Source organism: Haematobia irritans, chromosome 5, assembly GCF_050003625.1.
Source record: "Haematobia irritans isolate KBUSLIRL chromosome 5, ASM5000362v1, whole genome shotgun sequence".
In the NCBI taxonomy this organism is placed as follows: Eukaryota; Metazoa; Arthropoda; class Insecta; order Diptera; family Muscidae; genus Haematobia; species Haematobia irritans.
In genome coordinates this window covers 49,045,301-49,284,437 of record NC_134401.1, presented here as the reverse complement: position 1 = coordinate 49,284,437, position 239,137 = coordinate 49,045,301, and the positions used below count along the sequence as shown (strand labels likewise).

At 34.5% G+C, this 239,137-nt stretch overlaps 4 protein-coding genes across 5 annotated transcripts; 2 read left to right on the top strand and 2 right to left on the bottom strand.

Moving 5' to 3' along the window:
- Window positions 1-15,216: 15,216 nt before the first annotated feature.
- LOC142238200 (protein RER1) lies at window positions 15,217-27,865 on the bottom strand. 2 transcript variants are annotated; one of them, XM_075309777.1, is made up of 5 exons: window positions 27,727-27,865; window positions 27,093-27,312; window positions 26,769-26,979; window positions 18,215-18,429; window positions 15,217-15,543 (listed from the first exon to the last, which is right to left on the bottom strand). In XM_075309777.1, the coding sequence occupies exons 2-5, from the start codon at window positions 27,165-27,167 to the stop codon at window positions 15,457-15,459; spliced, it is 588 nt and encodes a 195-aa protein (XP_075165892.1). In that variant the 5' UTR covers window positions 27,168-27,312; window positions 27,727-27,865; the 3' UTR covers window positions 15,217-15,456. The 2 variants fall into 2 exon arrangements, with proteins under 2 accessions (XP_075165892.1, XP_075165893.1); XM_075309778.1 differs by having other exon boundaries at window positions 27,093-27,296; window positions 27,727-27,863.
- Window positions 27,866-42,375: 14,510 nt separating this feature from the next.
- LOC142240434 (MOXD1 homolog 1) lies at window positions 42,376-163,800 on the bottom strand. Its single transcript, XM_075312140.1, has 11 exons — window positions 161,951-163,800; window positions 62,318-62,473; window positions 55,006-55,197; window positions 54,817-54,929; window positions 49,314-49,507; window positions 49,080-49,181; window positions 48,831-48,994; window positions 48,482-48,697; window positions 43,772-44,075; window positions 43,185-43,351; window positions 42,376-42,992 (listed from the first exon to the last, which is right to left on the bottom strand). Exons 1-11 carry the CDS (start codon window positions 162,434-162,436, stop codon window positions 42,807-42,809), a joined length of 2,280 nt encoding a protein of 759 aa, XP_075168255.1. The 5' UTR covers window positions 162,437-163,800; the 3' UTR covers window positions 42,376-42,806.
- On the top strand, window positions 61,327-62,307 carry plu (plutonium). Its single transcript, XM_075312141.1, has 4 exons — window positions 61,327-61,472; window positions 61,570-61,767; window positions 61,841-62,044; window positions 62,113-62,307. The coding sequence occupies exons 1-4, from the start codon at window positions 61,457-61,459 to the stop codon at window positions 62,193-62,195; spliced, it is 501 nt and encodes a 166-aa protein (XP_075168256.1). The 5' UTR covers window positions 61,327-61,456; the 3' UTR covers window positions 62,196-62,307.
- A 52,016-nt stretch (window positions 163,801-215,816) lies between the features above and the next one.
- LOC142239679 (uncharacterized) lies at window positions 215,817-217,898 on the top strand. Its single transcript, XM_075311464.1, has 2 exons — window positions 215,817-216,553; window positions 216,607-217,898. The coding sequence occupies exons 1-2, from the start codon at window positions 215,851-215,853 to the stop codon at window positions 217,896-217,898; spliced, it is 1,995 nt and encodes a 664-aa protein (XP_075167579.1). The 5' UTR covers window positions 215,817-215,850.
- Window positions 217,899-239,137: the final 21,239 nt, after the last annotated feature.

The following is a 239,137-nucleotide window of genomic DNA, read 5'->3' as shown; positions in this document are numbered from 1 at the left end:
ACGCGTTTTCCCTTCACCAAATTTTGACCGTATCACCCTTTACCATCAACAAGAGCCACCGTGGTGCAATGGTTAGCATGCCCGCCTTGCATACACAAGGTCGTGGGTTCGATTCCTGCTTCGACCGAACACCAAAAAGTTTTTCAGCGGTGGATTATCCCACCTCAGTAATGACATTAATGACAATAATGACATTTCTGAGGGTTTCAAAGCTTCTCTAAGTGGTTTCACTGCAATGTGGAATGCCGTTCGGACTCGGCTATAAAAAGGAGGCCCCTTATCATTGAGCTTAACATGGAATCGGGCAGCACTCAGTGATAAGAGAGAAGTTCACCAATGTGGTATCACAATGAACTGAATAGTCTAATGGCGATTTCGATTGGGAAAAAATGTGCAACATTCTCGAAATTGATTGCCAAATATAAAGAACACTGTCATAGATTTTGGATCCTGTCTCCCTCACAATATTATGAATTAATAATAACTTGGGAATGGCACTATCACTTGAGCGAAAATACAATGAAGGAAAAAGTAGTGTAACACTAGGGCAACATATTTTTAGCGAAACGAAAACGACCTAAGTGAGCCTGATACATCGGGCTGCCACCTAACCTAACCTAACCGTCAACAAGAAATCTTAACCAATAATTATTAGTTTGAGTACACAGTACATTTTTCTCATTCAATCACGAATTTAATTGATCCAATTAATTTTTTAATTGATAGTATCAATCACAGAATTGATTAGAAATAACAAACTTACCTGATTAAAAAATTAGTTGTACTCTCAATTAATCATTTAATTGACTCAATGAAAAATTAAATGATTTTGGTCGCAAAATTCAATTTGTTTTTTTAATTGGGACAATCAGAAATTCATTGTATTATTATTTATTTAGTTGTTAATAGATTTTTTCAACTTTTTAATTGGAAATATCTGTGAACCAAACAAAAAAAAATCAAGAAATAACTTAAGGATATACAAAATCCCAAATATAAGTCTACTTATTGCAACATTTCGTTTCACACATCTCCTAGTACTTCCCTATTTTTGGCGCTCGCTGTACCATTGCTCTGAGAACATACAGAATAGCCAAAGTCTGTTCTTCCCTTGCAATCAAAATGAACGCAGGTGCAATGAAGTACATTGTGAGTAATCTCTACTATGTGCGGACATCCAAACTAACATACACACGGGTTTAAAATTATAGCAACATATTTTATCCCCTACTACTTAACATATACGTGCGGCGAGTTTGCTGTTATATTTTTGTCCTTTGTGGCAGACAATTCGTAAAAATGTTATTCAAAGTATTTTCAAGAACCAACATTAAATTTTTGTATATTCCTGCCCTGCAATATACTTAAAAATATTATATTTGCTTTTATGCCTTTTTTTGAGAAATATTCAGATTTTTAGCAACAACCAAATATAATCTTAATATATTGTATTTATTGTGTTACATAAGACAAATTAAAATATATTTAAGGGCAATTGAGCTTAAAAAAAATAGAAGATAATGTTTGCTATTTCAGCAAACAGTGACTACTTCCCCTTTTCCACGAGACATTCTGCTGTGTCTACTAACAAATTTCTATGGGTGTAGTAGTTACAAAATTGCTCTTTTTTCCCAGCACACGTTTGCTAGAATTCAAAGGTTTTTCTAATGCTTATTTAATTATTAGAAAATGTGTTATTACGTTTTCTTTATTCTATTTTTTTTCTATTTAGTAATCTGCCTTCCTTGAAGTGAGATGGAAGTGTCCCCGTAAACAAGTACAAAGATCATTGTTGTATTACAATAGAATCATCGTCATCTTTAGTACTAATGCTAAGCGTGTACAATGCGGGGACATGTTTCAGCCTATTTCTTATCATCATTAGTCAACCAGTCTGTTTTTAAGTACACTTGCACTCGCTTTGTTTAATAATGAATGAACTGATAATAGCTGTTAAACTTCCCAAACAGTAGTCGTCATGGGTACCCGTATCGTATCTTTGCGCCATCGATGTGAAATGTAGTTTTTGCGGGAAATGAGGAAAGAAGGGCGAACTGAGCGTTATTCTTGCATTGAAAGTCTCAATGAGTGGAATTCTCAATAGGTCAGTACACCAAAATCAGCGTTTACACCCAAACAAATATGTTTGTAATTAATGGTAGGTTAGAGGATATAATTTTAGTAAATTAAAGCAATTGGTGAAGTCTATTTGAAGGGAAATCAAGAACATACCCGATTGTTAACCCTTTGGCGACGAATGGGACATATATGTCCCATTTCGTATTTCCGTTGTAAAATCTACATTTATCAACCAATTTTCGACAAAATATATTCTATCGACGCAGAACACAAGCTATAAAATTATAAATTTAAATTGTGCGTACCTTGTGTGTGGGAAAATAGTAAATGTGAAAAATCTGGAAATTTTTTTCACTTAATATTTTTTTATATGAGGTGGCAGTATTTATACCCTAAACCACATAGTGGTCAGGGTATAATAAGTTTGATCGGCCAAAAAATGTGCCTACCAGAAATATTGATTTTAGACCCCATAAAATATATACCGATCGACTCAGAATCACCTCCTGAGTCGATCTAGCGCTTGGTGTCCGTCCGTCCGTCCGTCTGTCCATGTATTTGTTGTTCACAGGATTTTGATGAAATTTGGTACAGGGAGTTTTTTGGGAGCAAGGACGAACGCTATTGAATTTGGAAGAAATCGGATCAAAATTAGATATAGCTCCCATATATATGTATCGCCCGATTTCGACAAATGGGGTCAGGTTGCGTTTGTTTTCAAACGGATCGTCACCAAATTTGGCAAAAAGTACTCTTTTTCATCGTTCTTCAAGTCTGCAAAATTTCATCTAAATCGGTTCAGATTTAGATATAGCTCCCATATATATGTATCGCCCGATTTTGCCATATTTGGCCATAAAAACTTTATTTATTAAGCGATCTTACTCAAACTTGGCTTACTCTAATCTTTTATGGTACTGACAATATGTGCCAAAAATAATCGAAATCGGTTCAGATTTAGATATAGCTCCCATATATATGTATCGCCCGATTTTGCCAAATTTGGCCATAAAACCCTTATTTATCAACCGATAGTGCTCAAAGTTGGCTAAATATAATCTTCTATACCTCTTACTGTATGTGCGCAATTTCATCGAAATCGGTTCAAATTTAGATATAGCTCCCATATATATGTATCGCCCGATTATGCCAAATTTGGCCGTAAAACCCTTATTTATCAACCGATCGTAACCAATGTTGGCTAACTGTAATCTTCTATAGCACCAACTGTAGGTGCAAAATTTCATCGAAATCGGTTCAAATTTAAATAAAGCTCCCATATATATGTATCGCCCGATTTTGAAAAATTTGCCCCTAATAACCTCATTTATTAACTGATCGTACTCAAATTTTACACAAAGGGACCCTCTGTGGTATCAATCATACCTGCAAAATATTATACAAATTGGTTCAGATTTAGATATAGGTCCCATAATATGCATCGCTCGATTTGGTCATATTTGGCCATAATACTCTTATTTCTTAACCTGTGTTATTCAAATTTCAAATGTTGATGTACTAGCTGATCGTATTTAGACTTACATGTAGCTCTTACATAAATCTATTGCCCTATTTGCAGAAATTTGGATTTATTACCCACAACTAGTTGACCGATTTCCTCTTTTTTAATAATGGACTCAATATTAGTGGCATACTGACTCTTTTGGTGCAAAATAAACTATAGCTCCTAATATTAGACATTTTTGCTCAGATTGTGAGAAGACACCCATAAACATGTATCCCCCTTTATGTTCTCCAAAACCTATACCAATGATACCCCACAAATGCTTATATTTACTAATATTTACTAGTAGGGGTGGTTTAGGGTATGATATAGTCGGCCCCGCCCGACTTTCTACTTTACTCACTTGTTTTAGTATAATGTGTATCAACTAATTCGGTTACATAGCGACACCAATGGTCGACCAGCACAATGTGGGGAATGTATGGATATCATTACTATTATTACCCTAAAAACCCGTAAACTCTTCTTGGTTTATAGGAAAAATAACAACTTTTTATATCCTGCGCCACACTGTGGTACCGGGTATTATAAGTTAGTGAATATGTTTGCAATACCCAGAAGGAGACGAGATAGGGCCTGAGTCGTCTAGCCACACTGAAAAAACAGTGAACCCACCAGGAAAGAAAATTTTACTTAGTTTTAGAAAAAAATATATTAATTTTAGAAAATTTTAATTAAACTGTATTAGAAACGCAGATGTCACGCCGATTTCACAAAACTAAGTAAATAATTTTCGACAAATTCAAGAGAACTTATTATATGCTAAATAATTAATTTGTATACCCTAAACCACATAGTGGTCAGGGTATAATAAGTTTGATCGGCCAAAAAATGTGCCTACCAGAAATATTGATTTTAGACCCCATAAAATATATACCGATCGACTCAGAATCACCTCCTGAGTCGATCTAGCGCTTGGTGTCCGTCCGTCCGTCCGTCCGTCTGTCCATGTATTTGTTGTTCACAGGATTCCGGTCGCAATTATTAACCGATTTTTATGAAATTTGGTACAGGGAGTTTTTTGGGCACAAGGACGAACGCTATTGAATTTGGAAGAAATCGGATCAAATTTAGATATAGCTCCCATATATATGTATTGCCCGATGTCGACAAATGGGGTCACGTTGCGCTTTTTTTTCAAACGGATCGTCACCAAATTTGGCAAAAGGTAATCTTTTCCATCGCCCTTCAAGTCTGCAAAATTTCATCCAAATCGGTTCAGATTTAGATATAGCTCTCATATATATGTATCGCCCGATTTTCTCAAATTTGGCCACAAAACCTTTATTTATCAACCGATCGTACTCAAAGTTGGCTAAATATAATCTTCTATAGCACTAACTATATGTGCAAAAAATCATCGAAATCGGTTCAGATTTAGCTATAGCTCCCATATATATGTACCGCCCGATTTTTCTAAATTTGGCCATAAAACCCTTATTTATCAACCGATCTTACCCAAATTTGGCTAAATGTAGTCTTATATAGCACTAACTATATGTGCAAAAAATCATCGAAATCGGTTCAGATTTAGATATAGCTCCCATATATATGTATAGCCCGATTTTCCCAAATTTGGCCATATAACCCTTATGTATTAACCGATCTTACTAAAAGTTGGCTAGATCCAGTCCTCTATAGTACTAACTATATGTGCAAAATTTCACTAACTATATGTGAAAAATTCGCCCCTAATAACCTTATGTTTGACCATACAGGCCTCATTTCTTAACTGATCTTACTCAAATCTTGCACAAGGTAACCTTTTGTGGTATTAATCAAACCCGCAAAATATTATGCAAATTGGTTCAGATTTAGATATAGCTTCCATATATATGCATCGCTCGATTTTCCCAAATTTGGCCATAGTACTCTTATTTATTAACCAATGTTACTAAAATTTCAAATTTTGATGTACTAGCCGATCGTACTTATACGTACTTGTAGCTCTTACATAAGAATATTGCTCGATTTTTACAAATTTGTATTTATTACCCACACTAATTTAACGATTTTCTCTTTTTTAATAATGGGCTCAATATTAGTGGCATACTAACTCCGTAGGCGCAATATCAACACAGCCAGTGTTGCAAGAACTAGGGGAAATTCCCTATATGTAGGGTTTTTCTAATATTTAGCGTCTTGTAGGGACGTAGAGCCACAATTTAGGATATTTTCACTCAATACAATTTGTAATAATTTTTATATTTTGGTGGCTCTAGAGGAGGAAATTAGAAGTCGGCAAGGCTTGATCTTTAACAATGTGTGGTAAACTTTATTCCTGTAGAAAATTTTGTCACCGTGGTGCATTGGTTAGCATGCCCGCCTTGCATACACAAGGTCGTGGTTCGATTCCAGCTACGACCGAACACCAAAAAGTTTTTCAGCGGTGGATTATCTCACCTCAGTAATGCTGGTGACATTTCTGAGGGTTCAAAGCTTCTCTAAGTGGTTTCACTGGAATGTGGAACGCCGTTCGGACTCGGCTATAAAAAGGAGGTCCCTTGTCATTGAGCTTAACATGGAATCGGGCAGCACTCAGTGATAAGACAGAAGTTCACCACTGTGGTATCACAATGGACTGAACAGTCTAAGTGAGCCTGATACATCGGGCTGCCACATAACCTAACCTAACCTAACCTTCGTTCCTGCCGGTAGGGACGTATTCTCGATGTCCTCGAATAATGTGGCATGGTTGACCGTATCGAATGCTTTCGATAGGTCAAGCGTCACGAGGACCGTCCTATGGCACGGCTTGGGCTGATTGAGTCCTCTATTTATAAATGCTGAAATGGCATGCAAAGCCGTTGTCATACTGTGTACTTTGCGGAATCCATGTTGATGATTAACAGCTGGAAAATTCTCCACAAGGCTGGGGAGGAGTAGTGCTTCAATTGTCTTGGCTACTGGCAAGAGAAGGAAAATCGGTCTGTACGATTCACCCTTGCTCGAGTCTTTGCCTGGTTTCAGTAGTGGAATCACCCTACCCATTTTCCAGACATAGGGTATAATGAACGATTATACGGACAAATTGAGGAGTCTGGTCAAGTACTCAACTCCCAGTATTCCCAGATGCTTCAGCATTAGCATAGAGATTCCGTCAAGGCCCAGCGCTTTGGATGGTTTCGCGCTGTTGATGACTTCGGTAACTTCGGCTATGGTAAATTGTGGTGTGTAGTCGGCTTGGAGACTAGGGATCTCCATCACTTTCGCTCAATCGACGGTTGTAGAATGTGGCGCACCTCTTCGCATCAGTCACTGTCACGTCGCCAAAGGTGACTGAAATACCATCATCCCTAGTTGCGGGGTTCGAGATGGCTCTCACTGTTGACCACGACTTACCTGTTACTGTGCCTAGGTTACATTGCTTCAGGTGCTCTAATCAAGTGTTCCGCTTGTGCTCGTCGACTACCTTACAAATCTCCGGATTGAGTTTTCTGATTCTACGATCAGCAGGGTTATCACAACGGCGTTCATCACGCTCGTGTGCGAATCCCGCCGCTTCTGCTGGGAAGTTGGGCCTCACTTGGGCAATTCGGTCAGCTGGAATGGAGCGAGCGGCTGTTGTATTGATGATGACCCGGAACGCCCTCTGGGCAACATGAATTTGGGAGGGGACGGGAGCTCACTGAAGTGGCGATCTGTGTATTCTCTTAAGCCTTCCCAGTTGGCTTTCTCTTGGTTGATAAACGTCCGGCGTTCAGAGGTTATAAAATCGGAGGGTTGGTTAATGGTGAGAATTATGGGGAGGTGAGCTGAAGCCAGTGAAATGACGAGTTTGCCAGGATACGTGATTTATCAGTGACGCTAAAGATATATCTGGCGAACTGCTGCAATCACCCAAAAATCTCGTGGGGGCCTCTACGTTCGCCGTGCAAAATGTGGAGTCATCTATTTGCAAACCTATGCCTCTCTGGTCTGGTCGTCAAAGGATTAACCAAGTGTAACAGGTTGGCTGATAAGTCCCCGGTCTAACAAAGTAAAACACATTTTTTTGTCAAAATTCGTTTTTATTATTCAACATAGTTGCCTTCAAGAGCGATACAACGATTATAACGACCTTCCAATTTTTCGAATGTGCGTGAAGATAAATTGTAAATTTAACTAGTCGAGACACAAACCAGGTAGTTTTTGCCTGCGCACCTAATGGGTTAATTACAATTTGGGGAGATAAAATATTTAATGAAATTCAGCACTTTCCAACATATTTGCGCAAAATATTTTGGTATTAAACGAAAGATCTTGAAAAGTACTATAAATGCAAGTGGTTGTCATGTTCGAAAGCGTCCCATAAATGTTAGTTTTGCAGCTATATTTTAAAAGTCAGTTTGTCCAACTTGAAATAAAGTTAAACTACGCCCACTGTGCAATACCTGCTCTAGATTTTTTGGTATCAAATGAAAGCTCTTGACGAGTACTATAAACGCAAGTGGTTCTCATGTTCGAAAGCATCATAAAAATATCGATTTTTATCAAAAAGAAAATTACTTTTTTAGAATTTCAAAAAAAGTGCACATTGGCCCACTGTGCAACACCTGCTCTACAGTGTTTGGTATCAAATGAAAACTCTTGATGAGTACTATAAATGCAAGTGGTTTTTATTTTCGAAAGTTTCCCAAAAAAAATTGTTTTAAGCAAAAGTAAAATTAATTTGCGAAATTTTAGAAAATATCGCACCAGCGCCCACTGTGCAAAACCTGCTCTAGATTTTTTGGTATCAAATGAAAGCTCTTGACGAGTACTATAAACGCAAGTGGTTCTCATGTTCGAAAGCATCATAGAAATATCGATTTTTATCAAAAATATAATTAATATGTCAGAATTTAAAATATAGTGCACGCGGGCCCACTGTGCAATACCTGCTCTAGATTTTTTGGTATCAAATGAAAGCTCTTGATGAGTACTATAAATCCAAGTGGTTGTTATATTCGAAAGCATCACAGAAATATCGATTTTTATCAAAAAGAAACTTAGTTTGCACGAAGTTACAATATAGGACACCCGTGCCCACTGTGCAAAACCTGCTCTAGATTTTTTGGTATCAAATGAAAGCTCTTGACGAGTACTACAAATGCAAGTAGTTTTTATTTTCTAAAACATCCCAGAAATGTAGGTTTTTGTTAATTTTTTTTTAAATTTAATCGCCACAATTTGAAATAAAACTGAAATGCGCCCACTATATTTTAAATTCTGACATATTAATTATATTTTTGATAAAAATCGATATTTCTATGATGCTTTCGAACATGAGAACCACTTGCGTTTATAGTACTCGTCAAGAGCTTTCATTTGATACCAAAAAATCTAGAGCAGGTTTTGCACAGTGGGCGCTGGTGCGATATTTTCTAAAATTTCGCAAATTAATTTTACTTTTGCTTAAAACAATTTTTTTGGGGAAACTTTCGAAAATAAAAACCACTTGCATTTATAGTACTCATCAAGAGTTTTCATTTGATACCAAACACTGTAGAGCAGGTGTTGCACAGTGGGCCAATGTGCACTTTTTTTGAAATTCTAAAAAAGTAATTTTCTTTTTTAAAAAAATCGATATTTTTATGATGCTTTCGAATATAACAACCACTTGGATTTATAGTACTCATCAAGAGCTTTCATTTGATACCAAAAAATCTAGAGCAGGTATTGCACAGTGGGCGCATTTCAGTTTTATTTCAAATTGTGGCGATTAAATTTAAAAAAAAATTAACAAAAACCTACATTTCTGGGATGTTTTAGAAAATAAAAACTACTTGCATTTGTAGTACTCGTCAAGAGCTTTCATTTGATACCAAAAAATCTAGAGCAGGTTTTGCACAGTGGGCACGGGTGTCCTATATTGTAACTTCGTGCAAACTAAGTTTCTTTTTGATAAAAATCGATATTTCTGTGATGCTTTCGAATATAACAACCACTTGGATTTATAGTACTCATCAAGAGCTTTCATTTGATACCAAAAAATCTAGAGCAGGTATTGCACAGTGGGCCCGCGTGCACTATATTTTAAATTCTGACATATTAATTATATTTTTGATAAAAATCGATATTTCTATGATGCTTTCGAACATGAGAACCACTTGCGTTTATAGTACTCGTCAAGAGCTTTCATTTGATACCAAAAAATCTAGAGCAGGTTTTGCACAGTGGGCGCTGGTGCGATATTTTCTAAAATTTCGCAAATTAATTTTACTTTTGCTTAAAACAATTTTTTTTGGGAAACTTTCGAAAATAAAAACCACTTGCATTTATAGTACTCATCAAGAGTTTTCATTTGATACCAAACACTGTAGAGCAGGTGTTGCACAGTGGGCCAATGTGCACTTTTTTTGAAATTCTAAAAAAGTAATTTTCTTTTTGATAAAAATCGATATTTTTATGATGCTTTCGAACATGAGAACCACTTGCGTTTATAGTACTCGTCAAGAGCTTTCATTTGATACCAAAAAATCTAGAGCAGGTTTTGCACAGTGGGCGTAGTTTAACTTTATTTCAAGTTGGACAAACTGACTTTTAAAATATAGCTGCAAAACTAACATTTATGGGACGCTTTCGAACATGACAACCACTTGCATTTATAGTACTTTTCAAGATCTTTCGTTTAATACCAAAATATTTTGCGCAAATATGTTGGAAAGTGCTGAATTTCATTAAATATTTTATCTCCCCAAATTGTAATTAACCCATTAGGTGCGCAGGCAAAAACTACCTGGTTTGTGTCTCGACTAGTTAAATTTACAATTTATCTTCACGCACATATTTTTCGATACCATTTTGGTAGTACTCCTTCGGTTATGCCTCAAAATAGGCCTCAGTTTCGGCGATCACCATTTCATTGCAGCCAAATTTTTTCCCTAAGAGCATCCTTTTGAGGTCTGAGAACAAGAAAAAGTCGCTGGGGCCAGATCTGGAGAATACGGTGGGTGCGGAAGCAATTCGAAGCCCAATTCATGAATTTTTGCCATCGTTCTCAATGATTTGTGGCAACAACACTATTTTCTTCTTCATATGGGACCGTTTTGCCGCGATTTCGATCTTCAAACGATCCAATAACGCCATATAATAGTCACTGTTGATGGTTTTTCCCTTCTCAAGATAATCGATAAAAATTATTCCATGCGCATCCCAAAAAACAGAGGCCATTACTTTGCCAGCGGACTTTTGAGTCTTTCCACGCTTCGGAGACGGGTGACCGGTCGCTGTCCACTCAGCCGGCTGTCGATTGGACTCAGGAGTGTAGTGATGGAGCCATGTTTCATCCATTGCCACATATCGACGGAAAAACTCGGGTGTATTACGAGTTAACAGCTGCAAACACTGCTCAGAATCATCAACACGTTGTTGTTTTTGGTCAAATGTGAGCTCGCGCCGCACCCATTTTACACAGAGCTTCCGCATATCCACATATTGATGAATGATATGACCAACACGTTCCTTTGATATCTTTAAGGCCTCTGCTATCTCGATCAACTTCATTTTACGATCATTCAAAATCATTTTGTGGATTTTGTTGATGTTTTCGTCGGTAACCACCTCTTTCATTTCACCACGCTTGAATTTTGCATACCAATCAATTATTGTTGACTTCCCTGGGGCAGAGTCCGGAAACTCATTATCAAGCCAAGTTTTTGCTTCCACCGTATTTTTTCCCTTCAGAAAACAGTATTTTATCAAAACACGAAATTCCTTTTTATACCCTCCATCATAGGATGGGGGTATATTAACTTTGTCATTCCGTTTGTAACACATCGAAATATTGCTCTAAGACCCCATAAAGTATATATATTCTGGGTCGTGGTGAAATTCTGAGTCGATCTAAGCATGTCCGTCCGTCCGTCCGTCCGTCTGTTGAAATCACGCTAACTTCCGAATGAAACAGGCTATCGACTTGAAACTTGGCACAAGTAGTTGTTATCGATGTAGGTCGGATGGTATTGAAAATGGGCCATATCGGTCCACTTTTACGTATAGCCCCCATATAAAGGGACCCTCATATTTGGCTTGTGGAGCCTCTAAAAGAAGCATATTTCATCCGATCCGGCTGAAATTTGGTACATGGTGTTGGTATATGGTCTCTAACAACCATGCAAAAATTGGTCCACATCGGTCCATAATTATATATAGCCCCCATATAAACCGATCCCCAGATTTGGCTTGTGGAGCCTCTAACAGAAGCATATTTCATCCGATCCGGCTGAAATTTGGTATATGATGTTGGTATATGGTATCTAACAACCATGCAAAAATTGGTTCACATCGGTCCATAATTATATATAGCCCCCATATAAACCGATCCCCCGATTTGGCTTGCAGAGCCTAAAAGAGAAGCAAATTTCATCCGATCCGGCTGAAATTTGGTACTTGGTGTTGGTATATGGTCTCTAACAACGATGCAAAAATTGGTTCCCATCGGTCCATAATTATATATAGCCCCCATATAAACCGATCCCCAGATTTGGCTTGCGGAGCCTCAAAGAGAAGAAAATTTCATCCGATCCGGCTGAAATTTGGTACATGATGTTGGTATATGGTCTCTAACAACCATGCAAAAATTGGTCCATATCGGTCCTTAATTATATATAGCCCCCACTTAAACCGATCCCCAGATTTGGCTAGTGGAGCCTCTAAGAGAAGCATATTTCATCCGATCCGGCTGAAATTTGGTACATGGTGTTGGTATATGGTCTCTAACAACCATGCAAAAATTGGTCCACATCGGTCCATAATTATATATAGACCCCATATAAACCGATCTCCAGATTTGGCTTGCGAGGCCTCAAAGAGAAGCAAATTGCATCCGATCCGGCTGAAATTTGGTACATGGTATTGGTATATGGTCTCTAACAACCGTGCAAAAATTGGTCCAATCACACAAAAATTGGTCCATATCGGTTCATAACCATGGTTGCCACTAGAGCCAAAAATAATCTACCAAAATTTTATTTCTATAGAAAATGTCAAAATTTTATTTCTAGAGAAAATTTTGTTAAAATTTTATTCGGTTCATAATAAAATTGTCATCATTGTCAAAATTTTATTTCTATAGAAAATTTTGTCAAAATTTTATTTCTATAGAAAATTTTGTTCAAATTTTATTCGGTTCATAATCATAATTGCCACTCGAGCCAAAAATAATCGACCAAGATTTTATTTCTATAGAAAATTTTGTCAAAAGTTTATTTCTATAGAAAATTTTGTTAAAATTTTATTTCTGTAGAAATTTTTGTCAAAATTTTCTTTCTATAGACAATTTTGTCAAAATTTTTATTTCTTAGAAAATTTTGTGAAAATTTTATTTCCATAGAAAATTTTTTAATATTTTTTTTCTGTAGAAAATTTTGTCAAAATTTTATGTCTACTTTGTCAAACTGAATTATATACGTATTGGATCGATCTTTTTTGATTTAATATATACCACGTATGGACATACAATTTAGAAGATGGTGTTAGGAGGTTTTAAGATAACTTGCCATCGGCAAGCGTTACCGCAACTTAAGTAATTCGATTGTGGATGGCAATGTTTAGAAGAAGTTTCTACGCAATCCATGATGGAGGGTACATAAGCTTCGGTCTGGCCGAACTTACGGCCGTATATACTTGTTTTTCATTTTTTTTCACAATAACAAAAGTTGCTTCACAAAAGGCACTCTACTCACAAACTAATTGACTTACACACGTCAAATTTTGACACGAATCATTTGAAGGTTGGTACTAAATAAAAATAGTATGCATTTAATACTAGCGACGCCATCTATGTGTCAGACCGGGGACTTATCAGCCAACCTGTTATTGCGTTTATAATCAAAATTGATAGGTATGATAGTATTCATATAGATGATATCTTCTACACCAAGTTTCCAAAAAAAAGTTTTACATCTTATTCCCATTCAAGTTGAAGGGTTACGTTTTGATTTTTGTGTTAAAAGTCGATTTTTATCTATAGTAAAACTTCATTCGATTTTTAGTCCTTTAGAATAGATTTTGAAAATCATTCGCCACTTAACCATTTCAATTTGGTATGAAGTTTGGCAAAAAAACAAAAAAACTCGATGAAACCTTTCATGCATATGTGTGTTCCACCTTGAGAAAAAAAAAAAAAATAATAAAAATGGATATAGGTATGTATATAAAAAGTGAAGAGTAATAAAATGAACGAATAATTAAAAACATACAAAACACGCACTACAAAAAATATATAGAGACATTCAATAATATTGATGATTACAACATAAAAAACATGCTCCATATTCCATTTGTCATTTCGATATGCAAATTCAAAATCGCAAATATTTTCTTATGCAAAATTTTAGAAATTTCATTGTAAATGATGGCATTGCTGGCTGATATGTCTCGATTTAGATACTTTAGGGATGTTGAACATGAATCCCCAAAAAATGGTACAATAAACTATTTGTATATAAACGACCTACAACTCGATTTTGATGTCTAAAAACTCGGACTGTAAATCTGAATTCTATATGTTCAAATGCAAATATTTGGTTGTACAAATTATTTGGAATTTCATAAAAAAATCGGCAATACTGATTTGTTTGGAAGTAGATACTTTACTAATGCTGTTATAGGATATTTATTAAAAAAAAAAAAATGAAAAATGAACCAAATTTTTAATTATTATTCGGTTAGTCGATCTCAAATTCGATATTAGAATCGAAATGGCAAACGAAATATGGTTAATTATAACTACAACAAAACAAAACTAATTATATATTTCATTTTATGGTTTGATTTTTATTGATTATCTTTTAGCTGTATCATCCATTATTTCATTTAATTATAATACAAAGGAGGTGAGTTAGGTAGGAGGAAAGAGTTTAACTTAATAAAGAGGAAAGAAATTATAATTATAGATCTACAAAGAACTGTATTATAAAATATGACAAAATTATTTAAAATAAAATTCATTAAACTAAAATTCTTCCCCTTAAAATAATTAAAATTAAACAAAAAATTTAAATATTTATATATAGAGAAGTAATTGTTGAAATTTAATAAGTGTGGTTTTTGTTTTTAATTTGAAATTATTAACAAAAAATCGTTGGGTTTTTTTAAATTATAAATTTACAAAAGAAAACAGAATACATTGCAGACTGGAAAAATAAAAGCATTCGTTCTTTTGTAATAGCACTAAATTATAGGTTTAGAATATTTTGTTTACTAGAGACTACATACACATGTTTGTATTAAACATAAGAATTAATTCATGTTGTATTTGAAAAAAATGTAGATATTTTTCTCTTAGCTTATATTTGGACAAATATAAACATTTCAATTATTTGCACAAGACACTGCGACGACAGTAGGGGCCTACAGAAAGCCACTAAATAGTATTCATTTCTGGTTTATATGGCATCAACCGAAACATAAAAAAATCAACAATAAAAAAACTAAATAGTTTACAAAACGCATTCAAATTAATTTGGAGAAAATTGTTCTTTTCGTTTTAGATGGATAAAATCAAATCAAACATATAGGAAATTTTTTTTTTAAATCCTTTCCCTTAGTTTGCTCATCAATAGAGATATGATGTTCCCATTCATTATAAACTACTACTATCTTGATTAAATTGCGATGGAGTGGTTAATTAGGGCAGAAGATCTATGTTTTAAATTTGGTATAGAATTTATTATTTTCTTGTTTCATTCATCAATCATTATAATTTGCGGTGGTTTTGCTACATTTGTAGTTGTGTTTACTGCACCCGTTAACAATGACGATGGCGTTAGGTTAGATGTTGCTGTTCCAGTGATTATTGTTGACGTTTCGGTTGTAGTTACTTTTTTGATATCTTCACTTCGACTGTCGCTAGTTGTTGATGTGGGCAATGTCTGTGCGGCTAATTGTCACTTTGATGAATCCGTTGGCTCTCCAACACGTTGATAACGTGGCTTATTGCGGGTGAATGGTAGATATTTATATTTAATCATATGCTGTTGATGGTAGAAGGGGAAGAAAAAAAAAACAAAGATAAAATTAGTTAAGGGTTTGTTAATGTTTGATGCCATATTTTTTGGCATTTCAGATATTAGAAAATTAAATAAATACAACAATTACAGTCGACTCCGCTTTAGCGCAATGCGCTTTACTGAAAAACCTCGGATAACTGAAATCGATCGCATTCCCCAGTTGTTTTTTCTGTCCATTTCATTTAAATTACTCCGCTTTAGTGAAACTCCGCTTAACTGAAAAAATCGGATTACTGAAAAGTTTTTTGTGTTCAAATGAGTTTCGTCACATTAGTATGACTTCGCTTTACTGAAAATGCCACATTCTCGCTATTGAGAGAGAGTACATTTTCTTCTCCGTATTGAGAACGCTTTATTTCAAGTGAAGATGGCACTTTCAAAACAGTTTAAATCACTCTGTAAATAAAATCAACTGAAAGGTAAAATTGTAGATGGCACACACACGGAATCAAACACCTTGTTTTTATTATTTTATGTACATAGCATTGGTCATAAGTTCGGTTAACTGAAATTGAGTGGATTTTTTTCCAGTTATACGGAGTCCGCTTTACTGAAACTTTTTCAGTTATCCGAAGTTCGCATTACTGGAAGTTTTTTTCAGTTATCCGTAGTTCGCTTTAGCAAAAACTTCGGATAACTGAAATTAAATGGCTGCATTTTTAACGTTTCAGTAAAGCGGAGTCGACTGTATACTCAAAAGACAGTATTATGAGATTAGGAATCACCGTGAAGCAAAGGTTGGCATAACAACTTTTCAAACAGTCGTTTATATTCATTTCATTTATTTCACAACACAGTAAGCCTTCGAGGCCAATAAATCGTATTGTTCTTAAAATAGTAATACATTAATAGTAATTGTAAAGTTATCAATACTAATCATTAATACTTAAATTACCCTATAATGCCTACCACTCCACCATCCTCACTTTGGCCAAAGTCACATAGAAAACTAATATTAATAAAAGTGAGTTAGCACCTACCATTGGTAAATAACAGCCGACATTAAACATATTCATTCAAACTAGTCAGTAGCAAGTTCCTAAATTGATTCTCTGGAAGCCCAAAATCCCTTACTGCTACAGGAAGATTGTTCCAAACCCTAGCAGTAGTAACAATAAACCCCCTCTCAAAAAGAGAACAATTTATTCGTGGTATAATTATCTGTGGATTTCTCACCGAGCTGGAAAAAACAAATCCCTGAAGAAGTTCATGTAACAAACCATTTTTGTCATCCAATGGAAAACATTAATCTCCGTAGGGTTCAAATGAAGAACCAAGAAAATCAATTACTTTATTTGTCACATGTTCAAAAATACGCAACCCAAAAACATAACGCACTACCCTGTTCAGGATCAGTGCAATCTTAGACCTATTATACCGAAACGTACCAGATACCACCTCGATACAATAGTAAATCTGAGACATCAGCAAAGCATGGGCCACTATACGCTTGACATGCTCAGTCAAGTTATACCACAATTGTATAATTTCCTTGGTCTTAAAGTCACTATCGCTAGAGGGAAGATATATGTTGTCCAAAATCCAAATTCACATCAAGTGTAATACCCAAGCATTTGACCGTCTGAACAAATTGAATAAACTCACCACACATTCTGATATGAGGATAGGTCACATTGCGACACCCCGCCTGAAACATAATCGCCGTCGTCTTACTTGCATTAATTACCAAACTATTATCAACCATCCATGAATAAACAATATCAAGAGCAGAATTCATGCGTCCTTCCAAACTATCCGGACCTTCCATCTCACCTGTGAATACAACTTGAATGTCATCTGCATACATATATAACAAAATTAGATTCTAAGCATCCAACAAAATCATTCAGGAACATGATAAACAGGAGCGGTCCAAATACCGAACCTTGGGGTACTCCACAACTCAAGAATGCAGTACCCGAACTCCGCCCATTCAACTTCACGAACTGCGATCTTCCACGCAAGTATGACAGAATCAGTCTACACCTAACCTAACCTATAGTTCGCCCTAAGCGTTTTAATTAGTGATGCATGATTAATATTCTCTCATTAATGTTTGTCAGGTCAAAGCCCTAAAGCCTCAGATTAGGCAATAAAATGTAGGCCCTTTATCTTTTAGCTTAAAATAATATGATATGAGATGAGTACAGCACCATTATGAATGGCTATATGAGTCCATAGTAACAGGCCGGCAATAAAGCCAACCATAATTATGAATCCGTTAATATTTGATGGATTTTATGCCCTAAAATATACAGAACAACCGTTTGCCCTTTAATATTCCTTGTGCTATAATAAGGGAACCTGGGTTAGGAGGGGAGCAATGGTTAGCTTGTCCGCCTTACATATAGACCTCGACCGAAGCGTTTTTTTTTATTTTACCGAAGTCGATGTTCAGCAAAAAAACAATAATCGGTCGAAGCCGAACATTTTCTTACAACGTTTATCGGGGCTATTATTTCATTTGAAATTCATATGGAATTCGTTTCACAATAGAAAACGTAATTAATTCACGACAACAACATAAAATGTTTTATCTCAGTACCCACATTCTTCGATATTGAATTTATTGAATATCTATCAAATACCATACTTAATTGCTATTAATATCAAATGTACAAATGTTATTGCTTACCTTAATTTGTCTCTTCATTGTTATACAGAACAATGTTATGAAGTACATGACCAGAATTGGCCAAAATACGGGTATATTGAAACAATCGAAGAATGTACAGATTATCGCTATTGTTGTACTTTTCGTAATGCTGAGCCAAAATTTGAATTCTGGTAGACGTCGTATAAACGGCCGAAATTCTTCATTGCTACGTGTTGGCAAATTGGGACCATCATCTGTAATAAGAAAATATAATAAAATAATTAATTTTATATTAAATAAATATATTTATTTATATTAAATAAATATTGGTAAGGAGTAAACAAGGGCGAAAAAAAGGTAAAAACTAAATATTTAATATACTGTTGACCACGAACGTGGGAATGTGTCGACATACCAATGGCGTTGGTAACTTCATATTTAATGAAGGAAATATACACAAAGTGGATAAATTAAATATTCTGAAAAATAATTTGACCGAATCTGCAAAAAAAAAATGGATCTGGAAGATGGATTTGTGTTTGTCCAAGATAATGACCTTAAGCATTCGTCCAATATTGTTAAATGATACCTACACTATACAACACCAAAAAGGCATCTGAATTAACCTTTTTTTTATTTTATAGCTCGAATATCAAGCTTTAATTTAAGATATTTCAATTTACTTCATATTTTTCATATTGTTTCACAATTTATATCAAATTGATTGAAGTACAAGTTTTTTTTGGATTGCATAGAAACTTGTACTAAAGACTGTCATCCACAATCGAATTACTTGGGTTGCGGTAACACTTGCCGATGGCAAGGTATCTCAATACTTCTTAACACCGATATTCTTAGACCGATATGGACCAATTGTTGCATGGTTGTTAGCGGCCATATACTAGCGGATCGGGTGAATTTTGCTCTTCCAAGGGGCTCCGGAGGTCAAATCTGGGAATCGGTTTAAATGGGGGCTACATATAATTATGGACCGATATGGATCAATTCCTGTATGGTTGTTAGAAACCATATACTAACACCACGTACCGAATTTCAACCGAATCGGATGAATTTTGCACATCCATGAGGCTCCGGAGGTCAAATCTGGGGTTCGGTTTATATGGGGGCTATATATAATTATGGACCGATGTGGACAAATTTTTGCGTAATTGTTAGAGACCATATACTAACACCTTATAGCAAATTTCAGCCGGATCGGATGAAATTTGCTTCTCTTAGAGGCTCCGCAAACTAAATCAGGGGTTCGGTGTATATGGGGGCTATATATAATTATAAACCGATGTGGACCAATTTCTGCGTGGTTAGTAGAGACCATATACTAACACCATGTACCAAATTTTAGCCGGATCGGATGAATTTTGCTCCTCCAAGAGGATCCGCAAGCCAAATCTGAGCATCGGTTTATATGGGGGCTATACGTAAAAGTGGTTCGATATGGCCCATTTGCAATACCATCCGACCTACATCAATAACAACTACTTGTGCCAAGTTTCAAGTCGATGGCTTGTTTCGTTCGGAAGTTAGCGTGATTTCAACAGACGGACGGACGGACATGCTTACATCGACTCAGAATTTCACCACGACCCAGAATATATATACTTTATGGGGTCTTAGAGCAATATTTCGATGTGTTGCAAACGGAATGATAAAGTTAATATACCCCCATCCTATGGTGGAGGGTATAAAAATTTTTGTGAATCTTTTTTCTGTGTATTCGTTTAGCTGCATTTTTGTTTATTTCGCGGTATTTATGAGCATTCTGCAATTGGACACCTATTTTCTATTGTTGTTTCGAATGTAAGTCAAGTTTACATTTACAGTGATTTACCTTTATTGAATGTTTGTGTGCTAACGAACATATCTAGCCTTCAATAGTCATGTTACCATGTTCTGATTCTTGGCATTCTGCTGTATAGTAGGCCTGTGATATTTTCTTGTGTTTTATTGATTTTTTTTTTTTGAAGAGCAAAAAACCCCCTTTGAGGACGGGTTATTATAATTAATTTGTTGCTTCGACTACTTGCACAGTATACAATAGACTGGTCATATGATAAAGAAAAAATTGTCTTCATAGTGAACATAGTACGTACATATACGTAATATATCACGATTTAGCAGAAAATTTTATTTGATTTTTTTTCAATTGCTCTTCTAATCTATGGTATACACCGAGAAAATGTCATCAAAATATTTATCTCAATTAAAAAGTTGATTTTAAATCAATTTACAATAAAAAGTCAGTGAAGGAAATGATTGAAAATTTTTACTAAAGAAATTTACAGCAAAAATTTCATGAAAATTGTGATGTTTAGGTGCTCAAGATGTTAAATCGGAAGTGGAGACTATATAAAACTCTGGACGAATATAGTACGAACCTATCATTATAGCATTATTATTGAAGGCTCTAGGTTAGGTTAGGTTAGGTGGCAGCCCGATGTATCAGGCTCACTTAGACTATTCAGTCCATTGTGATACCACATTGGTGAACTTCTCTCTTATCACTTATCAATGATAAGGTTCGGTATTTGGACTGCTCCTGTTTATCATGTTCCTGAATGATTTTGTTGGATGCTTAGAATCTAATTTTGTTATATATGTATGCAGATGACATTCAAGTTGTATTCACAGGTGAGATGGAAGGTCCGGATAGTTTGGAAGGACGCATGAATTCTGCTCTTGATATTGTTTATTCATGGATGGTTGATAATAGTTTAGTAATTAATGCAAGTAAGACGACGGCGATTATGTTTCAGGCGGGGTGTCGCAATGTGACCTATCCTCATATCAGAATGTGTGGTGAGTTTATTCAATTTGTTCAGACGGTCAAATGCTTGGGTATTACACTTGATGTGAATTTGGATTTTGGACAACATATATCTTCCCTCTAGCGAGAGTGACTTTAAGACCAAGGAAATTATACAATTGTGGTATAACTTGACTGAGCATGTCAAGCGTATAGTGGCCCATGCTTTGCTGATGTCTCAGATTTAGGTTAGGTTATGTTAGGTGGCAGCCCGATGTATCAGGCTCACTTAGACTATTCAGTCCAGTGATACCACATTGGTGAACTTCTCTCTTATCACTGAGTGCTGCCCGATTCCATGTTAAGCTCAATGACAAGGGACCTCCTTTTTATAGCCGAGTCCGAACGGCGTTCCACATTGCAGTGAAACCACTTAGAGAAGCTTTGAAACCCTCAGAAATGTCACCAGCATTACTGAGGTGGAATAATCCACCGCTGAAAAACTTTTTGGTGTTAGGTCAAAGCAGGAATCGAACCCACGACCTTGTGTATGCAAGGCGGGCATGTAACCATTGCACCACGGTGGCTCCTAGCTCTAGTGTGATTATCTTAGAAATCGGTATTTCGATATGCTACAAATGGAATGCCAATTTTATTTTATCGCCATCTTATGGTAGTGGGTATAAAAGTGGATGGGCATTAATTTTAATTCAGTATATCATCTAATTGACACTAACTCAAGTATTGATGTGATAAGGTCCAGAATTTTAGCATATTTCGATAACAAATACATTTTTTGTTGATTATGCTAGTATTTAGTCTTTTAATGTAATATATCCGGCTTATGAGTCCTTCTCTGTAGCTGGTTGCATCCCTCGGCCTCCACCTCGCCATGGTCCGGATCATGGTGTGTACGCTGTCCCTATCTTATGAGGACGAAGCCCATACGGTCGGAAGTTGCGGGAAAGTGAGCGATGGGACCGTTCAAAAAAAGGCTGTTGTCTTTGTCAAATTTCATAGAAATTGGTAGAAATTTATGTATAGCCCAATTAGGCATAATATTGTCACAAAATGCACAATTTAAAGTCAACTTCAGAGTAGACATGGGTTCATGATATACATATTATTCTGAGCGCATATGTATTTATCATTAGATTTTCAGGAAAATAAACCCGTGTGTTGAATGAAGTAACGGTAAGCCGAGTTATAGCTGAGTTTATGAGAAAGCATCCTAGCTTAGTAACCATATCAAAAATTGTGGTTATAGCCGAGTTTATGAGCAATCATCCTAGCTTAGCAACCATAAATTGTGCACAAGAAATACACTTTTTACTTTGCAATTCTCAAAAATATGTGTTTCCTACATTTTATCTTCTGCCACTAACATAATTTTATTTTTGTTCTCTTTCGTTTTTTGCTGGCGGCACCGCTAAAGAAATTGCATTTAATTTAGATCGAATGTCATGATCCAAACTTCTAATCATATCGTCAATTTTTACGATACGATAATGAATTCGATATCGGATACAGTGATTAGCCTCCAGTAAGGGCTAGTTAAATTTTTGAGAGTTTCCAATATGGTGATTTATGCATAGTGTGGTCATCTTTCTCATTAATTGAATTACAAATAAGAATTCTCTTATAAATTAAGACTAATATTTTATGACTCAAAAATAAAAAAATATGTACGGACCAGCATGAATACTCGAATTTCACAATGATTTTATTACATATGGTTACAAAAACTATATTGTTATGTTCTGAAAATTTGAAAGGTGTTATTAAAGTTGAATATTGCAATAATCCTAAGCACCAGTCTAATGTAGTTGACAATATTAATTGCTTTAATATACTAACATTGAAAGTAAGCTAATGCAAAATCTTAACTACTTCGTAGACAAAAACTTTGATTGTGTTCATTAATATGTAGTTGTTAAGCAAAACAAAAATCAATAGAAAACACGTGCATCTTGAACTTTCTTTTTTCCTACTAATAAAATTTCATTTAAACGTTTTAAGTTTTAGCAAAATAAACGCTATTGATTGGTTGACTATTAAGGAACATAGAAATGACACATGGTATTATTTATGTACACACATCGTTAAGATAAGACTTCTATGTTAATCATTATAAAGAGTTTAATAAGCAAATAAAACTAAATTGGTGTTTAATAGAAATTTAATGCGAATCAAATCCAAACACATACCCCCCACTTCTAGTTTACGAATTCGCAAAAGGTAAAATGCCCACCTCTCCATATAATTGTTAACTACAAAGGATTTAAACTTCACAAATTTAATACGTTATTCTGACGGTCAAGAATTGTAATTAGAAAAAGTTTAAATAAAAGTATGTAATGCTCTAGGAGTATTTGCAAATATAAAATTTCGCGTTTTTCGAAATCGTAAACTAGAACATGGGCGATAAATTTGAACTGTACATGAGCACTATATCGGTATTTTAAATTCAAATTATGATCAATTTGGTGTTGTCCCCGCTAGATCTGTCTTTCGTTTAAAGTTTTTATCGGGAGAGAAAATAATGAATTAGCGCAAAATAGCACTATATACATTATCTTGGAGGTATATTAACGTGGGGCTAGATAGTTTGCACAATATTTCTAAAGAATATATTGTATTAAAATTTAAAAAGTACAACATATAGATACGTATACTATCGGAATATTTGTGAAGGATTTGGCCCCGAAACCATCGATACCTATAATATAGAGTCTAGGAACAATAATGTTCATTATTGTTTTACATAAGGATTAAAAACGTTCCGTAAAATATAACATCTTCATCTACACAAGTTTATTTAGTTTTGGGAATGGAATATACGATATATACGAATCTTATTTACGGAGATTTGTGATCCATATAAATAATAAAACATCAATTGTGTTGCATGTGAGATTTTCTTGAGCAGCCAGTATCTAAAATGGACTGAGGTCAAATTAATTAAAATATAGAAGACGTTCTGCAGTCTCAATTTTTATGACTTTGTGACTAAATCTAAATTATTACAACATTTAAGGTATTTAGTTGTATTGTGGGGGAGCCACCGTGGTGCAATGGTTAGCAGGCCCGCCTTGCACACACACAAGGTCGTGGTGCTTCGACCGAACACCAAAAAGTTTTTCAGTAATGGATTATGCCCATCCCAGGAATACTGGTGACATTTTCAATTTCAATTTTATTTCAAACATCAATACATAGGAAGCCTAATAAGGCCTATAATACATGTATTGTAGGATTAACTACTACGACTAAGTTGTAGTTAAAACATTTCTGAGTGTTTTAAATATTCTTTAAGTGGTTTCACTGCAATGTGGAACGCCGTTCGGAATCGCTATAAAAAGTAGGTCCCTTGTCATTGAACTTAACATAGAATCGGGCAGCACTCAGTGATAAGAGAAAAGTTCACCACTGTGGTATCACAATGGACTGAATAGTCTATGTTAGGTTAGGTTAAAGTGGCAGCTCGAATAAGATTCAGGCTCACTTAGACTATTCAGTCCATTGTGCTACATTAACTAAAAGTACCTATTACATATGGGCACTTCTAGTTTTAACCGCTGAACTGCTTAAGTTAACGTTTTCCAGATCCGCCAGTAATCTGAAGCTATATGCTCCTAAAAGTTGCTTGCGCTTTACACAAATTGCAGAACACTCACACAAGAGGTGTTTAATTGATTCCTTTTCCTCCGCATCATGACAGCTCATACAATAGTCATTATACTTCGCGCATATAGTTTTTGCAAAATCGCCTATCAGGCAGAGACCCGTTATAGCAGATATCAGGAGTGATATCTGACGTCTCGAGAACACTAGCATATCTAGTGTGCGGTTTAAGTTTAAATGGGGCCATATTTGCTTGGTGTCGTTACAACCCTTGCAATTCTCCCATCGAACATTTGCCATCATAACAGCCTTCTCACGCAGCATGAGCTTGCAGGTAGCTAGGGGCATACCAACAAATTCTAGTTCCCCTGGAATATGTAAGGTAGTCCCTAGCCTTGCCAACTCATCCGCTTCGCAGTTCCCCGGTATGTTCCTATGGCCAGGCACCCATATTAGGTGAATATTGTACTGCTGAGACTTCTCATTGAGAGATTTGCGGCAGTCGATGGCCGTTTTCGAGTTGAGGTACACAGAGTCCAAGGATTTTATTGCAGTTTAACTGTCTGAGTATATATTAATGCCCACATTTTTGGAACATTACTTCTCAACTAATTCGCCACCTCTATATTTCAGCCTGAAAAACACTAAAGTGATTAGGTAATCCTTTCGCTATTCGAAGTTCCAGATCATTAGAATATACTTCGAAACCCAATTGTCCATCCAATTTGGAGCCATCAGTGTAGAAATCTATATATTCTTTATTCCCCGGGGTCTGTGTGCACCACGCCTCACTGTTGGGGATTAGAGTCTCAAACTTTTTGTCGAAAAGTGGACTCGCCAAAGTGTAATCCACTACGTTAGGCACATCTGGCATTATTTTGAGGACCGAACTGTGACAGTAACTTTTTTCCGACCACAGCGATAGCTCGCGCAACCGCACAGCCGTTGTTGCAGCTGACTGTTTGGCCAAAATGTCTAAAGGCAATAGATGCATCATGACATTAAGGGAATTTGTTCCTATCTTGCTGAATGCGCCTGAGATACACAAACACAAATAGTCTAAGTGAGTCTGAAATATCGGGCTGCCACTATACCTAACCTATATAAACAACAATAATGAAGCAAAAGATCCATTTGACGCTTTTATTCGTACGAGTGTGTATATATGAAAAGTGTATATATATGAAAATATTTTTTTCATCAGCCTTGAGTAATGCAATTTTCTCGCAGTTAAATAAAAACTAAAAGACAAGGATAAAAAGCGATTTTCATAAGAAACAGGAGTGTGGTTAAACCGGTATGCAATCCTGGGTAATGTAGAGGTAATAGCCTTGAAAAATCATTACAAACTGCGGGAAATTTCACAAGTAAGTCTATCCATATATATTTATTTTTTTTTTGCAAGCCTTGGAAGGCTATATATGATAGAATATTTCAGATAAAAGAAAATTTCTGCACATACACTCGGACTAAACAAAAATTATTTGAATCACATTCTACTTTTCTGTCAAAGCAAACTATTCGAGATTTTTTTAGCCGATGAGCAAATTTTTGTCAAATTCAAAATTGGATTAGTCGATATTAGGTTAGGTTAGGTGGCAGCCCGACGTATCAGGCTCACTTAGACTATTCAGTCCATTGTGATACGACATTGGTGAACTTCTCTCTTATCACTGAGTGACCTCCTTTTTATAGCCGAGTCCGAACGGCGCTCCACATTGCAGTGAAACCACTTAGAGAAGCTTTGAAAACCTCAGAAATGTCACCAGCATTACTGAGGTGGGATAATCCACCGCTGAAAAACTTTTTGGTGTTCGGTCGCAGCAGGAATCGAACCCACGACCTTGTGTATGCAAGGCGGGCATGCTAACCATTGCACCACGGTGGCTCCCCAGTCGATATTAGTCCTAATTTAATAGCATCCAAAGTCGATTAGTCAAATTTGAAGATTGAGTTCGTCTTTTTTTTTTTTTGATCGATATAGACCCATTCTCAAGCTGCTACAACTATTCAACATATTCGTTAACTGTTTCAAAGATGGAAGTCGCGAAATGACAGAACTGTGATAAAATTCGGTTTACAATTTGGAAGTACAATTTAACTGCTTAAAAAAGTCATGCAATGTAGACTCAATTTCTAAATGTAATTCCATTTTCTACCCCCAAATACTGTATAACACATACGTATTTTTTAATCAACACTTACCTTCATTGGCATACGGATCGAATTCCGGATCAATTTTTGGTGTCAAAAATGCAATAAACAAATTCAAGTGGAATATGCCCAAGGCATAGCAAACAATATACCATCCTTGATTTACAAATATACGAAGCAGGAAGAAAAGAACAAGCACGGCAGCACCACTCCAACGCAGTCTTGTGTGTGGCGTCGAACGATCCAAGGCAGATTGATAAATCTGTAAAGCAATAGAAGTTAATATAAACAAATCCACTTCACACATGACACAGACTCGATAACCATAATTATGCTGGCTACCGTTTCTGTATTCTATATTGTCCGCAGTCTTACTTGTGATAGTCGTTGAAAGAACTTTTTCACACCGCCACTGGATGACGTCGTTGCACTTGTATCTTCATTCATCATGTTCCTTCCTTTTGGGATGTTTCTTTTATTTACTTATGTTGTTGCTGATTAATAGATACTTTTTGGGATTTTGAATTTATTTCTATAGCCTCCTCCACCTTAACGGCGACGACCTCGAAAAAAACTTAACTAAAGATTATGGACCCTATTAAAAAGAGTTAGGGTTATGGTCTAGATTAAATTTTGTTTATAGATATAATTAATTTCACAAAAAACCAATACAAAACGTATATGGCACTATGAGAAAGTATAGAAACCGATATCACCGAGATGTGGAAGAAAACACGTCACGTTTCTCTCTTCTTCCACACTCTCTTTTGGGGCTGTCGTTGTCGTCCGACTTTTGTAATGAACAAAATGTCTCGCGTGCTTTAATTATTCCATTTCGGTTTCTGGTGTTGTGAATGGCCTGTCTAGTCACCCCACACACCACTAGTACTAGCGGCCTTTGCCTACTTTTTTTTATCGTGTGATTTTTTTTCGCAATTTGGACTTGACCAAATTAAGATAATGGAAATAAAACTTTGTAATTGCTCCAGCGAAACGACACAATACGTACTATGTTAATTGTTATTTAGAGATTTCTTCGTGTGCTTCATGTTAATTAATTAATAAGATTAAAAATTAGGAATTTTCCAACAGAAAATTCTATTAATTTTCACTGACACAGTCTGTAGTTTGTTCTTAGCACACGTCATACGTCACAAATTCTATATGGGGAGCGCATTTAAGTTTGATGACAACTATTGTCAAATTCAATTTAACCAACCCTGTCAGGGTCGAATTTTTATGAGGTAGTATTGCTATGACAAAACTAAATACAACAATAGTCGTGTTCCTTTACTACATTCATTATATATAGGTGGGTATTAAGTTCGAGTTTAGCCGCTAAAATCGCTAAAGTGAAAACTAAATCAGTAAAAAAAGTCAAAAAGTACAAATTTTGTTGCAAATTTTATTATAACCTGATGGGGAATAGCCCAAAGCAAATTTTCACAAAGTTTGTATTCCTTAAAGTGGATTAGTTAAGAAAAGTAATCGTGAAAAAATAGCAATTTTAGCGGCTAAACTCGAACTTAATACCCACCTTATGAGAGAAATTCCAGAAATTCTCGTGGAGTAAGAAATTTGATTAAAAGAACGGGAACGGATTATATGTAAAGGAGGGTACAAACTAGGGGTTTATTTTTTTCGGAATCCCGAAAACAGCACAATTTCATGAAAAATCGATCAGGTCCTCCTTTGAACATAAGTTCAAGTGAAATGGAATTCGTGCTACATAAAATAAAAAACAATGATAAAAGGTCCAACGACAATATGACAAGAATGCGTTTATCTGATAAAAATTTGGATGCTTTGTACTTTTTACTTAAAGTGATGGCGTGCAATCAAAATCCTTCAAATCTTTTGCTGAGTAAGATAGCGATATGAAACTGTTTTTATACCCACCGCCATAGAATGGGGGTATAATAAGTTTGTCATTCCGTTTGTAACACATCAAAATATCGATTTCCGACTATATAAAGTATATATATATATATATATATATATATATATATATATATATATATATATATATATATATATATATATATATATATATATATATATATATATATATATATATATATATATATATATATATATATATATATATATATATATATATATATATATATATATATATATATATATATATATATATATATATATATATATATATATATATATATATATATATATATATATATATATATATATATATATATATATATATATATATATATATATATATACACCGAAAAAAAAGTTTACTATTTTTTATGAAAAATGAACTAACCCATAGTAAGAATGACCATGATTTGGCGCCAAAGATTTTTTTCATCTAGATAAGTTCATGATTTTCTTATAAATTAGTTCATGTATTACATCGTATTTTAGTTCATTATTACTATGCTGTGGGAAGAATATAGTTAAACTCATTCAAAATATTCCTGCTATCCGGAAAAATTAACAATTTTTTGGGAAACATGTATTAAGAAATTGGTTTGAAATAAACTGTTTGTCGGTATAATTTTCAAAAAAGTAGAGAAATTGAGGAATCAAAAGTGCAAAAAGCCTGTATACAACTAAGACATTTTTCGTACAAAACAAGTCAATTTTCTATAACCACCAGTATTTTATTTCAAAGAATTATTATTGTTACGTTTTTATATTTAGGCGTTTTTAATTACCCGACAATTAAAACACAGTTCTTTTAAATAACGACAATCTACAATTTATTTACTATGACTTCACACTTTACAATTCGTTCACACTGAAGTTATTCGTTTGACGCTTTAATTAAGACTGACTCGTTAGCAGCATGCGAGCGCTTTTATATATGACGGTGTGGCAATACGAGAACATTCTGGTAGCACTACAATATTCTGGCAACGCCAGAACATTCTTAGACAATGCTAGAAGGATCTACGACCATTAAGTAATTCGTCTGGTGGCTGCCAAACACATACACACTCACATAGATATATGCTCGCATTACTACAACAACAATGACAATAGACAATGAGATGAAATGAGAAAGCAAAATAACAAAGCAAAGGGGTTGTTATTCTATGAGAGAGTAAGAACTAACATTTCGGTAAGCAAACAAAAGAACATAAAAGAAATTCAGGAAAATACTAGAAAATGAATGGATGATTCCAACAAGTGATAGCGAAATTTTATCGTTACAATTTTAAATTTTAAATTAACGGAAACTAATTTAAATAAACTTATATCTATAATTATCAAATTCGTAACACTGCCTCCCGCTTAAGCCTGTTCGTCCCGAACAGGCACAGAACCTGTTCCGTAAGGAGCCAATCGTTCCAGATGTACAACTTTCATCTTTGATCTAGGGCTGTCGTCCTTCTGAATCCGGTATACAACATCATTGATCTTCTTGATGACTTTGTATGGGCCTTCCCACTGTGTTTGCAGTTTAGGACACAATCCTTTCTTTCGTTGCGGGTTAAATAGCAGAACCAATTCTTCTTCTTGGAAGCCTTCAGTATTTACAGCACGATCGTATCTCGCCTTCATTCTGTTGCTGACCATTTTTATTTTGTTGCGCACTGATTCGTGAACTTCACCGAAAGTGTTTGGGATGTCGTTTCTGTTTTCTTCCATGGCGAGCTCATTAGGTTTAGCACCGAATATCAGATCACCAGGCAACTTCAACTCAGTTCCGAATAGAACATTGGCCGGTGTGAATCATGAATGGCAGATCTATACGACAGCAAAAACTTTGGTATATGCTCGTCCCAGTCCCTCTGACCGTTGTCCACTACTTTTCGAAGATGTTCCTCCAGAGTGCGATTAAACCTTTCTACCATGCCATCGGATTGTGGATGTAATGGTGTAGTCCTCGTTTTCTTGATACCAAGGGATTCACACATCTCTTTGAATATGGCCGATTCAAAATTTCTTCCCTGGTCTGAGTGAATCTCGGACGGCACACCGTAGCGACATATCCAGTTTTTGTTGACAACATCCACAATCGTTTTTGCTTCTTGGTTTGGAATTGCACACATCTCCGGCCATTTGCTGAAGTAATCCATGACCACAAGGACATAACGGTTTCCAGAATCACTTACTGGGAAAGGGCCTGCCACGTCCATTGCTACTCTTTCAAACGGGGCTCCTGGTCTATATTCTTGCATAGGACCTCGATTTTTCCTTGTTGGACCTTTCGCCTTCATGCACTTCTCGCAATTGGCTACCCATTCAGCAATTGATTTCTGGCATCCAACCCAGTAGAATCGTTGCTTCACTTTCTCGGCGGTTTTGGTTATTCCCAGATGACCTCCACTGGGACCATTATGGAACTCCGCCAAAACATCTCTTATTTTGGAATCTGGAACGATGATCAAATTTCGGCTGCTCTTGCCATCTTCGCTTTCCCATTTACGTTGCAGGGATCCATTGACTAGAACTAAACTATCCCATTGAGCCCAGTATGATTTCAAAAGTGGACTTTCGGCTGCGATGTCTTTCTTACTGGGCTTCTTGTTCTCTTCCTTTGCCGAAATAATTTTGTCCAAAATGGGATCTTTACGCTGTTCTGTTGGCCAGTCCACTCCAGATTCGATGTGTAACAGCCGAATATCAACAATCTCCTCCTTGTGTTCAGCTTTCGAGTAGCGTCCGTTTTCTACATTGCAATGCCGTCGTGACAAGGCTTGATGAATAACTTGTTTGCCACCTTTTCTATTATCCGCAAAATTTGAATTTGAGTCGCTTGGCTTTGTGGTCGGCTTCTTCTGACTATTGTTTAATGGAGATGGCGAGATTGACCCCGACGTTTTACGCCACGCTTTACATTCCCGGGAAAGATGTCCAGCCTTATCACAGTTATAGCATTTTATTCTAGATTTATTTGCCTGCTGCTTCGTTTCTTGCATTATCTGCTTTAGAGCCTCTTTTACCAATTCAATGACCGATTTCGATTCTTCACACTCGGTCTCTACTCTGCGTACTTTGTGAATTTGAGGCCGTGCCAGCAATCTCGCAGTCTCTTGTACAAGTGCAAATGTCACTGTTTCTGTGAATGTAGCTTTTTGTGCGGCATATGTTGCACATTTTATGTCTGGGTCTCGAATGCCATTCACAAAGGTCTCAATTTTGATGCGGTCCACAAGTGGGTGACTCTCTCCTGGGTATGCCAAAAGCACCAACCGCTCAACCTCTGTTGCAAAGTCTTGTAGAGTCTCATTTGACTTCTGGACTCTTCCTCTTAATTCCATTCTGAAGATGTCTTGCTTATGTTCTCCGCCGTACTTACGTTGAAGTGCCGCTATTACTTCATTATAGTTATTTCTAGAAGCAGCGGGAATGCTTTGTATCACATCAGCAGCATTGCCCTTTAATGCCAATAGAAGTTCAATTGCTTTATCATCGTCATTCCACAAATTTCTACAAGCAACCATTTCGAATTGGAATTTGAAGACATCAAATGACGTTGAGCCATCGAAAACAGGAGTTTTGATTTTTGAGCCCTCGATGACGCGCACTGGACCACCTTTAATTTCCAGCTCTGACATTTTTTTCTCGATGTGCAGAAACTTCTCATCATGAACCATAATTTTCTCATCCACGGAAAGAACTTTCTTATCCAATTCCACAATTTGATTTTCTATATGGTCCACACGTTTCTCCATGCCTTCAGAAATTTGTTGTAATTTTTCGTTGACCATTCTAGAATTTTCGTCGAATTTTTCTTCCATTTTTCTAGAATTTGCTTCCATCATTTTGCTCAAAACATTGAGCATTGATGTGTAATCCACAACACTCGAAGCCACAGATGGAGTTTCTACACTGCTTGTATTGACGAGTATTGATTCATCAATGTCTTCCTTATAATCAAACTCATGCGTCGCAATGTCCATATTACGCCGTTCAAACTCTTCCAGTAGACGCTTTTGAAGCTGGGCCTTATTGCCTGTTGTCGGCAGCTCCAGTTTGCTCAATTCCTTTTTTAAGTCTTCCACACGAAGCTCATTAAACTTCATTGTAGATTTTTTTTCGTTATTTCACTTCCGACACCAATTGTTACGTTTTTATATTTAGGCGTTTTTAATTACCCGACAATTAAAACACAGTTCTTTTAAATAACGACAATCTACAATTTATTTACTATGACTTCACACTTTACAATTCGTTCACACTGAAGTTATTCGTTTGACGCTTTAATTAAGACTGACTCGTTAGCAGCATGCGAGCGCTTTTATATATGACGGTGTGGCAATACGAGAACATTCTGGTAGCACTACAATATTCTGGCAACGCCAGAACATTCTTAGACAATGCTAGAAGGATCTACGACCATTAAGTAATTCGTCTGGTGGCTGCCAAACACATACACACTCACATAGATATATGCTCGCATTACTACAACAACAATGACAATAGACAATGAGATGAAATGAGAAAGCAAAATAACAAAGCAAAGGGGTTGTTATTCTATGAGAGAGTAAGAACTAACATTTCGGTAAGCAAACAAAAGAACATAAAAGAAATTCAGGAAAATACTAGAAAATGAATGGATGATTCCAACAAGTGATAGCGAAATTTTATCGTTACAATTTTAAATTTTAAATTAACGGAAACTAATTTAAATAAACTTATATCTATAATTATCAAATTCGTAACATTATTATATTACACAAAACTATGGCTTATGATATACAATAAAGGAAATATTTTTATTAGTACGTTGAACGCATTTACTTGTCGGTAGTTAGTAATTGCTTCTTCAAAAGAGTAATATTCTATGTTATTAGGACTAAACTAATTAATTTAAATTTCCATGTTTTCTATCCATATGAAAGATATATGTGGCATAAGTTGCTATATTCAATTGAATTGTCCAATTTCATCGATTTTTGCTAACTTTTGTTGGGCGGATTTGGCTTAGAGGCATCTGAAGTTATACAAAATATAAGAAAAATATTATTAATTAATTAATTCTATCGTTCATATTGATCTTTAACTTACGGTTTTCAAGAGTATTTCCTAGAGCCAATAAGGATATCAGCTTAATTAGTATTAAACAGTAAGAATATTAAAAAAATTACCATTACGAGACCTGTCTACCTGCAAGTGAAAAAAATAATTTTTAATAAATTGAAATTTTGGTTTTATTAAAAACGGACAAAATACCGTTTACAGAAAAACTTACCACATTGAAAAATCCATCCAGTAGGTACATTATTGGAATCATATCCATGGACAAATGGGACGTTATTGAAATTATTCTCAGAATATAATTGAAATAAAAAATATTATAAAATTAGACACAATTTCCACTTGTCAGTATAGCATTTAGTATTTAAGGTGGATATTAAGTTCGAGTTTAGCGGCTAAAATTGCAATTTCCATGATAAGTTTTCTTTAATAATCCATTATAAAAAATAATCTTTATAAAAAACTTGATTTGGGCTATTCTCCATCAAGTTATATTTAAATTTGTATCGAAGACGTATAATTTTATACTTTGCTTAGTGATTTATTTTTAATTTTAGCGGCTAAACTCGAACTTAGTACTCACCTGTAGGAATTGCTGTAACATAAAAAATATAGATTCAAAAATATGGTTGCTTCTCAACCTGTGATCCAGATGTAGAATAAATATAAATCATCCTATTACCACTCACGTTGTATATTTTTTATGTAAATCAATTTAAAATCCGCACTAATTTTAAACTAACATATTAACAGAAATATACAGTTCCTTAATCTGTTATTTGTTTTTTATCAATAAATAGCGTTTTTGATTCCTCTAACATCACATCATTCACTTCTCAGTTTCTAAAATGTTTCGAAATAAATGTATTTTCATTACTAAACACCAATACCGCACGTACAATTTTGCAAAATTAAATCCACGTGTGCACTTCATAAATGCATCAACATAACTGAATGCAACAATAAAACTGAAAGACACAAATAGTCATAAGGGATACATACCTGCCGTAAAGAAAAACAACTCCACACACACACACACACACACACGTTCCCTTCAGTGCTGCCGCTAGTGAAAAATTGAGTGAAGTAGATTTTGGAAAAAAGTGGAGTAGATTGAATAAAATTGAAGTAGCATACATTTTTGAAAACAAAACAATAGAATTCATTTTATTAAACCCTCCACCATAGGATGGGGGTATATTAACTTTGTCATTCCGTTTGTAACACATCGAAATATTGCTCTAAGACCCCATAAAGTATATATATTCTGGGTAGTGGTGAAATTCTGAGTCGATTTGAGCATGTCCGTCCGTCCGTCTGTTGAAATCACGCTAACTTCCGAACGAAAGAAGCTATCGACTTGAAACTTGGCACAAGTAGTTGTTATTGAAGTAGGTCGGATGGGAGCCACCATGGTGCAATGGTTAGCATGCCCGCCTTGCATACACAAGGTCGTGGGTTCGATTCCTGCTACGACCGAACACCAACAAGTTTTTCAGCGGTGGATTATCCCACCTCAGTAATGCTGGTGACATTTCTGAGGGTTTCAAAGCTTCTCTAAGTGGTTTCACTGGAATGTGGAACGCCGTTCGGACTCGGCTATAAAAAGGAGGTCCCTTGTCATTGAGCTTAACATGGAATCGGGCAGCACTCAGTGATAAGAGAGAAGTTCACCACTGTGGTATCACAATGGACTGAATAGTCTAAGTGAGCTTGATAAATCGGGCTGCCACATAACCTAACCTAGGTCGGATGGTATTGAAAATGGGCCATATCGGTCCACTTTTACGTATAGCCCCCATATAAACGACCCCCAAATTTGGCCCCCAAATCCGATCCGGCTGAAATTTGGTACATGGTGTAAGTATATGGTATCTAAAAACTATGCAAAAATTGGTCCTCATCGGTTAATAATTCAATGATTAAAACCACTATGTTCATCGTAATTAAAGGAATAGGACAAACAATTATTTAAAAATTTGAAGCAGAACAAAAAGTGAAGCAGATTTTTGGAAGAAGGAGTGACGAAGTAAATTTTGTGTAAATGAAGCAAAATACTTCGATTGAAGTAGTAGCGGCAGCACTGGTTCCCTTTCTGATCTTGCTATTGCAAAAAAACAACTCTCACCACAAAAGATACCAACAACACACAAGGAACATTTCATTGTCTCTAGAATCAAAACAACCAACAACAGCATAAATGACGCAATAACAAACACAAACAATCATACGAGATATACACAAAACTCCCTCGCATGATGCACTCACATTTTCCAGTAGCACGTTTATTGATTAGTAGGAATTCTATCTATAAGTAAAGGTAAAATATATACCAAATTTATGAGGAATCTATAAAAATTATATACACCTGTCAAGGATTATATTAACTAATTTTTATTCTATTTTAACTAAAATTTTCAATGTGAGTAAAAACACTCCAACATATAATAAAAAGGGAAATAATCTGTAGGTAGTCATCGTACGAATCGGTAATGTCGTTAAGTTAATTTTTACTACAAAAAATTTTTTCCATACAAAATTTTGTCTTAGTAAATTGTCCACATTTCGTAGTAAGATTTTTATATTGCCCATGTATTTTTATAATAGAATCAACGATGCATTAACTACTGTGTTGGAAATTTATTTAAGGAAAAATCCTTCCCATTTCGTAGTTAGTGAACTAAAAAACATTTACTGAATTTTTATAAGTTTTGCTTTAGCTAAGTTAATTTTTGTAGTGGTTACGAAAAATGAACTATATTACAATAAATTTGTTGAACTATGTGGAAGTCAAAATGGTCCTTAAATTTACAAGACACTTTTTTTTCTGTATATATATATATATATATATATATATATATATATATATATATATATATATATATATATATATATATATATATATATATATATATATATATATATATATATATATATATATATATATATATATATATATATATATATATATATATATATATATATATATATATATATATATATATATATATATATATATATATATATATATATATATATATATATATATATATATATATATATATATATATATATATATATATATATATATATATATATATATATATATTCTTGATTAGGGAGAAATTCTAAGACGATATAAGCATGTCCGTCTGTCAGTCTATTGTAATCACGCTACAGCCTTCAATAATGGCGCCATCGTCCTGAAATTTGGCACAGATTCGTGTTTGGTTTGCAGGCAGGTCAAGTTCGAAGATGGGTTATATCGGTCCAAGTTTTCATATAGTCCCCATATAAACCAACCTCCCGATTTGGGGTCTTGGGCTTATATAAACCGTAGTTTTTAACCAATTTGCGTGAAATCTACAAATATTTTAGGACCACAAAAAGGTGTGCCGAAAATGGTGCCTATCGGTCCATGTTTTGGTATAGCCCCCATACAGACCAATCTTTCGATTTTACTTTTTGGGCTTCTAGAAACTGTATTTTCTATCCGATTTGCCTGAAATTTGAAATCTAAAGTTATTCTAGGACCACAAATAGGTGTGGCAAAAATGGAGCGTTTCGGTTCATCTTTTGGTACAGCCCCCATATAGACCGATCTCCCGATTTTACTTCTTGGGCTTCTAGAAACTGTATTTACTTTCCTATTTTCCTGAAATTTGAAATCTAGAGGTATTCTAGGACCATAAAAAGATGTGCCGAAAATGGTGCCTATCGGTCCATGTTTCGATATAGTCCCCATATAAACCGATCTCCCGATTTTACTTCTTGGGCTTCTAGAAACTGTATTTACTTTTGCCTGAAATTGAAAATCTAGAGGTATTTTGGGACCACAAATAGTATATACGGCCGTAAGTTCGGCCAGGCCGAATCTTATTGTTTCACCTCCACCATGGATTGCGTAGAAACTTCTACTAAAGACTCATCCACAATCGAATTACTTGGGTTGCGGTATCACTTGCCGATAACAAGGTATCTTAAGACTTCCTAACATCGGCTTCTAAATTGTAAGTTAGTCCATGCGGGGTATATTTTAACAAAAAAAAAAAAGGCCGATTAAATACGTATATAATTCAGTTTGACAAAATTTTCTATAGAAATAAAGTTTTGACAAAATTTCCTATAGAAATAAAATTTTTATAAAATGTTCTATAGAAATAAAATTTTAATAAAATTTTCTATAGAAATAAAATTATGACAAAATTTTCTATAGAAATAAAATTTTGAAAAAATTTCATATAGAAATAAAATTTTGGTAGATTTTTTTTTTTGGCGATTTGGACCAATTTTTTGTATGATTGGCCATCGGCTATATATAACTATAGACCGATATGGACCAATTTCTGCATGGCTGTTAGCGGCCCTATACTAGCGCAATGTACCAAATTTCAACCGAATCGGATGAAATTTGCTTCTCTCTAGAGGATCCGCAAACCAAATCTGGGGATCGGTTTATATGGGGGCTATATATAAGTATGAACCGATATGGACCAATTTTTGCATGGTTGTTAGAACCATATACTTACACCACGTACCAAATTTCAACCGGATCGGATGAAATTTGCTTCTCTTAGAGGATCCGCAAACCAAACCTGGGGATCGGTTTATATGGGGGCTGTATATAATTATGGACCGATATGGACCAATTTTTGCATGGTTATTAGAGACCATATACTAACACCACGTCCCAAATTTCAACCGGATCGAATGAATTTTTCTCCTTCAAGAGGCTCCGGAGGTCAAATCTGGGGATCGGTTTATATGGGGGCTATACGTAAAAGTGGTCCGATATGGCCCATTTGCAATACCATCCGACCTACATCAATAACAACTACTTGTACCAAGTTTCAAGTCGATAGCTTATTTCGTTCGGAAGTTAGCGTGATTTCAACAGACGGACGGACGGACGTACGGACATGCTTAGATCGACTCAGAATTTTACCACGACCCAATATATATATATATATATATATACTTTATGGGGTCTTAGAGCAATATTTCGATGTCTTACAAACGGAATGACAAAGTTAATATACCCCCATCCTTTGGTGGAGGGTATAACAAGTAAAATCGTGAGATCGGGCTATATGATGGCTATACCAAAACATGGACCGACCTACATCATATATTTCACAACATCTTTTGCGCTCCCTTAAAAGTAAATAGAAGATTTTTCGCTATTCCATATATCGACCAGATATGGAAAAATCATGAACACTGAATCAATTTAATAACCTTCTCCTACGTTCCAAGTAAATCGGAGAATTTTAGATATTTATTCTTTTAAAAAGGAGACATCCCCTTTCCCTTATTGAAAATAAAGTAGGGATTTTTGTCTGGAGACCATTTCAAACTTTCCTGAAAACTTCATGAAAATATGGGAACTCAATCATCAATTAGGCTTTTTTTTGTAGAGACCACACTTAACCTTCCCTGAAGATTTCAAGAACATCTAGAATATTTTCATTAAGTTTCAAAATGTCGGGCGGGGGTAAGATCCCTCTCAACTTCCAAATATAAAACAAGTATATACGGCCGTAAGTTCGGCCAGGCCGAAGCTTATGTACCCTCCATCATGGATTGCGTAGAAACTTCTTCTAAACACTGCCATCCATAATCGAATTACTTAAGTTGCGGTAACGCTTGCCGATGGCAAGGTATCTTAAAACCTCCTAACACCATCTTCTAAATTGTATGTCCATACGTGGTATATATTAAATCAAAAAAGATCGATCCAATACGTATATAATTCAGTTTGGCAAAGTAGACATAAAATTTTGACAAAATTTTCTACAGAAAGAAAATATTAAAAAATTTTCTATGGAAATAAAATTTTCACAAAATTTTCTATAGAAATAAAAATTTTGACAACATTTTCTATAGAAAGAAAATTTTGACAAAAATTTCTACAGAAATAAAATTTTAACCAAATTTTCTATAGAAATAAACTTTTGACAAAATTTTCTATAGAAATAAAATCTTGGTAGATTATTTTTGGCTTGAGTGGTAACTATGATTATGAACCGAATAAAATTTGAACAAAATTTTCTATAGCAATAAAATTTTGACAAAATTTTCTATAGAAATAAAATTTTGACAATGATGAAAATTTTATTATGAAACGAATAAAATTTTAACAAAATTTTCTCTAGAAATAAAATTTTGACAACATTTTCTATAGAAATAAGATTTGGTAGATTATTTTTGGCTCTAGTGGCAACCATGATTATGAACCGATATGGACCAAGTTTTGTGTGATTGGACCAATTTTGGTATGGTTGTTAGCGACCATATACTAACACCACGTTCCTACTTTGAACCGAATCGGATGAATTTTGCTCCTCCAAGAGGCTCCGGAGGTCAAATCTGGAGAACATTTTGTATGGGGGCTATATATATTTATGGACCGATCAGGACCATGTTCCAAATTACAACCGGATTGGATGTAATTTGCTTCTCTTGGAGACTTCGAAAGCCAAATCTGGGGATCGGTTTATATGGGGCTATATATAATTATGAACCGATGTGGACCATTTTTTGCACGGTTGTTAGAGACCATATACCAATATCATGTACCAAATTTCAGGCGGATCGGATAAAATTTGCTTCTCTTTGAGGCTCCGCAACCCAAATCTGGGGATCGGTTTATATGGGCGCTATATATAATTATGGACCGATGTGGACCAATTTTTGCACGGTTGTTAGAAACCATATACCAACATCATGTACCAAATTTCAGCCGGATCGGATGAAATTTGCTTCTCTTTGAGGATCCGCAAGCCAAAATCTGGGGATCGGTTTATATGGGGGCTATATATAATTATGGACCAATGTGGACCAATTTTTGCATGATTGTTAGAGACCATATACTAACACGATGTACCAAATTTCAGCCGGATCGGATGAAATATGCTTCTCTTAGAGGCTCCACTAGCCAAATCTGGGGATCGGTTTATATGGGGGCTATATATAATTATGGACCGATGGGAACCAATTTTTGCATGGTTATTAGAGACCATATACCAACATCATGTACCAAATTTCAGCCGGATCGGATGAAATTTGCTTCTCTTTGAGGCTCCGCAAGCCAAATCTGGGGATCGGTTTATATGGGGGCTATATATAATTATGGACCGATGTGAACCAATTTTTGCATGGTTTTTAGAGACCATATACCAACACCATATACCAAATTTCAGCCGGATCGGATGAAACAGGCTTCTGTTAGAGGCTCCACAAGCCAAATCTGGGGATCGGTTTATATGGGGGCTATATATAATTATGAACCGATGTGGACCAATTTTTGCATGGTTGTTAGAGACCATATACCAACACCATATACCAAATTTCAGCCGGATCGGATGAAATATGCTTCTTTTAGAGGCTCCACAAGCCAAATCTGAGGGTCCCTTTATATGGGGGCTATACGTAAAAGTGGACCGATATGGCCCATTTTCAATACCATCCGACCTACATCGATAACAACTACTTGTGCCAAGTTTCAAGTCGATAGCTTGTTTCGTTCGGAAGTTAGCGTGATTTCAACAGACGGACGGACGGACGGACGGACGGACGGACGGACGGACGGACGGACGGACGGACGGACGGACGGACATGCTTAGATCGACTCAGAATTTCACCACGACCCAGAATATATATACTTTATGGGGTCTTAGAGCAATATTTCGATGTGTTACAAACGGAATGACAAAGTTAATATACCCCCATCCTATGATGGAGGGTATAAAAACAGGTACCCCATATTAATTTCACAACCCTCCCCCACTTCCTTTGTAAATTTCAAGTAAATCGCGGAAGTTAAATTTTATCACTATACTTAAAAAAAAAAACAAACAAAAAATCAAAAAAAAGGGGCAAGGTTGAAATCCCTATCAACTAGAGGTGTGCGAGGGAGTGAAATTTCACTCACATTCACGACGCAAAATGTTTATATACGCACGCTCACGTACGATACGTGTGGTAGCCACTCACGCACATTCACGAAATGAAAGCCAGTACTAACGCACGAACTACTTTTAAAGACTCACGCACGAATCACGACAATTCACGTGACTCACGACATTTTTTCGTGAGCGTGATTTTGCAGAAATTTTATTCACGCACCTTAACGAACCGATATTATTTCTCACGCACGACATATTTGTTTCAGTCCCATTCACGCACAGAGTTGCTCCAGATTTTAATCACGACTCACGTGATTCACGTGCACACCTCTAATCTAAACATCCAAATATCAAAATGAGGCACCACTTAGTAATTTCATAACTTCTCTCCACGTTATCTTTAAATTTCCAGTAAATCGAAGAAGTTTAGTTTTTGTTTTCACTGAACTTTAAGAAAAAGTCGGACAATGGGGAGGTTCATCTCTCCTACCAAATATCGAAAAGTAAAGTAACGGACCTTTGTCTAGACACGACCCCCAACCTTCCCTGAAAAGTTCACGGAAATTGGAGAACTTTGAACAAGGGGAAGTCTTACTCCCCCTCCAGATTTCAAAATATGTGGTACCCTATTTTCACCACATGATCACTCTCTACGTGGTGGTGGGTATAAAATTGTTGATGCTAACCATGCTGTTACAATTATAGAAAAAAATATCTTGAAGCTTGTTTCCATATATTTTACATTTTTATTCAATAATTTTATTTTCTTATAAAACTAACATTTTAAAACTATCTTAAAATTTAAATCTTTGGATTGGACAAATTATTGTTTAAAAATCAACACTTCCAATAAGTACAGAATGTTTAATTATACATATAAATTAATAGACAAAAATTTTATGACTTTTTAAGAACTTAAAATTTATGACTCAATACTTTTAGTGTTTTTTCTATAATAGAAAATTTTAAATAATTTGCAAAAAATCAATGTTTAATTAAATGTGGATGCTTTTGGACAACAACCATCAATCATACATACTAGTTCTTCCTGATTTTTTATACTAACGAAACTTCGATAGTGGCTGGACGTATCCAGGATATCAACTTATTTCCTGATCTAAATGATACGGGGGTAATACTATGTGAGTGTTTGTTCTATTTACAAAGAATGGATGGATGGATACCGAGGTGAATGAAAGATTTGCAATAATGAATATGATTTTTGTTAAATTATTAAAGAAATTAAAATAAATAAATTGCTTAATAGTAAACTGTATAGATTTTGAAATAATTTTTTCGAATTACTGGCATACGAACTCAATGGAGAACTATCCATTAACATTTGATATGGACAGAGACTGGGAGGCTTAACAAATGCGGTGAAATTTGGATATCTTATAATTTCTGAAGGCTGAAAACAAAAAAACGAATAAGAAAACATTAATTATATGTGGGTGTTACATGGGAAAATATTAAAGTTTATTTCATATAATAAAAAAAATGTAAAAATTAACAAAAATATTTTAAATTTTAGGACTTTAAACCCATTTTTTAAAATTTTTTTTGTTTTCGAATTTTTTAAAAATTTTTGGATATAACTTACAATTGATATGCCTTCATTGGAAACCCGACAAAAAGTCATATGTTTGCCATTGATCATACTTTGCTCCACACGTTTCGTAAATAATGGCTCTGACCAAGGTAATTGATTGAGATGCGATAAGAATGTGCGATCGTGAAACTCCACCGGATCAGAAATAATCAATTTGTCTAGAAGAATTTAGAAGAAGAATAGATGAACATTATTAAAAAATTTAATTAATCAATAATTAATACTAGGTTCACACTAGGCATGAATTCTCGAATTCTCTTTACAAATCTCAAGACTTCATACAGCCAAAAAATAAAGATTTCGTTCATTTGAGGATTTAACAGCAGTTTTGCTTTTATTTATAAACAGAAAAACCAATCATTGGAATTTTTTTGTATCCCTAATGAAAATTTATGGAAATCAATTGAGATTTCAGCTGAAATCATTCCGGCTAACATCTCTATACAGTGTGAACAGGTGTAGTGTGAACGCACTTTATATTAGGTTAGGTGGCAGCCCGATCTATTAGGCTCACTTAGACTATTCAGTCCATTGTGGTACCACATTGGTGATGAACGTTGTATATGTTATTAACTTACTTAGCAGCGACTCTTCATAGAGTATATCCTCTTCAGTCATATTAGCTCGATTTGGTTTAGTTTTAGCATATATTGTATTTGGTATATAGTCCAAGACATTGCCATTATATAAAAATAAATTCTCCACATCAGTCATATTCAAAGAATAGAATTGATAGACTCCAAAAGTTTCAAAGAATTCTCGTACGGGTGTCATACTATAACAACCGGCCAGATCTATGCGTGGATAGTAAGTTATAAAGGATAGACACATTTCCTGCTTTGTTGAATAACCGCCAAATGTTGGACGTTTTCGGGATGAGGTCTGTAATAATGATCATATATTAAATATAGTGAGGAGTTATATATTATACATTCAAAAGAAAAAGTTAGCAATAACAAAAAAAAAAAAAAATAATAATTACATAAATTATTTTTTTAATAGTACCAATTTTCCAAACAAAATTTTAATTTAATTTAATTAAAATAAAAATTGTATTGATTCAATTAATTTTTAAATTAAAACAGAAGTTAATAACATAAATTAATTTTTTAACAAGTATATACAACATTAAGTTCGGCCGGGTCGAATCTTAAATACCCACCACGATGAATCAAATATAAAAGTTTCCTCTGAAACTCTTCGTTGTAGCGGGTTGATAATATATGGAATTTCAGAGAGGTTTGATGACAGATATTCTCCTAAGAAGTCCAGTTCAACCAGTACGCTTCTCGAAGATAAATTGGATTTATAACAACCATTTTTGTTTGAGTTTTAGAGGAATCATAAATATCTCGTGCAAAAAAAGAATGAACTAACGCCTTGATACCCATACCCTTCTATACCCTCATGACATAGGTCTATATGGAGGCCTTACCAAATGGACCAATCAGTCAATATGAGTTCTATGCCAAAAATCATGTACCGATACACACTAAATTCAGCACACCTAATTGAGGTTCTGAAAAACCTACAGAATCTAGACCTCAAATCGGAGAGCGGGTCTATAAGGGGCATATATCAAAATCTCTATCGATACACAATATATTCGTAACACCTATTTATGGCCCTAAAAAACTCTAGATTTCATATTTCAGCCAAATCGAAATTATAATACGGTTTCTAGAACCCAAGGAGTAAAATCGGGAGATCGGTCTATATGGGGGCTATACCAAAAGATGACCCATTATCGGGACACCTATTTGTGGTCTTCAAATACCTTTAGATCGGATTGAAAATGCTGTTTCTAGAGGCCCAAGACCCTAAATCGGGGGGTCGGTTTATATGGGGGGCCTATATCAAAACCTGGACCGATATAGCCCATCTTCGAACTTGACCTGCCTGCAAATAAAAAAGAATCTGTGCCAAATTGCAGGACGATATCTCCATTATTGAAAGCTGTAGCGTGATTACAACAGAAAGACGGACATGCTAGATCTTCTTAAAATTTCTCCCTGATCAAGAATATATATACTTTATATAGTCGGAAATCGATATTTCGATGTGTTACGAACGGAATGACAAACTTATACTCATACCCATTTTATGGTGGTGGGTATAATAATAGTACTAATTAATTTTTTAATTGACCTTTATTCTTGATAGTATTATTCTGTGACTGAAGAAATTTCTATTAAAAATTAATTGGATCAATAATTAATTGTTTGTGATTTAAGACAAAACATATTTTTTCTGTGTACTAATTAATGTAATTGAATCAAATAAAACAAGTATATACGGCCGTAAGTTCGGCCAGGCCGAATCTTATGTACCCTCCACCATGGATTGCGTAGAAACTTCTACAAAAGACTGTCATCCAAAATCGAATTACTTGGGTTGTGGTATCTTAAAACTTCCTAACATCGTTTTCTAAATTGTGAGTTAGTCCATACGTGGTATATATTAGACAAAAAAGTTATGTATAGGTAAGTCTACAAATAATTACGAATCGATATGGAAATTGAAATATGGGGGTCGCTTATATGGGGGCTATATACAATTATAACCTTGATATGGACCAATTTTTGTGTGATTGGGGATCGATTTATCTGAGGGCTATATATAACTATAGACCGACATAGACCTAGTTAGGCATGGTTGTTAAATGGCCATATACTAGCACAATGTACCAAATTTCAACTGACTCGGATGAAATTTGCTCCTCCAAGAGGCTCCAAAACCAAATCTCGGGATCGGTTTATATGGGGGCTATATATGATTATGGACTGATATGGACCACTTTTGGCATAGTTGTTAAATATATACTACCACCACGTACCAAATTTCAACCAGATCGGATGAATTTTGCTTCCCAAAAATTCAACGGAGGTCAAATCTGGGGATTGGTTTATATGGGGGCTATATATAATTATGGACTGATATGAACCAATTCCTGCATGGTTGTTGGATACCATATACTAACATCACGTACCAAATTTCAACCGAATCGGATGAATTTTGCTCTTCCAAGGGGCTCCGGAGGTCAAATCTGGGGATCGGTTTATATGGGGCCGATATATAATTATGGACCGATTTCGACCAATTTTTGCATGGGTGTTTGGTACACCACGTACCAAATTTCAACTGAATCAGATGAATTTTGGTCTTCCAAGAGGCTCCGGAGGTCAAATCTCGTGATCGGTTTATATGGGGGCTATATATAATTGTCAACCGATATGGACCAATCTTTCCATGGTTGTGAGAGACCATATACTAACACCATGTACCAAGTTTCAGCCGGATCGGATGAAATTTGCTTCTCTTAGGGGCTCCGCAAGCCAAATCTGGGGATCGGTTTATATGGGGGCTATATATAATTATGGACCGATGTGGACCAATTTGTGCATGGTTGTTAGAGACCATATACCAACACCATGTACCAAATTTTAGTCGGATCGGATGAAATTTGCTTCTCTTAGAGGCTCCGCAAGCCAAATCGGGGGATCGGTTTATATGAACCGATGTGGACCAATTTTTCCATGGTTGTGAGAGACCATATACTAACATCATGTACCAAATTTCAGACGGATCGGATGAAATTTGCTTCTCTTAGAGGCTCCACAAGCCAAATCGAGGTATCGGTTTATATGGGGGCTATATAAAATTATGGACCGACGTGGTCCAATTTTTGCATGTTTGTTAAAGACCATATACTAACGCCATGTACCAAATTTCAGCCGGATCGAATGAACTTTGCTTCTCTTAGAGAATTCGCAAGCCATATTTGGGGGTCCGTTTATATGGCGGCTATACGTACAAGTGGACCGATATGGCCCATTTGCAATACTATCCGACCTACATCAATAACAACTACTTGTGCTAAGTTTCAAGTCGATAGCTTGTTTCGTTCCGAAGTTAGCGTGATTTCAACAGACGGACAGACGGACATGCTCAGATCGACTCAGAATTTCACCACGACCCGGAATATATATACTTTATGGGATCTTAGAGCAATATTTCAATGTTATGGTGGAGGGTACAAAAACGTAAACATTTTCAATCATTTTTCAAACTGAGATATAGACTGATTTGAGAAAATTTTGACATTGCACTCAATAAAATCGTGAACGGACGGTAACAAAATGAAACCCAAACTTGCACGAAAAATCAAAACGGAATGTTTTCGGTTTCGTCAACGGGCATTCACGATTTCATAAACAGCTTTTGTTTTTCCTTTGCCATGAAAATTCTTAAAATATTCATCAGATGTTCTTATGGCAACGCGTATGGAGCAGGCAGTCCAGGTTCGAGTCACGGTAAGGGATTTTTTTATAAATTCGTAAAGATTACGTTTTCAGATCATGAACGATAGGTTAGGTATAGTGCCAGCCCGATATTGCAGACTCACTTAGACTATCTTTGCTTTAATCAATTGTGGTTTTAATTGAATATATATATTTTTTAATTCAACTAAAACTTTACTTGTAAAAATGTTGGTGATATTTCCTTTTATTTTAATTTATTAATTATTAATAAAATTAATACATTTAATTAGTTAATAATACTAAAATTAATAAAGTACACTTTAATTTTAAATTGAAATTGCGTCAGATATGATAGTATCAATAATTAACGTCAGTTACATAAAAAATTCATTTTTTAAATTAAAAATTAAAAAATATATATTAATCCAATTAAAAAAATATTAATCCAATTAAAAAAATAATTAATAGAATTCATGTATGGGATTGATCTTTACATTAATAACTAATGTGTTTAATAGAATATTTTTATAAACTTAATTTAAAATTTTAATAGTAAAACTGTTGGTGATATTTTTTTAAATTAATTAAATTTATGAAGAACACATTATTTTTTAATCGAAATCAATCACAGTATCAATCATTAACGTCAGTTACATAAATAGTTATTTGATCCAATTAAAAGATTAATTGATCCAATTAGAAAATGAATTACTAAAATTAATTTTTGTGATTTATCTCCGCTTCAAACAATTACGTTTTTAATTGAATAGTTTGTCTTCAAATTCAATTAAAATTTTAATTCTAAAAATGTTGGTGATATTTTCATCTGTGCACTTTTTGCAGAGTTTATTAGCTGCTTTATTATATATGTTTGTGAATTTGTGTTAGTTGTCAAAAGACAAATTCGATCTTTAAAATCGAGTTCCTCTTTTTAAATATCAAACATCCGACTTTAAGGATTGAATCACAAAGATTGAAATTATTTTAAATTTTACAAAGTTCACATCAAATGTGAAATAGTCTTACCTCATAAGCGCAATCTGTTATAATATAGTCTCCGGGCAGGACAACAGTTTCATTTTCCAGTTGTCTGACTTGTTGATAGTTGTAATCGTAATTATCATCTTCAATTATCCTTGGCAATTCTTTGCCATTGCGTACATGTCTTAATGTCATTTTGCGACCAGCACGATGAGAATGTAAAGTACCGGAAATAATTTTAATACCATCTTCAGGAAACATCTTTGGAGTAGAAGCAAAAGCCAAACAACAAAACCATAAATTACAAATAAGGAAATAATATGTCAATTGGTTATGCTTATTATCCTTTTAAAATTAAGAGAGTGTTTGTGTATGCGTGTGTTTAAGTACTTACCACATTTGAACACGAAGGACCACAAATACCAACATTGCGATAGAGCTTTTGACCTGGTGGAATTAATTGGGTATCAGAAACGGATACACCAGAAATCATAACACCACCATCATGTTTCCTTAAATGTTTGCTATAGTGGATACGGAATCCTGAATGGTCGGAGGCTAAGTAAGACAAGTAAGAAAGAAAGTAGAAAAGTAAATTAGTCCTGCTAGACCGCAAAGTAAAATTCAACCTTCTCTATTTTACCTTGTAATGCATGGGGATTATCGTAGTGAATTTCCAGCATGTAATATTTGGCTCCTGTTTTACCACCCACTGGAATACCAACATGTGGAGGTAAGAATTGACCTACAAGAAACGAAAGTAATTGAAGAAATAAAAATCATTTTTTAAAACAGCGTCATCGTTTCGATGGGGGGATGAAAAACAAGGCAAACAAGTGGATGGTGTTTTCTTCTCCTCTGAGTATTGTTTACCAACCTGTAGATCCAATTGACCATACGGCGACGGGTGTTATACAGGCATCCCAATCTCGTGGAGTTAATAAATTACTATTGCATACAGCACCGCTGCTCTTTACCCACACATCCCATGAAGCCGGATCAGAGCCAGGATATGATTTAGTAGAGCACTCGAACAAAGTCATGTGGTGTACCATTGGTTGCGAGGAGACACTGGAAATAGTGTAAACAAAATATAAATATAAATTGAAATTTTCAAAAGGCAATACGAGTAAGAATCGTTTATATATGGGATATGGCAGTGAGACGAAAATATCCGCAAGGATGTCCTGGTTGTAACATGTTGTCATTTCTGGTTTTCATTTTTGTTTGCCATACTACGATTTTTTACTGAATATAAATTTACACGAAAAAAATACGTTTATTTGGATACAAAGATTTGGTAAGGACTTTTTATAGTAAGTTATCTATCCTTTGATATAAAAATGATGATAGTCATATTATAACAGATATTTATCTGTTATAATATTTTATAAAAAAAAAATAAATAAAATATTTTCTTAATTTCAAAAGCACTTTATACCAGAGATAAAAAATTTTTAAAATAGTTCTTAACCTGTATTTGAAGTTTTTTATCATTAATGCCAAGATACAATATCTCAGTTAATTTAACGACTATTAAAAAAATAAATTTTCTTCGGAAAGATGATCATTATCAATTTATTTTAAAACTAAAATTTATTTTTATTAAAATTTCTTTTTATCAAAGAAAATCGTCCTTATTGTTCCGTGAATTTAGTGTCCTAAATTTGAGGCTGCCTAATATTTGGTACGAGGCAAATATTTCGTTCTGTGTTTGCATCATTTAAAACTAGGGCTTGATGAAATTGCTTCGGCGATTGTTATCCCGTGGTTGTCGTCAATAAACAACGGCTGCATCTAGAGTAACTTCCCGAAAAATATGCACTGAAAAAATGTCAAAGGTTTCTTGTCCTTAAAATACGAAGAAGAAACATTTCTCCACAAAAATATTTTTTCCTTGTCCAAAAGGCGATAAATTTTTCATTGAAGTTATTTTTCCCTATAGTTAAGTGATTCCACTTAAAAATGGATATCTTTACATGAAAGTCTTTTTTGTTCAAGGTCATCCTGGCTACAATAATTCCGAAAAATTCTTCAAAATTAATTAAATTGTCTTTAAATTTGTTGTCATTTTGCATCTTGACTACAAAGCCAAAAAGCATTCAAGAAGGGGATATGTTTTTCAATAATTTAGTTTAAAGGCGTTTTTACTTGAAACATGGCACAGTTTCTATTTGAAGTCCAGTCTGAATTTGGAAAGTTGTCAAAATTTTATTTCTATAGAAAATTTTGTCAAAATTTTAATTCCATAGAAATTTTTCTCAAAATTTGATTTCTATGGAAAATTTTCTCAACATTTTAATTCTATAGAAAATTTTCTCAAAATGTTGTTTCTATTAAAAATGTTGTCCACATTTTATTTCTATAGAAAATTTTGTCAAAATTTTATTTCCATAAAAATTTTGTCAAAATTTTATTTCATTCGTTTTGTTTGTTATTGTTGGTTTCTCTTCAATCATTATTGTTGTTTTTGATTTCAGCTTAAAACCATGCATTGACTAAACTACAAGTGTAGCTTAACCAACAGAGGAAAAGTATGCTTGTCAAATTTATATGGGCAAAGCCCTATAGACTGCAAGATGGTTGGATGTACAGCTGTTTCGGAATTACCACATTCCACATCAGCATCCTCTACTTGCAGCATAACTAACAACCAATTATCAGAATAAATTCGGGTAATTCACTCAACCCAAAGTGATCCTTCCGAAAAAAATTTGTCAAAATGTTATTTCTATTGAATATTTTGCAAAAAATTTTATTTCCATAGAAAATTTTCTCAAAATTTTATTTCCATAAAAAATTTTGTAAAAATTTTATTTCTATAGAAAATTTTGGTAAAATTTTATTTCTATAAAAAATTTTGTCAAAATTTTATTTCTATAAAAAATTTTGTCAAAATTTTATTTCTATAGAAAATTTTCTCAAAATTTTATTCCTATAGAAAATTTTGTCACAATTTTATTTCTATAGAAAATTTTGTCAAAATTTTATTTCTACCAAAAAAATTCTCAAAATGTTATTTCTATAGAAAATTTTGTCAAAATTTTATTTCTATAAAAATTTTTTTAAAAATTTTATTTTTATAAAAAATTTTGTCAAAATTTTATTTCTATAACAAAATTTCTCAAATTTTATTTCTATAGAAAATTTTCTCAAAATGTTATTTCTATAGATCATTTTGTCAAAATTTTATTTCCATAGAAAAATTTCCCAACATTTTATTTCTACAGAAAATTTTCTCAAAATTTTATTCCTATAGAAAATTTTGTCATAATTTTATTTCCATAAAAAATTTTGTCAAAATTTTATTTCTACAAAAAAATTTCTCAAAATTTTATTTTTATAGAAAATTTTGTCAAAATTTTATTTTCATAAAAAATTTTGTCAAAATTTTATTTCTTAAACAAAATTTCTCAAAATTGTATTCCTATAGAAAATTTTCTTAAAATGTTATTTCTATAGAATATTTTGCAAAATTTTATTTCCATAGAAAATTTTCTCAAAATTTTATTTCTATAGAAAATTTTCTCAAAATTTTATTTTTATAGAAAATTTTCTCAAAATTTTATTCCTATAGAAAATTTTGTCAAAATTTTATTTCTACAAAAAAAATTCTCAAAATTTTATTTCTATAGAAAATTTTGTCAAAATTTTATTTCCATAGAAAATTTTGTCAACATTTTATTTCTATTGAAAATTTTCTCAAAATTTTATTTCTATAGAAAATTTTATCAAAATTTTATTCCTATAGAAAATTTTGTCAAAATTTTATTTCTACAAAAAATTTTCAAAATTTTATTTCTATAGAAAATTTTGTCAAAATTTTATTTCTATAAAATATTTTGTCAAAATTTTATTTCTATAAAATATTTTGTCAAAATTTTATTTCTTTAAAAAAAATTGTCAAAATTTTATTTCTATAACAAAATTTCTCAAAATTTTATTTCTATAGAAAATTTTCTCAAAATGTTATTTCTATAGATCATTTTGTCAAAATTTTATATATATATAAACAATTTTCTCAAAATTTTATTTCTATAGAAAATTTTCTCAAAATTTTATTCCTATAGAAAATTTTGTCAAAATTTTATATATATATAAAAAATTTTGTCAAAATTTTATTTCTACAAAACATTTCTCAAAGTTTTATTTCTATAGAAAATTTTGTCAAAATTTTATTTCTATAGAAAATTTGTCAAAATTTTATTTCTATAGACCGTAGTTAATTTAACGCTAAACTTAACTTATTTTTATTGGAAAAAAATTATTTATTTGTAGTTAAAATTTATTATTTTTCTCGAAATTTTCCACAGCCCTATGAAATTTTCCTTTTTTTAAGTATGTCTCAAATATTTTATGAACTAAACGTGGGTATAAAGTTCAATGGCCATACACCTAATTTCTCAAAATGTGGAGTAGTTCAATTTTCACACGACGTAGTTCATTCTTGCAATAAACCAATTTAATTTTATTTCTATAGAAAATTTTGTCAAAATTTTATTTCTATAAAAAATTTTGTCAAAATTTTATTTCTACAAACAAAAAAAAAATTCTCAAAATCTTATTTCTATAGAATATTTTGTCAAAATTTTATTTCCATAGAAAATTTTCTCAAAATTTTATTTTTATAGAAAATTTTCTCAAAATTGTAATCTTATAGAAAATTTTGTCAAAATTTTATTTTCATAAAAAATTTCGTCAAAATTTTATTTCTACAAAAAAAATTCTCAAAATTTTATTTCTATAGAAAATTTTGTCAAAATTTTATTTCTATAAAAAATTTTGTCAAAATTTTATTTCTATAGAATATTTTGCCAAAATTTTATTTCTATAGAAAATTTTGTCAAAATTTTATTTCTATAAACAATTTTCTCAAAATGTTATTTCTATAGAATATTTTGTCAAAATTTTATTTCCATAGAAAATGTTCTCAAAATGTTATTTCTATAGAAAATTTTCTCAAAATTTTATTCATATAGAAAATTTTGCCAAAATTTTATTTCCATAAAAATGTTGTCGAGATTTTATTGCTACAAAAAATTTCTCAAAATTTTGTTTCTATAGAAAATTTTGTCAAAATTTTATTTCTATAGAAAATTTTGTCAAAATTTTATTTCTATAGAAAATTTTGTCAAAATTTTATTTCTATAGAAAATTTTGTCAAAATTTTATTTCTATTGACCGAAAAAAATTTCCGTAGTTAAACTGGCGCTAAATTTAATTTATTTTTATTGGAAAAAAATTATTTGTTTGTAGTTAAATTTTATTATTTTTCTCGAAAATTTCCACAGCCCAATGAAATTTCCTTTTTTTATGAACGTGGGTATAAAGTTCAACGACCATACACTTAATTTCTCAAAATTTTATTTTTATTGAAAATTTGTTGAAACTTTTATTTCTATAGACATTTTTCAATAAAAAATTCAGTAAAAAATCTACCATTTTTGGTAGAATGCTATCAACTGTGGCAACCTTGTTTCCATCCTTGAAGCGGGAAAATTATTCCAATCGGTTCAAAAAGTAAACAAAACGACTTCATTGAAAACTTTATCGATTTTAGGACAAGGAAGAAACATTATATCAGAGAAATGCGTCCTCTATGATAAGCAACGTTTGCATTCGTATTTTAATTATTAGTTATTATTTATCAGTTTTTAAACAGCTCAGCAAAAAATAGGAGCCACAAAAGCAAATGAAATTGTTCTTTTTGAATCCGGAAGTAGTGCAAATTTGGCTCCGAAGCAATGAATTTTACATGGGCTTGTCATTATTGTGACCATGCCCTAAGCTTCTCTAGGTTAGGTAAGTACAGTAGCAGGTACGTACAATTCAGTCGATTGTGATACTCACTTATATAGTAAGTACTCCAAAATTTCAGGTTTAGCGCAATGACCAAGTTCGAATAGCAGAACACAAACTTTTAGTTTAAATACTCAACTTTCTGTTTCTTTGTTAGCTCACAGTTAAAGCCTAATGGTGCTAAATGAAAATGGCCATTCAAATTGATCCACGAACGTGTTTGTTCATGACTTAATTGACATTTTATAATGTCAATTTCATCTAACAACAGGTTAATATATTCGCACCACATGTTTTGCAAGTTTGTAAAAGACATTTACGTTGTTATGTTACAATGAACCCTTACACTCTGCGAACATGTGATTTTGGAAATGTCATTAGAGTCGCTTGGGAGGCTTTAGGGAAAAAAGGGACAAAAATCATCCTGACAACAACAACACATATATGTTTTAAACAAACTGTCAACAAAAATGATATGACACATATGCAGGTGTCCTTTAAAGGACTGTCAGGAAAATATCTCAATGCCTGGAAGTGGGAGTTATGGGTGTTTTTTTTTTGTATATTATGCGCATACAAACCTCTCACGTGTCAGTAAAGCTTCGTAACCAATTATGTGATGTTTTTCCGACAAGGCGGGGGCCTTAATGATTTTGCACCAATACAAGGTATCCATGCTAGATTCAATGGTGACCTACAATGAGAGTTTTTATAATCAAATTAGTACTCGTATAAACAAAACAATAGAAGTAGAGAGAGAATGTACTTACATTTTGTACAGTGACATCCCATTTTTGTATATCCGGTTGACGTCTTGAGTTTGTCGATGTGGCATGACTTTTACGGAACATTGGTCCTAACAGATGTAACGGTTTGAAACCACGATTTTTTCCATGACCCTTTAGGTTTCCATGTATGGGATCAGTATCGCCAAAAGCCCAAAGTACCTTGATGGTATCAGTCTGGAAAATAAAATGTAAAATAATTACAGATTTAAAATATTTTGTTTACTAATAAAGATGCAATAAAAAAAAACTTAAATAAAAAATATATCTGACCAAAAAAAAAAACTACTAAACACTGTTGTTCCGGTAGTTTGTTCCGTTCGGTAGTTAGTGTGAATTCAACACACGGACTCTATATCGACTCTAATTTCATCTCGAATATCTATAGACCAGCAAAAAAAATTGGCAGTTCTTCTAAAGGCACAACTTTAAAATCACTTCTAAAAATTTTCTCCTAGAGATGTTCTTTACTTCAACTACACACAAAGGTCTTTTAATTCAATTTTTTAAAACTCACTTTTTTCATATTTTTAATGGGAAATTTAATTTTTTTATTTCAAATACGTTAAAAACAAAGTAAGAGTTAATAAAACTTTACACATTATTTAAATGAAAAAATGCTAAATCCATTCTAGAAAAACTGTGAAGTTTTGAAATTTTCTGAGGTCAAACGTTCCAGACAAGCATTAGATTTGCTGGGATTTTATGGGGTCTAAGTCCAATATCTCGATGTGTTAGGAACGGAATGACAAAGTAAGCAGATTAAATACATTTTTCTGGATTGGTTTATATGGTGGCTGTATATGATTATGATCCTGTATGGACCACTTTACGTATGATTGTTGGAAGGCATATACGTGAGGTTAATCACGTACCCAATTTCAACCCCCAAGAGACTCCGGAACTCAAGTCTGGACACCAGTTTATATCGGAGCTTTATTTATATAATTATAACCCGATATGGACTAATTTTTGCATAATTATTAGAAAGCTTATACTGACATTGAATACCAAATTTCAAACGAATAGTATGAAATTCAAATCTGGGGATCGGTTTATACGGGGGCTATATATAGTTGTTGACCTATATGGACCAATTTTTGGATGGTAGTTAGAGAGCATATACTTGAATCACATACCAAATTTCAACGGAATCAAGCAAACTTTGTTCCTCCAGAGGTCAAGTATGGCTTTACGAGGGCTATATACAATTATGGACCTTTTTGAAATTTGCTCCTACACTGAAAAAAATATTGTCGTGAGGTCAAAGATTTCATGTCTTTAAAATACGAATACAAATTTTGCTTAGCATAGAAGATGCATTTCTCTAAAATAAAGTTATTTTTCTTGTCCAAAAGTCGATAAACTTTTCAATGAAGTCGTATTGTCCTTATAATTAAGTGATTTGACTTAAAAATGGGTATCTTAACATGAAAGAAAAAAATTATAGGCTAAGGTCAACTTGACTTTAATAATTCAGAAAAATTCTTTAAATTTAATGAAATTGTCTTTAAATTTGTTGTCTTTTTGCATCTTGACCACAAAGCAAAAAATCGTTCAAATATAGGACATGTTTTTCAAAACTTTACTTTAAAGAAGTTTTTTACTTTAAACATAGCATAATTTCTACTGGAAGATGAGTCTTAATTTGGAAAATAAAGTTGCCGTTAACTCGTTTTTAAAGGTCTTTGATAGCATATGAAGAAAAAAAGCTGAGAAAGCGAAAAATTAAAATTTGCTTCCTAGAAGCAAGTACACAAAACCTAAATTTAAAAGAGAATTGTGTCTTAAAAGTATCCTTACTTGTATTCTCCGCTTCTTTGGCTCGGAATCAATACCAAATTTTTTAAAGTAAAGACAAAATCTTTGGAACCGAGTATGCTTTTTTTTCAGTGTACAAGAGACTCGAGAAGTCAAATACGGGAATCGGTATATATGGGGCTGTATCTAATTATGTACCGATATACGCTGATTTTAAGCATATACTGATATCACATACAAAAATTTCAACGGGATCGGATGATCGGTCTTATATGGGGGCTATATCCAAAAGTGGGAATACCTCCGACCTACATCAATACAACTACTTGTGCCAGTAGATTGTTTTTTTTCGGAAGTTAGGGCGATTTCAACTCCACAAAAGTAATACAAAACAAGTATATACGGCCGTAAGTTCGGCCAGGCCGAAGCTTATGTACCCTCCACCATGGATTGCGTAGAAACTTCTTCTAAACACTGCCATCCACAATCGAATTACTTGAGTTGCGGTAACGCTTGACGATGGCAAGGTATCTTAAAACCACCTAACACGGTCTTCTAAATTGTAAGTCCATACGTGGTATATATTAAATTAAAAAAGACCGATTAAATACGTATATAATTCATTTTGACAAAATTTTCTATAGAAATAAAATTTTGACAAAATTTTCTATAGAAATAAAATTTTAACAAAATTGTTTATAGAAATAAAATTTTGACAAAATTTTCTATAGAAAAAAATTTTGACAAAATTTTCTATAGAAATAAAGTTTTGATAAAATTTTCTATAGAAATGAAATTTTAACAAAATTTTCTATAGAAATAAAATTTTAACAAAATTTTCTATAGAAATAAAAATTTGACAAAATTTTCAATAGAAATAAGATTTTGACAAAATTTTCTATAGAAATAAAATTTTGGTAGATTATTTTTGGCTCGAGTGCCAACCATGATAATGAACCGATATGGACCAATTTTTGTGTGATTGGGGATCGGCGATATAACTATAGACCGATATGGACCAATTTTGGTATGGCTGTTAACGGCCATATACTAATACCACGTTCCAAATTTAAACCGGATCGGATGAATTTTGCTCCTCCAAGAGGCTCCGGAGGTTAAATCTGGAGAACGGTTAATATGGGGGCTATATATAATTATGGACCGATATGGACCAATTCTGGCACGGTTGTTAGAGACCATATACTAACACCATGTTCCAAATTTCAACCGGATCGGATGAAATTTGCTTCTCTTAGAGGCTCCGCAACCCAAATCTGGGGATCGGTTTATATGGGGGCTATATATAATTGTGAACCGATGTGGACCGATTTTTGCATGGATGTTAGAGACCATATACTAACACCACGTTCCACATTTGAACCGGATCGGATGAATTTTGCTCCTCCTAGAGGCTCCGGAGTTCAGATCTGGATAACTGTTTATATTGGGGCTATATATAGTTATGGACTGATATGGACCAATTCTCACGCGGTTGTTAGAGACCATATACTAACACCATGTTCCAAATTTCAACCGGATCGTATGAAATTTGCGTCTCTTAGAGGCTCCGCAAGCCAAATCTGGGGATCGGTTTATATGGGGGCTCTCTATAATTATTGACCGATGTGGACCAATTTTAGCATGGTTTTTAGAGACAATATACCAACACCATGTACCAAATCTCAACCGGATCGGATAAATTTTGTTCCTCCAAGATGCTCCGCAAGCCAAATCTGAGGGTCCGTTTATATGGGGGCTATACGTAGGTTAGGTTAGGTTAGGTTAAAGTGGCAGCCCGATTAAGATTCAGGCTCACTTAGACTATTCAGTCCATTGTGATACCACATTAACTAAAAGTACCTATTACATATGGGCACTTCTAGTTTTAACCGCTGAACCTTCTTGATTATTTTTCTTTGTTGAACCAACCAGATTGTTCCAAAAACATTAGCAGACTGCTTAAGTTAACGTTTTCCAGATCCGCCAGTAATCTGAAGCTATATGCTCCTAAAAGTTGCTTGCGCTTTACACAAAATGCAGGACACTCACACAAGAGGTGTTTAATTGATTCTTTTTCCTCCGCATCATGACAGCTCATACAATAGGCATTATACTTCGCGCCAATAGTATTTGCAAAATTGCCTCATTAGGCAGCGACCCGTTATAGCAGATATCAGGAGTGATATCTGACGTCTCGAGAATATTAGCATATCTAGTGTGCGGTTTAAGTTGAAATGGGGCCATATTTGCTTGGTGTCGTTACAACCCTTGCAATTCTCCCATCGAACATTTGCCATCATAACAGCTTTCTCACGCAGCATGAGCTTGCAGGTAGCTAGGGGCATACCAACTAAATTCTAGTTCCCCTGGAATATGTAAGGTAGTCCCTAGCCTTGCCAACTCATCCGCTTCGCAGTATGTTCTTATGGCCAGACACCCATATTAGGTGAATATTGTACTGCTCAGCCATCTCATTGAGAGATTTGCGGCAGACGATGACCGTTTTCGAGTTGAGGAACACAGAGTCCAAGGATTTTATTGCAGGTTGACTGTCTGAGTATATATTAATGCCCACATTTTTTGGAACATTACTTCTCAGCCAATTCGCCACCTCTCTTATTGCTAATATTTTAGCCTGAAAAACACTACAGTGATTAGGTAATCTTTTCGCTATTCGAAGTTCCAGATCATTAGAATATACTCTGAAACCCACTTGTCCATCCAATTTGGAGCCATCAGTGTAGAAATCTATATATTCTTTATTCCCCGGGGTCTGTGTGCACCACGCCTCACTGTTGGGGATTAGAGTCTCAAACTTTTTGTCGAAAAGTGGACTCGCCAAAGTGTAATCCACTACGTTAGGCACATCTGGCATTATACGTAAAAGTGGACCGGAGTCTCTTGGGGGCTGATGAGGAATGTGGTAACAACTGTACATCCAACCATCTTGCAGTCTATAGGGCTTTCTCAAATAAATTTGACAAACATACTTTTCCTCTGTTGGTTAAGCTACACTAGTAGTTCAGTCAATGCATGGTTTTAAGCTGAGATCAAAAACAACAATTTTATTTCTATAGAAAATTTTGTCAAAATTTTATTTCTATAGGAAATTTTGTCTAAATTTTATTTCTAAGAAAGTTTTGTCAAAATATTATTTCTGTAGAAAATTTTGTCAAAATATTATTTATATAGAAAAATTTGTCAAAATTTTATTTCTATAAAAAATTGTTTCTAAATTTTATTTCTATAGAAAATTTTGACAAAATTTTATTTCTGTAGAAAATTTTTTCAAAATTTTATTTCTATAGAAAATTTTTGTCAAATATTTGTTTCTATAGAAAATTTTGCAAATATTTATTTCTATACAAAATTTTGTCAACAATTTATTTCTGCAAACATTTTGTCAAAATTTTATTTGTATTGAAAATTTTGTCAATTTTTTTTTCTGTAGAAAATTTTATAAAAATTTTATTTCTATAGGAAATTTTGTCTAAATTTTATTTCTAAGAAAATTTTGCCAAAGTAGTATTTTTATAGAAAATTTTGTAAAAATTTTATTTCTATAGAAAATTTTGTCAAAATTTTATTTCAATAGAAAATTTTGTCAAAGTTTTATTTCCATATAAGATTTTGTCAAAATTTTATTTCCATATAAGATTTTGACAAAATTTTATTTCTGTAGAAAATTTTATCAAAAGTTTATTCCATAAGCAAATTTATGAAAATGTGCCTCTTTGCAAAATCTACCAAACGAATGTGGTATAGGCAATATTCTTCTCAAAAATGTTGAGATCCTGTAATAAAAACTAAAACATCCTCATTTGGGAATATGTTTATTTCTTCAATGTCCGCTTTTTATAATTTTTAAAGTTGAGTTGATATCTGAGAAACGTTCACATTTAGGGCAGAATAACTCTATATAGATTAATTCTTGCGACCGCAAGAAATGGCTTGCGGTCGTGACACGGTGCTTTTTGGCAGTCGAAATGTATCACAAAAAGCACAAAAGTGTCAACTTTATCAACCCTGATCTACACATTAATTTGTAGCATCCAGAGATAAAACAGAAAAAAATGCATTCATGTTCTCTTTATTTTAAACTGGTTGAGCTATAGAGTAAAAATCAACTGTTCTCTCTTTAGTTCAGTTTCATAAACAATAGACCTAGATAGATAATTTCTCTACGCGAAAAAAAGTGTGTCAGTTCCAAAGATTAATTTAATCTAACATTTCGTATTCACAGAAAATTTTTCGACGTTAATATCTCAACTTTTTTTTATAAAATAAAAAATCTATAAAGAAATTCAAATTAAAAATGCAAAAAAATTTTCAATAATTTTCTTGATAAATATTTTTATCAGAATTTTTCCGTGTGGGTAGAGCTGTCTTCAAAAAAAATACAGAAAATTAATTTCTTTTCATAGCTCTCCACACTTTGTCATTCGTTCGCTCATCTTCCAAGCACTAGGCTGTATTTAATTAAATATTTTGTATTTGCTGGCACTTAATGCTGGTAGGCGAACATACCTAATATTCAAAGTGTGACTCTTTAAACTCGATACATTCAATAAAATATCGATCCTGTATCGATAAAGGCATTAACATCATCATCAGTTGCGCCAAAAAAATTAAAGCAATTTTATAACAAAATATTTGAGAGAAATTCTTTTGCATTATGTCTAAAATAAGTGGTACTCGCCTGCAAAAAAAAATTAATAAACACACATTTCAAAGTGATTGATTTTGTAAAATATATATTTTTTTTATTTTCATTTCATGCTTGGACAGCTTTGGCATGTGTGGGTCAAAATGATATCTGTTCGTTGCGTATTGTCTGTACAATGGCTCGTGAGAAAAAGCATGAACTGGAAGAGGTCGATTTATATGGCAATACAGCATTGTTAAAGGCATGTTATATGGGTAATTTAGAGGCGGTCATAACCCTTTTGCAATTTGGTGCAAATGTCAAAGCGGTAAATCATTTTGGTGAGGAGGAGAATGCGTAGGAGTTGATATTAACATTATGGTAGAATGTATATTGCCTTTTTATTATTTCCAGGGCAAAATGCTTTGACTTTGGCCACATGTTCTGGTAGCATCGATATAATCCGTGAACTATTGCGTTATTGTACATACAAGGAATTCAATAATAGTACATTAACACCAGCACTATGCGTGGCTACAATGCTTGAAAAATGGGAATTAGTGAAATTTTTTAAAGACTTGGAAGTTGACAATGATGATGATATACAGACAGCTCATGGTGAGTGTGTATGAAGAGAAAAAAATTATTAACATTATAGTTTTATTTGTGTTTTATTGATTTTCTAGGTCTAAACTGTGAGGACATTATGTCCTTCTTTAAATTGCGTAAACCTGTGGCCCAAAAACAACGTAAATCCATACATGTATAGGGCGAGAAAAACACATATATTTATTTTTTGTTTTGAATTTCTTATGTCTTTTAATGTTACTTTATATTTTGTTTTAATAAATTAATTTCTTATATTCCCTATAAAAAACAAATTTGACTTACCCCCAATGGAATATCGTATGGATCACATGTCTCAATTGGTCTATAAAACTCTACTTGAGTATGAGTTCCATTTTGAAAACCATCCAAAACGATATAATTTTGTGTGTCATCTTGAATGGGTGCAGCATTGTGATCGGCAAAAGAACCATGGCAATCCTGTAGGAAAGAAAAAAGAAAATAGTTTTCTTTATTAGATATTATGATCTCCTTCAGTGTACTTAAACATTTACTTCATAGTGTACTAATCGGTCATCAAATGTGATCGATAAACGATTACTGTAGTTGATATCAAAGATAATTGAGAAGAAGATACAGTCTTGTCATAGCAAAACTGAAGCACCAAAGGACTCTGCCAACAAAATATCATAAAGTTTGCGTCGACGTGTCTCTCAAATGTACTGCCGTTTGCGTCGGAAAATATCATAACATTTGTGTTTTTCATAAATTTCTGAATAAAAATCCACAAAAGCAATACCAAAACGATTGTAGAAAACTAAAATAAAACGTATGTGTATTTTAAAGCGAATATTCATTATGGTTTTATGTGAATATTGCCGTTTTAAATTTATTCCTGGGCAGAGCTGCTTTGGAAGAAATTGACAAATAAAACAATTTTTTTCTCTACACCTTCACATTTGTTTTCTCTTTATAAGAGCACAATGCTTAATCTTGTTATTCCAAAGATAATTGAGAAGAAGATACAGTCTTGTTATAGTAAAACTGAAGCACCAGAGGACTCTGCCAACAAAATATCATAAAGTTTGCGTCGACGTGTCTCTCAAATGTACTGCCGTTTGCGTCGGAAAATATCATAACATTTGTGTTTTTCATAAATTTCTGAATAAAAACCCACAAAAGCAATACCAAAACGTATGTGTATTTTAAAGCGAATATTCATTATGGTTTTATGTGAATATTGCCGGTTTAAATTTATTCCTGGGTAGAGCTGCTTTGGAAAAAAATTGACAAATAAAACAATTTTTTTCTCATAGCCCTCTACACCTTCACATTTGTTTTCTCTTTATAAGAGCACAATGCTTAATCTTGTTATACTCAATTATCTTTAGGGCTGTTTTTTTTAGCACTGGATGCAATATTTGTATGGGCTATCCAGAACATCGTTGCACTGGTGTTCTATCCAGAACAACTCATCAGTACAAGTCGCGCCGATGTTGCCGGATTGTATTTTGATAAAGTGATTCACAATAGCAACTTATTGTGACTAATTTATCAAAAAAACATGTAATTCGAAGTGGTACAGTGTCATAAATAATCGCAGCAGTAAATATTTATTACAAATTGGAGCATTTCATATAAAGGGTGATTTGTTAAGAGCTTGATAACTTTTTTAAAAAAAAAACGCATAAAATTTGCAAAATCTCATCGGTTCTTTATTTGAAACGTTAGATTGGTCCATGACATTTACTTTTTGAAGATAATTTCATTTAAATGTTGACCGCGGCTGCGTCTTAGGTGGTCCATGCGGCAATTTTGCTTATTTACGTAGCCATTCAACCAGAAATGAGCCTCATCGCTGAACAAAATTTGTCGATAAAAAAGCGGATTTTCTGCCAACTTTTCTAGGGCCCATTCACTGAAAATTCGACGTTGTGGCTCGTTAGTAAGTCTATTCATGATGAAATGTCAAAGCATACTGAGCATCTTTCTCTTTGACACCATGTCTGAAATCCCACGTGATCTGTCAAATACTAATGCATGAAAATCCTAACCTCAAAAGAATCACCCTTTATTAAAAATGCAAGATTTAACTTCTTTTCTGTGATTGTTTTTAAACAGCTGATGACAGTGTTGCATATTTGTGGAGATGTTCTGGATAAGCGAGTACTCTGTTTTCTTTTAGTCCTTCACGGCTTAGGGTATCCAGTGCTAAAAGAAAACAGCCCTTTTGTTGATATTGCAAACAGTGTTGCCACAACTTCTTCACAAAAAAGTGATTTTAAATCGGCAAAAAAGCGTTGAGAAATATACGTATCTGAATAGTTAAAACATTTATTGCGGATTAGTTGAACCTTAAAAACACCCAATAATTTAAACAAGTGAAAAATTCTCCATGTTTTAAATATATGATAGCTCGCGAGGGTTTTTAACAATTCCAAAACCAATTTGTTTTTGTCAAACAAATTGGTTTGTTTATGTGGAAGCTATCTGAGTCGCAAACTAAACCTAATTAAAATTTATTATATTACAGGCGCCATCTACAGGGTACATACAAACAACTGCGCTGTGAATTAACTTGAGACGTCTCGGTATTTTGTCTCGTATTTTGGGCTTTGAACCTTCAAAGAACCCAATAATTTAAAGAAAAAAGTGGAAATTCTCAAGGTCTTTAAATATATGGTAGAATGCACGAAGAGTCAACCAATTCCAAAGACCCTATTGTTTCTGTCAGATATGTATATGAGGAAAGTAATCTAAATTGTACAATCCATTAATTTTTGCTCGATATGAACACTTGTCGGAAAACAAATTAAATACTAATTAAAAATTATTATTTTACAGAAGAAAATGCGCCATCTACGGTGTACAGAATAACAACTGCGTTTTGAGGCGTCTCGTTTTTCCGTAGCGTATTTTGTGCTTCCCATTAAAAATGTTGTCGCAAGTGGTCGCATACAGTGTTGCTAATCGCCTATTACTATATGTAGTCATATTTACACACTATCCTGGGTGGTTGATATCTAATGCAACAAAGTAATGCGCTATAGTTTTTTTCTTTTAATTTCTTTAATTTTATTGTTCAAAAGCAAAGAATTTCTGGAAAAAATCACATTTTAGAATCAGTTTAAATTTCTTCGAATTGGCTGCCTTTGACGGGAATTATGACCTTCACACGGCCGACAAAGTTAACAATTCCTTACTTTGGGAGTCACCGTGGTGGAATGGTTAGCATGCCCCACCTGCATACTTTGAGTCGTGGGTTCAAACTAGAGGTGTGCACGTAACACGAAATTGTCGTGACTCACGAAAATTTTCGTGATTGGTGCGTGAGTCGTGAGTCACGCACATGACAACAGCGTGAGTGTGCGTGAGCGTGATTAACAAACCAAATTGTCGTGCGTGAGCTAGAGATGTGCACGTGACTCGAAATTGTCGTGACTCTCGAAAATTTTCGTGATTCGTGCGTGAGTCACGCACATGACAACAGCGTGAGTGTGCGTGATTAACAAACCAAAATGTCGTGCGTGAGCGTGAGTCACGAAAATAATATCTTCGTGAGTGTGCGTGAGTAACGTATTACACTCACGAAAATATTCCTGATCGCCAACATAAAACGCTTAAGGGTTAAATTCAATTACAATTTCAGTGACACCTGGGATGTTAAGAGTTTAATAACACTCTCGATTTTAATAATGATCATGTTTTCAGACACTTCGGTAAGGTAAATTAATCATAAAATTATTCGTGAGTCACAATATTTTTCGTGAGTCACGGTATTTTTCGTGAGTCACGACGTTTTCGTGCGTGAGTACAAATTTTGAGTGTGCGTGAGTCCTACCAAAAAATATCGTGCGTGAGTATGATTTTTCAGTCGTGAGTGTGCGTGAGCGTGAGTAAACTATTACTCACGTGTACACCTCTAGTTCAAACCTAGTTTCGACCAAACACCAAAAAATTTTCAGTGGTGGATTATCCCCTCCCAGTAATGCGGGTGACATTTCTGAGAGAGATGTTTAACACTGTGGTTTCACAATAGACAGTGAGCCTGAAGTATCAGGCTGCCACTATACCTAATCTAACCTAACACCTTGCTCTCAAAACGCCCCAGGCGCATAAGCCCAACGGATTGAGATCTGGAGAGTTTGGTGGCCATAGTGAAGCGAGGTTGTTTGACAAGTGCTGAGTCCCGTTGGAATGTCCATGGATGTCAGTGATTCAATAATGTCTTTAAGACATGTCGATGAATACAAGCTGAAAACGATCATCGGCCTTTATTATCATCGGCGGCGTTTGAGTTCTGATGGCCAATCGAAGGTGTAACTTTTCTCTTTGGCAAATAAACCCTATAATTTGGTTGCTTACAAACTGCTCAATTTGGAATGGCTTCACATCAAAGGTTAGGTTAGGTTATGTAAAGTGGCAGCTCGATAATTCAGGCTCACTTAGACTATTCAGTCCATTGAGATACCACAGTGGTGAAAAGACACACTTGGTCGGAACTGTGATTGAATCTATGGAATTTTGTATGCAAGGCGGGTATGCTAACCATTGTACCCTTCAACGGTTTTAGTCCAAGCTTATTTTTCAATATGTTTGGACTACCGTGGGTTGTCAGTCTCGTCCACTGGACGGACGCAAAATATAAATGGACGAACGGACTGCACCGTGCAGACATATAATATTCCTTAGGAATTGTCCGTGTCGACGAGAGGAGGTGTGTATTCGCCCACCCAGTATATCCTATATGGGCCACCCACGTTACTGTATGGCTCATGAGCAATTTTTCTACCACATTTCGGTTATTTTTTGGTTCTATTACAGTTTTTTTCAGTCCACTTTTTGAAAGCGATGCTATATAGCTAGTATCACGGTAACGACCCGTTGTACGAGAAATAAACGATTTATTTGCATTTAAATGCTGAAGAGCACTAATAGATAGCCACTTGTTGTTTTCCATTCAAATATAAAGCAATTACATTATAACACTTGATTTCCATTTCTGAAAGCAATAGATCAAAATGCTATTGTAAGCTTGTAAACAATAAAATGAACTGTACAAAACGTACAAAATTTTGTTTAAACATTGCCATTAAATAATGATCAACATCTTTTCCTTTCCGTAACTTTTATCTAATTCTGGTTCAACTTGACGTTCTTAAAAGTCAGCTGTTTCACAGATGCCACATTATCAATACATCATGATGAGTTAATTTTTCATCATCGCTTAATGGTTTAGCGGTTTGCATTCTATTTAATTTGTTTCTTAAATAATTTCTCCTCTTTCATCAGTGGCAAATAAAAGTCTATGTATCATTGCCGATCTTCAAGAAGAATTCCCACATGCCTAAAACACACGCTCATACGTGCTTGTCAAAGTCATATCTTCTGTATGCTGGAGAATATTCTTCGGTATTGTTGATGATGGTGTGGGACAATAAAACCATAATTCAAAATGTCACCTGATGAGACATAAGAAATATAATAATAAAAAACTGCTTAAATATACAAAAGCCTGCGATAAAGTGAAGAAAAACTCAAAACTCACAAAAAAAAAGGAAATACACTGAACCCATCTCTGACACTGTTGAATTGTTGGATGACAGAGAAATATGTTTTATTTTAAAATAAAGGGAAAAGGCAATATAATGTTGCAAAGACCCAGTGAAAAATTAAAAAAAAAAACAAGGTTTGCATACATGTATGAGGGCGCGTCGTATAACATCTTAGATTCATGAGAAAAGAATTAATTTAATGGATTTGCATAAAATAAAATTCCGCCTCTATACATGGGGATATACATATGTATAAAAAATGTCATTAATAAAATTGTGTAAAGCTTGAAAGAAAGGACCATAAAGCAAATGAAGATAATGTGGAATCAGATGTTCCAATTCATTGTAACGTTAATGTTTACATGGAATCAGCTGATTGTTTACAAAATTTATTGTTATGTCAAAAGGTTAAAAGGAATACGGTAACACTATATATTACGAGGAAATACAATGTTACATTACAATTTGAAAGTTATTTATTTACCTTAGGTGCAATAGCATATACGAGAATTTAAAGCTGGCCATAAAATAATATTAGGAGCTAGGGCCTTCTCAGATTGTTCATGTTAAAATTTATAAACAATCTTACATTCATAGCAAAAAGGACTGATGTTAATAGTAAACACTACCTGTTGTTTTACAGCAGACAAAAATAGCTGTTGCAGCAGTTGTTTTGGTAGAACAGCAAACAATCTGCTATCACACATACAGCTGAAATGTCAGTAGGTTGTTGAGATTTTCAGTTGATCCGAATAAAATTATAAATTCACTCCCAACTATGTGATTTTGGGTTTACTGCAACAGTAATTCTGTTGCAGTAAACCCAAAATAGTCGAATGGTACATAATGGACATCTAAAAACTTCAAACATTAAAACACAATTAGTAGTTTTTGATTACACAGAAAAAATATCACCAAAATATTTCCAATTAAAAAGTTAATTGAAGTTGAAAATTTTTTCAATTAATAAATTAATTGATACAATTAACTTTTTAATCATGATAGAAACATTAAGTTAATTAAGTCAATGATTGAAAATTTTAAAATTTTTAATTAAAAAATTAATTGATACAATCAACTTTTTAATCAAATTCGAAAGACTAATTCAGTTAAAAAAAGTGCTGATTATTTTTTTTTAATTATACCCTGCTCCACACTGTTTTTTAATTAAAAATGTATTTCAAACAATCATTTGTTAATCCAAATAAAAACTCTAAGCCAATTCAGAAAGTAATTAAAAATAGCTACCTTTTTTAATTAATAAATTAATTAAGTTTTGCAATCAACATCAATTAAATTTTTAATTGAATCAATTAAAAAATTAATTGAAATTTGCTGAAAAAATCAATTAATTTTTTAATCAAGAATTTTTTCTATGCCCAATTAAAACTGTGATTGATACTATCATTTTCGTGATTGAAGACATTTCAATTAAAAAATTAATTGGATCGATTAATTTGGTGATTGAATCAGAAAAAAAATTTTTTGTGTGTATGCAATACAATTTGTAAACAAGTCGCCTTTTTTAATATAGGATCCACACGGAGATCGAAATTTACACTTTAGTTAAGAGATTTTTAATTAAACGAACCATGAAATGTTTATACACTAAACTTATGAAAATGGGGCCAGCAGAAAATATTTATCCTGGACGCCAAAATATCATGTCATGATATCAAAATATCATGTCATCGCCTGTCGAAAGCGTGATTTTAAAGTAACAAAAATTGTTGCCAGGGCAAAAAATGTCAGCTATTTCAACTACTACAGGGTGATTTTCAGTTGTGATGTTTTTCAAAAATTTTTGACAAACCCATTTGCTAATTCAGCAGAGAAATAGGTTTGCTATTTCAACTAACGGATGTTTGTTGATTGTCGTGTAATTAGTAATCTAGATGTATTTTCGGTCCATAAAGGGATATTGCAAATTTTGTTTATATCGGCAAGAACTCGAATAGCCCGGACCCTGCAAAATGAGCCCCAAAACCTCGACCATGTTCAAACTGCAGAAAACGAAAATAGGTCCCACTTGAAAACGAAGCATAATACCAAAAAGGAATTTGGAATATATTTTCATTTGAAATATTGGGGTTTATTTTCATAATGCAAATAGGCCTCAAAATTTTAATGACCCTAAAAAGCATAAAAAATTTGTGTTGTTGTTTTCACTTTTTTTTTTGGTCCTACTTCATTTAGCTTTTGAGCAGCATTGCCACAATGAAGTTTTATTTTGGATCAACATTTTTTCAAAATTGGACCAAAATTCATACCAGCGGACCATTTTTCCAAATTAAATTAATATCATTTAAAAGTCAAAATTTTGGAAAAATTTTACTTTGATAGAAAATTATGTCAAAATTTTATTTCTATTTATTTCTATAGAAAATTATGTCAGCATTTTAGTTCTTTAGAAAATTTTTGACAACATTTTATTTCTATAGAAAATTTTGTCAAAATTTTATTTCTGTAGAAAACTTTGTCGAAATTTTATTTCTATAGAAATTTTTGTCAAAATTTTATTTCTATAGAAAATTTTGTGAAAATTTCATTTTAGGTTTTGAGCAGCATTGCCACAATGAATTTTTATTTTGGACCAACATTTTTCCAAAATTGGACCAAAATTCATACCAGCGGACCATTTTTCCAAATTAAATTAATATAATTTAAAATTTTTCCAAAATTTTACTTCGATAGAAAATTTTGTTAAATTTATATTTCTATTTATTTCTATAGAAATTTATTTCTATAGAAAATATTGGTAAAATATTATAACCATAGAAAATATTGTCAAAATTCCATTTCTATTGAAAATTTAGCCAAAATTTTATTTCTTTAGCAAATTTTGTCAATATTTTATTTATATAGAAAGATATTGCAAAATTTTATTTCTATATAAAATTTATGCACAATTTTGAATTTATACAAAATTTGTTTAAAGTTTATTTCTGTACAAAACTTCAGCAAAATTTTATTTCTATAGAAAATATTGTTAAAATTTTATTTCTATAGAAATTTTTGTCAAAATTTTATTTCTGCAGAAAATTTTATTTCTATAGACAATTTTGAAAAAACAAAAATACCGATTTGACGAAAATTGACCAAAATCACCCAAATTCCTTTTGGTCCGGCCATCGGACCATATTTAAAAATTAATAATTTTTTGGACCAATTTTGGTCCAATCGGGCCAAAATAGCAACCCTGGTTTAAAGTTTCATTTTCATTGGGGTCATATTCATAGCGCTTTTTTGGCGGGTACACTGATCATTCAAATTGGCCGAACCTGAAGTAAAATTTGCCAATTTTGGTTCTCGTGCTCATTCCGTTAAAGGGGGTAAAAATCTACAGAATTTAAATTTCAAATCCTATAAAAGGTATTATCGTATTTTTCTGCGCCCTTCGACGAACCTCTAAATCTCCAATAAAAATTCCAGTATTTAATGTATGTATCCAAATTTAAATTTAAGTATTTAATGTAGTCTCCATATGTAGAAACTTTAAATTTAAAACATTAAATTAAAATTATTAAAATTAATCTTCTTCAGGGGGTATGTTTCATCAAATACACCTGAAATTCTGAAATTCAATTAACACGCAACGACGAGGGATTTTTTAAAGTAAGCAATTTTATTTTATTCAGGATGGTGTGTATTTAAGATTGCACTCGGCCGCATATACACTGAAAAAAATATTTACTTGATATTAAAGATTACGTAACCTAATTTTAGGATGCGAAATTTACAAAATGTTAAGGTCAAATTTCATTAAAATAATGAAATTTTAATTAAAATAAAGTTTATAATCTTTGCTTCAAAAAATTTTTTCATTAAAGTCGCTTGTCTGTGAACTGAGACTAATTTTCCTTAAAGTAAAGAAAGACATTTTTGATTTAAAGAAATTGTCCTTAAATTATCTGAAATATTGAAACTTTAGATTTAATATAAAAACGCTTCAAATATAGGCTAAGACTTATTTCGAGGATTTAGCGTCTTTGGTTTAAAGTTTTTTTTTGGAATTAAGAATTTTTTTTTACTTTGAAGTATCCGTTATAATTCGGATTTTTAAACTGGCATTTGTTTGTATGTGAGTACCCTTGTTAATAAACCGCGAAAAGAGAATGAAAATTTGATAAATGAGATCTGTATCCTAATTTTAATTTTATTGGTCCTATATTTAAAGCCAGATAGGTCGTTAAAACTTTCTTTATTTTAAAGAAGCCGCATCTTTGGCTCGGAATCAATACAAAAATCCTTAAGGGAAGGTCAAAAACTTTGGATCCAAGTAAACTTATTTTTGAGTGTACTTGGTTATTGTTCATGTCATTAACGGCCATTTTCATGTAGCTCCGTTAGGCTTTAACTGCCAGTTAGCAGAAATTAATTCTATAGAAAATTTTGTCGAAATTTTATTTCTATAGAAAATTTTGTCAAAATTTTATTTCTTTAGAAAAGTTTGTCAAGCTGAGTTATATACGTATTTATTCGGCCTTTTTTGTTTAATATATACCCCGTATGGACTAACTTACAATTGAGAAGACGGTGTTAAGAAGTTTTAAGATATATTGCCATCGGCAAGTGTTACCGCAACCCAAGTAATTCGATTGTGGATGACAGTCTTTAGTACCAGTTTCTATACAATCCATGGGGGAGGGTACTGGGCCTGGCCGAACTTACGGCCGTATACACTTGTTTTGTTTCAAATAGGGTAAAAACGGAGTAAGAATTAATAAAATGGTACAAATTATTCAAATTTTGTCAAAAAAAAAAAATAATAATAATAATAATAAATCCTTTCCATTCAAAATTGCGAATTTTTGAAACTATTTTAGGTCAAACGTTTCAGACAAGCTTTAAGATGCATTAAAAATTATAAAAATTAAAAAAAAATATTTGTGGCAAAAAATCACAAAATTTTTTAATTCACAACCAAAACACTGAATTCGGATAAGACCTTAAGAAGTGATGCAAATTCAATGCAACAGCTGTTGAAATGGAGGACATCCGTCATATGACAAGCCCGCGTTAAATTCATCTTCTTTTGCTCCACTTCCGGATCCAAAAAGAAAATTTTTACTACTTTTTTGGCGATGCTTTTGTTTTTTGATGGGATTATTAGACAAATAAAAGTGATAGCGAAACACCCGATTATATACAGACGTATGATTATTATGTAGAATTGACAAAGAAACGAAAACAAAAAATCTCAATCCATATCCATGTAATGGGGAGGTTTTGTCAAAGCCTTTATAAGAATAAATTTTATACAATTTGCGTAACGAATTCTTAAGAGCACCTCTAATGGAGAACAAGATGAGGAACAATATGTCTCCATAAATAGGCATTGAAACAATCTTTCCACATAATGTCTTGTGCCCACCAGCAGAGGCAAAGCTTTAACACCTTTTAAATGTAATCACATTAAATGACACGCTTTTGTTTCTATGCCTTGGAAACATTTTTGTATTCTGTATTTGCCTGAATGAAAGTCGGAAAGGCTTTCGACTTTTTTTTTTGTTTGTTTGAAACATGTATCCTAAAATAGCATTTGTCTTGACAAAGTGTGATTTATTAACAGAAATTTATGTTGAAACCGGTGGTAGTGATGATGAATGACAGTCTCCGCTTAGTATTTCATTAGGTGGTATCTTCATTAAGGAATTTAAAGGTGTTCGATAACTTCGCATATGTTTAAATTTTTGATTGCTAAAGGTTCCCAGATACAGAAAAATTGAGTTTCTCGTGCCATTGAATTTGTTATAATACAAAGAAAAAAAATCTTTGCTGCTTGATCCCATCTGTTTGAAAATCGAAGGAATATTTGAAAAACAAAAAAAAAATAAACAATGGAACAGTGCGTATTGTTAGTTTGGTCTATATATTAGGTCCGTTTTTGAGAACAAGACTAAGACCTAGTATATATGATACAATTTGGTCAATTAATCCTTAAGTCAAATAGAGCATATAGGTGGTTGATATGTAAGGCAACAGTTCGGATTTGTTTTAATTGGCTATGTTTAGCACTATTTATGGTCATCAAACGGCCATCACACGTTGCAAGAAATATTAATAATAATTGGTCCTGCACTATTTTGGCTCATTCACGGCAAAGTGCCGTCTTGAGATGATCGATACTTTGGTATTGTTTAGTGACAATCTTACTCGCCAATAGGCCACAGGCACAAAAGTCCATAGGATTTAGATTCGGAGATTTTAATGGCCATTGTGGGTAGAAATGAAAAAATGTGTTCTGTGGTTGTGATTCCTCTTGGTCTGGTCTGTGGCTGATTTTTTGTTTTTTTTTTGGCCAGGACTTCAATATTGTCTTCACGACATTTTCCCTATAATATTCGGTATTAAATGTGATCCCGCACTGAAAAAAATATTTACGTGATACTAAAGATTACGAAACTTAAATTTGAACAAACACCAATTTTACTTAACCCTTTCACTACCGATGTCCACTTAGAAGGACATTCGAAAAAGACACCAAATTCTATTTTCCCACTTAGTTTCGATTTATTTCTCGATGTTATTTTAAAGTAGAGGCTTTAATCTAATTAAGCTATAAATATTGTCCATATTGGTGAGGTCTAAAATAAATTTTTATAAACTTCTTTAACAATAAACGAAAAATACAAAAATTTAAGACAATTTTTCTACTGTATGTTTCTAGTTAATGGACATTTATACAAAAACTATAGCTGATACTTTTACGGGTTCTTTTTTGTATTTTTTCTCACACTTTGAAATATATTATAGGCCAAATAGCGCTTATTTTCGTAAGGCCATTTGGTCACAATTCATGAATCAAGTTTTCAAAACAAGCTCATATTGCTCTTGAAGTATTTGAGGTAAATTTTTAAAATGACAATTTTTGTTCTACATGCTGTTAGTACAACTAAAAACAGATGTAAAATAAAAGTTTTTAACATTAGATTAATTTCGGTAGTGAAAGGGTTAAAGTAAAGAAACACATTTTTGTTTGAAAGAAATCGTTCTTAAATTAACCAAAATATTGAATCTTCAGATTTAAGATAAAAAAATGTTCAAATATATGCTAAGACTTATTTTGAGGATTTAGCATCTTTAGTTTAAAGTTTTTTGGAATGCAGAAAACATTTTTTATTTTGAAGGATCCGCTATAATTAGGATTTTTATACCCTTAACCACATAGTGGTCAGGGTATAATAACTTTGATCTGCAAAAAAATGTGCCTACCAGAAATATTGATTTTAGGCCCCATAAAATATATACCGATCGACTTAGAATCACTTCCTGAGTCGATCTAGCGCTTGGTGTCCATCCGTCCGTCCGTCCATATATTTGTTGTTCGCAGGATTCCGGTCGCAATTATTAACCGATTTTGATGAAATTTGGTACGTGGCGTTTGTTTGGTACAGGGACGAACGTTATTGAGTCGAATCAAATTTAGATATAGCTCCCATATATAACAGGTTGGCTGATAAGTCCCCGGTCTAACAAAGAAAAACACATTTTTTTGTCAAAATTCATTTTTTATTATTCAACATAGTTCCCTTCAAGAGCGATACAACGATTATAACGACCTTCCAATTTTTTGATACCATTTTGGTAGTACTCCTTCGGTTTTGCCTCAAAATTGGCCTCAGTTTCGGCGATCACCACTTCATTGCAGCCAAATTTTTTCCCTGCTAGCATCCTTTTGAGGTCTGTGAACAAGAAAAAGTCGCTGGGGCCAGATCTGGAGAATACGGTGGGTGGGGAAGCAATTCGAAGCCCAATTCATGAATTTTTGCCATCGTTCTCAATGACTTGTGGCACGGTGCATTGTCTTGGTGGAACAACACTTTTTTCTTCTTCATATGGGGCTGTTTTCCGCGATTTCGACCTTCAAACGCTCCAATAACGCCATATAATAGTCACTGTTGATGGTTTTTCACTTCTCAAGATAATCGATAAAAATTATTCCATGCGCATCCTAAAAAACAGAGGGCATTACTTTGCCAGCGGACTTTTGAGTCTTTCCACGCTTCGGAGACGGTTCACCGGTCGCTGTCCACTCAGCCGATTGTCGATTGAACAGTCGGCTGAGTAGATGGAGCCACATTTCATCCATTGTCACATATAGACGGAAAAACTAGGTTGTATTACGAGTTAACAGCTGTAAACACCGCTCAGAATCACCAACACGTTGTTATTTTTGGTCAAATGTGAGCTCGCGCGGCATCCATTTTGCACAGAGCTTCCGCATATCCAAATATTGATGAATGATATCTTTAAGGCCTCTGCTATCTCGACCAACTTCATTTTACAGTCATTCAAAATCACTTTGTGGATTTTTTGATGTTTTCGTCGGTAACCACCTCTTTCGGGCGTCCACTGCGTTCAGTGTTCTCCGTGCTCATTTCACCACGCTTGAATTTTGCATACCAATCAATTATAGTTGATTTCCCTGGGGCAGAGTCCGGAAACTCATTATCAAGCCAAGTTTTTGCTTCCACCGAATTTTTCCCCTCCAGAAAACAGTATTTTATTAAAACACGAAATTACTTTTTGTCCATTTTCACCACAATAACAAAAGTTGCTTCACAAAAGACGCTCTATCTCACAAACTAATTGACTTACAGACGTTTTGACACGAATCATTTGAAGGTTGGTACTATATAAAAATAATATGCATTTAATACTAGCGACGCCATCTATGTGTCAGACCGGGGACTTATCAGCCAACCTGTTATATGTATCGCCCGATTTCGATAAATAGGGTCAGATTGCATTAATTTACTAACCGATCGGCGTCAAATTTGCCACAAAGTAATCCAACTGACCACCCTTTAAGTGTGCCAAATTTCATCGAAATCGGTTCAGATTTAGCTATAGCTCCCATATATATGTATCGCCCGATTTAGACAAATTTGGCCATAAAACCCTTTTTATCAACCAATCTTACTCAAATTTGGCTTACTCTAATCTACTATTGAAAAATAAGAATAATAAAATATCATCCAAATCGGTTTAGATATAGCTCCCATATATATGTAGCGCCCGGTTTTCGAAAATTTCTCCCTTATAATCTTATTTTTGACCATTTTGGCCTCATTTATTAATCGATCTTAATCAAATTTAGCACAAGGTAATCTCCCGCAAAATATAATCCAAATCGGTTCAGATTTAGATATATCTCCCATATATATGTATCGCCCGTTTTTGAAAAATGTACCTCTTATAACTTTATTTCTGACCATAATAGCCTTATTTAGTATCCGATCTTACTCTAACTTGGCACAAGGTAACCATCTGAGTTAACAACCAAATCTGGTAAATATCATCCAAATCGGTTCAGATTTAGATATAGCTCCCATATATATGTTTCGATTGATTTTCTCAAATTTGGCCATAATACTCTTATTATTTAGTAACCAATGTTGCTCAAATTTCAAATGTACCTGTATTAGCCGATCGTATTTAGACTTACATGCATCTCTTACATACATCTATTGCCCTATTTTCAGAAATTTAGATTTGTTACCCACACTAATTGAGCGATTTCCTCTATTTTTTAATAATGGACCATTGATACCAACCAAACAATATTTACTAATTCAGTAGGGGTGGTTTAGGGTACTCACTTGTTAACTCACTTGTTAAACTGGAATTTGTTTTTCCATGAATAGTTTTATACCGGGAAAAGAGAATGAAAATTCGACAAATGAGATCTGTATCCTAATTTTAATTTAATTGATACTACATTTAAAGCCAGATATGTCGCTAAAAATGTCTTTATTTTGAAAGAAGTCGCATCTTTGGCTCGGAATCAATACCAAAATCTCAAAATGGAAGTCAAAATCTTTGGGTCCAAGTAAACTTTTTTTGAGTGTACATATGGCAAGCTTTAGCCCGACAATGGCGGGGTAAATTTCACAGATAAATTGATCCTGTTGGAAAACTAGTATAGCACTGCAGCATAACCGGTTCAGACGGTTTTCATAAAACCACACCCAGAGAAGGAATGTGATCACCTCAAGCATGTTTCAAGAACAAAATGTTATTTTTGGAGGGTGACCATGTAACATTTTTTATCGCAACCATGTTATTTTCTAGGAAATTATGTATCGGTTTTCGAAAAGCATTTTATGTTTGGCGAGAAAACAACATTTTTGAGATAAACATGTAACATGGTCACACTGAAAAAAATATTAACCTAATATGGAAGATTATGCAACTTAAATTGTAGGAATCGAAATTTACCCAAAGTTAAGGACAAAATTTTTGAAAATAATGACATTTTAATTAAATGAAAGTTTATAATCCATGCTTCAAAAATTGTTTTCATTAAATTTAGGACACAAATCTAAAGAAAACATTTTTAATTTAAAGAAATTTTTAAATTTAAGATAAAATCGCTTCAAATGTAGGCTAAGACTTATTTTAAGGATTTGCATCTTTGGTTTAATGTTTTTTTTTTTTTTTTTTTTTAATTAAGAAAACTGTTTTTACTTTGAAGTACCTGCATTAATTTGGATTTTAAATTGGAATTTGTTTGTACATAAATACCTTTATTAATATATCGCAAAAAGAGGATAAAAATTCGATGAATGAGATCTGTATCTGATTTTAATTTTATTTATCCTACACTGAAAAAATATTGTCGTGAGGTCAAAGATTTCATGTCTTTAAAATACGAATACAAATTTTGCTTAGCATAGAAGACGCATTTCTCTAAAATAAAGTTATTTTCCTTGTCCAAAAGTCGATAAACTTTTCAATGAAGTCGTATTGTCCTTATAATTAAGTGATTTGACTTAAAAATGGGTATCTTAACATGAAAAAAAAAATTTATAGGCTAAAGTCAACTTGACTTTAATAATTCAGAAAAATTCTTTAAATTTAATGAAATTGTCTTTAAATTTGTTGTATTTTTGCATCTTGACTACAAAGCAAAAAATCGTTCAAATATAGGACATGTTTTTCAAAACTTTATTTTAAAGAAGTTTTTTACTTCAAACATAGCATAATTTCTATTGGAAGCCGAGTCCTAATTTGGAAAATAAAGTTGCCGTTAACTCGTTTTTAAAGGACTTTGATAGCATATGAAGAAAAAAAGCTGAGAAAGCGAAAAATTAAAATTTGCTTCCTAGAATCAAGTACACAAAACCTAAATTTAAAAGAGAATTGTGTCTTAAAAGTATCCTTACTTGTATTCTCCGCTTCTTTGGCTCGGAATCAATACCAAATTTTTTAAAGTAAAGACAAAATCTTTGGAACCGAGTATGTTTTTTTTTCAGTGTAGATTTAAAGCCAGGGAGGTCCGTCAAAGATGTCTTTATTTTAAAGAAGCCGCATCCAAAATCCTTAAGGGAAGGTCAAAATCTTTGGATCCAAGTAAACTTTTTTGGGTGCACCATCCAAAAATAACATTTGTTGTTACAAAAAATCAAGGAAAAAAAATTCAATAATTTATTAAAAGTTGTATACATTTGCCTAAATTTGGAATTAAATTGGAAATTTTACAACGAAAATATTAAAACCGAAAGCTGGTGGTTGAGGACTTGAAAAATTCGATTTTACCGGTCCATCGAAAATGGGACAACCGACAACGACGGCCACCGATTTACAATGGCGTTTTTTATGTTACACTCCAAAAAAAAAAACAGCCCTATTATTTTAAATCTCATGATAAAAAATGTGACATGAAATCAAGTAAGACCATTGCTTTGTTTGAACAAGGTCCTTAACTTAGATATACATGAGTAGAACACGTCTATTGTGTAAATTTATTATATTTTTTTAATAATAACTTTATGATGCCTTTTCGGTTTTCTTTATTTCATTTTCTACGATTTCTATGGCTGTGGAATTGTTTGGTCTTTCATTCATTGTCGCACTGATGTTTATGGCTTTTGCACTTTATAATGCCTCCTATTAATTCTTTGGAAATATTTTTTTGAGCGTTACTACAAAACATTGCCAGTGTTTACCAATTGGCAAAGGTATCAATGAGATTGTGTATGAAAGAAAAATTCTCTGTAAAGCCATTAGAATAAAAAATATTGAAATTCAATGAGACACCTTTAAAAACAAATAAATTTAATAGAATATATACTAGTATAGTAGATAACGAAGAAAGAAATCCCCATATATTGCTAGGGAATAGTATCATAGTTACAGGATCCAATAGAAACATTCAAAAATCATTAATTTCCTCACCAATGCTGTGAATATGTTATAGTCATATTTATATTCTATCCCATCTCAAGACCCTAATCAATTAATTCATCATGATATACTGATTATAATGGCTGACGATGACAAAGCGTCCAAGGGCTACACTTCAATGACTTTGGCAACATGCTCTTGACAATACCATTAGATAGAATAGATTTTCAAGAAATTTTGCTATACTATTCTGTAAATTCCCTTTTCTTTGTGTAGTGAAGTCTTAGCCAAGTCTTTCAAAATTAATATTTAGCTAATAAATAATAATTCAAAAGAAATTTTCCTCAACAATATTCTACAAACTGTTGACATTTGAAATTTTCCGCCCCAGACACATCCTTTTTCCCAAATCAACTTGTCAGCGAAAGAGCTATCAAACTGTGTAAAGGCAACTACTTAAGTAGATTAATTTCAAATTAAAATTCAATTAAACTTTTCAGCAGTTCTTCATTATCTATTAAAATATCATAAATGAGAGTGAGAGTGCAAGAGCGAGAGAGAGAGAGGATGGGTTCAATGACATTGGCAATGATAAATGTTTAGAAATGACTGTGGGGAAGGGAAGAAAAATATTTGCATGTACTAATAAATTGTTCAAACTATAGATTCAAATGATTCCATTAGACTTCTAAGAAAAAGGGGTTGCAATTGAAGCGTTACACTTTTCCCTAACAATTTCAAAGAAAACCAAAATCGAATAATACTCCTACCATTGCTACGGTAACTTCAATAGAAAATGGTAACAATAATGGAAGTAACAAATTTAATTTAATATTTTCACCATTGAGTGAAAAGTATCTTTTTGACTTTGTTTGAGAGTAGGCCCAGTTTTACAGTTGATGCGAGGGCCTTGTATAGAGTTTTTAATTTTAGCAACAGCCAGATTTCAGAATTTATTGTTATGAGATTTCAAAATTTTTTGTTATCAGGTCTGTTTGGAATATGCATCCAGAGAAGGATTATGGTCATCTCGATTACTACACGCAAAACAATAATTCCTCTCAAACGAAATTTTAGACAAACAAAGTTCGTTTCTCATTTGCTTTTTGCTTTAAGGAAGTTTATTTAGAAGAAAAGTATATACTTTTTGTGATAAACGCCTATTCTTTTCCAGGATGTAAAAACAATTTCATATAGACTAACTCAAAAAAAAACAAAAAAAATCTTTTCTGGCTAATTGCATTTTCCCTCACATCTTTCTCACTTCCACGAGGTTTTTTAGTTTTTTTTATCTGCCAAAAAATGTGCCTACCAGAAATATTGATTTTAAACCCAATAAAATATATACCGATCGACTCAGAACCTCCTGAGTCAATCTAGCGCTTGGTGTCCGTCCGTCTGTCCATGTTATTGTTGTTCGCAGGATTCCGGTCGCGATTATTAACCGATTTTGATGAAATTTGGAACAGATAGTTTTTGGGCACAAGGACGAACGTTATTGAATTTGGAAGAAATCGGATCAAATTTATATATAGCTCCCATATAATTTTACACATAGTAAACTTTTTCATCACCCATTAAGTCTGCAACATTTTATCGATATCGGTTCAGATTTAGATATAGCTCCCATATATATGTATCGCCCGATTTTCTCAAATTTGGCCATAAGTCCCTTATTTATAAACCGATCTGACTCAAAGTTGGCCAAGTTTAATTTTCTATAGCACAAAATCATCCAAATCGGTTCAGATTTAGATATAGCTCCCATATATATGTATCGTCCGATTTTCACAAATTTTGCCATAAAACCCTTATTTAAAAACCGATCTTGCTCAAATTTGGCTTAATCTAATGTTCTACAGTACTGACTATATGTGAAAAATATCATCCAAATCGGTTCAGATTTAGATATAGCTCCCGTATATACGTAGCGCCCGATTTTCAAAAATTTGCCTCTTATAATCATATTTTTTGACCATAGTGGCTTCATTTATTAAACGATCTTACTCAAATTTAGCACAAGGCAATCTCCTGTAATATCAACAAAACCTGCAAAATATAATCCAAATCGGTTCAGATTTGGATATAGTCGGCCCCGCCCGACTTTCTACTTTACTCACTTGTTCTGTAATACAAACAATGTGGAAAAAATTATTTGATTTTATAAATTTTTTAAATTTTACCTTGGATAAAATATATACCGATCGACTCAGAATCACCTCCTGAGTCGATCTAGCGCTTGGTGTCCGTCCGTCTGTCCATGTATTTGTTGTTCACAGGATTCCGGTCGCAATTATTAACCGATTTTGATGAAATTTGGTACAGGGAGGTTTTTGGGCACAAGGACGAACGCTATTGAATTTGGAAGAAATCGGATCAAATTTAGATATAGCTCCCATATATATGTATCGCCCGATTTCGACAAATGGGGTCACGTTGCGCTTTTTTTTAAACGGATCGTCACCAAATTTGGCAAAAGGTAATGTTTTCTATTGCCCTTCAAGTCTGCAAAATTTCATCCAAATCGGTTCAGATTTAGATATAGCTCTCATATATATGTATCGCCCGATTTTCCCAAATTTGGTCACAAAACCTTTATTTATCAACCGATCTTACTCAAAGTTGGCTAAATATAATCTTCTATAGCACTAACTATATGTGCAAAAAATCATCGAAATCGGTTCACATTTAGCTATAGCTCTCATATATATGTACCGCCCGATTTTTCTAAATTTGGCCATAAAACCCTTATTTATCAACAGATCTTAGCCAAACTTGGCTAAATGTAGTCTTCTATAGCACTAACTATATGTGCAAAAAATCATCGATATCGGTTCAGATTTAGATATAGCTCCCATATATATGTATAGGCCGATTTTTACTCAAATTTCAAATTTTGATGTACTAGCCGATCGTATTTATACGTACTTGTAGCTCTTACATAAGAATATTGCTCGATTTTTACAAATTTGTATTTATTACCCACACTAATTTAACGAATTTCTCTTTTTTAATAATGGGCTCAATATTAGTGGCATACTAACTCCGTAGGTGCAATATCAACACGGCCAGTGTTGCTAGAAGTAGGGGAAATTCCCTATATGTAGGGTTTTTCTAATATTTAGCGTAGGGCCACAATGTAGGACGTTTTCACTCAACACAATTTGTAATAATTTTTACATTTTGGTGGCTCTAGAGGGGAAATTAGAAGCCGGCAAGGCTTGATCTTTAACAATGTGTGGTAAACTTTATTCCTGTAGAAAATTTTGTCAACATTTTATTTCTATAGAACATTTTGTCAAATAGACATTTGTCTATAGACATTTTTTTTCAAAATATTATTTCTATAAAAAATTTTCTCAAAATTTTATTTCTGTGGAATTTTTTCTCAAAATTTTATTTCTATAGAATTTTTTGTCAAAATGTTATTTCTATAGAAAATTTCTCACAAAAATTTGTTTATAGAAAATTTTTACAAAATTTTATTTCTATAGAGATTTAACAAAAAAAAAAAATACTATTTTTGGTAGAATTCTACCAACTGTGGCAACATACGTTGCATGTTCATGTTTTAAGATAATAAAGTACTTAGAACCATTTTTGTTTGGTAAAATTTGTTTAAATTTAACGAAAATGTTGTAGGGAAAATTGTATGGGAAAGTAGGGAACTTTTTTTGTGCTTGTAGGGTAAACCGAACATTTTCCCTGGCAACACTGACTATGATCTATAGTCAGATTGAGACAAAGCACCCATAAACATAAGCCCCTTAATTTTCTTAAATATGCAACTGCGGTTTATCTTCCAGACCTATATCAATGTTACCCCACAAATGCTTATGATTACTAATTCTGTAAGGGTGGTTTAGGGTATGATATAGTCGGCCCCGCCCGACTTTCTACTTTAAGTTTTTCTAACAAAAGAAAAACGTTTTCGGTACACGTTTTCGAAACGTTTTTTTTTCTTTGCATGCAGTTTTTAGAATTTATGAGGGATTGTTCGCCAATCATAGTCAATGTTGGTCAATTTGTAATATGCACTCAAAAAAGTGTACTTGTATCCAAAGATTTTGACTTTCCTTGAAGATTTTTGTATTGATTAAAATAAGGAAATTTTTTGGGGATCTACACTGAATTTTAGAAATTTTAAATTAGTTTTAGAAAATTTTAACTAAACAGTATTACAAACGCTGACATCACGCCGATATAATAAAAATAGGTAAATGCTCTTCGACAAATTCAAGAAAATTGATTAGACATTGTAGTTTGTAGTTTGAAATCTTTAGTGCCATAGCTCGAAGACATACGACTTTAAAGGAGGGACGCAAATTTCCAAATTTTTTGTCCAAAATTTAATGAAAAAATGTTTGAGGCAAAGATTATAAACTTTTTTTTAATTAAAATTTCATCAATAAATTTGCCCTCAATGTTGTGTAAATTGTGCATCCTAAAATTTAGGTTGCGTAATCTTTAATATCACGTAAATATTATTTACAGTGTGTTAGACTTCACAATAAAGACTTAAAGTCAAAACAGAAAATCGTTTTCAGTACACGGTTTCCAAACGTTTTTTTAGTAATAGGATTGTACTTTTGAATATATGCAAAATCCTCAAAAACAAACCGGGGTTTGAAGCTTTTTTATCTTTAATCCAAGGATGGGTTAGGGTTAACCTAATCCAAGGATTCTATATGTCAGTTAATTTAAAGATTTAAAACAATTTTTTTCTTTACCTTAAAGGAAAACTTACCTTACTTCAAAGACATATGACATATTCAAAGATTAGTGCCCTAAATTTAAAGATGGAAATGTTTCACGCAAAGATTATAAACTTTCTGTTAATTAAAATTTCTGTATTTGAAAGAAATGTGTCCTTAAAAAACTTTAAACTAAAGATGCAAAATCATTTTTATCTTTAATCGAAAGATTGAATATCTCAATTAATTTAAAGATTATTTCTTTAAATCAAAAATGTTTTGCTTTAAATTAAGGAGCTAGATGCCACCGTGGTGTAATTAGTTTGCCCGCCTTGCACACAGAACACCAAAAAGTACGAGTATGTCAGCGGGGTATTATCCCCTCTCAGTAATGCTGTTGACATTTCGGAGTGTTTCAAAGCTTTTCTATGTGGTTTCCCTGTAATGTGAAATGAGGTCCCTTGTCATTGAGCTAAACATGGAATCGAGCAGCACTCGGTGATAAAAAAGAAATTCACCGCTGTGGTATCACAATAGACTAAATAGTCTGAGTCTGAAATATCGGGCTGCCACTATACCTAACCTAACCTACTTTAAGGAAAATTTGCTTTATATCAGAGACGTAAGACTTTTCAAAGATTGGTGTCGTATATTTAATAAAAAAAAGTTTTTATATTAATTATTAGGAACCTTCTTCTAATTAAAATTTCTTTGTATGAAAGAAATTTTATACTTAATTTTGTACACATAAATTGTGTATCCCGAAATTTAGGTTGCATAATGTTCCATATTAGGTCAATATTGTTTTCAGGGTAGCACACACTATTGCTGGAGGTATGGGTCAAATGTCATACCTAGAGTTATCTACCCAGCAATAAATATTTCAGCAGTAAGAGTTTAGTTTCGCTTTTTGGTATACAATAAAGTAGGCAGTGCATCCACACTGCATGTGTCTGTGGCAATAACGTAAACGAGTAATCAAATTAGTTTATTATAATTCGTTTACGTTATTGCAACCACACGGATGAAAAAGACTGTTTTTCATATGTTTGGCTATAAACATTATATGTTTGGAACACACATTTTTAAACACAATATTTTTGAGTGCAAGCATATAATGTTCATAAACTAGCATAACATGTTTGGGACATATATGTTAATATGTTAGAACATATTATGTTTGGGACATAAAATGTTTGTAAATATAATATGCTTGGATGCAAACATATATTAATTTAGAAATAGCCTATAAACATATATGTGTTTAGTAGCTTGGAGCGCTATTTAACAGGGAGCGATATTGAATTAAGTTGGTGGTTGTTACTTATTATTACAAAATTAACATTTTATTTTTCCTTGGGCAATTGATCAGCTACTTCTTTGATCCTTACAAACTTTTTGGTCCGCTGTTCGAATCCCCGTCCGGCAAAAGGTAAAATTAAAATAAAAAAATCATACAATTGAATAATTTCTTCTACAATGTTTGTATTACAGAAAAAGGTGCTAAGAACTAAAAAATCTCGTGGAAGTGAGAAAGATATGGGGGAATATACAATTGGGCAGAAACAAAATTTTGAGCATTCAGGTCGAAAACCTATGTTGTTAGCACCTATATTACTTGTTTATTTTCATAATTCATTATGATTGTAAATATATAAATAAATAAATAAAATTTTGAGCACAATATTGTTTGGGAGAATTTTTTTAAGCATATAATATTTTTGGGTGCAAAATGCTTCCAAACATATTATATGTTCACATAATAACATATTGTTTTTTGGAAGACAACATTATTGAATTTGGATGCAAAAATACAAAATGTTTGGAACTTAGACTACCCAAACATATATTGTTTAGACCAATATGCTTTCAAACATATTATATATTGGAAGAGATCAAACATATAAATGTTTGGGCAATACCCAAAAATGTATATGCTTGAAGCAAAATATGTTTGGGAGTATATGTTACAGAAGCGATTTTTTGTGAGCGTGCAATTCATGTAGTATAGATACATGAATGTTTGTGCTGTTTTCCTTCATACCACCAATGCTATAAAATAGAAAACTCAAGATTATATATCACTTCAGAGCAATATTGCTAATAATCGGGACATCGCCCACAGAAATCAGCGCTGATTCGGTTGTTTTTTAAGCGCTTGGTACTGCCTCTCTCCCTTACAATCCTGCTGAATGCTCCATTTTTTGCTGGTTAGGTATCTTATTTTTCAATTCTTATGCTATGGTCACACTGGGCAAATATTTGACAGAAATCGAAAAAGAATCCGTCGCCATAGCCAAACCAGCAAATATTTTCAGCTCATATTGGATATATAACATCATGGCAAAGCTATTTTCCAAAAACCGTATCCAGATGTTTGGAAATTTTTTCTGTAAAAATGTTTGACACTCATTTTGGTCAAATATTTGCCTAGTGTTATATTCTTTGCCTACACTGAAAAAAAGCATACTCGGTTCCAAAGATTTTGTCTTTACTTTAAAAAATTTGGTATTGATTCCGAGCCAAAGAAGCGGAGAATACAAGTAAGGATACTTTTAAGACACAATTCTCTTTTAAATTTAGGTTTTGTGTATTTGCTTCTAGGAAGCAAATTTTAATTTTTCGCTTTCTCAGCTTTTTTTCTTGATATGCTATCAAAGTCCTTTAAAAACGAGTTAACGGCAACTTTATTTTCCAAATTAGGACTCGACTTCCAGTAGAAATTATGCTATGTTTGAAGTAAAAAACTTCTTTAAAATAAAGTTTTGAAAAACATGTCCTATATTTGAACGATTTTTTGCTTTGTAGTCAAGATGCAAAAAGACAACAAATTTAAAGACAATTTCATTAAATTTAAAGGATTTTTCTGAATTATTAAAGTCAAATTGACCTTAGCCTATAAATTTTTTCTTTCATGTTAAGATACCCATTTTTAAGTCAAATCACTTAATTATAAGGACAATACGACTTCATTGAAAAGTTTATCGACTTTTGGACAAGGAAAATAAGCAAAATTTGTATTCGTATTTTAAAGACATGAAATCTTTGACCTCACGACAATATTTTTTTCAGTGTAGGATTTCAACATCTCCAATATCCAATATCCAAAATATAAAATTTCCTTTCGAATCCACAAATACTCTAAAAAGTTTTTCATCTATAAGCTTTATTAGTAAATCATTCAACCATGATTATAATTGAGTATCTGTCGGTTAAGACAATTACATTGTCTTCAAATTTCTTCAATGTGTTAATTTAAAATCCCTCCGGATACTTATGGATAAACACTTGAATAAATTTTGCCTTTTTTTGCTCTCTCCTCTCTCTCTCTCTTGTAAACACTTCATTTCAATGGGTTTATTTAATTGTTGGCATTTTTTTATACTTCATACTCTGGGGTAGCCCAAAATAAACAAATAGAAGTTTTTCTATCAACATTGTATCCATTTTTGTGTTGAGGGCGTTGTTGCAGGAAACGGAAACCAAGAAAAGGACGGAATTCAAAGTTTTGTTTTTTGCATCCTCTTGGTATTTGTTTTAGCAAGCAATAACCAAAGTTGTTCAAGACGATGAAAGGATATAAACATAAATATAAAAGGTTTACTTTTTTTTTGTATACGTACTTTGGTAAGGATTAAAAGAAACAAAAAACAGAAGGTCACTTAAGTGTATAAATTAAATAGCAAAGATTAGAATCTTCTAAAACACACAAAAGTATTTAGAGACTTCAGGCAGCATTTAAAAGAAAACATAGTTTACCATATTTTCTTTGCCCCAAAGCCAATTTGCTGTTGCTCAGTGACAAAAGTTTTATATTTGTTCTTGTGTAAATATTCATTTGTTCTGCACTTTGCAAGGAAATACAAACTAAGGACCAAGTAAAAGTTTCTACTAAATACTGAGGAAGTGACGTTGCCAAAGTAAATATGTTTTGGGGACGAAGATTTAAAGTTGTGCCCCCCATTTTCTTTTAATCATCAACGTCTGCTTAAAGTTAGCAATTAACTATTTGCATACTTCATCAACATTTTATTGAAGGAATGCATAAATGTAGACGGCTGTACACTGCAAAAAAAAAAAAAAATATTCACCTAATATGAAAGATTATGCAACTTAAATTTTAGGATACACAAAGTTTTCTTTTTTTCTTTAGACAAGCAAAGTTTTCTTTTGAAGCTACAACATTTTCTTTCAAAGTAAATTAAATATTTTTGAGATAACCGTTGTCACCGCTTATCATAAATTAGGATTAATTTGCTCTAAAGGAAAATACTTTAAACGAAAGGAGAATTTCGTTTGTCAAAAAATTTCGTTCCGTTCGGTAAGTATTTTTTTCTTTGGGTGCACAACGTTCAAGTATATTTATGAACAACGTTTAAATATATTTCTATTGGCTATTGAATTAAATATTCCGTAATAGCCAATATTGCCCTTAAATCCTTCAGTGTTGGACTAGTGTTTGGTTTACATTCAAAGTTTTCCTTATATGTTATAGCTCCTCAATATCGTTTGGATATAATTCTTTTGGATACACGCAAAAAAAAAATAATTCTTTCCTCTCAAACGAAATTTTAGACAAACAAAGTTCGTTTCTCATTTGCTTTTTGCTTTAAGTAAGTTTATTTGGAAGAAAAGTATATACTTTTTGTGATAAACGTTTATTCCTTTCCAGGATGTAAAACAATTTCATAAAGACTAACTCAAAAAAACAATCTTTTCTGGCTACTTTCATTTTACCTCACATCTTTCTCACTTCTACGAGGTTTTTTAATTCTTAGCAACTTTTTCTGTAATACAAACAATGTAGAAGAAATTATTCGATTTTATAATTTTTTTAATTGACCATTCGCCTGGACGGAGAATCGAACCGCGGACCATGAAATTTGTTAGCCAACACACTATCCACTGAGCTATGTAGCTGTTATTGTCATCAATAGACAATTATCCATATAAGTTATATTTATATAGCACAGCTTGCAGCGTCGACGAGCCGATTAAACAAACTTTATTTAACAGAAACATACATTTAGTTGGGCACCGTGGAGCAGTGGTTGCTACGTCCATTACATACTACTATATTATATTAGGGAGCCACCGTGGTGCAATGGTTAGCATGCCATTGCATGGGTTCGATTCCAACTTCGACCGAACACCAAAAAAGTCTTTCAGCGGTGGATTATCCCACCTCAGTAATGCCGGTGACATTTCTGAGGGTTTCAAACCTTCTCTAAGTGGTTTCACTGTTGTTGATTCAAACATAATTTTTTTTTATTGAAAAAATAAAAATTTTTTAACAAACGATTTTTTTTTGTGATAAAAGTTTAAAATTTTCGAAGAATTTAAAAAAACTCTAACAAAAGAAAGACGTTTTCGGTACACGTTTTCCAAACGTTTTTGTTTTGCGTGTAGTGACTTTAAGATTGGATGATTTCACATATTGCCCTCAAAATCCTTCATTTAGGGCCAAGGGGATTATTCAGGATTTAGTTTGAAGAGGGGAGAAATATGAAAGAAAATAGAATATGTGTGCTGTGATGAGAAGTTATATCACTGAGCCAGTGTTGCCAATATTTTCCGTTCTTATCCTCAAATTGAAACGCTTTTGTCTCAAAAAGTATCAAATTCAAAATAATTTTTTTTTCAACAATCCCCAATATATTTTTTATAACTTTGTACACAGAAAACTATTAAATGTTTAATTAAAATAAAAAACTAATTTAGTTAAGAAAGTCATAGAAAGTTTTTATGTTTTTAAGTAAAATATTAATGACCAAAATATTCCAAATTAAAATATATAATTGTAGCCTTTGGTCGTAAATAATTAATTTTTAGACAGGCATACTATTTTTGCTTAAATCCTATGAAAATTTCAACTATTATCGTAATCAAAATATACAAAAGAATGTGGTAAAACCCGGATTATTATGACTCTAAAAATCCGGGTTTTCGGAAAACTCTCTTTTCTCGGTTTGAAAAGACCGGACATTTTTGGCTGGTGAGCAGTGTTGTTTGAAACAAATAACCCGCATAACCGGTTTTCGTAAAAACACCTAATTTTGAAAGTAAACCCTAATTATATTGTCACAAAAAATCAACGAAAATACTATTTCGATAATTTATTAAAAGTTAGAAACATTTTTTTAATTCTAATGTACGTTTCACTTATATGGAAGTACTTTCATTGCATTTTATTCAAATGCCCAAATGTGTGTGTTTTTTTAAATTGTTTTTAAATTAGCAATTTTACAATGAAAATATAAAAACAGAAAGTCGTTTGTTAAGCGCTTGGGATTTTCACGAAAACCTACAATCGGTGTACGAAAATAAACCTAAAGTCGGGTGGGGCCGACTATATTATACCCTGCACCACTTTGTAGATCTAAATTTTCGATACCATATCACATCCGTCAAATGTGTTGTGGGCTATATATAAAGGTTTGTCCCAAACACATACATTTAAATATCACTCGATTAGGACAGAATTTGATAGACTTCTACAAAATCTATAGACTCAAAATTTAAGTCGGCTAATGCATTGGAACACAATGTTAGTAAAAAAGAATGGGAAACATTTAAATCTGAAGCAATTTTAAGGAAACTTCGCAAAAGTTTATTTATGATTTATCGCTCGATATATATGTATTAGAAGTTTAGGAAAATTAGAGTCATTTTTACAACTTTTCGACTAAGCAGTGGCGATTTTACAAGGAAATTGTTGGTATTTTGACCATTTTTGTCGAAATCAGAAAAACATATATATGGGAGCTATATCTAAATCTAAACCGATTTCAAACAAATTTGGCACGCATAGCTACAATGCTAATTCTACTCCCTGTCCAAAATTTCAACTAAATCGGAGTTAAAAATTGGCCTCTGTGGTCATATGAGTGTAAATCGGGCGAAAGCTATATATGGGAGCTATATCTAAATCTGAACCGATTTCAACCAAATTTGGCACGCATAGCTACAATGCTAATTCTACTCCCTGTGCAAAATTTCAACTAAATCGGATTTAAAAATTGGCCTCTGTGGTCATATGAGTGTAAATCGGGCGAAAGCTATATATGGGAGCTATATCTAAATCTGAACCGATTTCAACCAAATTTGACACGCATAGCTACAATACTAATTCTACTCCCAGTGCAAAATTTCAACTAAATCGGATTTAAAAATTGGCCTCTGTGGTCATATGAGTGTAAATCGGGCGAAAGCTATATATGGTAGCTATATCTAAATCTGAACCGATTTAGCACCCATAGCTACAATGCTAATTCTACTCCCTGTGCAAAATTTCAACTAAATCGGAGTTAAAAATTGGCCTCTGTGGTCATATGAGTGTAAATCGGGCGAAAGCTATGTATGGGAGCTATATCTAAATCTGAACCGATTTCTACCAAATTTGGCACCCATAGCTACAATGCTAATTCTACTTCCTGTGCAAAATTCAATTAAATCGGAGTAAAAGATTGTCCACTGTGGTCATAAATCTGAACCGATTTCAATAAAATTTGGCACACTTGACTATAGTACTAATTGTTCTTCTTGTGCAAAATTTTAAGCAAATTGGGGTAAAACTCTGGCTTCTGCGGCCATATAAGTCCATATTGGGCGAAATATATATGGTAGCTACATATATATAGCTACATATATATATATATATATATATATATATATATATATATATATATATATATATATATATATATATATATATATATATATATATATATATATATATATATATATATATATATATATATATATATATATATATATATATATATATATATATATATATATATATATATATATATATATATATATATATATATATATATATATATATATATATATATTTGAACCGATTTCTTCCAAATTCAATAGCGTTCTATTCTGAGCTAAAACACATACTTGTGCCAAATTTGAAGTCGATTGGACTAAAACTGCGACCTAGAATTTGATTACAAAAATGTGTTCACGGACAGACGGACATGGCTATATCGACTCAGGGGCCTACCCTGAGCATTTTTGCCAAAGACACCATGTGTCTATCTCGTCTCCTTCTGGGTGTTACAAACATATGCACTAACTTACAATACCCTGTTCCACAGTGTGGCGCAGGGTATAAAAATTATTTGTTTGTAGTTAAATTTTTAGAAATTTTCCACAGCCCAATGAAATTTTCCTTTTTATACTCTCCACCATAGGTTTGGGGTATATTTACTTTGTCATTCCGTTTGTTACACATCGAAATATTGGTCTAAGACCCTACAAAGTATATTCTGGGTTGTGGTGAAAATCTGAGTCTAGCGATGTCCGTCCGTCCATCCGTCTGTTGAAATCACGCTAACTTCCGAACGAAACAAGCTATAGACTTGAAACTTGACACAAGTAATTGTTATTGATGTAGGTGGGATGATATTGCAAATGGGCCATATCGGTACAGGGTGTTAGTATATTATCTCTAATATTCATGCAAAAAGTGCTCCATATCGATCTATAAATGTATATAGCCACCATATAAACCAATCCCCAGATTAAGCTTTCAGAGCCTTTTAGGTTAAAGTTATAAACCGATCCCCCGATTTGGTTTAGGAGCCTCTTGGAGGAGGTTAGGTTAGGTGGCAGCCCGATGTATCAGGCTCACTTAGACTTTTCAGTCCATTGTGATACTACATTGGTGAACTTCTCTCTTATCACTCAGTGCTGCCCGATCCAATATTAAGCTCAATGACAAGGGACCTCCTTTTTATAGCCGAGTCCGAACAGCGGTCCATATTGCAGTGAAACCACTTAGAGATGCCTCAGAAATGTCACCAGCATTACTGAGGTGGGATAATCCACCGCTGAAAAATTTTTTGGTGTTCGGTCGAAGCAGGAATCGAACCCACGACCTTGGGTATGCAAGGCGGGCATGCTAACCATTGCTACAACGGTGGCTTGGAGGAGGTTGAAATTTGATAAGTTGTATAAGTATATGGCCTCTAACTACGATGCAAAAATTGGACCGATGTAAACTAATTACCAGGATTTACTTCTTAAGCCTCCTGGATACGCAAATTTCATGTGATCCTGTTGGACTTTGGTATTAATCATCCAAAAATTGGCCCATATCGGTTTATAATTGTATAAAGCCCCCATAAAAACTGAGCCCCATATTTCACTTCCGGCTCTCGCACAAAAAATTATAAAACTAACTGAAAACGTCAAAGAAATAAATTAAATGTTAAATCAAGCCCTTAAAAAATGTCTCAATGACGAATTAAAATTTCCAAATTCAGATTGAACATCAAGTAGAAATTATGCTATGTTTCAAGTAAAAACATATTTAAAATAAACCATTGAAAAATATCTCCTATTGTTGAACGCTTTTTTGCTTTGTTGTCAAGATATCAAAAGTCAACAAATTTGAAGACGACTTCATTAATTTTGAAGAATTTTTCCGAATTATTAAAGCCAAGTTGACCTTAGCCAAACGAAATTTTCTTTCATGTTGAGATACCCAGTTTTAATTCGAATCATTTAACTATAAGGACTAATGGACTTTATTAAAAAGTTTGTCGACCTTTGGATAAAGAAAAATTCGCATTCGTATTTTGGTCTTATGTGTATGCTCAAAGTATGCATTTGTTTGAAAATTGATTTTACTGAAGAGATTTCGACAAAAACGGAAATTCTCAAATTGAGAGGGATATTCCCGAATACTGGCAACACTGCCTGAGCAATAAACCTATGTTAAGGATTAGCTATTTGTTACTGCACTTCCCTCTCTTTCATATTGGGTGCTTAGTGAAGTTGTTTTATACATCAACGTTTACACAACTTCAATGTAAACTATGTACTTGCTTGCCTACGCAACATAATTGTTATGAGATGAGTTTCTATCTTTCTTTCTGAAATGAACTTACGTCTTAGGATTACAAGATATTTATCGTATGTAAAGATGTTTTAATGAAATGGTAGGAAATTGAAGATCCTTGACGTTTTCTAGTATGCCGTAATACTGAAATAAGTTTCATTCTCTTCCACATAATGTTTCTTAAGTCAGTTAGGCTCTAGGATGGAATATGCATATTTACAATGTGAAGCCAATGAACTCGTTTTGCAATCAAGCATACTATACTCTTAATTACTCCATATTGCTTATCACATTATCCCTTTTTAATATTGCGAAGATGTACAACCTTTCTTCTTTTACATTAAAAGTGGTATGTTCATGAATAATAAAATAATGCTTGCATGTTTAGAACGATTTCAGATGCCTAGCAAACCATAACGGAATTATACCGAAAACTATTACCGTCTTCCAATAGCATGAATAATTATTTACGATTAACATCTACTGCAATCTTTAATAACCAAAGTTTCGTGTGCTTAAGTGATTATTTATGAGCTAAGTGTTGTGGTTTCATTGCACTTAATGGTAACATACGGAGCAAATGAAGAAAGTCACGACCTATGTGTATGTAACATGACAGGTAGCAATTGACATTATATATGGTTAGGGTACGTTACACATACAGCAGTGTTACCGTAGGAAATGTTGAAAAAGTCGCACAATGGTAAAAAAAAGTCGCTTACATTTGTGATGTTTTTTTATTACAAAAAATGTTCTGTAAAACAACACAAAAACAATAAAGGCAAAGTCCCTTTAACACAAAAAGATATTTTACCAACTTATTGTAACATAAAATCCAGTACAACGTAAACTTGCTGCAAGTGAGTAAAAATTGATTTTTTATCTTTGAAATTTATTGCACGTATGATTTGTTTATGATAAACTATTGCAAGTTTTTATTTGCAAAAAATCCCTAGCAAAAACTTGCAAATTCTCTATTTCCCAAATGTTACATTTGACCACTCTCTCTCTCTCTGGCTCTCTTTTGCTGGCTTTTTGGAATAAACGAATGTTTTCCATTAAAAATAGTGATAATTATCAAAAATTATTTGATACTAGAACAGATCTAGTGGTTGAAATGGTATGCGGGACGGAGCACAATGTTAGTAAAAATATATTGGAAATATTTAAATTTAAAGCCATTGAACCAAATTTCGCATATCTGCATTTGTGATTTATAGGTCGACACATACAAATTAGAGTATATACCCAGCAAAAAAATTTGGAAGATCTTCTAAAGGCACAACTTTAAAAGCACTTCCAAAAATGTCCTCCCAATGATGTTCTTTATTTTAACTACACGCTCACAAAAAATCGCTTCTGTAACATATACTCCCAAACATATTTTGCTTCAAGCATATACCTTTTTGGGTATTGCCCAAACATTTATATGTTTGATCTCTTCCAATATATAATATGTTTCAAAGCATATTGGTCTAAACAATATATGTTTGGGTAGTCTAAGTTCCAAACATTTTGTATTTTTGCATCCAAATTCAATAATGTTGTCTTCCAAAAAACAATATGTTATTATATGAACATATAATATGTTTGGAAGCATTTTGCACCCAAAACTATTATATGCTTAAAAAAAATTCTCAAAATTTTATTTATTTATTTATTTATTTACAATCATAATGAATTATGAAAATAAACAGGTAATATAGGTGCTAACAACATAGGTTTTCGACCTGAATGCTCAAAATTTTGTTTCTACCCAATTGTATATTCCCCCACATCTTTCTCACTTCCACGAGATTTTTTAGTTCTTAGCACCTTTTTCTGTAATACAAACATTGTAGAAGAAATTATTCAATTGTATGATTTTTATACCCTTCACCACTACTGTGGTACAGGCAGGGCTGTGGAGTCGGAGTCGGAGTCGGAGTCTTGGAGTCGGAGTCTGAAGATTTTGCTGGAGTCGGAGTCGTAAAAATTTTGCTCGACTCCGACTCCGGCTAAACCAAATTTTTTAAAACACTTCACATATTTGTAACTAAGCAAGTTTTTACGCAAATTAGTTTCCATTGCGTCATCGATCAATGTACAGCATGATTGTAAATGAAAATCAACTTCCAATTACGGCTATGTTTTTATGTTTCCTAGAATGTTTGACTAGCAGATGGACTGGATCCATCCATTTTAATGCCCATATCAATTTATTTGAAATGTTTCGAACAATCGATATTATTTTTATTTTATTTTAAGGCAATATACATATGTGGAATATTGGCAGAAAATTTGTTCAAAGTTGTTTTTATAGAAAATTTTGTCAAAATGTTATTTCTATAAAAAGTTTTGTCAAAATTTTATTTCTATAGCAAATTTTGTCAAAATTTTAATTCTATAAAAATTTTATTCAAAATTTTATTACTATAGAAATATTTTTATACCCTGCTCCACACTGTGGAACAGGGTATTATAAGTTAGTGCATATGTTTGCAACACCCAGAAGGAGACGAGATAGATACATGGTGTCTTTGGCAAAAATGCTCAGGGTGGGCTCTTGAGTCGATATAGCGATGTCCGTCTGTCCGTGAACACATTTTTGTAATCAAAGTCTAGGTCGCAGTTTTAGTCCAATCGACTTCAAATTTGGTACAAGTATGTGTTTTGGCTCAGAATAGATCCCTATTGATTTTGGAAGAAATCGGTTCAGATTTAGATATAGCTCCCATATATATATTTCGACCGATATGGACTTATATGGCCCCAGAAGCCAGAGTTTTACCCTTATTTGCTTAAAATTTTGCACAAGAAGAACAATTAGTACTATAGTCAAGTGTGCCAAATTTTATTGAAATCGGTTCAGATTTAGATATAGCTCCCATATATATCTTTCGCCCGATATGGACTAATACGGTCCCAGAAGCCAGAGTTTTACCCCACTTTGGTTGAAATTTTGCACAGGGAGTAGAATTAGCATTATAGCTATGCGTGCCAAATTTGGTTGAAATCGGTTCAGATTTAGATATAGCTCCCATATATAGCTTTCGCCCGATTTACACTCATATGACCACAGAGGCCAATTTTTTGCTCCGATTTAGTTGAAATTTTGCACAGGGAGTAGAATTAGCATTGTAGCTATGCGTGCCAAAATTGGTTGACATCGGTTTAGAGTTAGATATAGCTTCCATATATATGTTTTTCTGATTTCGACAAAAATGGTCAAAATACCAACATTTTCCTTGTTAAATCGCCACTGCTTAGTCGAAAAGTTGTAAAAATGACTCTAATTTTCCTAAACTTCTAATACATATATATCGAGCGATAAATCATAAATAAACTATTGCGAAGTTTCCTTAAAATTTTAGACTTTCCTTACTTGTTAAATGTATGTATTTGGGACAAACCTTTATATATAGCCCCCAACACATTTGACGGATGTGATATGGTATCGAAAATTTAGATCTACAAAGTGGTGCAGGGTATAATATAGTCGGCCCCGCCCGACTTTAGACTTTCCTTACTTGTTTTCTATAGAAAATTTAGTCAAAATTTTATTTCTATAAAAAATTTAGTCAAAATTTTATTTCTATAGAAAATTGAGTCAAAATTTAGTTTCTATAGAATATTTTGCAAAATTTTATTTCTATAGAAAATTTTGCAAAATTTTGTTTGTTACACAAAATTTTTTTTTTAAATTTTATTGCTATTGATAATTTTATTTCTATAAAAATTTAAGTCAATATTGTATTTCTATAGAAAATTTTGCCAAAATTTTATAGTAATAGATTTTTTATTAGAAAATTTGGTCAAAATTTTATTTCTACAGAAAATTTGGTCAACATTTTATTTCTATAGGAAATTTTGTCAAAATTTTATTTCTATAGAAAATTTAGTCAAAATTTTGTTTCTGTAGAATATTTTGCAGAATTTTATTTACTACACAAAAATTTGTCTAAAATTGTATTTTTATTGATAATTTTTTCAAAATTTTATTTCTATAAGAAAAAATTGTCAAATTTTATTTCTATAGCAAATTTTCTCAATTTTTTTTCTTACTGATGCTCACTGATACTCACTGCTATAAAAATGTATTCAAAATTTTATTAATATAGAAATATTTTTTTCTATATAAAATTTAGTCAAAATTTTACTTCTATAGAAAATTTAGTCAAAATGTTGTTTATATAGAATACTTTGTCAAAATTTTATTTCTATAGAAAATTTAGTCAAAATTTTATTTCTATAGAAAATTTAGTCAAAATTTTATTTCTATAGAAAATTGAGTCAAAATTTAGTTTCTATAGAATATTTTGCAAAATTTTATTTCTATAGAAAATTTTGCAAAATTTTGTTTGTTACACAAAATTTTTTTTTAAATTTTATTTCTATTGATAATTTTATTTCTATAAAAATTTAAGTCAAAATTGTATTTCTATAGAAAATTTTGCCAAAATTTTATAATAATAGATTTTTTTATTAGAAAATTTGGTCAAAATTTTATTTCTACAGAAAATTTGGTCAACATTTTATTTCTATAGGAAATTTTGTCAAAATTTTATTTCTATAGAAAATTTAGTCAAAATTTTGTTTCTGTAGAATATTTTGCAGAATTTTATTTACTACACAAAAATTTTTCTAAAATTGTATTTTTATTGATAATTTTTTCAAAATTTTATTTCTATAAGAAAAAATTGTCAAATTTTATTTCTATAGCAAATTTTCTCAATTTTTTTTCTTACTGATGCTCACTGATACTCACTGCTATAAAAATGTATTCAAAATTTTATTAATATAGAAATATTTTTTTCTATATAATATTTAGTCAAAATTTTACTTCTATAGAAAATTTAGTCAAAATGTTGTTTATATAGAATATTTTGCAAAATTTTATTTCTATAGAAAATTTTGCAAAATTTTGTTTGCTACACAATTTTTTTTAAATTGTATTTCGATTGATAATTTATTCAAACTTTTTTTCTATAAAAAATTTTGCCAAATTCTATTTCTACAAAAATTTTATTCAAAATTGTATTTCTATATATTTGGTCAAAATTTGATTTCTATAGAAAATGTTGCCAAAATTTTATTTCTATAGAAAATTTAGTCAAAATTTTGTTACTGTAGAAAATTTTCGAAAATTTTATTTCTATATAAAATTTTGCAAAATTTTATTTACTAGACAAAAATTTTTCCAAAATTGTATTCAGTGAGCATACAATTTTGGAAAAATTGCTGCTAAGTCGAAAGCTTGTAGAAATGACTCAAATTTTCAAAATTTTCAATGAATTCAATGAATCATAAATGCATTTTTGCGAAGTTGTCTATACAATTATAAATATTTCCCAAATATTGCCCGAGTTTTGTAGAAGTCTGATTTTATCAAAATGTAGATCTAAATACAAAGTTGTGCAGAGTATATTATAATCGGCCCGCCCGACTTTAGACTTTCCTTGCATTTTTATTTTTCGTTAAAATTGTGTTACGTCCCATAACGTTAGATTTAAATTTTAAGTACATAGATTTTGTAGAAGTATATACAATTTTGTCTTCAGATTCAAATTCATGCATATGGAAATAAAAACCTTTATATAGCTCGCAACAAATTTAAAGGATTTGAAATAGTATCAATAATTTTGGTCCACAAATACATATACTGTTGGTATATTCTCATATTATGATGGGTATTTATATCATTATTTAATTTTTAAACATTGCCATAAATTTGAAATATAGAATTCAATTGGCATCTAATGTGAAATTAAGATCTTTTTTGGCACACATAAATAAACACGATACTTTATATCGTCCACTTACGGTACCCCCACAATAGAACTACAAATTAGTAGTATTAAAATGAGATTTAGTTATATTACCCGGAGTCGACTCCGGAGTCGGAGTCGGAGTCGAGCTGATGAAAAATGCTGGAGTCGGAGTCGAGCAAAATTGGCTCGACTCCACAGCCCTGGGTACAGGGTATAATAAGTTTGTGCATTTGTATGTAACGCCAAGAAGGAGTAATCATAGACCAACCTTTTAGTATACGGATAGGCTTAGAATTAAATTCTGAGTCGATTTAGCGATGTCCGTCTGTCTGTCTGTCCGTCTGTCTGTCCGTCTGTCTGTCTGTTGATGTATTTTTGTGTGCAAAGTACAGCTCGCAGTTTTAGTCCGATTGTCCTAAAATTTGGTATAGGGTCCTGTTTCGGCTCAAAGACGATCCGTATTGATTTTGGAAAAAATCGGTTCAGATTTAGATATAGCTGCCATATATATTTTTCGCCGATCTGGTCATAATTGGCGTGTGTATCAACCGATCTTCCTCAAATTCCGTACATCCGAATATTTTATGCGTCTCGAAAAACTTGCAAAATACCAGCCAAATCGGTTCAGATTTAGATATAGCTCTCATATATAGCTCTCGCCCGATTTACACTCATTTGCCCAAAGAGGCCAATTTTTAACTCCGATTTGGTTGAAATTTTGCACAGGGAGTAGAATTAGCATTGTAACTATGCGTGCCAAATTTGGTTGACATCGGTTCAGATTTGGATATATCTCCCATAGATAGCTTTCGCCCGATTTACACTCATATGACCACAGAGGCCAATTTTTTGCTCCGATTTAGTTGAAATTTTGCACAGGGAGTAGAATTAGCATTGTAGCTATGCGTGCCAAATTTGGTTGAAATCGGTTCAGATTTAGATATATCTCCCATATATAGCTTTCGCCCGATTTACACTCATATGACCACAGAGGCCAATTTTTAACTCCGATTTAGTTGAAATTTTACACAGAGAGTATAATTAGCATTGTTGCTATGCGTGCCAAATTTGGTTGAAATCGGTTCAGATTTAGATATAGCTCCCATATATATGTTTTTCTGATTTCGACAAAAATGGTCAAAATAGCAACAATTTCCTTGTAAAATCGCCATTGCTTAGTGGAAAAGTTGTAAAAATTACTCTAATTTTCCCAAACTTCTAATACACATATATCGGGCTATAAATCATAAATAAACTTTTGCGAAGTTTCCTTAAAATTGCTTCAGATTTAAATGTTCCCCATATTTTTTTACTAACATTGTGTTCCTCCCTAGTGCGGACTTAAATTTTGAGTCTATAGATTTTGTAGAAGTCTATCAAATTCTGTCCAGATCGAGTGATATTTAAATGTATGTATTTGAGACAAACCTTTATATATAGACCCCAACACATTTGACGGATGTGATATGGTATCGAAAATTTAGATCTACAAAGTGGTGCAGGGTATAATATAGTCGGCCCCGCCCGACTTTAGACTTTCCTTACTTGTTTTTATTTTAATTTTACCTTTTGCCGGACGGGGATTCGAACAGCGGACCACACAGTTTGTAAGGATCAAAGAAGTAGCTGATCAATTGCCCAAGGAAAAATAAAATGTTAATTTTGTAATAACAAGCAACAACCACCAACTTAATTCAATATCGCTCCCTGTTAAATAGCGCTCCAAGCTACTAAACACATATATGTTTATAGGCTATTTCTAAATTAATATATGTTTGCATCAAAGCATATTATATTTACAAACATTTTATGTCCCAAACATAATATGTTCTAACATATTAACATATATGTCCCAAACATGTTATGCTAGTTTATGAACATTATATGCTTGCAATCAAAAATATTGTGTTTAAAAATTTGTGTTCCAAACATATAATGTTCATAGCCAAACATATGAAAAACAGTCTTTTTCATCCGTGTACACAGGAACTTCTATTAATTCAATTTTTTCATATTTTTTATGGGTAATTTTATTTGTTTTTTGTTGCTAATAAATTAAAAACAAAGTAAGAATTAACTAAATGGAACAACTTATTCAAATTTGGTCGATAAAAGTGCTTAATCCATTCCGTAAAATTGCGAATTATTGAATATATTTGAGGTCAAATGTTTCAGACAAGCATTAGCATGCACTAAAAATCATAAAAAAATTTGAAAATTATTTATTTGGCAAAGTATCACAAATATTTTTAATTCACGTCCATAACACTGAATTCAGATCACACCATAAAAATTGCTTCATAATTCAGTGCAAGAACTGTTGAAATGATGGACATCCGTCCTATGACAAGTCCATGTTAAATTCATCGCTTTTTCGCCAATTTTTCACCACTTCAGGATTCAAAAAGAAAGAAGAAAAGAATTTCACTGCTTTTTGGCGACGTTTTTTTTTTGCTGGGATGTAAATTTGAAGCATTTTTACGAGTTTTCGTCTAAGCAGTGGCGATTTTACAAGGAAAATGTGGGTGTTTTGGCCATATTTGCCCAAATCGGGCTTTGTTTAAATCTGAGCCGATTTTGACTAAATTTGGCATGCATAGCAAGAATGTTAATTCTACTCTCTGTGCAAAACTTCAAGCAAATCGGAGTGAAGTTTTGGCCTCTGTGGCCATATAAGTGAATAGCGGACGAAATATATATATGACAGCTATATCTAAATCTGACCGATTTCAAACAAATTTAGCATGCAGCGTAAGAATGTTAGTTCTACTTCCTGGGCAACATTTAAAGCAAATCAGTGTAAAAATCTAGCTTCTGGGGCCATATAAATACATATCGGCCGAAAGATTTATATGGGAGCTATATCTAAATTTGAACTGATTTGTCTGATATTTTGCAAGATTTACGAGATTCACAAAACATTTGAATATACGATTTTTGAAGAAGATTGGTTGATAAATACGTCATTTATGACCAGATCTAAATATGAATCGATTTTTTCTAAAATCGTTAGGGATCGTCTTTGAGCCGAAAAACGACCCTAAGGACGATCCGACTAAAACAAAAATACATCAACAGACAGACAGACATAGTTAAATCGATTCAGAATTAAATTCTAAGACAATCGGTTTACTAAAAGATGGGTATATGTCGTCTCCTTCTGTGCGTTACATACAAATGCACAATCTTATTATACCCTGTACCACAGTAGTGGTGAAAGGTATAGGTATCTAAGCAAAATTTTCTTTCGCCAAAGCTTTTTTTTCGTTAATTCATAATGTACTTGTATACAGTAAATCTAATTTAAATTTATAAATTATTAATCGCATTTAATTGCTTTCTAATTGTTTGGCTATTATTATCTCCCCACTATTTTTTTCTTATTTTCTTATTCCCTCAAATACTAGATAACGAATTCACCATCTAACTTTGTTAGCAAGAAAGTTAAATTTCTTTTCTAATATAAACTTAAGTTCCATCAAGACGTTTTTAGTTTTTTTATTTCTCTGGCTATTTTAATAACAATAACTCTTAGTGCTATTGACTCAATTAAATTAATTTAATAATAACAAGTTTTTCTACATTATCATTATCGTTATAGTTCTTAAAACCCCTTAGTTTTGAATTAGTTTTTCCTCATTTTCTATTTTGCCTTCTTATAAGAATCTTAAGAATTCTTCAACACCAAAGGAGAATATGAAAGACCTTGTAAAGTCATCACTGCTGTGGCTGGAGAGTGTTGGAAAAATGAGGTTTCAAGGTTAATCTTTGGAATTTGTGAACAACATTATCAACATATGGTTTTGTAAACCATGTACCCAAAAACCATTTGCAAGTATCGCTTTGGGGATTTAGATTGTTATGCAAATTTTTTAATACAAAACAAAAAACACAAAATACATACAATTTGTCGAATAGGGTCGATGTTAGCAAAGACCTTGAATTCCATTAAATTAAATTACTTGTTAAATTGGCTAAGAATCTCCATTCGTTTGGAGAGGAAATCAGCAAGCAAGGTGGGCGAGTAAGAGCAAATGCTTCAAATTGTGGAAATATCAGTAAGCACGGATAGAATTGAAGTTTCATCGTCAGTCGATGATTTCATAAAGCTCACTCAAAGGGTAGGTCTACTAAGACTGAATTGCATGAACTATTCTAATTTATTGAAGATTCACCATCCGTCAATGAATTCACAGTAATCACTCGAAGGGCAGGTTTACGAATACCGTATTGCATGAAAATGTCGGATTTATTGAAGGTTAAATATCTGCCGATGAATTCAGATTTATTGAAGTTTTATCATTCGACAACAAATTCACAATGCTCACTCGAAGACCAGAGACTGAATTGTATGAACTACTCGGATTTATTGATGTTTCCACATATGACGATGAATTCGCAATACTTGCTCTAAGGTCAGATCTACTAACATAGACGAATTAAAATAGAGACATACCTTGATAATTCACCATGGTGTTGTTTATTTGCAGAGCGCAGTCATTCCAATCAATTGCGCAGTCAAGTGACTCAATTTCTTTTTGAAAAACGAGAATTACCGTACAAATCAGTCAATTTGCATTACAAAAAAGGTGTGGATGTATACAATTGTATATGTTTCTCCAATATTTGGTGTTTCGTCAAGAGAACAAAGGAAAGAAAACAAATTAAAGCCAAATTAAAAAATCACTAAATTGCTGACGAAAAAGGGCCCTCTACGGTGTGCAGACAAACTACAGCGCCGTGAATTCACTTGAGATGTCTATACCTTAATTGGTCTATGCTACTAAGACTGACTTGCATGAACTACTCGGATTTGTTGAAGGTTCAATATCCGTTAATGAATTCACAGTATTCACTCGAGGGAAGGTCTATTGAAGGTTAAATCTTTGTCGATGAATTCAGATTTATTGAAGTTTTCGAAGTCATTCGACAATGAATTCACAATGGTCGCTTGAAGAGCAGGTCTAGAAAAACTGCAAGGCATGCACCATCATTGCACAAAAAATTGATATTTCAACATCCGTCGATGAATTCACAATGATCAGTCGAACGGCAGATCTACTAAGACCGAATTGCATGAACAACTCGGATTTATTGAGAGTTCACCATCCGTCATGAATTCACAATGCTCACTCGAAGGATAAGTCTGCTAAGACCGAATTGCCTGAACTAACTACTCGGACTTATTGTAGGTTCAACGTTCGTCTTTGAATTCACAATGCTCTCTCGAAAGTCTTGTTTTTCCGGAAAAACCCGACATGTCGCTATCGTGTCACTAGAACAATCAAAACCATCTCTTTGTCAGTAGTCTTCCAAGAAATCTGGAAAACGAAACGTCGAAGATGGATTAATCTTCGGAGTACAAGCTCTCACACATCGACTCAAACAACTGAATTTTTAAGCACTCAAGACATCGATTTGATGGGCCATTCTTCATATAGTCCTGACTTGGCATCGAAGCATGAAGGCGGTTGATGCATTTTTTTGTGATACCTTAATCAGAGTGGCAAAAGTGTTTCTACAATTGGTTCAAATGGGGTAGAGATCGTAATGGGGAATATTTTGAAAAACAATAAAGCAATTTTTGATGATTATGTTGGGTTAGGTAATAGAGGATGACAAAAATTCTTGAATCGAATTGATGTCCACTTAGGCCACTATAGCTCATTTGTGATTGCTTAGGGTAATTTTCTCAACTTTATCATCCTGAAGTGGCCTCGTTTAGAGCCGCTCAAGAATTTCTTCCTTAAAGTTGTTTAAAACTTAAAAAAAAAAAACTTGAAAAAAATCAACTAGAGGCCCTGATGAAAGCAAGTATGTTTTTTAAGCTACACTCCTGTAGATCGGTGATATCCTGAAATATAAAGGATGCCAGTATATTGTCTCTTCTAAAGGATAATGCTGGACACTACTGGCATAGGAAGTGGTACGGGTTTCGATGATTAACATTTGTTATTGTTCTCTCATCCGGAAATATAAAATGCAACACCCGAAATTTAAACTTTATGGAAACTATACATAAATTTTTTTATGCTTACAGAGTCAATGTCAAATATAATAATTGATGGAAAGAACGACGGACGTCCTCTGCTGGTTACGAGCAAACCGCCAATTCTGGACTTCTAATGGCCACGAAGGATTTGAGACCGTTAATAGGCATCATAACAGGACACAACACACAAGCACATGGTAAGAATAGGCTAAATGACTGATGATATTTGCCAATGTTGCCTGAGCCGGAGGCAACGGAAGGCTCTTACCATTTTCTGAGCAAGTGTCCGGCATTATCTTTTAGAGGAAACAAGATACTGGGTTTCAGGATATTACTGATGTAAGGGACTGTAATCTGAAGGATATACTTGATTTTATTGAGGCTTTTGGATGGAAAACCTAGAAATCCTGTTGAAAACGTAAATGAGTTGGGATTGATCCTAGCGGAGGAAGATGGATAAAAGAGGAAAGTAAGAAACTACGAGGAATCACAGTGGACCAACATGGTCTAGGTTAGGTTAAGAGAATGGCCTTGGAGTAAATCCTGCAAAGACAGAATTTGTCATGTACTGTAAAGATCGCAAAACTGTATTGAAATTCCCTTTGGTGAGTGTGCAAAATACCTTGGCGTTATTCTGGACAGGAAGCTGAACTTTAAGCTTAATATTGAAGAAAGAACGAGAAAAGCCACGGTAGCTTTTTACTCGTGCAAAAAGGCAATAGGAAAAAAGTTTGGACTAAACCCGAAAATTGTGCATTGGCTATACACGGCAGTGGTTAGACCTATAATGCTATATGGTGTTGTAGTCTGGTGGCCGGCACTTCACCAACCGACAGGTTTAGACAAAGTTCAGCGTATGGCGTGCTTGTGTATCTCAGGCGCATTCAGCAAGACAGGAACAAATTCCCTTAATGCCATGCTACATCTATTGCCTTTAGACATTTTGGACATCGGTTGCGCGAGCTATCGCTGTGGTCGGAAAAAAGTTACGGTCACAGTTCGGTCCTCAAAATAATGCCAGATATGCCTAACTTAGGGAGCCACCGTGGTGCAATGGTTAGCATGCCCGCCTTGCATACACAAGGTCATGGGTTCGATTCGATTCATGCTTCGACCGAACACCAAAAAGTTTTTCAGCGGTGGATTATCCCACCTCAGTAATGCTGGTGACATTTCTGAGGGTTTCAAAGCTTCTCTAAGTAGTTTCACTGCAAAGTGGAACGCCGTTCGGACTCGGCTATAAAAAGGAGGTCCCTTGTCATTGAGCTTAACATGGAATCGGGCAGCACTCAGTGATAAGAGAGAAGTTCACCAATGTGGCATCACAATGGACTGAATAGTCGAAGTGAGCCTTATACATCGGGCTGCCGCCTAACCTAACCTATGCCTAACGTAGTGGATTATACTGTGGCGAGACCACTTTTCGACAAAAAGTTTGAAACTCTAATTCCCAACAGTGAGGCGTGGTGTACACAGACCCTGGGGAATAAGAGATATATAGATTTCTACACTGATGGCTCCAAATTGGATGGACAAGTGGGTTTCGGAGTATATTCTAAAGATCTAGAACTTCGAATAGCGAAAATATTACCTAATCACTATAGTGTTTTTCAGGCTGAAATATTAGCAATAAGAGAGGTGGCGAATTGGCTGAGAACTAATGGTCCAAAAAAATGTTGGCATTAATATATACTCAGATAGTCAACCTGCAATAAAATCTTTGGACTCTGTGTTCCTTAACTCGAAAACGGCCATCGACTGCCGCAAATCTCTCAACGAGATGGCTGAGCAGTACAATATTCGCCTAATATGGGTTCTTGGCCATAGGAACATACCGGGACGTCAGATATCACTCCTGATATCTGCTATAACGGGTCGCTGCCTGATAGGCGATTTTGCAAAAACTATTGGCACGAAGTATTATGACTAATGTATGAGCTGTCATGATGCGGAGGAAAAGGAATTAAACACCTCTTGTGTGAGCGTCCTGCATTTTGAGTAAGGCGTAAGCGAATTTTAGCAGTCTGTTAATGGTTTTGGAAGCTTCAGTGGTTAAAACTAGAAGTGTCCATATGTAATAGGTACTTTTAGTTAAATGTGGTATCACAATGGACTGAATAATCTAAGTGAGCCTGAAACTTAATCGGGCTGCCACTTTAACATGGTCTAAGTGGAAACCAAATCCCTTTCTACAGATTTGGTGTCATCCTCTATAACATAAAGTAACCATATATAAAATTCATCCGCGTCTTTAGTTGGGAATCCTCAAGCGAAAGACAAAATCTTGGGATCCAAGTAAACTCTCTCTATCGAACTTCTTGCATTAGATTCGCGGCCATGTTTCTATCGGACCACCCTAATATTTTAATGTATTGTCTTTCGCATAAAGACAAACTTTTCGTTGAACTCTTTTACTTTAACCGATGATTTCTGTTAATCGAATTTATGTAGCACAAGTGTTTTGTGGTCAACCCCTCCCGCAAAGTTGTTAACGTTGTTCTGTACAGCAAACCCTTGACCCTTATTAACTTACCGTAGACCACATATCACAGAAATAATCAGAATCAGACAGTATTTTGTGTTGTTTGCTATTTGTATTTTTGGCCATGGACCATAGCAAGCCCTATTATATTAGAAGACACCACCCATACTTTGCAAGCAAAATGTCAAAGAAAAGGAAATGGCTGTGACATGTGTTCGCATGTTAGTTACTTTTGAATTGTTTCACTCTCTGATGTCCTGGGCGACATGTTTCATATTAATTAAGTAATTTATTAGATAGCACCCATAGAACAGCATGGGGGGGATAATATTACACTTCATTAATGTATAGCATCAAGTTGTCAAATGGAAAGGGAAATGTCAGTTGTTATGTGTCGACATAAAATAAAATTTATATTCATATTACACTAATTTAGTATGTGAGGTTGATAGAATGGTAAGAGGTTGAGTATAAAATAACTGGTGATTAGTTTTTTTTCTGTGGCATCGGTAAATCATTTCCGAAATAGGCGTAGAGAATATGGCAAAGGAGCTATCGAAGGACTTCGACCAACTTCAGGTTTTTATTAATTCTATACCACTCGTCGGACATCTGACAGATTTATTCCAGTGACAGTTCATAGTCATGTTTACTTGCCAATTGGCCACCAGAACTCAAGCGCTGCCGATGGTAATGGTGTGGGCCGCCATAAAGGGCGATAGTCGCTCCCCGCTCGTATTCATCGATCGTTGTCTCAAAATAATTGCTGAATATTTTCGGGAAAATGTCCTAAGCAAGTATTGAATCCCTGGGCCGGCCGAAATATATGGCCGCAAACCATGGACATTCAAATAGGATTCAGCACCTTGCACGCGTCAAAAAAGAATGACTTAAAAGGGAGGTTCCTCGCTTAATTTCTACCGCACAATAGCTACAAAAATTTACGGATCTGAATCCGTTGGACTTTTGCACCTCGACCATTTTAGATAGAAAGGCTGGCACTAAATATACCAAGGTGTCGATCAACTCAAGACGACGCTTCGCCGGGCCAAAATATGGCAGAGCCACTTGCATGCAGTGTGTGATGATTTTGTCCGCCGTTGGAAGGTCATAATTCGTGTCAAAGGTAGCCAATACACCCTCAAAAAAAAATCGCTTCTGTAACATATACCCCAAACACATTTTGCTTCCAAACATAATGTTGTCCAAACAAAATATTGTTTGTATTGTTCCAACATATTTTGTTTCACCTTAGGGCATACACTGATAGAAAAAAATTTAATGAAATTTTCTGTGTGTGGATATAATTTTAAGGCGCCAATTGGTTACTTCCATTATTTTACTTGCAGCATACTCTCTAGGTCTGTCTCTCTTTCTAAACACATATATGTTTATAGGCTATTTCAAAATTAATATATGTTTGCATCTAAGCATATTATATTTACAAACAGTTTATGTCCCAAACATAATATGTTCTAACATATTAACATATATGTCCTAAACATGTTATGCTAGTTTATGAACATTATATGCTTTCACTTAAAAATATTGTGTTAAAAAATTTGAGTTCCAAACATATAATTTTTACACCCAAACATATGAAAAACATTCTTTTTCGTCCGTGTAGGAACGAATTTGATTTTATTTCCAATATTTTTTTGCTTTTGAACTATAAAATTAAAATAAAACATGAAAACATATAGCGCCTTGCGTTGTTGCATTAAATATCAGCCACCCAGTACTAATTTTGTCATTCCGTTTGTAACGTATCGAAATAGTGGTCTCAGCTCCCATAAAGTATAAATATTCTTGGTCGTGTAGTAGATGTCCGTCCGTCTGTTGAATTCACGCTAACTTCCCAACGATAAAAGCTATCGGCTTAAAACTCACCACAAGTACTCAGATTTCAATTTTGGAGCCTCTTAGAAGAGCAAATTTCATCAAATTCCGTTGAAATATGGTACGTTATGTTTGTATGTATGCCTTCTAACAACTTTGCAAAAATTGGTCCATACACCCAGAGAAGGAATATGATCACCTCAAACATGTTTTAAGAGCAAAATGTTATTTTTGGTTGGTGACCATGTAACATGGTATCTGATTTCGACAAGCACGTTATATTTGACGAGAAAATAACATTTTAGTGACAAACATGTTACGTGGTCATCATACAAAAATAAAATTTTGCTCTTGAAACATGTTTGAGGTGATCATATTCCTTCTCTGAGTGTATGATCCCTCATATGAACCCATGGCCAGATTTGATTTCCGATGCTTTTTGGTGAAGCAATGTCCAGCCGATCCCGTTGAAATATAGTATGTGATGTCGGTATATTCAAAAAATTTTAAATATCGGTCCATAAATATATATAACCCCCACATGAACCAATCCCCAGATTTGCCTTACGAAGCCTCCTGGAAGAGCAATACTCATCCGATCCTGTTGAAATTTCTTGAGATTCGTGGAGGAACAAATTTCATCCAATCCGGTTGATGTTTGGTTTACGATGTCAATATATGCCCTATAACTACCATGCAAAAATGGATCCATATCGGTTCATAGACTCCTTGACAGATGTAGTTCTGCTCAGGACCGGCCCCTGAGTTGATCTAGTCATGTCCGTCTGTCTGTGAACACATTTATGTGTTCAAAGCCCAATTGACTTCAAAATTTGGACAAGTATGTGTTTTGGGTCAAATAAAAACCACATTGAATGAAATCGGTTCAGATTTAAATATAGCTCCCATATAAAGGGTGATACGGTCAAAATTTGGTCAAGGGAAAACGCGTGTAAATCGGTGAAAACGTTTATCTAAAAAATCAAATTAAATTTCTTTTTCAAGTTCAATTAGTATAAAATTCAGGAAAAATATTCAATTAGGCTTTCGCTTTTCCAAATCCGAATTGCCGGGCCTCACGCCTGACACCTGCCATCAGATTTTGTACAGCCACCTTGTCCACCTTCTTCGCCGCAGAAAGCCAGTTTGCCTTGAACTGCTGCTCGTCCTTAGCAGTTTTTTTGGTCTTCCTTAGGTTCCGCTTGACAATAGCCCAGTATTTCTCAATTGGGCGGAGCTCTGCCATTTTGGGAGGGTTCTTGTCCTTGGGAACCACCTGCACGTTGTTGGCGGCGTACCACTCCATGGCCTTTTTACCGTAATGGCAAGATGCCAAATCCGGCCAAAACAGTACGTAACAACCGTGTTTCTTCAGGAAAGGCAGCAGACGTTTATTCAAACACTCTTTCACGTAAATTTCTTGGTTAAAAGTCCCGGAAGCTAAGAAAATGCTGCTTTTCAAGCCACAGGTACAGATGGCATGCCAAACCAGATATTTCTTTTTTATTTTATGTGCTTGAAAATATCTGCTACCTTTCCCCTTCCTTTTGCCGTATAAAACTCCTGTCCCGGAGGCTGCTTGTAGTCGGCTTTGACGTAGGTTTCGTCGTCCATTACCACGCAGTCAAACTTCGTCAGCATTGTCGTGTACAGCCTCCGGGACCGCGCTTTGGCCGTCGTATTTTGTTTATCATCGCGATTTGGAGTCACTACCTTCTTGTAAGTCGATAGTCCGGCTCGTTTTTTGGCTCGATGCACCGTTGTAGACGATACACCCAGCTTATTTGCGGCATCTCGGAGAGAGAGGATAGGGTTTCGCTTGAAACTACCGGCAACTCTCTTTGTCGTTTCAGCGGCTTCCGGTTTTCGATTTCCCCCCGATCCAGACTTCCTGGCTGTCGACAAACGTTCCCCAAACACTTTAATTACATTTGTAACGGTTGATTTGGCAACTTTTAGCGATTTTGCCAGCTTTGCGTGCGAGTAGCTCGGATTTTCGCGATGCGCGAGCAAAATTTTGATTCGCTGCTCTTCATGCTTGGACGGCATTTTGACAACTGAAGAGTGAATTCCAAAATCAAAATAGGAGCAACATTCCACACACACACACCTTCAAAATGAGGGGTGATCAGGTTTTTTAAATACAAAATTGAAAGAAATACGTCAAGTTTATATTGACCAAATTTTGACTGTATCACCCTTTAAGCCATGGTGGAGGGTACATAAGATTCGGCCAGACGGAATTTTGGGCCGTATGTACTTGTTAATATTATAAAAAGTCAATTTCGATTTTTCGTCATGTATTCACTAAAAGTCGATGGGTCGGAAAGTCGATTTTGGATTTTTGTATTGCTAGTCCATTTTTTTTCTCTTTTCCAATTATCATATAACCCTCGTGCAAATAATCATTAGTGTTGGAAATTTACAACTACTATTGAACACATATAAATATAATAGCTAATTTATATGATATCTTGGTCTTGTTGACAAGGTTCTGCTACCTAAATATATATCATGCTATCTATAATAGTGTTTCATTTTTTCAAGTTTCCTTTTCTAAGCGATAGATCATTTTGTATGAGATGCCATAGTTGTCGAGTATGTAAGAGCCGCCTGTTATACTATTTAATAATAAAAAACAACATTTTATGATAAGTTTTTTTTTTTCTTTCTTGGATTCCAGTTAACACTTTTTCAAGAACTTTATTTTATTGCCAAAGGGAAAAGAATCAGTTGAAAGGAAAATTTTTATATGTACAATACTTTCCTTCCTTTGGTAACAAACAAATAAAAGTTTTGTCGTTTTTTTGACAGAAAAAGTGAAGTTTTTCCCATCTCTCTCTCTTGTAACAGAAACCATAGTGCTAGTGATATGCTGGTTTATAGTTGTGATATGTTCAAAAGTAAAACTTTGTTTCTCTGTGTCATGGAAATTTTGTGGGTTGTTTTGTGATTTTTTTTTATTATGTGGCAATTATATGGGGGATTTTATTTTTGTTATGTCAAGAAAATTGTTGCTACAGTAAACCTTTTGTAAATTGAATTATTTGTCATAATATAGTTAGGCGATGACCACTGGTTAAGTTATCCAGAAATGCCATGTGTTTTAATTGACTAAAATGTGGTGCAACCATATCCTATTTTTTTATACCCACCACCATAAAATGGTGACGGAGGTATAATAAGTTTGTCATTCCGTTTGTAACACATCGAAATATCGATTTTCGACTATATAAAGTATATATATTCTTGATCAGGGAGAAATTCTAAGACGATATAAGCATGTCCGTCTGTCCGTCTGTCTGTCTGTCTGTCTGTCTGTTGTAATCACGCTACAGCCTTCAATAATGGCGCTATCGTCCCCAAATTTGGCACAGATTAGTTTTTTGTTTGCAGGCAGGTCAAGTTCGAAGATGGGCTATATCGGTCCAAGTTTTGATATAGTCCCCATATAAAACGACCTCCCGATTTGGGGTCTTGCGCCTATAAACACCGTAGTTTTTATCAGATTTGCCTGAAATTGGAAATCCAGAAGTATTTTTGGACCATGAAGAGGTGTGTCGAAAATGGTCCGTATCGGTCCATGTTTTGTTATAGCCCCAATATAGACCGATCTCCCGATTTTGCTTCTTAGGCGTCTAGAAACAGTATTTTCTAGCCGATTTGTCTGAAATTGAAAATCTAGAGGTATTTTATGACCATAAGGAGGTGTGTCGAAGATGGTCCGTATCGGTCCATGTTTTGGTATAGCCCCCATATAGACCGATCTCCCGATTTTGCTTCTTGCGCGTCTAGAAACAGTATTTTCTATCCGATTTGTATGAAATTGAAAATCTAGAGGTATTTTGGGACCATAAAGAGGTGAGTCGAAAATGGTCCGTATCGGTCCATGTTTTGATATAGCCCCCATATAAAACGACCTCCCGATTTGGGGTCTTGGGCCTATAAAAACCGTAGTTTTTATCAGATTTGCCTGAAATTGGAAATATAGAGGTATTTGAGGACCATAAAAAGGTGTGCCGAAAATGGTGCTCATCGGTCCATGTTTTGGCATAGCCCCCATATAGACCGATATCCCGATTTTGCTTCTAGGGCTTCTAGAAACTATATTTTCTATCCTATTTTCCTGAAATTGAAAATCTACAGTTCTTTTGGGACCATAAAAAGGTGTGCCGAAAATGGTGCCCATTGGTAAATTTTTTGGTATAGCCCCCATATATACCGATCTCCCGATTTTGCTTCTTGGGCTTCTAGAAACTATATTTGCCATCCGCTTTGCCTGAATTTCTTGAGCTTCTATAAACTGTATTTATTACCCGATTTGCCTGAAATTCGAAATCTAGAGGTATTTTTAGACCACAAATAAGTGTGCCGAAATTTAGGTATATCGGTCCATTTTTTGGTATAACCCTCATATAAACTGATCTCTCGATTTTTACTTCTTGGGCGTCTAGAGACTATGTTTTGTAGCCGATTTGTTGGAAATTCTGGAGGTATTTTAAGATAACAAATACGTGAGTAGCAAATGGTACCCACTACGACGAAGAGTTTTCAAAGAAAACTATCATATTTGATTCATGGTGGTGGGTATTTAAAATTCGGCCCGGCCGAATTTACTGCTGCATATACTTGTTTTTAATTTCTGTTGAAATATTTGTGTGAGTGACGTATGCATTTTTTTTACAATCATTTGAGGTATAATGGATTTTTAAATTATACCCAGGTCCATAGATAAGGGAGCTTTTGTCATTTTTTTCCTGTCTAATTGATTTTTTTTATATATACACATAAAAAATGTTTTGAATTAAATTCACACTCAACAAAATTCTTTTCATTAAATTTAGGACAAATTTGCATTAAAGTAAAGAAAATCATTTTTTATTTAAAGAACACGTGTTTGGTTTAAGATATAAATACATCAATTATATTATTTTGAGGATTTTGCATCTTTGGATAATTTTTTTTTTGAATTAATTAAACAATTTTTACCTTGAAGTAGCATTAGTTTATACGTGAGTAGCTTCGTTAATATATCACAAACAGAGATTGAAAATTTGATAATTGTCATCTGTATCATAATTTTAATTTTATTGATCCTAGATTTAAAACGACACCCAAAGAAAAAACACCTTCCTCCGGAACGAAATTTTAGACAATTGAAATTCCCGTTTAATGTAAATTAAACCCGAATCTGTGACAAACGATGAAATAATTACCTCTAATTTTTTTGTGCATTAGTCGAATGGCAAATTAAAGGGTGATACGGTCAAAATTTGGTCAATATAAACTTGACGTATTTCTTTCAATTTTGCATTTAAAAAACCTGAACACCCCTCATTTTGAAGGTGTGTGTGTGTGTGGAATGTTGCTCCTATTTTGATTTTGGAATTTACTCTTCAGTTGTCAAAATGCCGTCCAAGCATGAAGAGCAGCGAATCAAAATTTTGCTCGCGCATCGCGAAAATCCGAGCTACTCGCACGCAAAGCTGGCAAAATCGCTAAAAGTTGCCAAATCAACCGTTACAAATGTAATTAAAGTGTTTGGGGAACGTTTGTCGACAGCCAGGAAGTCTAGATCGGGGGGAAATCGAAAACCGGAAGCCGCTGAGACGACAAAGAGAGTTGCCGGTAGTTTCAAGCGAAACCCTAAACTCTCTCTCCGAGATGCCGCAAATAAGCTGGATGTATCGTCTACAACCGTGCATCGAGCCAAAAAACGAGCCGGACTATCGACTTACAAGAAGGTAGTGACTCCAAATCTCGGTGATAAACAAAATACGACGGCCAAAGCGCGATCCCGGAGGCTGTACACGACGATGCTGACGAAGTTTGACTGCGTGGTAATGGACGACGAAACCTACGTCAAAGCCGACTACAAGCAGCTTCCGGGACAGGAGTTTTATACGGCAAAAGGAAGGGGAAAGGTAGCAGATATTTTCAAGCACATAAAACTGTCAAACTTCGCAAAGTAATGTCTGGTTTGGCAAGCCATCTGTACCTGTGGCTTGAAAAGCAGCATTTTCATAGCTTCCGGGACTGTCAACTAAGAAATTTACGTGAAAGAGTGTTTGAATAAACGTCTGCTGCCTTTCCTGAAGAAACACGGTTGTTCCGTACTGTTTTGGCCGGATTTGGCATCTTGCCATTACGGTAAAAAGGCCATGGAGTGGTACGCCGCCAACAACGTGCAGGTGGTTCCCAAGGACAAGAACCCTCCCAACACGCCAGAGCTCCGCCCAATTGAGAAATACTGGGATATTGTCAAGCGGAACCTAAAGAAGACCAAAAAACTGCTAAGGACGAGCAGCAGTTCAAGGCAAACTGGCTTTCTGCGGCGAAGAAGGTGGACAAGGTGGCTGTACAAAATCTGATGGCAGGTGTCAAGCGTGAGGCTCGGCAATTCGGATTTGGAAAAGCGAAAGCCTAACTGAATATTTCACCTGAATTTTATACTAATTGAACTTGAAAAAGAAATTTAATTTGATTTTTTAAATAAACGATTTCACCGATTTACACGCGTTTTCCCTTAACCAAATTTTGACCGTATCACCCTTTATTCATATTTTCTCAGCAACTTTAATTTCGACATTGTGTATAAACCTACAAAACCAAATATGAGCGCAGATTATTGTTCGAGAATACAAAACAAAGGTTCTGTACAGTCAACTGAAATATTTGAAGTTCGACGGGTTCATGATCCAGCAAATTGAACAACTACCCACGAGATGGAAAACCATAGCCACGGAAACGAGAAAAGACCCTCATTTAGGCAAAATCGTACAAATCTTGGAATCGGGAGTCGATCTTGGCTTCGCCGGGTATAACATAAGGCGCCAGAAGAACATTACAAATTATCATCGGGGTGTTGGGTTTTCGATAATTAATTCCAACTACACTACGTAACAAAATTTTGGAAGATCTTCATGCCGCACACTTGGGCATTGTGAAAATGAAAGGTATGGCAAGATCATTTGTATACTGGCCCGGGATTGATCACGACATAGAAGAAGTAGCAAAAACGTGTACAAAATGTGCCATGATAGCAAAAACACCCCCAAAATTTGACACTCACCATTGGGAGGGAAAATGTTTTTAATTGCCTTTCCTGAAGAAACACGGTTGTTCCGTACTGTTTTGGCCGGATTTGGCATCTTGCCATTACGGTAAAAAGGCCATGGAGTGGTACGCCGCCAACAACGTGCAGGTGGTTCCCAAGGACAAGAACCCTCCCAACACGCCAGAGCTCCGCCCAATTGAGAAATACTGGGATATTGTCAAGCGGAACCTAAAGAAGACCAAAAAACTGCTAAGGACGAGCAGCAGTTCAAGGCAAACTGGCTTTCTGCGGCGAAGAAGGTGGACAAGGTGGCTGTACAAAATCTGATGGCAGGTGTCAAGCGTGAGGCTCGGCAATTCGGATTTGGAAAAGCGAAAGCCTAACTGAATATTTTACCTGAATTTTATACTAATTGAACTTGAAAAAGAAATTTAATTTGATTTTCTAAATAAACGATTTCACCGATTTACACGCGTTTTCCCTTAACCAAATTTTGACCGTATCACCCTTTATTCATATTTTCTCAGCAACTTTAATTTCGACATTGTGTATAAACCTACAAAACCAAATATGAGCGCAGATTATTGTTCGAGAATACAAAACAAAGGTTCTGTACAGTCAACTGAAATATTTGAAGTTCGACGGGTTCATGATCCAGCAAATTGAACAACTACCCACGAGATGGAAAACCATAGCCACGGAAACGAGAAAAGACCCTCATTTAGGCAAAATCGTACAAATCTTGGAATCGGGAGTCGATCTTGGCTTCGCCGGGTATAACATAAGGCGCCAGAAGAACATTACAAATTATCATCGGGGTGTTGGGTTTTCGATAATTAATTCCAACTACACTACGTAACAAAATTTTGGAAGATCTTCATGCCGCACACTTGGGCATTGTGAAAATGAAAGGTATGGCAAGATCATTTGTATACTGGCCCGGGATTGATCACGACATAGAAGAAGTAGCAAAAACGTGTACAAAATGTGCCATGATAGCAAAAACACCCCCAAAATTTGACACTCACCATTGGGAGGGAAAATGTTTTTAATTGTAACAGATGCATATAGTAAGTGGATTGAAGTGGAGACCACAGCATCAACTACATCCGAGGCGACAATTGGAATTCTCGATAAAATGTTTGCTGCATACGGCGGCCCCCATACTGTGGTATCCGATAATGCCACAAACTTCTCTTCGACGGAGTTTCGAAACTTTTTATCAAAGAGTGGTGTAGTTTATCATAAACAATCGGCACCCTACCATCCTGCGACAAACGGCCAAGCAGAGAGAAGTGTCCAAACAATTAAAAATGCATTAAAAGTAATGGGGTCAACAACATCATCGATACAAAGAGACTTAAATAAATTCCTAAGCCAATATAAAAATGCTCCACATGGTACGACAGGCCATCCACCGACCATGCTCTTTCTTGGACGTCTTCTCCGTTCCCGGTTAGATTTAGTCCGACCAGAAAATATTGCAACCAGAATCATGGATAGACAATTCATTAATTTCAATCCTAACTTCCGATCATTTCAACAAAATCAACGCGTGTATTTTCTGTCAGGCAACCCTAGAATGAATAAATGGCTTCCTGCACTAAAAAAAAAGCATACTCGGTTCCAAAGATTTTGTCTTTACTTTAAAAAATTTGGTATTGATTCCGAGCCAAAGAAGCGGAGAATACGAGCAAGGATACTTTTAAGACAAAATTCTCTTTTAAATTTGGGTTTTGTGTACTTGCTTCTAGGAAGCAAATTTTTATTTTTCGCTTTCTCAGCTTTTTTTCTTCATATGCTATCAAAGTCCTTTAAAAACGAGTTAACGGCAACTTTATTTTCCAAATTAGGACTCGACTTCCAGTAGAAATTATGCTATGTTTGAAGTAAAAAACTTCTTTAAAATAAAGTTTTGAAAAACATGTACTATATTTGAACGATTTTTTGCTTTGTAGTCAAGATGCAAAAAGACAACAAATTTAAAGACAATTTCATTAAATTTAAAGAATTTTTCTAAAGTCAAGTTGACCTTAGTCTATAAATTTTTTCTTTCATGTTAAGATACCCATTTTTAAGTCAAATCACTTAATTATAAGGACAATATGACTTCATTGAAAAGTTTATCGACTTTTGGACAGGGAAAATAACTTTATTTTAGAGAAATGCGTCTTCTATGCTAAGCAAAATTTGTATTCGTATTTTAAAGACATTAAATCTTTGACCTCACGACAATATTTTTTTCAGTGTGGAATCATTACACTGTGTATAGGTGAAGAAATTATATCAGTAGTACTCCTCATCAGAGTGTTTCGGATGAAAGTATAACCGACCACAACAGCATTAGCCAACATAATGATTCCAATTCATCGACGCATACGCCGGAAAACTCGACACCTATACGAAATGAACCTATTCCTCTACCGAGAAGATCCACAAGGCTGAGGAGACCAATGGTTCTATTCTCGCCATAATCAGTTTCAAGGGAAGAAATGTTTCGTATGTAATGAAACTATCGATACGGTAACGCTTATGTTTCGATAACACTGATGTTTCGACATTTACTCTTTTGTAATTCTTCACCATGTATTCATTCCTTTTCTAACCGCTCAATAAAATTGATATTCTGAAAAGCACGTGTAATCTTTTTATATTCATAGAATAAAGATACATATATAAAAATTTGCTTTAAAAGAAAACTTTGTTTATTTAAAATTTCGTTCCTCAGAAAAGACCTCATCTTTCAGTGTAGATAGGTCCCTTAAATTTTTTTTTAAAGGAGACGCCACTTTGGCTCGGAATAAATTCCAAAATCCTTCTTTTTTGGGTGAAATCTTATGGACCCTCTACTATGGATTGCGAACAAGGTTCTACAAAAAGTTCTACTGAAAAAGTATCTTAAAACTTCTTAACATTGTCTTCTGTTAAGTGTTTGTCACAAAAAAAAAATATATATATATAATATGCAAAATGGTCAATAAAGAACATCTGTATACACTAAAAAAAAGCATGCCCGATTTTAAAGATTTTGTCTTTACTTTAAAAATGTTGGTATTGATTCCGAGCCAAAGAAGCGGAGAATACAAGTAAGGATACTTTTAAGACACAATTCTCTTTTAAATTTGGGTTTTGTGTACTTGCTTGTAGAAACCAAATTTTGATTTTTCAGCTTTTTTTCTTCATATGCTATTAAAGACCTTTAAAAACGAGTTAACGACAAATTTATTTTCCAAATTAAGACTCGACTTCCAGTAGAAATTATGCTATGTTATGTTTCAAGTAGGTTAGGTTAGGTGGCAGCCCGATGTATCAGGCTCACTTAGACTATTCCGTCCATTGTGATACCACATCGGTTAGGTTAGGTTAGGTTAGGTGGCAGCCCGATGTATCAGGCTCACTTAGACTATTCAGTCCATTGTGATACCACATTGGTGAACTTCTCTCTTATCGCTGAGTGCTGCCCGATTCCATGTTAAGCTCAATGACAAGGGACCTCCTTTTTATAGCCGAGTCCGAACGGCGTTCCACATTGCAGTGAAACCACTTAGGGAAGCTTTGAAACCCTTAGAGATGTCTCCAGCATTACTGAGGTGGGATAATCCACCGCTGAAAAACTTTTTGGTGTTCGGTCGAAGCAGGAATCGAACCCACGACCTTGTGTATGCAAGGCGGGCATGCTAACCATTGCACCACGGTGGCTCCCAAAATGACACAGTTAGTGCTCCAAGATGTCATAATCCTCAAACCAAGTCCTACATGCAAAGATGAAATGGCTTAAAATTTAGGCTAAGACTTATTTTGAGGATTTTGTAGATTTGGTTTAAAGGGTGATACGGTCAAAATTTGGTCAATATAAACTTGACGTATTTCTTTCAATTTTGCATTTAAAAAACCTGAACACCCCTCATTTTGAAGGTGTGTGTGTAGAATGTTGCTCCTATTTTGATTTTGGAATTCACTCTTCAGTTGTCAAAATGCCGTCCAAGCAAGAAGAGCAGCGTATCAAAATTTTGCTCGCGCATCGCGAAAATCCGAGCTACTCGCACGCAAAGTTGGCAAAATCGCTAAAAGTTGCCAAATAAACGGTTACAAATGTAATTAAAGTGTTTGGGGAACGTTTGTCGACAGCCAGGAAGTCTGGATCGGGGGGAAATCGAAAACCGGAAGCCGCTGAGACGACAGAGAGAGTTGCCGGTAGTTTCAAGCGAAACCCTAACCTCTCTCTCCAAGATGCCGCAAATAAGCTGGGTGTATCGTCTACAGCCGTGCATCGAGCCAAAAAACGAGACGGACTATCGACTTACAAGAAGGTAGTGACTCCAAATCGCGATGATAAACAAAATACGACGGCCAAAGCACGATCCCGGAGGCTGTACACGACGATGCTGACGAAGTTTGACTGCGTGGTAATGGACGACGAAACCTACGTCAAAGCCGACTACAAGCAGCTTCCGGGACAGGAGTTTTATACGGCAAAAGGAAGGGGAAAGGTAGCAGATATTTTCAAGCACATAAAACTGTCAAAGTTCGCAAAGAAATATCTGGTTTGGCATGCCATCTGTACCTGTGGCTTGAAAAGCAGCATTTTCATAGCTTCCGGGACTGTCAACCAAGAAATTTACGTGAAAGAGAGTTTGAATAAACGTCTGCTGCCTTTCCTGAAGAAACACGGTTGTTCCGTACTGTTTTGGCCGGATTTGGCAAGATGGCAAGATGGAGCGGTACGCCGCCAACAACGTGCAGGTGGTTCCCAAGGACAAGAACCCTCCCAACACGCCAGAGCTCCGCCCAATTGAGAAATACTGGGCTATTGTCAAGCGGAACCTAAAGAAGACCAAAAAACTGCTAAGGACGAGCACCAGTTCAAGGCAAACTGGCTTTCTGCGGCGAAGAAGGTGGACAAGGTGGCTGTACAAAATCTGATGGCAGGTGTCAAGCGTGAGGCCCGGCAATTCGGATTTGGAAAAGCGAAAGCCTAACTGAATATTTTTCCTGAATTTTATACTAATTGAACTTGAAAAAGAAATTTAATTTGATTTTTTAAATAAACGATTTCACCGATTTACACGCGTTTTCCCTTGACCAAATTTTGACCGTATCACCCTTTAATTTTTTTTTAATTAAGAAAACATGTTGTACTTCGAAGTATCTGTTATAATTTGTGAATAGCTTTATGTATATATCGCGAAGAGAGATTATTGAGATCTGTACGCTAATTTTAATTTTATAGAGCCTAGATTTAAAGATCCCTAAAATTTCTTTATTTTAAAGAAGATGAATTTTTGACTCGGTGACAAAACCAAAACCGTTAAGTGAAGGTCAAAATTGTTGAAAAACTTTTTTTGAGTGTTGTTGATATCCATTTAAAAAAAATTCTATACAATTTTTTTTGCCAATCATATATTTATCTCTCTTCAAGCTACTGTTTCACATGGCGCAGAAAACACCTAAAATATACATACATATGTGCTACCACTTTTGTTTTTATACCCTCCATCATAGGATGGGGGTATATTAACTTTGTCATTCCGTTTGTAACACATCGAAATATTGCTCTAAGACCCCATAAAGTATATATATTCTGGGTCGTGGTGAAATTCTGAGTCGATCTAAGCATGTCCGTCCGTCCGTCCGTCCGTCCGTCCGTCCGTCCGTCCGTCCGTCTGTTGAAATCACGCTAACTTCCGAACGAAACAAGCTATCGACTTGAAACTTGGCACAAGTAGTTGTTATCGATGTAGGTCGGATGGTATTGAAAATGGGCCATATCGGTCCACTTTTACGTATAGCCCCCATATAAAGGGACCCTCAGATTTGGCTTGTGGAGCCTCTAAAAGAAGCATATTTCATCCGATCCGGCTGAAATTTGGTATATGGTGTTGGTATATGGTCTCTAACAACCATGCAAAAATTGGTCCACATCGGTTCATAATTATATATAGCCCCCATATAAACCGATCCCCAGATTTGGCTTGCGGAGCCTCAAAGAGAAGCAAATTTCATCCGATCCGGCTGAAATTTGGTACATGATGTTGGTATATGGTCTCTAATAACCATGCAAAAATTGGTTCCCATCGGTCCATAATTATATATAGCCCCCATATAAACCGATCCCCAGATTTGGCTAGTGGAGCCTCTAAGAGAAGCATATTTCATCCGATCCGGCTGAAATTTGGTACATCGTGTTAGTATATGGTCTCTAACAATCATGCAAAAATTGGTCCACATTGGTCCATAATTATATATAGCCCCCATATAAACCGATCCCCAGATTTTGGCTTGCGGATCCTCAAAGAGAAGCAAATTTCATCCGATCCGGCTGAAATTTGGTACATGATGTTGGTATATGGTCTCTAACAACCGTGCAAAAATTGGTCCACATCGGTCCATAATTATATATAGCGCCCATATAAACCGATCCCCAGATTTGGGTTGCGGAGCCTCAAAGAGAAGCAAATTTTATCCGATCCGCCTGAAATTTGGTACATGATATTGGTATATGGTCTCTAACAACCGTGCAAAAAATGGTCCACATCGGTTCATAATTATATATAGCCCCATATAAACCGATCCCCAGATTTGGCTTTCGAAGTCTCCAAGAGAAGCAAATTACATCCAATCCGGTTGTAATTTGGAACATGGTCCTGATCGGTCCATAAATATATATAGCCCCCATACAAAATGTTCTCCAGATTTGACCTCCGGAGCCTCTTGGAGGAGCAAAATTCATCCGATTCGGTTCAAAGTAGGAACGTGGTGTTAGTATATGGTCGCTAACAACCATACCAAAATTGGTCCAATCACACAAAACTTGGTCCATATCGGTTCATAATCATGGTTGCCACTAGAGCCAAAAATAATCTACCAAATCTTATTTCTATAGAAAATGTTGTCAAAATTTTATTTCTAGAGAAAATTTTGTTAAAATTTTATTCGTTTCATAATAAAATTTTCATCATTGTCAAAATTTTATTTCTATAGAAAATTTTGTCAAAATTTTATTGCTATAGAAAATTTTGTTCAAATTTTATTCGGTTCATAATCATAGTTACCACTCAAGCCAAAAATAATCTACCAAGATTTTATTTCTATAGAAAATTTTGTCAAAAGTTTATTTCTATAGAAAATTTGGTTAAAATTTTATTTCTGTAGAAATTTTTGTCAAAATTTTCTTTCTATAGAAAATGTTGTCAAAATTTTTATTTCTATAGAAAATTTTGTGAAAATTTTATTTCCATAGAAAATTTTTTAATATTTTCTTTCTGTAGAAAATTTTGTCAAAATTTTATGTCTACTTTGCCAAACTGAATTATATACGTATTGGATCGATCTTTTTTGATTTAATATATACCACGTATGGACATACAATTTAGAAGATGGTGTTAGGAGGTTTTAAGATACCTTGCCATCGGCAAGCGTTACCGCAACTTAAGTAATTCGATTATGGATGGCAGTGTTTAGAAGAAGTTTCTACGCAATCCATGATGGAGGGTACATAAGCTTCGGCCTGGCCGAACTTACGGCCGTATATACTTGTTTTTTTCTCTCGCCCCAAACAAATTTAATTTAGCAGCCCATTTAAAATTGTGGTTGACCAAAATTGTATAACATCAACCCCAAGGGCTTTAATTAGGATAACCAACAAATGTAATTTTCTCTAATTTTAGAAAGGACAGGCGAGATAGAGGAAAAAACGAACAAAATAATCACGGATTTTATAGCCACAGGCTAAAAATAACGATGGACCAGGAACATCCGTGAATTTTGCTTTTGGTGTTTTAAGTAGCCGTTGCAGATTTTATGAATGAGACATTTTGTTGGTGTATGTGAATTTGAAAAGGGTCAATGTATCAGTCCTATTATTAAATTTGCCAGAGGCATCAATTGAATGTAATTGTGTTTTTGTGTACATTTCAATTCATTCATTTTTTGTAATCTCCACCAGGGGAGCGAAGGAGGGTATAATATGTTGGTCATTCCATTTGTAACACATTACAAAAAACCAATATTCGCTAAAAGAAGAATTTATATTCTTGGTCAGAGTGAAATTCTAAGACTTTTTAACTATGTCAGTCCGTCTGTATTTCTATTTCAATAGTGAAGCTGTCGTCTTGGATTTTGATACGGATTCGTTGTTGGTTTGCGTGAGAGTTATATTTCAATATGAACCCGACCATTCGGGTGAATGGGTTCATATTCCGATGTACACACAAAAAAGGGTGCGATAATGCCAACTTAACTTTATGTTATTTTAGTTCATGAAAATTTGTTGATTTTAGTTAAAGTTTGCCCAATGCGAGTAAATGTTCCTTATCTGAAAAATTTCTTGCTTACTTTAATGACGTGAACTAAAATTTGAAAAAAAAACTTGTATACAAATTAGGGCTGTCACCCGGGATAAATCCCGTTCGGAAATCCCGGGATTTTAGGGACGGGATTAATCCCGAATCCCGGGATTTTTCGGGATCCCGAAAAACTAATTCCAATTTGTTAATTTTGTGACTTTTTAGCATTATTTATTAATAATTTGGAGTCTCCATTCAGTGCCAACGGCCGTTAGATTTCATACCCGACAAATTGAGTTAAAAAACATTTATGGCACACCTTGAGTAAGAATCATGTATAATAAATTCTTACTCAAGGTGTATACTATAAAAAGCATAATTCCATCAAAAATCGTAGTAAACGATAAGGTCCTCCTTTGAACAATGAGTTCATGTTTTCACATGTAATTCTTTCCACATAAAATAAAAAGTGATGATACCTAATCCAATCAAAATGCTTAAATTTTTTTGCTGAGTAAGATAGCGATATGAAATTGCTTTTTAATTCATTTTTATCATAATTTTTTGTTTTTCTTTTCTTCATGTTGTTCAGTATGGACTAAGTGTTCGTTAAATGTGATAGCAATTTGAAATGGCTTTTTAATTTACTCTTATGTTATTTTGTTAATAAAATGGAATTAAATTGAATTGGCTTAATTTACAACAATTTTTTGGCGCTGTAGATTGTTATAGCTTAAAATATTTAAAGAATACCGAAAATTTCGGGATCCCGAAAAAAATTCCGGGATCCTATATTTTGAAATCCCGAATCCTGGGATTTATAAAAATCGATCCCAAATGACAGCCCTAATATGTTACAAATATAGTAGATACACAATTTTACTAAAAAATAAAATTGTTCATATTTTCCTAAAATGGAAGAAGATTGCTGAGATTTTCCAGTTAAAATTTGAATAGAGTTTTAAAAAACATTTAATTAAAAATTTTATTGATTCAACAACTTTTTAATTGAAACAAAAATAGTATCAATTAATTTTTTAATTGATACTATCATTTCTGTTATTGAAGACATTTCAATTAATTGGACCAATTAATTTCGTGATTGAATCAGAAAAAAATGTGTGTAAGTCTCTCAAATGTCTTCATATGGCCCTAAAGTCTTCAACATTTAAATCCAATTTTTTCCTTAAACGTATTAAATTTTCTTAAACAAGTGAAAAAAATTGTATTTTTCTAAAATTTTCTTCAATTTGACAAAAAGTATAAACTTATTTGTAACATGTTGCAATTAGAAAATTATTGTAGTTAACATTTTCTAAAATAGACCTACATTTTCTTTCATGTTGGGTTTATTTTTTTTTTGGTGTATTGATTCCGAGCAAAAGATGCGGCTTCATTTTTTAGAGAGCCGTCCACCTTTAAATCTAGTCTCTATAAATTAGGATACAGAAATTTCCTTTTACGATATATTACACTCAAAAACAAAAGCTAACCCCCTACTTCACTAAAGCCAATTTAACTTTATTTTAGGTCATAGTATTATTATGTTTGGAGAAAATGTCCTTTACTCTAATACTCGTACGTTAGTTAAATTAACTAAAAACGGGAAAAAATATAGAAAAATATTTAAAAAAATATTAAAAATACACACAAAATAGTTCATTATTTGTAAATTTTATTACAAATGCGCCCATGTGGTACCTCGTATGGCACTAGCGACATTCTTGTAATTTTGAGCTCCAATTTTTTCCTTCAAACTACAAAATTTTCTTTAACAAGTTTATCACTTAATTATGTCCAATAATTTTTTTTTGAATTTGTTGAAAAAACATTTGTGATATCGGCGTGATGTCAGCGTTTGTAATACTGTTTAGTTAAAATTTCCCAAAAATAATTAAAATTTTCTAAAATTAAGCAAAAATATTATTCCTGGTGGGTTCACTGTTTTTCCAGTGTAGCAAAGCTATTCATATACAACCAAATGTCAGTTTAAAAAAATCCAAATGTTATAACCCATTCATATTAAGGATCGAAATGTACTAAAGGTGCATTTGGAATATAGTTTAAGTGGAATTTGGAAGTGTAATCTAAATGAGGTATTATATAAAAAAAATTTTCTAATTAAAAAAAAAAAATAATAAAACAAAAAATTAAAAAAAAGCAAAAAAAAAAATTAAACCAAAGATGTTTTAGCCTATATTTAAAACTTGAATACAAATATTCAATATCTCAGTTAATTTAAATATGATTTATGTAATTCAAAAATGTTTTTCTTTACTTTAAGTAAAAATTACTTTAATACAAAGTCTTACGACTTTATCGGAAGAGCCTTCTTTTAATTACAAATTTATTTAATTTAGAGAAATTTATCATTAATAGAGTGTAAATTGAGTGTCTTAAAATTTTAACTGCATAATCTTTCATATTAGATCAATATTTATTTCAGTGTAGACAATGAATTTATCAGCATGCCTAGGTATTGTCACAAACGATCATTAAAAAAAAATTGAATTCACTTAATCTATCTTAAATTTATTAAGGTTTTCATCAACTCAATTTCATTTATTTTAATTCAAATAATTTTATTAATTAAAAAACAAGTATATACGGCCGTAAGTTCGGCCAGGCCGAAGCTTATGTACCCTCCATCATGGATTGCGTAGAAACTTCTTCTAAACACTGCCATCCATAATCGAATTACTTAAGTTGCGGTAACGCTTGCCGATGGCAAGGTATCTTAAAACCTCCTAACACCATCTTCTAAATTGTATGTCCATACGTGGTATATATTAAATCAAAAAAGATCGATCCAATACGTATATAATTCAGTTTGGCAAAGTAGACATAAAATTTTGACAAAATTTTCTACAGAAAGAAAATATTAAAAAATTTTCTATGGAAATAAAATTTTCACAAAATTTTCTATAGAAATAAAAATTTTGACAACATTTTCTATAGAAAGAAAATTTTGACAAAAATTTCTACAGAAATAAAATTTTAACCAAATTTTCTATAGAAATAAACTTTTGACAAAATTTTCTATAGAAATAAAATCTTGGTAGATTATTTTTGGCTTGAGTGGTAACTATGATTATGAACCGAATAAAATTTGAACAAAATTTTCTATAGCAATAAAATTTTGACAAAATTTTCTATAGAAATAAAATTTTGACAATGATGAAAATTTTATTATGAAACGAATAAAATTTTAACAAAATTTTCTCTAGAAATAAAATTTTGACAACATTTTCTATAGAAATAAGATTTGGTAGATTATTTTTGGCTCTAGTGGCAACCATGATTATGAACCGATATGGACCAAGTTTTGTGTGATTGGACCAATTTTGGTATGGTTGTTAGCGACCATATACTAACACCACGTTCCTACTTTGAACCGAATCGGATGAATTTTGCTCCTCCAAGAGGCTCCGGAGGTCAAATCTGGAGAACATTTTGTATGGGGGCTATATATATTTATGGACCGATCAGGACCATGTTCCAAATTACAACCGGATTGGATGTAATTTGCTTCTCTTGGAGACTTCGAAAGCCAAATCTGGGGATCGGTTTATATGGGGCTATATATAATTATGAACCGATGTGGACCATTTTTTGCACGGTTGTTAGAGACCATATACCAATATCATGTACCAAATTTCAGGCGGATCGGATAAAATTTGCTTCTCTTTGAGGCTCCGCAACCCAAATCTGGGGATCGGTTTATATGGGCGCTATATATAATTATGGACCGATGTGGACCAATTTTTGCACGGTTGTTAGAGACCATATACCAACATCATGTACCAAATTTCAGCCGGATCGGATGAAATTTGCTTCTCTTTGAGGATCCGCAAGCCAAAATCTGGGGATCGGTTTATATGGGGGCTATATATAATTATGGACCAATGTGGACCAATTTTTGCATGATTGTTAGAGACCATATACTAACACGATGTACCAAATTTCAGCCGGATCGGATGAAATATGCTTCTCTTAGAGGCTCCACTAGCCAAATCTGGGGATCGGTTTATATGGGGGCTATATATAATTATGGACCGATGGGAACCAATTTTTGCATGGTTATTAGAGACCATATACCAACATCATGTACCAAATTTCAGCCGGATCGGATGAAATTTGCTTCTCTTTGAGGCTCCGCAAGCCAAATCTGGGGATCGGTTTATATGGGGGCTATATATAATTATGGACCGATGTGAACCAATTTTTGCATGGTTTTTAGAGACCATATACCAACACCATATACCAAATTTCAGCCGGATCGGATGAAACAGGCTTCTGTTAGAGGCTCCACAAGCCAAATCTGGGGATCGGTTTATATGGGGGCTATATATAATTATGAACCGATGTGGACCAATTTTTGCATGGTTGTTAGAGACCATATACCAACACCATATACCAAATTTCAGCCGGATCGGATGAAATATGCTTCTTTTAGAGGCTCCACAAGCCAAATCTGAGGGTCCCTTTATATGGGGGCTATACGTAAAAGTGGACCGATATGGCCCATTTTCAATACCATCCGACCTACATCGATAACAACTACTTGTGCCAAGTTTCAAGTCGATAGCTTGTTTCGTTCGGAAGTTAGCGTGATTTCAACAGACGGACGGACGGACGGACGGACGGACGGACGGACGGACGGACATGCTTAGATCGACTCAGAATTTCACCACGACCCAGAATATATATACTTTATGGGGTCTTAGAGCAATATTTCGATGTGTTACAAACGGAATGACAAAGTTAATATACCCCCATCCTATGATGGAGGGTATAAAAAAACAATAAACCGATAAATTATTATATTAAATTAAACGGAGTTTAGAGAAATTTACTTAGTAGTGTAACAGGTTGTTGTAAATTTAACTTAAAACTAACAGAAAAGATTTATTTTAATTTAGCTTTAAATTTGGTTTTAGTTGATTAATTTAATTTTAATTCAATTGTGTTTTAGTTCATTTGATTTAATGAAGTATTGTTTTATTTTAATTTTTTTAAAGCTTAGTCAAGGAGTATAGAATAGAGATATTTTTACATTACATATTTTTTTTTTACCAACATTACTTTCATCTCTGGTAAATATTATTTAACTTCCAATTTGTAGTTTTGTTATTTTTTTTTTTTTGTCAAAATGTGATTTTTAATTTTGACTGCAGATTACTTAGAGTATTACAAACTTTCCGGAAAAACATATTTTTAAAAATAGCATTATGATGTTTTAAATGTATCAAATTTTAATTCATAAAATTCGTTTAATATGTTAAGACTTAAGAATTTTTTTTCTGATTGTATCTTAAAAGATACACGCAAAAAAATAATTCTTTCCTCCCAAACGAAATTTTAGACAAACAAAGTTCGTTTCTCATTTGCTTTTCGTTGAAAGGAAGTGTATTTGGAAGAAAAGTATATTTTTTTTTGTGATAAACGTTTATTCTTTTCCAGGATGTAAAAACAATTTCATAAAGACTAACTCAAACAAATTTTTTTCTGGCTAGTTGCATTTTCCCTCACATCTTTCCCACTTCCACGAAGTTTTTTAGTTCTTAGCACCTTTTTCTGTAACACAAACAATGTAGAAGAAATTATACGATTTTATAAATTTTTAATTTTTTTTACCTTTCGCCTGGACGGAGAATCGAACCGCGGACCATGCACTTTGTAAGCCAACACACTATCCACTGAGCCATGTAGCCGTTATTGTCATCAATAGACAATTACCCTTATAACTAAGTTATATTTATATAGCATAGCTTGCGGCGCCCACGAGCCGATTAAACAAAGTTTATTTAACAGAAAAATACATTTAGTTGGGCACCGTGGAGCAGTGGTTGCTACGTCTGACTTGCATGCCAAGGGTCGTGGGTTCGATCCCTGCTTCGACCAAAGTTTTTTTTGTACATATATTCCAGATATGATCGGAAGATTCCGAAAAATTTTTCAACATTACATTCTACTATATTAAATTTTTACTATGAACTGTAAAATGTGTCTTATTAAAGACCTACATTTAGAAAAGAACAGTGTTTGATATAAACGAAATGGACTGTGTTGTTGGTTCAAAAATAACTTTTTTTACAGAAAAAACAAGTATATACGGCCGTAAGTTCGGCCAGGCCGAAGCTTATGTACCCTCCATCATGGATTGCGTAGAAACTTCTTCTAAACACTGCCATCCATAATCGAATTACTTAAGTTGCGGTAACGCTTGCCGATGGCAAGGTATCTTAAAACCTCCTAACACCATCTTCTAAATTGTATGTCCATACGTGGTATATATTAAATCAAAAAAGATCGATCCAATACGTATATAATTCAGTTTGGCAAAGTAGACATAAAATTTTGACAAAATTTTCTACAGAAAGAAAATATTAAAAAATTTTCTATGGAAATAAAATTTTCACAAAATTTTCTATAGAAATAAAAATTTTGACAACATTTTCTATAGAAAGAAAATTTTGACAAAAATTTCTACAGAAATAAAATTTTAACCAAATTTTCTATAGAAATAAACTTTTGACAAAATTTTCTATAGAAATAAAATCTTGGTAGATTATTTTTGGCTTGAGTGGTAACTATGATTATGAACCGAATAAAATTTGAACAAAATTTTCTATAGCAATAAAATTTTGACAAAATTTTCTATAGAAATAAAATTTTGACAATGATGAAAATTTTATTATGAAACGAATAAAATTTTAACAAAATTTTCTCTAGAAATAAAATTTTGACAACATTTTCTATAGAAATAAGATTTGGTAGATTATTTTTGGCTCTAGTGGCAACCATGATTATGAACCGATATGGACCAAGTTTTGTGTGATTGGACCAATTTTGGTATGGTTGTTAGCGACCATATACTAACACCACGTTCCTACTTTGAACCGAATCGGATGAATTTTGCTCCTCCAAGAGGCTCCGGAGGTCAAATCTGGAGAACATTTTGTATGGGGGCTATATATATTTATGGACCGATCAGGACCATGTTCCAAATTACAACCGGATTGGATGTAATTTGCTTCTCTTGGAGACTTCGAAAGCCAAATCTGGGGATCGGTTTATATGGGGCTATATATAATTATGAACCGATGTGGACCATTTTTTGCACGGTTGTTAGAGACCATATACCAATATCATGTACCAAATTTCAGGCGGATCGGATAAAATTTGCTTCTCTTTGAGGCTCCGCAACCCAAATCTGGGGATCGGTTTATATGGGCGCTATATATAATTATGGACCGATGTGGACCAATTTTTGCACGGTTGTTAGAGACCATATACCAACATCATGTACCAAATTTCAGCCGGATCGGATGAAATTTGCTTCTCTTTGAGGATCCGCAAGCCAAAATCTGGGGATCGGTTTATATGGGGGCTATATATAATTATGGACCAATGTGGACCAATTTTTGCATGATTGTTAGAGACCATATACTAACACGATGTACCAAATTTCAGCCGGATCGGATGAAATATGCTTCTCTTAGAGGCTCCACTAGCCAAATCTGGGGATCGGTTTATATGGGGGCTATATATAATTATGGACCGATGGGAACCAATTTTTGCATGGTTATTAGAGACCATATACCAACATCATGTACCAAATTTCAGCCGGATCGGATGAAATTTGCTTCTCTTTGAGGCTCCGCAAGCCAAATCTGGGGATCGGTTTATATGGGGGCTATATATAATTATGGACCGATGTGAACCAATTTTTGCATGGTTTTTAGAGACCATATACCAACACCATATACCAAATTTCAGCCGGATCGGATGAAACAGGCTTCTGTTAGAGGCTCCACAAGCCAAATCTGGGGATCGGTTTATATGGGGGCTATATATAATTATGAACCGATGTGGACCAATTTTTGCATGGTTGTTAGAGACCATATACCAACACCATATACCAAATTTCAGCCGGATCGGATGAAATATGCTTCTTTTAGAGGCTCCACAAGCCAAATCTGAGGGTCCCTTTATATGGGGGCTATACGTAAAAGTGGACCGATATGGCCCATTTTCAATACCATCCGACCTACATCGATAACAACTACTTGTGCCAAGTTTCAAGTCGATAGCTTGTTTCGTTCGGAAGTTAGCGTGATTTCAACAGACGGACGGACGGACGGACGGACGGACGGACGGACGGACGGACGGACGGACGGACGGACATGCTTAGATCGACTCAGAATTTCACCACGACCCAGAATATATATACTTTATGGGGTCTTAGAGCAATATTTCGATGTGTTACAAACGGAATGACAAAGTTAATATACCCCCATCCTATGATGGAGGGTATAATAAAAATTTTGTAACAAACGAATTTTTTTGGTGATAAAAGTGTATACTTTTCGAAGCATTTCAAAAAACTCTAACAAAAGAAAAACGTTTTCGGTACACGTTTTCCAAACGTTTTTTTTCTTTGCGTGTACAGTGAGCATTTAAGGGCTAAGTTAAATTAAGCCATTTTTGTGTATTTGTTATAAATTAAAATAAATAAAGTTCAATTATATTTTGTTAATTTACAATTAATTATTATACGAGCTGCCCACAAAGAAGAGGAAGATTTAGGAACTTGATCAATAGAGTCATTGAAAAGAAAACGCCAGATACAAATCTATACACGATTGACTGGACTGGTTTCAGTTCGGGCGAATTAACCTTTCCACAGCAAGATGGGTGCGATGGATAACTCAATTTTGAGTCAGTTATGCTAACTTCTTATGGAGAAAACATCTACACATCTCCTCTTACAAATTAAATTATCTTTACTCCCAAATTAAATTAAATTTGGTTAATTTAAAATCATAAATTAAAATAGAAAACAATTATATTATATAATTTACTTTAATTCAACTTCGTGGATATTATCGTTATTTAAACAGAATAATGCAATTAAATTCATTTAACAATATTCACTTCAAATTTATATTATCGGTTTTTATTTAAAATAATGTAATTAGATTAATTTAACTTAATTTGATTTAAAAATTTATTTTAATTTAATTGCTTTTTTCATTATATTAATACATATAACTAATTTAATTCAGTTATTGATATATTTGATGTAATTAAAATTCTTATTAAGTTCATATTATAATACTTTTAATCGAAATGTTTATTCATCTACCTTATGTATCAAAAAAGTGTTATCCAAAAAAACTAAAACTATGTTATCTGCCAAAGAAGTCATTTTTATATTTATATTCAGATTTTAGTATACTTTTGTTAAACACATCTGTTATGACGGCTAAAGAGCATTAACAGTTCCGGTGTTTGTAAATATTTTACTTTATACCATCGCATCCCATAAAAAATTATATGACTTTTTTAGTTATATTCACAAAAACAAAAAAAAAGAAGTGAAATAACCTCAAAGCATCCACATACTCATTTGGAGCATGTATACAGCAAAAACACACAAATATGTACCTAGGTTAACGATTTAAATCGCATTTAAATCCCTGCTTATGTTAATATTTTTTAATATTGTGGATCCCGAATGGCAATTGCCACATAAGCTTTGGTATATATTTCAAAGAATTAATATTATTTATGTGTTTGATTGCAGAATATGTAATACAAGCATATGGAAAGAATTTAAATTAATAAACTTATCAACAACCAATGGTGGGCAGAACTGATTACGCAGAACTGATGCAATAGTAAAACATTTATAATGGATTCATAAGGTATTTTACATTCATATTAAAAACAAGTATATACGGCCGTAAGTTCGGCCAGGCCGAAGCTTATGTACCCTCCATCATGGATTGCGTAGAAACTTCTTCTAAACACTGCCATCCAGAATCGAATTACTTAAGTTGCGGTAACGCTTGCCGATGGCAAGGTATCTTAAAACCTCCTAACACCATCTTCTAAATTGTATGTAAGTCCATACGTGGTATATATTAAATCAAAAAAGATCGATCCAATACGTATATAATTCAGTTTGACAAAGTAGACATAAAATTTTGACAAAATGTTCTACAGAAATAAAATTTTAACAAAATTTTCTATAGAAATAAAATTTTCACAAAATTTTCTATAGAAATAAAAATTTTGACAAAATTTTCTATAGAAAGAAAGTTTTGACAAAAATTTCTACAGAAATAAAATTTTAAAAAAATTTTCTATAGAAATAAACTTTTGACAAAATTTTCTATAGAAATAAAATCTTGGTAGATTACTTTTGGCTCGAGTGGCAACCATGATTATGAACCGAATAAAATTTTCTATTGAAATAAAATTTTGACAAAATTCTCTATAGAAATAAAATTTTGACTATGATGAAAATTTTATTATGAACCGAATAAAATTTTAACAAAATTTTCTCTAGAAATAAATTTTTGACAAAATTTTCTATAGAAATAAAATTTTGACAAAATTTTCTATAGAAATAAAATTTTGGTAGATTATTTTTGGCTCTAGTAGCAACCATGATTATGAACCGATATGGACCAATTTTTGTGTGATTGGACCAATTTTGGTATGGTTGTTAGCGACCATGCCTAATTTGAACCGGATCGGATGAATTTTGCTCCTCCAAGAGGCTCCGGAGGTCAAATCTGGAGAACGTTTTATTGGGGCTATATATAATTATGGACCGATATGGACCAATTCTGGCACGGTTGTTAAAGATCATATACTAACACCATGTTCCAAATTACAACCGGATTGGATGAAATTTGCTTCTCTTGGAGACTTCGCAAGCCAAATCTGGGGATCGGTTTATATGGGGGCTATATATAATTATGAACCGATGTGGACCAATTTTTGCATGGTTGTTAGAGACCATATACCAATATCATACACCAAATTTCAGGCGGATCGGATGAAATTTTCTTCTCTTTGAGGCTCCGCAACCCAAATCTGGGGATCGGTTTATATGGGGGCTATATATAATTATGGACCGATGTGGACCAATTTTTGCATGATTGTTAGAGACCATATACCAACATCATGTACCAAATTTCAGCCGGATCGGATGAAATTTGCTTCTCTTTGAGGCTCCGCAAGCCAAATCTTGGGATCGGTTTATATGGGGGCTATATATAATTATGGACCGATGTGGACCAATTTTTGCACGGTTGTTAGAGACCATATACCAACACCATGTACCAAATTTCAGCCGGATCGGATGAAATATGCTTCTCTTAGAGGCTCCACAAGCCAAATCTGGGGATCGGTTTATATGGGGGCTATATATAATTATGGACCGATGTGGACCAATTTTTGCATGGTTGTTAGAGACCATATACTAACACCATATACCAAATTTCAGCCGGATCGGATGAAATATGCTTCTGTTAGAGGCTCCACAAGCCAAATCTGAGGGTCCCTTTATATGGGGGCTATACGTAAAAGTGGACCGATATGGCCCATTTTCAATACCATCCGACCTACATCGATAACAACTACTTGTGCCAAGTTTCAAGTCGATAGCTTGTTTCTTTCGGAAGTTAGCGTGATTTCAACAGACGGACGGACGGACGGACGGACATGCTTAGATCGACTCAAAATTTCACCACGACCCAGAATATATATACTTTATGGGGTCTTAGAGCAATATTTCGATGTGTTACAAACGGAATGACAAAGTTAATATACCCCCATCCTATGATGGAGGGTATAAAAATTCAAACAAATCTCTTAGTCGAGACACAAGGATGCATTGAAAAAAAAAAATATATTCACCTATTACGGAGGATTATTCAATATAAATTTCAGGACATGCAATTTAAATAATGTTAAGGATAATTTTATTTTATATGTAGAGATTTTAGTTAAAAGAAAATTCATAATATTTGAAATAATCTTTCATTTAAATTTGGGACATAAATATTTAAAATTCGCATTTTAAGGAAAATTTAGGGTTAACTAAGTCAAGCATATCATTCACAGAATATTTTACAGCATAAGATAACAAGATAATCCCTCCGATTTTAAGTTATGTATTTATGAATTTAGTGGTTGAATTGATCGCTGCTTTTTCCAGGTTAAAGCCTAGTACTAAGTTCACATTTTTAACAATACAAAAAAGAATCCGAAAGAATATCGGCTATAGTTTTTGTATGAATGTCCATTTACTAGAGACGTGCAGTAGAAAATTGGTGACAAAATTTCGTATTCTTCGTTTATTTTTAAAGAAGTTTGTAAAAATGCATTTTAGTGTTCACGAATATGGAAAATATTTAGAGCTTATTTTGGATTAAATACTCTAGTTTAAAATAACACTGAGAAATAAATCAAAACTAAGTGGGGAAATAGGGTTTGGTGTTGTTTTCGAATGTCCTCCTAAGTGGACATCGGTAGTCAAAGGGTTGATGATTTTACCCTAACGTGCAAATATCAAAAAGCGAAGTACTAAGTTTCCAAACAGGGACCACCCTCTAAATAACTAAGCTTTAATATCGGAAAACAAATTAGATTTTTTTGTCCAGAGACAACCCTAAACTTCCCTGAAATGTCAACAAAAATCGGGGATCTAATGTAGTGGGGAACTCTTTTTCGCCACCCTAAGCCGTCCTGAGCATTTCAAGAGAATCGGAGAACTTGAGCCAAATTTTCAAAAGGTCGGCCAAGGGAGATGTCTTCCTCCCTGTCCAATTATTAAAAAATTTGGTACCCTATATTAACTTCATAACTTCCCGCCACGTTCTCGGCAAATTTCAACTAAATCGGAGAAGTTTAGTTTTTTCACTGTACTTAAAAAAGTCGGACACAGGGGAGGTCCCCATTCCCGACCAAATGTCGAAAAATAAAGTCTTTGTCTATATGCCACCCCATAACCTTCCCAGAAAATGTCAAGAAAATCGGGGAACTTGGTCTAATTTTGAAAAACGTGGGCCAACGGAGGTCGTACAGCCTTACCTGAAAATTACAAACAAATTAGAGAACTTGGGTTCAACTTTTAAAAAGTCCCTAATAGGTAGGTCCCTCTCCTCGATCAGATGTCAAAAAATCAGGTACCCTATTTTCACCATATGATCCCATCAGCAAAAAAAGCGTCGCCAAACAAGTAGTGAAAATGTTCTTTTTGCATCCGGAAGTGGTGCCAAATTGACACAGAAGCGATGAATTTAACATGGGCGTGTCATAGGACGGATGTGCACCATTTCCACAGCAGTTGCACTGAATGTGCTTCACTTCTTAAGGTGTGATTCGAATTCGGTGTTTTGGATGTAAAATTGTGATATTTTGCCAAATAAATTTTTTTAATAATTTTTTTTTATGATTTTTAATGAATTCTAACCTTTGTTCGAAACTTTTGACCGCAAATATTTCCAAAAATTCCCAATTTTTCTAGAATGGATTTAGGATTTTTTGACAACATTTAAATAATTTATACCATTTTATTAATCCTTACTCTGTTTTTACCCTATTCTTCCAATTTTTTTTTTGCTGGGCAGATTGCCAGTATTGGGGATTTTTCTCCAATGTAAGGATATTTTTTTTCGTGGATGGGGACGATGTTTTTAGCTGGTGACTTCAGGATTTGGTGAGGAATTTGGGTATTTTACTACACACTGAATCGTCGAAATTTATTTAAAAAAAAACTTTGCTTTTCTTTATTCTACCTAGAGTGATCAAAACCGGTCGGTGAAAACCGGTGGACCGGTTTTTCGTCTTGCACAGATTGTCGGTTTTGTATAAAATCCCATTTTCGGTACACCGGTAAAACTGGAGTTTTTAATATCATAAATACCGGTTTTCGGTTTTTTTATTTTCAGTGTAAACTGAAATAAGAAAATATACCGAATGTATTCCAACACTTCCAACATAGTATTATTCCAAAATGTCAAATAAAATACGTTGGTTTTCTAAGGAAATCCCAGAGATATTTCAATGGAATATAAGCAAATCGTGTTTTTTCAATTATGAGCCTATATTTTGTCAACAAAATCTATGATATTTCTTACGTTTTTATTATTCGACTTAATTTGGTGTATCTTTCTGTAGAAAATGAGCTCTGTTTGTGAATATTTTGAAAAACAACAATTTTTAGTTGTCTTCAACACCGTCGTTCACAATATTCACAAAAGGCAAATGGAACCAAAAAAAAAACAAGTATATACGGCCGTAAGTTCGGCCAGGCCGAATCTTATGTACCCTCCGCCATGGATTGCGTAGGAACTTCTACTAAAGGCTGTCATCCACAATCGAATTACTTGGGTTGCGATAACACTTGCCGATGGCAAGGTATCGTAAAACTTTTTAACACTGTCTTCTAAATTGTAAGTTAGCCCATACGGGGTATATATTAAACAAAATAAGGCCGATCAAATACGTATATAATCTAGTTTGACAAAATTTTCTATAGAAATGAAACCTTGACAAAATTTTCTATAGAAATAAAATTTTGACAAAATTTTCTATGGAAATAAAATTTTGACAAACATTTGTATTGAAATAAACTTTTGACAAAACTTTCTATAGAAATGAAATTTTGACAAAACTTTCTATAGTAATAAAATTTGACAAAATTTTCTATGGAAATAAAGTTTTGGTAGATTATTTTTGGCGATATGGACCAATTTTTGTGTAATAAGTCATCGGCTATATATAACTAAAGACCGATATGGACCAATTTTTACATGGCTGTTAGAGGCCATATATTGACAAAATGTACCAAATTTCAACCGTATCGGAAGACTTTTGCTCCTCCCAGAGGTTCCGGACGTCAAATCTGGGGACGGTTTATATGGGAACTATATATAATTATGGACCGATATGGACCAATTTTTGCATGGTTGTTAGAGACCATATACTAACACCATGTACCAAATTTCAACTGGATCGGATGAATTTTGCTCTTCCAAGGGGCTCCGGAGGTCAAATCTGGGGATCGGTTTATATGGGGGCTATATATAATTATGGACCGATATGGACCAATTTTTGCATGGTTATTAGAGACCATATACTAACATCAGGTACCAAATTTCAATCGGATCGGATGAATTTTGCCCCTCCAAGAGGCTCCGGAGGTCAAATCTGGGGATCGGTTTATATGGGGGCTATATATAATTATGGACCGATATGGACCAATTTTTGCATGGTTGTTAGAGACCGTATACTAAGACCACGTAACAAATTTCAACCGGATCGGATGAATTTTGCTGCTCCGGGAGGCTCCCCAAGCCAAATTTGGGGATCGGTTTATATGGGGGCTATACGTAAACGTGGTCCGATATGGCCCATTTTCAATACCATCCGACCTACATCAATAACAACTACTTGTGCCAAGTTTCAAGTCGATAGCTTGTTTCGTTCGGAAGTTAGCGTGATTTCCACAGACGGACGGACAGCCGGACAGACGGACGGACGGACGGACATGCTTAGATCGAATCAGAATTTCACCACGACCCAGAATATATATACTTTATGGGGTCTTAGAGCAATATTTCGATGTGTTACAAACGGAATGACAAAGTTAATATACCCCCATCCTATGGTGGAGGGTATAAAAATCAACATTTTAATGTTTATCTACGGTATTGTTACCGCAATTACAGCCAAGGAATTAAATTTTTATGTTAAAACATTGAAGTATTTTTCCTTCATTCATATTAAATTATGCGTTTTTGCTACTTTTGGGAAAAAAAACCGGTTAGACCGGTTATTTAATTGTTAAAACACCGCCCACCGGTTTTAAAAATGGACCGGTGTTTTAGAACCGAGAAAACCCGACTTTCAAAAAACCGGTTTTTTTGATCACTATAATTCTACCGCATACAAAATAGTGCAAATGGAGCATTTGGACTAAAAATGGAGACAGGATTTTATTTTGAGGACTCATGCGTTAATTTATAATTTTACTCAGCTTGTCTAAGACATTTTTCTACAATTGTAAAATCATATCATGAGGTCCCGGGCATAAATTGTTGCCCCCTAATAAGTGTTTGGACAATATATCCCATATATACAGAAATGACGAAGATGTTAAGTGAACATTGTTCACCTTCATATTGATCTATCATCAAATTTTATTACTTAAGTATTTAGAAGTAAACTTTCTTTCATAAACATATTGTGACCAACATCATTTTCAAACGAAATTTTGATCTTATTGAAACTCATAAACTAATATAACAAAATTTTACTGGTTTTCTAAAGCAGAACCTATTTTATTATTTTTCATAAAAACGTGTCAATTTTGTATTGGAATTTTTGTGAGGAATTTTAATTTAAATTGCGAATTTTTTTGGGACGGAATCATAATAATTTGGGGACAAGAGCCAGAAAAAATTCTGAAGTTTTTTCGCTTCACCCTATTATACGCTTGTAGATAAATCTCAATATGGGTATGTATGCTAACAGTATTTTACTTATTTGTTGTCCTTGAAGCAATATGTTATGCTCGTCTACAGTACAAATACAGACACGCAGCTAAGCACAACCACTGCACACTATCAAATAGGGAATGCAAAAATCCTTAAACCGTGTTTTGTCGCAATGGTTTGGCTTCAGTAACTCAAAAAGGCAATGCCAAAAACACTATGCATTTTTCGAAAGTAAAAAATTCAAACAAAGTAAACATCATAGGATTCCCAGTTTGCCTTTGATATCCAATCTTGTAGTTTGCTGAAATAAGAAAATCTTGAGTGCATAGAATAAGGGTGGTAAAGAGAATAGTTTGCATAATTTTATTGCAAAAGTTTTGGAGTTTTTTATGTGAACCTTTGGGGAGTTTTGATTTTTGTTTGTTTAGTAGTTTATAGAAATATTTAGATTATATAAATAATTTATTATGGTTTTATGGAAGAATTCGAAATGGTAAATTATTGGTACGGTTTGTGATAGCACATGCTTTTTTATGAATTACACAAGAAAATAGAAAAAAATAAATATTTGCTTTTATATAAATTTAAGCAATTTTGTTAATTGTCCAAAAGATTACTGAGGCATAAAGTTGTTGTATTTGCAATTTAAGTTGAGGCCGCAAAGAAATTTTGTAAACATACGAGTAATAGAACAAGTTTCATTATATTAACGAAATGTGTGATTAAAAGTGAGCCAATGAAACAAATTCGTTAATACAACGCAATTTTTCGTTAATATGATGAATTTTCTGTTAATCAATGTAACATTGCGTACTATTAACGAATATTTTCATTGTATTAAGGAAAATGTTTCATTATATATATATTAAATATTTTAATTGGCCCAATTTTAATGAAATTTTCTTTATGTGTAGTCTATAAAAATCACAAAACGTGGAGATTCAGTTTTATAATCCATAAAAAGGGATTTCACTGATATGAAAAGCTTTATAAAATTTTAATGAGGTTTGTCATTAAAATTGAGACAACGAAACAAGTTCATTACTACACACAAAGAAAATATCATTAAAATTGAGGCAATGAAACTTTTTCATTGATATAACGAAACTTTTTCATTAATACAATGAAAATATACGTTAATAGTATTTTATTGTTATAACGAATTTGTTTCAATGGCTCACTTTTATTTTTTGGTCAGTAAGGACCACAGCGAGTCAGAAGGGACTCCTAAGTTAGTTATTCGAGATGGGTCAGTAGGGACCCCGTTGAGCCAGTAGGGGCTCCGCGGTTCAACATATATCAACAGATGGGTCAGAAGGGACCCCATTACCCCGCTGAGCCAAACAAGGCCAGATGCCAGAGTATGGGCGCATCATGTGTTTGAAAATTGGCCAGAAAGGACCCCTTGAGCCTTTAGGTCAGTAGGGGCCACCGCAAGACAATAGGGACTCCCGCAGTCAGACTCAAATGTATAGCAATCCACCTGAAAAATTAGAAGGCAACAACCCTTGGTTCAGCAACCTTATTGTCCAACTTAAGAGAAGGAAGATCAATTAATAAAAGATGGCTGGAATAAGGAGGCAAGTCATATAAATTATTCCAGCCAAGCCCTCTCAAAGCAAAAATAAGAAAATGCTTCTGGACAGATTCAACACGATCAATAGAATAGCGATAACTGGGTGACCAGACAACACACGCATAGTCCAATATCGGCCTAGGTTAGGTTAGGTTATCGGCCTAGGTTAGGTTAGGTTAGGTTATGTGGCAGCCCGATGTATCAGGCTCACTTAGACTATTCAGTCCATTGTGATACCACTGTGGTGAACTTCTCTCTTATCACTGAGTGCTGCCCGATTCCATGTTAAGCTCAATGACAAGGGACCTCCTTTTTATAGCCGAGTCCGAACGGCGTTCCACATTGCAGTGAAACCAATTAGAGAAGCTTTGAAACCCTCAGAAATGTCACCAGCATTTCTGAGGTGGGATAATCCACAGCTGAAAAATTTTTTGGTGTTCGGTCGTTGCAGGAATCGAACCCACGACCTTGTGTATGCAAGGCGGGCATGCTAACCAGTGCACCACGGTGGCTCCCACGGTGGTTATCGGTCTAACCAGAGTCGTGAAGAGCCTTTTCGTCAAATAAGGATCAACAAATTCCTTGGACCATCTCTTAATGAAACCCAAAACACCCTTATCCTTATTCACACATTCCTGGGACCATCTCTTAATGAAACCCAAAACACCCTTATCCTTATTCACACATTCCTCAATATGAGGACCGAAGTCAAGCCTGGAATCCAACAAAACGCCTAAATCATTAAATCTCAGCACATTCTCCAGCTTATAGTTCCCAATACAGTACTCAGTCTGTTCACAAACTCTACGGGAAAAAGTCATTTTCTTACACTTCACATTATTAAGTACCATACAATTAGAAGTATACCATTCGACTAGTCTGTCAATGTCATCCTGAAGAAGGAAAGAATATCTAGCAGAATTAAGTGAAAAAAGCAACTTAACATCATCTGCGTACATCAAAATCCTCGATGATACGATAACCGACGGAAGATCGTTCAAATATAGATTACACAGTACAGGTCCTAAGTGGCTACCTTGAGGCACGCCAGATGTCACATTTATAAGCGTAGATAAGCAATCCTTAAATGCAACTCTCTGAGTTTTACCACGCAAGTAGGAATCGATCCAGCGGAGAAGGATAGGTGGAAAACCCAAAACATCAAATTTGTATAGTAGCAACTTATGATAGATCATATCCAGTTGACGTCTCCGAGAGAATGATTCGAAGACATGACCAACAAATTTTTTTAATGACACATTTCGTTAATATAACGAAACTTTTTTCTATTAGTGTACAATGCAGCTTTTTTTAATTACAAGAATTTTTCCATCAAATATCAAAACATTTCATACCATTAATGAACATTTTCATACTCAAAACTCACTATGGCAATGAAACAAATTTTGTTGGCGGCAAATTTTGTTGGCGGCGATTGACTTTTTCAAGTTTGGAAACGAAACGAAAAGTCGCACCAAGCCAATCTTGTTCGTACCGGATTGACCCGATGGATTCTACCCATTGGCCAGTGGCTGCCACATCAGTGTACGTGTTGTTTCGTCCGTATTTTAGTGTTGGATAAGGTGCATTCCGAGGAGCCTTCTCCGTTTGCTGTTGGTCAGACCCAGGATAGAGGAAAACCCCGTTGGCTATTTTTATACCCTCCACCATAGGATGGGGGGTATATTAACTTTGTCATTCCGTTTGTAACACATCGAAATATTGCTCTAAGACCCCATAAAGTATATATATTCTGGGTCGTGGTGAAATTCTGAGTCGATCTGAGCATGTCCGTCCGTCCGTCTGTTGAAATCACATTGAAACTTGGCACAAGTAGTTGCTATTGATGTAGGTCGGATGGTATTGAAAATGGGCCACTTTTATGTATAGCCCCCATATAAACCGACGCTCAGATTTGGCTTGCGGAACCTCTTGGAGGAGCAAAATTCATCCGATCCGGTCCATAATTATATATAGCCCCCATATAAGCCGATCCCCAGATTAGGCTTGCGGAGCCTCTAAGAGAAGCAAATTTCATCCGATCCGGCTGAAATTCGGTATGTGGTGTAAGTATATGGTCTCTAACAACCGTGCAAAAATTGGTTCACATCGGTCCATAATTATATATAGCCCCCATATAAACCGATCCCCAGATTTGACCTCCGGAGCTATTGGAGGAGCAAAATTCATCCGACCCGGTTGAAATTTGGTACATGGTGAAATTTGGTATATTGCGCTGGTATATAGTCGCTAACAACCATGCCAAAATTCGTCCATATCGGTCTATAGTTATATATAGCCGATCCTCAAAAATAATCTACCAAAATCTTATTTCTATACACGGATGAAAAAGACTGTTTTTCATATGTTTGGCTATAAACATTATATGTTTGGAACACAAATTTTTAAACACAATATTTTTGAGTGCAAGCATATAATGTTCATAAACTAGCATAACATGTTTGGGACATATATGTTAATATGTTAGAACATATTATGTTTGGGACATAAAATGTTTGTAAATATAATATGCTTGGATGCAAACATATACTAATTTAGAAATAGCCTATAAACATATATGTGTTTAGTAGCTTGGAGCGCTATTTAACAGGGAGCGATATTGAATTAAGTTGTTGGTTGTTGCTTGTTATTACAAAATTAACATTTTATTTTTCCTTGGGCAATTGATCAGTTACTTCTTTGATCCTTACAAACTGTGTGGTCCGCTGTTCGAATCCCCGTCCGGCAAAAGGTAAAATTAAAATAAAAAAAAATCATACAATTGAATAATTTCTTCTACAATGTTTGTATTACAGAAAAAGGTGCTAAGAACTAAAAAATCTCGTGGAAGTGAGAAAGATGTGGGGGAATATACAATTAGGCAGAAACAAAATTTTGAGCATTCAGGTCGAAAATCTATGTTGTTAGCACCTATATTACCTGTTTATTTTCATAATTCATTATGATTGTAAATATATAAATAAATAAATAAAATTTTAAGCACAATATTGTTTGGGAGAATTTCTTAAGCATATAATATTTTTGGGTGCAAAATGCTTCCAAACATATTATATGTTCATATAATAACATATTGTTTTTTGGAAGACAACATTATTGAATTTGGATGCAAAAATACAAAATGTTTGGAACTTAGACTACCCAAACATATATTGTTTAGACCAATATGCTTTGAAACATATTATATATTGGAAGAGATCAAACATATAAATGTTTGGGCAATACCCAAAAATGTATATGCTTGAAGCAAAATATGTTTGGGAGTATATGTTACAGAAGCGATTTTTTGTGAGGGTGTAGAAAATTTGGTCAACATTTTTTTACTATAGAAAATTTTGTCAAAATTTTATTACTATGGAAAAATTTGTCAAAATTTTATTACTTTACCCAACAAAACTTATGATTACTGGTGGTGTCTTCAACTTTTGTGGAAGTGGAAAATCTTATTCAGACTTCACATCATTGTTATTGTTGTTGTTGCCATCAATCCCTGTAGTTGCTTTATTTGCCGTTTTGTGGTTTGTTGAAACTTCATTTGGCTTAATTTAAAATTGCTGCATTCTTGTTGATGGGTGTAATTGGAATTCGGTTGTTGCTATTCTTTTGGGTACAAAAACTAATAATTTAGCTCATATTTAAGTGGGAAGAATTCCCCAGTCCTTCATTGGATTTTATTTCTATAAAAAATTTTGTCAAAATTTTATTTCTATAGAAAATTTTGTCAAAATTTTATTTCTATAGAAAATTTTGTCAAAATTTTATTTCTATAGAAAATTTTGTCAAAATTTTATTTCTATAGAAAGTTTTGTCAAAATTTTATTTCTATAGAAAATTTTGTCAACATTTTATTGCTATAGAAACTTTTGTCAAACTGAATTATTTACGTATTTAATCGGCCTTTTTTTGTTTAATATATACCCCCTATTGACTAACTTGCAATTTAGAAGACGGTGTTAGGAGGTTTTAAGATACCTTGCCATCGGCAAGTGTTACCGCAACCCAAGTAATTCGATTGTGGATGACAGTCTTTAGTACAAGTTTCTATGCAATCCATGGTGGAGGGTACATATGTTAAGAACTTATGGCCGTATATACTTGTTTTTGTTTTTTTTTTTTTATTTTTTTAACGACACATTTCAATAATATAATGAAGCTTTTTCTACCAGCGTAGCCCAATTCAACCGACTTGATCTTGATGATACGAAAGATGTGTCGCGGTTCACACAAAACAAAAAAATCATGGAAATTTAACTAACGATATTTTTTTTATTGATATAACAAAAATTGTTCATTAAGACAATGGAAATGTTCGGACCTAGTGGTCTGTTTTCTTCTTCAAATTGGAAAGCCCTTTTCCATGAGTCTAGTCTCTATACCGCACTCGGCTTAGTTTTTGAAAAATAGGCAAAATACTAAAAATCCAAATTCGAAAAATATTTTTGGTTGTGGTTTGTGTCTCGGCTAAGTTTTTGCTGCAAATTTCAAATTCGAATTTATCTTCACACACATTATTTTCCATTTGTTCCATTTTGCATAACGTAGAAAATAAAAAAAAAATAATTAAAATGTTCTCGATGTAGGCTACCTAAGAACTTCCTGGTAGTATTCAAAAAGCTTACACAAAATTTTTTATGTGGATTTAATATTTACAATCGTATGACAATCGTAATGTTAAAAACAATACATAATCTCTCATATACTACGAATATTTGTTTACTAGAATTGAATGAATTTATAAATGCTGACATATTAAAAAAATGCTAAAAAGTTTTTGCATACACCAATAACTTTAAAAGCTTTTTTAGAAAGGCTATAATGCAACAATTTTTCTGGATTTATTTTAATTGACCAATTCATATAATATTATGGAGAGGTGTTATTCCATATTTTGTTATTCCAAAGTTTTTTTTATTTTTCACAATGACATAATACAAGAATAAAAAGAAAACTTTTCTATATATAGTTTTTTTTGTGATATCTACACTGTTAGAAAAATATGTTTTTCATATGTTCCGATATAAACAAAATGTGTTTCGGGCACAATTTTTAAACACAATATATTTAAGTGCAAACATGTAATGTTCCTAAACTAACACAAAATGTTTGGAACACATATGTTAATATGTTAGAATATATTATGTTTGGGAATGAATGTTTCATAAAAATAATATGTGTGAATGTAAACATATATAAATTTACAAATTTCGAGTAAACATATATATGTTGTGATACTTTATTCAGAGAGTGACAGAGAGAGAGAGTTAGTATAGAGAAAGAAATAGAGATGGAAACCAGCGAGAGAATGAAATGAGAGCAATTTCTGTGAAACCGCTTGTATGTTGTTTCGGAAAACTCATGATAAGGCCAAAAATTTAATATGCTTAAGTGTAAATATTATTTAAGTTGAATATTAGAATGAGTATTCGGAATAAAGAGAATAGACATTCGGAACCAAGAGAATAGACCAAAGACTTTGAGATTATAACAAGATGTCCAAATTGCCTCTTATTCTTGATTAGATAAAAGTGCACGACTTTAAGTTCACACACGTTCGTTATCTATTTTGCTTGTTGGAAGGTTTCTTTGCAACATTTTCTCCAATTCCTCTTTAAAATTGTATTCGTAACAATCATGTGTCTAAATAGCTGTGTTCGGGGGACCAATAATGTATAATAATTTGTGACTCTAAAATTTTTCGTTTAGACAAAAACACGAACAAAAAGAGATAAAAAACAACAATTGACAAATAAAGAAGTTAAAAGAGGGAAACATTTTGAATTGGCCGCTACTACGGGCGTGTTTCCAAAATTAAAACTGTAAAGTAAAAATTCCTATTTTCTCAGAAAAACTGTAGAAAACTTAACGTAGAAAGAACACCAGGGAGCATAATAGACATATCTTAATGATTTAATGACTGGGTATTAAGTTCCAGTTTAGCCGTTAAAATTGCCATTTTTATCGTCATATAATTATAAATAAACCATATTAGTCATTATGTCCTATATGGCAATGTAATTTGTAAAGATACGGTACCAATAAATACTCAACAAAATAAAAATAAACACAATTTACTTGAAGTAATTTCTTTTGGCATAAATGTTGAATGAAAAGAGTGCAGGAACAGTCCTATTAACCAAATTGAAAATTTTTCATTTTCTTTTCTTTTTTAGATTCGTAACATCATACCCAATTTTTTTCCAACGCTCTCATACATGTATGAACCTAAACTCATGAGCCTATTAGAAAAAAAGGGCAAGAATTTAGACATCTTGGGAAATCAGATAATCTTTGGAATAGACATTTGAAAAAAAAAACCGACATATTTGTATTACAGAAAAAGATGCGAAGAACTCAAAAATTTCGTGGAAGTGAAAATTATGTGAGGGAATGAGCACAATCTTCTCTGGGGAATTCTTTCAAGCATATACTATTTTTGGACTCAAAATGCTTCCAAACATATAATATGCTCACATAAAACAAACATATTAATGTTTCGGCAGTATCCAATAATATATGTGCTTCCTGTGAAATATGTTTGGAACATATGTTAGAGAAGCGATTTTTTTTGAGGGTGTATGTAAAACTTTATGTTTTTAATTAGTCCATTAAAAACATTAAATTAAATAATATAAGAAATTAATAAAACAAGCCGTTTTTTATACTCCTATTCTTGTAATATCAATGTAACACTCTGGCATAAAAAAAGAAATCAGCATAATAATCCTTTTTTGTTTTACTCCAATGTAACACCCTATTTTCCTAGAAGGCCTTTTTCCATTTTTATTAACTTCAAGAGATATATGGGCGAGGGATTTGTTAACTTTGTGGTTATCTTTATGATCAAATAATATATTGCAGTAAAATTTCAATAGTCTCCATATGTTTGTGTTTGTATAACTTACATTCTTATAAAGGGTGATTCTTTTGAGGTTAGGATTTTCATGCATTAGTATTTGACAGATCACGTGGGATTTCAGACATGGTGTCAAAGAGAAAGATGCTCAGTATGCTTTGACATTTCATCATGAATAGACTTACTAACGAGCCACAACGTCGAATTTTCAGTGAATGGGCCCTAGAAAAGTTGGCAGAAAATCCGCTTTTTTATCGACAAATTTTGTTCAGCGATGAGGCTCATTTCTGGTTGAATGGCTACGTAAATAAGCAAAATTGCCGCATTTGGAGTGAAGAGCAACCAGAAGCCGTTCAAGAACTGCCCATGCATCTCGAAAAATGCACTGTTTGGACCGTATTTTTTCAAAGATGCTGTTGGACGCAACGTTACGGTGAATGGCGATCGCTATCGTTCGATGCTAACAAACTTTTTGTTGCCAAAAATGGAAGAACTGAACTTGGTTGACATGTGGTTTCAACAAGATGGCGCTACATGCCACACAGCTCGCGATTCTATGACCATTTTGAGGGAAAACTTCGGAGAACAATTCATCTCAAGAAATGGACCGGTAAGTTGGCCACCAAGATCATGCGATTTGACGCCTTTAGACTATTTTTTGTGGGGCTACGTCAAGTCTAAAGTCTACAGAAATAAGCCAGCAACTATTCCAGCTTTGGAAGACAACATTTCCGAAGAAATTCGGGCTATTCCGGCCGAAATGCTCGAAAAAGTTGCCCAAAATTGGACTTTCCGAATGGACCACCTAAGACGCAGCCGCGGTCAACATTTAAATGAAATTATCTTCAAAAAGTAAATGTCATGGACCAATCTAACGTTTCAAATAAAGAACCGATGAGATTTTGCAAAGTTTATGCGTTTTTTTTTTTTAAAAAAGTTATCAAGCTCTTAACAAATCACCCTTTACAAGAATATTTTATGATACCAGTTATTTTGTTGTTTCTTTTTTTTGGTGATGTATGTTTTACAACCTTGCTCAGAAAAACCACATTATTAAAAGATATTAAGTTTTGATTTACTTTGAAGTGAATGGAATATCAAAAATCAAAGTCTACACATAAAATGTCAAAAGGCAAAAATCTTTTGCCGCAAAACATGAAAACAACAGCTGTAACATAAATAAATTGAATTTTCTAATGAATAATTGATGAGATTAACCTTGGAAATTGTGGTGCAAACAGCTCAATTTATGCGAAGAGGCTTGGTGAAAAGTTTGAAATGTATTTGGTTAATTAATCAGTAGTTTGAGAAACATCCTCCTCAAACACACGCACACAGAAACACCTCTTCAGAGTCTAGTGTGGTTGCAAAATCCCTCAATATAATTCATTGTCTACTTTAGACATTCATTGATTTTGTACGTGATTCTTTAGCCTACTTTTAGGCTTAAAATATTGACTGCCTACTTCATGGAGTATTGCTATGGTTATGTGTTACAAAGGCTATAAAATGTATCTTATTTTACTTGTTTTATGGGTATTCAATTTCATTAGTCCACTGACCTTGCGATTATATCCCCGTGGCAAAATGAAATTCCAATCGACAACAAGAGAGAAAAAGTATTTCACCAATGTTATAAATTGCTTGCTTAAGTAATTTATTATGACTTTGATTTCGTTTTTGTTTTTCATATGAAGGGGATTGTCCATTGCTTTAACGCCTGAATGTATGCCAAAGGCTTTTGCTGACGCAGTTCTATGTGACATGTCATAAATTGTTCAAATTTAACATTGATGGGTTTATTAATAGGCGGCTCTTTCTTTATCTTTAACTAAAATGCTACACATTCTGCAATGTCAGGAGGGGCAGGGAAATAGCTAGGATTGAGTAAAGGTAAGTATTTATGATGTGATTAATGTGATTTCAAGCAAGACAGACAACGAAGAGCTTTTTTAATTAAAGGAAATTTATTTGAAAGGCTTTTATCGCCATTCCATTATATATGATTATCAACTTTCATCAAAGACTTAAGAGCCTTTGGAATTTCCAGTATATCAAAAGTTTTGGAATTTCTTTCTCCTTCAATGAATAGTGAAAAATCATTCAAGCATGCACTTTGATTGGCAAATTAATTATCTTTATAAAGCGCATAATGAACAGTTATTTTTTATTATTTAAACTAAAATTTTTGTATCAATTGTCTTTATGAGTCAGCTGTATAATTAAAATTAAAATGTTTTTAAAGTATTATTCATGAAAAGGGCTGCCATGAAACATGTTTGAGGTGACCAAATGCTCCAAAAATGACCGTGATTCGAAACACTTCGTGATTTCTTGATAAATCGTGGATTTAAGCGTATGAGCCCGAAAGCAAAAGGCAGCAGTCGACTCTTGGATACCTGAGGAAACGGTTGATGCATTCAGAATGAATGTTTTGGAGATATCTCAATGGGAATGGCAAAAGTGATTCGATAATTGCCCTACGGGAAATTTGTGCAAATTGCAACTGACGGACAAATCACAGGACTGGTTAGGTTAGGTGGCAGCCCGATGTATCAGGCTCACTTAGACTATTCAGTCCATTGTGATACCACATTGGTGAACTTCTCTCTTATCACTGAGTGCTGCCCGATTCCATGTTAAGCTCAATGACAAGGGACCTCCTTTTTATAGCCGAGTCCGAACGGCGTTCCACATTGCAGTGAAACCAGTTAGAGAAGCTTTGAACCCCTCAGAAATATCACCAGCATTACTGAGGTGGGAAAACTTGAAAAACTTTTTGGTGTTCAGTCGAAGCAGGAATCGAAACCACGACCTTGTGTATGCAAGGGGGGCATGCTAACCATTGCACCACGGTGGCTCCCAGGACTGGTAACGATGCTCCCGTTTGTCGCAAATTTTAAATAGTCATAATTTATTGATTTCCATACTTGCTTAAAATTAAAATCTTATTGGATATACACATTTAGTGAAATACGATTATCAGAATAACCTATTGTTCAACATAGTTCGAATGGGTTTCCCTTCTGATGCGATTCGTGCCAAAAAGGAAACATATTCTCAATAGTTTGTACGAGACTGGTTCATGAGTAAATGTCTATGGGGTGCTCCTACTAAATTTTCCCAGGACGTGTCCTTTGGAATGACTCTAAGACGTGTCGTAAAGTGTAAATTTACCCCATCAATGACAAAGCCATATTAAAGTGACCGGTCATTGTCATTGAGCTTAACATGGAATCGGGCAGCACTCAGTGATAAGAGAGAAGTTCACCAATGTGGTATCACAATGGACTGAATAGTCTAAGTGAGCCTGATACATCGGGCTGCCACCTAACCTAAAGTGACCGGTCCCTTCCATATGTTTTGACCAGAACTGGGACTGGTCCATACACACCAGGGACTAGTCCTGTACTGGTGCTGTGGATGATCTATTTCCCGTAGGGTGGTTCAAACGCATGCATACTCGTAAGTGTATAAATCTTAATGGGGAATATTTTGAAGAAAAATAGCCCCCTCATTCTTAAATCTCCAGAAAAAAAGCGTCGCCGAAAAAGTAGGGAAAATGTTCTTTTTTGATCGGGAAGTGGGGCAAAATTGGAGCGCATAGGGCGGATGTCCACCATTTCAACAGCCGTTGCACTGAATTTGCATCGCTTCTTAAGGTGTGTTGGGATTTCCAATACATATGGTAGCCTAGAAAAATGTGTGGAAGTTGCTCCCTCCAGAGAAATGTGGTCAAATGGAAAACGATGGGTGGTAAACCATAGATCTTCGTTAGTAATCGTGTTTGGCCAAAATATTCGGACTATTTTCCTTAGGCAGTGAACACTTGAATAGCCTATAATTCTTTACTTGCGTAATTCCATTCCTCACAGCTATACAGTGTTATTGACTTTATACTGGCCTTGAAGATTTTAATTTTCGTGTTCCTCGATATGTATGTTGAGCGCCGTACCTTCCCTAGGGACGCGAAAGCGGCTTGGCCCTTGTTGAGGCGGCATTTTATATCCTCGGTGGTACATTCGTATGTTATAATACTTCCCAATTGTCAATTAACTTCCTTGTTGCTCTCATTAATTCGCAAGACCTTTGTTTTTTTTTGATATTTATAGACATTCCAGCAGTCGCCACATATTTATTTAGATCGTTCAGCATTCCTTGAATTTCCGTGCCCTTATGCGCAATAAGGCAAATTTCGTCAGCATAGTCGAGGTCGCAGAGGTTTACTTGTAGTCCCCTGGTTATTCCACTATGACTGTGATATACTTGTGATATTATTACATCGAGAAGCATGTTGAAGAGGAGTGGTGAGAGGACACATCCTTGACGTGCACCTATCTCAACTTTTATTTGGTCACTAAGTTGTTGTTCGTATCGTAGTCGGCAAGTTACCCTGTCGTACAAGCTATTAGTTGGATTATTTTTGTTGGAACTCTCTTACAATCCAGTGCTTTTAATATTACTTCGTGTCGTATGGTGTCAAAGGCTTTTGTAAAGTCAATGAAGCATCCAGTGATGGTGAGTCATTATTCTGAAGTATGCGGTATTCTTGAGGGTATGGCACAAATGCTCTTGGTAAGCAGTTTTTCACCTGAACTACTTTCCCAGGTTTTGCTGGGAATGTTAAGCTTAATGACAAGGGACCTGTTTTTTTATAGCCGAGTCCGTACGGCGTTTCACATTACGGCGAAAAAATTTAGGGAGGCTTTGAAACACTCAGAAATGTCATTACTTAGAGGGAAAAACTTTTTGGTATTCGGTCGAAACTGGGATTGAACCCAGGACCCTTTGCATGCAAGGCGGGCATGTTAGCCATTGCACTACGGTGATTATATTGTATGTTAGACTTATACAAAAAACTATACTATTATAAAATAAATGTCCCTCCATATATCTCCTTTATTCCTTCATTATATTCTGCATCAGGGATGGAAAATGCAGTACTATAGTACTTTTTTCAATACTTTTTCACCCTGGTCAGTACCGCTGCGAATGCTTTAGTACCTTTTGTGTAGACATTTTTGATCCGATATCAGATTTATGGTACTATAGTTTTGGCAAAATATTTCGCTAAAATTTTATTTCTATAGAAAATTTTGATAGAAAAAAAAAATTTGTCAAAATTTTATTTCTACAGAAAATTTTGTCAAAATTTTATTTCTATAGAAAATTTTGTCAAAATTTTATTTCTATAGAAAATTTTGTAAAAATTTTATTTCTATAGAAAATTTTGTCAAAATTTTATTTCTATAGAAAATTTTGTCAAAATTTTATATCTATAGAAAATTTTGTCAAAATTTTATTCCTACAGAAAATTGTATCAAAATGTTATTTCTATAGAAAATTTTATCAAAATTTTATTTCTATTTACCTACAGAAAATTTATGAAGTAGCATGAAGTACAACTGTGACAACGGTGATTAAAATACTGCGGTAGTCTTTGTAAGCGGATATAAAGTAAAAAAATATTTAAAATTGAGGAGTTGACAAACAAAATTTTAGTTTCCCTTAACTTCAGTCTGAAGGAGATCTTGACAATAATCTTCCATTGGAATTTTTGTTGAAATTTAGTGAAAAGTACTTTTTCGCACAAAAAAAAAATACCTTTTTTGTACTTTCTTAAAAAGTGTATTTTCCATCCCTGTTCTGCATTTATTAACTTATGATAAACTCGATTACCTCGGTCTATGCCTTGTTTGAAAAACACTACTCTTTTGCAACTCATTGGAAGTATTATGAAAATTCTCCAGGAATTTCACATAAAAAAGGATACTTCATATTTAATGTTATGTACACATAAAAAAATAATACTTTTCTACATAACAAAATTTTAGACCAACGAAGGTTTCTTTTACTGGTACAATTGTCTATGGCACCCATTGCCGCATTTCTTCCCGACGAAAGAAACAACATTAAGAACGAAAGAAAACTTCATTGATCTAAATCTTCACACTGAAAAAACAGTGAACCCACCAGGAAGAAAAATTTCGGTTAATCTTAGAAAATTTTGAATATTTTTAGAAAATTTTAACTAAACAGTATAACAAACGCTGGCATCACGCCGATGTCATAAAAATAAGTTAATATTTTTCGATAAATTCAAGAAAATTTATTAGACATAATTAAGTTTTTTCACTTGTTAAAGAAAATTTTGTAGTTTGAAGGAAAAAATTGGAGTTCAAAATTTCAAGAATGTCTTTAGTGACATACGAAGTTCATGATGAACGTATTTGTAGTAAAATTTACAAATTTAAAGAAATATTGAACTATTTTGTGGAAGACACGAATTTAGTTAATCTTTATCCTTCATTTGTGTATATTTTTTTCCTCGGTTTTAGTTAATTTAACTAACGTACACAAAAAATTATTAGAGTAGATGAAACTTTCTCCAAACATAGTAATTGCATGAACTAAACGAAAGTTAAATTGGCTTTAGTGAAATAGAGAGTTCACTTTTTTTTGAGTGCAGCAAATAAATTAATTTTTTTTGCGTGTATGCAGTAAATCAATATATGACAAATTTAATATGAAATTGTTACGGTTATGTACATGAAACGGAAGCCCCTTGTGCTCTACGAATAATATCAAATATCTAAAGGGGGTGAAATCAGATACATCTATTGTTGAAATCGGGTCGGATTTACTTTTCTTTTTTCAGTTTGCGATTTTTTCTTTCTACATATTCAAGATGAAGCCTTTCAAATGTGAATCCTTTGTATTCGATGGTGTACAAACACGTATTTTCAACAAGGATATGAAGTGAATAACGGATGTTTTTTTTCTACCCATTTGAGTGGCTTTGGGGTAAGTGTGAATAAGATTGCTGAAGATTAAAAATGGTCACATTTGGTTGATTGTGAGATAATGATGTAATAATGGTTATTGTTCAATAATATTGAATATTTTTTATTTGTTTTGAAGCGAAAGAATTTTCATTTTTTGTATATTAAAGTTAGGTTGGGACATTTGAATTTTGTTATTCAAAGTGAAATTTTTGATTTTTACGATGTTAAAAGAATCGATTTTATACAAAAGCAACATTCTGTATTCATTCATTCATTCGGCTATAAAAAGGAGGCAGCACTCAGTGATAAGAGAGAAGTTCGCCAATGTGGTATGTTATCACAATGGACTGAATAGTCTAAGTGAGCCTGATACATCGGGCTGCCACCTAACCTAACCTAACATTCTATTGGTCGATTTTGAAAAAGATAAAAATGCGGTTAATCAACAAACATCGATGTCAAAAATTCGATTCAAGGTTTTCTGTTAAACTTTCGGGCAGCACTCATAAATGAGACACCAATTATTGTACCATAATGGATGATAATCTAAGTGTATCTGTAAGTCTATCAGAAATTCTAATCTCAGCCCCACATTATATATTTTGACGGCCTTCAATCGATATGACTTCGACTGTCCATATATTCGCGCACGTTTGAGGAGCCAATTTTGACAAAATCTTTTCGAAGTTTCGCTTTCAGGCGTTTCTTGGGAAAAGGATGAATGCAAAGAATTATTTCTTTTCTGGGAAACGATATTTTGGGCCAACGAAGATTTTATTATAAAACTGTGTGTAATGAACACACACAAGCGCATTTAAAGAAACTTCAAACGTTGTTGTAAACGTCTGATTCTACCTTTCATACAAACGATGCAGCAACTACAACATTCGGGTGGAAGAAAAACGAAAATAATATTAACATAACAGGTTGGCTGATAAGTCCCCGGTCTAACAAAGAAAAACGTATTTTTTTGTTAAAATTCGTTTTTATTATTCAACATAGTTCCCTTCAAGAGCGATACAACGATTATAACGACCTTCCAATTTTTTGATACCATTTTGGTAGCACTCCTTCGGTTTTGCCTCAAAATAGGCCTCAGTTTCGGCGATCACCTCTTCATTGCAGCCAAATTTTTTCGCTGCGAGCATCCTTTTGAGGTCTGAGAACAAGAAAAAGTCACTGGGGGCCAGATCTGGAGAATACGGTGGGTTGGGAATCAATGCGAAGCCCAATTCATGAATTGTTGCCATCGTTCTCAATGACTTGTGGCACGGTGCGTCTTGGTGGAACAACACTTTTTTCTTCTTCATATGGGGCCGTTTTGGCGCGATTTCGACCTTCAAACGCTCCACTAACGCCATATAATAGTCACTGTTGATGGTTTTTCCCTTCTCAAGATAATCGATAAAAATTATTCCATGCGCATCCCAAAAAACAGTGGCCATTACTTTTTCAGCGGACTTTTGAGTCTTTCCACGCTTCGGAGACGGTTCACCGGTCGCTGTCCACTCAGCCGATTGGACTCAGGAGTGTAGCGATGGAGCCACGTTTCATCCATTGTCACATATCGACGGAAAAAGTCGGGTGTATTACGAGTTAACAGCAGCAAACACCGCTCAGAATCATCAACATGTCGTTGTTTTTGGTCAAATGTGAGCTCGCGCGGCACCCATTTTGCACAGAGCTTCCGCATATCCAAATATTGATGAATGATATGACCAACACGTTCCTTTGATATATTTAAGGCCTCTCGATCAACTTCATTTTACGTTCATTCAAAATCATTTTGTGGATTTTTTGATGTTTTCGTCGGTAACCACCTCTTTCGGGGGGTCCACTGCGTTCACCGTCCTCCGTGCTCATTTCACCACGCTTGAATTTTGCATACCAATCAATTATTGTTGATTTCCTTGGGGCAGAGTCCGGAAACTCATTATCAAGCCAAGTTTTTGCTTCCACCGTATTTTTTCCCTTCAGAAAACAGTATTTTTCAAAACACGAAATTCATTTTTTCCATTTTTTTCACAATAACAAAAGTTGTTTCACAAAAGACGCTCTATCTCACAAACTAATTGACTTACAGACGTCAAATTTTGACACGAATCATTTGAAGGTTCGTACTATATAAAAATAATATGCATTTAATACTAGCGACGCCATCTATGTGTCAGACCGGGGACTTATCAGCCAACCTCTTACATTCAAAATGTTTCCATAAGGATCGATTTAGGGCATGTGCCATTACATAGTACTACATTGCCTTACTACCACGAAACGTCAAAATGTGTCCTAACTGCGGCGTAAAAGAACAGCGCTAGGTAGAAATGAAAAGAACTGTTGTTTTAAAATAAAAATGTTTTTATTTAAGGCGAAAATAAAAATGTTGTAACAATACATTTTTTTGTGGTAAAAGTTTGAACTATTTAAAGATATATGAAAAACTATGCCATTTCCCATCGATTAAAACTATTTGGAATGATCCAGAAGCAAGGAAATTGGGTAGCGTACAAGTTGAAAACAAGAGACCTCGAAAGGCGTTGTTTTGCTTACGAACAGCTTGGAGCACGACAAAAGAAAGGAATTTTCCATCGCATCGTTATTGGTGATAACATTTGGATCCACTACGACAATCCATTGATTGTGGTATCTCCAAAACATGCATCCTGAACGCATCAACCGTTTCTTGAGGTGTCAAACATTCGACTGCTGTTTACTTTCGGGCTCATACGCGTAAATCCACGATTCATCACCTGTTATGGTGTCGACGTGTTTCCAAGTACCGTAATCGTATTTTTGGGAGTATTTTTTTTTTTGATCAATCGACATAAGCTTTTTTAGAGTGACTGACTATTCCAAAGCGAACAATTTTTCCGCGATCAAATGTTAATGCAATAGTGAATTTATGCTGGTCTCACTAATATTCTAATATTCTCACGATAGGTCACATGAGGATCTTGCAATATCTGTTGGCGCAGAGCATCAATGATTTCGGGAACAACAACTGATTATTTTGGACGACCTTAAAGAAATCAGTCTTGGAGTGAATTACGACCTCGTTTGAATTCACCATACCTTCGATGAACACTGGTCCTTGATGGAGCTTTATCGCCAAAAATTGAATCAAGTTCATCGATGGACTGTTCTTGGGTTAATTCACGTTGAAAGTTATAAAAATAATCGCACGAAAACGTTCACGATTTAATTCCATTGGGCGCGATTAATCTGCTGTAAACAACACAAATAGCGTTCGTATGTCAAAACGTTCTGAGGACAAATATATAGAGCTGTCACTTGGCAGATTGGAACACTAGGGTTGCCCAATCCCGGCATATAAATAACAACGCCCGTATAGGCATGACGAGGTGTTTTGGCATGTTGCAAAACCCAAAAAACGTATTTGAAGACACCCAAACGGGAAGTCCTACCCCAGAGACCGCCTCTTTTAATTACCACTTGTTCCAATCGATGGAGCATGACCTGGCTGATCAGCATTTTTGCCAAAAATTGAATCAATTCGCGTATTGAATCAAAAGACGAGTCGTTTTTTAGTCGCGTTAGCCGTATGTTGCCAGAAAGATAGAAAAAAGGAGAGGCTAACGATGGAAAATACTTCGATTGATCAATCTGTTAAAAAAATTTTCGGAATAAATTCTCGGATATTTGAAAAATCCCGCATTTTTAATTTACGCTCCCAATAACATTTTCAAAATATAAAACAAAATTATCGTTTGAATTCGTTTCTTTTCTTTGAAATTAATTTTTAGACAAATAAAGTTCATTTTCTTTATATAAAAGCGAATGAATGTGCAACACGAGCAATGAAAGTTTGCGTTGAGTTATATTTTCCTTCAAAGAAATGCCTCAAAAAGGAACTATGTCTAACGGTAAAGTCACACTCAGAGATGGTCTGTATCAAACTTTTTTAGGTTTGCGACTGTCGCAAAGTTGTAAACGTAGTAAACGTCACATACGGGTCGTAAATGTAGAAAAAGTAACAAAAGTCGCAAACTGAAATTACTTTAGTCGCGTCAGTTAGGCAGCGAATTCGATGATATCCAAGACGATGGTATGTGCGAAGAAGTGCCTTTGCACGAGTACAGGGTAACCGTGGATTTTCTCGTCCTTTCTTAGCTTTAAGTTCAGTCTCCTGTCCAATATAACCCCATGGTATTTTGCACACTCACCAATGGGAATTTCGATACCACCTAAGAAAATAGGCTTGACCATGGGAAAACTTTCATAAATTTCTGCAGAAACTCACAGCGAATGCTGTCAAAGTAAATTAAAAAATGTTCAGGATTTCTTCTATTCAAAATTTGATTTTCTACAGTAGGTTTACGACTTTTGCGACATACGTATTATACCGTCGCAAATGTATGTCGCAAAAGTCACAGTTTGTGACAGGCCAACCCTGGTCACACTGGGCAAATATTTGACAGAAATCGAACAAGAATTCATCACCACAGTCACACTAGCAAAACTATATCCAAATATATCGAAAACTCCTACTGGAAAAATTGTTGACACTCATTTTTGTTAAATATTTGCCTGGTGTGACCATACCCTAACATTTCGTTGCAGAGAATAGAAATAAACATACTTGCATGTATAATTAGTTATGGCTATATCTATCCATCATACCTTTTGTGCAAATCTACCTTTTTTAAAATGAGGTATTTAACCAAGGTAGTCCCATGTACTTGCAAACAATAAAATAGAATATAAACAGTAACAATAAAATGGAATATAAACCAAAAAAAAAGTGTATTCACTTACCAAAGCATTGGCCTTTCCAGTACGATCATCAACCCACAATAAAACCATATCGGCACCAGCCATACGCCCAGATTTACGCGAAAAACCCAAACCAATAAAGCCTTGGGTATTGACAGTAACACGAAAATATATATCCTTGGATTTTGTCCACCATTCCAACATATATAGACCATTTGAATCCATCATTTCCATGCGACGCCAATCGTTATGATGGACACCCGTCGTTTTGGATGATATGGTGTCAGAGCCAGTTGTCGACGATGATGGCAATGATGAGGATGAAGATGATGACGATGACGAGGATGACCCAGTAGACATAAAACTAATGTTTCTGGCATTATTGTGACTCGAATGATGGCCATGATGTAACTGATGATTATTATGAATATCATGAGGCCATGCTGTGAGAAAATTTGGTGCTCTAATGGCCAATAATATAAAGGCCATCATCAACAGGTGACATGAAGATGTTAAATGGTATTCCATAATGGTTGATATTTTATTTTTCCCCCGCTTTATTTTTTAATTAATTAACTTTTCTTATTATTATTTTAGATAATTGCTTTTCCAAGGGGAATGAGGTTTTATTTTTTTAAACGATTTTTTAGATGTTGTTATATTTATTTTTTTTTATAAAATTCTTCAATTTTAATTATCTTCTTGCGTATAGATATTTTGGCTTATTCAATATTTTTCCTAATTTTCCTGATTTTTTTTCCTAAATCACTTTTTTCCAATGAGATCAATCGTTTTCCACTTCACTTATTTTGTTTTAATCCACTTCACTCTTAATTCGATCTAATCCACACTGTATCGCTATTAATCCTTGCTTTACAGCTGTAACAGTGACTGTTATGTTGTTAACATTGCCATATCGTAAATCGTTTATTGTCTCTACACTCGTGGTTTCGAAGAAGCGATCAATAATAGCACGCGTAATATCCCGTATCGTAAAATAAGCAGCCTGTGCGTATACTTATGTATATATTGATATGTGTGTGTATGCGTGTGTGAGACTGCGTGCAGTTATTTTTGTATGGATAGTTTTTGTTGTTTCTGCTGTCACCGTTGTAGCGCAGCTGTCGTTTTTATAACTTCCGATGAATAAAGGCAGAGCTAGCCGTGTGCCTTGCCATGCATAGCAGCCGTAATAGTGGCAGACAATCGGCAGTTGTTAAAAATTTTGAACCGATCAAACAATTGCGCCTGCGCACACCTTTTGTTTTTCGTTATGCTTCTCTATTTTTGTATTTTTCCAATTTTTGTATTACCTCCAGCAAGGGAATATTTCACGCATATGTTTGCATAGCACTTATGGTTAAATAAATACATTCACATAAGGCAAAAAACTAAGGTAAAAATAAACCAAATAAGGGTTGTTGTTTCAACTATTTCAGAATGGAGATATTTATAGACACTATATTATTATTCTTTTCAAATTCAATTAAAATATATGGCATCAATAAACACTCATATTTTTTATTTTTTTAAATATATTTTTATTTTTTTGTTTTCTCTGCACAATATATTTTATTATTTTTCTTTTTGTGGTGTTAAGATTGAAAATTTTTTTTGTTGTTGTTTCAAAACACCATTTTTAGTTAAATTTTTTTGATTTCTTATTTTGTTTTGCAACTGTATAGATTCCACTATCGGGTTTGTTATAAAAAAATAATTCTTATTGCTTCACTGCACATACAAACATATTTAAATTTTACTTATTGGTATTTTTAAATATATCAATATTTTTTCTCTTGTATATCAATTCCACTTTTTTTGTTAATATATTATCCTTTGTTTTGTATGTTTTTGTTGTTGGCTCTTTTGTTCTTATACGCCCGTGGCTTACATCCTTTCCTTATGGTTATCCCTTAGCGAATGTGCCTGTTGAGGCCTATAGAAACTCGTTTGACTTGAATTTGAGTTTTGTTGTTTGTGCTTACCTATCTCGCTCTCTCACTCTTTAATGATCTCTGCAAAATTGTCTCTCTTTGTGTTTGCCTGTGTGTTCTTAGCATTCACCTCATTCGCTCTCTCTCTCTCTAATAAAGCCGGCCGCTTAATTTTTGCTTGGTATTTTGCTACCTATTTCTACCTGGTAGGAATTTTTTTCTTGGCCATCATAAATCGATTAGTTGGGGGATTTAAGGCAAGCCATCTAGGAAAATAAATACAGTTGGAAGATCGTAATATTTTACTATGGAGGTGTATTTAGAAAACAAGTTAAAGTGAAAATTAGAGGCATAAGTTTGGAACTTGGAATTTTCTATACATACACTCAGAAAAAAAACGAAAACGCAAAAATGAAATGTGTGTGAGAATTATGGGCTTCTTCTGGGAACCTAAAAAATTAATATGTATTGCAACAAAGGAAAACGCAATATATTTCCATGTTTTTTATTTATATTATTCTAAATAGAGAACGCTAACCAGTATGCATTAGTTGGCCTCTTTGGCAAGTAAACACGACAGTTTCATTTGGAATGGCTTCCCATCGGAGAAAACCAAATTCGCTCACTTTCGAGCAAGCGGAGCAAATCCTTGGCTCTTTTCAGTTCAACTATTTTTGTGCATTGGTGAGCTGTAGCACTTTTTGGAACTTTATTGGCTTTAGTCCAAGCTCAGTTTTCAATATCCCTGCAAAAAATTTGGATATTCTTCTAAAGGCACAACTTTAAAAGCACTTCCAAAAATGTCCTCCCAAAGATGTTCTCTATTTTAACTACATAGGGAGTTCAGTTTATAATTCGATTTTTTTTAAATTGGTAATTTTGACTTTATGTGTTTCAAATACGTTAAACAGTAAGAATTTGCAAAATGGTACAAATCATTTAAATTTTGTCAAAAAAATGCTAGAACCATTCTCGAAAATTATTTGAAGTCAAACGCAAATTCAGTGCAAAGGCTGTTGAAATTGTGGACTTCCGTCCTATGACAGTCCCATGTTACATTCATTATACCCTGCGCCACACTGTGGAATAGGGTATTATATGTTAGTGCATATGTTTGTAACACCCAGAAGGAGACGAGATAAACATATGGTGTCTTTGCCAATATTGCTCAGGGCCGGCCTCTGAGTCGATCTAGCCATGTCCGTCCGTCTGTCTGTGAACACATTTTTGTGATCAAAGTCTAGGTCGCAATTTTAGCCCAATCGACTTGAAATGTGGCGCAAGTATGTATTTTGGGTCAGAATAGAACCCTATCGATTTTGGAAGAAATCGGTTCAGTTTTATATATAGCCCTCATATATATCTTTCGCTCGATATCTACTAATATGGCCCCAGAAGCCAGAATTTCAGCCTGATTTACTTTAAATTTTGTACAAGGAGTGCAATTGATAGTGTCTTAAAGTGTGCAGAATTTGATTGAAATCGGTTCAGATTTAGATACAGCTCCCATATATATCTTTCTCCCGATTTTCACTTGTATTACCACAGAGGTCATAGTTGCAATCTGATTTTGCACAGGGAGTAGGTATGTCATTGTCACTACGCAAATCGGTTAAGATTTACATATAGCTTCCATATATATCCTTTTCCGATTTGGGCAAAAATGACCAAAATATCCACATTTTCGTAATAAAAAAGCCACTGCTAAGTCGAAAACTTGTAAAATTTCCTCCAATTTTTCTATTCTTCTAATACATATCTATCGACCGATAAATCATAAATACACTTTTGCGAACTTGACACTAAATTAGTTCAAATGTAAATGTTTTCCATATTTTTTACTAACATTGTGTTCCACCCCAGGGCATTAGCCTTAATGTTAAAGTCAATAAATTTCGCAGAACTCTAACAAATTTTGTCCAGATCGGTTCACATTTAAATATAACATAAACATAAACCTTTATATATAGCACCCAATGTATTGGATGGATTTGATATGATATCGAAAATGTGGATCTACAAAGTGGTGCGGGTATAATATAGTCGGCCACGCCCCATTTTAGACTTCCTTTGGGCATGTCGATCCCAGTCCACCGAGTGAACCCAGTGAACCGAGTCCAAATGTCAAAATATCATAGTGGGTCCATCCTCGAATAATTTAGACTCTATTTGCAGTATGTTGAACAAGGGAGTGGCCCTTTCTCCGCCATAAGATATCGTTCCTTCTTGTTCCCTGCAAATGTCAAGTAAATCTGGTGGCTGAGGTTTTTTGAAGTCTATTTTGAAAAGTGTCGAACTATGAAAAAAATTGCTAATTGCTGTTGTGGACTGCCGCGTAGATTAGGTTGTAGCGAACTCCTCTCATATGTTGCCCGATTGTATGTTTATGATGACCGATTTAAGACTCTCTGCATTAACATAATTTAGCACCACTTCTTTGATGTTTTGGGCTCCGTTTTTTTATGGGATGTGTTACATCCTTTTTGGCGAAAACTTCAGCTCACGAGCAAGTTTTCTACCACTGAAACGTGGGTTTCGATCAAATCTGACCTTCACTTTTCGGGTCATTATGATCACGGTAAATTTCTTTCAGTCATTGCTTGCATTTCCTCTGGAGTAATTTCTTCCTGCCCGGGGGATTTGAACGGTTCAAAGCCTACTTTTTTCCGATTCCGATTATGATTGCTGTGAGTGCAGCTGTCTGTTCAAGTCTCTATGTTATTGGCAGTAAATTATACAGAGGTCTGATTTCCAGGATAGGGTGTGTCCAATGGTGGTCCTTCGATGTATTAATGTAACTAGAATGGGAATGAATGTATAGTCATTCCCATCCGAGTTGCTCTAGAAGCCTCGAATTTGAGTAAGAGTTTTACTCGCGTTTATGTCCCCAGATTGTTCTTGTGGACAAGTCCTTTGAAGCTCCAGTGTTCATACCATCAGTAAAGAAGAGATGAGGGTATTTTATACAAATCGGGATATATTTTAGATCAGGTATAGTGGCAGCCCATTATTTTTTATCCGCACTTAGACTATTGTGATACCACAAGTGGTGAACTTCTCTTTTATTCATAAGTGCTGTCCGATTCGATGTTTAGCTCTATGACACAAATTAGAGAAATTTCCCCAGCATTACTTAGAGGGGATAATCCACCGCTGAAAAACTTTTTGGTGTTAGGTCTAGACTGGGATTGAAACCATGATTCTTTGGGCATGTGAATCCCAAACACAGAGTTTTTGTCCAACAGAGTTAGTCCAAATGTGAAAATATCATAGTGTGTCCATCCTCGAATAATTTAGACTGTATTTGCAGTATGTTAAACAAGGGAGTGACCACCTCCGCCATAAGATATCGTTCCTTCTTATTCTCAAGTAAATCTGAAGGCTAAGGTTTTTTGAAGTCTATTTTGAAAAATGTCGAACCATGAAAAAAAATGAAATTTTTGTTGTGGACTGCCGCGTAGGTTAGGTTGTAGCGAACTCCTCTCATATGTTGCCCGATTGTATGTTTATGATGATCGATCGAAACTGAGAGTGAACCCATTAACCTTTGAGTGCGAAGCGGGTGTGCTAACGATTACGTAACGGTAGGTAAGTCGTATATTTCCTGAAAATATTAGAACTTTAGTTGATTTTTGAAAAAGTCGACCTGGAGTTAGGTTCCTATCCACACGCTCACAAAAAATCGCTTCTGTAACATATACTCCCAAACATATTTTGCTTCAAGCATATACATTTTTGGGTATTGCCCAAACATTTATATGTTTGATCTCTTCCAATATATTATATGTTTGAAATCATATTGGTCTAAACAATATATGTTTGGGTAGTCTAAGTTCCACACATTTTGTATTTTTGCATCCAAATTCAATAATGTTGTCTTCCAACAAACAATATGTTATTATGTGAACATATAATATGTTTGGAAGCATTTTGCACCCAAAAATATTATATGCTTAAAAAAATCTCCCAAACAATATTGTGCTCAAAATTTTATTTATTTATTTATATATTTACAATCATAATGAATTATGAAAATAAACAGGTAATATAGGTGCTAACAACATAGGTTTTCGAACTGAATGCTCAAAATTTTGTTTCTGCCTAATTGTATATTCCCCCACATCTATCTCACTTCCACGAGATTTTTTAGTTCTTAGCACCTTTTTCTGTAATACAAACATTGTAGGAGAAATTATTCAATTCATATTCATATTTGCCGGACGGGGATTCGAACAGCGGACCACACAGTTTGTAAGGATCAAAGAAGTAGCTGATCAATTGCCCAAGGAAAAATAAAATGCTAATTTTGTAATAACAAGCAACAACCACCAACTTAATTCAATATCGCTCCCTGTTAAATAGCGCTCCAAGCTACTAAACACATATATGTTTATAGGCTATTTCTAAATTAATATATGTTTGCATCCAAGCATATTATATTTACAAACATTTTATGTCCCAAACATAATATGTTCTAACATATTAACATATATGTCCCAAACATGTTATGCTAGTTTATGAACATTATATGCTTGCACTCAAAAATATTGTGTTTAAAAATTTGTGTTCCAAACATATAATGTTTATAGCCAAACATATGAAAAACAGTCTTTTTCATTCGTGCACCCTATCTAATGGTGTCTATATTTTCAAGACACACCAAATTAAATTATTCACTCTCAAATGTAATTAAATGCTCCAAATGAAATTATCAAAATATTGAAAATTTTAATTTAATTTACATTAGCCAAAGGTCAAAGGAAGTAACATACAATGAAGACTCAAAATGGAAATAACAACATTTACAGCTTTTGATTATATTTATTAGTTATTCATTAAAAATATTCACCATTCAGAGACAGGAGAACACCATCATGACTACAGACTTGTGACTCAAAGTTTTACACGGATTAAAATTCAACGGAAAGAGAGACCAGTTTAATCGGTGTACCATCACTGTGGGACTCTTACACGTGCCGCCAAATTGTAACAAAGTTCAAATGTAAGCAAATGAACAACGTTCCTGCAAATGCATTGCATTGCATTAAGTTTTCGCGTTATGTTAACGTGAATTGGATGGCAAACGGAAAAGGAAACCCAAATGTAGAAGGAAATTCAAATGCACGCCAATTTTCACTTTGCGTATGAATATGCAACATTTTGAGTTCTGTTTGAAATTTTGACCTTTTGGCATGGTTTCAACTGCTAAATATTTATAATGATTAAATTCCATAGATCATCAGCGAAAGTCACGGAAATATGAGAGGAAATTTTTCCATTACTAAACTACCCAAAGTTTAGTAATGGAAACAAGTATATACGGCTGTAAATTCGGCCAGGCCGAAGCTTATGTATAAATAAAAAAAGGTGCTAAGAACTAAAAAGCTTTGTGGAAGTGAGAAAGATGTGAGGGAAAATGCAATTAGCCAGATTTTTTTTTGAGTTAGTCTTTATGAAATTGGAAAAGAATAAACGTGTATCACAAAACGTATATACTTTTCTTCCAAATACACTTCCACTATCAACGAAAAACTTTGTTTGTCTAAAATTTCGTTTGGGAGGAAAGAATTATTTTTTTGCGTGTAATACCGTAATATATACCACGTAGTCCATATCCATATAATCCATCCATATAATTAAGTTCGACAAAATTTTGTATAGAAATAAAAGTTTTGACAAAAGTTTCTATAGAAATAAAATTTTGACTACATTTTCTATAGAAGTAAAATTTGGACAAAATTTTCTATAGAAAGAAGGTTTGAACAAAATTTTCTATAGAAATAACATTTTGACAAAATTTTCAAAAGATTTAAAATTTTGGCACAATTTTCAAAAGATTTAAAATTTTGACAACATTCTCTAGAGAATTAAAATTTTGACAACATTTTCTATAGAAATAAAATTTTCCCAAAATTTACTATAAAAATAAAATTTGACAACATTTTCTATGGGAAAAAAATTTTTGACAAAATTTTCTATGGGAAAAAAAATTTGACAAAATTTTCCATAGAAATAAAATTTTGACAAAATTTTCTATGTTATAGAAATACAATTTTGCTAGATTATTTTTGGCTCGAGTGGCAACCATGATTATGAACCGATATGGACAAATTTTTGTGTGTCAGCCGGATCGGATGAAATTTGCTTCTCTTAGAGGATCCGCAAACCAAATCTGGGGATCGGTTTACATGGGGGCTATATATAATTATATGGACCAATTTTTGCATGGTTGTTAGAGACCATATACTAATACCATGTACCAAATACCAGCCGGATCGGATGAAATTTGCTTCCCTTAGAGGCTGCGCAAGCCAAATCTGGGGATCGGTTTATATGGGGGCTATATATAATTGTGGACCGATATGGACCACTTTTTGCATGGTTGTTAGAGACCATATACTAATTCCATGTACCAAATATCAGTCAGATCGGATGAAATTTGCATCTCTTACAGGATCCGCAAACCAAATCTGGGGATCGGTTTATATGGGGGCTACATATAATTATGGACCGATATGGACCAATTTTGGTATGGTTGTTAGAGACCATATACTAACACCACGTACCAAATTTCAACCGAATCGGATGAATTTTGCTCTTCCAAGGAGCTCCGGAGGTCAAATCTAGGGATCGGTTTATATGGGGACTATATATAATTATGGACCGATATGGACCAATTTTTGCATGGTTGTTAGATACCATAAACTAACACCATGTACCTAATTTCAACCGGATCGGATGAAATTTGCTTCTCTTAGACGCTCCGCAAGCCAAATCTGGGGATCGGTTTGTATGGGGGCTATATATAATTATGGACCGATATGGGCCAATTTTTGCATGGTTGTTAGCAGTGGAGTCGGAGTCTGAAAATGTTGCTGGAGTCGTATAAATTTTGCTCGACTCCGGCTCCGGCGAAACAAAATTTGAAAAACACTTCATATCTTTGTAACAAAAGAAATATTTCGACAAATTAGATTCGATTGGGGTTTTTAATCGAACAACGATAAACGAAGTCCTGGATTTCAGGACATTCAAAGTGTATTTATATGGGTGAAATTTCACGGTGATATAAAGAGTAGGTTTTACTAGAATATTGGCTGAATTGATCAATTGTATAGTCCATTTTTAACATATTAAACTATCAATTTTTAAGCCTATATATACTCTTGATAAAGGTACAATTTTAAGGCAATATAACAGTAGAGCCTAACGTTCTGAATTTTTGGCAGGCATGTTGAGTTCGAAGATGGGTCATACCGAACAATTTTGTGATATAGCACCTACATATAAGCCCATCTCCGATTTGTTTTAAGAAATTTTTCCCAGTCTAAAATTTTCATAAGATTTGTCAGAAATTTTGAGTTATTTGAGATCCATAAATAAATGCGGAAATTTCCCGTCGGCCAGATTTTGTGTATGGGGATAATTATTTGAGAAATCTCCAATACCAGATTTTACTTCTTAAACATCTGGAAGCCTAATTATTTTAGAAATTTAAGAAAAAAAATTTAAATTTTCAATATCATTTTTTTATTTAATTTAAACATAAGTTGTTAAACTAATGCTAAAACAAAATATAAAATTAAATTAATTTAAATTAAATAGTCCAATCTATATTTCCAAAAAACTAATCATGATAAAATTTCCAATTGGGTCTCGATTCATTGAACTAGATATTGCTCTCTTTGAGCCGGTAAGAATTTAAATTTCTCTCATTCTCATCTTTTGCATTATGCCCATTTTTTAATGCGGCATAAAACTGGGAACCAAACATAAGTATTCCAGATTGTGATGATATAGCTGCACACAATACCCTGAGCGATTACTGAAGCGCATCAGTATTCATCCATCGCACACGGCAAGTAAATGTAAAACTTGGACAAAGTAGGTACATCTGAGAACATGTGAATAATACCCACAGACTTGAGACATATTTACGGCAGTCTGCTTTTATTTCTTTATTTTACACAAATCAAAAAAAAAAACCAAATGCGTTGCAATGTTGCTGCTTCAACGTACATACGAGTTTAGTTTTGCTACGCCTTGTTGGTTTTTGTTTTCAAAATTCAATACGTGAACCCATATGCCTCTTTCCTTGTTCTTTGCTTTTGTCTTTACCCCTTAGTTACGGGCTCATGGCTGCTTTGGGCATCTTGCCAACCAACTGTGTGCCTATTGCAGTCTCTGCAACATTTGCTGCCGTTCTGTTATAATGACATTGGTGGTGTGGTTGCGCGCATGCGCATCATCATTCATTCGGTCAACCGTATTTTTTCCTTAAGGCGTTCTCGTTGTTTTTTGCTTATTTAGCCATAATAGCATAACTGCAGTGTATGTCTGCAATAGAGCTCTCGTCTCGTTTTCAAGAAAACAAGTTCAATGGGAGCTATGGGACAGACATGAACACCTTGTGGAAATTAAACAGAACTAAACTTTTCAACTTGTGACTAAATACTGGACTAACAACTCAAAGCAATGGCTTGCTCTCTCCTAGGTAATATACCACCACCACAATGAATTACTTGGTGGCCGTGTTGCCAAAGTTCCAGTGAGATGTATAAGCATGATGTTGGCGGGAAATCTGATCAAAATTATCCGCTAGATGAAAAGAAAGGAGTAAGATAGGGGTTAGATGAAGTGCATGTCTGCATAGACCGACTAACGTCGTGAGATCGTCTTCGAATTTCTCTCTGCTCAAAAATATATATCTCTATATTTCGGTTTCGATTTTAAAATGGACTGAATAGGTAGAGGTGGAATCCCCTCTACATTTAGTGCATCGACTTAGGAAAATGAAGGCAATATCGCAACAATTCCTCTTGTGATGGAAAGAGGAATATTAGAAAAATTTTGAGGAAAAGGAATAAATGGAAATTTTCGAGGCGCGATATCAATGTAGGGGATTTGGTAGTAGTTCGTAGTGAGAAATTGCCTCCTACATCGTAGAAGTTAGGCCATGTGGATGACATTCATCCGTGTTCGGACGGTGCTGTCGTGAGAACAGTTTGCTGTAAAACTGGTCATTCCGATCGAATAGTGTTCTACAGTTTGTTTAATTATTGCTCCATTTTTCTTTTCGCAGCACAATGGAAAATATGAGTGAAATTGTTAAGACTCTCCCTGATTATGAGGATGGCTTCCCGATGTCCGATGAGGAAAGAGAGAGAGAGAGAAGTGTAGAAATTAATGTTGTATCGGTTCTTCGCAAACCGAATGATGACCGGTGATAAACCTGGTCATTCCGACCGAATAGTGTTCTACACTTTGTTTAGTTATCGCGCTATATTTATTTTCGCGGCACAAGGGAAAATATGAGGGAAATCTTTAAGACTATCCCTGATTATGAGGATAACTTCCCTATGTCCGATGAAGAAATAGAGTGTAGAAATGACTGTTGTTCCGATTCTTCGCGAACCGATACCAACCATCGAGTTTTCTGATGTCGGGATGTTCCTAGTGGTCGCCTCTTTACAAGAGATAGTACCGACGCCAATAGTTGCCCCTCCGTCGGGGGATGATATGACTCCCGCTGATTTATCCGCAACTGAAATAAAGGTGTCGAACTCGACTACGGGGACTGTCCAAAAGAATAATGAACAAATGGGTTCATTGAAACGTTTCGTGCCGAAAATTCTTGGGTATGCGGTTGGAAAAGGTGTACTCGATCTGCTTGAGGAAATCCCACATGCGATCGACTTGCGATAGTGGCGATAGGTGTCGCGAATCTGGTGATGACCACCACACACTGCTACACTCCTTCGACCAACAACGTGCTTCCGATCCTTCGTTCCAAGTTTTAAAGCGGAAATATAAGTCAAGCTCGTCCGTGTACTATATAACAAATACAGTTGATCCTGATCCGAAGTTATTTTTAAAACCAACCATTATGTTTGATCTCATGATTGTCTTGTTACTCATCTTGTCAGATTGCCGAAGTGTGTCTAAGCTGTCCTCGACCCATATGCGGGTACAGCATGATATGCAGAAACCTGACCAGAGAATGAAGCCGACCCATTTTTGTCGGCGGCTGCTGATACCAATTTTTTGCCTCCGGCGGCGACGGCTTGACGGCTAAGCCGATATAAATTTGTCTTTTCGGCGGCGGAAAATTATCCATTATAAAATCAATTTTTAGTTATCCGAATGGTAATGAGATTAGTTGTACAACCAATCTTACAATCACATTTACATTTCAATTTTTGCAAAATTATTATTGATACTGACGGATTTTGGGTGGAAAATAAAACATTTTGACAGAAAATACAACAAATATTAATAATTTTCTCGGATTTAAATCAATATTTATGATTATGGCGGGTAATTTTAAGTCGAGACGAGTCGAAATATTGGGCGGCGGATTCGACTAGCAAAAACTTTGTTGAGTTTTGAGGCGGTAGAAACCTCCTCTCGCATACAGTGTCTAGCATCTTTGGTATCTCCCTCGACTTCGCAAGAAGATCTGCTAGGTTTTACCGTCTTTCCGGAGTTGGGCTGGTCATAAGGACTGACGTCTACTAAGGGTGATTAAAACGAAAATATATTTGAGTCCGGGATACCCATTCGCCCAGTTAACGATTTTCGGCTGGGTACTATCAGCTCAATGTTAGCCATGAGAATCATGTAGGGTTGTAGGTCAGCCTGACCAAGAATCCAGACACTACCGATCCTCCAGGTCAACAGGTCATATATTTATTTACTTATGTATCTTCCAGTTTTTGCACTTAAATTCAAAATATGGCAACACTAATTTGCGGTCATTTGGAATAATACAAGCGTACAATTGACATTAAAATGAACTGAATTGGCAAACTACTGTTGCCGACTCTTTAATGGCGGGATAGACGGACAACAGATGCAGACTTTGGGGGGACCACTTGATGGGAACAAGCATTTGGGTTCTGTAATGCCTCGATGTAAGCGATTAGAAATTCTAGGGTTCATTGGTTTGCAGTTAATCAGGTGTTGGTTAGGTTCTCCATGGTCGGTTTTTGACGACAATTTCTCTATGTAGATGATTGAAAATAGTTAACTGTGTTGATATGTTATTGATCAGAATCTGTCCGTGATTTATATGAACGATCGGGAGTTGAAGAGCTTTTCATTTTTAAGCTGATCAGATATAGGTTGGTTTCCAGATGGCTTCGTGTAGCCACAGTTAAATAGATATCTATTGTTTAGAATCGATAACAGCTTCGGGCTAGAGGTGTGCACGTGACACGAAATTGTCGTGACTCACGAACATTTTCGTGATTCGTGCGTGAGTTACTCTCACGACATTTTTCGTGAGTCACGAAATTTTTCGTTAGTCACGGTATTTTTCGTGAGTCACAACGTTTTCGTGCGTGAGTACAAATTTTCTTTTCGAGAGTGTGTGTAAGCGTGAGTCCTACCAAAAAATATCGTGCGTGAGTATGATTTTTTAGTCGTGCGTGTGCGTGAGTAAATTATTACTCACGTGCACTCCTCTACTTCGGGCCCGTCAGTGTTCGTTAATAGTTCTGGTTCGGTAATACCTTGGGATCTGATTTTTAAAGCGAAATTCAAAAGGTGAAACCACTTAGAGATAGGTCACATGACGATCTTGCAATATCAGTTGGCTCACATCATCAATGGTTAACGGAACAGCAACTGATTTTTGACGATATTCACGAAATTGATCTTAGAGTGAACTACGACCTCGGTTGAATTCGAATGAAGAAGTTTCATCGTCAAAATTTGAATTATGTTCATCGATGCACTGTTGTTGAGTTAATCCACGTCAAAAGTTGTAAATCGCACGATTTAATTCCCATATTTGGGCGAGATGAATCTTTTAAGGTGCTGTAAACAACACAATAAAATAGCACTCGTATATCAAAAAGTTCGGAGTATGTATAACCTCAAAAATGTCTAGCTTTACTGACATATTGCAACAATATTGTTACCCAATCCCGAAATATAAAAGGCAACCCTCGTAATGCCAAGATTTTTTATTGAATGTCAATGTTTGAATTGTAGAGAGAAGTTCACCACTGTGGTATCACAATGGACTGATTAGTCTACGTGAGCCTAATACATAGGGCTGCCATCTAAGCTACTCGTATCCTAACCTAACCTAACCTGAATTGTAGAGCCGAAGGTCTTAGTGGGGTGACAGTATGCTCGAAAGCCTCTGTTGCGAAGCTTTAGACTCAAAGGTCCCAGTAGAATTGTACACGCAGAGAAGGAATATAATCACCTCAAACATGTTTCAAGAGCAAAATGTTATTTTTGGACGGTGAACATGGAACATTTTTGTCGCAATCATGTTCATTTCTCGGAAAACATATACGTGATTGCCGAAATCAGGTACATAATTTTCGAGAACATAACAAGGTTACGACAAACATGTTACATTTTCCCGTCCAAAAATAACATTTTGCTCTTCAAATATGTTTGAGGTGATTATATTCCTTCTCTGGGTGTAGGTCCGAAAGTCTCAGTAGGTGAACTGTGAACCCGAAAGTTTCAGTAGTAAAACTGTAGAGCCAATGTTCTCAATAGTAGAATTGGGAGGCCCAAGGTCTCAGTAGAGTATGCTCTAAGGCTGCAGTAGGGGGAAATTTAGACCCTAAGTTCTAGGTAGTTGAACAGTAGGCCTGAAGAAATTGATGCTCCAAGGTCTCACTGGAACAAGTGTAGGTCCGAAGGCCTTAGTTTTCCTACGGGAAATTAGTGCAAATTGCCACTAACGGACTTATCACAAAAGTGGTGTCAGTACTCCAGTTTGTTGCAATTTTTAAATTATTCTATAATAATATCCACCACCACAGAATAATGATGAGGTTGTACTAATTTTGTCATTGCATTTGTAACACATCGAAATAACTATTTCAGACTACATAAATTGTATATATGTATATTCTTGATCAGAGAGAAATTCAAAGACGATATAATTAAATCCGTATGTCTGGATTTCTGTCTGTTGTAATCACGCTGCAGTCTACAAAATTGAAGCTTGCGTGATGAAATTTTGCCCAAACTCGTCGAAGATGGGCTACATCAGTCGGTATAGATTTTAACATAGCTCTCATACAAACCGACCTCCCGATTTGGGTTCTTGAGCATCTAAACATCCCAATTTTATCCGATTTGCCTGAATTTCAAACCATATTGTAAGTGTGCCTAATATGGTGTGATTTGGTCAAATCTCCCGATTTGTCTACTTGAGCTTTTAGACACCGCATTTTTTATCCGATTTGCTCGAAATTAAAAATCTAGAGGTATTTTGGGCCCACATATAAGTACGACGAGTATGGTGCGTATTGGTTCACCAATTTACCATCTTCGTCGTCTAGACATCCGAATTTTTATCCGCTTTACTTGATATTAAAAATATAGAGGTATTTTGGGTTCATACATAAATACAACGAATATGGTGCGTATCGGTCCATGGTTTGGTATCTCCGTCATATAGATCGATCTCCCGATTTGACCTCTTGTGCGTCCAGACATGCGAATATTTACCCTATATATATATATATATATATATATATATATATATATATATATATATATATATATATATATATATATATATATATATATATATATATATATATATATATATATATATATATATATATATATATATATATATATATATATATATCGGTTCCAAAGATATATATATATATATATATATATATATATATATATATATATATATATATATATATATATATATATATATATATATATATATATATATATATATATATATATATATATATATATTTAAGCTTCTGCTAAAGACGGTCATTCACAATTAAATTACTTGGGTTGCGACCGATGGCAAGGCATCTTAAAACTTCTTAACATCATCTTTTAAATTGTAAGCTAGTCCAGGCGGGATATATAGTAAACAAAAGAAAGGTCGATTTAATATGTATATATTAATTTCTTGACCGGTATATATAGGGAAGAAATAATTACGAACCGATATGAACTTTTGTGCGGTAATTATAGAGCCAAAATTTAAATATGGGGGTTGCTTTATATGGGGGCTATATACACACTGAAAAAAAAGCATGCCCGGTTCCAAAGATTTTGTCTTTACTTTAAAAAATTTGGTATTGATTCCGAGCCAAAGAAGCGGAGAATACAAGTATGGATACTTTTAAGACACAATTCTCTTTTAAATTTGGGTTTTGTGTACTTGCTTCTAGGAAGCAAATTTCAAGTTTTCGCTTTTTCAGCTTTTTTTCTCCATATGCTATCAAAGTCCTTTAAAAACGAGTTAACGATAACTTTATTTTCCAAATTAAGACCCGACTTCCAGTAGAAATTATGTTATGTTTCAAGTGAAATACGTCTTTAAAATAAAGTGTTGAAAAACATGTCCTATATTTGAACGATTTTTTACTTTGTAGTAAAGACGCAAAATGACAACAAATTTAAAGACAATTTCATTAAATTTAAAGAATTTTTCTGAATTATTAAAGTCAAGTTGACCTTAGCCCAAACATTTTTTCTTTCATGTTATGATACCCATTTTTAAGTTAAATCACTTAGTTATAAGGACAATACAACTTCATTGAAAAGTTTATCGACTTTTGGACAAGGAAAAAAACTTTATATTAGAGAAATTCGTCTTCTATGCTAAGCAAAATTTGCATTCGTATTTTAAAGACATGAAATCTTTGACCTCACGACAATATTTTTTTTAGTGCAATTATGAACACGAGTCTACCAAAAATGGCTGATTTTTTACTGTTCGGTAGATTGGTAGAATTCTAAATAATTTGGAAGATCTTGCAAAATATTCCTCTCCAACTTTGAAATGCTTCATAAATTTTCTATAGAAATAAAATTTTGAAATAAAGGAAGAAATAAAAAAATAAAATTTTAACAAAATTTTCTATAGAAATAAATTTTTGACAACATTTTGTATAGAAATTATATTTTGACAAAATTTCCGAAAGACATAAAATGTTGACAACATTTTCTATAGAAATATAAAATTTAGACAAAATTTTCTATGGCAATACAATTGTGGTAGACTATTTTTGGCTCGAGTGGCAATCGTGATTTTTATGTGATAGGGGATCGGTTTATATGGGGCTATATATAATTATGGACCAATGTCCAATTTTTGCATGGTTGTTAGAGACCATATACCAACACCATGTACCAAATTTCAGCCAGATCGGATGAAATACGCTTCTCTTAGAGGCTCCGCAAGCCAAATCTGGGGAACGGTTTATATGGGGGCTATACGTAAAAATGATCCGATGTGACCCATTTTCAATACCATCTGACCTACATCAATAACAACTACTTGTGTCAAGTTTCAAGTCGATAGCTTGTTTCGTTCAGAAGTTAGCGTAATTTCAATAGACGGACGGACGGACTTGCTTAGATCGACTCAAAATTTCACCACGACCCAGAATAACATATACACTTTATGGGGTCTGAGAGCAATATTTCGATTTGTTACAAATGGAATGACAAAGTTAATATACGCCCCATCCTATGGTGGAGGGTATAAAAACAGTAATAATATTGGCTACAATTAAATACTTAACGACCTACGAATCATAGGATATCGGGAAACGTAGACCCTTGTGGGTGCCAAGGGTCTACGTTTCCCGAGTGTCCAATGATTCGTAGGTCGTTAAGTTTTTAATTGTAGCCAATATTTTGATTGTTTTTATACCCACCGGGTATAATAAGTTTGTCATTCCGTTTGTAACGCATCGAAATATCGATTTCCGACTGTATAAAGTATGTATATTCTTGATCAGGGAGAAATTCTAAGACGATATAAGCATGTCCGTCTGTCCGTCTGTCTGTCTGGCTGTCTGTTGTAATCACGCTACAGCATTCAATAATGGAGCTATCGTCCTGAAATTTGGCACAGAATCGTCTTTTGGGCTATATCGGGCCATGTTTTGGTATAGCCCCCATATAAACCGACCTCCCGATTTGGGGTCTTTCGCTTATAGAAACCGTAGTTTTCATCCGATTTGCGCGAAATTGAAAATCTAGAGGTATTTTGGGACCTTGAAGAGGTGTGCCAAAAATGGTGAGTGTCGGTCCAAGTTTGGTATAGCCCCCATATAAACCGACCTCCCGATTTGGGGTCTTTCGCTTATAGAAACCGTAGTTTTCATCCAATTTGCGCGAAATTGAAAATCTAGAGATATTTTGGGACCTTGAAGAGGTGTGCCAAAAATGGTGAGTGTCGGTCCATAAACCGACCTCCCGATTTTATTTCTTGGGCTTATAGAAACCGTAGTTTTTATCCAATTTGCTTGAAATTGGAAATCTAGAGGTATTTTTGGGCCATAAAGAGGTGTGCCGAAAACGGTTAGTATCGGTCGGTATTTTAGTATAGCCCCCATAAGAACGATTTCCCGATTTAACTCCTTAGGTTTCTAGAAACCGTAGTTTTTATCCGATTTGCCTGAAATTGTAAATATTCTCGTATTTAAGGCTCACAAAAACGTGTATCGGATTAAGTTTTTATCGGTCCATTTGGTAATGCCTCCATATAGACCAATTTCACTTCTTGTGAGTATAGAAGGCGCACTGATCATGAAAATTGCTTGAAACTCAATGTAAAATTTCCAGATTTTATTTTTCGGGTGAAAATCTACAGATTTAAAATTTCAAATCAAGACGTTATTTTATAATTTTCTTGCACACTTACAAGAGATGTTAATGGTTCCTCTAAAACTCAAACAAAAATGGTTCTTATAAATCCAGAATCTGATATAGTCCTCATAGGTGAAATCTTTAAATGTATCTTCGGGAAGTGTCCTCAAGTCCTCAAGCCCTCCTGAAATTTCAAAGGAAATCCTAATATTTGGTTCATGGTGGTGGGTATTTAAGATTCGGCCCGGCCGAACTTACTGCTGTATATACTTGTTTATAATAGGATCAAATTTAGATATAGCTCCCATATATATGTATCGCCCGATTTCGACAAATGGGGTTACGTTGCGCGTTTTTACTAACCGATTATCGTAAAATTTGGCACAAAGTAAACTTTTTCATCACCCTTCAAATGTGTAAAATTTCATCGAAATCGGTTCAGATTTAGATATAGCTCCCATATATATGTATCGCCCGATTTTCCCAAATTTGGCCACATAACCCTTGTTTTTTACCCGATCTTACTCAAATTTAACAAAAGGTAACCATCTGTGGTATCAACTATACCTGCCAAATGTCATCCAAATCGGTTCAGAGTTAGATATAGCTCCCATATATATGTATCGCCCGATTTTCACAAATCTTTTGACGTTTCGTGGTAGTAGGGCAATGTAGTACTGTGTAATGGCACATACCCTAAGTCGACCCTTATGGAAACATTTTGATTGTAAGAGGTTGGCTGATAAGTCCCCGGTCTGACACATAGATGGCTTCGCTAGTATTAAATGCATATTATTTTTATATAGTACCAACCTTCGAGTCAATTGACGTCTGCAAGTCAATTAGTTTGTGAGATAGAGCGTCTTTTGTGAAGCAACTTTTGTTATTGTGAAAAAAATGGAAAAAAGGAATTTCGTGTTTTGATAAAATACTGTTTTCTGAAGGGAAAAAATACGGTGGAAGCAAAAACTTGGCTTGATAATTAATTGGTATGCAAAATTCAAGCGTGGTGAAATGAGCACGGAGGACGGTGAACGCAGTGGACGCCCGAAAGAGATGGTTACCGACGAAAACATCAAATAAATCCACAAAATGATTTTGAATGACAGCAAAATGAAGTTGATCGAGATAGCAGAGGCCTTAAAGATATCAAAGGAACGTGTTGGTCATATCATTCATCGATATTTGGATATGCGGAAGCTCTGTGCAAAATGGATGCCGCGCGAGCTCACATTTGACCAACAACAACAACGTGTTGATGATTCTGAGCGGTGTTTGCAGCTGTTAACTCGTAATACACCCGAGTTTTTCCGTCGATATGTGACAATGGATGAAACATGGCTCCATCACTACACTCCTGAGTCCAATCGACAGTCGGCTGAGTGGACAGCGACGGGTGAACCGTCTCCAAAGCGTGGAAAGACTAAAGTCCGCTGGTAAAACAATGGCCTCTGTTTTTTGGGATGCGCATGGAATAATTTTTATCGATTATCTTGAGAAGGGAAAAACCATCAACAGTGACTATTATATGGAGTTATTGGAGCGTTTGAAGGTCGAAATCGCGGCAAAACAGCCCCATATGAAGAAGAAAAAAGTGTTGTTCCATCAAACCAGCGCACCGTGCCACAAGTCATTGAGAACGATGGAAACAATTCATGAATTGGGCTTCGAATTGCTTCCCCACCCACCGTATTCTCCAGATCTGGCCCCAGCGACTTTTTCTTGTTCTCAGACCTCAAAAGGATGCTCGCAAGGAAAAAATTTGGCTGCAATGAAGAGGTGATCGCCGAAACTGGGGCCTATTTTGAGGCAAAACCGAAGGAGTACTACCAAAATGATATCAAAAAATTGGAAGGTCGTTATAATCGTTGTATCGCTCTTGAAGGGAACTATGTTGAATAATAAAGACGAATTTTGACAAAAAATGTGTTTTTCTTTGTTAGACCGGGGACTTGTCTGCCAACCTGTTACATAAATATATATGGCCGATTTGAAAAAATTTGGATTTATTACCCAAAGTAATTGAGTGATTTCCTCTTTTGTTTAATAATGGAAGCAATATTAGCGGCATACACCCTTACAAAAAATCGCTTCTGTAACATATACTCCCAAACCTATTTTGCTTCAAGCATATATATTTTTGGGTATTGCCCAAACATTTATATGTTTGATCTCTTCCAATGTATAATATGTTTGAAAGCATATTGGTATAAACAACATATGTTTGAGTAGTCTAAGTTCCAAACATTTTGTATTTTTGCATCCAAATTCAATAATGTTGTCTTCCAAAAAACAATATGTTATTATGTGAACATATAATATGTTTGGAAGCATTTTGCACCCAAAAATATTATATGCTTAAAAAAAATTCTCCCAAACAATATTGTGCTCAAAATTTTATTTATTTATTTATATATTTACAATCATAATGAATTATGAAAATAAACAGGTAATATAGGTACTAACAACATAGGTTTTCGACCTGAATGCTCAAAATTTTGTTTCTGCCTAATTGTATATTCCCCCACATCTTTCTCACTTCCACGAGATTTTTTAGTTCTTAGCACTTTTTTCTGTGATACAAACATTGTAGAAGAAATTATTCAATTTTATGATTTTTTTTATTTTAATTTTACCTTTTGCCGGACGGGGATTCGAACAGCGGACCACACAGTTTGTAAGGATCAAAGAAGTAGCTGATCAATTGCCCAAGGAAAAATAAAATGTTAATCTTGTAATAACAAGCAACAGCCACCAACTTAATTCAATATCGCTCCCTGTTAAATAGCGCTCCAAGCTACTAAACACATATATGTTTATAGGCTATTTCTAAATTAATATATGTTTGCATCCAAGCATATTATATTTACAAACATTTTATGTCCCAAACATAATATGTTCTAACATATTAACATATATGTCCCAAACATGTTATGCTAGTTTATGAACATTATATGCTTGCACTCAAAAATATTGTGTTTAAAAATTTGTGTTCCAAACATATAATGTTTATAGCAAAACATATGAAAAACAGTCTTTTTCATACGTGTACAAACTCTGTAGGTTCAGAATAAACTATAGCTTCTAATATCAGACTTTTCTGTTCAGATTGTGATAAAACTCCCATAACTATGTACCCCTTAATGTTTTTACACATGTTTACTAATTCAGTAGTGGTGTTTTAGGGTATGATATAGTCGGCCCCGCCCGACTTTTTACTTTATTCACTTGTTTCCTGTTCCCTTCAGACCTGAGGTATGCCTGACATCCATAATGAATTTGTGGGTTTTTATAACAACTGGCAGTGATATCAAAGAGCCATCTTCTGGCTCTTTGATATCACTGCGTCCCGACAGCGTTCCAATTAAAAATTCCCACCCCTCCCTTTGGCAAAAACTTTAAACAAACTAAGCAAAATGCTACTTCGTACCTCAAATCAACTTCAAAGACTTCCTTTTAAAACTAAATCATGCGATTCAACTAAAGCTGCTTTATTTAAAGTTGACAAACTAACCTTGTTTCTTTTTTTGTTTTAATAGAAAACAAAATATCCACAGTTTTTTAAAGTAAAAACTTAAAAAAAAAAATATTTCAATTTCCCATGGCTTTTTAGAATAATGAAAGGGAATCCCAACAGAAATCAAGGCACCGAACCATGATGCTATCATTCCCGTTCCATGGATGGTTGAGCATAGTGAATTGTGCAAAAAAGGTTTTTCATTACACACTTTATGCTCCTACAGCATTGGGGGAATAGTTTTGCCAACAAATCGCCCGTATTTCCAAGGAAATACTTAGGGTCTATGGCTACAACGCTCTGTTGATGTTAAATCCTAGATTTTCTATGGCAATTTCCGATGATTTAAATTAATATGACTTATACGAAATATGTTAAAATTTTGTGTTTTTTATTTTTATACCCACCATCATAAAGGGAGGGGTTATATTAACTTTGTCATTCCGTGTGTGTGGAAATCACGCTATCCTCCGAATGAAACAACCCAGCAAAAAAAGCGTCGCCAAAAAAGTAATGAAAATGTTCTTTTTGGATCCGGAAGTGGTGCAAAATTGACGCAGAAGCAATGAATTTAACATGGTCTTGTCATAGGACGGAAGTCCTCCATTTCAACAGGCGTTGCACTGTATTTGCATCACTTCTTTAGGTGTGATCCCAATTCAATGTTTTGGATGTAAATTAAGAAATTCTGTGATATTTTTGTCAAATAAATATTTTTTATAATTTTTTATAATTTTTAATGGATTCTAACGCTTCCCGAAAACGTTTGACTTCAAATATTTTCAAAAATTCACAATTTTTTCAGATTGGATTTAGCATTTTTTTCGACAAAATTTTAATAATTTGTACCATTTTATGAATTCTTACTCTGTTTTTAACCTATTTTAAACAAAAAAATTTAAAATTACCCATCAAAAGTAGGAAAAAACTAAGTTATTAAAAAATTGAATTAAAATAACTTCCTGGGTAGTTAAAATAAAGAACATCATTGGGAGTGCATCTTCTGGAAGTGCTTTTAAAGTTGTGCCTTTGGAAGAACTTCCCAATTTTTTGGCTGGGAAGCTATCGACTTAAAACTTGGTAGAAGTAGTTCTTAATGATGTAGGTTGGACGGTATTGCAAATGGGCCATATGGGACCACTGTTAGGTATAGCCCCCATATAAACCGGCCCCGATATTTGTCTTGCGGACGCACTTGGAAGATTACATTTTACCGATCCGGTTGAAATTTGGTACGTGATGTAAGTATGTACCACCTAATTAGCATGCAAAAAGTGGTTCATATCAGTTCATAATTATTGGGTCCCCCATATAAAGCGATCCCCAGATTTGACCACCGGAGCCTCGTAGAAGAGCAAATTTCATCCGATTCGGTAAAAATTTGGTTCGTGATGTTAGTGTATGCCCTCTAACAACCATGGAAAAAATTGGTCCATATCGGTCAATAATTATATATAGCCCCATATAAACCGGTCCCAAGGTTTGACCACCAGAGCCTCATTTTCATTGAGACAATGAAATTGTTCATTAACGGTAAGAAATGTTTCGTTATGCCAGGATATATCTGAGTAAGAAGAAACGTAAAGGAAAATGAACTGGCGTTATGAGCAAGGACACTCAGGGAAGTGAACTTAGAGAACGCAAAGCCAATAGAGTCAAAACGGACCGAGTTGGATGCATGAATACGGAAGATACATGAAGCGATGTGAACAAATGCAACGGTCGAAAGGGTGGCTCAAAATACTATGGGATGACCCAGACATGAATAAGTTTGATACTCCTACCCAAGGAGAGTAAAACGACAGTCAGGGTCATGGATTTAATGACTGGTCACCTAAAATTGAGAGTACATCTGCGCCGAATAGAAGCAGCAGAGGATGGTGCATATAGGACGTGTTTTGAGGATGATAACACCTTGGAATACTACCTATGTGACTGCTCTGCCTTTAGTAGACAAAGGACCAACCATATCGGTGAAGAGGTGATTCGGGAAACAAATTAGGGAAGTTGTTTGGGAGACTGAATTCCTGGAATAAAAGTAGGGTACGATGGAAAGGTTAAGTTAGGTTAAAGTGGCAGCCCGATTAAATTTCAGGCTCACTTAGACTATTCAGTCCATTGTGATACCACATTTAACTAAAAGTACCTATTACATATGGGCACTTCCAGTCTTAACCACTGAACCTTCTCTATTATTTATTTTTGTTGAACCAACCAGATTGCTCCAAAAACATTAACAAACTGCTTAAGTTAACGTTTTCCAGGTCCGCCAGTAATCTAAAGCTATATGCTCCTAAAATTCGCTTACGCCTTACACAAAAAGCAAGACACTCACACAAGAGGTGTTTAATTGATTCCTTTTCCTCCGCATCATGACAGCATATACAATAGTCATTATACTTCGCACCTGTAGTTTTTGAATATTCGCCTATCAGGCAGCAACCCGTTATAGCAGATATCAGGAGTGATATCTGACGCCTTGAGAATACTAGCATATCTAGGGTGCGGTTTAAGTTGAAATGGGGCCATATTTGCTTGGCCATCATAACAGCCTTCTCACGCAGTAAGATGGAAAGAAGAGAGTGATAGAACCGAATACTGGCTTAAGTGTATGTAAGCCGACATGAGACAGGACAACCTGAATTTTCTTTACAACATAAACTAACCAAACTAATAAAAACATCATTACATTAACCACCCCTTCGGTTAGTTGAGGTGGTTGTCCCTTTTTACGTGGCTCTCCGCCCATTCAGTGCTCTTGAAATTTTGGGCACCTGGGAAATGGCAGACTGTGAGGAGAAATGTTATCCACAGAGAAAACGCTGTCAATTCTGGAGTCTGATGTCGGATTCCAGCCGTTGTGGACTACTATTCCAAATCTTCTAAACTCAAATTGAAGACAATATTGGCATTTCGTTAGACTTCAAAATTTCGAACTATAATACCCGTTCTGTGAATGCCTTCCGCAGAGAACATTTGTAACACTCCCATACTGCTAACATGCAGAAGACAAGGGCGCAATATGCATGCCATCATATAGCACAGTGCTCTTTGGGTATATTAAGTTCGATGAGGTAGTTGTCGGTTTTTACATGTGCAGTACTCCGAGACAAATATCATGCAGTAGACAAATGAAGTGGCTCCATCTTATCAGGTACTACAGTCTCCCTTGTGTATGCAATCAGCTAAAGGAGTCTGATGTCGGAATCCAGCCGTTGTGGATTTTGAGTCAAAAATTTCCTAAACTCCAAGTAGACGACAAAAATCTGCATTTCATTGGACTCCCAAATTCCGAACTGTAATATCCGTTCTGCCCATGTCTTCTGCGGAAAATATGTGGAGCAGCACCCCGACGTCTAAAATGCAGAAGGCAAAGTCGCACCTTCTAGGTCATCAGATATAACGGTCCCCTCTAGGGTTAAGCGAGGTGGTTGTCCGTTTGTACGTGTGGATCACCCCCAGACTATAAAATGCAAAAGACGATTCTACCTTGTCATCAGCAAGCAAAGCCCGCCTTGGGAAACTAAGGTTACATGAACTGGTTGTACAACACAGTTTCACTAACAAAGATTGACCAAAGAAAAATACTTTCTTCCGGAACGAAAGTTTAGACAAACGAAATTCCCCTTTCTTATGAAGTATTTTCTTTTAGGCCAAACAAACCCAAATTTATGATAATCGATTCAACAATTGTCTCTACGAGTAATTCTTTTTATTTGCCTTTGATTCTTTACCGTCAAATGGAAACTTTGCTTGTCTTTGTTCCTCACAAAAGAAAACTCTTCTTTCAGTGTGTATTTATAATTCCCTATGGTTATCAATCAGAAGGGTGTCCTCGAAATGGTAAAGGCCAGCAAAAGCTCAACAGAATTAGCACAGATTGTCTGGCTATGAGAACACCTTCATCTATGACAGAGGACCCTTGAAATTTCGGGCATATTGAAAAGACTAGGCAGTTAAGAGAAAAGTTATCCAGAGAGCAAACATGGCCAATTCTATGACCCAGATTCACGGCAAGGATATCGTGAAAGCAATTGGAGGAGTCAGATTTCACTTTCAAGCCGTTGTGGATTACGATTCGAAATCTTCTGAACTCCAAATGGAGGGGACATCTGTATTACGTTGAACTAACAAACTACGAACTTTAATTGGTGATCTTTGGATACCTTCTGCAGAAAAAGTGTGGAGCACCCCCAGAAGAAACCTTCCATGCCATCAAATAGCACTATCCTCCGTGCGTAAGCACAGAGCTGGAGGAGCCTGATGGAGGAGCCGGATTTAGAGGCTAAAATGCAGAAGGCAAAGGGAAATCTTCCGACCGCCTTGAACTAGAATCCAAAAATTCACCACATGGGGTACTGTCTACTATAATTTTACAGAACGATGTATTTGATATTGGAAAGGACAGCAAAAGTTCAACAGATTTGGCACAGATTGTCTGGCTGCTAAGCCAAACTGGACCATATCTTCGAGTAGGCTTCAGGATCCTTGAAATTTCAAGCTTTTGGAAAATGGAAAATGGAAATGTTCCGACGCTGGAGACTCATATAATTATTTATTTTTTCATGTATCGAACTGCGAAGCGGATGAGTTAGTAAGGCTAGGAACTACCTTTCATATTCCAGGGAAACTAGAATCTGTTGATATGCCTCTGTCTGCCTGCAAGCTCTTACTGCGTGAGAAGGCAGTTATGATGGCAAATGCTCGATGGGAGAAATGCAAGGGTTGTAACGACACCAAGCAAATATGGCCCCATTTAAACTTAAACCGCACATTAGATATGTTAGTGTTCTCAAGACGTCAGATATCACTCCTGGTCGCTGTCTACAGGCGAGTTTGCAATAACTATTGGCGTCAAGTTAGGTTAGGTTAGGTGGCAGCCCGATGTATCAGGCTCACTTAGACTATTCAGTCCATTGTGATACCTCATTGGTGAAGTTCTCTGTTATCACTGAGTGCTGCTCGATTCCATGTTAAGCTCAATGGCAAGGGACCTCCTTTTTATAGCCGAGTCCGAAAGGCGTTCCACATTGCAGTGAAACCACTTAGAGAAGCTTTGAAACCCTCAGAAATGTCACCAGCATTACTGAGGTGGGATAATCCACCGCTGAAAAACTTTTTGGTGTTCGGTCGAAGCAGGAATCGAACCCACGACCTTGTGTATGCAAGGGGGGCATGCTAACCATTGCACCACGGTGGCGTCAGGTATAATGACTACAGTATGCGCTGTCTTGATGCGGAGGAAAAGGAGTCAATTAAACACCTCTTGTGTGAGTGTCCTGCATTTTGTTTAAGGCGTAAACGAATTTTAGGGGCATATAGCTTTACACTACTGGCGGGCCTAAGTGAGCCTTAATCAAATCGGGCTGCCACATTAACCTAACCTAACCATGTATCGAAGATTGTGGAAGTTGGACCACTTCACATGTTTACTAAAGTTTAGGATGGCTTCTGCTCCAACAGCCAACATTGTAGAGAAAGGTTTATAGTAGAGGTGTGCACGTGAGTAATATTTTACTCATGCACACTCACGACGGAAAAATCGTACTCACGCACACTCACGGAGATAATATTTTCGTGACTCGCGCGTGAGTCACGACAATTTCAAGTCACGTGCACACCTCTAGTTTATAGCATAGCTCTTAGGAGTCATCGATGACCGTTTAAATTCCATCCCTTCTCTTGACATTGATTCATTGCCTTCAGTCTTCCCCTCGGTTGGATGTTTGTTTGTTTTTTTATACCCTCCACCATAGGATGGGGGGTATATTAACTCTGTGATTCCATTTGTAACACATCGAAATATTGATCTAAGACCCCATAAAGTATATATAGTCGAGGTGAAATTCTGAGTCGATCTGAGCATGTCCGTCCGTCCGTCCGTCTGTTGGAATCACGCTAACTTCCGAACGAAATAAGCTATCGACTTGAAACTTGGCACAAGTAGTTTTTTAGTGATGTAGGTCGGATGGTATTGCAAATGAGCCATATCGGTCTACTTTTACGTATAGCCCCCATATAAACGGACCCCCAAATTTGGCTTGCGAGGCCTCTAAGAGAAGCAAATTTCATCCGATCCGGCTGAAATTTGGTACATGGTGTTAGTATATGGTCTCTAACAACTATGCAAAAATTGGTTCACATCGGTCCATAATTATATATAGCCCCCATATAAACCGATCCCCCGATTTGGCTTGCGGAGCCTCTAAGAAAAGCAAATTTCCTCCGATGCTGATCCCCAGATTTGACCTCCGGAGCACCTTGGAAGAGCAAAATTCTTTCCATTCGGTTGAAATTTGGTACGTGATGTTAGTATATGGTATCCAACAACCATGCAGGAATTGGTTCCTATCAGTCCATAATTATATATAGCTCCCATATAAACCGATCGCCAGATTTGACCTCCGGTACCTTTTGGAGAAGCAAAATTCATCCGATCTGGTTGAAATTTGGTACGTGGTGGTAGTATATTTATGATATTTAACAACCATGCTAAAAGTGGTCCATATCAGTCCATAATCATTTATAGCCCCCATATAAACCGATCCCGAGATTTGGTTTTGGAGCCTCTTGGAGCAGCAAATTTGATCCGAGTGAGTTGAAATTTGTGGATGACAGTCTTTCGTAGAAGTTTCTACGCAATCCACTGTGGAGGGTACATAAGATTCGGCCTGGCCGCACTTACGGCCGTATATACTTGTTTTTTCGGTAGTATCTTCTTCGTTTTTGACCTTGGAAATTTTGAAAAAAAAAATGAAATTCATGCTTTTACTCAAGGTGGACTAGATAACTTGGTGTAGGATGCAAAAACGAGAAGACTTTTTCCTCTAGCTACCGTGGTACAATGTTTAGCATGCCCATTTGCTTCCATACGAAGGGCAATGGATTCAATCTCAGATTCGATCGAACACCGAAAAGTTTATCATCCTCCCAGTATTGCTGGTGACATGTCTGAGTGTTTCAAAGCTTCTCTAAGTGGTTTAATCGTAATGTGAAACCTAACTTCAGCTCTCCTCCATCGTCTGATACCTACCTTCTTATCTCATTTACAAACCTTAATCCGACCTTTTATCATTGCAATAATTATAAACTCCAAAAAGGATAGATCGACCAAGTGTCCTTGACTTAAAGTATTCATAATGTATACATTTTATTTTAGATTATTTTGCTTTACACAAAATTAATAACCAGGTGTTAAATAAAAATAAATAAAAATCCAGTTTCCATTGTCAACTTCTCACCTTTTTGAAATACTCGTATGCTGAGGCCCAAGGATATTCTGGCCACTCTACATTCTGGAGGCAAAAAAAGGATACATTTTACCTTTTTGGACAATAGCAATGTGATGATAAAATCCTATTTTACCCTTAAATAAATTCACAATGGCTTATCTTAATTGTTAAACAATATGGATGTGGTTACCCCTCCACCGTTCAACGTCTGTCTGTGCTTTGGTGTTACGCTTAATGAAGCCACACTTAAGAGGACCTATGGTAGATATTCGACTAGCCAACGGAATGTGGCAGTTCTCATTGTGGTCTACTTCAATATTTATTCGTTCACGAAGAGCCACTTAAGCAAAACCAGGAAAAATATAATGTGAGAGACCATCTCAATAGCAACCGCTCTCTGTGGTTTCTGGAATGATGCTGCTGCTAGCAGATGCTGACGTGTTATTTTTCGCTTTCGATGATTGTGGTTTTATTGGGAAAGTGTGCTGCCCCACTTGCTTCGTAGCCAATTAGGAATATTTACGTATTGGCAGCCTGTGGTATAAAATGCATTAGGCCACTATCATCCTTCTGGTCCCCATAGAAGGTACAATCATCTATCTATAAATACGGGCAAGCATATTTGTATTTCGAAATCATTCGGGTTGCGGAGATAATCAAACCCGCAAAAATATCAATGATTAATCCATAAATAACCATGAAAAAAGGCGGCATCAAGGGAAAAAAGGAGATGGGAAAAAATGCAGGATGGTGCATCGATAAAATGGCCACATTCAAGCATCTGTGTTTTCTGTTTGCACATTTAATTTTTTTCTTTCGACCCAACGAACTAATTAAATTTCGATACAATAGCCAAAGGCAGTTCTTTCCTAAGGGCTTATAGATCCACAGTCCTAACTAAAATATGGAAAACTAATTAAAAATATTATCCACAGATTCATTCTTGAGTAAAAATATTAAAAAAGGCAATCAGACGCTATGCCTTAGATGCAAGTGCTTGTCGATGCGAGAGGTCTAACAGAAGATTCCTCAATTCTGCCTTTAACCATCATCATTTGTATATCTTAACCGCTATGTGGACAGAGTAAAAAACTGTATCTGCTTTCAAAATTACTTATAACAACTATATGTACGGCCGTAAGTTCGGCCAGGCCGAATCTTATGTACCCTTCACCTTGGATTGCGTAGAAACTTCTACTAAAGACTGTCATCCACAATCGATTTACTTCGGTTGTGGTAAAACTTGCCGATGGCAAGGTATCTTTAAGATTCTTAACATTGTCATCTAAATTGTAAGTTAGTCCATATGGGGTATGTGTTAGACAGACAAGGCAGATTACATATCTATATAATTCAGTTCTTGACCGGTATATATAGGGGAGTCTATAAATAATTACGATCCGATATGAACCATATTTTGCGCGGTTTATATGGGGCCTATATATAATTATGGACCAATATGCATGAATTATAGGGAACATATACTAGCACGTACCACGTATCAAATTTCAACAGGATGGGATGAAATTTGCTCCTGCAAGAGGGCCCGCAAGCAAAATCTGGGGATCGGTTTATGTGGGGGCTATATATAATTATATACCGAAATGGATCAATTTTTGCATGAATGTTAGAGACCATTACTAACACCACGTACCAAATTTCAATCGAATCAGATGAAATTTGCTCCTCCAAGAGGCTCCGCAAACCAAATCTGGGGGTCCTTTTATGTGGGGGCTATGCGTAAAAGTGGACCATATAAACCAATTTACGGACGAAAAAGACTGTTTTTCATATGTTTTAATTATATGTTTGGAACTCAAATTTTTAGCACATTATTTTTAAGTGCAAGCATATAATGTTCATAAACTAGTATAACATGTTTGGGACATATATGTTAATCTGTTGGAACATATTATGTTTGGGACCTTACATTTTCTTAAATATAATATCTCTGGATTGAAACATATAAAGTTTGAAATTTCGTATAAACATATATATGTTTAGAAACGTCAGAGAGAGAGAGAGAGGGAGAGAGAGAGAGTAGAAAAAAGATAAATATGGAGACGGAGATAGATACCTATATATAGATATGTTTAAGTTTAATTACAACAAAAGTGTTGCTGAGTACTAGTCCATGATTGCATATCGACATTTGTTGCAAGCAAGAAACTGGAATTAACTATTTGGAGCCTTAAACAAAGTAAGCTTAGGGTGAAACATAACATGTTTGCACAGCGCAAAAATTTTTTTGTTTTAATAAATTCTGAAAATATATATGCTTGATGCTGAATATGTTTGGGAGTATAAGTTACAGAGGCGATGCTTTTTGAGGGTGTACTAACACCACCTCCCAAATTTCAAACCATCGGATGAAATTTGCTCTTACAAGAGGCTCAGGAGGTCAAATCTGGGGATCGTTTATATGGGAGCTATATATAATTATGGACCGATATGGACCAATTTTTGCATGAATGTTAGGGACCATAGACTAACACCACGTACCAAATTGCAACCGGATCGGATGAAATTTGTTCCTTTAAGATGGTCTGTAAGCAAAATATGGGGATCGGTTAGGTTAGGTTAAAGTGGCAGCCCGATTAAGATTCAGGCTCACTTAGACTATTCAGTCCATTGTGATAAATCGGTTTATATGGGAGCTATACATAATTATGGACCGATATGGACCACTTTTTCCATGAATGTTAGGGACCATATAGTAACACCACGTACCAAATTGCAACTAGATCAGATGAAATTTGTTCTTTTAAGATGGTCTGTAAGCAAAATCTGGGGATCGGTATATATGGGGGCTATATATAATTATGGACCGATATGGACCAATTTTTGCATGAATTTTAGGGACCATAGACTAATACCACGTACCAAATTGCAACCGGATTAGATGAAATTTGTTCCTTTATGATGGTCTATAAGCAAAATCTGGGGATGCGTATATGTGGGAGCTATGTATAATTATGGACCGATATGGACCAATTTTTGCACGAATGTTAGGGACCCTACACACAAAAAAAAATTTTTCTGATTCAATCACGAAATTAATTGATCCAATTAATTTTTTAATTGAAATGTCTTCAATCACAGAATTGATAGTATCAATTAAAAAATTAATTGACAGTCAATTAAAAAATTAATTGATCCAATTAAATATTTAATTGATACTATTAATTTGTGTGATTGATTTTTATTTCAATTAAAAAATTTGTTGAATCAATTAAATTTTTAATTGAATATTTTTTAAAACTCAATTAAGATTTTAATTGGAAAAATTTTCGTGAAATTTTTTTCTGTGTATAGAAACACCACGTACCAAATTGGAACCGGATCGGATGAAATTTGCTTCTCTTTGAGGCTCCGTAAGCCAAATCTGGGGATCGGTTTATATGGGTGCTATATATGAATATGAACCGATATGGACCAATTTTCATCTAAAAAACCTCGTGGAAGTGAGAAAGATGTGAGGGAAAATGAAAGTAGCCAGAAAAGATTTTTTATTTGAGTTATGTTAGTATTTATGAAATTGTTTTTACATCCTGGAAAAGAATAAATGGTTATCACAAAAAGTATATACATTTCTTCCAAATAAACTTCCTTACAGCGTAAAGCAAATGAGAAACGAACTTTGTATGTCTAAAATTTCGTTTGGGAGGAAAGAATTATTTTTTGCTTGTGGGTGCTACACGTTACCGATATGGCCCATTTGCAATATCACTTGTTTCCATATTTTTAAGGGTAAATTTAAACTTTTTTTGTTTCAAATAGGTTAAAAACAGCCACCGTGGTGCAATGGTTAGCATGACCGCCTTGCATACACAAGGTCGTGGGTTCGATTCCTGCTTCGACCGAACACCAAAAAGTTTTTCAGCGGTGGATTATCCCACCTCAGTAATGCTGGTGACTTTTCTGGGGGTTTCAAAGCTTTTCTAAGTGGTTTCACTGCAATGTGGAACGCCGTTCGGACTCGGCTATAAAAAGGAGGTCCCTTGTCATTGAGCTTAACATGGAATCGGGCAGCACTCAGTGATAAGAGAGAAGTTCACCAATGTGGTATCACAATGGACTGAATAGTCTAAGTGAGCCTGATACATCGGGCTGCCACCTAACCTAACCTATGTGTTACAAACGGAATGACAAATTTTCCAGGTCCGCCAGTAATATACACAGGTCTCTGAAATTCCCTTATGCCTCACACAAAATTCAGGACACTCACACAAGAGGAGTTTAATAATCAAACTTAGTTTCTTCACTCACATCAAGAAACAAATATGGCAAACTTTTATAACACCCCTCGTGGTTTGGGTATTTGACTTTGGGTTTCATTGGTTTTAAAATACACTCGCGTCGTTTAGAACATCTTTAACATTCAAGGTGTTTAGATTCCATTTCGTGTTCAAATAAGAATACCGGTTTAAAATATTTCGTTGCATTTTCTTTTCATTTGATGTTGTGGTCGCTTCACAATAGCTTCACAATGCTCCTTCTGATTGAATGTATTTCCAAGATATTAATCTTAGGAATTGCTGCCATTTTCGTCGCAATCCTCGCCATTGCCACCACATAATTCACTGGTGCATCATCACTTGGTTGAATGAACAAACAGCGTTTCATTCGTTCCTCTGTTTTGGTTCTTCATCGGAATTGTTGAAATTACTTGAATGGGCTACTTGCTGGTTGATGTTCTGACTTGTTTTTGGTATCCGCATTTCATTTGGCGTATTTATGGCCTCGTTTTCATTATTATTGCCTAAGGGGAAGCATCTGTTCCACAGCCTTTGGCGCAAAGCTTAGCTTCCTTTTCAGTTGTGTTCTTAGAAGTCTTGCAATACAGTGGATTTGATTATGCCATTATTGGGTCAAAAATCAATGAAAAAAAGTGTCAAGGAGCCAAAAAGTATTATTGCAGCACCATAAAGAAAATAAATTAAAGCCATGTTGCTGCGATAAATATTCATATTCATTCCAAATGTCGATGTCGGTCCGTCTATCATGGAATTATGACTATTGCATAAATTCTACACAAAAAAACTATCTGTGTAGTAAAGTAAATAAAAGTTAAATAAAATATAATTAGATGAATAATTTTGTGATGGAATCACAAAATAATTCATTTAATTGTCTGTGTTGGCTGAAATATGAAGAAAATTTGGTAAAATGGTTCTCCTTAATGATAAATTCTAATTAAAAATTAATTTAAGTCAAAAATAAAATTATTCGTAAAAAAATTCTTGCGAAATTTTGAACACGTGTTCTGCCTAAAAGTATGCAAAGATAATGTTTACATATACACATTCACATTGGGATATGCCCAGCGGCGAAAATCGAGAACACATTCGATTTAAATCATTCACGGAGCCTCTATTTGAGAGGCAATACACATACTATAAAGTCTTATAAAATAATCCCTTTTGTGAGACCTTTTGTTTATTTACAAAAAAAAAACAAGTATATACAGAACTAAGTTCGGCCGGGCCGAATCTTAAATACCCACCACCATGAACCAAATATTAGGGTTTCCTTTGAAATTTCCGGAGGGCTTGAGGACACTTCCCGAAGATAAATTTAAAGATTTCATCTATGAGGACTATATCAGATTCTGGATTTATAAGAACCATTTTTGTTTGAGTTTTAGAGGAATCATTAACATCTCTTGTAAGTGTGCAAGAAAATTATAAAATAACGTTTTGATTTGAAATCTTAAATCTGTAGAAGTAAAAACTGGAAATTTTACATTGAGTTTCATGCAATTTTCATGATCAGTGCGCCTTCTACACCCTCAAGAAGTGAAGTCGGTCTATATGGAGGCATCACCAAATGGACCGATAAAAACTTAATCCGATACACGTTTATGTGAGCCTAAAATACCAGAATATTTACAATTTCAGGCATATCAGATAAAAACTACGGTTTCTAGAAACCCAAGGAGTTAAATCGGGGGCTATACTAAAATATGGACCGATACTCACCGTTTTCGGCACACCTCTTTATGACCCGAAAATACCTCTAGATTACCAATTTCAGGTAAATTGAATAAAAACTGCGGTTTCTATAAGCCCAAGAAGTAAAATCGGGAAATCGCTCTATATGGGGGCTATACTAAAATATGGACCGATACTCACCATTTTCGGCACACCTCTATATGGTCCTAAAATACCTCTAGATTTCAAATTTCAGATAAATTTGATAAAAACTACGGTTTCTATAAGCCCAAGACCCCAAATCGGGAGGTCGTTTTATATGGGGACAATACCAAAACATGGACCGATACTCACAATTTTTGGCATACGTATTTTTGGTCCTACAATACCTCTAGATTTCCAATTTCAGGTAAATTGAATAAAAACTGCGGTTTCTACACTCTCATAAAAATCGCTTCTGTAACATATACTCCCAAACATATTTTGCTTCAAGCATATACATTTTTGGGTATTGCCCAAACATTTATATGTTTGATCTCTTCCAATATATAATATGTTTGAAAGCATATTGGTCTAAACAATATATGTTTGGGTAGTCTAAGTTCCAAACATTTTGTATTTTTGCATCCAAATTCAATAATGTTGTCTTCCAAAAAACAATATGTTATTATGTGAACACATAATATGTTTGGAAACATTTTGCACCCAAAAATATTATATGCTTAAAAAATTCTCCCAAACAATATTGTGCTCAAAATTTTATTTATTTATTTTTATATTTACAATCATAATGAATTATGAAAATAAACAGGTAACATAGGTGCTAACAACATAGGTTTTCGACCTGAATGCTCAAAATTTTCTTTCTGCCTAATTGTATATTCCCCCACATCTTTCTCACTTCCACGACATTTTTTAGTTCTTAGCACCTTTTTCTGTAATACAAACATTGTAGAAGAAATTATTAAATTTTTTTTTATTTTAATTTTACCTTTTGCCGGACGGGGATTCGAACAGCGGACCACACAGTTTGTAAGGATCAAAGAAGTTGCTGATCAATTGCACAAGAAAAAATAAAATGTTAATTTTGTAATAACAAGCAACAACCACCAACTTAATTCAATATCGCTCCCTGTTAAATAGCGCTCCAAGCTACTAAACACATATATGTTTATAGGCTATTTCTAAATTAATATATGTTTGCATCCAAGCATATTATATTTACAAACATTTTATGTCCCAAACATAATATGTTCTAACATATTAACATATATGTCCCAAACATGTTATGCTAGTTTATGAACATTATATGCTTGCACTCAAAAATATTGTGTTTAAAAATTTGTGTTCCAAACATATAATGTTTATAGCCAAACATATGAAAAACAGTCTTTTTCATCCGTGTATAAGCCCAAGAAGTAAAATCGGGAGATCGGTCTATATGGGGGCTATACCAAAATATGAACCGATACCCAAAATTTTTGGCACACGTATTTGTGGTCCTACAATACCTCCAGATTTCCAATTTCAGGAAATTGAATAAAAACTGCGGTTTCTATAAGCCCAAGAAGTAAAATCGGGAGATCGGTTTATATGGGGACTATACCAAAACATGGACCGATAATCACCATTTTTGGCACACCTCTTTGTGGTCATAAAATACCTCTAGGTTTCAAATTTCAGGCAAATTGGATAAAAACTACGATTTCTATAAGCCCAAGACCCCAAATCGGGAGGTCGGTTTATATGGGGACTATATCAAAACCTGGACCGATATAGCCCATCTTCTAACTTGACCTGCCTGCAGACAAAAGACGAGTTTGTGCAAAATTTCAGCACGATTGCTTCCTTATTGAAGACTGTAGCGTGATTACAACAGACAGACAGACGGACATCGTTATATCGTCTTAGACTTTCCCCTTATCAAGAATATATATACTTTATATAGTCGGAAATCGATATTTCGATGTGTTACAAACGGAATGACAAACTTATTATACCCCGTCACCATTCTATGGTGGTGGGTATAAAAAAACGTTGGTACTCATTCATCATCAGAGATGGTCCGTACACAGATAAAAATAAGTTTGAGAACCAATAACTTTTGTTGGAAAACCAATAACAAAATTTGTTAATTTTCCTGCAACAAACTAATTTGTACTTTTAATAACCATTATTACAAAAAAGTTGTTAGCAATCGTTACCATCAGAAGGCAACAAATAATTTGTATTCTCAGTAACATTATTTGTAAGTAATTTGTTAAGCATCCAACAATACAAAATATTTGTTGTTGAACGTTACGTTTAATCCTCAACAAATATTTTTGAATTTGAATGAAAAAATTTGTATGTGGTTTGTTGAAGTCTATCAATGACCTGTAACAAATTTATTGGTGTATTGACAAAAAATTAAATTGAAATTGACAGAATTATTGAACCAAAATGGCCGGAACAATTTTGGAGATATTTTGTTAAGTACACACAGAGAAGGAATATGACCAAAACTATATTTTTGGACGGGGAACATGTAACATTGTTGTGTCGAAAATCCTATACTCAGTTTCGTAAATGTATGACGATTTTAAGTTTGAGTAGTCCAGGGTATAGCAAGAATTTTGACAACTTTTTGCCCAGTGATATATATATTCCAATTAATTAGAATTGTAATAACTCTAATCCCGATATTAATATGGTTTTATTAATTATCTCATACAACAAACACATTTAAGAAACTACCAAATTGAAAAATATAAATTTTTCACAGACATTTATAAATGCTTTTCTGTATTCTCTGATGAATGAGCTCTTTGCTTGCTATCATACACGTGCATGTGCTCATACTCATTTTGTTCTAACGGTATTCTTCGCATACTTCTTTTAGCTTTCGTATATGTTCTCGATGTGTGCGTAACCAGTCTTGTATTTTTGTTTTCATATCGATAGCAGTCAACTATTTTCGCAACAAAATAATTTGTTGAAAATTCAGAATATTTCTATTATTTCCTCTGTCAAGCATCTACAAACACATTTCAACAACAAATGCCTGATATTCAATAGACAAATTTGTTGAGCATCAGCAGATTTTACATACAAATAAAGTTGTTAATATTTATTTCCAGTTATTTTTTTGTGTATAGCAAGCTATTTTAGGTTTGCGACTGTCGCAAAGTTGTAAACGAAGTAAACGTCATATGCGTGTCGTAAATGTAGAAAAAGTAGCAAAAGTCGCAAACTCAAAATACTTCCGTCCGTTCAGCTAGGCAGAGAATGATATCCAAGATGATGATATGTGCGAAGAAATTTCAATTTTCAGGAATGTTCCAAAAACTATTAACGAGTTTAAAAAACTTGAGAATTATTTCCATTGGAGACACCAAGTCAAAATTACTACGAACTACAAGTACTCGATGGTGCAGTAAACGTGACGGTCGGTATTTGCTCATCCTTTCTTTCCAAAATGTCTGTAGAAACTGGAACGAAGGACTCGGCTATAAAAAGGAGGTCCCTTGTCATTGAGCTTAACATAGAATCGGGCAGCACTCAGTGATAAGATAGAAGTTCACCACTGTGGTATCACAATGGACTGAATAGTCTAAGTGAGCCTGAAATATCGGGCTGCCACTATACCTAACCTAACCTAACCTAACCTTAAGTCTTGGATAAGTGAATTTCTGTTTAGAGAGAATTTTATAAAATCACTCTTTGGTTTATTAGAGCCAATTTCCATATTAATTAAAAATTTTCAAAATTTTAGTTAGGCATTCGCTGATGCAACTAAGGCTTGGGTGGACATTATGGACCACGCAAACCAAGAATAGTTTGAAGTTTCAAATGATAGATGTACAACTAGTAGAGTTTTGAATAAATACAATATAAAACATTTCTCTCATAGCATACTTCGATGTCTACATTCCAAAGTAGACTAAGTCTAAAAAGTGAATTTTACAGGAAACAAGAAAGAAGTTTTGTTTTTTGAAATTTCTCAAATCCCGTATAAGATAGAAATTCCTTTATTTTCGGTCTTAAAATCATATTTTTTATAATTTTTTTAGTATGTACGAACTCAAAATAGTGATAATAGAACATGGCTAAAAATTACTTAGACCACTTTAGACCAAACACAGCCTTTTGCCCTTTTTGGATTGGACATTTTTTTTTTAACTTTAGACACAGGCTAAGTACAATATTAACCATAACTTTTGATAGAAATGTTCAATAAATTCGATCTTTTGACAGGATGCAATTCACATCAATCCGAATAAAAAACAACGAACTCCATCAAAGCATGCTAAGTCGACTTAGCGTACTCTGGAATAAGGGCATCGACTTGTCGAGTCCTTTTGAAATGGCTTTTCTGGGACATAAGGGCCTTGTTTGGTATTGTCTGAACGGCGTTCCACATTGCAGTGAAACCACTTAGAGAAGTTTCGAAGCACTCAGAAATGTCACCAGCATTACTGAGGTGGAAAAAATGAAAAAAATATTCAAAGCTAAGATTTTTAGGTTGGCTTATCTTTAATACTACGTAAATATTTTTTTCAGTGTGTGGTGTAACATGTTTGTCTCAAACCTCTGATTTTCTCGGAAATTGTGCATCTGATATGTTTGGCGAAAACATAACATGTTTGCAGCATTTTGCTTTTGAAACAGGGTTAGGTTAGGTTAGGTGGCAGCCCGATGTATCAGGCTCACTTTGGACTATTCAGTTCATTGTGATACCACATTGGTGAAGTTCTCTCTTATTAATGAGTGCTGCCCGATTACATGTTAAGCTCAATGACATGTGCTCTTGAAACATGTTTGAGGTGATCACATTCCTTTTCTGCGTGTAGTATTATAGAAAATGTCTTTACGAAGTGATAAAAGTCGAAAAGGAAAAAGTTTTCCCCATTTTTGTATTGAAAAGTCGGAAATATTGAAATATCGTCATATCTGAAGAACTAATATGAAATCAATGAAGCAGATGTTTAATGAGATAACTTCCGTCCTATGACAAGCCAATATCATCAGATTTACTTCCCGGAGAACAGTGTTATCGTTGTGCCACGCTAGTGGTACATTTTCCATTTTTTTAGCGTTTTTGTGTCATTAAATGTCGTACTTTTTACATTTGTTGTGACACCTTTTAGCCACATTGTGCAACTTTTTAATTAGTTGAATTTTTAGTGCAATAACGGTTGGCTGATAAGTCCCCGATCTGACACATAAATGGCGTCGCTAGTATTAAATGCATATTATTTTTATACCCACCACCATAGAATGGTGACGGGGGTATAATAAGTTTGTCATTCCGTTTGTAACACATCGAAATATCGATTTCCGACTATATAAAGTATATATATTCTTGATCAGGGAGAAATTCTAAGACGATATAACGATGTCCGTCTGTCTGTTGTAATCACGCTACAGTCTTCAATAATGAAGCAATCGTGCTGAAATTTTGCACAAACTCGTCTTTTGTCTGCAGGCAGGTCAAGTTCGAAGATGGGCTGTATCGGTCCAGGTTTTGATATAGTCCCCATATAAACCGACCTCCCGATTTGGGGTCTTGGGTTTATAGAAATCGTAGTTTTTATCAAATTTGCCTGAAATTTGAAATCTAGAGGTATTTTATGACCATAAAGGGGTGCGCCAAAGATGGTGAGTATCGGTCCATGTTTTGGTATAGCCCCCATATAGACCGATCTCCCGATTTGGGGTCTTGGGCTTATAGAAACCGTAGTTTTAATCCAATTTGTCTGAAATTGGAAATCTATAGGTATTTTTGGACCACAAAGAGGTGTGCCGAAAATGGTGAGTATCGGTCCATACTTTGGTATAGCCCCCATATAGACCGATTTCCCGATTTTACTTCTTGGGCTTCTAGAATCCGAAGTTTTTATCCTATTTGCCTGAAATTGGAAATCTAGAGGTATTTTAGGGTCATTAAGAGGTGTGCCGAAAACGGTGAGAATCGGTCCATATTTTAGTATAGCCCCCATAAGAACGATCTCTCGATTTAACTCCTTGGGTTTCTAGAAACCGTAGTTTTTATCTGATTTGCCTGAAATTGTAAATATTCTTGTATTTTAGGCTCACAAAAACGTGTATCGGATTAGGTTTTTATCGGTCCATTTGGTAATGCGTTCATATAGACCGACTTCACTTCTTGAGGGTGTAGAAGGCGCACTGATCATGAAAATTGCTTGAAACTCAATGTAAAATTTCCAGATTTTACTTCTACAGATTTAAGATTTCAAATAAAGACGTTATTTTATAATTTTCTTGCACACTTACAAGAGATGTTCATGATTCCTCTAAAACTCAAACAAAAATGGTGAAATTGTTATATAGTACCAAATGATTCGTGTCAAAATTTGACGTCTGTAAGTCAATTAGTTTGTGAGATAGAGCGTCTTTTGTGAATCAACTTTTGTTATTGTGAAAAAAATGGAAAGAAAGGAATTTCGTGTTTTGATAAAATACTGTTTTTGAACGGGAAAACTACGGCGGAAGCAAAAACTTGGCTTGATAATGAGTTTCCGGACTCTGCCCCAGGGAAATCAACAATAATTGATTGGTATGCAAAATTCAAGCGTGGTGAAATGAGCACGGAGGACTGTGAACGCAGTGGACGCCCGAAAGATGTGGTTACCGACGAAAACATAAAAAAATCCACAAAATGATTTTGAATGACCATAAAATGAAGTTGATCGAGATAGCAGAGGTCTTAAAGATATCAAAGGAACGTGTTGGTCATATCATTCATCAATATTTGGATATGCGGAAGCTCTGTGCAAAATGGGTGCCGCGCGAGCTCAAATTTGACCAAAAACAACAATGTGTTGATGATTCTGAGTGGTGTTTGCAGCTGTTAACTCGTAATACACCCGAGTTTTTCCATCGATATATGACAATGGATGAAACATGGCTCCATCACTACACTCCTGAGTCCAATCGACAGTCGGCTGAGTGGACAGCGACCGGTGAACCGTCTCTGGAAAGACTCAAAAGTCCGCTGGCAAAGTAATGGCCTCTGCATGGAATAATTTTTATCGATTATCTTGAGAAGGGAAAAACCATCAACAGTGACTATTATATGGCGTTATTGGAGCGTTTGAAGGTCGAAATCGAGGCAAAACGGCCCCATATGAAGAAGTGTTGTTCCACCAAGACAACGCACGGGGCCACAAGTCATTGAGAACGATGGCAAAAATTCATGAATTGGGCTTCGAATTGCTTCCCCACCCACCGTATTCCCCAGATCTGGCCCCCAGCGACTTTTTCTTGTTCTCAGACCCCAAAAGGATGCTCGCAGCGAAAAAATTAACTGCAATGAGGAGGTGATCGCCGAAACTGAGGCCTATTTTGAGGCAAAACCGAAGGAGTACTACCAAAATGGTATCAAAAAATTGGAAGGTCGTTATAATCGTTGTATCGCTCTCGAAGGGAACTATGTTGAATAATAAAAACGAATTTTGACAAAAAAAATATGTTTTTCGTTGTTAGACCGAGGACTTATCAGCCAACCTGTTAGTTCCCATGAACTGCTTATTGCAAGGGTTTATTTTCAATGGGATGGAGACAACATGTTGTGCCACTTTTTTGAAATTATCAACGTTGACACTGTCGCATATATAGTTCAAGGTCCTATTTTTCGTGCATGCAGGTAGAGAGGAATTTTCGAGAGATCTCGTATGTCCAAGTTGGTTAAGAGCATGATTAACATGTGCCGTAATGACATCTACAGCAATTCCATTGAAATTTCATATTGTAAGGCATTTAAATTAATCAATTCCGTTTTGAACCACTGTAAGCCTGAGTGTGCTGCCACTTTTAATGTCGTTTGCCCCCTGTGTGGAAGGATTTAGATGCTATGTTTGTTCATCGTCATGCCGTAAATAGTTTTAATTCAACCTGGGATGTAATGGCTTTCATCGCAACAATGCTGATGCGACTTAAGAGCAATCTCTGAATAGTTTTAGTCAACTTGAAGTAAGTGTGGATACAGTAGCGCAAGCAATGGTGGGTGCTTCTGGCAATGAAAGGATTAGTCCAGGATTTGTGGTTTTCAATTCGTGGGTCATTAGAGACGAATTAACTTTGTGATGGGAAAATTGTCCACACACAAACAGAAAAAATATTTTTTATACCCTAAACCACATAGTGGTCAGGGTATAATAAGTTTGATCTGCCAAAAAATGTGCCTACCAGAAATATTGATTTTAGACCCCATAAAATATATACCGATCGACTCAGAATCACCTCCTGAGTCGATCTAGCGCTTGGTGTCCGTCCGTCCGTCCGTCTGTCCATGTATTTGTTGTTCACAGGATTCCGGTTGCAATTATTAACCGATTTTGATGAAATTTGGTACAGGGAGTTTTTTGGGCACAAGGACGAACGCTATTATAATTTGGAAGAAATCGGATCCAATTTAGATATAGATCCCATATATATGTATCGCCCGATTTCGACAAATGGAGTCACGTTGCGCTTTTTTACAAACCGATCATCATCAAATTTTGCACATAGTATACTTTTTCATCACTCCTTAAGTCTGCAAAATTTCGTCGAAATCGGTTCAGATTTAGATATATCTCCCATATATATGTATCGCCCGATTTTGTCAAATTTGGTCATAAAAACCTTATTTATTAAGCGATCTTACTCAAATTTGGCTAAGTGTAATATTCTATAGCACTAACTATATGTGCAAAAAATCATCGAAATCGGTTCAGATTTAGCTATAGCTCCCATATATATGTACCGCCCGATTTTTCTAAATGTGGCCATAAAACCCTTATTTATCAACCGATCTTACTCAAAGTTGGCTAAATGTAATCTTCTATAGCACTAACTATATGTGCAAAAAATTGTCGATATCGGTTCAGATTGAGATATAGCTCCCATATATATGTATAACCCGATTTTCCCAAATTTGGCCATAGAACCTCTATTTATTATCCGATCTTACTCAAAGTTGGCTAGATCCAGTCCTCTATAGGACTGACGGTATGTGCAAAATTTCATCGAAATCGGATCAGATGTAGATATAGCTCCCATATATGTATCGCCCGATTTTGAAAAATTTGCCCCTAATAACCTTATGTTTGACCATAGAACCTCATTTCTTAACTGATCTTACTCAAATTTTGCACAACATAACCTTTTGTGGTATTATTTAAACCTGCAAAATTTCAAATTTTGATGTACTAGCCGATCGTATTTATACGTACTTGTAGCTCTTACATAAGAATAAAGGGTGATACGCTCAAAATTTGGTCAATATAAACTTGACGTATTTCTTTCAATTTTGCATTTAAAAAACCTGAACATCCCTCATTTTGAAGGTGTGTGTGTGTGTAGAATGTTGCTCCTATTTTGATTTTGGAATTCACTCTTCAGTTGTCAAAATGCCGTCCGAGCAAGAAGAGCAGCGTATCAAAATTTTGCTCGCGCATCGCGAAAATCCGAGCTACTCGCACGCAAAGCTGGCAAAATCGCTAAAAGTTGCCAAATCAACCGTTACAAATGTAATTAAAGTGTTTGGGGAACGTTTATCGACAGCCAGGAAGTCTGGATCGGGGGGAAATCGAAAACCGGAAGCCGCTGAGACGACAAAGAGAGTTGCCGGTAGTTTCAAGCGAAACCCTAACCTCTCTCTCCTAGATGCCGCAAATAAGCTGGGTGTATCCTCTACAACCGTGCATCGAGCCAAAAAACGAGCCAGACTATCGACTTACAAGAAGGTAGTGACTCCAAATCGCGATGATAAACAAAATACGACGGCCAAAGGGCGATCCCGGAGGCTGTACACGACGATGCTGACGAAGTTTGACTGCGTGGTAATGGACGACGAAACCTACGTCAAAGCCGACTACAAGCAGCTTCCGGGATAGGAGTTTTATACGGCAAAAGGAAGGGGAAAGGTAGCAGATATTTTCAAGCACATAAAACTGTCAAAGTTTGCAAAGAAATATCTGGTTTGGCAAGCCATCTGTACCTGTGGCTTGAAAAGCAGCATTTTCATAGCTTCCGGGACTAACAACCAAGAAATTTACGTAAAAGAGTGTTTGAATAAACGTCTGCTGCCTTTCCTGAAGAAACACGTTTGTTCCGTACTGTTTTGGCCGGATTTGGCATCTTGCCATTACGGTAAAAAGGCCATGGAGTGGTACGCCGACAACAACGTGCACGTTCCCAAGGACAAGAACCCTCCCAACAAGCCAGAGCTCCGCCCAATTAAGAAATACTGGGCTATTGTCAAGCGGAACCTAAAGAAGACCAAAAAAACTGCTAAGGACGAGCAGCAGTTCAAGGTAAACTGGCTTTCTGCGGCGAAGAAGGTGGACAAGGTGGCTGTACAAAATCTGATGGCAGGTGTCAAGCTTGAGGCCCGGCAATTCAGATTTGGAAAAGCGAAAGCCTAACTGAATATTTTTCCTGAATTTTATACTAATTGAACTTGAAAAAGAAATTTAATTTGATTTTTTAAATAAACGATTTCACTGATTTACACGCGTTTTCCCTTGACCAAATTTTGACTGTATCACCCTTTATTGCTCGATTTTTACAAATTTGGATTTATTACCCACACTAATTGAGCGATTTTCTCTTTGTTAATAAGGGACTCAATACGAGTATTTGTGGAATACTAACCCCGTAGGTGCAATATCAACTACAGCCAGTGTTGCTAGAAATAGGGGAAATTCCCTATATGTAGGATCTTTCTAATATTTAGCGTCTTGTAGGGACGTAGGGCCACAACGTAGGGACATTTTGTAATAATTTTTACATCTTGGTGGCTCTAGAGGAGGAAATTAGAAGCCGGCAAGGATTGATCTCTAACAATGTGTGGTAACAATAGTTACCACTCGTGCCAAAAAAAAAAAAAAAATCTAACAAAATTTGAAGATTACCACAATTCTACCAAACAAATATTTGTATAGAAATTTTTGTCAAAACTTTATTCCTGTAGAAAATTTTGTCAACATTTTATTTCTATAGAAAATTTTGTTAAAATTGTATTTCTATAGAATTTTTTTTTTCAAAATATTATTTCTGTGGCAACCGTGGTGTTAATACAAAATGATTTTCTAGGTTATATACGTTGCATTTTCATGTTTTAAGATAATAAAGTACTAAGAACCATTTTGGTTTTGTAAAATTTGTTTAAATTTAACGAGAAATATTGTAGGGAAAATTGTTTGGGAATGTATGGGAAAGTATGGAACTTTTTTTGTCCTTATAGGGTAAACCGAACATTTTCCCTTGCAACACTGACTATGAGCTATAGTCAGATTGAGACAAAGCACCCATAAACATGCACCCCTTAATTTTCTTAAATATGCAACTGCGGTTTATCTTCCAGACCTATATCAATGTTACCCCACAAATGCTTACACTGATAGAAAAAGTTTCGTTCTATTAACGAAATGTTTCATTAAAAGTGAGCCAATGAAACAAATTCGTTAATACAATGAAAATTTTCGTTATTATAACGAATTTTCTGTTAATCAACGTAACGTTTCGTAGTATTAACGATTTATTTCATTGTATTAATGAAAATTTTTCGTTATATCAATGAAAAATTTTCGTTGGCCCAATTTTAATGAAATTTTCTTTGTGTGTATGATTACTAATTCAGTAAGGGTGGTTTAGGGTATGATATAGTCGGACCCGCCCGACTTTCTACTTTACTTACTTGTTTATATAAAAATTTAAATTTTTCATAATTGAAATTTTATGTTTTTTGGTGATCACGATTTTAGCTCATTTTTGCTCTAGGACAAATAGTTTAGGACATACGGGAAAAATACATTTTTCATATAAAAATGCCGATTTTTTCAGAATTTTATTTTCGGGATAAATTAGACTCTTTTTGATTTATAACGCATAGTTTGGGGGTAACGAGCGAAATAAATTTTTCATATAAAAATTAAGATTTTTCAGGATTTTAATTGAACTTTTGATTTTTTTTCTTGGTGATGACGAATTTAGCTCCTTTTTGGTCAAGGAAGCATAATTTAGGAGATACGGGTAAAATATATTTTTCATAAAAAAATTTCCATTTTGTCAGAATTTTTTTTAGGAATTTTTGATTTTTTTCGGGGTAATACCGAAATTAGACCATTTTTTGATTTATCCCAATAAATGCTAATTTCAATTGAAAAATGCTAATTTCAACAATTTTTCAAATATTTTTTCAAAGGATTAGGGTAATATTCAAGTTGAGAAATTGTTGAGAAAATCGCGTTCTCAACAAAAAACAGACATTACCCTCAACAGTGAAGTTCAACACATTAGCAATAATATCTCAAGTGTTATCCTCAAATTGAAATGCATCGCTACTCAATAATTTGTAAAACAATTTTCGATGCATTGATAATTCGATTTTCTTCCTGTTGGTGTCATAAAACAGCATTAAAATTTATTAACATGCGGGCAATTTGAAATTAGGAATGTACTGGACCGCGTGCTGGAATCGATTTCCAGCAGAAGGAATTCACAAAATAACCATTTTAAACTGATAATTGCATATGAATTAAACTGACGATGTGATGCAAATTTTCATCCAGAAGTTGTTGATTTCAAAATTTGTTGTTTTTAACAATTTTAATTGGTTGTACTTTGAAATGTTTCTGGAAACTTTTTCTTGCCGATAAGCCACTCATTTTTCATTGGCCAGCTTCTTATGTTTGCAAGAATGTAGCATCCAAAGATTTTAGTTTTCTGCAAAGAAATTTAAATTTAGTGACTTCTCTAAAGTTTTGATTTAATTTTTCATATAGACTTACCAATTATTATAAACTATTTGAAGCAGTTCCAGTTAATTGTCCAACATTTTTTCATCGGTCAGCTTTTTAATGTTTTCAAGAACGTAGAATCCATAATTTTAGTTTTCTGCAAAGAGATATACATTTAGTGACTTCCTTAAAGTTTTATTTCATTTTTATACCCTCCATCATAGGATGGGGGTATATTAACTTTGTCATTCCGTTTGTAACACATCGAAATATTGCTCTAAGACCCCATAAAGTATATATATTCTGGGTCGTGGTGAAATTCTGAGTCGATCTAAGCATGTCCGTCCGTCCGTCCGTCCGTCTGTTGAAATCACGCTAACTTCCGAACGAAACAAGCTATCGACTTGAAACTTGGCACAAGTAGTTGTTATCGATGTAGGTCGGATGGTATTGAAAATGGGCCATATCGGTCCACTTTTACGTATAGCCCCCATATAAAGGGACCCTCAGATTTGGCTTGTGGAGCCTCTAACAGTAGCATATTTCATCCGATCCGGCTGAAATTTGGTATATGGTGTTAGTATATGATCTCTAACAACCACGCAAAAATTGGTCCACATCGGTCCATAATTATATATAGCCCCCATATAAACCGATCCCCAGATTTGGCTTGCGGAGTCTCAAAGAGAAGAAAATTTCATCCGATCCGGCTGAAATTTGGTACATGATGTTGGTATATGATCTCTAACAACCATGCAAAAATTGGTCCATATCGGTCCATAATTATATATAGCCCCCATATAAACCGATCCCCAGATTTGGCTTGCGGAGCCCCAAGAGAAGCAAATTGCATCCGATCCGCCTGAAATTTGGTACATGATATTGGTATATGGTCTCTAACAACCATGCAAAAATTGGTCCTCATCGGTTCGTAATTATGTATAGCCCCCATATAAACCGATCCCCAGATTTGGCTTGCGAAGTCTCCAAGAGAAGCAAATTTCATCCAATCCGGTTGTAATTTGGAACATGGTGTTAGTATATGATCTTTAACAACCGTGCCAGAATTGGTCCATATCGGTCCATAATTATATATAGCCCCCATATAAAACTTTCTCCAGATTTGACCTCCGGAGCCTCTTGGAGGATCAAAATTCATCCGATCCGGTTCAAATTAGGAACGTGGTGTTAGTATATGGTCGCTAACAACCATACCAAAATTGGTCCAATCACACAAAAAGTGGTCCATATCGGTTCATAATGATGGTTGCCACTAGAGCCAAAAATAATCTACCAAATTTTTATTTCTATAGAAAATTTTGTCAAAATTTTATTTCTAGAGAAAATTTTGTTAAAATTTTATTCGGTTCATAATAAAATTTTCATCATTGTCAAAATTTTATTTCTATAGAAAATTTTGTTCCAACTTTATTTCTGTAGAAATATTTGTCAAAATTTTCTTTCTATAGAAAATTTTGTCAAAATTTTTATTTCTATAGAAAATTTTGTGAAAATTTTATTTCTATAGAAAATTTTGTTAAAATTGTATTTCTGTAGAAAATTTTGTCAAAATTGTATGTCTACTTTGTCAAACTGAATTATATACGTATTGGATCGATTTTTTTTGATTTAATATATACCACGTATGGACTTACATACAATTTAGAAGATGGTGTTAGGAGGTTTTAAGATACCTTGCCATCGGCAAGCGTTACAGCAACTTAAGTAATTCGTTTGTGGATGGCAGTGTTTAGAAGAAGTTGCTACGCAATCCATGATGGAGGGTACATAAGCTTCGGCCTGGCCGAACTTACGGCCGTATATACTTGTTTATTTTCACTTACCTATTTTTATAAACTATTTGGTTATTTGTCTTAAATTTTCCATTTTTTATTTCTTGCAGTTGACCACGAACTTCGTTGCACAAATAAGTATTGAAAACCACATGGCTTTTTCGTTGCATTTTAGGGTAGTGTTTTGTCAAAGTTTTCTCATATTATCTTCAACAACTTTTCAAAGATTTCGTCAACATTTTGGCAAATTGGAAGTAATTCGCAAACAATTTGAAGATGTATTGAAGATGAGCTATTTCAAGTCAAGTTGAATTTATGTTGAAAATTATATTTACCCTCAAACTTGCATCTAAACATATTACATTTACAAACTTTTTATGTACCAAACATAATATGTTCTATGAAATTAACATATATGTCCCAAACATGTTATGCTAGTTTATGAACATTATATGCTTGCACTTAAAAATATTGTGTTAAAAATTTAAGTTCCAAGCATATAATTTTTACACCCAAACATATGAAAAACAGACTTTTCGTCCGTGTAGTTTACGAGATACGGGTAAAATAAATTTTTCATATAAAAATGTCGAATTTTCAGGATTTTAGTGGAATTTTTGATTTTTTTCGGGGTGATCACGAAATTAGCGACTTTTTGATTTATAACGCATAGTTTGGGAGTAACGACCAAAATAGGGTTTTCATATAAAAATTTAGATTTTTCAGGATTTCAGTGAAATTTTTGATTTTTTGGGGGGTGATCAGCATGCAGTAAGTTAAATTTCCCTTAATGCAAAGAAAATATTTTTGGTTTAAAGAAATATTCTTTAAATTAACTAAAATGTTCACCCTTTGAATTAAAGAAAAAAAAATCACATATGGGTTAAATGTTATTTCGAAAATGTTTAATTTTTTGTTTAAAGTTTTTTTTTTTTGAAATCATGTGTTCTTCGAAGTAGCTGTAACAATTTGGATTTTTAAACTGACATTTATTTGTATGTGAACCTCTTTGTTAATATATCGCAAAGAAAGAAAGAGAATTTATTAAATGAGGTCTGTATACTAATTTTAATTTTATAAAGCCTAGATTTAAAGCTACATATTTTCCTTAAAAAAATCTTCATTTTAAAGAATCATACCAAAATCCTGAGTGTAGCTAAAGCTTTTGGTATTTTCTTTAAATAAAAATCAGTTCATAAAATTAAAAATTAAAACAAAATTTTGTACTTTTATAATTTAGTTCAAAAAATAAATTAAATTTAATTTATAAACTCAAAATAAGGAAAAATTAATTAAACTATTTATAAATTTTGATAATTCCATTAATCTATTGAATTATCCTTAGTTTTCATTCAAAATATAATTGAAGCAAATTATAGTTTTTAATTGAGTATTTACTTGAATATTTTTTTAAATATTTACATTATTTTCGAAAAAGTTTCTGGCCCCCATTGCTTGTGGACGTATCTGTCTTCGATAATAAAGTGAAAAATACTCGTGGAATTGAAGGAAGTAACTGCCTCCGCCATAATGTTTGTTTTTTATTCGTTTTATTTCTATAAAGGGCAGAAAATCAATTCTTCGCAGTGGCATCAGCCACGTTACAGCTAAGAATCATTATTTCTGTTGTTGTTTTAATTTTCTGAACTGTGACTCGGTTTGTTCTAGAGGTGTGCACGTGAGTAATATTTTGCTCACGCTCACGCACACTCACGACGGAGAAATCGTATTCACGCACACTCACGCACGGTATTTTTTGGTAGGACTCACGCACGATCACGAAAAGGAAATTTGTACTCACGCACACACGAAAGTCTTTTAAATGTCGTGACTCACGAAAAATATTGTGACTCACGAAAAATGTTGTGACTCACGAAAAACCTCGTGACTCACGAAGAATTTTATGAGTAATTTACCAATAGAACCTGAGTAAAAACATGAGTATGATTAAAATCGAGAGCGTTATAAAACTCTTAACACCACTAAAATTACCCAGTCAGAAAAAAACCATCGGAAAAGCGTTGTAAAAGCGTTGTGAACGGTTGATACACGGTGGGAAAAAGCGTTGTTACAACCCCAAAATGATAACATCGTTCCACGGTGTATCGATTGTATTTAACAACGTTTTCAAAGCGTCATGAAAACAATATTTTATACGCTTTTCCGATGGTTTAACGAACGCTTTGACAACCCCAAAATGATAACATCGTTATACGGTGTATCGATGGTTTTTACAACCATTAAAAAGCACTGAAAAACAGCATTTCAAACGTCTATCCAATTGTTTCTAGAATGCTTTAGGAGGGTTAGAATTATAATTTTACAGTACCTTAAAACCGCTATTGAAACAAAACACTTTTCAAAGGAACATCAGAAAACTTAATTAATAGGAAAATACATAATTAATAGGAAAAATACATAATTAAGATTAAGATTGATATTTGTAATAGTTAAAAAAATTATTTTAATATGGTCAAAAATTATTATATTACGTCAAGGTCATATTCCTCCTGATCTTCCTCCAGCCCTGTCTCTAGCAGAGGCAAACCAACGGCTTGTCTTTGTCAAAATTGTAGCCTCAGTCTCATTTTCAAATCTGTTTAACAAAAAATCTATAAAAAAAATGGTTAGTAAATTATTACAAAGAGTTCATATTTTATTACCTTTCAATTCGGAGTACAAAAGTGTACGGCTAAAATTTTCCTTTGAAACTCCTTTGTTTGGCTTACCGCATGCACTGAATTGCAGTTGTAAGTTTGGAGCCATAAACATCGATAAGGAACCATTTAGTGCTTCGTGCAAATTTTTTGTCCGTGTTTTAAAAGCCAATATTTCTCTCTACAAAATAAAACGATAAATAAAATATAAAATAATAAATAAAATAATAATATAAATAAGAATAATAAAATTAGAATAATAATAAACAATAAAACGATAACAAAAACTACCGACCTTTTAAAAATTTGATTAGCAATAACATACCAAAAAAACAGCGAACTCGGAATTTTTAAGTTTTTCGTCAAACGCATAAAAAGCCTCCAAGGTTTCAAATGGATATTCCAACTCTATTTTTGTTTTTAATTCATTTAAAGAGGCAGATTTATTTTGAGTGTTCACGTTTGACAAAATAGACTCCTCCATTTTTTTGAAATTATAGAGTAAACTTCTGCGTAAACTGCAAAATTCATTCTTAAGTTCATTTTTGATGTCTCCAATTTCGTCCTTAATTGCCCTTAACTCCCTTCTAACTTCCTCCCTGAATGAAGCTACTTAGAAAGATAAAGAATAACATTTGTTGATAATGGCCTCTATTGGGTGAAATACATTTTCTTACCTTCGTCATCCTTATTTACGGAATGGGATGGCATACTTTGATCCTCCGTCTCGACAAAATCCAAATTATCATCTATAGCATCTGTAAAGTGAAAGTTGAATTAAAAAATTATATAAATTCAGGATTTCAAAATGTACCTCTTCTGTGTCGTAGCTTTTGTCGCTTTGCTTGATTCTTGAAAGGCATCGTTCCAATTGAGTCCAACCTTTTATCAGTGTCTGTAGAAACAAATTGAAAATATAAAGAACTGAATTCCTTATTGCACGACATTTTTCTTACCTTCAGTTGTATTAATTTTCCTTTTGTTAAAATTTTGAGACATTTTATCAATTTTTATTCTTTATTTTATTTTCTTCTTTCGAAGTGACGCTTGTTTTCGCCGTTGTAACTGTTTCTCATTTGTTTATGAATTGTTGTTTCTTGTACACAGAGTTGCATTTTTTCAGTGTTACCACCTCAAATTCCTAAATTATACAAAGAAAATTCCCGACACTAAAGGAGAGTATTAAGTTCGAGTTTAGCCGCATTTTTTCACTAAAGTGAAATCTTTACCTAAATCTAAATACTGTAAAGTCATGCCGAAATCGAGAGGAACATGAAACTGCGCATCAACTGAGTAACCGCGAAAAACGCACATAGTACTTACCTTAAAACATGAAATAAGTGAGTGAGTGAATCGCCTACCGCCAATCGCTATGGTTATGTTTACACACACAAAATACCTATAAAATTTAATTAATCAGAAAGATGGCAATACTGCAAACGAAAAAACTCGCTATTGCAAAACATATGTGAGTTGCATTGTCAATTATAACTGCAAGTGAAGTATTATTAAATTTGGAAAAGGAAACAAAATGTCTTACAAGCGTTTAAAAAAACATAGATTTTTGAAAAACTATAGTAATTCTGAAGACAACATAGAAATAGAAACGTTAGATGCAAGCGTTCAAACCGAAGATTTCAAGGAAGATGAAAACATATCCATTCCAGTCTCCCACACTTCCACAGAGGATAGTAAAGATGGTTCCGATCTAACTGAAGATAGTAAATCCTTTAGCTCCGAAAGTGTTCTCGAAACGTTTGAAGATAACTCAACAGATCTCACGAAAGGAAACATTGAATCCAAGCTGAAAAATTGGATTTTCACAAATATTCGGACGGTAACACAAAAGTCTATTGATGACATATTAATGGTGCTTAGGTCGGAAGGATATACATCTCTCCCTATTTGTGCGAAGACGTTTTTGGGAACTTCTGCGGTCCAAACTGAGAAAACAATAATGAAGTGTTCTGATGACACCTTAGGAGATCTTTCTACTATAATAGATCCACGCCAATTTCATGGCAATGAAATAGATTTATTAATTCATGTCGACGGAATGGAAATATTTAATAAATCAAAAAAAGGATTTTGGACAATTATGGGGAAAGTATTTTCAAGAACTTATAATTCGAAGCCATTTTTAATAGCGCTATTTGTTGGAAATTCAAAGCCATATTCTGCGAGGGAGTTTCTTGCAGAGTTTGTTGCTGAAGCTAATGAATTGAATGAAAGAGGTATTATGAAATCTTAAAAACAAAACACATTTAATATATTTTCTTATTTTAAGGAGTATATATACAAAATACACGCTTTCAATTTAAAGTTTTGGCATTTTCTTGCGACATGCCCGCCCGTGCTTTTCTAAAATGCTGCAAAGGCCATACTGGATTCTATGCTTGTGAAAGGTGTACAGTAAAGGGAGAAACCGTCGACAGAACTCGCGTATTTAACGATACAAATTGTAAGGAGAGAACGCTGGAATCATTCAAAGAGAAGGCAAATCCTGAACACCACACAAATAAAGAAATCAGCCCATTATTAGATATAAACAATTTTGATCTTATCAAATTTGTACTATTGGATGAAATGCATATGTTATATCTGGGAGTCAGCAAATACTTAATCCAAAACTGCATTACGAAAAAATCGAGTTCACTACTTTCCCCCGAAAGTATAACAGTCTTGCAGCAATCCTTATTTAAAATTTCTAACGATGTTTCCAAAGAGTTTCAAAGAAAAACGTTTCATTTACATGACATCAAAAATTGGAAAGCCACACAGTTTAGATTTTTCTTATTATATGCAGGAGGTGTAGTTTTGAAAAACGTTATGAAGACACAACACTACAAGCACTTTTTAATATTATATACATCGTGTCGAATTTTGTCATCAAAGAGTTTAGCTACCATGAAAACAGATTATGCTAAATTGATTCTTAAGACATATGTTGAGCTTATGCCTAATTTGTATGGCTTGAGTTCATTAACAATGAATTTTCACAATCTTATTCATATAGCCGATGATGTTCGTAACATGCATGCTCCAATTTCAAGCTTTTCAGCTTTTGAATTTGAAAATAGTATTGGATTTATCAAATCTATAATAAAATCACCAAACAACCCAATTTCTCAAATCAACAGAAAACTACAAGTATTTCACAGCGAGAATTCTTCTAGTCATATGCCTTTATTATTTCCTATAGGTAATAGTTCAAAATTCACTCTTGGAAAAGTTTTAAGATATTATGATAATAAAGTTCAGTTTTCATTTATTAACATAAACCAATCTGTAATTACTCCATTCCACCCTGATAATGTATGCCTTCTAAAAAATAGGAAAATATTTTTGGTATCAGAAATATTTAGTACAAAACAATCTGATCACACATGGAGAAAGATATTTTTTAAAGGCAAGGTGTTTAATGATGTGCAGGATTTCAGTGATTATCCAACTGCTTCAAGTAATATTGGCGTTTATAAAGTAGGAAATTTGAATAATAAGCATGTTCAAATTAGCATTAGTTTGTTCGATGTCAAATGTATACACGCTACAGTTGTTATTACTCTTTTACATCAATAAAATCTGTTATATTAAAAAAGCAAAGGTTTTCATTATTAATGATTGGTATATACTTAGTGGTTTATTACTTGGAATTTTGTCACTTTATAATTCAAATTGTAGTTTCTAATTTGTCTACATTATACATCTTCCATACATAACACCAACGGTACGTAAAAAAGAGAACCCTCTACGACACTAAAATGAACTTAACAAAGGGAAAAAGTTATATACAAATGTGCGTATTTCAAACAAAACACTTCAGAATTTCTTAAGATTTGTACATTTTACCCCAAATGCGCCAAAAGAACATTCTTGCAATACTGAACTCCAATTTTTACCTACAAACAATGAAATTTTCTTTAAAGGTGGGTATTAAGTTCGAGTTTAGCCGCTAAAAACGTGATTTTTTCACAAATAATTTTTTTTAATAATCCATTTTAAGGAATACAAACTTTGTGCAAATTTGCTTTTGGCTTTTCCCCATCAAGTTATAATAAAATTTGCAACAAATATATATAATTTTATGCATTTTTCTTACTGATTTAGTTTTCACTTTAGCGATTTAAGCGGTTAAACTCGAAGTTAATACTCACCCTTAACATGTGAAAAAAAGTAATTATGTCTAACAAAATTTCTTCAATTAGTCGATAAATAAGTACTTACATTTGGGTTTTGGCGTGATGTCAGCGTTTAGTTTAGCTAAAACTTTCTACAATTGCCTCATTTCTAAAATTAACCAAAATTGTTGTTCCTAGTGGTTTCACTGTTATGATAAAGGAACATTATCCTATTGTGAATCAATTCCTATCAACAATAATACCTCCATTACTCATTAAAAACCATTGGACATTGATGGAACATGAATTTTCAACGATAATTTTATGGAAAATGTACTATTTAAAAACCGTAAATTAATTTGTTTAGCAAGCGTTGTTTCAACGTTGGCTTCCAACGCTGTTACAACGCTCAATATTTATAACCATCGTAAATTTCTGACTGGGTAACTGTCACTAAAATTATAAATGAATTCAACTCGTAAGAATTTTATGTTCGAAAGCGGGATTATTTTCGTGTTTTTCCGAAATTCGTTACTCACGCACACTCACGAAGATATTTTTATCGTGACTCACGCACGACATTTGGTTGGTTAAGCACGCTCACGCACACTCACGCCGTTGCCGGCAGCGTGACTCACGACTCACGCGTGAGTCATACAAATTTTCTTGAGTCATTACAATTTCGTGTCACGTGCACACCTCTAGTTTGTTCCTGTTCTGGTCTCGCACTTTGTTGTGGTACAATGTGGTACAATGTGGTAGATGTCAGTTGCAACCAAAGTTGATTGCTATACTCAGTGTTCAGTACAGGAGGATAACAACGTGGTACATTCTATTGTTAAAAGCTACAAGAAAAAAAAACGTTTAAATGCCGTTTGTTGCCTTTTTATTTCGTTAAACACTCCTTCCGTTTAATTTCATGTCATTTTTATATCTACCACCCTAGGAGGGGGGTATGATAAAGGGTGATACGGTCAAAATTTGGTCAATATAAACTTGACATATTTCTCTCAATTTTGCATTTAAAAAACCTGAACACCCCTCATTTTGAAGGTGTGTGTGTGTAGAATGTTGCTCCTATTTTGATTTTGGAATTCACTCTTCAGTTGTCAAAATGCCGTCCAAGCAAGAAGAGCAGCGTATCAAAATTTTGTTCGCGCATCGCGAAAATCCGAGCTACTCGCACGCAAAGCTGGCAAAATCGCTAAAAGTTGCCAAATCAACCGTTACAAATGTAATTAAAGTGTTTGGGGAACGTTTGTCGACAGCCAGGAAGTCTGGATCGGGGGGAAATCGAAAACCGGAAGCCGCTGAGACGACAAAGAGAGTTGCCGGTAGTTTCAAGCGAAACCCTAACCTCTCTCTCCGAGCCGGACTATCGACTTACAAGAAGGTAGTGACTCCAAATCGCGATGATAAACAAAATACGACGGCCAAAGCGCGATCCCGGAGGCTGTACACGACGATGCTGACGAAGTTTGACTGCGTGGTAATGGACGACGAAACCTACGTCAAAGCCGACTACAAGCAGCTTCCGGGACAGGACTTTTATACGTCAAAAGGAAGGGGAAAGGTAGCAGATATTTTCAAGCACATAAAACTGTCAAAGTTCGCAAAGAAATATCTGGTTTGGCAAGCCATCTGTACCTGTGGCTTGAAAAGCAGCATTTTCATAGCTTCCGGGACTATCAACCAAGAAATTTACGTGAAAGAGTGTTTGAATAAACGTCTGCTGCCTTTCCTGAAAAAACACGGTTATTCCGTACTGTTTTGGCCGGATTTGACATCTTGCCATTACAGTAAAAAGGCCATGGAGTGGTACGCCGCCAACAACGTGCAGGTGGTTCCCAAGGACAAGAACCCTCCCAACACGCCAGAGCTCTGCCCAATTGAGAAATACTGGGCTATTGTCAAGCGGAACCTAAAGAAGACAAAAAAACTGCTAAGGACGAGCAGCAGTTCAAGGCAAACTGGCTTTCTGCGGCGAAGAAGGTGGACAAGGTGGCTGTACAAAATCTGATGGCAAGTGTCAAGCGTGAGGCCCGGCAATTCGGATTTGGAAAAGCGAAAGCCTAACTGAATATTTTTCCTGAATTTTATACTAATTGAACTTGAAAAAGAAATTTAATTTGATTTTTTAAATAAACGATTTCACCGATTTATACGCGTTTTCCCTTGACCAAATTTTGACCGTATCACCCTTTAAGCTTGCCATGGATTTCCAACTATATAAAATTCATATTCATTCTTGATCAGAGAGAAATTTTAAGGCATTCTTACCGATTTTCTGAAATATGGCTGTAGAATCTAATACAAATTCGTATGAAAAAATTCCTACTGTTCCTGATTTCAAAAACTAAATGTTGTCCCTACACTGAAAAAATATGTACGTGATATTAAAGATTGCCCAACCTAAATTTTAGAATGCGCAATTAACAAGATGTTTAGGATAAATTTCTTTGAATTAATGAAATTTTAATGAAAATAAAGATTATCATATTTGCTTCAAAAATTTGTTTTATTAAATTTGTTTTAAAAATTAACAAGATGTTTAGGATACATTTCTTTGAATTAATGAAATTTTAATTAAAATAGAGATTATCATATTTGCTTCAAAAATTTGTTTTAGGAAACATTTTCGTCCCTCCGTTAAAGTCGTATGTTTTTGAACTAAGGCAAACTTGTTTAAAAGTAAATAAACACACTTTTGATTTAAAGAAATCGTCCTTTAATTAACTGAAATATTGGATCTATAGATTTAAGATAAAAACGCCTTAAATATAGGCTAAGTCTTATTTTGAGGATTTGGCATTTTTGGTTTAAAGTTTTTTTTGGAATTAAGAAAACATTTTTTACTTTGAAGTATCCTTTATAATTTAGATTTTTAAACTTTTATTTGTTGGTACGTGTATATCTTTATTAATATCCCAGCAAAACAAGCGTCGCCAAAAAAGTAATGAAAATCTTCTGTTTGGATCCGGAAGTGGTGCATAATTGACGCAGAAGCAATGAATTTAACATGGTCTGGTCATAGGACGGATGTCCCCCATTTCAACAGCCGTTGCACTGAATTTGCATCACTTCTTTAGGTGTTTTGGATGTAAATTAAAAAATTCTGTTATATTTTGTCAAATAAATAATTTATATATTGTTTTATAATTTTTAATGGATTCTATCGCTTGTTGGAAACGTTTGACCTCAAATATTTTCAAAAATGCACAATTTTTTCAGATTGAATTTAGCATTTTTTCTTACAAAATTTAAATGATTTGTACCATTTTATGAATTCTTACTCTGTTTTTAACCTATTTGAAACAAAAAAAGTTACAATTACCCATTAAAAGTATGAACAAATCAAGTTATAAAAAATTGAATTAAAAGAACTTCGTGGGTAGTTAAAATAAAGAACATCAATGAGAGTGCATCTTCTGGAAGGGCTTTTAATGTTGTTCCTTTGGAAGAACTTCCAAATTTTTTTGCTGGGATACTGCGACAAGAGAATGAAAATTCGATAAATGAGATCTGTATCCTAATTTTAATTTTATCGATACTCGATTTAAAGCCACAGAAGACTCTAAAAAATGTCTTTATTTTAAGGTAGCCCCATCTTTGGAATCAATACCAAAATCTTTAAGGGGAGGTCAAAATCTTTGGTTCCAAGTAAACTTTTTTGTGTGTATGATGACGTTTTTATACCGTCCACCATAGGAATGACAAAGTTAATATACCCCCATATTAGGTTAGGTTAAAGTGGCAGCCCGATTAAGATTCAGGCTCACTTAGACTATTCAGTCCATTGTGATACCACATTAACTAAAAGTACCTATTACATATGGGCACTTCTAGTTTTAACCGCTGAACCTTCTTGATTATTTTTCTTTGTTGAACCAACCAGATTGTTCCAAAAACATTAGCAGACTGCTTAAGTTAACGTTTTCCAGATCCGCCAGTAATCTGAAGCTATATGCTCCTAAAAGTTGCTTGCGCTTTACACAAAATGCAGGACACTCACACAAGAGGTGTTTAATTGATTCTTTTTCCTCCGCATCATGACAGCTCATACAATAGTCATTATACTTCGCGCCAATAGTTTTTGCAAAATCTCCTATCAGGCAGCGACCCGTTATAGCAGATATCAGGAGTGATATCTGACGTCTCGAGAACATTAGCATATCTAGTGTGCGGTTTAAGTTGAAATGCTTGGTGTCGTTACAACCCTTGCAATTCTCCCATCGAACATTTGCCATCATAACAGCCTTCTCACGCAGCATGAGCTTGCAGGTAGCTAGGGGCATACCAACAAATTCTAGTTCCCCTGGAATATGTAAGGTAGTCCCTAGCCTTGCCAACTCATCGGCTTCGCAGTTCCCCGGTATGTTCCTATGGCCAGGCACCCATATTAGGTGAATATTGTACTGCTCAGCCATCTCATTGAGAGATTTGCGGCAATCGATGGCCGTTTTCAAGTTGAGGAACACAGAGTCCAAGGATTTTATTGCAGGTTGACTGTCTGAGTATATATTAATGCCCACATTTTTTGGAACATTACTTCTCAGCCAATTCGCCACCTCTCTTATTGCTAATATTTCAGCCTGAAAAACACTACAGTGATTAGGTAATCTTTTCGCTATTTGAAGTTCCAAATCATTAGAATATACTCCGAAACCCACTTGTCCATCCAATTTGGAGCCATCAGTGTAGAAATCTATATATTCTTTATTCCCCGGGGTCTGTGTGCACCATGCCTCACTGTTGGGGATTAGAGTCTCAAACTTTTTGTCGAAAAGTGGACTCGCCAAAGTGTAATCCACTACGTTAGGCACATCTGACATTGTTTTGAGGACAGAACTGTGACCGTAACCTTTTTCCGACCACAGCGATAGTTCGCGCAACCGCACAGCCGTTGTTGCAGCTGACTGTTTGGCCAAAATGTCTAAAGGCAATAGATGCAGCATGACATTAAGGGAATTTGTTCCTGTCTTGCTGAATGCGCCTGAAATACACAAACACGCCATACGCTGAACTTTATCTAAACCAGTCGGTTTCTGAAGTGCCGGCCACCAGACTACAACACCATATAGCATTATAGGTCTAACCACTGCCGTGTATAGCCAATGCACAATTTTTGGTTTTAGTCCACACTTTTTTCCTATTGCCTTTTTGCACGAGTACAAAGCTACAGTTGCCTTCCTCGCCCTTTCTTCAATATTAAGCTTAAAGTTCAGCTTCCTGTCCAAAATAACGCCAAGGTATTTTGCACAATCACCAAAGGGAATTTCAATACCCCCTAAGGAAATAGGCCTAACCGTGGGAGTTTTGCGATCTTTGCAGTACATGACTAATTCTGTCTTTGCGGGATTTACCCCAAGACCGTTGTCTTTCGCCCATTTTTCAGTCATCCGGAGGGCCCTCTGAATAATATCTCTGATTGTGGATGGGAATTTTCCCCTGACTGCCAGAGCTACATCATCTGCGTATGCCACCACTTTTATCCTTTCTTTTTCTAGAGTAACCAGAAGGCTATTTATAGCAACATTCCAAAGAAGAGGTGATAGAACTCCTCCTTGGGGAGTGCCTCTGTTCACATACTTTTGTATGTTTGCTTGTCCTAGTGTGGCTGAAATACGTCTCTTCATTAGCAGTTCGTCTAACAGCCTGAGTATACATGGATCAACATTCAGAGTTGTCAGTCCATTTAATATCGAGCTCGGATGGACATTATTGAACGCCCCTTCGATGTCTAGAAACGCCACGATTGTGTATTCTTTGACAGATAGTGAGCTTTCAATAAAGCTGACTAGTTCATGTAGTGCGGTCTCAGTAGACCTGCCCTTCGAGTATGCATGCTGTCGTTTCGAGAACAAACTTGAATCGATGCTAGTTCTAAGATAAATATCTATCATCCTCTCCAGAGTCTTAAGTAGCAGTTCGTCTAACAGCCTGAGTATACATGGATCAACATTCAGAGTTGTCAGTCCATTTAATATCGAGCTCGGATGGACATTATTGAACGCCCCTTCGATGTCTAGAAACGCCACGATTGTGTATTCTTTGACAGATAGTGAGCTTTCAATAAAGCTGACTAGTTCATGTAGTGCGGTCTCAGTAGACCTGCCCTTCGAGTATGCATCCTGTCGTTTCGAGAACAAACTTGAATCGATGCTAGTTCTAAGATAAATATCTATCATCCTCTCCAGAGTCTTAAGTAGGAATGAGGATAAGCTGATTGGTCGGAAATCCTTCGCCCTCGAGTGAGAGGCTTTTCCCGCTTTAGGTATGAAGACGACTTTTGTTTCCCTCCACTTTCCTGGGATATATGATAAGTTGATACATCCTTTATATATCACCGACAACCAGGGGATAATTTTGTCAGTTACAGCTTGTAACTCCGCCGGAGTAATTCCATCAGGTCCAGGGGATTTGAATGGTCCAAAGCTATTTAGCGCCCATCTTATTCTAGTTTCCGATACAATTTCCTCGACAGGAAACGACCGCTGAGCAACTGTGGCACCGCCAGTACATGGTTCAACCGTCTGATTTCCAGGAAAACGTGTGTCCAATAGTACCTCCAGCGTCTCCAATTGCCCTCCGATGTTTTAATGAAACCTGGAGCGGAGTTGGTGGATGCTAGAACCTTCCGTAGTCTGGAAGCCTCGGACGTATTCTCAATACTGCTGCAGTAAGCATTCCAAGAGTTATGCTGAGCCTTTCTCAGTTCTCGCTTGTATCCTCTCAGAATCTTCTTGTAAGCGTCCCAGTCCTCAGAAGCTCTGGTGGACTTTGCCTTGTTAAAGAGCTTCCTGCAGGATTTCCTCATATTACTTAATTCCGTAGACCACCATGGTGGTCGATGTTTCCCCCTTGGCTTTCCTCTAGGGCATGCAGCTTTCAGTGAGATGTTGAAGGCCTTAGTAATCCGCTCCACTGCGTATTCGATATCTTGCACATTTCTCATATTTGTCTCTGGTATTTCCGGTATCATCATATTGAACGATTCCCTATACCTATTCCAGTCAGCTTTCCTTGCATTTGGCGGAAATATGGTCTTGGTGGTATGAACATCAAATTTGAAACTGATGTAGCGATGATCTGAGAAGCTGTGTTCACTTAAAACATGCCACTCAGATATCATTTCATTCAGTTCTTGCGAGGCCAAGGTGATGTCCAAAACCTCTTGCCTGTTTTTAGTGACAAAGGTTGGGACATCTCCCTTGTTGCAAACTACCAGATTAGTACGCAAAATAAACTCTATTAGCGACTCTCCCCTTGCATTAGTATCACTACTTCCCCATATACTATGATGTGCATTCGCATCGCATCCCATAATGAGTTTCGTCTTTGTTTTCCGTGACTCCTCCACTAAGGTCTTAACGGCATATGGAGGCATCTCCCTGTCATGTCCCATGTAGACCGAAGATACCCAATATTTGCATTTGGCTATTTCTAAACTGGCAACGACAGTGTCTGTATTGCACATTGAAGGAAGCAGAAACAAGTTGAGCTCGTTTTTAGCAATTATACAGGCTCGATTTACATCATTACCACTATACTGCAATAGTTTGAACCCCGGAGTACTTAATTCACATATTTTGTTTTTATAAACATATGGTTCTTGAATAAGAACTATATCTATGTCCCCTTTCATCAGGAGAACTTTTAAGGCAGCACATGCAGCCTTACAATGATGAAGATTTATCTGGAGGATCCGTAGGACCATCGAGATTTTCAACAACCGTCACATCAGCCGCTTCAATCGAGTCATCAAGAATGTCCTCTTCAGAGATATCGGTGACTCTCGCAATAACCATAGGTTCAACTTTGGTGAGTTCTGAGGCAGTAGAAGCCTCCTCACGCATACGGTATCTATCCATGTCTTCAAATGTCTTTGTACCCCCCTCGACTTCGCAAGAGGATCCGCTTACTTCTGATTCAGACAGAGGCTTGTCCATTTCTGAATCCTTTAGCTGATCGTTTTTATACACCTTCATTTGGATATAATGAAAGCCATAACATACACGGCCCTGGGACTTTGCTAGATGTGGCAAAGACTGAGTGTTCAATATAAACACTGCATGCCGTCTTGGCCCATCCACTTCATCCAAACGGCCAACCTTCCAATCAGCTGTTGGAAGATCTGGATTGCATTGTTTCAGTCTATTTAAAACAGATTCAGGGTCAGGAGGGTTTGCAGGTATCCACGCATGTGCTCTTGGTCTAGCCGGTATGTCTTTCTTCTCGACTAACTCTAGAGCAGCTCCTTCCCAAACTTCACCAATTAGTATCAGAGCAGCTTTAAAACATTCTATAGACCTCTGGTCCTCAAATGCGACTAGCTTAAATCGTCCTTGATACCAACCAGCCTCTTGGTGTCGAGGATCTGGGCCGGGAAACTTTTCCAGCACCTGTGAGTAGACGCCAGACAAAGCATTCTCAATTTCCCCCCATTTTTGCTTTGGAACCATACCGTCCAATGCTCCTTTATTAATGATAGCCATCACAAGGCTGTATTTAGCAACTGAGGCAAACGATCGTTGATCCCTTTTGGAGGATGGCAGCTCATCCGGTGATCGTTCCCTTTTTCCAGCCTCAAGAATTCCTTGAGCCCATTTTAAGGAATCGCTTTGTTTAGCCGACAACGTGCTTGGGTCGACTGATCCTAATTTCTTTAGGATAAACAAAGCATTTCTGCGTTCTTTGAATCTCTTTCGTGAGGGATTACCTCCTTTTGATGCCGTTACCTTGGAAAAGGTCCGACTTGTCAAATTGTCGCCACCTGTCGACCCGTCTACAGGTCGACTAATTGGGCCTAACTCTTGGTCATTGCCCAAATCTATAACTCCAGTCGATACTCGTCCACTGGGCCCTGAAGTTAGCAACCCAGTGGATGTCTTTGAATTTCTCTGCATGGTGGCCTAATATCCCACCACACTTGAAATTCGTAGTAGGTACTTATTACGATGATTTTATCCGCTATTAAAAAAACACGTCCGTTCCGTTCGACGGTTGAAATAAGAAAAAAAAAAAACAAAACAAAAAAAAAAAAACTTTGCCATTCCGTTTGTAACACATCAAAATATTGCTCTAAGACCCCATAAAGTATATATATATTCTGGGACGTGGTGAAAATCTGAGTCGATCTAAGCATGTCCGTCCGTACGTCTGCTGAAATCACGCTAACTTCCGAACGAAACAAGCTATCGACTTGAAACTTGGCATAAGTAGTTGTTATTGATGTAGGTCGGATGGTATTGCCAATGGGTCATATCGGACCACTTTTACGTATATCCCCCATATAAACTGACCCCCAGATTTGGCTTGCGGAGCCTCTTAGAGGAGTAAATTTCATCCGATCCGCTTGAAATTCGGTACGTGCTGTTAGTTTATCACCTCTAACACCCATGCAAAAATTGGTCTATAGCGGTCCATAATTATATATAGCCTCCATATAAACCGGAGCCTCTTGGAGGAGCAAATTTCATTTGATACGTGGTATTACTATATGGTCTTCAACAATCATGCAAAAATTGGTCTATGTCGGTCTATAATAATATATAGCCCCATCAGTGTTGGTCAAAATTTATTCTAAATAATGAATAAATTCGATTTAATTTTTATTTGGAATAACAAATAATTTTTTTATTCATTTGTTTGTGAAAACAAATAACTTCTATTTATTTGTTATCTTTTTATTTGTTATTCGAAAGTTTCAAATAAAATTTCAAATAATATATGTACGTATGTGAAAAAAAATATTCTCAGATGCTTCCCTTGTTTGTTTCTTGCACACATGTTTCTCATTACCTCCTTCGCTTGAGAACGTTTTAGGCGTTTATAGATCTGGTACTCTTCAAACGCATCCTTACCATGTCGTCTATTAAGATGAGATATGAAGTTTGATGTTGAATTTTTCTCTCCTTTTATCTTAACAAAATCAGGCTCACATTTCACCCAAACAGCACTGATATTCTTTACTCCGTCTTCTAAAATTCTGTAGAATTTTCCATCAAAAATGGAAAAACCAGATTCACTTGAATCACTATTTTTGGATGTTGTACCTTCCGGTTCCATTCCTAGTTATAAAGACAATTATCGCTCCTCAAAAAAAGATTATTTTATCAGAAAAATTCAATAAATTCAATTAATTTTTTTCGATTCAAAATTATTATTATTTGTATGACAAATAACAAATAACAACTAACGAATGACGAATAATTATTTGTGACACAAATAAACAGATAACAGTTGAAATTTGATTTCAAAAAATTCCAAATGAAAAATAACGAATAAAAAATTATTTTTTATTTCTTATTTGAACAAAAATTTATTGAATAACGCCCAACACTGGCCCCCATATAAACCGATCCCCAGATTTGATCTTCGGAGCCTCTTGGAGGAGTAAATCTTATCCGATCCGGTTGGTATGTGGTCTAAGTATTTAGTTTTTAAAAACCATGCAAAATTTCGTTCATATCGGTCCAATTATATATAGCCCCCATAAAAACCGATCCCCAGATGTGATCTCCGGAGCCTCTTGGAGGAGTAAATCTTATCCGATCCGGTGGAAATTTGGTACATTATGCTAGTATATGGACGCTAACAACCATGCCAAAATTGGTCCATATCGGTCTATAGTTATATATAGCACCCAGATAAATCTATCACCAACCACACAAAAATTGGTCCATATCGGTTTATAATTGTATATAGCCCCCTTATAAAGCGACCTTCATCTTTCAATTTGGCTCTCTAACTACCACGCAAAACTTCATATCCGTTGATAATTATTTTTACATAATTACCATATACCGCATCAGGAACAGAATTATATATAATATAACCCAGTAAAAAATTTGGAAGTTCTTCCAAAGGCACAACTTTAAAAGCATTTCGGGAAGATGCACTCCCAATTATGTTCTTTATTTTAACTCCCCAGGAAGTTCTTTTAATTCAATTTTTTATAACTTAGTTTTTTCATACTTTTAATGGGTAATTTTAACGTTTTTGTTTCAAATAGGTTAAAAACAGAGTAAGAATTCATAAAATGGTACAAATCATTTAAATTTTGTCGAAAAAAAATGCTAAATCCAATCTGAAAAAAATTGTGATTTTTTGAAAATATTTGAGTTCAAACGTTTCCGACAAGCGTTAGAATCCATTAAATATTATAAAAAATCATAAAAATTATTTATTTGACAAAATATAACAAAATTTTATAATTTACATCCAAAACATCGAATTCGGATCACACCTAAAGAAGTGATGCAAATTCAGTGCAACGGCTGTTGAAATGGAGGACTTCCGTCCTATGACAAGCCCATGTTAAATTCATCGCTTCTGCGTCAATTTTGCACCACTTCCGGATCCAAAAAGAACATTTTCATTACTTTTTTGGCGACGCTTTTTTTGCTGGGGAATTATATTGTGGATGACAGTTTTTAGTAGAAGTTTCTACTCAATCCATGGTGGTGGAGGGTACATAAGATTCGGCCTGGCCGTATATACTTGTTGTATAATAAAAATACGTCGTAAATATATCAAATACGTCGTAGTTCTCTGGCTATATCCGTCCAGGTTATCTCTTCTTGATCATCTATTTGCCGCAATTTCGAGGGTCGGCTTATATCGTGCTATATCATTCTTGTTTGTAACATCATCAAGCCGTTTAGATATTTAATGGACAATTTTTATACCCTCCATCATAGGATGGGGGTATATTAACTTTGTCATTCCGTTTGTAACACATCGAAATATTGCTCTAAGACCCCATAAAGTATATATATTCTGGGTCGTGGTGAAATTCTGAGTCGATCTAAGCATGTCCGTCCGTCCGTCCGTCTGTTGAAATCACGCTAACTTCCGAACGAAACAAGCAATCGACTTGAAACTTGGCACAAGTAGTTGTTATCGATGTAGGTCGGATGGTATTGAAAATGGGCCATATCGGTCCACGTTTACGTATAGCCCCCATATAAAGGGACCCTCAGATTTGGCTTGTGGAGCCTCTAACAGAAGCATATTTCATCCGATTCGGCTGAAATTTGGTACATGGTGTTGGTACATGGTCTCTAACAACCATGTAAAAATTGGTCCACATCGGTCCATAATTATATATAGCCCCCATATAAATCGATCCCCAGATTTGGCTTGCGGAGCCTCAAAGAGAAGCAAATTTCATCCGATCCTGCTGAAATTTGGTATATGGTCTCTAACAACCATGCAAAAATTGGTCCACATCGGTCCATAATTATATATAACCCCCATATAAACCGATCCCCAGATTTGGCTTGCGGAGCCTCAAAGAGAAGCAAATTTCATCCGATCCGGCTGAAATTTGGTACATGATGTTGGTATATGGTCTCTAACAACCATGCAAAAATTGGTCCACGTCGGTTCATAATTATATATAGCCCCCATATAAACCGATCCCCAGATTTGGCTTGCGAAGTCTCCAAGAGAAGCAAATTTCATCCAAACCGGTTGTAATTTGGAACATGGTGTTAGTATATGATCTTTAACAACCGTGCCCGAATTGGTCCATATCGGTCCATAATTATATATAGCCCCCATATAAAACGTTCTCCAGATTTGACCTCCGGAGCCTCTTGGAGGAGCAAAATTCATCCAATCCGGTTCAAATTAGGAACGTGGTGTTAGTATATGGTCGCTAACAACAATACCAAAATTGGTCCAATCACACAAAAATTAGTCTATATCGGTTCATAATCATGGTTGCCACTAGAGCCAAAAATAATCTACCAAAATTTTATTTCTATAGAAAATTTTGTCAAAATTTTATTTCTATAGAAAATTTTGTCAAAATTTTATTTCTAGAGAAAGTTTTGTTAAAATTGTATTCGGTTCATAATAAAATTTTCACCATTTTCAAAATTTTATTTCTATAGAAAATTTTGTCAAAATTTTATTTCTATAGAAAATTTTGATCAAATTTTATTCGGTTCATAATCGTGGTTGCCACTCGAGCCACAAATAATCTACCAAGATTTTATTTCTATAGAAAATTTTGTGAAAATTTTATTTCTATAGAAAATTTTGTTAAAATTTTATTTCTGTAGAAAATGTTGTCAACATTTTATGTCTACTTTGTCAAACTGAATTATATACGTATTGGATCGATCTTTTTTGATTTAATATATACCACGTATGGACTTACATACAATTTAGAAGATGGTGTTAGGAGGTTTTAAGATACCTTGCCATCGGCAAGCGTTACCGCAACTTAAGTAATTCGATTGTGGATGGCAGTGTTTAGAAGAAGTTTCTACGCAATCCATGATGGAGGGTACATAAGCTTCGGCCTGGCCGAACTTACGGCCGTATATACTTGTTTATGTTACGTGTGTCCATATGCCTCCATTCTTCCATCAACATTGTGCCAAATTTCATCAAAATCGGTTAATAATAGTGACCGGAATACTGCGAATAACAAATACATGGACAGACGGACGGACGGACACCAAGTGCTAAGCCGACTAAGGAGGTGATTCTGAGTCGATCGGTATATATTTTATGGGGCCTAAAATCAATATTTCTGGTAGGTACAGATACAATGTGGTTTTGGGTATAATGAGGTGATGTGGTCCTACTTATGTGTGGCACTGTAGTCCTAAAGACTGGATTGAAACCCAGGGAAAACAAACATTTCGGCTGCAGGCCGTGGATATTTTAACAGGACTCAGCAGGCGTCAACCATTAATGGCTTAAAAGGGAGGTTACTCGATTCATTTCTATCTCGGAATGGTCACAAAAATCTCCGAATTTCGGTGGGTCTTTTGCAAATGGGTCTTTTTGGAGAGTAAGATTGATACTAAAAATACCAAAGTGTCCACCATCTCAAGACGAAAATGGACCACAATACATCAGAGCCACTTTTATTCAGCGTGTGACGGCTGAATTAGTGTCAAAGGCATAATTAGTGTCAAAGGCAAGCTAATCGAACAAATTTCAACAGATTCTAAAATTTTATGTTTTTTGAGGCATTTTTGCCTTTGTAGAATAAGATTTAAAAAATTTAAAAAGAATGTTGCACTTTACTTTGTTTCATTATAAAGTAGCCATCCTTTATGGCAAACCTATTGATTACAATTTTCTAATTGAATGTAGTGGAAGCATTACCATTTCCACATGATTTCGCAACTATCAATTGATTTTTCTGGTAGCTGCACTATTAGACCAATTCTTTGTTGACATGACCTTTTGCAGGATTCCATGCCATGTGACATGGAATCAAATGTAATTGAGAAACTGTAATGTAATTGAACTTTCGTATAAATGATGTTAGTTGAACATTTTAAATGATGCAGAGAGGGGTATGTTTACTGCAAAAATGTGCTAGCTTATATTTTAAAAATTTAATTTCAATTTGAGTCCTTTCATTATACCGCCTTGATTTCATCAAATTCGCGTCGTTTCATTGTCGTTTCGCATCAAGACCAATTTTGTTATTTCATTTTTACATACTCGAAAATGAAATGTGATGTGAACTTTAGTTTTACATCTCATATATTATAGAAATGATGCACATGAAATTGGTCTTCGTGCAAAATGAAATTGTGATGTGAATTTGATGAAATCACTTTGAAATATATATGGAGAAATGCTGACATTAATAAACGAGTCTTATATTTTAAGGATATGACATGCTAACGAAGGATATGACTATGCGAAAGAGGAGGATAATTCAACTTTCGTGTATAGAAGTGGGAAAGATGTCGATGACGTGAGCCACGGTTCGGTTTCTACACCCAGATCCAAAGATTTTGTTCTTCCTTTAAGGAAGGATGGTATAGATTCCAAGCCAAAAATTCCGCGTCATTAAAATAAAAACATTTTTATGGAACTATGTGGTTTTAAAACTAGGATCTATAAAATTAAAATTGTGATGCAGATTTCATTTATCAACATTTCTTTCTCGTTTTGTGATATTTTAACAAAGCTATTTAGTATTAATAATTGTAAGTATAAAAATCCAAAATGTAATTAATACTTCAAAGTAAAAACAAGTATATACGGCCGTAAGTTCGGCCAGGCCGAATCTTATGTACCCTCCACCATGGATTGCGTAGAAACTTCTACGAAAGAATGTCATCCACAATCGTATTACTTTGGTTGTGGTATCTTCAAACTTCTTAACATCGTTTTCTAAATTGTGAGTTAGGTTAGGATATGTGGCAGCCCGATGTATCAGGCTTACTTAGACTATTCAGTCCATTGTGATACCACAGTGGTGAACTTCTCTCTTATCACTGAGTGCTGCCCGATTCCATGTTAAGCTCAATGACAAGGGACCTCCTTTTTATAGCCGAGTCCGAACGGCGTTCCAAATTCCAGTGAAACCACTTAGAGAAGCTTTGAAACCCTCAGAAATGTCACCAGCATTACTGAGGTGGGATAATCCACCGCTGAAAAATTTCTTGGTGTTCGGTCGTAGCAGGAATCGAACTCACGAACTTGTGTATGCAAGGTGGGCATGCTAACCATTGCTCCAAGGTGTGAGTTAGTCCATACGTGGAATATATTAGACAAAAAAGTTATGTATAGGTAAGTATACAAATAATTACGAATCGATATGGACTTTTTGCACGATACGTAGAGAGCCAGAATTGAAATATGGGGGTCGCTTATGTGGGGGCTATATACAATTATGAACTTGATATGGGCCAATTTTTGTGTGATTGGGTATCGATTTATCTGAGGGCTATATATAACTATAGACCGATATGGACTTAGTTAGGCATAGCCACATACTAGCACAATGTACCAAATTTCAACTGACACGGAGGCTCCTCCAAGACGCTCCAAAACCAAATCTCGGGATCGGTTTATATGGGGGCTATATATGATTATGGACTGATATGGACCACTTTTGGCATGGTTGTTAAATATCATATACTACCACCACGTACCAAATTTCAACCAGATCGTATGAATTTTGCTTCTCCATAAGTCGCCGGAGTTCAAATCTGGGGATCGGTTTATATGGGATCTATATATAATTAATTACTGATATGAACCAATTTCTGCATGGTTGTTGGATACAATATACTAACATCACGTACCAAATTTCAAACGAATCGGATGAATTTTGCTCTTCCAAGGGGCTCCGGAGGTCAAATCTGGGGATCGGTTTATATGGGGCCTATATATAATTATGGACCAATTTCGACCAATTTTTGCATGGGTGGTTGAGGCCATATATTAACACCACGTACCAAATTTGAACTGAATCAGATGAATTTTGGTCTTCCAAGAGGCTCCGGAGGTCAAATCTGGTGATCGGTTTATATGGCGACTATATATAATTATGGACCGATGTTGACCAATTTTTGCATGGTCATTAGAGACCATATACTTACACCATGAACCAAATTTAAGCCGGATCGGATGAAATTTGCTTCTCTTAGAGGCTCCGCAAGCCAAATCGGGGAATCGGTTTATATGGGGCTATATACAATTACGGACCAATGTGGACCAACTTTTGCATGGTTGTTAGAGACCATATAGTAAGACCATGTACCAAATTTCAGCCGAATCGGATGAAATTTGCTTCTCGTAGATGCTCCGCAAGCTAAATCTGGCGATCGGTTTATATGGGGGATATATATTAATGTAGACCGATGTGTACCAATTTTGGCATGGTTGTTAGAGACCATATACTAACACTATGTACCAAATTTCAGCCAAATAGGATGAAATTTGCTTCTCTTAGGTGCTCCGCAAGCTAAATCCGGGGATCGGTTTATATGGGGGCTATATATTATTATAGACCGATGTGGACCCATTTTTGCATGGTTGTTAGAGACCATATACTAACACCATGTACCAAATTTCAGCCGAATCGGATGAAATTTGCTTCTCTTAGATGCTCCGCAATCTAAATCTGGGGATCGGTTTATATGGGGGCCGATGTGGACCAATTTTTGCATGGTTGTTTGAGACCATATATTAACACCATGTACCAAATTTCAGCCGAATTGGATGAAATTTGCTTCTCTTAGATGCTCCGCAAGCTAAATCTGGGGATCGGTTTATATGGGGGCTATATATTATTATAGACCGATGTGGACCAATTTTTGCATGATTGTTAGAGACCATATACTAACACCATGTACCAAATTTCAACCGGATCGGATGAATTTTACTCCTCCAAGAGGCTCCGCAAACCAAATCTGAGCGTCGGTTTATATGGGGCCTATACGTAAAAGGGGTCCGATATGGCCCATTTGCAATACCATCCGACCTACATCAATAACAACTACTTGTGCCAAGTTTCAAGTCGATAGCTTGTTTCGTTCGGAAGGTGGCGTGATTTCAACAGACGGACGGACGGACATGCTTAGACCTACTCAGAATTTCACCATGACCCAGAATATATATACTTTATGGGGTCTTAGAGTAATATTTCGATGTGTTACAAACAGAATGACAAACGGTTAAACTTGAAACCAATAACGCAAGATCCTCAATACAAGAAAATCTAGCCTTAAATACTACAAATAGATATGACTATAACGAAGGAAGCCGAGTTTGATACTTGCCTTCCTAAATTTAACGGAAAACACATTTATAGCAAAAATTATACAAGTATGGATACTTTTAAGACACAATTCTCTTTTAAAATCGGGTTTTGTGTACTTGCTTCTAGGAAGCAAATTTTAATTTTTCGCTTTTTCAGGTTTTTTTCTTCATATGCTATCAAAGTCCTTTAAAAACAAGTTAACGACGACTTTATTTTCCAAATTAAGACTCGACTTTTAGTAGAAATTATGCTGTGTTTCAAGTAAAAACGTCTTTAACATAAAGTGTTGAAAAACATGTCCTATATTTGAACGATTTTTTGCTTTGTAATCAAGATGCAAAAAGACAACAAATTTAAAGATAATTTCATTAAATTTAAAGATTTTTTCTAAATTATTAAAGTCAAGTTGACTTTAGCCCAAACATTTTTTCTTTCATGTTATGATATCCATTTTTAAATCAAATCACTTAATTATAAGGACAATACGACTTCATTGAAAAGTTTATCGACCTTTGGCCAAGGAAAAAAACTTTATACTAGAGAAATGCGTCTTCTATGCTGAGCAAAATTTGCATTCGTATTTTAAAGACATGAAATCTTTGACCTCACGACAATATTTTTTTCAGTGTATGAACATCATATGTGTAAACTTTAGTTTCAGAGAAGCTAACTTTATTTATTATTATTTTTTTTTTTTTTTGTATTTACTCAATAACACATATTTCGTATATTATTTTTACCTCCTGTATTTCATTAGGAGAGAATAATAAAATGTAGCAAATTATAAGTGTTTGTTATTTGTAACAAATAAAATAAAAGTTTAGTTTTTATTATACATCAATTTGAATCGCGATCACAACTACATGGTGTAATCAATATCTGCGTAATTGGCAATTTTATATTATTAGCAAATAATTTATTACTATGACTTCAATAACACCGTGGGGTTGTGGAGTAAAATTTAATATTGCAATGTAATATATGAGGCAGTTTGCATGTAATTATTTCATTCGTTTTAATTATTTCATTCGTTGTTTATTTAATTCATTATACAACAAGTAGCTGTTGCAAATAAATCATTGTGTACATGTAAAAAGGTGATCATAAATAATTGGTGGCCATGTATGGTGTCCTCCACGAAAAAAAAAATCAATATTATTCTGATATTTATACCCTTCACCACTATTGTGGTAGAGGGTATAATAAGTTTGTACATTTGTATGTAACGCAAAGAAGGAAAAGTCTGAGACCCATCGTTTAGTATACCGATCGTCTTAGAATTAAATTCTGAGTCGATTTAGCGATGCCCGTCTGTCTGTCTGTCTGTCTGTCTGTTCATGTATTTTTGTGTGCAAAGTACAGGTCGCAGTTTAAGTCCGATCGTTCTCAAATTTGGCATAGGGTGTTTTTTGGAACAAAGACAATCGCTATTGATTTTGGAAAAAATCGGTTCAGATTTAGATATAGCTGTCATATATATTTATTCCCGATCTGATCATAATTGGTGTGTTTATTAACCGATGTTCTTCAAATTCCGTACATCCGAATATTTTATGAGTCTCGAAAAACTTGCAAAATATTAGCCAAATCGGTTATATATAGCTCCCATATATATCTTTCGTCCGATTTAGACTCATATGGCAACAGGGGCCAAAGTTTACTACCGATTTTCGTGAAATTTTGCACAGAGAGTAGAATTGACATTCTACCAATGCTTGCTAAATTTGATTGTGGTATCACAATGGACTGAATAGTCTAATTGAGCCCGATACATCCTGCCACCTAACCTAACCTAACCTATGAGAGCAAATAAATCTGGATTCATGCGAGTAACCCTAATTTTCTTATTGGCTTTTAAAGAAGATTCTTTAGTGTCAAATTTTTTTTTCATTTGTTTCTCCGAAAAGAGTGCTAGAGTGTGTGTCACTCTGGAGTCACTGGTGAATTCCGTGGTGTACGAGTATCTTAGACAACTTAAAGAGGAACCACCGTGCTGCAATGGTTAGCATGCCCGCCTTGCATGCCTGGAGCCGAGGGTTCAACCCCACCACCACAAAGTTTTTCAACGGTGATTTATCCCCTAACAGCAATGCTGGTGACATTTTAGTCACCAAGTATTTCAAAGTTTCTTTAAGTGGTTTCACCGCAATGTGGAACGTTCGGACGCAGCTATAAATAGGAGTTCCCTTATCACTCAGCTAAACATAGAATAGGGAAGCACTTAGTGATAAGAGAGAAATTCACCACTGTGGTATCACAATGCACTGAATAGTCTAAGTGAGCCTGAAATATCGTACTGTCACTACACTCAAAAAAAAGTGAACTCTCTATTTCACTAAAGCCATATTAACTTTATATTAGTTCATAGAATCATTATGTTTGGAAAAAGTTTATTTTAGTCAAATAATTTTTTGCGTATGTTAGTTAAATGAACTAAAAAACGGGAAAAAGTTATACGCAAATAAAGCATAAAGATTTCCTAATTTCGTATTTCTTACAAAATAGTTCATTATTTCTTTAAATTTGTAAATTTTACCAAAAATGTGTCCATCATGAACTTCGTATGTCACTAAAGACATTCTTGCAATTTTGAACTCCAAGATTTCTCTTAAAACTACAAAATTTTCTTTAACTACTGAAAAAATTTAGTTATGTCTAATAAATTTTCTTGAATTTGTCGAAAAATATTTACTTATTTTTGCCATATCGGAGTGATGCCAGCGCTTGTAATACCGTTTAGTTAAAATTTTCTAAAAAGTTCCAAATTTTCTAAAATTAATCGAAAGTTATCTTTCCTGGCGGGTTCACTGTTTTTTCAGTGTATACATAACCTAAACAAACCTACACTAAAAAAAAATACATAGCTCCATAGCGTCCCTTGGAGATTTTGGTATTGATTCCGAGCCAAAGACCAAGCTTCCTTAAAATAAAAACAGTTTTGGAAAGCTATCTACACTCAAAAAAAGTGAACTCTCTATTTCACTAAAGCCAATTTAACTTTATTTTAGTTCATAGAATTATTATGCTTGGAGACAATTTCCTTTACTCTAATAATTTTTTGTTTACATTAGTTAAATTAACTAAAACCGAGGAAAAAAATATACTCAAATGAAGCATACAGATTAACTAAATTCGTGTCTTCCACAAAATAGTTCAGAATTTCT

Bases quoted from the DNA above. Each gene is read 5' to 3' on its own strand.
- LOC142238200 (XM_075309777.1), bottom strand. From the start codon at position 27,167: ATGATGAATGAAGATACAAGTGCAACGACGTCATCCAGTGGCGGTGTG. The intron at 26,980-27,092 runs GTAAGACTGCGG...ATTGCTTTACAG, and splicing joins TCTTTCAACGACTATCACAA to ATTTATCAATCTGCCTTGGA. The intron at 15,544-18,214 runs GTAAGCAATAAC...TACCATCAACAG, and splicing joins CAATGAAGAGACAAATTAAG to CATATGATTAAATATAAATA.
- plu (XM_075312141.1), top strand. The intron at 61,768-61,840 runs GTGAGGAGGAGA...TATTATTTCCAG, and splicing joins CAAAGCGGTAAATCATTTTG to GGCAAAATGCTTTGACTTTG. The intron at 62,045-62,112 runs GTGAGTGTGTAT...TTGATTTTCTAG, and splicing joins TGATATACAGACAGCTCATG to GTCTAAACTGTGAGGACATT.
- LOC142240434 (XM_075312140.1), bottom strand. From the start codon at position 162,436: ATGGAATACCATTTAACATCTTCATGTCACCTGTTGATGATGGCCTTT. The intron at 55,198-62,317 runs GTAAGTCAAATT...TTTATTTTCCAG, and splicing joins CATACGATATTCCATTGGGG to ACTGATACCATCAAGGTACT. The intron at 49,182-49,313 runs GTTGGTAAACAA...CGTTTCTTGTAG, and splicing joins ATGGTCAATTGGATCTACAG to GTCAATTCTTACCTCCACAT.
- LOC142239679 (XM_075311464.1), top strand. From the start codon at position 215,851: ATGTCTTACAAGCGTTTAAAAAAACATAGATTTTTGAAAAACTATAGT. The intron at 216,554-216,606 runs GTATTATGAAAT...TCTTATTTTAAG, and splicing joins TAATGAATTGAATGAAAGAG to GAGTATATATACAAAATACA.